General features: G+C 43.5%; 1 protein-coding gene and 1 pseudogene across 2 annotated transcripts; one reads left to right on the top strand and one right to left on the bottom strand.

Moving 5' to 3' along the window:
• The first annotated feature begins 45,707 nt into the window (after positions 1-45,707).
• LOC126267414 (spondin-2-like) lies at positions 45,708-278,850 on the top strand. 2 transcript variants are annotated; one of them, XM_049972645.1, is made up of 6 exons: positions 45,708-45,953; positions 224,226-224,425; positions 229,444-229,548; positions 234,328-234,507; positions 241,125-241,367; positions 274,926-278,850. In XM_049972645.1, the coding sequence occupies exons 1-6, from the start codon at positions 45,728-45,730 to the stop codon at positions 274,941-274,943; spliced, it is 972 nt and encodes a 323-aa protein (XP_049828602.1). In that variant the 5' UTR covers positions 45,708-45,727; the 3' UTR covers positions 274,944-278,850. The 2 variants fall into 2 exon arrangements, with proteins under 2 accessions (XP_049828602.1, XP_049828600.1); XM_049972643.1 differs by having other exon boundaries at positions 45,710-45,953; positions 241,125-241,350.
• On the bottom strand, positions 165,619-165,736 carry LOC126268321 (5S ribosomal RNA; annotated as a pseudogene).
• Positions 278,851-288,358: the final 9,508 nt, after the last annotated feature.

Below are 288,358 nucleotides of genomic sequence, written 5' to 3'. Positions count from 1 at the left end.
AGCTTTGTGTTAATGTAGATTGTGTCAACATTCCCGAATTCCCGCGCTGCGTTCGTTTTACTGATGAAGCTCACATCACCAGGGAAGCTGGTCTGAACTGTCGAAACAGCCACATTTGCGATGACGAAAATCGTCGTGCCATACGTTAGAGTGGATTTCAGCAACAGCACGGTATAATGTATGGACAGGTATCATTAATGATCGTCTTAACGGGCCATCTGTTCTGCGCAGGTGCTTGACACACCTGCAAGAGTGCTGGTGGCGCTCCCATGTATGTTGCACATGAGGTCCTAGAAAATCTCAACCGGACGTACACTGAAAGATGGATATGGCGAAGTGGACCATATCTTTGGCCACCATGGTCGCCAGATTTAACACTTTCCGACGTTTTCAGGTGGTACTATATGAAGAATCTAGTGTGTATGAGACTCTTGTGCAGTCGAAGCGCCGGCCGGTGTTGCCGAGCGCTTCTAGGCGCTTGAGTCTGAAACCGCGCGACCGCTACGGTCGCAGGTTCGAATCCTGCCGCGGTCATGGATATGTATGATGTCCTTAGATTTAAGTAGTTCTAAGTTCTAGGAGACTGATGATCTCAGATGTTAAGTCCCATAGTGCTCAAAGCCATTTGAACCATTCCTTTGTAGTAGAAGCAAGATCTTCAGGCAACAGTTCTGGCGGCAATGGGAATTATTCAGCACACACCAACGTTCGTGGACCGTGTGTGTGAAAGCATCAGTGGCAGATACAGTTTATGCAACGGACACCATGGTCGTCAAGAGGAGTATCTCCTGCAGAAGGCACGGATCAGAGTTCAGTGTCTCCGTTGTGTTGGTATCGTGAAACGGAGATTTCAAAGTAGTCCGATCTAACGTATTTTGCATCCAAACCGGAATTTCCGGCATGGGTACCTTATAAAAACTTGGTCTATAAGGTCGCCTATACAACCCCTACAAGCCTGTAATACGAACTGAGAAACATCGTTTACAGCATAGGGGAACTTCGTTACTACTTTTGATTGTATTAATAGGTACAGGAACCCGACTGAATTCAAACCCAAAATCGTTCCACGCTATACACTGGTGTAAAAGAATCGCAATACCAATAATGAGTCTTGCTTCATAAACAAAAGTTGCTGGGCGTGTTTCTGCAGCTGAAAGATAATCTTATGGAGATTTCGCGCCTTTCACATAAAAGTGGCGCTATTAGCGCCCATATTATGATGCAAATTAAGTTGGCTTTACGTACATGCTCTAACGGTCATGAGCGTTACTTGCCGTTGAGAATGAACGCGCTGAGGTGATGTTAGTCAAGGATACACTGAAGCCGGCAAAGACGCCATTATCATTACCCCACTGAGTGTAATACGTCTGCGAAAAGCTGGATTTTCATTCTGCGATGCTGCAAAAATCTTGACAGGAATGTAGCCACTGTACATGATTGCTGCCAGCTGAGATCACGAGAACGTACGGTCGCAAGAAGACCGGATTCATGACGGCCACGTGGCATTGCCGAGAGGGAAGACCGTCGTGTTTGCGTATGACTCTGGCGCGTCGTACTGCATCTGCACCAGCAATCAGAGCTGCAGTTGGCACCACAGTCACACAACGAGCTGTTACAAATCAGTTACTTCAAGGACTGCTTCGAGCCAGACGCCATGTAGCGTGCATTCCACTGACCCTCAAACCATCATTATTTGTGACTTAAGTGGTGTCTAGCTCATTGGACGGCAGGATGGAGTCTGTTGTGGTTTCTGATTAAAGCTGGCTCTATCTAGGTTATGAGTAATACAGTTAATTTGACTTACAGCTTAAGTTATAATTGTAGTATGGAATGTTGTTCACATCCGCAGTGGTCAACTGCACTACTACTGACTACAAGCGAAGCTTAAGCAAACATTTGTGCGAAATGTGCACAATGAAGGATACATGTGCTTGAAATAAACTTCTTTGTTTACGTGGTTTTCAGTCAGAGGACTGGTTTGATGCAGCAGTAACATACGTCCATTTGAACCTGCTTGCAGTACCCGAGCCTTTGTTTACTGCCAAAATTCCTTCCCCCGTCACACATCCCTAGAACGTAAATTTTCTTTTCTCGGTAATTTGATTTGGTAGCGTTTCAAAGTTATCCGATTTAAAAATGTTTCAAGATGATTCAAATGGCTCTTTAACATTTGAGATCATCATTCCCCTAGACTTTGAACTATTTAAACGTAACTAACCTAAGGACATCACACACATCCATGCCCGAGGCAGGATTCGGTCCTGCGACGGTAGCAGCAGCGCGGTTGCGGACTGAAGCGCCTAGAACCGCTCGGTCACAGCAGCCGGCTACCTGATTTAGACACCTACCACACTGCGAAGTCTATTCTTGTCTGTACTGTCCACAAATTTAACTTTCATACAATGTTACACTCCAGGAAAGTAAGACGGGTGTTCAGTAAGTAATGTGACCGATGTTTTTCTAAAAACTGGTTAGTTTTATTCAGGATTCCTTTAGAATGAGATTTTCACTCTGCAGTGGAGTGTGCGCTGATATGAAACTTCCTGGTAGATACCTATTTTGCAACACCATCTCCGTTACAAGCGACGTCCTTATGCCACCTTGCTGGGAGTGCCTGTATGAGTGCATGGTAATACTTTCGCAGGAAAGCTACTGTAAAGATTGGAAAGTTGGAGACGAGATACTGGCAGAAGTAAAGCTGTGAGGACGGGATGCGAATCGTGTTTGGGTAGCTCAGATGGTAGAGCACTTGCCCGCGAAAGGCAAAGGTCCCGAGTTCGAGTCTCGGTCCGGCACACAGTTTCAATCTGCCAGGAAGTTTCAGGATTCCTTTAGCTAGAAAAATTTTATTTTGCAACACAATGTCTGTTAAAAGCGACGTCCATATGCCACCTTGCCTGTATGCGTGCATGGTAATACTCTTCTGGTCGACGTCGGAGCCATGATCTTGCCGTGCCAGTAACCTCCCCATCATCCGCGTACTGCTTCCCGCGGAGAGCGAACGTAATTGGACCGAACAATGGAAGTCAGAAGGTGGGAGATTCTGGCTGTAGGACCATGAGGAAAAACAGTCTAATGAAGTTTTGCAAGCTTCGCTCAGTTGCGCAGACAGGTGTGAAGACTGGCGTTGTCATGGAGAAGGAAAAGTTCCTTTGCATTTTTGGGGCGACGAGCACGCTGAAGACGTTTCCTCTGTTTCCTGAGGATAATATAATACACTCCAGAGTTGATCGTTGCACCATGAGGGAGCACATCAAATAGAATACCCCGTCAAGGTCCCAGAAGTCGGTCGCCGTGACTAAAGGCTGAGGGTGAGGCTTCGAACTTTTTCTTCGGTGGAGAGGTGGTGTGGCGCCACTCCATGCATTGTCATTTTGTTTCCGAGTCGAAGTGATGAGCCCATGTTACACGGGATGATATTCGACAAAAAATTGCCAAGAACAGCCTCGCAACGTGCAAAAACTTCTGCTCAGGTTGTCCCTCGCTGCTCTTTGTAGTCCTCTGTTAGGCGGCGAGGAACCCAGAGGCTACACATCTTTGTGTACCACAACTGGTGAATGAGTGTATCAGCGCTAGCAACGGAGACGTCCAGTTGTGCAGTGAGATATTTAATTCTAATAGGTGGATCACCTCAATGAGAGTGTCCGCACGTTCTAACATTGCACGAGAGATAATTGTGTGCGGCCGGCTGGCACGCGGGAGATCGGACAGGTTTGTGCGACCTTGTTGTGATCATGACAGACGCGTTGCTTAACGACCACACTGTGCTTTTGTTCACTTCCAGGTCTTCGTAGCAATTTTGCGAGCGCGTATGAATGCGATGCTCTGGTTTTCCGGCAAAAGAAACTCAACGACAGCTCTCTGCTTGGAACTCACCTCTGTTACATATTCCATTTTAAGGCTAATTATAGCGCGCCACCACGAATCACAACGTCAGAAACTATAGAATCTGCTGAAGATTTCAGTGCTGGGCCATCAACAAGTGTCAGCGTGCGAACCATTCAACGAAACGTCAACGATGTGGGCTCTCGGAACCGAAGGCCCAGTCGTGTACCCTTGATGACTGCATGACACAAAGCTTTACGCCTCACCTGCGCCTGTCAACACCAACACTGGGCTATTGATGACTGGATACATGTTGTCTGGTCGGACGAGTCTCCTCTCAAATTGTATTGAGTGGATGGAATGAATCCATGGACCCTACTTATCAGCAGTCGACTGTTCGAGCTGGTAGAGTCTATGTCATGGTGTGTGGCGTGTGCAGTGGGAGTGATATGGAACACCTGCTACGTCTAGACACGATTCTGACAGGTGACACGTACGTAAGCATTCTGTCTGATCACCTGCATCCATTCGTGTGCGTGGTGCGTTCCGACAGACTTGTGCAATTCCAGTAGGACAATGCGGTACCCCATATGTCCACAACTGCTACAGACTGGCTGCAGGAACACTTTTTTGAGCTTCAACGCTTGTGCTGTGGGACGCCTTGCAACGTGCTGTTCAGAAGAGATTTGCAGCCACTCGCACTCCTACGGACTTATGGACAACCCTGAAGGACTCATGGTGTCAATTCCCTCCAGAACTACTGCAGACATTAGTCGAATCCATGCCACATCGTGTTGCGGCACTTCTGCGTGCTCGCGGGGGCCATATACGATATTATGCAGGTGTACCAGTTTCTTCGGCTCTCCAGTGTATAAATGGAATCTGTGGGTATATGGTCGATCTATGCTAGGATATCAATGTACCATTATGAGCTGCACTGTAGACGACTCTTTGCAAGGTTTGTTAAAGAAAATCTCGCTCTCCATGAGCTGTCCAAGCTGAAAATAGTATTTCTATTAATTAAATTCTTCGTAAAAGCCAACTGCTTCTTTCACCACAATTCTCATACACAAAATGTCGACGGAATAAGTTTGAAATTTTCATACCCCATAGGATGACCACGCTAAAGCAGTGCTCTCCGCAGCCGATTAATTGTGCTGGAATAAATGGGAGTACCTGAGTACCTCCATGCACCTTTGCTGCGCTGTGCGAGTCGTCTGTCCGATATACGAAAGGCCATACCAGCAAGGGATCTCGTAAACCTGTCTGTGTTGCGGAGCGTCAAGTAGAACCCAAAGGTCTTCTATAGTCGTTGAGTGAGATAGCGCAGACTCGCATTCAAGAAAACGACTGTTCAGGTCCGCCTCAGGCCATAGATTTAGGTTTTCTGTGATTTTCCTAAAGCGCATCACACAAACGCTAGGATGATTCCTTTGAAAGAGGCCACCGATTTCCTCCCCCATCTTTCACTATTCTAGCTTGTGCTCCGTCTCTAACGACCTCGTTGACACTAACCCTTCTTTCTCTTTGTCTTGCTGCACGGTAACGGGCAAAAGGAGGAATCTCATGATCCCATGACCTCTGTTACTCCAGTGTATGACGTAGAATCGCGAAGTTCTAGCACAGCGCATCACTGTCGCTACACTATCTCTGGATCCCACAACGAGGTGAGGTGCAGATAAAAGGGACATTTTTGGAACGGACTACTAAAGGGGGAAAGTGGAGAAAAAGGATATGGAATTGCGAAGCGATACAGTAACTTTTTCAAAAATCATAGTCTTCGTCTGACATTATTTCTTGCGGTGGCTACAATTTGCCCAAACGCTATTAATCTTTCAATTACTGACATGAGGTGCGGGAAACCATTTTCAAAGTCAATGAAACCACTGTATTTGCTAAGAAGCTTTTAAAACTGTGCAATGTTGATCGTTTCTATGGAAGATTTACTATCAGGGTGAGATGTTATGAAGGTAAGTCTTTAAATCTGTAGCAATGTTTTGACTGTCTTTTTTGTTAGTTTTTGCAGTTATGAACAAGGATTACACTTTAGTTGAAGAGAGCAGATGACACAGGACTGTGTCGCTTTTCACACAGCTCCATCACATGGATTATTTACTGCAGAAATGCAGTGTGTCTGTTTCTAGAAAGCCTGTCGGAAATTTAAACCTGGGAACAATAGGGGAAAAAGCTCCAAAAAGAGAAAATTACTGACAAAATCAAACCGACGTTTGGCCGTGGTTTCGCCCTAGATGAAGAAGAAGCAGCAGATATAAACGTTGGTACTGATAAGAAGGGAATACAGCTTTTATTCGCAGCTTTTATTTAGTGTTTTGATTTATTCAGCCGATCAAAAGAAAGTATATCAGCTGCTCAGAATGGAGCTATGCTGACTGTGCTGGGTTTTCTAAGGGCACAAATTTATGTGTGACATGGGTCAGTAATATAATGATTGCCTATCTCAAGTGAAAATATTATCTATAAATTGAATGCTGCTCAAATTTTAAGTGTATTGTAAGAATCAAGTACCTGCAAATAATTTGCCATACATTATGATATATTTTATAAATGCACATTTTAATTAGTTAGGATTATAGGTCTAATACTTTACTACAATTTATGCATATGCTAACAATTTATTAGTAAAAATAAAGAAAGAACTCTTCTAGGCTAAAAGGTTCATTTTGCCTCATGAGACAGCGCAAAATAACAAGCTGACAACACTTCTGAAATTTTGAATTCATAACGAAACTAGTTATTTTATATTGAATTCTACTGTAGAAGTACAGATATTACAAATCTTTACACCAAAATTCCAGTAGATAAAACAATTCATATTACTGAAAACAATTTCACTAAGCACAAGAAATTGAACTCAAATGAAATTAAAGAACTTATAAGGTTGTTGAAAAGCATTTTAAAGTACAAATACTTCAGTTTTAATGGTCAGCTATATCAATAAAATGAAGGCCTTGCTTTGGGGAACTGCCTAGCTAGATTTACAGCTGACATCTTCATTAATGATTCTGAAATGCATTTTTTTTAGTTCCCACGCTAATGTAGCTAACAGCATTTCTCTCTATAGGCAATAAGTTGATGACACCATCATTGTATTAATACGAGATGTTAATGACGTCAAATCAGAGATTCCCTGAACTGCTTCCCCTTAAAATCTACACAATGAACACAGCTTTCTGGATCTGAAACTGAATTTAATGGGCGATAAAACTCACTTTGACGTATACTGGAAACTCACCACAACAGGTAACATAGTTCATGTTTCTTCTTGTCTCCCGTTTAAGCACAAATTGGCATTCTTTCACACTAGCATTGACCGTATTATTGAGGTGGTCCTGACCCCACCTGCTATTGCTGTTGTACTCAATAACTTAAGGTATCTAGCGGCCAAAAACATATCAAGCAAACGTTGTACAAAAACTTCATAAAAATGAAAACAACAATAATATAAATTCCTCTCGACACAATAAATATGGCCTTACCGTTACAGTATAATCCAGTTTCTAGGTGACATTTAATATCGTACAACTTCTTTGTTTAAAAAATATGACATTGCTGCGTCCTTTATCACCAATGTCACCGAGTTGCACTTTATATATAATGACGAATTACCAGTTTTCAAATTTCTCAAATCTGGGTTGTATAAAGTACAATGTAATTTATATCCGACTTTTTACGTAGGAAAGACAGGGAGGTCATTTAAGACCCGTTTTCGTGAGCAATTGCTCAACCAAGACAGTGAGAATTCACATGTCAATTTTTTCAGAAATCTAGAAATCGTGAAACACGTTCTTCCTCCTCCAACCTTGCTTAACATGGAAATTCCGCATATAATTGACAAGAGCTACAAAACGAACCTTTCAGAAACATTACAGGTATATAAAGATTCCTACCTAAACTCCAAAAGCTTTGTTGAATGATCAGTTTGCAGTGAAAAGCAGGCACTGTTTTGACTGTATAGCATTTCTTATAAAATGTGAAGAAGGTATCGACAGCTTCTAAACCGATATTAAATAAGTTTCTGTATGTATTGCTTATCCTCCAATGTATGGCCAAGGCCCAATGATTCTTAATATGCCCAATTTTGCAAGTTTCTGAAGATGACAAATTAATTTTCTGAAACCAGTAAAGCGAAACAGAAGTGTCTGCGTAGCTCACAACTGAAATTTTATTTTGAAATCTAGAATGCTATTCCAGGAACCTCAGTCTAATGTAATACTGCACTTAAATAATTTTAATTGGCATAAATGAACTCTGAAGGGGCGAATAACTTCTTAACTCTGAGCCCCTTCACCATGGGATCAGGTTTTCAGATTCAAAAACTTATATTGTTTTCTATGTAAAATAAAATGTTGTTCTGCAGGTGTAATATTGTCTTAAATGAACAGTATTCTCGTGAATTGTCGCAACAATACTAACATACTAAAGTAAAGTTTTCTGCTGATCCATCCCTACATTTTTTCTGTTAATTTGTGGAATAGTAGGTACATATACTCCCATTCATTCAGTGCAATACATGTTCCACAAATTATGATTTCTTACGTAATAAGTAATTTAAATTCTGGAGTGAACAAATTTCGAAACGGTCATTGTAAGGCGTGCATGCGACTCTATCATGAATGTGTTTCGTTCTGAGCGGTCGAAAACTGCCGCAAGCGCTGAATTCAAATCCGACAATTTCTGTACACTTGTTTCGGGCTGGTTTACTTACTTTTATATTTATAGTAACTATATTAATGGCAGTGGATCTTTTGATCCTGGTCTTTGTTTGCTTGTGCCGGTCGCGGTTGCCGAGCGGTTCTAGGCGCTTCAGTCCGGACCCGCTCGACTGCTACGGTCGCAGGTTCGAATCCTCCCTCGGGCTTGGATGTGTGTGATGTCCTTAGGTTAGTTAGGTTTAAGTAGTTCTAAGTTCTAGGGGACTGATGACCTCAGATGTTAAGTCCCATCGTGCTCAGAGCCTTTTGAACCATTTGTTTGCTTGTGTGAGAGTACATGGCTAATGTAAGAGTGCAGCTTTATTGTTTTAAGGTTGTATAGTAAATTTAACTTCATTGTTTTTACCTCAGAATCCCACAATTAGAATTACTCACTTTTGACTAACACACTTAAGGTGGTGGTGGTGGTGGCGCTGGTTAGTGTTTAATGTCCCGTCGACAACGAGGTCATTAGAGACGGAGCGCAAGCTCGGGTTAGGGAAGGATTGGGAAGGAAATCGGCCGTGCCCTTTCAAAGGAACCATCCCGGCATTTGCCTGAAACGACTTAGGGAAATCACGGAAAACCTAAATCAGGATGGCCGGAGACGGGATTGGATTGTCGTCCTCCCGAATGCGAGTCCAGTATGCTAACCACTGCGCCACCTCGCTCGGTAACACGCTTAAGGGTAATTCAGTATAGCATAACGAGCATGTATCACTACCTGATTACACTGTCATTATATGGTTATTCAAAAATTATGTCAACTGTCCCGTTGTGGTCTACGTGGCGCTGTGCATGACAGAACTTGAGGATTTAATGACTGTTCTGAACATATAGTTCGAGGGAAGAAGTAATTTACTGTTTTACAGAGACATATTTGTTATCTGTAGTTCAAAATGATTATTAGTGAAGATGAGAGGAAATCTAGTTTTCGAATAGTAGGAGACAAAACCAGCAGCGATTGACAACTAAGCTATTAGTAACGAAATAGAAATGGGATTAGATCCCAATACAAATCATGAGGAGAAAACGAGTATAGAGATGTGTTAGAAACTCTATTACGAGCAGTTCATGGAGTTGAATTTAAGGTCACAGCTGAAGTGAAAGTTGTTGAATCTAAAACCAGTGAAGTCAAAGGTGAAGTGAAATCTGCAAATGTAGGTCCAGGAAAAGTGTATGAAAGAATCAATTGAAAATATTGAAATTAGAGATAAAGAAAGGGGTTAAAGTACAACAAGCAATGAAAGGATTTACACAGCAAGTTGTAGGTTTTGAAAAGACAATGAAGGAATTAATTTCGAAAGCTATAGAGACGAAGTCAGGTTGATAGACAAAAGCGAGTTTAGTATGAAACTACCGAAGACCGAGTCAAAAACTGTAGGCCGACAAAGACGAAGTTATTATTTACTGAGTTTTCCAAAAGTATAAGGAACAAGGGGGGAGAGACGTGGAAAAAAATATTAGGGACCACTTGTGCAGGACATAGTGGAGTTGCCTTAAAAAAATCAAGAAAAAAATCTTGCAATTCAGCTTACACCAATACATATAAAAGATGGGAACAGTTTCAACAATTTTACTTTTAAGACAAATGAGTCAGTGCATCGAGTTTCCCTCATAAATAGTTTTGAAGAACTAATTCACTGAAGTTTAGACAGAGAAACGTAAATTAAAAAGTGCCAGTGCACCACTGGGGTACATATATTGTAGACTGGGGTACATGTATTCCAGAAAGATTTAAAAATTTTGTCATTTTCGCAAAAAGTTTTGTCAATAAATACTGGTCCAGAGCCAAGTAAGAGGAAATAACGGACAATGTATAAAGGAAACCCCGTTCGGTGAAAACACAAAATGAATATTGTGAAAAACAGGCCAGAAAACTAATGCACTTCTACCTTTCCTGGAAAGAAAAGATACCATAAATGTATTAATGGAAAAGTACTCTATAATAGAGAGTAACTCTGACTGGTAGTAAACATAACTTATCAGAGCCTTTGGAGGGAGTAGGAGAAATCGGTAAATGACAATTGGATTATGATTCCAGACTCAAGGAAGCACAGCAGGAGGAGAGAAGATTTCTGTGCCCTATGATATCGAGAGGTATGAAAGGAAGTGGAGGAAGAGGTCGCTGAAATTTTAAAGAACGTCGATACTGTTATAAACTTTTTTTTGTCATCAGTCTTCTGACTTGACAGATGTCCTATCAGCCTGTTCCTTCTTCTTGTCTATGTCTTCCACATATTCCTTTATTCTCCTGTTCTGCGCAGAACCTCCTCATCCCTTACGTTATCAGTGCACTTAATTTTCAACATTCGTCTGTAGTACCGCAAATAAAAAGCTTCGATTTTCTTCTGTTTCGGTTTTTCCACAGCCCATGTTTCACTACCAAACAACACTGTGCTACAGAAGTACATTCTTAGTAATTTCTTCCTCAGATTAAGGCGTATGTCTGATACTAGTAGAATCCTCTTGGCCAGGAATGCCCTTTCTGCCAGTGCTAGTCTGCTTTTGATGTCCTCCTTGCTCCGTCCTTCATTAGTTACTTTATTGTCTAGGTACCAGAATTCCTTAACTAGATCTACTTCGTGACTATCAACGCTGATGTTAAGTTTCTCGCTGTTCTCATTTCTACGTCTCATGACCTTCGTATTTCTTTGATTGCTCTCAGTCCATATTTGTACTCATTATACTCTTCATTCCATTCAGCAGATCATGTAATTCTTCTTCAATTTCACACAAGATAGCAATCTCATCAGCGAATCGTATCATTGATACCCTTTCACCTTGAATTTTAATCCCACTCCTGAATTTTTCTTTTATTTCCGTCATTACTTCTCCAGTGTACAAATTGAACAGTATGGGCGAAAGACTAGATCTCTGTCTTACACCCTTTTGCACCCGAGCACTTCGTTCTCGGTCGTCCACTCTTATTGTTCCGTGTTGGCTCTTATGCATATTGTAAGTTACCCATCTTTCCCTAAAGTTTATCACTATTTTCTTCAGAATTTAGAATATCGTGTATCATTTTACATTGTTGAAAACTTTTTGCAGGTCTACAAACCCTATGAACGTGTCTTGATTTTTCTGTAGTCTTACTTCCATTATCAATCGCAACGTGAGACTTGCTTTTTCCTTCCCTAAAGTCAAACTGGTCGTCATCTAACACATCCTCAATTTTCTTTTCCAGCCTTCTGTATATTACTCTTGTCAGCAACTGGGATGCATAAGCAGTTAAGCTGATTGTACGATGATTCTTGCACTTGACAGCTCTTGCAGTCTTCGAAGTTGCGTGGAAGATATTTTTCCGCAAGTCAGTTGGTATGTCGCCAGATCGTTCATTCTACACGCCAATGTGAATAGTCGTTTATTGCCACTCCCCCAATGATTTTAGAAATTCTGATGGAATTTTATGCTTCTACCTTATTCGACGTTAAGTCCTCCAAAGCTCTTTTAAATCCTCCAAAGCTCTTTTAAATCCTGATTCTAATACAGGATTCACTATCTCTTCTAAAAGGACTCCTGTTTCTTCTTGTATCACATCAGACAAATCTTCCCCTTCATAGAGGCCTTCAGTAAACTCTTTCCACCTACGCACTCTCTTTCCTGCATTTAACAATGGAATTCCCGTTGCACTCTTAACGTTAGCACCCTCGCTTTTAATTTCACCAAAGGTTATTTTGTGTTCCCTATATGTTGAATCAGACCTTCCGACAATAATTTCTATTTAGATTTCTTCACATTTTTCATCCAGCCATTTCATCTTAGCTTCCCTGCACTTCCTATTTATTTCATTCCTTAGTGACTTGTATTTCTGTATTCCTGATTTCGCTGAACGTTTTCGTGCTTTCTTCTTTCGTCGGTCAGCTGAAGGATTTTTTCTGTTACCCATGGTTTATTTGCAGCTAACTTCTTTCTAGCAATGTTTTTTTTCCAGCTTCTTTGATTGTCCTTCTTAGAGACGTCCTACTGAGCTATTCCGTACTGCTGTGTCTATAGACTTAGAGAATTCAAGCGTATTTCGTCATTCCTTGGCACTTCTGTATCCCACTTCTTTGAGCATTGATTCTTCGTGAATAATCTCTTACACTTCATTCTACTCTGCATCACTACTACATTGTCATCTGAGTCTATATCTGCTCCTGGGTACGCCCTACAATCCAGCATGTGATTTCGGAGTCACTGTCTGACCCTGGTGTAATCTAACTGAAATCTCCACATATCACCCGGACTTTCCCAAGTACACCCCCTCCTATTGTGATTCTTGAACAGTATATTCGCTATTATTGGCTGAAATGTATTACAGACCTCAATTAGTCTCATTCTTCTTTCATTCGTTGCCCCTAGCTCATATTCTTCTGAAACCATTGCTTTTGCTCCTTCTCCTACAACTGAATTTCAGTCCCCCATGGCGATTATATTTTTATCCCCCTTTACGTGCTGTATTGCCCTTTTAATATCTTCATATACTTTCTCTACCTCTTCGTATTCAGCTTGCGAAGTCGGCGTGTATACCTGGACCTGGACTATCGTTGTAGGTGTTGTTTTGCTGTCTATTCTGATAAGAACAACCCTACACTGAACCGTTTAGAGTAACACACTCTCTGCTCTACCTTCCTGTTCATAACGAATCCTACTCCTGTTATACCATTTCTTGCACCTGTTGATATTACCCTACACTCATCTGACCAGAAATCCTTGTCTTCTTTCCATTTCACTGCACTGACCCCTCTATATCTAGATTTAAGCTCGATTCGTAGAACGTTATATTTTCGTTGGTCATTAGATCTTTTTGTCATTGGCACCTCCCCATTGGCAGTCCCCTCCTGGACATCCCAATGTGGGACTACTCCGGAATCTTTTGGCAATGGACAAGTCATCATGGCACTTTTTCAGTTATGAGCCACATTTCATTTGGATACCCGTTGCGTCCTTAATGCAGTGGTTTCTATTTGCCTTCTGCAACCTCATGCGGTTGATCATTGCTGATTCTTCCGCCTTTAGGAGCAGCTTCCCACCCCACCTGTGTCGACTCCTTCGCTCTCTTTGACAAGGCCATCAATACTGATTATTAATCAAACATTCAAGCAGTGGCGTGTTTTGAATTCGGGACGAGGAGATCAGATTTCCTAGTAGGACGAGACATGAAGCAATAAAAAGGCCCTGCCTGTTGGCGATGAAAGTAGAGGGTCAGATTACTAGTACAACTGTTAGACTGAGTCCTCACATAATTCATAGCCTCATCTAGAAAAGACAAGTCCAAACTAACCCAAGGTTCGGTATTAATAATTATGGTTTGGGAATTAAAGAGTGAGTTATGTGGCTAAAAATTGTGTTTCGAAAGACGAAAGGTCTGTTGCTGAAGAGAGGAGGTGTGTTTCTTGCAGTCAAAAATCAAAATGCAAGGTGTTAGTTTGGAAAGACGTGCAAGATGGGAAAGATATGAGAGAACAATATGCTGATACATTGTATACGGGTTTGGAAGAGTGTGTAGGTGCGTAGCAGATAACAGAGCGTAATGAAAGTGGAGGAAAGAGAAATAAAATTATCAGTGAGGCGTATGATGAAAGTAATAGAAGTCATGATAATACTACTAAGAGTGGATCTGGTGAAGAAGAGCCTGATATACGTGTATTTGAGGAAGGAAAACGAAAACGAAAGTGTCTTGCATGAAAGAGAGCTGAATGACACAAACTGTACATGTCCTTGACAGAAAGAGGAAGAAGGAACATAATTGCTTCTTTTTATGAAAAGGAGATGGAAATATTAAAGAACACATTGAGGAGCGATAAGATCAAACTATGTACAATAAATAAAGTCGGTATCAAACAACGGGATGAAGAGCTAAATAAGTAGATTCTGCAACCAGCTGAGGAAGATCTGTTACAGGAAAAATATAGTAAGAAGTACGTAAGGAACTTATAAGCAGTGGATGGTATAGCAGGAAATGGCGTGAAAGAGAACAACACTACATCTGTCAGTGTAGATGCTATCGAGAAAACAATAAAGAGAAATGCCCGGAGAAAGTTGCAAAAAATCTGGGAGAGTGAACTACTTGACGAAGGAATATAAGGAGGAAAAGGGTGAAGCGCATAAAAGGTGATGTGAGAGAATAAGACACAGAGGTGGCTTATTAATTTATTCAAGAAATTTTGTTTAATAAAATTCTCTGCTTCTTATTTATTTTTGGTACTTTTAGTTATGATTTCCAGTGGCTTTATTTAGGTTTTAGCTTCAGTCTTTTAAAAGCTAAGTCTTTGGTTTTATATACCACAGGAGAGCTACATATATGTCCCGCAGTGTCGATCTCGCTGATACTCCTCGTCGGATCTGCTCTATCTGAAATCTCTAAAATGTTTATTTCGCTACGAAGATTATTCGGCACAACTAGGTGCTATGTTGTATGATGCGTATGGATTGTTGTGTCCAACTTTTTTATCAACGTAAAGTTTTATTGCTTCTCAAATATTATCTTGAAGAATATTGACCATGAAAAGATGCAGGCTAGCACTATCAATCCACACTGCACTTCCGATCTATCTACGTCACGTGATATCTGAAGAATGTTTGTCAAATCTTTTATAAATAGATAAATACACACCTTGAATGCGTATTATTTTCTTGAATTTTTTTATTGTGCCGTCGGCTAACTAAACATTCACAATGGAGCTTAATAGCGTCGCACAACAATAGCAAAATCTCTCCAACATAAAACACATCCGGTGTCTGTAATCGCTTCACACAGAGTCCTCAAATATACGTCTTTGGTTACATATTCCAGAGAGATACGTCCGTAGCACGGAATGTCCAATTCTAGCATTCAGTTTATACTACTCTCGGCATTAATGATTCGCCGCACCTGGGTTAAAGTTTTTCACCATTTACGATCCATTACAAAGATTCAGAAGGCCTATGCTCTGCAAAATATAATTGATGTCAAATAATAAAGACTTATGGAACACAATAGGCCACTAAAAACACAAATGTAATCAATATAAGAAGGAAACACGATGTGGGCGATACAGGATACTCATAAAATAAATGTCAGTAGGGAGATTTAATAAGGAGAAGTCTTGCAAGACAGAACTGCCAATATTTGAAAGTATCCCTGGTTTGGTGTTTCTGTAGAAATGTAGAGAATTTTTACAGATACTTAAGGGGCTGATTTTAATCAAAACACTTGTTCAACCGAGATCATAGCAAGTGTGTCTGTTGTTAGCAAAAAAATTCAGTGTAGCAGGGTACCATAAAACTAATGCACTGAATGGTATTAAGAGTGACGTAGACAAAAACAAAACTAATAAATAAAACAAATAAATTACATACTTTTTTGGTAGAGGTAGTCAAAAGATTTGCGAAAAGAATAAATTTAGAGATCGGTAGATTTTACTAGGTAACTGATCGAGTGAGAAAATAGTACAAATACTACCAATAAAAAACAGAGAACCTTGTAATTTCGTGGAAGCTTATGATGAAAGCTACTGATCGGAAACACACTATGCAATTAGGACACAGAAAAAAACTATTCAATTCTACTTAGATGTTTTTCATCTTATTGATTTACCCGCTCAGATGCAGGATTTCGATAAGATTATTTGGTAGGATTAAATGTTTCATTTGTTCAAGTATTCTTATGGTCCACCTAATACAAAAGATATAATGCTATCGTGGAACCTGTACAGATGTGTGCCAAAGAAAGATCAAGTTCAAACGGAAAACGGCAGCGCTGTTTTGCATGACGCCACTGTCAGTCTAAAATTGTTAACAAACGGATGACGGATAGTCCTGGTTTACCTTTGGCGGCAGTAACTTTAGAACTCTGTCATCGAATTCTTCGAAACGACAACTTCCGCTACGCAGCCGGACTCGTGTTTGTTATCCCTCGGCCTAACGCCAGTGATCAGCGGCCTGTCAATCATCAAGGCAGCGGACTGAAACACATGAACACTCCCTCCCGCTGAGCTCTAAATAGCCATCCGGCGCGCAGAATAGTCTACTGCATCGCTTTGAAGTTCATACCGAATAGTGAACTTCTTGTCTTAGACGAGAACAGCCTTTCAGTCTTGCTCTTTTTCTTTTTGCCACCCCTAATGTGTAAAAATTTCATTGTACCCTAAGGAATGTCATTTCGCTTGCCCGTTTTACGTATGTCTGATACCTATTCCAAATTATTAATAGAATTCTAAATATAGCATATATTGTGAAGTAAGGCGTAAATAACGCTTCTTGTCGATTGCTGTATGCAGCTATAAATTCTGAAGTGAGTTTTTAAATTGGCTGTTTGTGTAAGTATGATATGCAACTAGTCGCTTTTTGAATTTCTGATACTATTTATTTTCTGTACCATTAACTAGTTTCAAACCACCGCAAGATCAGTATCAGATGGAAACGTTACAGTAATATTCAATGTTTGTTTACTGTAATACCAAGTCCACCTAAATACTGCGTGTATGTATAAGCTGGATAAAATGTACATTACCGGAATGAGTTTGCCATAGGTAACAAGCCGCAAAGCAGTCACCACGACCCTAGACTCTACATGTTCATGGCACAAAGAATAATGTTTCCTGCGTCACCATCTGAAGACGAACCTGCAGTGGCCGAAAGCTAGGGGATGGTACAACGAATCGTTTTAAAATTGAAAAAGAGGCTGGTAGAATATCATGCTACAAAAACATGAAAGTCAAACTTCCTTATAGATTAAAACTGTGTGCCGTACCGAGACTCGAACTCGCGACCTTGCCTTTCGCGGGCAAGTGCTCTACCCTCTGAGCTACACAACTATTACTTACGACCCCTCCTCAGAGCTTCAATTCTCCCAATACCTCGTCTCATACCTTCCAAACTTCGCAGGAGCTATTCTGCAAACCTTGCAGAACTAGCACTCGTGGAAGAAAGGATATTGCGGAGACATGGCTTAGCCACACCTTGGGGAATGTTTCCAGAATGAGATTTTCACTCTGCAGCGGAGTGTGCGCTGATATGAAACTTCCTGACAGATTAAAACTGTGTGCCGGACCGAGACTCGAACTCTGGACCTTTGCCTTTTCACGGGCAAGTGCCATATGTCTCCGCAATATTCTTTCTTCCAGGAGTGCCAAATCTGCAAGGTTCGCAGAAGAGCTTCTGTGAGGCTTGGAAGGTAGCTGACGAGGTATTGGCAGAAGTGAAGCTTTGACGAGAGGTCGTGAATCGTGCTTGGGGAGCTCAGATGGAGGTTTCGTGTCCCGGTCGGGGCACACATTACGGTCCGGCACACAGTTTTTTATGCCGGCACGGTAGCGTAGCGTCTTCGGTCAGAGGGCTGCGTGCTCTCTGTAATAAAAAAAAAAAAAAAACTGAGTCAAAGAACCAACGATCAGTTTGAACGGATGTCTTGTGACGTCCGCTCCGACCAAATGCAACGAACTATACCGAAAAAAAGAACAAAAAAGAAGATAGTAGGACACTTGGCGCGAAAGACAAAGAACCTGAGTTCCAGACTCGGTGCGGCACACAGTTTTAATCTGTCAGGAAGCTTCATATCAGCGCACACTTCGCTGCAGAGTGAAAATCTCGTTCTGGAAACATGAAAGTCTTTTAACTGATGCCTAACTGGACGGGATAACGTCGGTCCCCTGAGAACTTTCTAACTTCTTCCTTTCTCGTTCCTGCTCTTTAAGTCATGACGACATCCAAGTTATTTTTATTGTTCATAAAGTCTTTCTATGTTTCCATCTAGCCTTTTAGAAGTGCTTCCGTTAAGCAGATTTGTGTCTGTCCCTTCAGAATTTTTATCGAAAGACTATTAATACTGCTTATGGATTTTTTTGTTCATGATCATTTCGTTAGGATTTGCGAAGCAGTGATCGGAAGCAAATTACAGCAAAGAAAACCACATTTCTTTTAAAATAGGGCTCAACGTGTTTATATCTTAACATAACATCCCCACATTTTGTTTCTTTTAACCACGACAATATATTTCTTTTGCAAGAAACGAGCATCAATGCATTATTTATTTGAACATTGCAATACTCTTATAGCACATTGTCAAAAACAGAAGAATGTGAAAATCATATTGCACCAACATCAGCTACAACCTCTGCTATTCGGTTAGCAAAAATTGACATTAGGCACATGGGGTATTTAAACCAACAAAACTTTTAGAAAATCTGCTAGACAAAAGCGCTACGTCCTTGTAACTTCAAACATGTTACTCAAGAAATACTTTAAATCACAGTAATTTTGTGAGTGTATATACGATGTTTAAACACAGTGTGCAGCTTATTTAAAACGCAAATTGAACGTCAGAAAGTGATACATAAGCTCTAAACTTTGTTAAGAAAATTTAACAGATATTACTCGCCCCACTTCTGGATGTTTGCAGATGGTTAGAACATATTGCTATTTCGCTTATGAAACACGAGTGACAGGATATGAACCGGGTGCAGGTGTTCACAATAACAAATCAAGGACCTTACGTGCCAATATCGAAATTAATGGAAGAAAGAACGTTCCAGAAAACGCCGAAAAATTTATAAATATAATGTCAAGCTACGTTACTTAGCTGAGGAACGACCGCGGCCCCACATCGTGGAAAGCGGTCGGTTAGCCGGGGCTGTTCCTCAGCTAAGTAACGTAGCTTGACATGGTACCACGGTACTTTAGCTTTTTATGTTCGATCGTGCTTTATTCGGGCATATATTAGTTTATTTTATGCTTCTGAAGAAGGCTAGATTACTCTAGCTGAAGCCTGGGTAGAGCCAGTAACATTTTGCAACTGTGGCGGATTTTTGACATATTGATTACGGGAACATGCCTCCATATTCCACTGGCGAGTATTTGAGGACTAGGTAGGTTACCAAACTATATCTTTATTTTTCACAAATAAAGTACACAAGTCATCATAACATCCTCAGCTGTTTACATAAAAAGAACTGAAATGTCCGGTAGGCGTAGAAAACAAAGTGGAAAAAATCGTTCATCTCGTCCTCCTGGATGCTTTTCATTGGACTTGTAGGGCTTCAACAATGTGTATGGCTTGACACATACGTGGTGCGCTCTTTATAAGTCTACGGAGGTCATTCTGCGGCATTTGTGCCCATTCTTCAATGAGACTCCACGAGAGTACTTGGAGAGCCTGTGGCGGAACAGTACTACCGCGAACATGTCTGTCAAGTGCGATTCACATATACACATATTAACATATACAACGAGGTTTAGGTATCGCCGCCCAACATTCCATTACTTCCATGTCCAGGCTTCGCAAGACATCCCTACTGATGCCCACCACGTAGTCCCTGGAATTAGTAGGAATACAGGCCACCACCGTATGCAACAGCCACCACATGGTCCAGCAGGCTCTGCTAGATGTACTGGCTGGCTTAAAGCAACCATGGATCCGTGTGGCAGTGAACACTGAAGCCTTCCCACTGTCGATGTCGTAGACAACATCTGGCAGGTACAGCTCAACATGGGTCAATGCAAAAAAATGGCTCTGAGCACTATGGGACTTAACTTCTGAGGTCATCAGTCCCCTAGAACTTAGAACTACTTAAACCTAAGTAACCTAAGGACATCACACACACCCATGTCCGAGGCAGGATTCGAACCTGCGACCGTAGCGGTCGCGCGGTTTCATACTGTAGCGCCTAGAACTGCTCGGCCACCCGGCCGGCTGGTTCAATGCACATTAGCATGGCCATCCCCTTGCTTCAGAGGATGTCTGGACTCGTCTGTGGATAATACATTTCGCCAATGGCGAGCTTGCCAGTTGAGAAGGGGACGACAAAAGTGGGCTAGCTCCAGGGTATTGCTTGAGGCGGGGTACTCGAACAGGACGTCTGGGTCGTGTGGTCCTTTGTCGCAACCTCTTCATTACAGTAAGATCGGACACAGTGGCTCCAATAGCCTTTCTGAGATCGTTTTTCAGTACTCTAGTGGTATCTGTACGACACCGCAACGGTGAGATGGCCAGATACCGGTCTTCACGTGGATTGTAATACGTCTGTAACATTGTCCAACTCGTGTTCTGACATTTCTCCCATTAGCGTGTTCACTACCTATGGATGCCACATGGAGAGGCATTGGCATCTCCAGCAACGCAACCGCAAATCCATCCACTTTGGATCAAATCAACCGCCCTTGTATCTTGAACTGCATTAAGGTGTCATATTGTACCTTGAACTGCATTAAGGTGTCACATTGCACGTGCTTGGTTGAATACAGCGTCCACAAATGACAACTGCCATCGGTGTACCTCATTAGAAAACACCGGGACACCGGCGCTTACGTTCTCCTGAGGGTTCTCCTGACACTGTAGTGCACAGTATAGTCAGTAGACGGCAAATTATTTTAATTGTTACCTACAATGAAAGCGAAGATCTCAAGCCATACAATAAGACCGCCTGTATCAAAATAGAATTGATAAACGTGTTCCACTAATTCTTTTGAACAGTGCATTTTATGACACCTGTTCTGCAATCGTGTAATCATACGACACGTTTTTCTGCCTACTTATGCACAATGCGTGATTTCATGTTAAAGGTCTACTGCAAACTCTGCATCAAGCATCGATCCTCTGAAGGTATTCCTACATTTCGCTACAATTTCCTAGCGTTGCGATTCTCTGTATACAACAGCACTATCCGTGAAACGTGTTATGGAACTTTCAGCGTTATCCACTAGATGATTTATATATCGTGTTCCTGGAGGATTAAAAATGTGTGACGGTCCGGGAATCGAACCCAGAAGAACTATCTTTCTGCAGGAAGACATTTACAGCTTTACTTCCGTCATACCCCTCTCTTACCGGCCAATCTTCACCGAACTTACCTGCACACCTGGCATCATTAGCACTCCTAGAAGGAAGGATATTGCGAAGAACTGGCTTGATGCCATACTTACTCATTGCAGTGCACTCCCCTGCACTTAACAGCTCTCCCTGTTAGATCCAATATTTGTCGCAGGTAAAGATAGCTGACGGACAATGCTATCAGAAAAGAAATGTGCGTATTGCAATTTTGGAAGGGACTCCCCTTCAGGGAAGTTCGGCCGCCTGGTGCAAAAACATTTATTTAACAGTACTTTGGCAACTTCTACGTCGATGATGATGATAACAACACATACATCCAGTTTCGAACGAAGAAAATCCCCAACCACGCCGGGAATCGAATCCGGTGCCCTTCAGTAGAGCACCAGCAAAGCTACCCGCAAGATCAAAGCTACTTACTATGATATCCGAATATATTTGCGAATACAAGCAAGTTTGTTGAAAAAGTATTGCAAATCCATCAAACAGATAAAGAGATGGGTAATATGCGAGTTGTACCAGCTCTGCTGTCGTAAGTTGGTTTCACATTGGATGTCAACAGAACGTGAAGGAACAATAGCAATAGTGGAACGTCAAAATCGTATTGAGTAGCCCAGTACTGAACAGCGAAGCTGAGATTATAATATGCGACCAATGTTGCAAAAAGTCAGAACATACATAACTGGAGAGATAAAGTGCGTAAATTAATCGCCACGGAAATTGCTAAAGGACCTGGTATTGATAGCAGTGTTCATGAAGAGCCACAGCAAAATTAATGACGGATGTTACTGTCAAAGATAGTACGGTAAATTTTCCATGATCCTGAGAAGTAAAAGAATAATTTTTTCACGCAAATATTTAAAAAAATTAACATTTATTTGATCAAGAAAATATATACATACAAAATCAGAAAAAAAGCCACAACAGAAACATTAACTCAGCGTGCTCGATCAGCAGACTGGCCGCCCTCTGTAATTAAAACAAAAAATAAAATAAAATAAAATAAACCTGAGTGAAGATTTCATCTATGGAATTTGAGGTACGTCGTGCGACATCTGCACAGACCTGCTGAAGAGAAACGACGAAGAAATACTTGAGCAGAAGAAAAAGAGGTACCGTCTTTGACTAGAAATGAAAACGACTTGGGCTCGGGGTTCAAAGCCGGTCACTTCTTAAATTTGGTGCAAAATCATCGAAAATGGCTCTGTCTGCCAGGCACTTAATTGTGGATTATATAATAGTCACTTAGAGGTAGATGCAGATGTATTAGGAGCCAGCCTGATTCTGCCAACAGCCTTGGACTGAGGAGCGGACATAGTTTCCGGTCATCGTGCCTCTGGGGTGGGAAACTGCCTCTAAAAGGAGGAATAATCTACAGTGATCAAATGCACGAGTGAACAAAAGTCAATGGAAACTACTAGATTAAAAACACATAGTGTGTATCCACAGAATATATGGGCTACAATTGAAACGTGTCATGGTGATCCCTTCAGCGTCAAAAAATTACTAATTAGTCCTACATTAGGATCTCCGCGAGGAGCAGGTAAAGACTCAGATTACAATTTAGTAGTGATGAAGGGCACGCCGAGGCTTAAGAGATTAGTAAGGAAGAATTAATGCGCAAAGACGTGGGATCCGGAAGTACTAAGGAAAGGAGGGATACGCTTGAAGTTCTCCAAGGCTATAGATACTGCGATGGCTCAGTAGGGAGGTCAGATGAAGAGGAATGGAAAATTAAAAACTACACTAAAGGCAAACATGGAAGTTGGAAAGTAGATACAAGGAGAGTAACTGCGAAGAAACAATGGCTAAGAGAAGAAATACTTCAGTTGCTCGATGGAAGAAGTAAGTACAAAAATATTCAGGAACTTTCAGGAATACAGAAATACAAGTCGCTTAGGAATGAGATAAATAGGAAGTGCAGAGAAGCTAAGGCGAAATGGTGGCATGAAAACGGCGAAGAAATCGAAAAGGAATTGACTATCGGAAGGACTGTCTCATCACATAGAAAAGATAAAACAACATTCTGTGAAATTAAAAGTAAAGGTGGTAAAGTTAAGGGTACAATGGGAATTCTATTATTAAATGCAGAGGAGAGAGCTAGTAAGTGGCCCGAGTACACTGAAGGCCTCTATGGCGGGGAAGAGTTATCTGATGACATGACAAATGAAAAAAACATGAGTCGATATGGAAGACATAAGAGATGCAGCATTAGAGTCAGAATTTAAAAGCGCCTTGAAAGATTTAAGATGGAATAAGGCAGAAGGGATGGATAACATTCCATCAGAATTTCTAAAATCATTGGGGGAAGGAACAAAGAAGTGACTACTTATGATGGTGTGTAGAATATAGGATTCTGACAGTGTACCCTCTGACATTGGGAAAAATATCATTCACACAATTCCGAAGATTACAGAAGAAGACGAGAATTTCACACAATCAGCTTAACAGCTCATGCATCCAAGTTGCTAAAAAGAATAATGTACAGAAGAATGGAAAAGAAAATTGAAGATGTGTTAAGTGATCAACTCGGCTTTAGGAAAAGTAAAGGAACCAGAGTTCTGACGTTGGGGCTGATAATGGGAGCAGGACTAAAGAAAAATTAAGACACGTTCACAGGCTTTGTCGGCCTGGAAAAAGCGTTCGACAATGTCACATGCTACAAGATGTTCGAAATTCTGAGGAAAATAGGGATAAGGTATAGGGAAAGCCGGATATGTTGCAAAATGCACAGGAACCAGAGGGAACAATGAGAGTGGAACACCAAGAACTAAACGCTCGGATTACAAGAGTGTAAGACAAGAATGTGGTCGTTCGGCCGTGCTGTTCAGTCTATACATTGAAGAAGTGCTGACGGAAATTAAAAAAAAAAGGTTCAGGAATGGAATTAAAATTCAAGGTGAAAGGGTATCAGTGACAAGAGGCACTGACGATGATGCTATCATAAGTGAAACTGAATAAGAATTACCGAATCTGCTGAATGGAATGAACAGTCTAATGAGTACATAATATGGATTGAGAGTAAATCGAAGAAAGACCAACATGATGAGTAGTAGCAGAAATGAGAACTTCGAGAAGATTAACATCAGGATTGCTTCTGAATGGTGGGCTCCATATGGTTCCCAAGTTGTGCAGCGACCATAAACCATAAAATTACCAAATAAGCAGCAACCAGTCGCAAAATCATGTTTTCTTTATTTACTTTTGCAAATCTATTTCAACTCATTAACAGCCACCATCGGTGCTACAAATACAAGAATAAAAATAAAAATAATTAATAACAGTGACCAAATGAATAAATGTGTATAAAACAAAGTAAACCCAATTAAATGTATATAGACGCATTAAACCATTTAAAATGTACATACAAATTTACCTTTCAACGTATATGTTCCCTGAGTAGTAATACTGTATTTTGTATGGTGTGCTTCTCACCTACGTTTCTTCCTTTTTTACTAATTCGTACAATCGCTCTTTGGCGTATGTAACTATACTATGTGGTCGACAAAATCTTTGTCAATGTATCCATTCTAGTAAATTTTTCAGTATTTTATCATTATATTTTACCGCACTTCGTATGTAATTTCTTCTCATTTTTATTTTAGCTGTATCTTTTCGTATATAGGGCGGGTTTGCTTTGCAGCGCCCTCTTATGGTTTCTCGCTGTCATAGTCAGTTCTCTATGTATCACTTTATGTTTGACCTGTGCTTAAGACAGTGTTACTACTCAGGGAACATATACGTTGAAAGGTAAATTTGTATGTGCATTTTAAATGGTTTAATGCGTCTATATACATTTAAGTGGTTTTACGTTGCTTTATGACCATTTATTCATTTGGCCACTGTTATTAATTATTTTTATTTTTATTCTTGTATTTGTAGCACCGATGATGGCTGTTAATGAGTTGAAATCGATTTGCAAAAGCAAATAAAGAAAACATGATTTTGCGACTGGTTGCTACTTATTTGGTAAGTAATATGAATTGATATCACGAAGTAGATGAAGTTAAGGTATAGTGGTACCTAGGTAGCAAAATTACCCTTGACGGACGGAACAACCAGGAAATCAAAGGCAGACTAGACTGAACGATCTATTGACACGTAATCAGCATGGCTTCATAAAACATCGCTCTTGTGCAACGCAGCTAGCTCTTTATTCGCACGAAGTAATGGCCACTATCGACAGGGGATCTCAAGTTGATTCCGTATTTCTAGATTTCCGGAAAGCTTTTGACACCGTTCCTCACAAGCGGCTTCTAATCAAGCTGCGGAGCTATGGGGTATCGTCTCAGTTGTGCGACTGGATTCGTGATTTCCTGTCAGGAAGGTCGCAGTTCGTAGTAATAGACGGCAAATCATCGAGTAAAACTGAAGTGATATCAGGTGTTCCCCAGGGAAGCGTCCTGTGACCTCTACTGTTCCTGATCTATATAAATGACCTGGGTGACAATCTGAGCAGTTCTCTTAGACTGTTCGCAGATGATGCTGTAATTTACCGTCTAGTAAGGTCATCCGAAGACCAGTATCAGGTGCAAAGCGATTTAGAAAAGATTGCTGTATGGTGTGTCAGGCGGCAGTTGACGCTAAATAACGAAAAGTGTGAGATGATCCACATGAGTTCCAAAAGAAATCCGTTGGAATTCGATTACTCGATAAATAGTACAATTCTCAAGGCTGTCAATTCAACTAAGTACCTGGGTGTTAAAATTACGAACAACTTCAGTTGGAAGGACCACATAGATAATATTGTCGGGAAAGCGAGCCAAAGGTTGCGTTTCATTGGCAGGACACTTAGAAGATGCAACAAGTCCACTAAAGAGACAGCTTACAGTACACTCGTTCGTCCTCTGTTAGAATATTGCTGCGCGGTGTGGGATCCTTACCAGGTGGGATTGACGGAGGACATCGAAAGGGTGCAAAAAAGGGCAGCTCGTTTTGTATTATCGCGTTATAGGGGAGAGAGTGTGGCAGATATGATACACGAGTTGGGATGGAAGTCATTACAGCATAGACGTTTTTCGTCGCGGCGAGTCCTTTTTACAAAATTTCAGTCACCAACTTTCTCTTCCGAATGCAAAAATATTTTGTTGAGCCCAACCTATATAGGTAGGAATGATCATCAAAATAAAATAAGAGAAATCAGAGCTCGAACAGAAAGGTTTAGGTGTTCGTTTTTCCCGCGTGCTGTTCGGGAGTGGAATAGTAGAGAGATAGTATGATTGTGGTTCGATGAACCCTCTGCCAAGCACTTAAATGTGAATTGCAGAGTAGTCATGTAGATGTAGATGTAGACTAGCACTGGTAAAAAGGTCAATCCTAACCTAGAGAAACACATTAAGTATCAAACATAGACCTTAATTTGAGGAATAAATTTTAGAGAATGTGTGTCTGGAGCACAGCACGACATGGTACTGAAACATGGTCTGTGGGAAAACCGGAACAGAAGAGAATCGAAGTGTTTGAGACGTGCTTCTACAAAAAAATGTTGAAAATGATGTGGACTAATAAGTAAGGGATGAGGAAGTTCTTCGCAGAATCGGCGAGGAAGGGAATCTGTGGTAAACAGTGACAAGAAAAAGGAGCAGGTTGGTAGGACATCTGTTACGACACCACGGAATAACTTCCATGGTACTAGAGAGACCTGCAGAGAGCATAAACTGCAGAGGAATACAGAGATAGGAAAACATTCAGCAAATAATTGAGGACGTACAAGTGGTACCAATGAAGAGGTTGGCACAGGAGAGGAATTCGTGGCGAGCCGCATCAAACCAATCAGATGCCAAATAACCCCCCCCCCCCCATCCCCCCTCCGCCCAAAGAAAATGTAGGAATGAGAGAATAGAACGTCGTATTGAGCACTGCAACAAATTTAGCTATTAATAAAAAAGAGAACCGTGCTGAAGAGCCAGTGTTGAAAGAAATTGGATACTGAAATAGGGAGGACGCCTGAGAGTCGATGGAAGTTCTCTGAGTCTATAGACTGTGCTATAAAGAATATATTAGGCAGTTTAGCTGAAAATGGTTGAAAATCTCTAAAAAGGGCTATCAGAGAAGTTGGACAGAACATCATAGGCAGAAGAAGGGTAACCGCGAAGAAGTCTTGGGCTGCGGAAGAAGTACTTAAATTGATCGACGAAAGAAGGAAGTACAGAAACGTTCAGGGGAAATTCAGGCATACAGGTATATATGTCACTAAGAACGAAATAAATAGGAAACACAGGGAAACAAAGACGAATTGTTGCAGGAAAAATGTGAAGAAATCGAAAAAGAAGTGGTCATCGGAAGAAAAGTGAAAACTACTTCGATGAAATTTAAAGCAAGGCCGTCAACATTAAGAGTGCAACTGGAGTTCAATTGCTGAGTCCAGAGGAGAGGGTGAATAGGTGAAAAGGTATACTGAAGGCCTCTACAGTAGAATAAATTGTCAGATGACATGAGTGAGTAACAAATGCTAGCCGATGTGGAAGACATATGAGAATTTAACAGAGCTTTGGAGGACTTTCGATGAAATCAAGCACTCGTCCGGAATTTTTGAAACCATTGGGGGAAGTGCCAACCAAGTGTCTATTCAAGTTGGTGTGTATAATCTACGAGTCCTTCGAAAAAAAAATCATCTACCACTCTGAAGATAGTAATGACAGACACATGCGAGAGGTATCGCACAATCAGCTTGACGACTCATTCCTCCAAGTTGGTAGCAAGAATAATACACAGAAGAATGGCAATCAATTTGGCTTTCAGATAGTTAAGGACACCAGAGAGACAGTTCATATGTCGCGATTGTTAATGGTAGCAAGATCTAAGAAAAGTCGGGTCACAATCATAAGATTTATTGACGTGGAAAATGCGTTCAGCAATATAAAAGGCAGCTCTATGTTCGAAATTATGTAAAGAACCAAGAGGCATAGACGGTGGAAAACCAAGAATGAAGTGCCTGGATTAGAGACACAGGTGTAATCTTTCGTCTCTACTACTCAGTTTATGCGTAGAAAAAAGCAATGACGGAAATAAAAGGAAGGTTCAAGAATGGGATAAAAATTCAGATGGAAGGATATCAGCGATATATTCGTGGATAATATTGCTACCTTTAGTGACAGAGAAGAAGAATTACAGGACGCGTTGAGTGGAATAAACAGTTTAATGCGTATAGAATGTGGATTGAGAGAAAACAGCACAAAGTAGAAATTAATGAAGTTAGTCACAAACTTAATATCAAAATTGGGGACGACGAAGTTACATAATTTATCTACCTTGGACGCAAAAAATACGTGACGAACGAAGCAAGGAGGACGTAAAAAATCAATTAGCAATGGCAAAGAGAGCATCCTGGCCAAGAAAAGTCTTCAAGTATCAAATATTGACTTTAATAGGAGGAAGAAATGTCTGGGAATGCACTTTTGGATGACAGGATTGCACGGTACTAAATCATGGACTGTGAGTAAACGGGAAAAGAGGAGAATCGAGTCGTATGAGATGTGATGTTACAGAATGATGTTGAAAATTAGGCGGACTTATAAAAGGAATGAGGAGATTCTCTGCAGAATTGGGGAAGGTAGGAACATGTTGAAAACGTTGACAAGAAGAAGGGACAGAATGACGGGACAAGTCTTAAGACGTCAGTGAATAACGGCGATTGTAATAGAGGGAAGTGTGAAGAATAAAAACGTAGCGTCGGTGTCCGTCACTACCTACGGTGAGATAGTTTTGTTCAAATGTGTGTGAAATCTTATGGGACTTAATTGCTAAGGTCCCTAAGCTTACACACTACTTAAACTAAATCATCCTAAGGACAAACACACACACCCATGCCTGAGGGAGGACTCGAACCTCCGCCGGACGAGATAGTTTTGGTCCATACGTAAATGACGTAGTAAATGGTAGGATTGCCAGTAGTACTGACAACACTGCTATGGAAAATGAATAAATGAAAGTGTGCGAGAGAAACTGGGAGCCGAAGACAAGAACCACAAATCGTTTAGTGTTAGTCAATCGTGTATCTTATATCATTACAAAATATACAGTATATTGCATTTCATAAGTAATAAAAACTTCGGAACTTTTATGGAACCAAAGAAAATACTTTTGATACAAGTACAGTTTCCATGCAAAAGCATAAAAAGTCTACATCATTTTTATTGTTATTTTGTATTCAACAGAATGTTGTTCATCATGATCAAAGGCAGGAGTTTCGTATTGCTCCTGATAAGTCGAAAGTTGTTTATGAATAACAGAAATATACACTCCTGGAAATTGAAATAAGAACACCGTGAATTCATTGTCCCAGGAAGGGGAAACTTTATTGACACATTCCTGGGGTCAGATACATCACATGATCACACTGACAAAACCACAGGCACATAGCCACAGGCAAAAGAGCATGCACAATGTCGGCACTAGTACAATGTATATCCACCTTTCGCAGCAATGCAGGCTGCTATTCTCCCATGGAGACGATCGTAGAGATGCTGGATGTAGTCCTGTGGAACGGCTTGCCATGCCATTTCCACCTGGCGCCTCAGTTGGACCAGCGTTCGTGCTGGACGTGCAGACCGCGTGAGACGACGCTTCATCCAGTCCCAAACATGCTCAATGGGGGACAGATCCGGAGATCTTGCTGGCCAGGGTAGTTGACTTACACCTTGTAGAGCACGTTGGGCGGCACGGGATACATGCGGAAGTGCATTGTCCTGTTGGAACAGCAAGTTCCCTTGCCGGTCTAGGAATGGTAGAACGATGGGTTCGATGACGGTTTGGATGTACCGTGCACTATTCAGTGTCCCCTCGACGATCACCAGAGGTGTACGGCCAGTGTAGGAGATCGCTCCCCACACCATGATGCCGGGTGTTGGCCCTGTGTGCCTCGGTCGTATGCAGTCCTGATTGTGGCGCTCACCTGCACGGCGCCAAACACGCATACGACCATCATTGGCACCAAGGCAGAAGCGACTCTCATCGCTGAAGACGACAGGTCTCCATTCGTCCCTCCATTCACGCCTGTCGCGACACCACTGGAGGCGGGCTGCACGATGTTGGGGCGTGAGCGGAAGACGGCCTCACGGTGTGCGGGACCGTAGCCCAGCTTCATGGAGACGGTTGCGAATGGTCCTCGCCGATACCCCAGGAGCAACAGTGTCCCTAATTTGCTGGGAAGTGGCGGTGCGGTCCCCTACGGCACTGCGTAGGATCCTACGGTCTTGGCATGCATCCGTGCGTCGCTGCGGTCCGGTCCCAGGTCGACGGGCACGTGCACCTTCCGCCGACCACTGGCGACAACATCGATGTACTGTGGAGACCTCACGCCCCACGTGTTGAGCAATTCGGCGGTACGTCCACCCGGCCTCCCGCATGCCCACTATACGCCCTCGCTCAAAGTCCGTCAACTGCACATACAGTTCACGTCCACGCTGTCGCGGCATGCTACCAGTGTTAAAGACTGCGATGGAGCTTCGTATGCCACGGCAAACTGGCTGACACTGACGGCGGCCGTGCACAAATGCTGCGCAGCTAGCGCCATTCGACGGCCAACACCGCGGTTCCTGGTGTGTCCGCTGTGCCGTGCGTGTGATCATTGCTTGTACAGACCTCTCGCAGTGTCCGGAGTACGGTGGGTCTGACACACCGGTGTCAATGTGTTCTTTTTTCCATTTCCAGGACTGTATTTTATACAAGCTCGATGAAGTTTTTAAGCGCTATTTGATATGTTTTGTTTTGAGCTTCTTTTACCTTTTCTTAGTTTTACTACAACATCCCAATGTTTCACGCTAGATCTCAACAATTTTCGAATAAAGCTTGAATTAAACTCTGACCATTTCAGTTTTGCTATAAATACTGTTTATTTTTAAGTAACAGACGTACAGGAGGATAACTATGTAGAACAAAATGTTTCTTAGATTACGCAGCCCTTTATATATCCTTAGACATGAATGTTTCGTCTGTAAGGATGACATTATGAGGACTGCGACTGTTGATAAATACAAATAAAACAGTTACAGCGCGAGTCACTTGTTTACTTTGTCACTACGTGTTTCGACGATTCACACCATCATCTTCAGGTGGAGAACTGTTTAGTTCAAATGTTCGAATGTTTGTGAATTCCCGAGGGACCGAACTGCTCAGGATATCGGTCCCTTGACTTACACATTGCTTAAACTAATTGAAACTAACTTATGCTAAAAGCAACACACACACCCACGGCCGAGGGAGGAATCGAACCTCCGGCGGGAGGGGACGCGCAGTCCGTGACAAGGCGCCTCAAACCACGCGGCCTCTCCGCGCGGCAAATGTTTTGTGTTTCGCTGGTGTTGGTGAAGAGTACAGATGTATTTTGATAGTTGCAGACCAAGCAAACATAGTTTACTTTGCGACTTTTGCTAATGATAAGAACTGTTTATTTAGAAAACGCACTTTATAGGTTAAAAAGCATAAATTTCTGCCAGTGAACTATTCTTATAGAGACGATAGTATTGTAAAAAGTTTGTATTCTCTTGCCTGACGTATGTAATCTCCACTGCACGTTACATTTGCATGTCACCTCAAAGATGGAGTACATGTTACAGATGTGTTTGTTTACATTGGATACAGAGATACAAGAATAAATAGTTTCTACATAAATATGTTTTTTCTTTTTAAAACTATGAATGGGCTTCACCAGAACATTGACATCTGCACAACTCAGTTATTATATTAGGTAGTTATATATATATACATTTTTTAAAAATATGAATGTGCAGCAGCATTGTTGTTGTGTTAATTGCTTTGCATCGGAACTGTAAATTCTGAGAATGTATTTTGTCATTGTCAAAGCTTTTGAAAGGGGTTGTTACAAAAGACGCAAAATAAGCTACAGTGCCCTAGGTCTGCCACTGTGAAAAGACGTCTGTATACTTCATCAACACCAGCTATGTAAATAAACAATTCTCCACGTGAAGATGATGGTGTTATCCATCTAAACGTGTAGTGGCAAATAATCAAGTGACTGACACAAACTTTTATTTGTACATATCCTAACTCACTTTCTAAATGGTTCACTGCTTCCAGTTTCTAGGGGATTCTAGTAAGACGCTGATCACGTATACTAACAAAGTGAAATGAATTAACGCTCAGTAGGTATGCAATACACCTAATGTATAGGTAAGGCAGTAACTGCCAAAGGCTGTTAGGAAAACTTCCGTTGTCCACGCTTATTTATGATAGTCTAGGGTAGCATATGATTGTCTTACAACTCTCGTAGCAAGCAATCATGCTCCACTGTTACTCCTCATTGCTAGCATTTCTCTTTTCCAAACGTGTCGACGCTCATAGGGGCTTCATTATTACATTTTTCTATTTTTATTTTCATTGATGCTTGATAGCAAGTGAACTTCTTACTGAACAGCTGTGTACTCTTCCTATTTCGTTGCTTAATTTTCGGTTTCTGTTGTAAATCTCGGATGGAGAACATGTTGCAGTTAAGGAGTAGAATTTGGGCTCTTCCCGTTGTTACGAATGCGGTACTGCCCTTGCTGTTCACCTATGTCCCCATTGTTAGCTTCGATTAACCAGTGTCCAAAGTGACTGCTTGGTTTATTACTGCAAGTAGGATCGTGTCAGGTACTTTCAAGGCCACAAGGTATGGCATGACCTTCATTGGGTGCTATTTGTTAGCGGAAGCGATGTGCAAGCGAGGCGTAACAGTACTAGTTTACAGACAGAAAATATGTTCAACACAGCATGCATTTTTTTAGAATATGTAACGTTTTAAAGGCTCGAACTTTTGATGAACTTTTTTTTAAAAAGTGAGCTGAGAAAGATGAAAAAGGTTGTCTGAAGGAGGAACGTTGCATTTTGAATTACACTCCGTCCTTTGTCAACATTCATGGTGCGCCATTTGTCTCCTCATTAAAGTTGCAAGTATGTAATACTTTCGTCTAATCGTAGCTGGCAGGGCAACCACCAGAGGTGTATTCCCTGCGGAGCACAGGCAATTTTCCCAACCACTGTTATTACATCAGCGGACAACATGGACTATGATTATCAGGGAATGCAGTGAAAAACGTAGTTTCTGTGAAAGGTCGTATTAATACGGCGGATATTCGCCCCAGGCGATTGGTGACAGTATGTGGAGAGAGTGCACCGTCACGAAAAGTGCTCTTGCAACACAACAACCACCGTCCCCATACAAGTTAGAAACCATGTCTGCCATCGCTGAAATGGGGTTCCAGGTACTGCCATATGAACCTTTTCTTCCTGACGTGGTCCCTTCTGATTTCCACCTACTGTGATGAAGAAACGCCTGCACAGATATAATGTCGCAGACTTCGAGCACGTATGAGCAGCTGTTTTGCGGTAGGAACGACAGACTCCATAAAAGAGGTTGAAGGAGGGAGTACAAAAGATAAAAAGGACAAGTCAGTAGAATATGGTGTATGTGGCAGTACCTGGAACCCCATTTCAGCTTGTCTTGTTACGTTCATTGAAGTCGTCTGAAAGCACAAGCAATGTTACAAACATTTAACAGCTGAAGGCCGGAATTGCAAGTGGAGCAGGCAATTACATGTTACAACATTAGGGTAAATTTTAAAGAATTATGACAACTTGTCCAAATAAGACGGAGTGACACACAGACAGTGCTCCCTGGATCGACCTGAGGAAGGTGACTAGGGCTGTGTAAGCGATGAGACAGGAAGCCAACAGTTGTACTCATGTAACAGAATGGCAACTCACATTAGGGGTAGCTTAAGCGCCGACCGACCTTCTAACCAATCCGCCTAACGTCCGATCACCGGTACAACGATGGAATATTTTTAGGCAAGGGCGAAGAGACGGACAGCACCACGTATTCAGATACACGCCCAAGGCCGAAGGAAACACTAGAACCGAAGTAGACCTCCCAAAAACATATGCACAGTACAATTCAAAAGGCTGTCGAACTACACGCCGTGTCGGACAGCATCGAGACGACGAGCAAAGGTACACCGCCGGAAAAGTACGCTAACCTCCAGGGCAGGTAACTGGGGCGTTAGCGGCCACAAGGGAGAAAATACCGCTGGTTGCACTTCACCGTCCGCAGCTCGTGGTCGTGCGGTAGCGTTCTCGCTTCCAGCTCCCGGGTTCACGGGTTAGATTCCCGGCGGGTCAGGAATTTTCTCTGCCTCGTGATGACTGGGTGTTCTGTGATGTCCTTAGGTTAGTTAGATTTAAGTAGTTCTAAGTTCTAGGGGACTTATGACCATAGATGTTAAGTCCCATAGCGCTCAGAGCCATTTGAACCATTTGAATTTTTGCACTTCAATAATAAAAATACTACTAAATCCAAACTAACATCAAGGAGTAGAAGGCTGCTAATAGCTTCCGCCAACCTGACAGAGTCCACTTGTTGCGGTTGGTCTTACCGACCCTGGAAGCAGCAATACGCAAACAATAGTGATATCTCAAAGACTGGAGGTTTCAGTACTGGACACGGCTCTCTCAACTTCAAACGTCCTGGGTTCGGTTGTCGGCTACAGCCCCTCCGTCCGACACTGCCTGCACGCCGCCAGCGGTCCGTACCCCCCCCCCCCCCCCCCCCCCCCTCACGCTGCGGACCGCCTCGCTGCTCCGTCCGAAAATGGTTCAAATGGCTCTGAGCACTATGGGACTTAACTGCTGAGGTCATCAGTCCCCTAGAACTTAGAACTACTTAAACCTAACTAACCTAAGGACATCACGCACATCCATGCCCGAGGCAGGATTCGAACCTGCGACCGTAGCGGTCGTGCGGTTCCAGACTGTAGCGCCTAGAACCGCTCGGCCACCCCGGCCCGCTGCTGCTCCGTCCGAAGCCGAACTAATGTCCGTTCGCAACTCTTCACCAAATCCAGTACGCAGACAGCATTAAAATAACTGCTCATCAAAACCACAAGATACACACGGATCCGGGAAAGAAATTCCACCGACAACGCACAATACTAAAACCAGTCACTGTCAAACAACACGGACGAATTATAAGTGGACACAAACACAGGGAAGCCAGAAGCGGTCAGAAGACAAAATGCACGTCGTCCGCTGCGACGACCGACCGAACGACCGACCAACAAACAGTCGTCCCCATTCAAGTGAGGCACAGTAAAGATCCCAGTATAAATCGACAACTGACAACTTATTGCCATAAGGTCACTTCGACTGGCGAACACACACACACACACACACACACACACACACACACACACCAGTGAAAGTTGCGCTACTCGAATATGACGGTCCATTCAAGCAAAATTCGCTGAATGCGGTCCTTGACGTGGTCGTGCACTCTCGCGACCACATTCTTCCGTCGGACAGGCATGTGTGTCGCCAGCGGTCGGACGAGTACTGGCTGTCCGGATGTCACTGCTGCTCCGTCCCAACTAGCTCGACGCACGACCACCCGGAAATACTAGTGACCTCTCCAAAGATGGTACCACAGTACGCGCTATCGGTAAGCGCTGCTGCTGCCACTCACGGACAGACAAGGCGAGCAAACGTAGTGGCGCCAGTGAGCACACTAAGAAAACGAGACGCCACTGTCACTATTACAAGATACCAAGCTATGAACGGCACCAACGCGAGCCGCACACGGCTCAGGGGACTTTTTAATACATAAGTGGTAATAAACGTCTTCCTCAATGCCTTCATTCCCGTCAGGCTACTTCTCACTGCTCAGTCTGCCTGCGGTGAGCTTTTTTCCATGTAAAAGTTGTTCCCAAAACGGAACGCGACAAGGCCACCCGTTACCCCTGTCTCAACACTCTCCGCCGGGTCTGCCTACTTTCTACCATGTGGGAAAAGTGTTCGGCAAATGGAAACGACAAGGGCAAAAGGTAGGCCTCCTGCAAGCCTTATGGCGTCCTTATTTCTCATGACTGTTTTTATACTTTTTGTAACAATAATTAGTACCAACTTAAAGTGAGTTCAGACTGTACTCAAATGATTTGTTTTATCTTCTTAATTCTAGAACTAAAATTTTATATTGTATTAATCGTTGTAAGCAACCTTTTACAAAAATTACTAAGTAGTCAAATCGGAACTACGCAATACACTACGTATACTTATCGTTATATAGGGTGACTCTTCTGTAAGACTCGCCAGGCGCATTTTCTCTGCTGTTTCGACAGATACTTGCAATTTTGTGTCCGGCCGGGGTGGCCGAGCGGTTCTAGGCGCTACAATCTGGAACCGCGCGACCGCTACGGTCGCAGGTTCGAATCCGGCCTCGGGCATGGATGTGTGTGATGTTCTTAGGTTAGTTAGGTTTAAGTAGTTCTAAGTTCTAGGGGACTGATGACCTTGGAAGTTAAGTGTCATAGTGCTCAGAGCCATCTGAACCATCTGCAATTTTGTTTTTATAACATGTAGCTGGAGTCAGCCCAGACAAATACTGCTCATCGACGGAAAGCATCGCTTTGTTTCCCATTACAACCATAATGATTTTTACAGTGGAATGTTACGTGTTCATTCGATAGAGAGCCGGCCGGTGTGGCCGAGCGGTTCTAGGCGCTGCAGTCTGGAACCGCGCGACCGCTACGGTCGCAGGTTCGAATCCTGCCTCGGCCATGGATGTGTGTGATGTTCTTAGGTTAGTTAGGTTTAAGTAGTTCTAAGTTCTAGGGGACTGATGACCTTGGAAGTTAAGTGTCATAGTGCTCAGAGAGCCATTCGATAGAGCTGTCTCAAATTAGTCTAGGGTGGCCCGCGCTGACTGCTGCTGCCAAGCATGCAGCGCTTCTGAGTCACTGTTTGTTTGCTGTTTACTCTTCATGTTTTGTTGTTTTGCCGTCCCTCTTTATACGTATCGATAAAACAAATATCGGACTGAACTAATATGGGACCGCTCAACTGAATGGCCAAGTAACATTTCTCTTTAAAAATCAATTTGTTTGTAACGGAAAACGAAGGAACGCTTTCCATAGACACTGAGCGTTGCATGAAAAACGTGATGAGCACAATTTGTTGCGCTGAATCAAGGACCCTTCTTTTTTTGAGTTATCAGTCTTCTGATTCGTTTCATGCAGCCCGCCACGAATTCCTCTTCTGAGCCAATCTCCTCAGACTAGCATAAGCAATCAACGTCCTCAATTATTTGCTCGATGTATTCCAGTCTTTGTCTTCCTCTACAGTTTGTACTCTCTGCAGCTCCCTCCAGTGCCATGGAAGTCATTCTCTGATTTTTAACGGGTATCAGATCATCCTATCCCTTCGCTTTGTCACTGTTTCCCACGTATCCCTTTCCTCTACGATTCTGCGCAAGATCTCCTCGTTCCTTACCTTATCAGTCTACCTATTGTTCAACATTCGTCCGTAGCACCACATCTCAAATGCTTCGATTCTCTTCTGTGTGTGTGTGTGTGTGTGTGTGTGTGTGTGTGTGTGTGAATGGCTAAGAGATCAAACTGCTATGGTCAACGGTCCCTAATCTTACACACTACTTAAACTAACTTATACTAACTTACGCTAAGGACAATACAACACCCATGCCTGAGGGAGGACTCGAACATCTGACAGGGGCTCGATTCTCTTCTGTTCCGGTTTTCCCACACAACATGTTTCACTACCATACAGTGTTGTGCTCCAAACACATATTCTCAGAAGTTTCTTCCTCAGATTAAGGCCTACGGTTGATACTAGTAGACTTCTCTTGGCCAGGAATGCCCTGTTTGCCAATGATAGTCAGCTTTTGATGTCCACCTTGCTGCGTCCGTCATTGGTTATTTTGCTGCCTACGTAATAGTGTTGCTTAGCTTCATCTAGTTCGTGACCATCAATCCTGATGTTAAGTTTCTCGCTGTTCTCGTTGGTGATACTTCTCCATACTTTCGTCTTTCTTCGATTTGTTCTCAACTTATATTATGTACTCATTAGACTGTCCATTCCATTCAGCAAATCTTCTTCACCTTCACTCAAGATAGCAATGTCATCATCGAATCGTATCGTTCATACCCTTTCACCTTGAATTTTAATTCCACTCATGAACTTTTCTTTTTTTCTGTCATTGCTTCTTCGATGTACGGATCGAACAGTAAGGGCGAAAGATTACACCACTGTGCGGCAGTGGTAACTGCGGGCTAGAACTGGATAAATGACTATCCGGTCTGCCGATCGCTGTTGGCAAGTGGGGTACACTCAGCCCTTGTGGGGCAAACTGAGGAGCTACTTGATTGAGAAGTAGCGGCTCCGGTCTCGGAAACTGACATACGGCCGGGAGAGCAGTGTGCTGACCTCAAGCGCCTCCATATCCGCATCGAGTAACGCTTATGGTCTGGGGATGACACGCTGTCCGGTCGGTATCGTTGGGCCTTCATGGCCTGTTCGGGAAAAGTTTTTTGTTTTCGTTCTTGGTCGTCCTCTCTCATTATTCCCTCGCAGCTCTTGTACATGTTGCATACTACCCATCTTTTCCTATAGCTGACCCCCATTTTTCTTAGAATTTCGAACATTTTGCACCATTTTACACTGTCGAACGGCTTTTCCAGGTCGACAAATCCTATGAACGTGTCTTGATTTTTCTGTAGTCTTCCATCCATTATCAAACGCGACGTTAGAATAGCCTCTCTTGTGCCTCTGTCTATCCTAAAGCCAAACTGATCGTCATCTGACACAACCCCAAGCTATATGTTGCAGCCGGCCGCGGTGGTCTCGCGGTTCTAGGCGCGCAGTCCGGAACCGTGCGACTGCTACGGTAGCAGGTTCGAATCCTGCCTCGGGCATGGATGTGTGTGATGTCCTTAGGTTAGTTAGGTTTAAGTAGTTCTAAGTTCTAGGGGACTGATGACCACAGCAGTTGAGTCCCATAGTGTTCAGAGCCATTTGAACAATTTTATATGTTGCAAAAACAAAATTACAAATATCTGCCGGAACACCAAAGATAATGCGCCTGCGACTGTACTTGCAACTGTGGTGATGAGTCAAATAGTGCACAACGAATAACGGGAAAAATAGGTTGTACAGCAGTATGGAACGCTACTCGTAAAAATATGAATGCTTATAGGAACATGTTCTTTGCAAAATTTTCGGAATTCCAGTGCCTGAGCACTGCGCTTGTAAGGTATGTGCTAAGGTCTGATCAGGGTAGCTTAAGGACATAAAGTCGGTAGTTGCCAACCGCAAGGTGGAACGAGTATAATATTTTTGAGTAGGAGGATCTTTGATAGTTAAGAGAGCAGGGCGTGCGCAGTAAAAAACCCAGGAGTCGCAGGTAGGTGCCCAGAGGAAGCAGACATGTGATGACAGTGTTAAGGTAGGTCGCTGCCCCTGACCCAACTTTAGCACGTAAATGAAAGAAGATATATAATCAGTTCAAATTGGTTTTTGTTAGATAATGTTCAGAGTTAGAATTTGTATGTTCAAATGGTTCAAATGGCTCTGAGCACTATCGGACTCAACTTCTGAGGTCATTAGTCCCCTAGATCTTAGAACTACTTAAACCTAACTAACCTAAGGACATCACACACATCCATACCGAGGCAGGATTCGAACCTGCGACCGTAGCGGTCGCGCGGTTCCAGACTGTAGCGCCTAGGACCGCTCGGCCACACCGGCCGGCTGTATGTCCAAGGTTTGACGCAGTAAGCGTTTTGCAACATTTTTTGTAAAGTGATTCGTGCTACAAAAATGTTTGAAATGGTAGATTTCAGCCTGAATCATAATCCACATCCGTTGTTTGTATTGAATATGAAAATGAGTAGTAAAGTCACCTACCAATGAAAGAATGTAAAGAAAATGAGGCCTCTATGCAATATATATGTTCAATTCACTGTTTGAAATCGATTTTGGTCAAACTAACATTATCAGAGCAAAGTTAATTCAAATAACTAATTTTATGCCATCAGACTGGCGTTATTCATGTCAAGATATAATGTCATTTAGTAAACATTAGGGCCAAAAGTTAATTTTTCAGTACCACCGCAATGCCATTGCACAAACAGAATTATTCTCTTAAACGTGATTGCTGAGTCAAATACATGTTGCATTTCTGTCAAAATGGAGGAGTGCTAGAAACAAGTTCACAGACGCAGTCAGATGCAGGTTTGTTGAAAAATGTATTTAGAACAATCTTATCAATGATACTTTCACGAAAAAAGATAACAATTTTGGTTAGATACTTTCACGCTGTATTACTAAGTGCGAGAGCATTGTCTTTGTACTGGTCTATGACTGGCAGTACCCAAGATCGATTGACGACGACAAGGGATCGTACTGTACCAACGTCTCTATGCCGTTACTGCAGAGTATCCTGTTGCGCAAAGTACTTAGGCCACCAGTCGACCACCACACCTTTAATTAGGTACAGTTTCTTATTTTTAAATAGATGTTAAGACTTCAGAACGCTATCTAATTGCAGAAGATTCCAGTTGGAGAGGGGCCTCTGATGACGACAAGAATCTAGCAGGCTCCGCAATCACACTGGCAATGAACTAATCGGACACGAAATCAGCCTTAGTACAATTAATATTGCAGCCACCTCAACCGCTGACCATGCAAACAGCCTGTCTGCCAAATAATGGGAACAACACGCTGCCTAGACACGACGCCGAAATCGTACCAATCCACGGTAGAACTACGAATAGTCACTTAACAATATTCACTCACCAATGATTACTGATGTTAAGCAGTAGTGAATAAATGGGCCTATTTAATGAACCACTCTCGTTGATACTGATCTCGTCAGAGCAACAAATTACTTTAATTTCAGTACCTAATTATCTTGCGTGATGATAAATGCGATATCCCACTAGCAATTGTTATCTTCCGCAACGAGCTTTTCACAACTCAGGACGTACTCTCTGACATAAACTCGCAACTATTTTATTACTTGTACTAAAGTACCAATCTGTCTACCGTCTTGAAATGATTATTCTGTTTATGGACACTTACATCACTAATGTTAGGAATTAAAACATTTTTAATTCTCCCTTAAATATTTTTCCAAGTCGACGCAGCGATAATATGTAAGTGATGAGACTCCGCATGCGTCAAAGAATAACGAATCTTTGTTAGTAGCAAAATCTTTGGCCTTTCCGTAAATAATTCAATTACTTCAATTAAACTTGTTCATCATTTTGAAAACTTTTTTCCTTAATTGAAATCTTTTCTTTAATATTGAGAAGATCTACTTTCAGAAGATTATTTATAACTTCATTCTTTCAATAATCTTTTACCAAGCACATTTAAAAACACCACATTATACGTGAATCGACTCCACTGTATCAATATCTCTGAATTACACTCGTTTATACTTCCGAAAATTCTATAGATATATTCACACTAGATACCTATTAAATAGACTGGAAGGCTTCCTTTAACCCCAATAAAATTGGATTTGTTTTCCTTTTAGGTATCTCAGTACACGCTGGTTATCACCAGTGAAATAGTGCGAGCAAATATATTATCATTCCCCACAGTAATGAAACAAGTAATAGAAAATCAAACAAAAATCCTAAATGTACCGCCACTTTTCAACTAACCTTAAGTCACAATTTAAAAGCAATTCTTGACCTCTTCAGGCGTTGACCACACGCGTCAGTCTAAGTTCCCTAACATTTAAATCGGTCACTCGTCACCTTGATGAATCAAGTTTTGGTTTAGCCACGGGATATCGATCACACCGATTCCACAAAACTCAGCACCTAACAAATCAGTCTCTCAATTAAATCAGGCTCACGTGGGACTCACCCCAGCAAATTTTACGAACGAAACTGTTCCCACAACTATAATCAACAAAATTCCGTGCACTCCCCCGAGTTTTAGGTGTCAACTGAGTAGTCTCACTACACCACGCAGTGAAACGCTATAAAATCAGACCTGGTATACACCATCACCACCACTTGGTCGGTGAGAGGTCTATCCGGGAACTAACTAACCCTTTTCGTTGCACAATAGGAACCATTTAAAACGAACAAACACGCAACGCCACGCCAACTTTTAACAATTAATGTAATAATCATCAATGCTGTCGATTCTTCGCAATAGCAGCCGGTTGCTGCGCGTCGCTCAGGTGGCACCTCTGGACGCAGCGAGGGCGATATAGTATATCGCTGCAGTCGCGCATGTTCACCGCTGCTATTCCGTAGACGCTCTCATATCATCTAGAACACAATTTGAATTTGGTTTTACCACATCATACACATATATTATCGTGACCACCAGGTGTTATCATTGATTTATCACGCAGGACACACAGCACCAGTAAGAACGAACGTACCCCGTGCGTTTTGACAATGGAGGTAGAATAAGGGGAGATGGCGCTACAGACTTACGTTGTACGTTGTTTTGAAGCCAGTGGACGGGGCATGCTGCCGTGTTTAGAATTGCTTCTTGTTCGTTATTTCTGTCGTGTGCACGCGATATTTATCTTATATACTAAATGTTACACTCTTTTAGTGAACAACACAGCATAAGCAACGCAAGTTCAAACGTTTTTCTGGTGTTAAATGCGTATTCGATACAGTAATACGACACGAAACTATGACGCTTCTGGCCTCAGTACTATAATTCATACACTTCGAATAAACGAGAAGAGAAGTATGTGCTATGAAAAACGTGCTTTCGTAATCCATTTCTATTCACTTTCATTGACTTGTGTTTGTGTAGATAATCGATAAAGCCTGAACTCCAAAAGCAATTATTGATAGTTTAGAGGCACCGATTTGTATTCGTTGCATTTTCAAGTCAAATGCAAATTTTAAATGTTCAAGTTTGCAAGAAACTTACCTTATTTCCTTTGGTGTCCCATAGATGTATGGAGGGATGACATAAACAAGCCAGCTGTCATGTCAACAAAGTGAAAGATTCGTTAAATTACGAAGAAAAAAATGGAATTTAAGATTGTCAGGCACATTGTAGTTTACACATCTTTGGTTTTAAATTGTACCTACCAAGTGATATTTAATGTGGCAAATAACAGCAATTTACAGGGTAACATGACAACATAGTGATTAATGTAATGATCTAAATAGCGTGGACTTAGATAGGGAACTTTGCTTTAACAAAATATATGTAACCCTTTAAGTACTTATAATTTAACCACTGTAACAGGTGTTCCACACATTTTATTAAAGATTTAATTAACTAAATGTTAGTTACATTACTTTTATATTATATTATCCCATTTTAAAACATTAGTCCCCATTTCCAGGATATTTCTTGACAGGACTTTTCAGTTACTTGGGAATAACCAAACAATGAAAACCAAATGTATTGCTCACCTCCAGAGAGCTCTTCGCGTTGGATTGATTGGAAATCTAAAGTCAAATCACAGAAATAAAACCATACTGCAAAACTTTACAGCACATCAGAATTTCAAGTTACGGGGTATTACAAAAAGGTATGGCCAAACTTTCAGGAAACATTCCTCACACACAAAGAAAGAAAATATGTCACGTGGACATGTGTACGGAAACGCTTTACTTTCCATGTTAGAGCTCATTTTATTACTTCTCTTCAAATCACATTAATCATGGAATAGAAACACTCAGCAACTGAACGTACCAGCGTGACTTCAAGCACTTTGTTACAGGAAATGTTCAAAATGTCCTCCGTTAGCGAGGATACATGCATCCACCCTCCGACACATGGAATCTCTAATGCGCTGGTGCAGCCCTGGAGAATGGCCTATTGTATCACAGCGGTCCACAATACGGGCACGAAGAGTCTCTACATTTGGTACCGGGGTTGCGTAGACAAGAGCTTTCAAATGCCCCCATAAATGAGTCAAGAGGTTTGAGGTCAGGAGAGCGTGGAGGCCATGGAACTGGTCCGCCTCTACCAATCCATCGGTCACCGAATCTGTTGTTGAGAAGCGTACGAACACTTCGACTGAAATGTGCAGGAGCTACATCGTGCATGAACCACATGTTGTGTCGTACTTGTATAGTCACGTGTCCTAGCAGCACAGGTAGGGTATCCCCTATGAAATCATGATAACGTGCTCCATTGAGCGTAGGTGGAAGAACATGGGGCCCAATCAAGACATACCAACAATGCCTGCCCAAACGTTCACAAAAAATCTGTGTTGTTGCACAATTGCGTGCGGATTCTCGTCAGCCCACACATGTTGATTGTGAAAATTTACAATTTGATCAAGTTGGAATGAAACCTCTCCGTAAAGAGAACTTTTGCACTGAAATGAGGATTGACACATTGTTGGATGAACCATTCACAGAAGTGTACCCGTGGAGGCCAATCAGCTGCTGATAGTGCCTGCACACGCTGCACATGGTACGGAACCAACTGGTTCTCCAGTAGCACTCTCCATACAGTGACGTGGTCAACGTTACCTTGTACAGCACCAACTTCTCTGACGCTGGGTTATCGTCAACTGCACGAAGAATTGCCTCGTCCATTGCAGGTGTCCACGTCGTTCTAGGTCTTCTCCAGTCGCGAGTCACAGGATGGAATGTTCCGTGCTCCCTAAGACGCCGATCAATTGCTTCGATCGTCTTCCTATCGGGACACCTTCGTTCTGGAAATCTGTCTCGATACAAACGTACAGCGCCATGGCTATTGCCCCGTGCTAATCCATACATCACATGGCCATCTGCCAACTTCGCATTTGTAAATATTGCACTGACTGCAAAACCACGTTCGTGATGAACACTAACGTGTTGATGCTACGCACTGATGTGCTTGGTGCTAGTACTGTAGAGGAATCAGTCGCGTGTCACACAAGCACCGAAGTCAACATTACCTTCCTTCAATTGGACCATCTGGCGGTGAAACGAGGAAGTACAGTACATACAGACGAAACTAAAATGAGCTCTAACATGGAAATTAAGAGTTTCCGGACAGATGTGCACATAACATCGTTTCTTTATTTGTGTGTGAGGAATGTTTCCTGAAAGTTTGGCAGTACCTTTTCGTAACACCCTGTATAGGAAAATAGCGCTTAAATAAGTCCACTTACGATTGAAATGTGATTTATCAGAACGGTTAGTACACCCGTAAGCGACGCAAGCTGGCATTCTTTTTATGAAAACACTTCACGAGTACCCAAAATCAAACCACCAGAAGCGAATTTTTTGGGGTAGGTACTAACATGGCGGATCTTCACTTGTGTCGGCTTCAACTTTGTGACGTCATTGACAACTCCTCTTATTTTTACCTCCATGGTTTTGACACAGCACATCTTGTATCAGGCGGCCGCTTCTGCCCGGTCTGTTACCGAAACTGATAACGGTATCTCACTTGGAGAGCCGGAGGGAACCGCAGAGCCGGCACTTCCGTTCTGGGAAGGTGCGCCTCGGCAGGCAGGCAGGAGCGGTGGCCGAGCGCGGCAGGGCAGGGCGGCAGCTGGAGGACGCGGCCACCCGGCGGCGGGGCGGGAGGGGGGCCGTGCTGACGCGTGCGGCGTGCCGCAGCCGGCTGCGTGCCGCGCCGCTCCGTGCCGCCTCAGTCCTCCCGCGACGCCGCTGCAGACATGACGCGCCCTCCGCAGCTGCCGCTTCCGCAGCCCCTGGTGCTGCTCGCGCTGGTGGTGACGGCGACGGCGGCGCTGGCGGCCAGCGCCGTGCCCGGCCACGAGCGCTGCCTGCCCGGCCGGCTGGCCGTCTACCGGCTGGTGCTCCATACGCACTGGACGAGGGCCCGCTTCCCCAGGCACTACCCCGAGTGGCGCCCTCCCGCGCAGTTCTCTCCTCTCGTCGGTAAGTCGGTCTCCGTTCTCTGTCACGGTCCTCGTGTCGCGAGAAGCGACGTAACCAGCGGACACGGCACACGCCACACCTGCCATCTTCCTACAATTGAAGAAAAACAGCCCTCGGTCACTATTTTTAACAAATTAACCCTGGTTTCAGCACTGCTGGAAGTGTCTTCTTCAGAATTTAAAACAAAGAATGGTCTATATTCTATAACACGGTCACAGAATAATGACTAAAAACGTATGATAGGGTATAGGTACGGAATCATCGTAAAAGACTGACATTACATATATGTCATTTAAAACACTCCGTCTTCAGGCCACTTGTGGCCTACCGGGACCATCCGACCGCCGTGTCATCCTCAGTGGACAACGCGGATAGGACGGGCGTGTGGTCAGCACACCGCTCTCCCGGTCGTTATGATGGTATTCTTGACCGAAGCCGATATTATTCGGTCGAGTAGCTCCTCAATTGGCAGCACGAGGCTGAGTGAACCCCGAAAAATGGCAACAGCGCATGGCGGAATGGATGGTCACCCATCCAAGTGCCAACCACGCCCGACTGCGCTTAGCTTCGGTGATCTCACGGGAATTCCTAGGTAATTCATAGGTATTTAGCTGTGGCAACGGCCTTGCCGCAGTGGATACACCGGTTCCCGTGAGATCACCGAAGTTAAGCGCTCTCGGGAATAGTCGGCACTTGGATGGGTGACCATCCAGGCCGCCATGGCCTGTTGCCATTTTTCGGGGTGCACTCAGCCAATTGAGGAGCTACTCGACCTAATAGTAGCGGCTTCGATCAAGAATACCATCATAACGACCGGGAGAGTGGTGTGCTGGTGCCACGCCCCTCCTATCCGTGCCGGCCGCGGTGGTCTCGCGGTTCTAGGCACGCAGTCCGGAACCGTGCGACTTCTACGGTCGCAGGTTCGAATCCTGCCTCGGGCATGGATGTGTATGATATCCTTAGGTTAGTTAGATTTAAGTAGTTCTAAGTTCTATGGGACTGATGACCAAAGCTGTTAAGTCCCATAGTTCTCAGAGCCAGCCAGCCTCCTATCCGCATCCTCCACTGAGGATGACACGGCCGTCGGATGGTCCCGGTAGGCCACTCGTGACCTGAAGACGGAGTGCTATTAGGTATTTAGTTAAATTTACGGCCTTTGTGTATCCAATGCGGCAAGGCCATTGCCACAGATGTCATTTATAAAATACTAAATATGCCAAAAGGGCATTAGTCACAAAGATATTTGTGAAAGCGAGCCACCAAGGGCTACTCGTTACTTGCGTGGTGCAGGTTGCAAAACTTATACCCTATCATACGTTTTTACTCATTATTCTGTCACCATGTTATAGAATATAGACCATTCTTTGTTTTAAATTCTGAAGAAGACACTCCTAGCAGTGTTGAAACCAGGTTAATTTGTCAAAAATAGTGACCGAGGGCTATTTTTCTTTCAATTGTAACTATTCACTGTCTCTGAACGTGCAACCATGTACAAAATATTCCTATATTTCAGTTCTGTGCTACAGAGTGCAAACCCTAGTAGTATACACGCCTGAAATTGTCACACCGACTGTACACCATGACCACAGTCACTCTCAATTATTGTCTGGAGAATCTGCCTTGGACTTTGAGCACTATGGGACTTAACATCTGAGGTCATCAGTCCTCTAGAACTTAGAACTACATAAACCTAACTAATCTAAGGACATCACACACATCCATGGCCGAGGCAGAATTCGAACCTTCGACCGTAGCGGTTGCACGGTTCCAGACTGAAGCGCCTAGAACCGCTCGGCCACTCCGGCCGACTGGGATAATGCCTTAATATAGAAAATTTTATAATGAAATCAGAAGTGACTTCTCGCGTTTCCCAAGGTACTGCTACAGGCTGTTCCTCATCTACATAAGCGATTTAGATGACAATCTGAGCAACCGTCGTAGGTTGCTTGCATATGCTGCTGTCATGTATCGTATAGTAAAGTCATCAGAAGATCAAAACAAATTACAGAACGATTTAGCAAAGATATCTGTATGATGTGGAAGTTGGCAATTGACCCTAAATAATGAAGATTCTGAGGTCATCCACACGAGAACTAAAAGGAATCTGTTAACCTTTGGTTACACGTAAATCAAGCAAATCTAAAGGCCGTAAATTTAACTAAGTACCTAATAGCGCTCTGTCTTCAGGCAACGAGTGGCCTACCGGACCATTCGACTGCCGCCTCATCCTCAGTGGAGGATGCGGATAGGAGGTCGAGTAGCTCCTCAATCGGCATCACGAGGCTGAGTGCATCCCGAAAAACTACAACCGCGCATAGCGGCCTGGATGGTCACCCACCCAAGTGCCGACCACGCCCGACAGCGCTTAACTTCGATGATGTCACGTGAACCGGTATAGCCACTGCGGCAAGGCCATTACCACAGGACTATCGCAGTACGTCAAGAAAGTTCAAAGAAGGACAACACATATTGTATTACTGAGAAACAGGGGCCAGAGTGTCATGGACATGATACAGGATCTGGACTGGACGTACCTCGTTTCGACGGGATCTTCTCACGAAATTTCAATCACGAACTTTCTCCTCCGAATGCGAAAACATTTTGTTGGCGCCGACCAATATAGGGATAAACAGTCATAATAACAGTAGAGAATTATTGTGAAGGTGGTTTGAAGAATCCTCTGCCAGGCACTTAAGTGTGATTTTCAGAGTATCCGTGTACATATACCTCTAGAAATGCGTTATGTTTCACCTCCGTCATGTATTTTTTCACCCAAAATTAGTATTAAAGCATCCAAAATCTGAGATCAAGTAAAATCTGCCATGGAAGTTTTTCAATTATGAAACTTGGAAGTGATCCGGATCTAAAGACTTTATTTGCAGTTTTGTTACACGAAGATGCTATTCATTTAATGATACGGGCATATTACAGAAATATTTGGAATACGTTATCAACAGTTGGCAGGCCTCAACTTTTAGGGACGGCTCGCAACTTCGAAGGTACGTACTCTACTAGATTTCACTGAATGCTAAATTTATCTCAACTTACTTTGGTGGCAGAGGTCTGTGTATGTACAGTGGTGCATGCACAGTAACAAACAAAAAACTCCACACTCAGAGTGACCCTGATGTAAACTTCTAGAATTAATAAAGGTCGAAGTATTCGAATCAGGTTGTCAGGTACGTCTGGGAAGAGATTGGAGGACGTATACTTTCAGAGAAGCCTTCAGCCAACAATACATAGTGTATGTCCAGGCATGTCAGGAGATTCCTGGATATGACATTCGGACACTCATTAGGTTCGCAGTGAATGAGTATAAGAATTTGTTTGTCCCAAATTGCGTTACAAGTCTTACTGATGCTAATGACGGAGATCAGTTCGAAAATGAATATTCACCTAACATTTGTTATGTGGTGAACATCTAGAAAAATTTGATGAATTTCATGAACTTCGATTAAATACCAATAAATTTAAATGTAACAACCACCAAGTGATGTACCAATCCTTTACCTACATTTACATGTGCATACATACTCCGCCAGTCAGCACTCAGCGCACGGTGGAAGGTGCGTTGTACCGCTGCGACTCATTTTCTTTTCTATTCCACTCGTAAATGGTCCTTGGGATAAACGACTATCTACATGCTTCCGTACGACCCCTAATTTCTCTTACCTTGCCCTCGCGATCCTTAAGCAAGATGCACGTCGGTGCCAGTAGGCTCATTTTGTAGTTGTTCAAAAAGTCGGTTATCTAACTTTCTCAAGAGTGTTTCGCGTAAAGAACGTCATATTCCTTCCAGGGATTCCTATTTGAGTTCATTGATAATTTCCGTCATACCAGCGTGACGAATGAACCTACCGTAAGGTCTCTGGATTCTTTCCACGTCTTCCTTGAACCCGACATCTTCCTTCAATCCGACCTGGCGGGGATCGATGCAGTGCTCAAGAATAAGTCTTACAAGTGCCCTGTACGTGGTTTTTCTTTATAGAAGAGCTACACTTTCCTAAAATTCTACCAGTAGACCAAAGCCGACACTTACATTCTCTGAAACAGAAGTTGGGTGTCCGTTCCATTTCATGTCGTTCTGCAAAGTTAAGCCTAAACATTTAACCGACGCGGCTGTGTCCAACAATACACCACTGAAAGATTGTTTTCCTACTCATTAACTTTCAGTTGTCCATATTTAGAGCAAGGTGCCATTCATCACACCAACTAGAAATTCTGTTCAGTTGGTCCTGTATCATCTCAGAGTCATTCAACGACGGCACTTTCCCGTACATTGCAGTCATCAAGAAACAGTCGCAGACTCCTGCTCACCCTGTCCGTCAGACTGTTTATATACACGGAGAACAGCACCAGCCCTGACACACCTCTCTGTGGCACCCCTGCCACACCCTTGCTTCTGCTGAAAACCTGCCATCAAATCTCCATACCCCCATTTTCTGGTGAACACTAGGACAACAGGTCTTATTGTATCTTATGTAGGACGGTGGGCTGATAAGTTTGCCTCCGAATTTTTTATGTGAGAGCTCTTAAATATTTTTAAGTGAAACAAAAGTTATTATCATTCTTCGTACTTATTCTTCGAGTCTACAAAATTCAAATGGCTCCAAGCACTATCGGACTTAACATCTGAAGTCATCAGTCCCCTAGACTTAGAACTAAGTAAATCTAAGGACATCACACACATCCATGCCCGAGGAAGGATTCGAACTTGCGACTGTAGCAGCCGTGTGGTTCCAGGACTGAAGCGCCTAGAACCGCTCGGCTACAGCAGACGGCCATGTCTACATATTTGCAGCCCTCTGCAGCTGGAGGGCTACGAATTGTAGTGTGTAACACGGCGGTGTGTAACCTAACTACGTTGGTGCGTGGGAAACAGCGTGTTGTAATAGAGTTTCCAATTCTAAGAGTTCATCCACACATGGAACTCCATCTTCTTCAGCATGTCAACACCGGACCACACACGAGAACTGCGACATCTGCAACAATCTGTCGCCGTAAGTTCACTCTCATCGATCATCGTCCATGCACCCCCAACGTGGTCCCATACGATTTTCACCTTTTTCCAAAACTTAAAGAACACCTTCGAAGACTTAACTTTGATAGTGATGAAGCGGTGCAAGCAGACGTGACGTTGTGTCTCCCTCAACGATGTCAAAGGTTCTACAATTGTTGTATCAACAAACTGGTCTCTCGTAGGGAGAAATGTGTTCGTCGCCAGGGTGACTATGTTGCGAAATAAATGTGTAGATATGAAAAATAGAGATGCAGAATGTTAATAAAGTTTGTTTTATTCAGAAAGTTTTAAGAATTTTCACATAAACTCCGTGACATTATTTTGCAGCACGCTCTCGTAGTTGTGTTTACTACGTTTATTCATACAAAACCGGTTTCGGTGTTACAGTACACCATCGTTAGGCACCTAAGCGACTCTAAGTGACCGCGTTGGTTTTCGGGAATCATTGTCACAAGTTTTGTGGAAGGTCCAAGAAACATAGACGTCCGCAAAACGCCATCGCCTCTGGTCCGTATGACGGCGGCACTTCATCTCAGTGTTGATCACCGAGACTCGTAAAGGGATCTGAGACGGTATATTGTAACTCCGAAACCGTCTATCGTCTATCGCGACGTGGAACTAGTACTTCTGGAAGAGAGGTTATAGTACTAGCGTTTACTGTATCTACAGAGTTACTGCAAATATGTGATTACGTCATTCAGTAGAGGAATACACAGCAAACGAAGCAGATGCTTTACTGAAACATGCAATTATACAGCCAACCGGTTGCAAATAAATGTTTGGTAAATTGTCATAGGTTTCGACACCGCTACTGATGGCCTCATCAGAATGAAACTTTGAAAAACCGTAAAATTACACTGCGAGAAAGCAGTGGTCACAATTAAGAGCAGATATGCTCAAGGAAAAAAAAAAGTAAAACACGTTCCAGCCATTGGCACGTGTGCCTAGCTAGCAACATGTCTGATGTATCTAATTTATTTATTTGTTACAACAGAAAACTACCACAAGATGCCAACGACATTTTTCAGCAGCTATCTGTATGTATGATAATTTTATCTTGGAATTCTTCCATTTGGTCCGTGTTTGCATAGAAAGCACAGAAATCAGACATAAACAAAGAACACAAGTCGTCGTAATTCGCGCTTCAGTTTTCATAGCTTTTCTCGACACCTGCGATACACCTCTCGCGACACACGCGAACAAAAGGATGACGTAATTATTCTTAATCAGAAACAAAGAGCGAAAGTTTTGTTTTTCTGTGTATAAAAGCAGCTACATACCATCCAACGAAGGTGAGTACACGAATAGCTAAGTAACAGCTTAGGACACACAAAATAACTGGATTCCACAACACTACCACAACCCCAAGTATATATTGCTCACATGCGAAGTTCACCTTTTAGTATTTTGTTTACTAACAGCCGCTCACACGGTTGCAGATGACATGATGTTCGCTGAGTAAAAAACGGCAACAGAATAAAAGCGCACAGAAAATATGTCGCAAACAGCGACAATAATTCGTAAAACATGCTGTAACATACAATAACCAAGGTAGTATGAAAGTATCCATAGTAAACTATATTTCAAAAAACGAATAGTAATGATATGCTACTGTGTTTGTATAACGGTACTATTTTCTGCATGTTTTAAATTTAAAAAAAACACTGATGATGGTGATATTTGTCGCCGAAACTTGTTTGGGAGAATAAAGAAGTAAAGGAATAACAAGGTATTTTTGCATAAAGGCGGACTCAGTTTCTGATATTACTGTTTATCTGTCCGTACATTTGCACGTGAAGAGCAGTTATTCAAACCAGCAGTCAACAATAGTGCCTCCCAGCCTAGGTCGTGCCCCACATAATCTTCGCAAGTGTAAACTACGAACCAAGTTCACGATTTTTTTTTTTTTTTTTTGCTCTTATTTGGAGAAGGACTAGCGTGGCCGGCGTCATTCGTAAACACTGCAGGATTTTATACCAGGCGTCTCTAGGAGAAGTTAAATGCTTGCTGCTGCAGTCAGCAAACAAGTGCAATACGATAATAGCACCGCCGCTTTTTTATGCTGTCAATTCCTGTTTACGTTTACATGGCAGCTCGTATTCACAGCGGAAAATACTTACCTCGAAGGCTACGCTGCTTTCAAAGACAGCTACGTTCCTGTTGACATGCTATCTGACATACACTCCTTGAAATTGAAATAAGAACACCGTGAATTCATTGTCCCAGGAAGGGGAAACTTTATTGACACATTCCTGGGGTCAGATACATCACATGATCACACTGACAAAACCACAGGCACATAGACACAGGCAACAAAGCATGCACAATGTCGGCACTAGTACAGTGTATATCCACCTTTCGCAGCAATGCAGGCTGCTATTCTCCCATGGAGACGATCGTAGAGATGCTGGATGTAGTCCTGTGGAACGGCTTGCCATGCCATTTCCACCTGGCGCCTCAGTTGGACCAGCGTTCGTGCTGGACGTGCAGACCGCGTGAGACGACGCTTCATCCAGTCCCAAACATGCTCAATGGGGGACAGATCCGGAGATCTTGCTGGCCAGGGTAGTTGACTTACACCTTCTAGAGCACGTTGGGTGGCACGGGATACATGCGGATGTGCATTGTCCTGTTGGAACAGCAAGTTCCCTTGCCGGTCTAGGAATGGTAGAACGATGGGTTCGATGACGGTTTGGATGTACCGTGCACTATTCAGTTCCCCTCGACGATTACCAGAGGTTTACGGCCAGTGTAGGAGATCGCTCCCCACACCATGATGCCGGGTGTTGGCCCTGTGTGCCTCGGTCGTATGCAGTCCTGATTGTGGCGCTCACCTGCACGGCGCCAAACACGCATACGACCATCATTGGCACCAAGGCAGAAGCGACTCTCATCGCTGAAGACGACACGTCTCCATTCGTCCCTCCATTCACGCCTGTCGCGACACCACTGGGGGCGGGCTGCACGATGTTTGGGCGTGAGCGGAAGACGGCCTAACGGTGTGCGGGACCGTAGCCCAGCTTAATGGAGACGGTTGCGAATGGTCCTCGCCGATACCCCAGGAGCAACAGTGTCCCTAATTTGCTGAGAAGTGGCGGTGCGGTCCCCTACGGCACTGCGTAGGATCCTACGGTCTTGGCGTGCATCCGTGCGTCGCTGCGGTCCGGTCCCAGGCCGACGGGCACGTGCACCTTCCGCCGACCACTGGCGACAACATCGATGTACTGTGGAGACCTCACGCCGCACGTGTTGAGCAATTCGGCGGTACGTCCACCCGGCCTCCCGCATGCCCACTATACGCCCTTGCTCAAAGTCCGTCAACTGCACATACGGTTCATGTCCACGCTGTCGCGGCATGCTACCAGTGTTAAAGACTGCGATGGAGCTCCGTATGCCACGGCAAACTGGCTGACACTGACGGCGGCGGTGCACAAATGCTGCGCAGCTAGCGCCATTCGACGGCCAACACCGCGGTTCCTGGTGTGTCTGCTGTGCCGTGCGTGTGACCATTGCTTGTACAGCCCTCTCGCAGTGTGCGGAGCAAGTATGGTGGGTCTGACACACCGGTGTCAATGTGTTCTTTTTTCCATTTCCAGGAGTGTACGATGAGGTGACAGAAGACCTGAGCCGGCCGCGGCGGTCTCGCGGTTCTAGGCGCGTAGTCCGGAACCGTGCGACTGCTACGGTCGCAGGTTCGAATCCTGCCTCGGGCATGGATGTGTGTGATGTCCTTAGGTTAATTAGGTTTAAGTAGTTCTAAGTTCTAGGGGGCTAATGACCACAGCAGTTGAGTCTCATAGTGCTCAGAGCCCTTTGAACCATTTAGAAGACCTGAGATAGCCATATCCACATGTGCAGGTGACGGTATTACCGCGCACAAAAGGCATAATAGTGCAGCGCACTGGTGGGGCTGTCACTTAGGTGATTCATGTGAAAATTTTTCATCTACATCTACATATATACTCCGCTAGTCACCAAGCGGTGTGTGGCGGAGGGCACAATTCGAGCCAAAGTCATATCCCCCCCTCTGTTCGACTCGCGTATCGCGCGAGGGAAAAGCGACTGTCTGAACGCCTCAGTACGAGCTCTTATTTCCCTTATCTTTGAGTGCTGATCATGGCGAGATTTGGAAATTGGTGGTAATAATATGTGCTCTACATCCTCAGTGAAGATCGGATTTCGGAATTTAGTGAGCTGCCCCTTCCGTTTAGCGCGCCGTCTACCTGCAAGTGTGTTGCACTTCAAACATTCTATGAGATTTTTAACGCTCTCGCGATGGGTAAATGTGCCAGTCACGAATCTTCCCGCTCTTCTTTGGACCTTCTCAAGCTCTTGCATCAGACCCAACTGGTAAGGGTACCATACAGACGACCAATAAGACTGAACGAACTAACGTATTGTAAGCTATTTCCTTTATTGAAGGACTGCATCGATTCAGGATTCTACCAATAAACCGCAATCTATAGTTTGCCTTATCCGTTACTTGTGTAATCTGATCATTCCACTTGAGATCATTTCGAATAGTCACACCCAGATACTTGGGTCCCGGCGGAGGTTCGAGTCCTCCCTCGGGCATGTATGTGTGTGTTTGTGCTTAGGATAATTTAGGTTAAGTAGTGTGTAAGACCTTAGCAGTTAAGTCGCATAAGATTTCACACACATTTTCCAGATACTTGACGGATGTTTCCACTTCCAAAGATTGGGCATTTATTTTGTACTCGTACATTAATGGGGATTTTCGCCTTCTTATACGCAGTAGGTTACACTTACTAATATTGAGAGATAACTGCCAGTCATTACACCAAGCATTAATTTTATGCAAATCCTCACTGATTTGTTCACAACTTTCGTGTGATACTACTGTCCTGTAGACTACAGCATCATCGGCAAACAGTCCAATGCCGCTGTCAATACCATCAACCAGATCGTTTATGTAAATCGTAAAAGGCAGCGGACCTACTAGGCTGCCCTGGGGCATACCTGAAGTTATCATTGTTTCTGTTCAAGTTACCCAGTTCAGGACGACATATTGCTCCCTGTCTGTTAGAAAACTTTCTATCCAACCGCATATGTCATTGGATAGACCGTAAGCGTTTCCGACGCGATTATGGCGGCACGCTAAGAATTAACAGACTTTGAGCGCAGAACGGTAATTGGTGCTAGACGCATGATACCTTTCATTTCGGAAATCGTTAGAGAATTCAGCATTCCGAGATCCACAGTGCGCCGAGAGAACCAAATTTCAGACGTTACCTCTGAACATGGACAACGCAGTGGCCGACGGTCTTCACTTGCCAACCGAGAGTTGTGGCATTTGTGTTGAGCTGTCATTGCTAACAGACAAGTTACGCTGCGTAAAATAAGTGAAAAAAAAACCGGGTGATATGTACGACGAACGTTTCTGTTAGAACAGTGCGGTGAAATTTGGCATAATGGGCTGTGGCAGCATACGATCTGCTCGAGTGCCTTCTCTAAAGGCACATCACGTGTAGCGCCTCTCCTGGGCTCGTGGCCATATCGGTCGGCTCTCAGACAACTGGAAAACCATGACCTGATAAAATGAGTCCAGATTACCGTTGGTAAGAGCTGATGGCAGGGTTCGAGTGCAGCGCAAATCCACGAAGCCATAGATCTAAGTTGTCAACAAGACTGTGCAAGCAGCTGGTGGGCTGTGTTTACAGTGAATGGACTTGGTCCCCTGGTCCAACTAAACCGGTAATTGACTGTAAATAATTATGTCCGGCTACTTGGAGACGAATTGCACCCGGACATGGACTTCACGTTCCAAAACAACGACAGTATTTATGTGGATGACGCTCCATGTCACCAGGTCACAGTTGTTTGCGATTGGTTCACAGTTGTCTGCGATTAGTTTGAAGAAAATTCTTGACAGCTCGAGCCAATGGGCCGGCCGCTGTGGTCTCGCGGTTCTAGGCGCTCAGTTCGGAGCCGCGGTACTGCTACGGTCGCAGGTTCGAATCCTGCCTCGGGCATGGATGTGTGTGATGTCCTTAGGTTAGTTAGGTTTAAGTAGTTCTAAGTTCTAGGGGACTGATGACCTAAGATGTTAAGTCCCATAGTGCTCAGAGCCATTTTTGAATCGAGCCAATGATTCGCTCACCAGATCACCAGACATAAATCCCATCGAACATTTCTGGGACATGATCGAGAGGTCAGACACGATATTAGGAGCCCCATAATTTCTGTTGCCTCAGAGTAAGGATTCTAAGGTTTTCATAATATACGAGAGTTTTTTCTTCTCTTTCTTCATCCCAGTTCTGAAAGAACAAAATAGCTTTATATAGGGAGATAGTAACTGTTCTCGAAAGAACACATACCATTGAAGACCCTGCATATTTTCTAGAATAAATGACAATTAATTGAAACCGTCAGCTGCCGACAGGTGTATCTATTAGGTACATTACGTATGTAGATTGTGGAATGTGGGTCTCACGGGGAGCGTGCAAGCGGTAAGTCTCTGAAATCACGCTATTCATCTGTGTCCTCGGTGGCTCAGATGGATAGAGCGTCTGCCTTGTAAGCAGGAGATCCTGGGTTCGTGTCCCAGTCAAGGTACACATTTTCAGCTGTTCCCATGTAAGAATAATAACAACACCTCTCGGCAGCTGAGGGTTTCAATTAATTATCATTTAGAATAGCTTTATGCAACAACGTAAACATCAGTTTGGCAAGGTTCTTAGGAGAAATCTGTCTTGTTTCGTCACATGGACTGATGAAGGTAATCTCGCTGAGACAGAGTATCAACTGGGCTGACATACTTCTATAACAGTGGTTTTCCACTGAATTTAATTATTTAGCAACTTCTAATCGCAAAACGAAGGACACTGTAACAACGATACCATGGATAAACAAATCTTTAGAAACACGTGCCTATGCGTTACATGTTCAAAAATCTAGTGTACCAAAGTTTGTGACCTGGAAATTTGTGTACCAAGGTGCAAGTGTTCTCCAACGCGTATCCATCGTGGTACACGGTGAAAAAGGCGAACGTGAGATAATCTGAAGGTCAGTTTGAACACCAGACCACGTGGTACTTTTGCAGGCGGTGTTCCACTGCCTTTCGTCGACCTTTGAAGTGACTTATCCTGTCAGCTATAGTGGAGCTTAGCTTATTGTGGTCGCTGAAAGACAGAAAAAACATTGCTTTCGCAAGAGCTAATTAGAACAACATACAAAATGATATTAAATAATGGAGAGTACAAAAACTAAGTCAGGAGATACTGGGGGTATTAGATTGAGGAATCAGACATTAAAAGTAATGGAGGAGTTCTGTTATTTGCCCAATAAAATAAGTAGCAGTAACCTGAATCCGGAGGATACGATATGCAATTGGGCAATAGCTAGAAAAGTAGTTTTGAAAAAGAGTAATTTGTTAGATTCGAGTACAAATTTTAATGATAGAATGTCCCTTTTGAAGTTATTTGTCTAGCGTGTAGCTTTGCACGGATGTGAAACATGTACAATAAACAGTTCAGACGAGAGAATAGAAGCTTTTGAAATGCAGTACTCCAGTAGAATGCTGAAGATTTGATGAGTTCATCGGATAAATACTGATAAGTAAGTGGAATGAATTGGGGAAAAAGCATTTTTATGACAGAACTTGATTAAAAGAAAGGATCCGTTGACTGGTAATACTCTGAGTCAGGAACGACTAGTTCGTTTGGGAATGGAAAGGAAGTAAGGGGGTGAAACTTGTAGAGGGGGTATTATGAGGCTCGACTAATGTAAGCAAGTTCAAATACATGTGGTTTGCTGTAGTTATGCAGAGACGAAGTTCCCTCCACATGATAGGTTAGCGTCGAGCTGCATCATACCAGCTTTCGGACTGAAGACCATAACTACAGTGTCTCCTCTGAAAAAGACGAAACGTTAACCAAAAGAAATTGACTTACAACACGGCGTAATTTCCAGAAAGCGTGTGGTACCAAGGCTGTAAATAGCGGCCACGAAAGAATGCAGAAGAATTCCGACTTCAAGAAAACATTATTTAAATTTTTTACGTAAGCGCGTTTTCAGCACTTTATGTGCTGTCTCTCGTGGGATATTTTATTTTCTTTCCGAAAAATTATTGTTGGATGGTAACCTCTTTCGTGAGGAAGCGTGTAATAATAAAATAGGTTAATATGCAAAATAATTTTTCAGAAGGGAAAAGAAAAAATCCCACTGAAAATACCGCATAAAGTGCTGAAACAAGTTGGGGCAGTAGCAAAACTATAAAACGGTGTGTTACAGAAGTCTGAATTCCTCTTCATGTTTTCTTAGTAAGCACGGAAAATAAGAAGAGCTACAACATCCAAAGGATGAGTACAGACATGGAAGCTTTCATTGTACGAAGACTGTTCAAAAAGGTAATGGCAATTTTGTAACTTCGCTTGCTGTGTTAGTGTGACTCGTTGTTGCGTTGGTAAACAAATCTGAAAAGTATCAGTGCAGCACATATATTTTGGGGTAGAGGAGATCATTTTGTGTAAACACGGATCAGAAAATTTAATTACATTTTGCTAAAAGATGGAATACAGAACAGTAAAATTTTAGAAATGTTTAATATTGTTTGACGAATCTACTAAGAGTAAAAACAAGGGTTTAGGAGTGGTGTAATCGTTTCGAAGAAGGCCTTGAGAAAGTTGAAGATGACGGTCGCTCTGGACATCCCGCACATAATCGACCCATAAAGTCGACGTGAAAGTGGATGAAATGATTACGAACGATCGCCGAGTCACAGAGAAGCTGCAGGTGATACTGGCGTATCAGTTGTCTGATATCATGAAATTATTTTGCATGTTTTGGATGTGAAACTTGTGACAGCATATTTGTTCCCAAATAGTTGAATTTCGAACAAAAATAGCGTCGAAAAAAAATGGTTCAAATGGCTCTGAGCACTATGGGACTTAACATCTGTGGTCATCAGTCCCCTAGAACTTAGAATTACTTAAACCTAACTAACCTAAAGACATCACACACATCCATGCCCGAGGCAGGATTCGAACCTGCGACCGTAGCAGTCCCGCGGTTCCGGACTGAGCGAATAGCGTCGAATTTAAGTCACTCAGGAATTACTAGATCAAGTTAACAACGCTGCAGAACTATCGAAATACGTCATAACAAGTAATTTAACATTATTTTACGGATATAACGTCGAAACAAGGCTCAGTCGTCTCAGTGGAAGAAATGGATCGTAAAGATGTTACAGCATGTTCAAATGTGTGTAAAATCTCATGGGACTTAACTGCTAAGGTCATCAGACCTTAAGCTTACACACCACTTAACGTAAATTATCCTAAGGAAAGACATACAGACCCATGCCCGAGGGACGACTCGAACCTCCGCCGGGCCCAGCCGTACAGTCCATGACGCCACTACATGGAACGATCAATAACGAGTACTAAACACAAGTTCGAGGCCGTTTACACGAATGAAACAGAAAATGAACGCTCAGATTTGTGGCGAAACAATGCGTGGCTTTCGCGCAGGGTAATGCAGTTGCTCACACTTCTTAGTTTCATCGCGAATTTTTTGCCGAAAACAACAGTGTAATGATGCTCTAGCCTCCATATTGGCCAGATATGTGACTTCCCTCTTCTCAAGAATATAGAAGAACTTGAAGGGTCGTGGTATTACCGGCGTAGATGAGATTACAAACCCACCACTGAGAGAACTAAAAACTATCCGACAGATCGAGTTCCAGAAGCATTCCGAGCATTAGATAAAATGATGGCGTAGGTGTATAATACACTACTGGCCACTAAAATTGCTACACCAAGAAGAAATGCAGATGATAAACGGGTACTCATTCGACAAATATATTATACTAGAACTGACATGTTATTACATTTTCACGCAATTTGGGTGCATAGATCCTGAGACATCAGTACCTAGAGCAACCACCTCTGGCTTTAATAACGGCCTTGATATGTCTGGGCATTGAGTCAACAGAGCTTGGATGGCGTGTACAGGTACAGCTGCCCATGCCGCTTCAACACGATACCACATTTCATCAAGAGTAATGACTGGCGTATTGTGACGAGCCAGTTGCTCGGCCACCATTGACCAGACGTTTTCAATTGGTGAGAGATCTGGAGAATGTGCTGGCCAGGGCAGCAGTCGAACATTTTCTGTATCCAGAAAGGCCCGTACAGGACCTGCAACATGCGGTCGTGCAAAATCCTGCTGAAATGTAGGGTTTCGCAGGAATCGAATGAAGCGTAGAGCCACGGGTCGTAAAACATCCACTGTTCAAAGTGCCGTCAATGCGAAGAAGAGGTGATTGAGACGTGTAACCAATGGCACCCCATACCATCATGCCAGTATGGCGATGACGAATACACGCTTGCAATGTGCGTACACCGCGATGTCGGCAAACACGGATGCGACCATCATGATGCTCGAACCAGAACCTGGGTTCATCCGAAAAAATGACGTTTTGCCATTCATGTACCCACGTTCGTCGCTGAACACACCATCGCACGCGCTCCTGTCTATCATGCAGCGGAAAGGGTAACCGCAGCCATGGTCTTCGAGCTGATAGTCCATGCTGCTGCAAACATCGTCGAACTGTTCGTGCAGATGATTGTTGTCTTGTAAACGTCCCCATCGGTGGACTCTGTGATCGAGACGTGGCTACCGAGCGAGGTGGCGCAGTGGTTAGACACTGGACTCGCATTCGGGAGGACGACGGTTCAATCCTGCGTCCAGCCATCCTGATTTAGGTTTTCCGTGATTTCTCTAAATCGCTCCAGGCAAATGCCGGGATGGTTCCTTTCAAAGGGCACGGCCGACTTCCTTCCCCGTCCTTCCCTAATCCGATGAGACCCATGACCTCGCTGTCTGGTCTCCTTTCCGATAACCAACCAACGAGACGTGGCTGCACGATCCGTTACAGCCATGCGAATAAGATGCCTGTCATCTCGACTGCTAGTGATACGAGGTCGTTGCGATCCATCACGGCGTTCCGTATTACCCTCCTGAACCCACCGATTCCATATTGTGCTAACAGTCATTGTATCTCGACCAACGCGGACAGCACTGTCGCGATACGATAAACCTCAATCGCGATAGGCTACAATCCGACCTTTATCAAAGTCGGAAACGTGATGGTACGCATTTCTGGTCCTTACATGAGGCATCACAACAACGTTTCACCAGGCAACGCCGGTCAACTGCTGTTTGTGTTTGAGAAATCGGTTGGAAATTTTCCTCCTGTCAACACGTTGTAGGTGCCGCCACCGGTGCCAACCTTGTGTGAATGCTCTGAAAAGCTAATCATTTGCGTATCAGAGCGTCTTCTTCCTTTCGGTTAAATTTCGCGCCTGTAACACTTCATCTTCGTCGTGTAGCAATTTAATAGCCAGTCGTGTGTCTAACGCGGAGTGCTTTGAATAGGATAACAACGGTGTAGACGAGTGAATACATTTCTTTTGGGGTGATTTTGCGGAGTCGCTGTGGGGTCCGTGTGTGAGCGGAGCGGCAGCCGGCCGCTGGAATGCGGTCCTACGCCCTCCGCTGTGTGTCCACCGCGGCAGCCGCTGTGCTGCAGGCCTTCCCGCCCACCTGACTCGCCAAACCTGCCGCGGTGACACCTCCACAGCCCACGCAAGCCGCCGGAAATACCGTGCCGCGCTAGCTGCTGCCGCTGCTCCAACCACACTATTCCACCTCGCTAGCTACTATCCTAGCGGAAACGATTACGATGTTTCGTTTGTGGGGCGCTCACCAGCGCGGTCATCTGCGCCCGTAAAAGTCACAATTTTTACACAGTCCAATTTTTACATAGTCCAAGGTAGATGTACAGTTACTGCTTGATGCGTGGAAGGAAATAATGAAAAGGTATGAATTAAAAATAAATAAAGATAAGAGTGAAGTAATGGTATTGAGTAGAGAGAAAGGGATCAACGGAATTATTACCTCGAATGGAGAAACCATTAAAGTGGTACAAAGTTTCACTTATTTAGGGAGTGAAATATCTAGGGATGGAAGAATAACTAACGAAATTAAGCAAAATATCCACAGGTGTACTGCGGGTCTACAGTGTCCAACGGGCACTTTTTTTTATATTTCAGCGATCATACATGTCGCCATCATTAGGTGAACTGACGGACTGAGCCCCTGTGAACGTGCCGGCACGGAGATCCGTACACTATGGCTGCTCAGAGGGAACTGGGTTCGGTCGCGGCGGCGGCCGATTTAAATACCCTCCGCCCGCGGAGCGCTCCCTCCGCTGTCCGCGCTCCGCGTCACGGTCGCGCGGTGGAACATGTTGCGACGGCGTCTGAGATGACGTCGGTGTGATGGCTCTGTCCGCCGTGGCCGTCACAACTATACGTTTGCTCGATTTACTCTTGATTAACCCAATCGCTGGTTCCCAAGCCTTGCTAAGATTATAGCCACAGTCACGGTTTATGAGGTCGTCATTGGTGCGAATTTCGATGGCCTCCCTGACAACGCTGTCCCAGTATCTCGACGTCTGTACCAGAATCCTCGTGCGTTCGTACTCCATAGCGTGATTTTCCGACAAACAATGTTCAGCGACCACTGACTTGCTCGGATACATCAGTCGAGTGTGCCTCTGGTGTTCACGGAATCGATCCTCGACGGTACGCATCGTCTGACCAATATATGACTTGCCACATTGACACGGAATCTGGTACACGCCTGCCTTCCTCAAACCGAGGTCATCTTTGGCGCTCCCCACCAGTGCACGAGTTTTATTCGGAGGACAAAACACAGTTCCGAGCCGGTGTTTCTTCAAAATGCGGGCAATTTTCCCCGAGAGTGCGCCTGTATATGGAATAAACGCAGTGCCTACTTCCTTCCTCGTGATTTCATCCATCTCCACAGGTTGTGCTATAGTGGTTGGGCGGAGAGCACGTTGAATCTGCCACTCTGAGTAACCATTTTTTCGAAATACAGTTCTCAGATGTTCCAATTCCTGGGGTAGACTCTATGCATCATAGTGCGCGCCCTATGTACTAGAGGTTTAAGTATCCCATTCCTCTATGAAGGGTGGTGGCAGCTGTCTGCGTGCAAATACAGATCAGTGTGCGTTGTCTTCCGATACACCTCATGACCTAGGGTGCCGTCAGCCCTTCTCTTGACCAAGACGTTGGACACTGTAGGCTGTAGACCGCCAGTACACCTGTGGATATTTGGATTATCAAATACGCTGGGAGAAACTCAAGAATCACTAACGAAATTAATAGGTGGTTACAGAAGGGAGGCAATTTCTACCAAACAATAAAACACCTGATTCACATAAGGAAGTTTCAGAAAAAGCAAAACTCCTTATGTATAAGAATTATTACTTCCCTATTGTCACCTATGGTGGAGAACCATGGACAATGACAGAAAGGGACTGGAGCACTCTGCAAGCAGGGGAAATGAAATTTCTCGGATCAGTTAAGGCAAAAACAAGAATGGACAGTAAGGAATGTAGAAATTAGAAAGGACCTTAAACAAAAAAGTATGAGAGAAGAAATTAAAAAAAAAAGAGATTAAGATGGTATGGTCATGTTAAAAGGATGCATGGGCAGAGATTCCCCAAAATTATCGAAGAACTAAAGACGGATGGGAAAAGACCTAGAGGGCGCCCAAGAACACGGTGGAAAATGGAAGTGAGAATATCAGTAGAAAGGAGAGGTGTGACCTGGCAACAAGTGGAGGAAGAAAAGTGTAGGGAGGACGGAGCCAAATTGAAAGGACTCGTCACCACCCAGACACGGCAGTTGCTGGAGCGGGATTCGGATATAGATAGAAGGTAGCCACTATCACGATGATGATGATGATGATGAAATGATGACAACACAAACATCCAGTCCCAGGGCAGAGAAAATCTCCAACCCGGCCGCGAATCGAACCCGGGAACTCATGATCCAGAAGCAGCAACGCTAGCCACTAGATACGAGTTGCGGACCCTAGCGAAAATGTAGAGCTGTTCACAGGAAGGACAGGGTCGTTAGCTGAGCCGAAAGGACAGAACAGGAAATAAGGGATCCGAGAGTGGTACGCGACACCACACAGCGGCTTGTAGGCTGTGGATCAGAGGTCCCAGATTTTTTAGCTGCGTACCACGATAATTTTTAGTAATATGGGTGTACCACTATAGCTTGTTGACTTTTTCATGAGCCTGAGGTGTTAGTGCTGGAGGGAGGGGGGGGGGGGAGGAGGAGGAGGCGGGGGAGTTGAGCAACGACTGCTGCCGCAGGGTGAGGAGGGGTACGCAGGGATTAATTTTCGGCATTTTCCTCAATGCTGCCAACACAACTCAGGTTTTTTGCGTCGTGCCGATCAGCTACTATGTATGGTAGGAAGTTGACACACACATTTAGAGGTCCTTCGAAACAGTACTTTCCCGAAGATAGCAGAAATTATCGCTCGATAAGAAATTTCTCAGTTTTGTAGAAACACTTCCTTAGAGTCGTCAATGTTCACATGTGGTACTTGTTTATAGCAAATAATTTGTAATTAAATTATGTCGGTTCTGATGCAAATATTCTGTGAGTACGACAAGAATGACATTTAAAATATTTATTAAAGTTTTACATAAAAAATCGTAACATGAACCAGTTGCACAAGAGAGTAATAACGTGAAGACGGAGTATAGTAAATAGAGTCCAAATCTAAAAAAAAATTCAGAATAAAAACTAACTTTGACAGTAAATCAGCCTTCAAAATCAGTAATTAGTCAGTTTTAAAATTTAGTACTGATGAAGATGTTTCAGTTGGGAGCGCGTTGCGGTTTGTTTTTAGTCACATCTTTACAGAATGCTTCGACTGAGCTCAGTTCAACTCTGTATTTATTTTTAATGTACAACAACTCAGGAAACCCACTTTCACACATGTAGCTAGGCAAAAACGACACCAAAAATGTTACCATCCAAAAAGAAAGAAGAGATTCCTGATTGAAAGCAAATTCATTTGAAGAGTGGTTAATCATGTTGATGAAAGTTTCTTTGGAGATTACTTCTTCCAGTACTTTTTCTGAAAATAGTTTTCTTATCCAGCCATATTTTGTGCTATCTTCGGGAAAGTACTTTTCAAGGCCGTTTCGAGGGACCTCTAAATGTGTAATAGTGTCTCGAACTAAGCCTTTCATGGGAGCTAGTTCGTTGTATTCCAAAAATGATTAAGGAGTAGGGAATGAAAAGAAGAAATTGTTCAGTACTTGTGAATTAAAAAGAGTCGACTTCCTTTGAAAGACGATTTTTATTATCTACTAAGAAAACTGTTGTGCTTCGCCCTTGCAGGCTCACATTCAAAATCTGAAACCTGACAACAGTGTCAGCTAAATACGCCAATTTTGATAACCTCTGGTCATCCGAAAAAAATTCTTCATATGATTGTTTTTGAAACTGAGAAACATAGAAACCTCGGACCTTAGTTCAAATATTCGGTTCAAAATGTTGCTGCTAGACAGCCATCTTACTTCAGTATGAAGAAGCAAGTTTTTAAACTTACCTCTCATATAGCATGAATAGTCATGAGTTTAGAGGCCTTGCCTCGATGAAATTTATAACATTTACAGCGTCAGTCAAACCAGTATGAAGCGGTTCGGGCATATCCTTAGAAGTATTATACAATGTGCTTCTACAATCAGGTGCTTTTAGTTGTATGCTCACCACCTGAAATGCCTTTGCGTACCCGCCAGAGGTACGTCAACCACTCTCTGCGATCCCCTGCTGCAGAGGTTCGCATAGACGTAGGAGGTTCTTTGCTTCTGTGCCACAGCGAGTACAAGACCATAGGGTCCACTAGGGTCACACCTTCTACTGGTGTTGATAAAGGACAGCAGTTCATTATCGAATGAAAATTTAATCTTTTAATGCCCGTCATGTTGTGAAGAATTCCTCCAAGACAGATAAATAACGGAATGACGCTTCATCGTGTAACGTTTATCATTTCCGTCAGTGCAGAAAAATACTAATGTTGAGTTACAAGACTGACGATTAAATTAGATAAATGATAAGAAAACTATCACACAACAATTCCGTCACATCACTTTCAAACTGCAGATTCTGTATATTCATAAGTACTAACAAAATTGCAAGAGTACCGCTAGTTACATTCCGTGTGTTTCATGTTTGTGTCAGACGACTACATTTTTACAAGCTGCTATTAGGTCATTGTTGATCAGCACGCCCTTTTACTCGCGAATCCAGGGGTCTGCCCCTGGAGGTGGGAGGAGTTCACTGTTTGTTGCAGTCTCCCCTAACCCACTATAACTTTCTGTACTTTCAGCGTGCCACAGACTGTAATAATAATAACAATAAACTGTATCATGTACGTGCAAAAAATAATGTCAGTTTTGGTGTTAGCGCGAGTTAAGCTTGACCTGTAAATCCACGTGGGCTAGCGACTGAAAAACAACCTGCACTCAAGATAGCCTGTAATTTTTCAGTATCTTTGCCATTTTAATGAGTCGAAGATTTCATGTTAAAATCAGCTGAGAAATTTGGAAACTAATTTATATAAAATATAAAAATTTTAACTGTTTTTATTTCTTTGGGATGTCACGACGCCTGATTCTCCCCGCCGTTACCCCATAACACATTAGAACCGCGCCTGCACGCTGTTCAAGTCCTGTATTTTCGAACTATATCTCTGAGCTGTTAGATGAAATGTTATTGATTTTACGCTGAAACTTTACCGCTGCCAAATTTTGATGCCCTTCAGGTGGCACGTAGTTCTCTCACGTAGCTTAAATTGCCCTGATAGCAATGCCTATTCAGTAGTAGACAAGGTCGTTAAGGGAACAAATGCAAGACGCCGTGGATAATGGGGAACGCCCGCTTTGTGCTTCGGATCGTAACACACGCGTACACGAAGCTGACTCCATCCGCGGCTTTCTCGGCCGCAAATGAGTCTCGAGACAAAGCGTGCTTGATACGATTGTTCGCCTCCGCTGAGAACGATACCATTCATAAAGCTGCCATTTGCTACACTCTGCTTGTAGCTCGTGCACCAGAGCTAGCTTATCACGTGGAGGTGATGCAAGAAACACAGGAAGCCCCGTGGTCCGGCGACGCCGCTGTTGACAAACGACGTCTCTCGTCGAATCACCGTGTCGCCCGCAGCAGAAAGGCGAACAGGACTGCGTTAACAGGTCTCAATGACGCTGATCGATTAACACCGCAGACGAAGTAGTTCTTAACTTGAGGGATGGTGTTCGAATTCTCCCGGTGAAGAATTTCATTTCTTCCGTTAGTTCGATAAACACGGCAGACGAGTTGGTGCTTATCTTGATGTAAAGTGTCCGAGTTACCATGGTGAAAAATTTTCATTTCTGCTATTTGTCAAGTGGAAAGTTATGACGCACATTTTCTGGTGATCTAATGGACTACCTGAAAATCTAGGAAATGCGAATATGAACCACCATTTTTTTGTTTTGTTTTTGCGGACGTCGCAAGACATCCTCTTCAAGTTCGGTATTTGATCCTTCCACTCAGTTTTTGTTATTACAGAGGCCAACCGGCTCTCTGACGGAACACGCTGAGCTACCGTGCCAGTTATCGCTTCGGCTATCCGTGCACAAATCACGGCCAGACCCAAACTTCCATATGCCGTCGTCACAACCTGCATTCGTACTTTACATATATTCCTGTCCAGAAAGTTACCTGGTATCGCCTATGTGACACGCATGCATGTCCGACGGAGGCATTGCATTGTACTTCTTAATAACACAGTCACTGCTATTTCGTGTGTATAAATCAGTTTTTAGACTTCCATGAGATTGCTGATGGTAATACACCAGTATGATCATTGAGATGGGCAGGTTCTTGACAGTACTTCTTCCGCTCCTACGTACAACGTCATACAGATTAATCCTTTGCTGTATTTGCGTAGTTAGCCATTTAAAAAAAATGCTGTGACGCTGTTCTATGGTATTTCGTCGATACGATTTAAAGAGTTCGATGTGACGCTGTTCTGCGGTAATGCGTGGATACGATTTAAAGTATGAGTAACAAGTATACAGGATGGGAAAAAGCAGACTGATAGGAAGGTAACACTAACGTAAGGGCCGTTGTATCATGTAAAATTTTCCGAACTGCCACATATAAAAAATGCGACGACGTGGAATTGCGGCCTCAAAACAATAGCCGAACACTGATGAATCACGCGGAAATGTCTGTATTCAAACTAACTTGCTCCAGCTAATACCTGTTATGCTAAAGGGCACAGTTACAAATTCAATTAGCTGGAAACCAGTAATCCTCCGGTTCTTTAAAGAATTGAGCTTCCATGTATCAAATAGCTTCCAAGTCGACTTCGCAAATGAGCTAATGTGTAAAATATTTACCTTTTTGTTTGTCAGTTAGAAAGATTTAAATTTATGCTTAAAGTCTGTTGGAAATAGCTAAGTGGTCTCATTATGAAACACTGGATGCATAAAACTGGATAATTTGCGCTGCATTTTAAGCAAAAGCTTGCTAATGACGTCATATCTCCTTAACTATGTGTCGTAGAAAATATAATTTTGGAGGTGTAAAGTGTGTTGTGAATAGAGTAAGTAGTAAAAACGTAATAATCTAAAACGTCATGCGTGATGCTGAAGTTCGACTGCACGAACACTGGAAATGTAATAAAGGATAAACTTCCTTCTTTTCATCTTTTTGTAGTGGGATTCAGCGAGAAAAGCTTCGAGTGGTTTGAAATTATGTGTAATTTTGGCGGTAAGTTCCTATGGGACCAAACTGCTGAGGTCATCGGTCCCTAGGCTTACACACTACTTAAACCAACTTACGCTAAGGACAGCACACACCCATGCCCGAGGGAGGACTCCAGTCTCCGACGGGGGAAGCCGCGCTAACCGTGGCAAGGCGTCTAAGACCACGCGGCTACTCCGCGCGTCAGTTATGTGTAAAATTTATTGGAAGTCGTTCAGTGCTCTCATTTTCACATACCGGATGAATAGCGTCCTTGCATTTGAGCACCGTCAGCTACTCTATCTCAAGACAACACACAGTTTCTGACTGCGATAATTGTCTTATTGGGTAAAACTTTTAACACAAGATTGTACACTGAATAACAAGTGTCATGTGATAGCGATATGTACATGTACAGATGACGGTAGTATCGGAACACAAGATATGAAACGGCAATGCATTGGCGTACTTAAGTTTATGGCTGCACGATGGGAATTATCAAACTTTGATCGCGAAATGGTATTTGGAGCTATACGCATGGGACATTCCATTTTGAATATCATTAGGGAATTCAATATTCAGAGATCTACAGCGTCAAGAGTGTGCCGACGATATCAAATTCCAGGCATTACCTCCCAACCACGGACAAAGCAGTGGCCGAAGACCTTCACTTAACGACTGAGAGCAGCGGCGTTTGCGTAGAGCTGTCAGTGCTGACAGACAAGCAACTCGGCGTGAAACTACCGGAGAAAACGAAATCAATGTGGGACGTACGAAAAACGTGTCCGTTAGGACAGTGCGGCGAAATTGGCGTTAATGGCTATGACAGCAGACGACAGACGCGAGTGCTTTTGCTAACAGCACGACATCCCCTGCAGCGCCTCTCCTCAGTTCGTAACCATATCGTTTGGATCCTAGAGGACTGGGTGACAGTGGCTTTGTCAGGTGAGTCAGAAGACTCCGGTTTCTGTTGGTAAGAGCTGACGGTAGGGTTCGAGTGTGGTGCAGGCACCGCGAAGCCTTAGACCCAAACTCTCAAGCTGATGGTTTCTTGGAGACCATGTGCAGCCATTCATGGACTTCATATTCTCAAACGACCGTATCAAGTCACCGGGTGACAATTGTTTGCTACTGGTCTGAAGAACGTTCCAGACCATTCGAGCGAATAATTTGGCCAATCTAGATTTTCCGACGTGAATCACTTCGGACATTTATGGGACATAATCAAGTGGTCAGTTCGTGTACAACGTTTTATACCGGCAACATATTCATAATTATGGACGCCTATAGAGACAGCAATCAATCAATACTTCTGCAGGGGACTTCCAACGACTTGTTGAGTCGATGCCACGTGGAGCTCATGCACTATGTAGGGCAAATAGAGGTTCGGCACAATGTTAGGAGCCATCCCATGACCTCAGTGTGTATCTTAATGAGTAGATTATCACAGCATTTCAAAATTTTCAATAATTTTGCGAAATATTAAAAATCCAATTTTTGTTCCCTTAGGCTGCAGCTGGTATTGGATTTTAGTAATAGGATGAGATGCGAAAGTATGCGCTACCTGCCGGCCATTGTGGCCGAGCGGTTCTAGGTGCAGGTTCGAATTCTGCCTCGGGCATGAATGTGTTTGATGTCCTTAGGTTAGTTAGATTTAAGTAGTTCTAAGTTCTAGGGGACTGATGACCTCAGATGTTAAGTCCCATAGTGCTCAGAGCCATTTGAACTAGTTTTGAACCGTGCGCTACCTAACATGTTCCAAAACGCCGAGCGTAGAAAAGGGTTCTTACGGGGCTCATACCTCGGGCTCCATTGGGATAGAAAGAAAGTATGAATGTTTTGGACAGCCTTGTGCTAGGGACCACTTGTATACCCGACAGAAGGATCATGTTAATGTTATCATCCTACAGTACAGTGTCAAAGTATGAATATAATGCACTTCCTCCTGCTTAAGCAAATGGAACAATCTTTTAGTTTCTTTTGCATTTGATGTGGTCTACGGTGGAACTTAAGGGACTTATGGAAGCACCAGGGGGAGCTTGCTTAGAAAATCACAAAAATATTTTTTTTGTAATTTTTTTCCACCAAACTCGAGCCGTGGATTCCTAGCCGTCTATGCACAGCAAATGGCTGAAAGTTTTACAAAATATTCTTAAGATCCCAATCTTGAACAACCTCAGATTTTATTGATATCTTTATCCGTTTCAGAGGTATACAGAGGTTCAAATAGTATTACATGTACACCTAAAATGTGCACACAAAATGCCATGTGAGGCCGGATCTAAACAACAAATAACCACAGGAAATTGCTCGAATTTTAACGTTATATTCTCTAGGCGTTTATCTAATAGCGACGTCTTCCTCTTTTCAAAAATCGTTCGACATTATCGAGAAACAGCCCAAAAACATAGCTTTTGGGTACCAAAACCGAGCCGCAAATTCAAAAATGGCTATACAAGTAAACGCCTGAATTTTTTAGGATATATTCCTAAGATCAAGATCTCTAGCAGCTCCCGAGATACCCTACACGTGCAAGTAAAATACGCACGTGATATCCGGTGTGAGGCGAAGGTGCAGTTTATAAAGTGACTTAGCACGGACAAATATGCTGTAAAATGTCTCCGTCATCTTAACAAGGTTTCTGGAAATCCCATGTTGTGGTAATGAAGCACATCCATATTTTTGTGTACGTAAAATCCAGTCTGACGTGTGAAATTTGTTTTACGGTATTTCAATATCCCGGTTAAGTAAACTATCTTAATTTTATTGACGTATGAAGTTTTCTTCATATGAGTTAAATGAGCTGATGTGGCAGGGAAAAGACGTGAAACAGCATAACAATGATACTGTTGGAACACAAAAAAGGGTAGCAGCTACCTCATTCTACCCTCCTTCAAAACTCTTCCCAAAAATTTTGACATGCGAACATATTCGCACTTTTATATTGTGAGAGACAAGGAGACAGTGACAGTGGGAAAAAGACAGACAAGTGATAAAGACTGGAAGACAGTAGACAGTGGATTCGGTGTAGAAAGCAATGAAGCCGATGGCCACAGTCTCAATGGAACATAGTTGACAGTAACAGAACAGTACTAGGAAAAGAGTGAAGGAGGTAGTGCGAGAGGGAGAGGAAAAAAGGCACGGAGAAAGTGGAAGTAGGTGAGAGCCAGCGATAATGACAGAGTCTATGACGATGACAACAAGGAAAAGAGAGTGAGAAACATTGACAGTGTGAAGGGAGGGATGAGATGTTAGCAATAAGAGAGAGCCAAAGGGAAACAGTGACAGTGAGAGGAGAGAGTAGCAGTAGGGCATAGGGAAGGAGACTGTGACTCTGAGACAGGAAACACTGACTTTTATAAAGATAAAAAGGTAATTTGAGACAGGAGAGAGTGACATCAACAAAAGTTTTGAATTACCTCGGTTCCGGAACCTGTGCAGAAAACTGGAATAGAGATCAAAATAAACATCGTTTCTGCCCTTTTTATTGGTGATGAAATTCACAGACTGCATGTTGTACCGCCATACTGCGAGACTTTCGGATGTGGTGGTCAAGATTGCTGTAAACACCGATACCTCTAATACCCAGCAGCACGTCCTCTTGCACTGATACATGCCTGTATTCGTCGTGACATACTAATAACAAGTTTATCAAGGCACTGTTGGTCCAGATTTTCCCTCTCCTCAACGGAGATCTGGTGTAGATCCCTCAGAGTGGCTGGTGGGTCACGTCGTCTATAAACAGCCCATTTCAATCAATACAAGACATGTTTGATAGGGGTTCATGTCTGGAGAACATGCTGGACACTCTAGTCAAGCGATTGCGTTGTATCATAAAGGAAGTCATTCACAAGATGTGCACGATGGGGTGCCGAATTGTCGTCCATGAAAACAAATGGCTTGACAATATGCTGCCGATATGGCTGCATTGTCGTTCGGAGGATAGCATTCACGTATCACGCAGCCGTTACGGCGCCTCCCATGACCACCAGCGGCGTGCGTCGGCCCACATAATGCCATCCCAAAACATCAGGGAACCTCCACCTTGCTTGGTTAGCCGTGCGGTTTAGGGCGCCTTGCCACGGTTCGCGCGGCTCCCTCCCGTCGGAGGTTCGAGTCCTCCCTTGGGCATGGGTGTGTGTGTTGTCCTTAGCGTAAGTTAGTTTAAGTTAGATTAAGAAGCGTGTAACCCTAGGGACCGATGAGCTCAGCAGTTTCGTCCCATAGAACTTACCACAAATATCCAATTTTTTCCACCTTGCTGCACTCGCTCGACAGTGTGTCTAAGGTGTTCAGCCTGGCCGGGTTGCCTCCAAACACTCTCCGACGATTGTCTGGTTGAAAGCATATGCGGCACTCATCGGTAAAGAAAACGTGATGTCAACACTGAGCGGTCCATTCGGCACGTTGTAAGCCGCATCTGTACCGCGCTGCATGGTGTCGTGGTTGCAAAGATGGACCTCGCCATGGACGTCGGGAGTGAAGTTGGGATATTTTGAGGGAGGAGACGAGACAGCGAGGTCACCGGTCTCATCGGATTACGAAAGGAAGTTAGCCGTGCCCTTTCGAAGGAACCATCCCGGAATTTGCCTTGGGCGATTTAGGGAAATCACGGAAAACCTAAATCAGGATGGCCGGACACGGGATTGAACCGTCGTCCTCGGGAGTGCAGTTCCGCATCATGCAGCCTATTGCTCACAGTTTGAGTCGTATCACGACGTCCTGTGGCTGTACGAAACACATAATTCTACATGGTGGAGTTGCTGTCAGGGTTCCTTCGAACCATAATCCATAGGTAGCGGTCATCCACTGTAGTAGTAGTCCCTGGGGGCCTGGATGAGGCATGTCATCGACAGGCGAACATTACATTCCTACCTACGACTAATTGCGTTAGACCTATTTTTATATGATCTGTCTCAAATAATGATTGGCTCTTAAAACAACTACACAGAAAATACCTGCCACCGCAGTCGTGTACGCTAACGCAGCCTTTGGGATGACTCCTGTTTCGGAGGGGAACTGGTTGGAGTAAAAATTTCACTGCCGGTATTTGGCGGAAAAAGGAGGAGTAAAGTTCCTGATAACCAGTCTTTGTTCCAATATCCTGGATTGAATACCAAATACCTTGCAGTGTTTTTGAAGTGAGGGCATGTGACACTATTGATGGAGATCCGTCTATCATTAAGCTCGGCAATCCCCTAAGTGCTATTCGAGGACAGTAGGCCGTGAGACAGCATGGGGTTTCACCCTCTCCATTCCCTTCCTCCATGACAACACAAACACTACTCGTACTCTGTGGAAGCCGTCATCGCATCCACACGACACAGGTACATGCTGGTCATAACTGGTCGGAAGAAGGCAACGTCAGACCACTTCCAGAAGGACCTTGCCAAGAGCGGCGTTTCAAGATTCCTGCACTTGCTCCTGCACACTCATTCCCTGAGTGTCGTACTGCTTTCTGACATTGAAAGTACCGTGATGCTGTTAATGTCTTAAGATGTCAAGCTACTCTGCAGAAAGAAGACTGCTGTAAGAAATCGACATTCCGTACTGTAAGGCGCATTGTTATTAATAATGAAATATAGTGGCCCATGTTTTAATTTTTTTGTAATATACCGAGAGCATGAACAAAATACACTAGCTCAGTAAATGCGAACTAAGATAATGATGAGACACACAGCAAATTTAAATTTTATTTTTTTGTTTACAACGAATGCTCGAAATGGCAAGTATGTGCAGTGGGGGAGGAGCAGCTTAGATGGACAAAATCACACTGGTAGGCTCTCCCAAATACGAGGGTTGCCCAGAAAGTAATGCTCCGCGTTTTTTTCTTCAGCAGTTCTTCATTGAACATAATGAGAATTACACACACGAAAGAATGGTGTTTTATCTACCCATCCTATATTTCCAAGTAATCTCCATCCCGTTCTATGGCCTTCCTCCAGCTCTAAACAAGGGCATGTATTGCCCTGTCGGTACCAGTCTTTTTCCTGGTGGCGGGGCCAATGCTTCACTGTGTGAATCACCCCCTCATTCGTCTTAAAAATGACTTCCACGAATGGCACCCCTTAACGATCCAAGCAAGTGGAAGTCCGAGGGGGTATGTTAGGGCTATAGGGTGGGTGGGGTAACACTGTCCAACCCTGTTTTGCGATGTGTTCAGCAGTCATCAGACTTGTATGGGGCCGGGCGTTATCGTGTTGCAGCAAAACATCTCCTGGACTCCTGTAGCACCGAAGTCAACATCTACATCTACATCCATACTCCGCAAGCCCCCTAACGGTGAGTGGCGGAGGGTACCTTGAGTACCTCTATCGGTTCTCCCTTCTATTACAGTCTCGTATTGCTCGTGGAAAGCAGGTCGTCGGTATGCCTCAGTGTGGGCTATAATCTCCCTGATTTTATCCTCGTGGTCTCTTAGCGAGATGTACGTAGGAGGGAGAAATATACTGCTTGACTCCTCGGTGAAGGTATGTCCTCGAAACTTTAACAAAAGCCCATACCGAGCTACTGAGCATCTCTCTTGCAGAGTCTTCCACTGGAGTTTATCTATCATCTCAGTAACGCTTTCGCGATTACTAAATGATCCTGTAACGAAGCGCGCTCCTCTGCGTTGGATCTTCTCTATCTCTTCTATCAACCGTATCTGGTACGGATTCCATACCGGTGAGTAATATTTAAGCAGTGGGCGAAGAAGTGTACTGTAGCCTACTTCCTTTGTTTTCGGACTGCATTTCCTTAGGATTTTTCCAATGAATCTCAGTCTGGCATCTGCTTTACAGACGATTAATTTTATATGGTTATTCCATTTTAAATCACTCCCAATGCCTCCTCCCAGATATTTATGGACTAACTGGTTACAATTGCTGACCTGCTATATTGCAGCTAAATAATAAAGGATCTTTCTTTCTTTGTATTCGCAGCACACTGCACTTGTCTACATTGAGATTCAATTGCCATTCTCTGCACCATGCGTCAATTAATTGCAGATCCTCCTGCATATGAGTACAATTTTCCATTGTTACAACTTCTCGATATACCGAAGCATCATGTGCAAAGTGCCTCAGTGAACTTCCGATGTCATCCACAAGGACATTTATATATATTGTGAATAGCAGCGGTCCTCCGGCACTCCCCTGCGGCACATCTGAAATCACTCTACTTCGGAAGACTTCTCTCCATTGAGGATGACATGCCGCGTTCTGTTATCTAGGAACTCTTCAATCCAATCACACAGTTGGTCTGATGGTCCATATGCTCTTGCTTTGTTCATTGAACGACTGTGGGGAACTGTATCGAATGCCTTGCGGAAGTCAAGAAACACGGCATCTACCTGGGAACCCGTGTCTGTGGCCCTCTGAGTCTTGCGGACGAATAGCGCGAGCTCGGTTTCACACGGTCTTTTTCGAAACCCTTGCTGATTCCTACAGAGTAGATTTCTAGTCTCCAGAAAAGTCATTATACTCGAACATAATACGAGATCCAAAATTCTACAACTGATCGACGTTAGAGAAATAGGTCTATAGTTCTGCACATATTTCGCCGTCCCTTCTTGAAAACTGGGATGACCTGTGCCCTTGTCTTTTGGAATGCTACGCTCTTCTAGAGACCTACGGTACACCGCTGCAAGAAGGGGAGTAAGTTCCTTCACGTACTCTGTGTAAAATCGAACTGGTATCCCATCGCTCCCAGCGGCCTTTCCTCTTATGGGCGATTTTAATTGTTTTTCTATCCCTCTGTTATCTATTTCGATATCTACCATTTTGTCGTCGGAAGCCCGTCTTGAGTTTTGTTCGTGTGTTGACATATGATTCTGAATTAATGGTACCACCTCTTGGCAACACATCAATGAGAGTCACACCTTCACTATCCCAGAAGAGGGTGATCATGACCTTTCCGGCAGAAGCAGTTGCTTCGAATTTTTTCTTCTGTGGGGGGTGGGAATGGCACCATTCCACCGACTGTCATTTTGTTGCGGGATCAAAATGGTGACCCAAGGTTTGATCGCCTGTTACAATCCGGGACAAGAAGGCCTCCCCCTCGTCTTCAAAACGTTGCAACAAATCAAGAAAAATGTTTTTTCTCTGCGATTTGTGGTCCACCGTTAGACACCACGGAACCCGTCTTGTACACACTTTTGAATATCCAAGAGTGTCGATAATTGGATCCACTCTTCCTTCGCTCATTGACAGATGCAGCGCCAACTGCCGAGTTGTAATTCGTCTTTCCTCGCGAATGACAACTCAGCTCGCTGCAACTTGTCAGGCGTGACAGCCGTGGATGGTTGCCCTACCACTGAAAATCGTGGAGCTCCGCCGAACTGCCTTCCAGTGCAAAAGTGGGAATTTGAGTGGAGGGAACCGTTATTTCTCAGAAAAGTCTGTGATGGAGAGATGTAGTAGGTTGATATTTAATCTGGTTGTGTTGTACATCTCGGTTTGTTATTGTTTTAGTGGCTAATATGATCAGTGAGTTGCTGCCTACATTAATTCGGTTATTTACTTTCTTGTTCAGTGCTAACGCTCTTTAAATCTTAAAAAGTTCCTCTAATGTTAAGAGTTTTCCATTGAGGCACTTTATACTAATAATTATTAAGCGATTCCATGTTAAATAGTTCATGCCCATGCTTTATTAAGTGCTATTCAAAGGTAGAATGATTGCTTCCATACTTTCAACTTCTTTTGTGTTCTGTGTATACTGCTTTGAACTAGATTTAATGCAGTATAGAATTATGAGTTGCAACTCTGTGGTGTATACGACGTGGAGCTCCACTCCGATAAACAAAACGGAATTTGTACAACCTCAGCTGTTGAATAATCTCGTAAAAATGTCGAGAAAATTGTTGTAGAATATTTTTGATCTGCCATTGGGAGAAATGTTATGAATTGTGAGGTACTCGGCTGTCAGATGGTAGGAAGATAAGGACTGATACAATAATGCCAATGCTATTTACAACTAGTCATGTGGAGCGTCATCCTGCGAAACAATGTTATTTACTTGGTTATCTACAGATACACAGATGTCATAAATTTTGATTTTTCTGATATCAGCCGCGACAGCCCTTGCATCGTGGCAGTTAGCAGTGGCCCATTCCATTCGCTCCAGTCCAGTAGCCTCTTATGGCGTCGTTCCATCGGCCATTCGCCACAATGCGATCCACGAGGAGGCCGTTGCTGGCAGTTCAGCCCATCTGCCGGACATTCCATCGTTCGCGTAACGACGGAGCGTCGAAATATCCCTGTTATGTGGTTCGGCAGGCTGCTGGGGAATGTGAACTGTGACCTATTCGTATTTTGTGCGAGTTTTAACTGACCAATTGACGCAAGTGCAGTTCAGTTCTTGACTTCTTGTTGTATAGCTCCAAGTGTCAGTTACTTTTATTTAAGTTTTAATGCCGCCTGAAAACAGAGTGATAAATCACTGCATGGTTTTCTTTTACACAGTTCTGATAATAGATCCCAGGCAAAGCTACAGTACAACATTCTTTTCACCTCAACTTCTCAACAGGCTACCTTCTTAGTGGAGCAGTGAACCTCACGTATCATTAACAGCAGAGATACGTTTTGGAAATATGGGAAGGGTAATGCTATATATCAGAAAAGTGTAGCAGTGAGTGACTGACAAGTTTTATAAGAAACTATGAACATCATGAAAACGATGACTATATGGCGATCGAGATGATCACAACCAACACTTGTCAAATGGTTGTATTTTTCTGGAAGACTTTTGATATGCTTATGAAACAAATGTTTTGAGCTCATCGACTTTGAGCTGTTCACATATTTTCCAAGTGCAGGTATCGTGTGAAACGACTGTGTTATAAACGAAAGCATTTCATTACAATGGACAGACACACACATAGAATGATTTTGATATTAAGACAAGTGCTCATGGCTGAAAAATCGACTGTGTGTAGAAAATTTAAAAATAATCTGTAACCGTTTCTACGACATTTTGATTATGTGACATCATCAGTTGAAGCAGGAGGTGGTCTTTTATACCTGAGAGTCTAGTACTCTTTTGGAACACTTTATTCCATAGATCGTAAGTTTTTTTTACGTGGGTAACCATTTTCAGCTAGTTCAATTGTCATCTTTAGATCAATAATCGCAGAAACTACGGATACATAAAATCCTCATAAACTTTTTTTAGGAAGGGTGTAGGGCGTTTGATAAATGGTGATACCTGTATATATAGGAATCCATGTCCATATATAAGTCATATCGCGCCAAAGATCTCCATTCTAGAACTATGGGGTATCCCCGTCAGCGCTGCCGCCGCGCCGCAGCAAAGAAGCGTAAAGGTAGATTCTTCTCTTCGCCTGATTGATCAATATCTGTACCCTTTAATGGCTAAGTGGAAACGTGTTACCTAGTCAGATGAATCACATTTCTTGTTATACAATCGAATTTGGCAAGGGGCAAGTTGTTATGGCCTGGCGCCTGGAAACGAGCATCTTGGAAATAGCGAAGCTGGTCGATTGTTCGCGTGCTACTGTCACGGAAACTGACTGAATGAAAGTGAAACTACGAGTAGGCAATAAGGTGTTGGACATCCACGGCTCATCACAGAATGTGCAGGTCCCAGATTTGATCGCTCTGTTAAGCAGGATAGGGGGCGATCTTTGGTAGATATATATGTAGAGTGCAGTACTGGTGCAGGCTCATGTGTTCCACAGCAAAACGTTCAGTGCACATTGTTGAACATGAGGATCCGCAGTAGACGACGAGTTCCCAAGATGACCCAACAACATCATCATTTACACTTGTCAAAAATATTCTAATCAAAATGAAGAAGTTGTGATATGTGTACACTTTCGTCTGCCTCAATTATTTTATTCCACTTTATATTAACGTTACTTGTCCCTGCTTATTCAGATTGCATTCACAGTACAATTAAAGTCACTCATCTATCATTGGCTTATATGAGTTTACCACTGCCAATTCCTGACAGTGAGATCGCCTTTTCATTATACGTAGTGACTCACCTGCCCCTACCACGGGTTTTATGCAGCCCACAACGCCTTCAAATACCACTCGCAAGTGTTTCCTATTCTCTTGCTCGCTTCAAGCAAACTATTAGTCCAACAGAAAAAAATGAACTAGATCTTTTCGTAGAAAATTTAATGTACTTAAAGTTTTCTACTGGAGGCTAGAGGCCACAGTTTTTGAGTTATTCAAGAAAAACTCGTTCGAACGCCAGTTTTGTACGTTTTGAATAATTCTAAAACTATGGAACACGCATCCTGATACAAAATTTAACTTCATTAAATTTCCTACAAAAAGGTACTGTTCATTTTTACTGTAGGACTAACAGTTTGTGGTTCAAATGGCTCTTAGCACTATGGGAGTCAACTTCTGTGGTCATTAGTCCCCTAGAACTTAGAACTACTTAAACCTAACTAACCTAAGGACATCACACACATCCATGCCCGAGGCAGGATTCGAACCTGCGACCGTAGCAGTCGCACGGTTCCGGACTGCGCGCCTAGAACCGCGAGACCACCACGGCCGGCTTACAGTTTGTGGATAGCGAGAAAGTGAATAAGAACATGTTGCACAAGGTATTTGAAGGTGTTGCGGATTGCATAAAAGCCAGTGGTAGGAGCAGCTGAACCACTATGTATAACAACTTCCCCGAATTAATCCCTCGATTCAAAATTCTTACTTTGATCACACACATATGCGTGCTACTCGCATGATGGCGCTGGTTCGACTCTGTATAATCTTTCCACAAAAATTATTTTTATGTGCGATCGCAGGAAATGCGGACAACCGAAGCCTGCCCTGCATGTTTACTCAGGTTCGACTGACTCATCGCGCCAAAGATCTCCATTCTAGAACTATGGGGTATCCCCGTCAGCGCTGCCGCCGCGCCGCAGCAAAGAAGCGTAAAGGTAGATTCTTCTCTTCGCCTGATTGATCAGTATCTGTACCCTTTAATGGCTAAGTGGAAACGTGTTACCTAGTCAGATGAATCACATTTCTTGTTATACAAGATTGATAGATGTGTCCAAATACACTGACACCCTGGTGAACGGGTTATCCAAATACATTGACACTTTCTTCCATGCTTAATCTTTTCCTCCAACGATGGTATCCTCCAGTACGATAACCGTTCGTGTCACAAGGTCAGAATCATGCTGAACCCGATCGGACATGCTTAGGGCGCTACTGGGTGCCAGCTCTGCGCCAGTAAACTGCCAGCCAATAATTTACGGGAACTGCCTGACTTGTGCGTAGATACCCGTGGAATTAATGCTACAAAGAGTAGTACCTGTATCGTGTTCCAGGAGTTGATCATAACGCTGTTAGGCAGTTGGTCATAGTGTTTTGGTTAGTCAGTGTAAATAATCGTACTGGTGTTGTTAGCCATCCACCACCCACTAAAGCTCCTAAAAGTTCACAAGGTTGTTTCTGAATTGGCTGTTTATTGTACACATTCGAAAGCCGAGCCTTCTACTCTTGAAACAATTTCAGCTTTCTATGACTGGTCAAGAGAAAATGTCAGTGGAAAACTCTAGGACATAAAAGAAGTTCTGTCTAGAAGTATGCAGACAGATGACAGAAAATGACGTGGAGAAGCTATAACACATGACGAGATTTTTTCTTATCTCATTCCTACAGCAGTCAGAAATGGAACTGAAATAGAGAATGGCTGTAAGCCTGAAGAAAGCGTGTGGTGGTTACGATGTCGTAACATTCACTACCAAGTACCAGAATGGAACAGGTCTGAAGATAAGGTATTGGCGTGAAAAAAAATTTTTTAAGCCTTAACCTTCGGACTTCGTCTCGAAAACGAGGAGGTCTCTTAATAATGACGTTAGTTCCGGTGCAATAGAACGCTGGAGTTTAATTGGAATAATGTGTGGGTGTGTGTGCCACTGTTGGGTTAGGTTGTGGTATTTCAAAAGAGGCAAGCGGCGATGTTTTGGAAACAATGAAGTATTACTGAGATAGGAGAGAACCAACAAAGAAAAGGAAGGAAGGCAGGAAGGAAGAATATGGTTTAACGTCAACGGCGAGATCTTTGGATGCAGAATAATGTGGAGAGAAATCGACCATGTCTTTTTGGAATGAACCGACCTAGCATATGGGAAACCATGGGAAACGTAAATCAAGCTGTCCGCACAGGATTTTAATCACCACCGTCCAGAATACGATTCCATTGTCTTAACCACTGTGACAGTTCGCTCGGTAGAAATAAATATTGTTGTTTAGATAAGACTGGAAATCACGTTTCTGTTCAGCGATGCAGTGGAAGAGGCACAACATAAGCCGTTTTGCACTGAGTAGTGACAAGTGACGTAATGCAGATTATTTGATGACTAATGTGTGTACGAGATATAACGCAGCTGTTTTCTTCTGCCACTTGTCTTTCACAACTAATGAGAGTAAACATTGTGCAGAATTCCGTAACTATTTGTGAAAAAAAGTTTCACAGTAGCGGTGACCCATTGAAAATCGTCCGACGATGTTTAATTAAGAAAGCTACTTCTGTTTTAAGTATTTGTTGTTTACAAGCATCAGTGTTTTCTCAGAATGCGGACGATGACACTCAGATAGCATAAGCTTGTTAAAGCAAATTGCTCTTAGATGTTATTTTGGTCAACTGATTCAGTTTATGATTTGTTTGTTAATCTGATGAAAATTTCCCAGCTGTTACTGGGAAGTTCTTAATAACTGTGTAGTCACAGAGATAAGCTTACAACTAATGGTTTCTTAATTGCTTCCTAAGGTTCTTGAACTTGCCATAGCATTTCGTACATATCAACACGTAGTCTACGAAGCACACGCGCAGTTATTTAGCATTTTCAATGTGTTTCAGTCATGTGGCCCGTGTGGATTACGGACGCAGGCTGAGCATTGTAATGCACACACTTCAGTGCACATTTTGCGACCTAAACTCATCCCTTCATAGTGAAACCGGTAGCAAACGGTCCTGTTTTACTTGCTACCAGTCTATATTATACACTGATCTGAACAACATACTTCCTTACACGAGTTTCACGAATATGGTCTTCATCCAAAAGCGATAGGTATAAATACAGGGTGGCGCACGAAATGTGTTACCAATTGTTTCTTTTACAATTTACGGCGCACATTAGATATCCCGCTGGGATCTCTGCAGCAGTACCAGCAGAGCTTGGAAAAACAAATGAGTTACGAAACGACGTGTAATTCACCATACTGCCGCTAGGAGACTAGTAAGCAGCAATTGCTGACAATGGAAGACTGACGATACAGAAACGATCGGCAATTGTGTTACTTTTTCATGAAACGAAAAGCCTTCTGTGACTTAGAGGCGTTTTCGACAACAGTTTAACACACGATGGGTCCCTTGCAAGAAGACCATCCACAGGTTGTACGATAAATTTGTACAATAAGGAACAGTATTGGAAGCGAAGCGACTTCGGCCTAAGCCTGTTTGTTCGCCGGAGAATATTGAAGCGGTTCAAGAATGGCTCGGAGCATTATGGGACTTAACATCTATGGTCATCAGTCCCCTAGAACTTACAACTACTTAAACCTAATTAACCTAAGGACTTCACACAACACCCAGTCATCACGAGCCAGAGAAAATCTCTGACCCCGCCGGGAATCGAACCCGGGAACTTGGGCGCGGGAAGCGAGAACGCTACCGCACGACCACGAGCTGCGGACTATTGAAGCGGTACGAGTTGCTGTGCAGAGAAGTCCCGGAAAATCGTGTAGAAAGGCAGCAGTGCAACTGGGAATATCCAGACGCTCTGTTCAACGCATTCTTAAAAGCGACCTCCATATGTGCCCATACAAGATGACCTGTACACAGAAGCTCACTGAAGAACACAAGCAGCAGAGACTACTGTTTGCTCAGTGGGCGGAGGATAGGGAAGAAACTCTCAACAACGTTTGGTTTTCAGACGAGGTGCATTTTCATTTAGACGGTATGGTCAACAAGCAAAACGTAGGCTTTTGGACCACTGAAAACACACAAGTGCTTCATAAACGACAACATTATGCTCCGAGGCTTACAGCGTGGGCAGCTATTTCCAGAGCTTCGCAATAGCTTCATTCCACAGCTTCTTGCTACTGCCTTGCCCTTCAACACGCAGTTGTTCATGCAAGCTGGAGCGAGGCCACATACTGCAAACGCTATGTTGGAGTTTTTACACGAGCATTTAGACATGCGGATCATTTCACTCAGGTTTCCAGGTCGCTTCAATGACGGACAAAATTGGCCCCCCAACTGTACAGACCTCAATCGATGTGACTTTTTTCTTTGGGGGTACCGCAAGGGAAAAATGTTCCCGAAACGCCCACGTGATTTAATGGAGTTTAGAAGACTTATTCTTCAAGCTTGCAATGAAATTACGGAATACATGTGCCGTAGGGTAATCACTAACATCAGTGTTCGTTTGAAGGAAGTTAGGAAACGAAATGGTGGAGATATTGAGCATGTTCTGGGTTAGAACAAATCTCCATGGATGGCTCTTCATTGTAGTATATGTTCCTTTCACATTGTATTGACAATAAAGTTTATATTCAAAAACAAAATGGTAACACATTTCGTGCGCCGCCATCTATGTTCACCAAGCTCCGAGTCGCATTTTAGAGTATTCGGAAATATATGATTTTATATTCTCTTCTTATGTCGGTATATACTGCCAGAAAAACGTTAGTACACCTGGAAAGAAGACGTCAATTTTGATCCGATCATGGCATATGGAACCTGGGGGATAGGAGATGTTCTGATAATGGTTTCAACGTCGTCCGCCAATAGACATCGTAGCGGGATACCTACCAGAGTGCCATCTGTGTCTACCCTTTAACAGGAAGTACTCGTAGACAGATGGCTCAGTGTGGTGCACACGTGCGAAGGAAGCAGGCAACAATGCCACGGGAACCCACTCGTGCTTCGTACAGCCAACAGGGATCAAATGGTGACCTTCCGAGTGGCGGGACGGCCCTCCCGGAGAACTGTCACACAAGTTGGGCGGGCTGCGTCAGTTGTGCAACGATGCTAGTATCAGTGGTCACGTGAACATTCTCACACACGTAGACGAGGTTCAGGACGTCCACAGAGTACAGACGCCCGCCACGTACGTCGTACTGCAACGGCGGCGGTGGCAGGTCGTACATCTACCGCGGTACAGAAGCGACGGCTTTTGAGCCCAGACGTGTCAACACGAACTGTTAGTATCAGTCGGACTATCAGCACGCACACGTTCTAGCCCGTCTTCTCGTTCAAGCAAGTGTCCGCAGCTCGTGGTCGTGCGGTAGCGTTCTCGCTTCCCGCGCCCGGGTTCGATTCCCGGAGGGGTCAGGGATTTTCTCTGCCTCGTGATGGCTGGGTGTTAGTTAGTTAGGTTTAAGTAGTTCTAAGTTCTAAGGGACTGATGACCATAGATGTTAAGTCCCATAGTGCTCAGAGCCATTTGAACTCGTTCAACCAGCTCCTCAATTGGCCACACATGCAGTGCATCCCTATTGCCAACAGCACTCGGCACATCAGATGATCACTCATCCAAATGTTAGCCAAGCCCGACAACGCTTCACTTCCGTGATCCGACGTGCTCGATTTTTAAGGGAAATATGGGAGTGATCGTCATACCATGTGGCGCTAATTATCGTGAAGACTCTCAGACAAACCGTCTTTCTAATACTGTGGACTTACGAAACTCCTGTTAACGAATCCATCCACCGTTCTTTTCTCTTTCAGGTCCCTCGACTCTTATAACTACAGACTGGTTTGTTTACGTGTCGTAGATAACTTCTCGCTCTCTTCCCTGCTACCTTCAGAGTTTCAGAAAGTGTTTTCCAGCCAAACTGATCAGAAACATTCTCTAAATCTACAAATGATGTAAACAGATGCTGTCTTACTTCAGTGAGTCTACTAAGTCAAGTCGTAGAGTCAGCAATGCCTCGCAACTCAGGTCGCTAAGGAACACATTGGCGTTCGACTCGGACGAAGTCGGTTCGAGTCTTGTTGAGGGCAGAAATTTCACTCTCAATATCAGGTTGCCAAGGGGAGAAAGGGTAGTGGTACTTGCATACAATCGGACTTTGGTTCCATGACGTGGATTAAATTCCTGGTATTTCCGCAGTGTCTCTTTGTGCGAGGGCGTGTGGTACTGTTAATGGTGATCATTTGGTTGGGTCGGAACGTTAGGTTAAGCCCTATTTGTGCTATTAGAGAGGAGAATGCTGGCTATTGGCACAGGGTTTCAGCTTGCTTTTACTCTCACGTTGTCAAAAAATGGTTCAAATGGCTCTGAGCACTATGGGACTTAACTTCTAAGGTCATCAGTCCTCTAGAACATAGAACTGCTTAAACCTAACTAACCTAAGGACATCACACACATCCATGCCCGAGGCAGGATTCGAACCTGCGACCGTAGCGGTCGCGCGGTTCCAAACTGTAGCGCCCAGAACCGCTCGACCACCCCGGCCGGCTCACATTGTCATGAACGTCACAAACACACACACATCGCAGTTTTTTATACTTTATAGATACAGTGAGTAAATTAAACGCACTGAACTGCAATGAATAAATTGGAAGGCACGTAGCCAGTGAAGATGAAATGATATGAAGTGACATCAGCGCACACCATTCAGATATGTTGAACCAGCAATGTAATGTTTACGTACTGAGCGCTGAGAACTTCTGGTGGTTGTGGTCTGATTGACTTCGTAGATGCCGCGCGGGGTAGCCATGCTGTCTGACGCTTCTTGTCATGGTTCGCGCGGCTCCCCCCGTCGGAGGTTCGAGTCCTCCCTCGGGCCTGTGTGTGTGTTCAAATGGTTCCAATGGCTCTGAGCACTATGGGACTTAACTGCTGAGGTCGTCAGCCCCCTAGAACTTAGAACTACTTAAACCTAACTAACCTAAGAACATCACACACATCCATGCCCGCGGCTGGATTCGAACCTGCGACCGTAGCGGTCGCGCGGTTCCACACTGTAGCGCCTAGAACAGCTCGGCCACTCTGGCCGGCCTGGGTGTGTGTGTTGGATTAAGTAATGCGTAAGCCTAGGGACCGATGACCGCAGCAGTTTGATCCATAGTCCTCACCGCAAATTTCCAACATCGTAGGTGGAATCATCAATCACAATGAAAGTGTATCAGGCCTCGAAATGTGCTTAGAAAGACTTCCTTCCCAAACCACTACTCGCGGAAAGCCAAAAATCCAGTTCCATTTGCGGTGTGTCACCAATTCTCAGTTGTGACCATCAGTTTAGATTGCCTTTATTCTCGCACTTAGTGAATGAAGGAAAAAACTTCTTCCTTACGTTTCTGAACGCATCTTTAGTGTAGTTTTGACAGCAATTTAATGAATGATGATTATAAAATACTGACTAATTTTTACAGAAAAATGGAAAAAAGACTGGTAAAAACCAACATTAGGGAAAATTAGATTCCGTTCCGAAGGAACTGCCGACCGTATGATGTCTTTGGTTGAAGAAAGGCAGACCTACGTTTGTAATCTCTCGTATTTTTTGGGAGGACGGGCGTTCGAATACCGACCTGACAGACTAGATGGTGTTTGTGATTTCCTTAAGTCGGCGTCAACGGGATGATTCCGTCATATGGCCCCTGTCAGATTCTTTCCCCACGTTCTCATTGATGGGAATTTAAATCCTTCTCTTTCTTTTCCTCTTCACATAAAGAGTGAGTAAAATCTCACTTCGGGATTGGTTGTGGGTCTTAAAGGTATCGTTGCTAATTATATCTTCTAAAAGGTAGCAGAAAATACGAGTAACGATAGAAAGTGTGATTAACAACAATGTCGGAAGTAAAATATAGCAGAAATGTATGTGACTAGAACTTCAGAAAATTTTCACGACGGCATTACTGTGCTACCCTTCTTCATTGCCTTGTTTCTTCTTCGTCTTCTTCTTCTTCTTCATTGTAGGTGTACAGTGCTAAACAGTGGCCTCTTTCAGAGAATTCCATGTCGAGCTTTGATGGGCGGTCTGGATTCAGTTTCTTCCCGCATGTGGTTGGACGTCGTCTGTCCATCTTGCCAGAGGATGTCCGACACTTCTCTTTGATTCCTCCAGACGTCTCTTCATCGGCGTTTGGTCTGTTTCATGTTCCTCTTGATCACGCCATTTCAGTTTTGATATCCTCTGGACAACGTCACAGAAGCCGTTCTCCTTGTCTCTTCGTTCTTGATCCTCTGTCAGACTCACTCCAAGCATTGGTCCCTCTATCCACTTTTGACAGAATCGGACACGATTTGCGCTGCTTGTTATGAGTGTGTGTTCGGACCTCGTATGTAAAATGGCATAATGCATGTACGAGTAAAATAAACCTCTCTGCGAAGAACGTAACCGAGTTTCCCTAAGGATACGTCCATTAATTACGTGAGTTCGGAATGGTGTGATTGGAGGGGGCAGGAGTCCGTCAGAATCTCACCAAATCACATTTTACACGGAAGGGGGCAATGAAAATCTCAGAGTATATACATTACTGTAACGGATGACATTTTGTTGAATGTAATTAATCACGAGCGTAAGTGCCTACCAATCTTTATCGCCTCTCTGAACTGAACTGTATGCGTTACACTTGTGGTTGCCGCGCATTCTCCGGTTTGAAACAAATGCTGCACAAGTGTTGGATTTATTCGTGGTGTCGTCTGAAATCACTGTTTTCTGTGACATAGTCGTGATATTCTACAATTAACATAAAAGCCTATGTTATTGTGCTCAGCATGAATTTGTATCAGAACATACACATTGGCGCATGTGAAGAGCCAAGCCGACTAGTCGAAACACAGTGCGAGCGACAAATTATTCGAATGTGGATGGAAGGTAAGCTGAAGTCTACCAACGAGAATTCTCTATGTGATCACATAAATCTGGAGGCTGGAAAGCTAAGTAATTATAAGGTTCAGAGAAATGTATAAACATTGTTGTCCGCAAAGTAAGTAAATGTTCAGAGATGTTTAATTAGTATACGAATAAAAGGTAATTTTTTGGGATCCGTCAAAACGCTTTATACTGTTTTCGTGGAGCCTCTTTGTCCCTCTGTACCTGTCTCTCTGTCGTCTGAATACTATGTAGGGTTGGCACACTTAAAATAAAGCGTTTTAACTAAATTTTAAAAACACTGTTTAATACACTTTATAAACAAAATATGGTTTTATTAGTTTTAATCAGTGTTTGAAACAAAAAATCATTTTTATTTTTACTCTACTACTGGCTAAACCTCACGTGAGGGAGAGGAAGGGGGCACCACATGGCACCAAATCTCACCAGGGGAAGAGGGGGGTCCCGATTCTAAAGAAAAACAACCATCTAATTAATGGAAGTATCCTAATATCGTAGAGGTGAGACCTGGCGATCTCTGCTGTCTGTTTATCTTCTCCAAGTTCGATGTTATGTACCAGATAAGCGTCTTCGTTTTGTACATCCAGAGCATGGTTTTCGTTGGAGACAGACTCATAGCTTTGGTCGTTTGAAGGTTGATTTTGAGGCCTACAGCTTGGGAAGTATCTTTGAATTCTCGGACCATTGTTGACCGTTCGTATCGGTGCTAAAGAGGATGATACCAAATACAAAGCGAAGACGGTTGAGACATTTTACATCTATGCTGAAGCCGTCATGTGCTCAGGACAGACCCTTGAACACATCATCCAGAACCAATGTGAGTAACGTACGTGAGTTTGTGTCTCCTTGTCTGACGCCTCTTCTCACGGGAATCTTTCCAGCCATCCAGTCTTCTTCTTCGGTACAGCTCTCCGATACGTATGTTCAGGAAAAAAATAGCGGCAGAGACGCGTGAGTGTGACTAAAACAATGTCGGAAGTAAAATATAGCCGAAATGGCTCTAAGCACTATGGGACTTAACATCTGAGGTCATCAGTCCCCTAGACTTAGAACTACTTAAACCTAACGAACGTAAGGACATCACACACATCGATGCCTGAGGCAATATTCGAACCTGCGACCGTAGCAGCAGCGCGGTTCCGGACTGAAGCGCCTAGAACAGCTCGGTCACAGAGGCCGGCTATAGCCGAAATCTGTGCGACTAGAACCTCTGGAAGAGGAGGCCAAATGTTCCACGTCGAAATCAGACCGTGGTAGATTTTTCATTATAGATCTCCGAAGACGATCATCTGAAGTTTCTGTTGGTACAGTTGGGTGGTGGCCTTCATGAATGGCCTGGAGGCTGTTACAGTTGCGCGGCATTAAACTTTCGTGGCGGACGGCTTCCAGGGAAGGTTCTCCAGGGCTACTACTGGCAGCGCTCGCTAGCGGTTCGGCTGCAGCTGCAGCCAGCGGGTCTGCTGCGGCCCAAGGCTGGCGTGCCATTCAGCCCGGCTGGTTCGGCGTCGCCCATTGACGCCTGCCCGGTGGACCTCGCAGCGGCCACTCCTCGTGTGAATCAGCTGGCGAGGCCGGCGCGCCGTCTGACCGCACGCTGCGCTTCCGGGCAGTCTCTCATTCAGCCGCTAACTACTGGGTTACGTTACCGAACCAAGGCTGTCCGCTGTGGGCTCGCCGCGGTGCCGTCCAAAGTGGGGAGACGAATTCGCAACTCCGACTCAGGGACACCACTTACTGCTCCGTGCCGTCGCTGCCACAATTCGCAAAGGTCTCAGAGAGTCTTTCGCCAGAGCCGTCGCGCAGACTGCGAAACTAACAGCTGCAGCGACATTTACTGCTACACTGCTCGCAGTTAAAACTACGACACCATGAAGGAAAACAAAGAACGAAGTCTTACTTATTTTGCATAAGAGTATGCACTGCCTGACAAAGCATAAAAAGTCAAGTGCCCGAAATGGGAGGAGGGAAAGAGACTTCACGAGCTGAGGTGATATGGGATGTTATTTCAGTGATAACGAAATAGAGTCAAACAAGGAATTTGGGAATATGAACCTATTTATCAGTATAAAGTGGCATCCCCTGTGGCCTGGATGCATCATTTGGTTGGGAAGGGTGTCACAGAGCAGTTGTACCCTCTTCTAAGGCAAGGTGGCCGACAGTTGTTGTAATGGGCCCATGATAACCCACATACAGGCACTAGCATGGAATTGACGCCCGAGTTGAAGCCACACATACATTAATGGGAAAAAAATCCCACCACCATGAAGGAGGAGCACAGGATAAACGAAACTTCCTTGGCCTGTTTCTACATCTGTAAGATGACATCTATTCAAGTTTCACGCCGGTCGCATAAGAATGTTGTTACTGTTGTTGTTATTGTTGTGGTCTTCAGTCCAGAGACTGGTTTGATGCAGCTCTCCATGATGCTCTCACCTGTGCAAGGTTCTTCATCTCCCAGAACCTATTGCAACCTACTTCCTTCTGAATCTGTTTAGAGTATTCATCTCTTGCTCTCCCTCTGCGATTTTTACGCTCCACGCTGCCCTCCAATGCTAAATTGGTGATCCCCTGATGCCTCAGAATATGCCCTACCAACCGATCCCTTCTTCTAGTCAAGTTGTGCCCTCAAATTTCTCTTCTCTCCAATTCTATTCAGTACCTCCTCATTAGTTGTGTGATCTACCCATCCAATCTTCGGCATTGTTCTGTGGCACCACATTTCGAAAGATTCTATTCTATTCATGTCCAAACTATTTATCATCCATATTTCACTTCCACACATGGCTACACCCCATACAAATACTTTCAGAAACGACTTCCTGACACTTAAATCAATACTCGATGTTAACAAATTTCTCTTCTTCAGAAATGCTTTCCTTACCTTTCCCGCAGCATCACCCGATTTATTTCGACTAAATTCCATTATTCTCGTTTTGCTTTTGTTGGTGTTCATCTTATATCCTCCTTTCAAGACCATGTCCATTCCGTTCAGCTGCTCTTCCAGGACTTTTACTGTCTCTGACAGAATTACAATGTCATCGGCGAACATCAAAGTTTTTATTTCTTCTCCGTGTATTTTAATTCCTACTCCAAATTTTTCTTTCTTTTTCCTTACTGCTTGCTCAATATACAGATTAAATAACATCGGGGAGAGGCTACAACTCTGTCTCACTCCCTTCCCAACCACTGCTTCCCTTTCATGTCCCTCGACTCTTATAACTGCCATCTGGTTTCTGTACAAATTGTAAATAGCCTTTCACTCCCTGTATTTTACGCCTGCCATCTTCAGAATTTGAAAGAGATTATTCCGGTCAACATTGTCAAATGCTTTCTCTAAGCCTACAAATGCTAGAAACGTAGGTTTGCCTTTCCTTAATCTATTTTCTAAGATACGTCGTAGAGTCAGTATTGCCTCACGTGTTCCAACATTTCTACGGAATCCAAACCGATCTTCCCCGTGGTCAGGTTCTACTAGTTTTCCCATTCGTCTGCAAAGAATTCGTGTTAGTATTTTGTAACAGTGGTTTATTAAACCGATAGTTCGGTAATTTTCACATCTGTCAACACCTGCTTTCTTTGGGATTGGAATTATTATATGCTACCGGATGGTAGAGTTTTGTCAGGACTGGCTCTCCCAAGGCTGTCAGTAGTTCTAATGGAATATTGTCTACTCCCGGGGCCTTGTTTCGACTTAGGTCTTTCAGTGCTCTGTCAAACTCTTCATGCAGTATCATATCTCCCATTTCATCTTCATCGACATTCTCTTCCATTTCTATAATATTGTCCTTAAGGACATCGCCCTTGTATAGACCCTCTATATACTCCTTCCACCTTTCTGCTTTCCCTTCTTTGCTTAGAACTGGGTTTCCATCTGAGCTCTTGATATTCATGCAAGTTGTTGCTGTTATGAAGTCTGAAGACTGATTTGATATAGCTCTTCATGCTACACTGCACGGCGCAAGGCCCTTCATCTCCAAATAACTAATGCAACTTACATTCTGCTGAATCTGCTTACTTATTCATCTCTTGGTGTCCCTCTACGATTTAAACCATCCATCCCACAAACTGACATCCGACACAATGCATGCATGTTTGTACATGCATTCAACATTCTGGTCGGCTATGAATGTACCAGATTTCATATGTGCTACAATTTTTCTGGAACTTGCAATAACCTGTGATCTTGCAACGTGAATCACTGAAATATGTTACCTAGATAAATGTATTCCCAAAGCGTCATTACTCTACACTGATTATTTCTTGGCGCTGGGATTTTTGTTGTTGTCGGTGTACTATCAGGGACGTGTCTGGAGATCTTGCTGGACAGTTCACAGATACCTGTGCCATTTTTGGGTGAGAAATGTTGTTTTGAAAAATGGAAGAACAGTACTGCAGCATGGGAGGTAACAGCTGAGGACGCAGCATGCAGAAGGTCCGTTAAGTTTTTGTTGTTCCGTCATTCCGTCATACACTAACAGCTCTGACCTGAAATCCTGCCCACTGGCTCTCCGCACCAAGACACAAGGAATCACACCGCTGTACCTCTCCAAAACATTGAAAGGATGGGAATATTCCGCAGGTCGCCGCCATATTCGCCGAAAACGGTCGTGTGTGGTAGTTTACAATCGTGAATCATTGCCGAACACATTCCGATGCCGTTCGTCAGCAGTTCATGCTTTCCGGTCAGTACACCATACCAAACGCAACTGTTTGCGGTGTTAATGGTTGCTAGCCTCCGATCAGTGATGAAGGATGACACAGACTGTTGCACTGAGACCATAAATTGTTCTCAAACGGCAAGTGCACATGTGAAGCGTTGTGGTGGGCAGAGATGATCGAGCAGAACCTTGACGATAAATAATCTTGTCGACACGTTTCCATGCAGTCCAACATTGGGCCTCTTTCATACCCAAAGGTCCAAAAAAATTCTATGTTATTTCACGATTTGACCAGCTGGACAAAAGGAGACCCACAATGACGCCCATTTCGACCTTGCCAGGTACTGATAACGCTGTCTCAGATGAGTACGTGGCATCTCCGTGTTGTTCACAGCGATCATCCAACATCTGACGCTGTCCTCGCTCTTTATGTACCTACTAGGCTTGGTAACAAACACATACTCTCTAATACACTCTGGTAACGTCAGAGAGTTGCAACTTTAATCATTTCCGTATCCGTCGATGGTGTGTATTTGTACAAATTATATCCGACCATACCATCTGATTTCTAGACTTTTTCTAACATGCATTAGGAAGAATACATGATTAAATGTGTAGGTGATTTGGAGATGTACGTGGTGCGAAATTTAGCACACAGAGCTTCCATCTTTGGCACCAACTCGGCTGGGTATCGAACTGAGCTTAGACAATGTCATTCTATGGTGCCTCAGATCTACGCCAGATTTTGTCAATTACAGTGGCTGGTGTGTGGTGACATGATAGGTTTTCAACACCCAGATGTTTAAATAGGGAGACATGGAAAATGTGGTGGCTAATGAAAAGCTCTAACACCCTCTGCACCGAGGTAAGCCAGACAGCAATAGCAAAGCTGGTCTACTGTTATCTTGTTGAAAGTTAGTGTCATGGAGGCGTTGAAGATGGGGCAAGGCCATGGACCTTAACGCTTCAGAAATGTAACTACTGCTGACCAAATAGCAGACTGTTCAGACCAAAGCGATCATGTTGTGTGTCCAATGGTACACCGTTCCATCATGCCAGGTGTTGAGCCTGCTTGAAGATGAAGAATGGCATCTGCCAATGTTCATTACCCTCAGAGTCACCACTTTGATTCAACCTTAAGAATGTTATATACAGAACTTTGAAAGCATGATACCACTGTTATCTCCAGTGTCGTCATTGGACGCAGCGCAGTCGGTGTACCTTTCTCTGCTTCTATGTCAACAAAAATGAAGCTATGGGCTTCCTGATTACTGCCAATGATGCCCCAGATGACATCTCCTACCATGGAGATACTTCCATCGCTGAAAAAAAAACTGTAAAACTATGCACTCGTGCTACATTTTTTAGTGTATGTACTTTCCTAACAATGAATGGTCAACATTCACAATACTTATGTATGAGCCGCTGACAATCGTCACGCTGTAACACTGTTGAGCCATTGACACAAAACTGCATCTTGTGGAAGGACATAATAAATGATGAAGAAGTTCATATGCATCTCTTCTCCTCTTAGCTGCATGGAAAGCAATATATCCTCTGCAAGCTGCTTCAACGCTGGGCACAAAAAAACCCACGCTTTCTGTCGACAATGGGCGTTACATGAAGGCCTGATGAGCAGTGTTTATTTGGGCTGACTCCAGCTTCACATTGCAAAAACACAACTGCAAACATCCCCACGAAACATCAGAGAAAACCTGCCTAACGACTATTAAGGGGTGCACCCGGTATACAGGGTGTTTTAGGACCTCACCGACAAACTTTGACGGATGATAGGTCATTATCTTTGTTGAGGAACATATAAGTTTTAGTGCGCCTAGAGACCTGCTGCGCGGCTCCGAGCGAGGTTGTTATTCTCTTGAGTTATACCAGTCCTGTCACTCAGCTTGTGTTATTGAAACATTGTACTTCAGCGACATACATCTTTCCAGTGCTGAATTCAGCTTGTGTTGCACACCAATTCAGGTTCTCTTGTTGTTAGTACTCAATGAAACATGGAGTATGGATCTGCTAAGCTCATTGATATGATTATGCATTACGATGAGGAGAAGGGAAAAGGAGGGAAAGCTCTTCATACCTACGAAAATCGTTTAGTTTATACTCACACCACAGTACCTTTGTTGCAATTTATGAGTTCTCACGAGAAACAATGAGTTTGCGACCTCGGCATGTTGGTGGTGGTAGACATGACGTGAGTACAACAGATTTTGAAGGTGATATGATCCGTAGATTTATCAATGACCCTTCAAGCAGCATGCATGCCATATCCCATGCTATGAGAAAAGCTGAAGGATTTCCTTGGAGAATACTGCCGGAGTACAACCTATACGCGTACAGTTTTCAACGGATGAAGGTTCTAGGACCAGCTGATTACCCACATCATACGCAGTTTGTGCAGTGATTTATACACCACAAAGTGAGTATGTTGATTTCCACACACAAGTTTTATTTACAGATTAGGCCTTATTTACATGTGACGGTTTTTTTAACAGCAAGAACAGCCACATTTAGGACTATGATAACCCGCATGCGGTTGTTGTAGATCACCGCAACAAAAGTTCTCCGCAAACATGCTGGCGAGATTTGTGGATAATCATCTTATAGAAGCTGTAGTACTGCCATCTAGGTTGAAAGGAGCACCTATGAGGGTCACTCCAAAAGAAATGCACACTATTTTTGTAAAAATACAGTTTTCATTGTGCATGTGTGAAAGTTTTACAGTGTGTAGGTACATCATTCCCACTTGTTTTCAAACTTAGTTCAACCTGTTCCCCTGAGTGGCGCCGTCATAGCATGTATTCAAGATGGCTGCTACACTTGACGTTCATCAGAAGTAACGTGATGTCATAGAATTCCTGTGTGTGAAAACGAGACAGTGGGAAACATCCACAAGAGGATGAAAAAGGTGTATGGAGATGCTGCTGTCGATCGCAGTACAGTTAGTCGGTGTGCAAGCAGGTTACGTGATGAAAGCGGACACGGCAATATTGAGGATTGTTCTCGCAGCGGCATGCCTCGCACTGCACACACACCAGACAATGTGCAGAGAGTTAATGAATTGATGACTGCTGACAGACGCATCACAGTGAACGAATTGTCACACTACGTTGGGATAGGGGAAGGACGTGTTTGCAGAATACTGAAAGTGTTGGCGTTAAAAAAGGTTTGCGCCAGGTGGGTTCCCAGGATGCTGACAGTGGCTCACAAAGAAACAAGAAAAGCGGTATGCAGTGAACTTATGGAACAGTACGAGAATGGTGGAGATGAATTTCTTGGAAGAATTGTGACAGGTGATGAAACATGGCTCCATCATTTTTCACCAGAGACGTAGAGGCAATCAATGGAGTGGCATTATCCAAATTCACCCAAGAAAAAAATTCAGAGCCACACCTTCTGCTGGAAAAGTTATGGCTATGGTATTTTTGGATTCTGAGGGACTCTTGCGTGTGAACATCATGCCAAGTGGAACCACCATAAATTCTGATGCATATGTGATGATACTGAAGAAACTTCAAGCTCGACTGAGTCGTGTTCGATCACATCGGCAAAAGCAGGATGTTTTGCTGTTGCACGACAACGCACGGCCACATGTTAGTCAAAAAACCATGGAAGTGATCACAAAACTCGGATGGACAACACTGAAACACCCGCCTTACAGTCCTGACCTGACACCGCATGACTATCATCTCTTTGGGAAACTGAAAGACTCTCTTTGTGGAACAAGGTTTGAAGATGACTCCCTTGTGCACGGTGCCTAACAGTGCCTCCAACAGATTGGTCCAGAATTTTACGTTGCGGGTATACAGGCGTTGGTTTCAAGATGGCGTAAGGCAGTTGAGAGGGGTGGATGTTATCTACATCTACATCTACATCTACATCGATGCTTCGCAAGCCACCTGACGATGTATGGCGGAGGGTACCCTGAGTACCTCTATCGGTTCTCCCTTCTATTCCAGTCTCGTATTGTACGTGGAAAGAAGGATTGTCGGTATGCTTCTGTGTGGGCTCTAATCTCTCTGATTTTATCCTCATGGTCTCTTCGCGAGATATACGTAGGAGGGAGCAATATACTGCTTGACTCTTCGGTGAAGGTATGTTCTCGGAGCTTTAACAAAAGCCCGTACCGAGCTACTGAGCGTCTCTCCTGCAGAGTCTTCCACTGGAGTTTATCTATCATCTCCGTAACGCTTTCGCGATTACTAAATGATCCTGTAACGAAGCGCGCTGCTCTCCGTTGGATCTTCTTTATCTCTTCTGTCAACCCTATCTGGTGCGGATCCCACACTGCTGAGCAGTATTCAAGCAGTGGGCGAACAAGCGTACTGTAACCTACTTCCTTTGTTGTCGGATCGCATTTCCTTAGGATTCTTCCAATGAATCTCAGTCTGGCATCTGCTTTACCGACGATCAACTGTATATGATCATTCCATTTTAAATCACTCCTAATGCGTACTCCTGGATAATTTATGGAATTAACTGCTTCCAGTTGCTGACCTGTTATTTTGTAGCTAAATGATAAGGGACCTATCTTTCTATGTATTCGCATCATATTACACTTGTCTGGATTGAGATTCAATTGCCTTTCCGTGCACCATGCGTAAATTCGCTGCAGATCCTCCTGCATTTCAGTACAATTTTCCATTGTTGCAACCTCTCGATACACCACAGCATCATCTGCAAAAAGCCTCAGTGAACTTCCGATGTCATCCACCAGGTCATTTATGTATATTGTGAATAGCAATGGTCCTATGACACTCCCCTGCGGCACACCTGAAATCACTCTCACTTCGGAAGACTTCTCTCCATTGAGAATAACATGCTGCGTTCTGTTATCTAGGAACTGCTGAATGTGGAGAAATGAAATATTGTTCCTAAAGGATGTATCTACACACAGTAAAACCTTCAAACATGTAGAATAAAAGATGGATTAAAAAAAAAAAGTGTGCATTTCTTTTGGAGTGACCCTCGTAACTTACAATTCCTACAGACCACATTTACGGACCCTCTGGACAATCTACCGCTTGGCGTGCGCAGAGGATTCTGGTTCCAGCATAATGGAGCAGCAACACACTTCACATCTAACTCGATGTTGGGGAACAATGGACAGCACGAGGAGGACCTGTTGCTCGACCAGCACGTTCGCCTGACTTGACATCCCTTGATTACTTTCTTTGCGACATGTCAAGAGTACGCTATACTTTATGCCAATTGCCACTAAAACTGATCAGACTGGCCGAATCAATGATGCGCTCCACAGAATCCGGCAGAATTCTGACACTCTCTAGAGTTGGACGGGCATTAATGTGATGGTGTGTAGCAAGTATTCATCCAGAGAGCAGTCTGAACCATTCATGTAAATTACTGTCAGAAAATACATAATAATAATAAATGACAAATTTTCTACAATTATACTTGTTCATTATTACAACATTAAGGACGCGTATAAGAAAATGATCCTCATTGTGTGACTTATCATTTCTCAAAATTTATCAGTGATGTATTGAAACATCCTCTTGATATTTTTGGAAAAAAAAATCATTTCGAAAAGTATATGTCTACCAGTTTCTGTCACGGCCCCTCTTTACAGGACGTAAGATCAAAACAGACCAGGTAAAAGCGTATTTAATGTTATACGATCTTTTTCCACCTTTCGTACTGTGAAACTGGTCCATTATTGAAAATGGTAGACATATAATGTAGGTTAATTCTTACAAAGAAGAAAACAGCAACCAGCCACTATTAATACTGCTATTTATTTAGGTAAATAGCGCCGTTACCGGTTTCGAACTGGCAAGTTCATCATCAGACGGCTGTTCACATGATTTTCAAGATACATTTTACGTTATCGTCCGTTTTCGATTTTTATTATTCCACTGTGGCGAAGTATGTTTGGTGTGTTGTTGCCCTACGGTAGAGAAACATTGTTAGAAGCGCCATATGTGAAAAGAACTAACCTCCAAACGATGAAATACAGCCTAAATAAATATGTGAGGTTAAGTGGTTATGATACTTACGTAGAAAATTCCGCTCGATTTTGTTGCGAAGTTGTAGAAAAAAAATAATTACTGCTACTATACTTGATTCAAAATTTCAGTGCACCATAGATAGATGTTAATACAATTGTTACTGTCATATTATTCATTTTATCTGACCTCTATGTTGCTCCTTGGATATAGCACAGTATTTACATAATACCATACAAGCAGCATTCACACAAGCTGGTTACAACATCTGTCAACTTCATTTTAATATTATACTCTCATAATGTAAGGTTTATCTTTGTGTTTTAATTTTATTAAGTTATGTTATTCTTTAAAACCAGTCATTCTGTGAAATCAAAGCAACCTGTATATTGTGATGTCTCTGAGAGAGAACGTCTCAGACACTGTTGTGTTTGTAAATCTGCAATCTCTGTGATAACTTCACACGTGGCAAATTCTTTTTGGTGTGTGTATTTGTTTGTTTGTGTGTGTGTGTGTCTGTGTGTGTGTGTGTGTGTGTGTGTGTGTGTGGTGCTTTGCACAAGATGGTGATGTTCAAATTACGTAAGTGCTGGATATATTTAGGAAGATTCGAAAAATACAATCCTGCAACTTCGCTACAAAATCGAGCGGAATTTTCGACGTAAATACCATAACCACTTAACCTCACATATTTATTTACGCTGTATTTCATCGTTTGGAGATTAGTTATTTTCACATATGGCGCTTCTAACACTGTTTTTCTACCGTAGGGCAACAACACACCAAAAATACCTCGCCACAGTGGAATAATAAAAATCGCTTAGAAAATCTGTAAGTAGGCTGTTTAGGTTTTTCTATTGGTAACGCCGCCGCCACGTAGCGCTCTGTATAAAAATCACTGGCTGTGCCGTGTGCAGTCTGTGGCTGCTTTGCATTGTTGTCTGCCATTGTAGCGTTGGGCTGTTGGCTGTTAACAGCGCGTAGCGTTGCGCAGTTGGAGGTGAGCCGCCAGCAGTGGTGGACGTGGGGAGAGAGATGGCGGAGTTTTGAAATTTGTAAGAATTGGTGTCATGAACTGCTATATATATTATGACTAGTGAGGTAAATACATTGTTTGTTCTCTATTAAAATCTTTCATTTGCTAACTATGCCTATCAGTAGTTAGTGACTTCCGTAGTTTGAATCTTTTAGTTAGTTGGCAGTAGTGGCGCTCGCTGTATTGCAGTAGTTCGAGTAACGAAGATTTTTGTGAGGTAAGTGATTTGTGAAACATATAGATTAATGTTAGTCAGGGCCATTCTTTCGTAGGGATTTTTGGAAGTCAGATTGCGTTGCGCCAAAAATATTGTGTGTCAGTTTAAGCACATTCGTGTATAATTGTTCAAAGAGGACGTTTCACATAGACCAGTCGTGTACAATTTTTCTAAGGGGACGTTTCAAATCATGTGAACAGCCGTCTGATGATGAACTTGCCAGTTCAAAACCGGTAACGGCGCTATTTACCTAAATAAATAGCAGTATTATTAGTGGCTGTTTTATTATTTGTAAGAATTAACCTACATTAATTGTACACAGCCACGGTCTCACCATGTCAGTTTGAGACAAAATAGCGGTAGACGTATAGGTTTTAAAATAAACAGATGATGGTTAAAATGCTTTTTTTTAAATTACGTAACGGCTGTTGGTTATCACATAACCAAAAAGTTCAAAACCCTGTAGACAGATTGGACTTGGGTGGCTGGAGGATGGTTTCCTACTCTTCGGCGGCAGTTGCACGCATGGGACGTTTTGGGGCAGTGGACCGGCCGGCAGCTGGCCAGCTAATCCGGCGGACGCAAGGTCCCCGGTCGCTATAGTTCAAGGTGGCGGCACCGAGGGTTGACCTCGAGCGGTGGGGACCTCTGGCATTGCGCCGCGCTGCGCTGCCCCAGTGCTCCACACGGCGGACAATGGCGGCTGCCTGTCGCACAGCGCTCTTTGTTCTCCTTCGCTAATTACGTGGGCCATAAAGCAAGGCCTTGTTGTTCGGTGAGGGCATCCGCGTGAGCCTCAGAGGGGCAAGTGGTCTGGTACTGGAGCTTCTCGCGGCGGTAAGCTCCAAAATATCTGGGAGCGCTACTGTTGCAAACTAGACGTGGGCGTCAATGGTAGGGATAATACTAAAACGATGATATACTGAAGTATGGAGGAATCTACCAACTGAACTATTAACGAATTTAATCAACAATTTTAAAAATCGTAATAAAAGTCCAAATGACTGGTGAACTAGTATTACTACTCTGACGTACAATAAAAGAGATAAGAAATACCCATGCAATTCAGAGGGATCAATCTACTGCTTTCGGTTCTTAAACTCCAATGAAAATAATAAGAAATAAAATAAAAACATAACAACCATATCAAAGGAGTAGTGTGATTATAAATCTAGTATCTCGTGCACAGATGCAGTATTTCACTATTACACAGGCTGCAGAGAAATTCACTAAATACAACAGACCAGCGTATATTTGTTTTATTGACTTACAGAAGCCTTTCAATGGGATTTACTTAACGGGCATTCTTTCCAACCTAGTAAAAACTATTTTTTCCAAACAACTACATCCAGGCGATAATTGGTTCCGTGTTAACTAGCAAACCAGGTAATAGTGCTATTACACAAGGTGACTCTTTGATCGCGCTGCTTTTCAATACAGTCATGGACAAGGTGATAAAGAAAGTAATGGCTGCTATTGGTTATGGAATGGGGCACAAAGAAATTATAATAATTTGTTATGCTGAAAATGCAGCTCTGATGGCAAACAGAGAAGATAACTTGCAGAAACTTTTACTTGTCTAATGTGACAGCCGAATCTAAATGTGGCCATGTCCACTAAAAAAACCAATCTTATGACCATACCTCCAGAACCAATTTGACGCAAACTGGCAGTAGATGGAAAATTACTGGCCAGCTAATGACAGCACTTTTGTATTGAATTGACCGACAGTGGAAATGTCGAAAAAGAGCTTAGAGAGCAAGTACCAAAAGCATGCAAAGTCTTTAGTGTTTAAATGATGCAATTTTGAAAAACAAGCATAATGGGAAAGATGCGAAAGCAAGAATATGCAAAACAGTTGTGAGACCAGTTATAACATACACATCTGAGACAAGATTTGAAACATCAAAAACTAGAAGACTTTTGCAAAACATAGAAACTGAAATGCTGAAGAGGACTGTAGGGAAGACACCGAGAGATAGTGAGATAAGCGAACTTATTAGGAAAGGATGTAAAGTAGACGCCATTAATTAGTGGATACACAAGTGGAAGCATGAATGAAACTAATACATGAAGAGAATGGATGACCGAATGATTGTGAAAATGGTAAGAAGTAAGTCACCAGCCGGTAAAAGAAATATAGGCCGTCCAAACAAAAGACAAAGTGACAATCTCGGGCTAGACAGTCAGGAACTGAACGAAATAGGCTTTAGCCTAGGAAGCAAAGAAAAATGAGAAGAAGAAGGTATTGAACAAAGTTTATGACACGGGAAGCGGTAAAGCAGTTGGAACAGGAAAAATCTTCAAAGAAAAAGAACTGGACACGTATATTTTCACAAAATATATGGCGAGCAAACGAGGTGTAATCGGAATAGACAAACTAGACATGATGTACGTAACTGTAAATGAAGCGATAAAAAAAGCCTTTTTATACCCACTTGTCATGCGATTAATTCCCGTCGCTGTCGACTAAACGCACCGACAGGCAAGAAAATTACTCACCCACAGACAGAAACTACGATGAATATACGAGGAGGAGGAAAATACAAGAAATATCTGTACACTACAGTATGTCTTACAACTAAGAAGCATAAAATAGACACATCGATCGCAGCGGGAAAGAACACCCTCACTCATGAGAAACAGGAGACTCACATAAATAAGTAAATGCGATATTAACTGAGACCAAGAGTCGCCTAATTCGCGCAGAAAAACAGCGGCCGTTACAGCCCCTAATGGCAACCCCTTAAGCTCCACAGACGAAACAATTCTTTTTAGTGTAAAGTATCTTTATTTTGATATTAGCTATATATGAGCGAATACAACCAGCTGAAAGTAGAAATATACAGCAAAAATACAACAGACGTAGAATACAATATCATTTAAACCAAGATAAAAGTTAAAATCTTGCAGGGAAACACACAATAAGAAGTATCCGGCAATGAAAGACTCCTGGAAGAATTGTGTCGAAATGAAATCATTGTTGCAGCATTTTCATAAATAAGTTTTTTGACCTGGCTAGCGTTATCCTCCACATCAAAGTTCTATAGTAGAAAGGGTGAATTTGGAATATTAGATGTTATATTACCAACAAGAAGCGAAGAAGCGGAATACAGATCGGACACTAGTGTGGGAAAAAGAGAGAGATTTTTGCTTCTCTGAAATATTCATTCATTATCCGTAAAATAGTGGTGCAATGTATTAATGCTAGAATTTTTTTAATGATAACATCGCATTGCTCATAATTCAGCGCAAACTACGTATTTGACTTGTGTCATAAGGCTTTCATATGGGTTTCGTTGATCACTTGTTGACGTAGATATGCAACTGTTCCCAGGTGGTCAAAATTTTTTTAACGTAGGAAGGTGTAATGAAATCACCAAATGTAGTCAACTACAAGATCGCGGATACATATTTCTTCAAGGATCATATACTCTTACATGGATTATTTCTATGGATTATTATTTTGTGTATTTATTATTCTTTCATTTGCAGTATTGCAGACTATTGATGGAAAGTACGTGATAGCAGACCAAGTAATATCTAGCTGTTGAAAGAATAAGAAAAATATACCGTTGAACACCAACAATGTACTTGCTCAGCACGACAATGGACTATGGAGAATGAGATCAGCCCGCATTCGCGAAATTTTGTTGTGAGCTGTGTAGTTGTGAAAAAGTTGTGCTAGGATGATTCGGTTAAAAACTGAATACAGCTCGAGACCACCGGACTGCAAAATTAAAGTCACGTATCAGCGTTGAGAACACAGTCGTGATCTAGAATTTCAGTGTGAAAAGTTTTTGTGGTCCCTCGTGGAGCACGGTCCACTGTGCCTTTTGTGATTCTTTGCAGGACACTGGATGACGAAAGAACTGTTAAATGTCGTTACTAATGCTAAAAATCACCGTCCTAATATTGCAAACTTCATGTCCGATTCATTATAGAGTAGCCATTGATATGACGAGCAGCGATAGGGAAAGAATAATGTCTCGTGCTACTACCCAACACAAAAGGAATATAAAGTGTGGTTGTGAAATATTTACACCGACAAACGGCAAAAGGTATATTTAAAAATATGTTAAAAAGGGTTGGACGGTGGAAGTACGATAGTTCGTGGTGTTTGAAATAAGTGTGGTAGACTGCAACCGCGGAGTAAAACCTATCTTCGAAAGAAAATTCCGTTATCATATTATGTAACCGAAAGTATAGTATATCCCAAGATAGTGAAAGGCAAAATGTCCTCCTCCCCCTCCTCCTCCTCATCATCATAAACATTGGACTTTATTTCCTGGTTGAAAACCTCCTCCTGTCTTCTCTATGTGTTACGTTCTTCAGCAATAACCACTATAAAACTCGCATTATTTGTTCATGAGACCCAGAAAATGTTAGATACAGGCTCCCAGGTAGATGCCATTTTCCTTTACTTCCGGAAGGAGTTCGATACAGTTCCGAACTGTCGCCTGATAAACAATGTAAGAGCATACGGAATATTAGACCAGCTGTGTGGCTGGATTGAAGAGTTTTTAGAAAACAGAACACAGCATGTTGTTCTCAATGAAGAGACCTCTAGAGACGTTTAAGTAACCTCTGGCGTACCGCAGGGGAGTGTTATGGGACCATTGCTTTTCACAATATATATAAATGACCTAGTAGATAGTGTCGGAAGTTCCATGCGGCTTTTCGCGGATGATGCTGTAGCATACAGAGAAGTTGCAACATTAGAAAATTGCAGCGAAATGCAGGAAGATCTGCAGCGGATAGGCACTTGGTGCAGGGAGTGGCAACTGACCCTTAGCACAGACAAATGTATTGCGAATACAAAGAAAGCAGGATCCTTTATTTTTTTAATGATAGCGGAACGAACACTTGTAGCAGTTACTTCTGTAAAATATCTGGGAGTTTGCGTACGGAACGATTTGAAGTAGAATGATCATATAAAATTAATTGTTGGTAAGACGGGTGCCAGGTTGAGATTCATTGGGAGAGACCTTAGAAAATGTAGTCCATCAACAAAGGAGGTGACTTACAAAACACTCGTTCGACCTATACTTGAGTATTGCTCATCAGTGTGGGATCCGTACCAGGTCGGGTTGACGGAGGAGATAGAGAAGATCCAAAGAAGAGCGACGCGTTTCGTCACAGGGTTATTTGGTAAGCGTGATAACGTTACGGAGATGTTTAGCAAACTCAAGTGGCAGACTCTTCAAGAGAGGCGCTCTGAATCGCGGTGTAGCTTGCTGTCCAGGTTTCGAGAGGGTGCGTTTTTGGATGAGGTATCGAATATATTGCTTCCCCCTACTTATACCTCCCGAGGAAATCACGAATGTAAAATTAGAGAGATTCGAGTGCGCACGGAGGCTTTCCGGCAGTCGTTCTTCCCGCGAACTATACGCGACTGGAACAGGAAAGGGAGGTAATGACAGTGGCACGTAAAGTGCCCTCCACCACACACCGTTGGGTGGTTTGCGGAGTATAAATGTAGATGTAGAAAAGTACGTGACTTGAGTAAGAAAAGCCTCAGTACATTTGCTTATACCTAGGTTGCCCTTTGTACGGAACGGCCGACATGTAGCGACAGGAAGTTGACTGACCATATCACAATTACACTAAAAATCACGGAAACGTCTTCCATTGCCGGTACCAGTTACGAAGACGGCATACCTCTTCGCCTTCTTTGATTCAACATGGCTCCATAAGAAGCCAAGCCCACTAAATTGACACTAGCTGTGAACTTTACCACGTCTCCTAACCAAATGAGAGAAAATAGATGGCCACACGTGAGCCGATTTCTGCCATGGGCTATTTCAGTGGATATGTTAACGGATCAGGCCTGTCGATCTAACGGCCGGCGCTTTCCACCAACGTGGAGACCTCGCCCATCGGGTCTAGTCTTCCAGATCTTCCCAGCTATTCGTGTGTGGCGTAAATCGCCAGATTTTCGTGATTTATCCGCGGACGGAAGATTGTGGTACACACTCGACGGGCGAGGCCCCTGGCGACAGATTTCTGTAGTCGCGACTGTGTCTCATGGAAAATACTTTGTACAATGCGACGTTTCTAGGTATAATTTCGCTGCGCAAATTTTTGGATTTTCAATGAAGTTTATATCGACGAGACGAATTTAGTACGGACAAGACTAGGAAGAAAATTAAGGCAGCCACTGGCGGTTTGTACGCTATGTACTCATAGTTCTCGAAAGAAAAATAGCATAAAATGGTTTTTATATGTATCTGACATTGCGTGAATCGTCGGGGATGATCTGAAGGTTATGTTATTCTTGGAGAATAGTATTTGCCAAGATAGCTAAAATTGTTTTTATTGTTGTTGTTGTCTTCAGTCCTGAGACTGGTTTGATGCAGCTCTCCATGCTACTCTATCCTGTACAAGCTTCTTCATCTCCCAGTACTTACTGCAACCTATATCCTTCTGATTCTGCTTAGTGTATTGATCTCTTGGTCTCCCTCTACGATTTTTACCCTCCACGCTGCCCTCCAATGCTAAAAGCTTCTATTCTCTTCTTGTCAAAACTATTTATCGTCCATGTTTCACTTCCATACATGGCTACACTCCATACAAATAATTTCAGAAACGACTTCCTGACACTTAAATCTATACTCGATGTTAACAAATTTCTCTTCTTCAGAAACGCTTTCCTTGCCATTGCCAGTCTACATTTTATATCCTCTCTACTTCGACCATCATCAGTTATTTTGCTCCCCAAATTGCAACTACTTTAAGCCTCTCATTTCCTAATCTAATTCCCTCAGTATCACTCGACTTAATTCGACTACATTCCTTTATCCTCGTTTTGATTTTGTTGATGTTCATCTTATATCCTCCTTTCAAGACACTGTCCATTCCGTTCAACTGCTCTTCCAAGTCCTTTGCTGTCTCTGACAGGATTACAATGTTCTTAATTACTACTACAGATTTGCACAGACGTAAGCTGTTATCATCGGATCGTGCAGCATTATTAGATTAAATGTACTGTAAAAAGCCTGTACATCTAATAATGTTAGCCATGCGGGATTAGCTGAGCGGTCTGGGGCGCTGCAGTCATGGACTGTGCGGCTGGTCCCGGCGGAGGTTCGAGTCCTCCCTCGGGCATGAGTGTGTGTGTTTGTTTTTAGGATAATTTAGGTTAAGTAGTGTGTTAGGTTAGGGACTGATGACCTTAGCAGTTAAGTCCCATAAGATTTCACACACATTTTAACACACATTTCTAATAATGTTAGAAGATCCGATTACAACAGTCAAAATGTGTCGGAGGTGATAATAATAATAAAAGGCGTTTTTTGGCAAACGTGATTCTTCAAGAATAATATAAAAGGGTTTTTACTGGTGCTCACCACAGTGTTGGTTTTTACAGTTCACCCTCCCGCTTTCCGCAACTTTTCTCAAAACTGATCTAAAATTTTACGGCGTAGTTATTAGTATACTTTGATCGACAGCTGGAACGCCGTCTATAAATGTTTCAACCAATTCTCCAGACGCATAGTTTTTTTAAGTCTTGTCCCTGTAATGTTTCGGAGTCAACTGCCGCAAACAAAATATTTCGCGGTACAGTTACAAATTTTTTTCGATGTAGTCATCGGTCACTCCATCCCTATACCTTTAACATCTAAAACTCACTGTCACATGAACGTGGCTCGTAACAGAAATCCGCTCTTGTCTGACCAGCTGGAGAGGCGGGATCATCGATTCCAAGAACTGCAGGTTTCGCGGAACTGTAGGTCGTGCCTGCAGTAACGTGAGCTTTGCAGAACCCGTCGGAAATTTCCGTGGCCCGTCGCTAGCAGTTGCCTGTGTATTGTCTGCTAATCATGAGCATATCAGCACTTCTTACGATGCGCGAGCCAATCACTGGGTGGATATCCACCCCTCCCTCTCAACTTTGCCTACTTTTGCTACTACTTTTTAATATTTGCGGGGATTTAATTTTTCTTGTCAGTCTCTATCGCAAGCTCCGTTTCTCTCTTGTAACTTTTGTTTTAATTTCTGTTGTATTTCCCTAATAATCTTTCTTCTGTCATGTGCTGAGACAGTATTTGTGGGGCAGCATTTGCTAGCCACCCCTCGGGAGGACCGTCTGGGGTCACTGGTGCTCGCGGAAACCCACCTGCGCTACTTTTCTGGCCTTCATGGTGGTCCTTTCCGAAAATCTGCGTTGTCTTTTATCTGAAAATGGTACCGTTAGTCCATCTTTCCTCCCGTCTTCCCCCCCCCCCCCCCCCCCCCCCCCCCCACAGTAGATCGCACGCAGAGACTCCAAGTGCCGAGCTTTTTTTCATTAATAGCTGCACAGTAGCGCCGTATCAACGGTCATGCTGTTCTCTCATATTTTTTTGAATACCATTTATGCTAACACAGTAGGTCGCACCGAGCGAGGTGGCGCAGTGGTTAGACACTGGACTCGCATTCGGGAGGACGACGATTCAATCCCGAGTCCGGCCATCCTGATTTAGGTTTTCCGTGATTTCCCTAAATCGCTCCAGGCAAATGCCGGGATGGTCCCTTTGAAAGGGCATGGCAGCCTTCCTTCCTCATCCTTCCCTAATCCGATGAGACCGATGACCTCGCTATCTGGTCTCCTTCCCCAAACAACCCAACCCATTAGGTCGCAATCTCGGTTTTTTATCTAATGGAATCCATCAGGTATTTATTTGCCTGAATATACACTCCTGGAAATTGAAATAAGAGCACCGTGAATTCATTGTCCCAGGAAGGGGAATCTTTATTGACACATTCCTGGGGTCAGATACATCACATGATCACACTGACAAATCCACAGGCACATAGACACAGGCAACAGAGCATGCACAATGTCGGCACTAGTACAGTGTATATCCACCTTTCGCAGCAATGCAGGCTGCTATTCTCCCATGGAGACGATCGTAGAGATGCTGGATGTAGTCCTGTGAAACGGCTTGCCATGCCATTTCCACCTGGCGCCTCAGTTGGACCAGCGTTCGTGCTGGACGTGCAGACCGCGTGAGACGACGCTTCATCCAGTCCCAAACATGCTCAATGGGGGACAGATTCGAAGATCTTGCTGGTCAGGGTAGTTGACTTACACCTTCTAGAGCACGTTGGGTGGCACAGGATACATGCGGACGTGCATTGTCCTGTTGGAACAGCAAGTTCCCTTGCCGGTCTAGGAATGGTAGAACGATGGGTTCGATGACGGTTTGGATGTACCGTGCACTATTCAGTGTCCCCTCGACGATCACCAGAGGTGTACGGCCAGTGTAGGAGATCGCTCCCCACACCATGATGCCGGGTGTTGGCCCTGTGTGCCTCGGTCGTATGCAGTCCTGATTGTGGCGCTCACCTGCACGGCGCCAAACACGCATACGACCATCATTGGCACCAAGGCAGAAGTGACTCTCATCGCTGAAGACGACACGTCTCCATTCGTCCCTCCATTCACGCCTGTCGCGACACCACTGGAGGCGGGCTGCACGATGTTGGGGCGTGAGCGGAAGACGGCCTAACGGTGTGCGGGACCGTAGCCCAGCTTCATGGAGACGGTTGCGAATGGTCCTCGCCGATACCCCAGGAGCAACAGTGTCCCTAATTTGCTGGGAAATGGCGGTGCGGTCCCCTACGGCACTGCGTAGGATCCTACGGTCTTGGCGTGCATCCGTGCGTCGCTGCGGTCCGGTCCCAGGTCGACGGGCACGTGCACCTTCCGCCGACCACTGGCGACAACATCGATGCACTGTGGAGACCTCACGCCCCACGTGTTGAGTAATTCGGCGGTACGTCCACCCGGCCTCCCGCATGCCCACTATACGCCCTCGCTCACAGTCCGTCAACTGCACATACGGTTCACGTCCACGCTGTCGCGGCATGCTACCAGTGTTAAAGACTGCGATGGAGCTCCATATGCCACGGCAAACTGGCTGTGCACGAATGCTGCGCAGCTAGCGCCATTCGACGGCCAACACCTCGGTTCCTGGTGTGTCCGCTGTGCCGTGCGTGTGATCATTGCTTGTACAGCCCTCTCGCAGTGTCCGGAGCAAGTATGGTGGGTCTGACACACCGGTGTCAATGTGTTCTTTTTTCCATTTCCAGGAGTGTATGTGCAGCCCATCGCAATTAAGACTTCTACATCTGCATCTAAGTGATTACTCTGCAATTCACAATGAAATGCCTGGTAGAGGGTTCAATGAACCACCTTCAAGGTGTCTCTCTACCGTTCCATTCTCGAACGGCGGGCGGGAAAGACGAGCACTTAAATTTTTTCTGTAAGAGCCCTGATTTATTGTATCGTGATGATTATTTCTCCCTATGTAGGTAGGTGCCAACAGAATGTTTTCGCAATCGGAGGAGAAACCTGGTCATTAAAATTTCATGAGAAGATCCCGTCGCAACGGAAAACGCCTTTGTTTTAATGATTGCCACTCCAATTCACGTATCGAGTCTGCATCACTATCTCCCCTACTTGGCGGTAGTACAAAACGAGCTGCCATTCTTTATACTTTACGATGTCATGCGTAAGTCCCATCTGAAGACATAATTCCGTCTCTCACTCCGGTCCATTCCCTGACCCAGTAAATGGTTTTTCTTTTTCTTGTTCTTTACCTGTTCCAGTTTCAGCACTGCTGTGTCCGTTTTTGCAATGTTTGTGGCAGTTGATGGAAGGATCCCAGTCCTAGTACAGTCGTCCTCTGGGAAGGAAGTCTGTGTACCCCATCTTTCAGCTAACGTTTCCTAAGCGTTTGCGTCAGCATTTACTTAGCTGGATGTGGAAAAATGCCTAAGAACCACATGCGGGCAGCCCGGCTCACCAGTCGTCATCGTCAGCACCCATCTCTCCATTTGTTGCTTTTCACCCTCAGTTTTTGAATGGTTTACACGGTAAAAGTTTGTCTCACTGCTCTCAAACGAAAATAGTAATGTACTGGTTGTAAACTTTACGTTCCACACGCTTTGGAACCATCGTTTCTTCACTGCTGTTTATTTTAGAAAAGGGACACTAGATCTTATTCACTCTTGCTTTTATTTCCTTTTTTACCCATCCAGTCCATATCTTCATCCGTCCTAAGCATAAAAACTCAACAATCCATGCAACAAATTTGTGCAATTGTCCTTAGAAGTGAAAATCTTGGCAAAACCATTCTCATCAAATAACAGTTTCTGTCGAAATAATTTCAGATATAAAAAAACTCGGCTAAAAATAGACATAGTGCTGATATCGTGATCTCGTTCTGAAGAGGGAAGGCTCCTGACGTTGCTAGAATATACGTGATGGCCAGACACAGGTGATGGCCAAATGTGAGAAAATGCACAAGCGCATTTTGGACCTCTAATTTTCGACTTTACGGATTCTGCATGAGCTCATATGTTGGAACTTTTCCTTTGAAAAATTATGAATTACTGTGCTGGTAAACTTCTATGTTATTTGATTTTCAAACAGCTGAGCAAAACTCAACGTACTCAGACATTTTTCTCTTTACTTATTCTGATCATCACACTGACACACAATATTTTAGCGCAACACAGTCTGACTTTCAATAATCCCTACAAAAGAATGACCCTAACAGTAACATACACCTTTCATGAATCACTCACCTCACAAAAATCTTCGTCACTCGAACTACTGCAATACAGCGATCGCCAATACTGCCAGCTAAATAAAAGATTCTAACTACTTAAGGCACTAACTACTGATAGGCATAGTTAGCAAATGAAAGATTTCTATAGAGAAAAAACAATGTAGACTCTTGATATATATATATCAATTCATGACATCCATCTTTACAAATTCCCTTTTTCTGGCGGACACACGTCCAGCTCGTCCGCTTTCAAAACTCTGGTATCTCTCTCTCTCCACATCCACCACTGCTGCCCAACGCTAAGCGCTGTTCACATCCAACTGCCCAACACAACAATAGCGAATATTCCAACAATGCCAACCAGCCACAGACTCCACACAGCGCAGTCAGCGATTTTCATACAGAGCACTACGTAGCTTTACCAACATAAAACCCTAAACAGCCTACTTACAATTTCCGGTCCTAATGGACGAGGGAAGCGTTCTTTTTATGAGTAGTGTCTGCTACGAGTACGTATTTATTGAAGAAAATCTGTGGATTTATCATTTTCTTATAACGTCACTTATGTGAGCGAAGGAGAACCAGAATTACTAATAGCGTGTACTCATCAGTATAAAAACTGTCAGTTGGAATTTAATGTACACGACTGAAGTCTTCACAAAAATAAATCTGGTAATGTTCCATATTGCCTATATTTTGCTTTTACAATTCTATGTCATTTACGCCGTGCATGAAAATTTTAGGTTATTCTGCGGCGTGCAACTGGGAAGAAACTTCTATTACAGCGTACTGCAACTAACCGTTTACTGCGATGTGAGATTTTCTTCTCATTCTTTATCGAGAGGCGTGCAGAAAGAACATTTTTTCTTAACTTACCGAATATGCACTGTTAACGTTTCACATATACACTAACGTTGTCCAAGAAGTTTTGTTCGCGACGCACATCCGAAGGTATTCCAGCAGTCTTTTGGCAAAACTTTCAGCATTGCAGCGCGTCAGCAATCGTAATTATCTAAATAAATTATGAATAATCCGCCTCGATTGCGAAAATTCCCGGTGTTTACCCAGGTTTCAACGTGGATAACCACGCCAACGTGCGATGGGTCACAGGCTCTCCACTGCAGTGGCGAGGCAGCACACACAGTTAAGTAGTGTTATTGACTTGGTACGGATGTACCGTGTAATGTTAATAAATTTTATGGGGACCTGCCGTTGTGGGTGTTCATTTTAGAAATTGACTATGCCCATTTAGGCAAGCTGTTTTTTATTTTGTTCTGAAGAAGGCGTGGTTATCCACGTTGAAACCTGGGTAAACACCGGGAATTTTCGCAATCGAGGCGGATTATTCATAATTTATTTTGGCAAAACTGCTATGCTTCAAAAATCTGTTATTCAGTTTAGTCATTTTCCTCTCACTTGCAGTTGAAAAATTCAGAGGGGTTACGTAAGAACCAGTTAGTGGTCATTCAGGATGGCTACGACGTCCCAACTATCGATCTAACGAAACTACGAAGTAGTATGAATCATCCATAACGATTGCGTCGTTCAGATTACCGCATTTAGGTAAAGCTGGAAACGCTAACGCTGAATGCTCGAAAGTCAGTCCATTCGCCATTCGCACCCATCCTGTGACACATTATCCTCATTAACGAAGTCACGGGCAGCTAACAGGAGAATTAAGACTGTGCTATGAGGTTCGTGCAAATGAACACAGGACAAGATGTAATGAAATTCATAGTAGAAATAAATCTCGTATTTCGGACGTTGGTGCTGTGGACTGCAGTGGTCACTGTACGAAAAAGTACGAGGAGAATAGGCATCAGCCTGATTAAGAACGTAATAAGTACACTGTCGAAGGTGGCTGGGTAACTTACAGTATTATTAACGACCCATAAATTAAACGTGTAAGTATCTAACGACCTCAGAGCGGTCGAAAGTTAAGAGCCGAGTAAAAGGCGCGTAGACGTTATTTAGACACACTTAGCAAACGCAATGCTTGACAGCAGCCTCGTCAGCTCAGAGGTCAACACGCCGCGCGCACAGCTGATAGTTGTCCAGTGATAATTAAGCGCCGACAAAAGCGAGGGCTCTCCGTGCCTACAGGGTGACCGTTTAAGGAAAAGGAAGGCCATCCGTCCTGAAACTGTCGTAAGGACCTTGCCTGCTTCATCGGGCAGCTTCATTGATATCCTGTCGAATGAACCACGTGAGCCGCCTTGCGCTTTCGACATCTCTGAAATTCGACACGTAGAGCTGTCATGGAAGTATCGGAATACACAATCGGTTTGCTGCAGAGTTCTTGTACATATTCCCAGTTTAAATATAATAAATGTCCTCGAGAGGGAAAAGCTTCTGTTCACAAATGAGCACAGTTTCAGAAAGCATCGCTCGTGCGAAACACAGCTTGCCCTTTTCTCAGATGATATCCTGCGAACTATGGATGAAAGACAACAGACGGATTGCATATTCCTACATTTCAGTAAAGCATATTGCATGGTGCCACAATGCCCACTTTTAACGAATGTACAAGTATGTGGAATAGGTTCCCAGATATAAGAGTGGTTCGAAGACTTCTTAAGTAACTAAACCAAGTATGGTGTCCTCGACGGCTAATGTTCAGACACATGGGAGTAATCCGCAGTGCCCCAGCTAAGTGAGACAGGACCGCTGTCATTTTCTGTATGTACGCTACTGGCCATTAAAATTGCTAGACGATGACGTGCTACAGACGCGAAATTTAACGGACAGGAAGAAGATGCTGTGATATGCAAATCATTAGCTTTTCAGAGCATTCACACAAGGTTGGCGCCGGTGGCGACACCTACAACGTGCTGACATGAGGAAAGTTTCCAACCGATTTCTCATACACAAATAGCAGTTGACGGGCGTTGCCTGGTGAAACGTTGTTGTGATGCCTCGTGTAAGGAGGAGAAATGCGTATCATAATGTTTCCTAACTTTGATAAAGGTCGGATTGTAGCCTATAGCGATTGCGGTTTATCGTATCGCGACATTGCTGCTCGCGTTGGTCGAAATCCAATGACTGTTAGCAGAATAAGGAATCGGTGGGTTCAGGAGGATAATACGGAACGCCGTGCTGGATCCCCACGGCCTCGTATCACTAGCAGTCAAGATGGCAGGCATCTTCTCCACATGGCTGTAACGGATCGTGCAGCCAAGTCTCGATCCCTGTGTCAACATATGGGGACGTTTGCAAGACAACAACCATCAGCAAGAACAGTTCGACGACGTTTGCACCAGTATGGACTATTAGCTCGGAGACCAAGGCTGTGGTTACCCTTGGCGCTGCATCACATACAGGAACGCCTGTGATGGTGTACTCAACGACGAACCTGGGTGCACGAATGGCAAAACGTCATTTTTTCGGATGAATCCAGGTTCTCTTTACAGCATCATGATGGTCGCATCCGTGTTTGGCGAACGCATATTGGATGCGTGTATTCGTCATCACCCGGCGTGATGGTATGGGGTGCCACTGGTTACATGTCTCGGTAACCTCTTGTTCGCATTGACGGCACTTTGAACAGTGGACGTTACATTTCAGATGTGTTACGACCCGTGGCTCTACCCTTCTTTCGATGCCTGCAAAACACTACATTTCACAGGATAATGTACGAAAAATGGTTCAAATGGCTCTGAGCACTATGGGACTTAACATCTAGGGTCATCAGTCCCCTAGAACTTAGAACTACTTAAACCTAACTAACCTAAAGACAACGCACAACACCCAGACATCACGAGGCATAGAAAATCCCTGACCCCGCCGGGTATCGAACCCAGGAACCCGGGCGCTGGAAGCGAGAACGCTACCGCACGACCACGAGATGCGGGCGATAATGTACGACCGCATGTTGCAGGTTCCTTACGGGCCTTTCTGGATACAAAAAAAGTTCGACTGCTGCCCTGGCCAGCACATTCTCCAGATCTCTCACCAACTGAAAACGTCAGGCCAGTGGTGGCCGAGCAACTGGCTCGTCACAATACGCCAGTCACTACTCTTGATGAACTGTGGTATCGTGTTGAAGGTGCATGGGCAGCTGTACCTGTACACGCCATCCAAGCTCTGTTTGACTCAATGCGCAGGAGTATCAAGGCCTTATTACGGCCAGAGGTGATTATTCTGGATACTGATTTTTCAGGATCTATGCACCCAAATCGCGTGAAATGTAATCACATGGCAGTTCTATTATAATATATTTCTCCAATGAATAACCGTTTATCATCTGGATGTCTTCTTGGTTTAGTTATTTTAATGGCCAGTAGTATGTAAATGGTTTGGCGGACAGTGTCAGCAGTAGCCCGCGGCTGTTTGCTGATGATGCTGTTGTATATGGGACGGTGTCGTCGTTTACTGTCTCTAGTAGATGACTTAGACAAAATTTCTAGTTGGTGTGATGAATGGCAGCAGGCTATAAATGTAAAAAATAGTAATCTAATGCGAATGAATATGAAAAACAAACACATGAGGTTCGAGTACAGCACTAGTACTGTGCTGTTTGACACAGTCGTGTCGATTAGTACCCAGGAGTAACGCTTCCAAGCAAAATGGAATGGAATGAACGTGTAAGGACTGTAGAAGGGAAGGCGTATGATCGGCTTCAGTTACTGGGAGAATTTTGGGAAAGTGTGGTTCATCTGTAAAGGAGACCACTTGTAGGACAGTAGAGCGACTCATTGTTGAGTACTTCTCGAGGATTTGGAACCCGCGCGAGGTTGGATTAAAGGAAGATATCGAAGCAGATTAGAGACAGGCTGCTAGATTTGTCACCGGTTGGTTTCAACAATTTACAAGTGTTACGGAGATGCTCTGGGAACTAAAGTGGGGATCCCTGGACGGAAGACGACGTTCTTTTCGAGGAGCACTGTACAGAAAATTTAGAGAACCAACATTTCATGCTGACTGCAGAACGGTTTTTCCGCCGTCAACGTTCATTTCGCATAAATACCACGAAGAGAAGATCAGAGAGAATGAAACGGAAATGAGCTTTTGGTGTCATTGGCCGAGAGGGCCCTTGCTCGGCAAGTCTAGCCGCCTGGGTGCAGGTCGTATTACATTCGACGCCACATTGGGCGACCTGCACGCCGGTTGGGGATGAAATGATGATGAAGACAGCACGACACTCAGTCCCTGAGCGTACAAAATCCCCGAACCAGCCGGGAATCGAACCCGGGCAATCCATCAAACTGACCACTCAGCTATCTGGGCGGACAGGTCTCATAATGAGACATACAGATTGTCGCTTTTCTTCGCACTACTTGCGAGTGGAACAGGATAGAAAATGACTAGTAGAGGTGCAAGATACCCTCTGCAACGTATTGTACAGTGGCTTACGGGTAAGGTTGCCATCTGTCCCAATGTTTTGGGACCAACATAGTTATGGACCTTCTTGTCCTGATATCTCCACCAGAGAAATTTTCAACCCGATTTTGAAAAATTCTGTTTCGAGCTTGGCGCAAGTACTGCAGTAACGCCACCTGTTAGCGCAATACGTAAATGCAGTCTCAGTTGTATTTGTATCAACAAGTTTATGTTGACAAGATGGTCTCACAGATGGCGTTGCATGTTGCGTGTCCTGTATCGACGATGCAGTCACCTTCTAGGTCTGTTGCCATCAATCGAGAAAATACCAGGCTTCTCCATTGGAATGGGGCTCAAATCATTTAAGCAGTGCCACGCTGAAGTTTCGGGTAGTTCCCATTTGAATAGCGACCTGACAGGACGATTCATTTAAACCTAATACTTGTAACGAGTGTAAGTTAATAATGTTTGAAGTTATTACTGCGAGTGCGTGGGACATGAAGTGATATTGACATGTACACTATGTGATCAAAATTAACCGGTCATCTGGATGAAAATGACTTATATGTTGGTGGCGCTCTCCATCGGTTATGCTGGAATTCAATATGGTGTTGGCCTACCCTCAGCCTTGATGACAGCTTCCACTACCGCAGGCAAACGTTCAATCAGGTGCTGGAAGGTTTCTTGGGGAATGACAGACCATTCTTCACGGAGTGCTGCACTGAGGAGAGGTATCGATGTCGGTCGGTGAGGCCTGGTACGAAGTCGGCGTTCCAAAACATTCCAAAGGAGTCCTATAGGATTCAGGTCAGGATTATGTGCAGGCCAGTTCATTACAGGGATGTTACTGTCTTGTAACCACTCCACCAAAGGCCGTGCATTATGAACAGGTGTTCGATCGTGTCGAAAGAAGCAATCGCCAACCCCGATTTGCTCTCCAACGGTGGGAAGCACGAAAGTGCTTACAACATGAATGTAGGCCTGTGCTGTGATTGTGCCACGCAAAACAACAAGGGGTGCGAACCCCCTCCATGAAAAACACAGCCACACCATAACATCAACACCTCCGAATTTTACTGTTGGCACTACACACGTTGGCAAACGACAGTTCCAGTGTGATGGTCTGGATAGATGTCTGCCTTTTACACATTACGACCCTCTTCAACTGTCAGCGGTCTCTGTCAGTCAACAGAGTGTACGCTTTTGTGCTGTACGTGTCCCTTCACGTTTCCGCTTCACTACCACAAGGGAAACAGTGGACCTAGGAATGTTTAGGAATGTGGATATCTCACGTACAGACTTATGATACAAGTGACACCCAATCACCTAACCACTTTCGAAGTCCGTGAGTTGCGCAGAGCGCCCCATTCCGCTCTCTCACGATGTCTAATGACTACTGAGGTCGCCGATATGGAGTACCTGGCAGTAGGTGGCAGAACAGTGCTCCTAATATGAGAAACGTATGTTTTTGGGGGTGTCAGGATACTTTTGATCACATAGTGTACTGCTGTAAGTGAAATCTAATAAACTTACCTTATCATAGCGTACGAAAATGCCTAATGATGTCAAGTGTCACTTTTCCGATGATTACACAGAAGTGCGGTCTTTTGTTAAGAAAGGACGTACGGATCAGGGAGCGTTGTGTGAGATTTGTAACTTTTTCATCTCAATAACTCACGGAGGGAAGGCATATGTAAGAAATCACATTTCTACGAAGAAACATAGACACAGATTTGCGGCAATATCGACATCAAAGCCTATTTTTACATATGTGTTTAAAGCAGATAACCGGGAGGAACTGCTCGTTGCTTCTGCGGAAATAACAACAGCTTATAAAGTTGTCAAGCGTCGTAAATCATTCAGTTCTCTTGACTGCACCGTGAAACTGAATGCCGCAAAGTATCCTCACTCCAAAGTCGTCGTAAAGGCGTCTACAGCAAGGACCATAGCTACAGCGGTTGTTAAAAATATTCTCTCACCACACTCAGTGCCCGAATGCATAACACAGTTGCAAGAAGTTTCATTTTACGGCATGGGCACCGACGCATTGAACACCGACGCACTGAACAAAGAAGTTGTTGAATTTTGATTTGTTCACTAACAAAGCACCGGAGACAACTGCAAAGTTTTGTCTAGATACTTTAAGACAACTGCAAATTCCCTTAGATATATTAAACGCTTTTTGTGGAGAGAGTACCAATACCAGTTTATGAGGGCTTCATCGACACGACCAGTGGAAAGTGTTTCACCAAATTAGAGAAGAACTAGGAAAACATGCAGAAGGAATTGGATGCCCTGCCCATTTTCTCTACAATACTATATCAATCGCTGCTGAAGCCTTTAACTGTCAACATTGAAACAACCATCACGAAAATAATTAATTATTTTCAATATACACAGCAAGGACGGAGAGCTGGAAGAGTTCTGCTTATAAGTTGACGTCAATCGTCAGACTCTTCTGTCTCACTCAAAAACAAGATGGCTGTCTTTAATGACCGCAGTTGAGAGAATTCTTAAGCTTTGGAATCCATTAAAACGGTTTTCAGACGACGAAGACAGGCCACCTAAAATAATTTCAGATTTTTTGTAGTAGTTCGAGCACTGAAATTTACTTCATGTTTCTACATTGAAACGTGGCTGTGCTCGAAAAAAGCTATAAAAAAGGTGAAGAAGAATAAAGCCTGGATAACTGAAAAAAGAAATACATTAATCTACACTCAAAGATTTCTGAATGAGCGGAAGAGTGTCAGTTTTATTGGCATGCAAACTAAGATAAATTTGAAAAAATTACATAATGATAACCCTAACCAAGAAATAATTAATTTGATTTCGAAATTTGAGGAAGACCCATACCATAGCATTTATTACTTAGAGAAATTGGCTATTTCTTTTAATAAATATGAAGTATTTGATTCTATGACGCCATCTGAAACCACAGATTGAGTGATGACTGAAATCACTATTATACATCTGACTAAAAATGGTGTGGAAACTTTAGGCGACAATTGCTTTCAGGAATACATGTATCTGAAGAGCCTTTTAGAAACTAAGAGTGACTCGGAAGAATGGAAGTCTAAACACTCTGTGGAAGAAAGGTGGATTTATTTTCTTATGGAAACCGAATATCCTGAGAGCAAATGCCAACTGCTAAACTTACGCGAAAATTTGTTTTCTGTTCCCGCACACAACGCCACTATGGAAAGAGTACTTAAGCCGGTCACGACTCAGTAGACTGATGAAAGAAATCGACTACTACCAGGGACTGTGGAATCAATCTTACAGTGCCAGTTTAACTGCAAGCTCACATGCATGAGGTTTTATAAGTACGCAAAAGGGAAAAATACTTGCTGAAAAGGAGCAATGCTCCGATAAATATGGTGTACCAGCTACCTCTGCCACAACAAGTTGCAGTTGTGTTCTAAATTGAAATTAATTCTGTTAAACAATTATTTTTGCTTCGTTTCTACACACTCATCTCAGAGCTTCCCGACAAGATATGGTAAACCTGCTTGCGGAGTAAGGATGTAGATGGAATAAACTGAGAATTCCCTACCGTAACTTCTCTTCAGAAAGGAAAAAAAAATTGCGTCGCTAACGTAACAATCGTAGAGGGGAGTATTTTAAGTAATCGGCGACAGTATCTTGCTTTGCATTTTCCTTTGTTTCTTTTTGTAACACCCTTCAGTAAATTGTAAGTTCCTCGAAGGTACATTTAATCCTTAAAAATCTTTAAGTACGTGTTTTGCAATTCTGCATATATCTGACATTCACAGAATAGCAGACAATCACGTGTAAAATTAATTTTTTTAAAAAAAGAACAACGGCTCTGCCTGATGTCACGTCCCACGTGGTGGCGCGTCGTTCTCATTAGTTGCATTTAATTTCAAACATACGTTATTAATTGTTACACGTTCTGCACCGGCGAATAAATTTATTAATTTATATGGTTTTGCTAATGAATGACGATGAAATATGTCGTGTAATAAATTACAGCACTTGTTTGCTTCGTATATTATCGTCACACGACGTTTATAATCTTGTTAAGTTGTAAACTTTGTAATGTAGTTTAATATTTTTTATCCTTTGCAATACGCATTAAAGTAATTTTAATTTAGTTACTTTCTGTCTTAAAAAAGACAGAAACGGAAAATATTTTCTCATACCTATCGGTCACGATGCCAGCTAACGGAATTTCCAGTTTCATGTAAACGCAGCGGTCAGTATTTGTGTGACTATGTGTGGATGAAGGTCATTTTCGCCCAGTGTACACATACCTTAACTGCTTGGACAAGTTATCCAGTGTGACGATGTTGTATACAGGGTGTGGCCCCTAAATCCGAGGAGAGAACTGTTCTTCAATAAAGCACATTTCTTCCTCTCCCGCACTCTGTTAATCCATAATTCCACACCAGTCTCAACGCCCATCGAAACTGTACGTAAACAACAGCACCTGGAGGTATCTCTCTGGGCGGTTGAGCCATTCCGATGGAAATCTTTATTCGATTCCTATGTGTCTTTCCATGCTTCCTTTAGGAAAAGGAGTTCTCGCACCAACAGAAGTTTTGGCGTTGTTTTGCACTTGAAAATGGTAACTGGATTAAGTTTAGTACAGTCAGCACAACATAAAAGGATAACAGTATAGTGCAATTTTTCATGTCTACTTGTTCTTATAGTTACAATATCAGCTACTTTCTTGGCACAGATTCTCGACACATCAAATTCTCTATTTGGCCTAGTCCATGCTTGTTTTCTTTCGATGTTGAATAACAAAGCGACGGAAAAATAATATTTTCCCTTCATACCGTTGTGGCTTTTTCTGAGATATTTTGGTTGTGGTTCGCATGCTAAGTCCATGACGCTTCATAAACTTGTAGGACCAACCAACTCTAACCTTATTTAAGTCTGTTAAGTTCCACTGTAGCGCTAGCTTACGAGCGTGTATCTCAATCATTTTCACGGTATCCTTGAATTCATTTCAATACGTCACGTTCTACTTTTCGCCATTTTGCATTCAGTCCCCTATTTCCACATTTAGTCTTCCTCATTTTTTCCAGTTCTTCATTTAATAGACCGCTCATCACGAATGGTTTTTTTCTGTTGGTGGAGAGCCTAAATGCCACTCAGCTGCTCTGTTTCCATGTTCTTCTGCATATGCTGTTGCTTTCATTTTCGGACCCGCATCATATGAATACCTTTTATTTTTCTGGATTACGAAACTAGCTACTAACAAGAATATTGTACTATTACCGATAACGCAAATCACTTTCACTTCAAGTTCACTGGTACCGTAGACTTCAAAGACGCATCGCAGGCTAGACAATGGCGGGGCGGGAGGGAGTCAGTATCAGCAAGCATTTGAATCCCCGAAACTCATATTCATTGTATTGATGCACAGCTGCAGCCACTTGAATCTAGTGTTGCCAGACAGAGGTAGGTTTCCCGCAGAATCGAATATATGGCCATTTTTAAGACTGGTGGGAATTTTAAATCGAACACGGGACAATTTTGAGTATAAGACGCACCTGCAATTTGGAGGCAATTCTTCAAAGAAAAAGTGTCTCTTATACTCGGTAAAATCCGGTATATGCACTATGTGATCAAAAGTATGCGGGCTCCTGGCTGAAAAATACATACAAGTTCGTTCGCCCTCCCATCGGTAATGCTGGAATTCAGTATGGTGTCAGCCAACCTTTATCCTTGATGACAGCTTCCAATCTCGTAGGCACACGCTCAATCAGGTGCTGGAAGGTTTCTTGGGGAATGGCAGTCCATTCTTCATGGAGTGCTGCTCTGAGGAGAGGTATCGATGTCGGTCGGTGAGGTCTGACACGAAATCGGCGTTCCAAAACATCCCAAAGGTGTTCTGTAGGATTCAGGACAGGGCTCTGTTCAGGGCAATCCATTACAGGGATGTTACTGTCGTGTGACCGCTCCGCCACAGACCATGCATTATGAAAAGGGGCTCGATTCTGTTGAAAAATGCAATCGCCATTCCCGAATTGCTCTTCCACAGTGGGAAGAATGTGCTGTGATAGTGCCACGCAAAAATACAAGGAGTGCAAGCCCCCTCCATGAAAAATACGACCACACCATAACACCACCCCCTCCGAATTTTACTGTTGGCACTACACTCGCTGGCAGATGACGTTCACCGGGCATTCGCCATACCGACACCCTGCCGTCGGATCGCCACATTGCGTATCGTGATTTGTCACTCCAGAACAACGTTTTCCCACTGTGCAATCGTCCAAAGTTTACGCTCCTTACACCAAGCGAGGGGGCGTTTGCCATTTACTGGCGTGATGTGTGGCTTATGAGCAGCTGCTCGACCATGAAATCCAAGTTTTCTGACCTCCCGCCTAGCTGTCATAGTTCTTGCAGTGGATCCTGATGCAGTTTGGGATCCCTGTGAGATGGTCTGGATAGATGTGTGCCTATTACACATTACGACCATCTTCAACTGTCGGCGTTCTCTGTCAGTCAACAGACGAGGTCGACCTGTACGCTTTTGTGCTGTACGTGTCCCTTCACGTTTCCACTTCACTATCACATCGGAAAAAGTGGACCTAGGGAAGTTTAGGAGTGTGGAAATCTCGCGTACAGACGTATGACACAAGTGACACCTAATCACCTGACCACATTCGAAGTCCGTGAGTTCCGCGGAGTGCCCCATTCTGCTCTCTCACGATGCCTAATGACTACTGAGGTAGCTGATATGGAGTATCTGGCAGTAGGTGGCAGCACAATGCACCTAATATGAAAAACGTATGTTTTTGGAGGTATCCGGATACTTTTGAACACACAGTGTACCAGTGGTATAAATACCGAGATAACAGCCTCATCTATAGCTGTCGACGACAGCGCAAAGTGTGCAGGGTACACATAGCCGGTATGAATCCTGTTTGGTAGGCACGAAATCTCTCTGAGTGGTTTAGTCATTCCGGTGGGAATCTTTATTCTATTCCTATGTGTCTTTCCACGCTGCAACAGGAAATCATCTTCCCACAACTGTGAGGGAGGGGGGGGGGGGGGGGGCTTCAAGTGTGGTATGAACCGCAAGCTGATACCACAATACAGTGCATTCGATTTATTTCTGCGATAACGAAGTGTGCTCGTTGCGCTCGTGTATTGTCGCCCTGAAATACGAACGTTTGAAAGTATGAAGTGTGGGAGCATGAAGTTAATTTCACTCTCTAACGGCGGCCTGCTGTCGCCTCGGGTATGTCTGGAAGTTCCTGCGGCCAAGGTGCTGCTGAAGATATTAGTGTTTAAATTAAAACGTTCATTTAGGTGTACACGTTAACTACTCAGGAACATTGTGTGGTACATGTTTGTCCGCGAGCTTGTGTGGCCTTACCCTTAATGTGAGCCATGTGAAACTAAAACAAACAAATAAAAAGTACGAGCTTTTCTGGAAGTGAAAGCAAAACAGTAACCAAAATAAATTCAATATGGTAGAAAGTTTACATCTTTGCACATCTCGTGAATCCGAAATCTGCTGCTCGGTAAAACTCAGTAGTGTGTTGCTTAGTCTTGTGGATTGTATCATGCTTCGATTCTCCCTGGCAACCAGGGGTTATTCAATGTGTGAAGTACGAACCTTTGGCCGTAAGGATGACTGTAGGGTTGAAGATACCTGTACTGGTACTGTACGTACCTCAAATTTCCGTCGATAGCTATGTGAGGCGTACGACGTCTGTTCGGTCGAAACATAGCTGATACCCTCACTGCTGAATCGGTGAGGCGTGCATTGGTAACCTGGCCCCTTCACACGTTTCATCCCATGCGCTCTTTTGCTCACATTCTTCATGCACCACAAAGTGAGAGGGGATTTGATACAGTTTTGTAATGGACGTCTAGATGTCAAATGGATATATGGCTTCATAATACAAGGCTGTTTACGCAATAATACTCCAGAATTAGGCATGATGTTATAATTTATTATTTCTTTACGACTAACTCTGTTTGCAACACGTTTTTCAGACAGTCTCAACATATACACTGAATGACGCTGTAAAGTTATATTACTGTACGTCACATAGTCCGGGAGATAGGTCATCATAAACATAGAGATGCGTAAAAAACCAGATTTTTCTTAAAACGAAGCGCAAATTAGCCGGACTATAGTCATCCAGTATTTGATAATGAGAGCACTTAAGAACATCCAACGAATCTTGAACATGCTGTTTTATATACGAGGGTACGATTCTTTAAAGAATCGAAAGTGACGGGATTACTGTTTCAGAATTCATAAATAATTTTCATAATGACGTAACTATAGCAAACGAATATGCATGCAATCGCGACACACAATCAGCTCTTCATGGCATCAAGGGCAGAAACCAACTGCGGTCACTTTGACATTACCAATATCATGACAATGTTCGAGAGTTCGTTGGCTGAAACAGTATAGAAAGTGCTGGAAACCAGCAACGTGCCCAGGGATATTATTCGACTTTGCTGACATTACTGTCGATGTCAGAACCCTTAGAGTATCTCCCGCACCAGAATTCATCACGAGACTGAGTTGTTTGTATTTTGGGATGGGTTCGAACGCTGTCGTAGCAGTTAAATAATGTTTCATAGGATGGTATCGGTGTCATTGGGTGTAATACGTGAATGAAATGTATGTTGACAGGAGTCAGCATCACATAGAACTAGCGGCAGAATTCATGGAAATGCGCTTTAGTCAGACAATGCATTGTAATTGCTGATTAGCTAAGAGGCTAAAATGCTAAGCGTAGAAGTCACCAAAAGCTGGAATCACTCGACGACCCTGATTTCCTTTTTTGGATCCGCTAATTTCTCCTTTAATCTTCCGAAGGCAAATCTTGTGCACCGTCCTAACGCCGCAGAAGTAACAGAACATCATATTGACCCCCGCTTACGGTAGCACTTTTATTATTTAAATACCTGAATAATTATGTATCCATGTTGCTATCCGTTTCCGGTCAAGGGTGTTCCCTTTGAGAGCGTATATTGCTACTGCCTGCATTTCACGTTATTGCATATACCGTTCGAGACGAGACACTAGTAAATTTTTGTGACCTGGTGCTGGTGTGGTTGATTTTCCATTGTTTCCCAAATAGGTTACGTAACTCGGAAATGTGTTCTGTTCTTATAACAGGTGGTTTCGAGTCTGCGACTCAAATAAATGTAATTTGTAATTAGTTAATACAGTATTCCATGTCCACATAACCAGTAAACAGATCAGCTGAAAGTACAGACAAGCAAAAAATGCACACACACACACACACACACACACACACACACACACACACACAAACAAACACATAGGAAGACAGAGAGAGAGAGAGAGAGAGAGAGAGAGAGAGAGAGAGAGAGAGAGAGAAGGAATCTCATGAAATTGATTTTTTTGTACAAATTTTATATTTTTGCGCAGAGTTGTTGTAACTGGCCTGAGAAACTAAATAATTAATAATAATATTAATAATAAAAGAAAGTTTTATTTGCACAAAAGGAAACAGTAAAAGAAAATAAATTGAGAGAGGAGGGTCATCATCAGCTGGTTCATTATAAAGCCGGGTAAACTGTGATGAAGTTAATCTCCTTCACATGCAGATCCTGACCTCTGTCAAAAGGGTCCTTTCTCTTAGCATTACTCTCCAGGAATATGATACTGAGTAACAGTCCTCTGTGCTTTAGGAATAAACACGTCTTACTCTAAACAACTGTAGATGAAAACCCTTGGGTCAAGAATCGAGAGTTCATAGAACTACCCATGTAAGCGATGACTTACGCGATATTCTTGGAAGAGAAATTTTAAGCTCACTTTGTTCCCTGTGTAATTTATTTGTTTCTTTGTTTGAAGACACATTAATAACACAAACATTTCACACTAGTGACGAAGTAATTAAGTGATAAGTGTATGCTGTGTGCTTGTCTAGAGATTAATGAGTGGAACACGACCTACATCAATGACGAGCCGCGTAGCTCATGACCGCATTTAGAAACTGCTTGAAATAGCTGGGCGTGCTGTAATGAACTCACAGACCACAGAAAGAGGTTTGGTAAAAAAAAGTCAAAACGAAAGTCTATTAACACATTTAGACCAACACAAACAGAGCTAACTCTACTATTCCACAATATACAGGGTGTTACAAAAAGGTACGGCCAAACTTTCAGGAAACATTCCTCACACACAAAGAAAGAAAATATGTTATGTGGACATGTGTCCGGAAACGCTTACTTTCCATGTTAGAGCTCATTTTATGACTTCTCTTCAAATCACATTAATCATGAAATGGAAACACACAGCAACAGAACGTACCAGCGTGACTTCAAACACTTTGTTACAGGAAATGTTCAAAATGTCCTCCGTTAGCGAGGATACATGCATCCACCCTCCGTCTCATGGGATCCCTGATGCGCTGATGCAGCCCTGGAGAATGGCGTATTGTATCACAGCCGTCCACAATACGAGCACGAAGAGTCTCTACAATTGGTACCGGGGTTGCGTAGACAAGAGCTTTGAAATGCCCCCATAAATGAAAGTCAAGCGGGTTGAGGTCAGGAGCGCGTGGAGGCCATGGAATTGGTCCGCCTCTACCAATCCATCGGTCACCGAATCTGTTGTTGAGAAGCGTACGAACACTTCGGCTGAAACGTGCAGGAGCTCCATCGTGCATGAACCACATGTTGTGTCGTTACTTCTCTTCAAATTGTATTGTAAAGGCACATGTTGTGTGGTACTTGTAGAGGCACATGTTCTAGCAGCACAGATAGTGTATCCCATATGAAATCATGATAACGTGCTCCATTGAGCGTAGGTGGAAGAACATGGTCCCAATCAAGACATCACCAACAATGCCTGCCCAAACGTTCACAGAAAATCTGTGTTGATGACGTGATTGCACAATTGCATTTGGATTCTCGTCAGCCCACATATGTTGATTATGAAAATTTACAATTTGATCACGTTGGAATGAAGCCTCATCCATAAAGAAAACATTTGCACTGAAATGAGGATTGACACAATGCTGGATGAACCATTCGCAGAAGTGTAACCGTGGAGGCCAATCAGCTGCTGATAGTGCCTGCACATGCTGTACATGGCACGGAAACAACTGGTTCTCCCGCAGCACTCTCCATACAGTGACGTTGTCAACATTACCTTGTACAGCAGTAACTTCTCTGACGCTGACATTAGGGTTATCGTTAACTGCACGAAGAATTGCCTCGTCCATTGCAGGTGTCCTCGTCGTTCTAGGTCTTCCCCAGTTTCGCTAAAATAACGTTGTCTTCTCTACAGGAATTCTCTTTAGACTTAACAAAATTCTTTTCAATACTCGCGTTTTGATTGAGACTACCGCCAGCAAATCTAGCAGCACGCCTCTGACGTCATTTTCGATTTCTAGATTGGTCGTTTCTGGCTACAAACACAACCTCTGTGTTGTCTATTCACATTTACTTCGTCATTTCTACATCGTAAGGAAAGCTGTGCGTTCTTCGCTGGTTACATGCTAAATTTTGTAATTCATCTTTGAGTGCGTCGGGTAAGAGATGTATGCCCTCCACAACGTGAAAGCTTTAATCTATCGCCGATACGGCACGCTTCGCCTGGCACCCAGATACGATAGTTGTGTGGCAACGCGGCCGTAAACACCTACGCAACTTGGACTTATAGGTCGAGGGACGCCATAGGGCGTTCACCTGGCTTCTATTGTATGTCCGAAAAGGTATCGGAGCAGTCGCGGGCTCAAACTAACGTTGTAGACATTTGCTAATGTAAAGGCCCTTTTCAAGGCAGATGATAGATGGACACGCCCACAGGACACGGGGTGTCAACATTTAATTGACGACACGCGCCTTGGCGAGAGAGGGAATGCTTTCTAGGAATAACTTTCGTGATGCTTGTGTGTGGTGTTCCTGTCATGAGAAGTGTTGGTGGTACGTAACAGCTAAGAAAGATTTGTAAAATAATTTGATTCGCAAGAAGGAGATCATGGGCTGGCCAATCAGTTGAATTGCATTGTCATGCCAGGTAGAAATCTCTAAATTTACTACTTCCTACGCAGTCATTTGCTCGCTGGAATGCTGGCAGCACTTTGGAAGGCACGGTTGATTCATTCCGCTGATTTCACTATCACCTTAAGCAATGCTCGCCAGTTACTGTCCCCCAGTATAAGAGCATTATGTGCTCTTGGTTTAGCTCTGGTTGTTCCTTCGCGTTTGTACCTCATAGTCACATCACCAACAGTGGACTTGAGTATCTTTAGAATTGTTGACATGCAATGACTTGTCTTCCGAGCTCTCGTGACGCACCTAATCTACTGTTTCTGCTTCTCTACTGACCACACTGGCCGCCTCCTCTTTTACTGGCAGATCTACACTCCTGGAAATTGAAATAAGAACACCGTGAATTCATTGTCCCAGGAAGGGGAAACTTTATTGACACATTCCTGGGGTCAGACAGATACATCACATGATCACACTGACAGAACCACAGGCACATAGACACAGGCAACAGAGCATGCACAATGTCGGCACTAGTACAGTGTATATCCACCTTTCGCAGCAATGCAGGCTGCTATTCTCCCATGGAGACGATCGTAGAGATGCTGGATGTAGTCCTGTGGAACGGCTTGCCATGCCATTTCCACCTGGCGCCTCAGTTGGACCAGCGTTCGTGCTGGACGTGCAGACCGTGAGACGACGCTTCATCCAGTCCCAAACATGCTCAATGGGGGACAGATCCGGAGATCTTGCTGGCCAGGGTAGTTGACTTACACCTTCTAGAGCACGTTGGGTGGCACGGGATACATGCGGACGTGCATTGTCCTGTTGGAACAGCAAGTTCCCTTGCCGGTCTAGGAGTGGTAGAACGATGGGTTCGATGACGGTTTGGATGTACCGTGCACTATTCAGTGTCCCCACACCATGATGCCGGGTGTTGGCCCTGTGTGCCTCGGTCGTATGCAGTCCTGATTGTGGCGCTCACCTGCACGGCGCCAAACACGCATACGACCATCATTGGCACCAAGGCAGAAGCGACTCTCATCGCTGAAGACGACACGTCTCCATTCGTCCCTCCATTCACACCTGTCGCGACACCACTGGAGGCGGGCTGCACGATGTTTGGGCGTGAGCGGAAGACGGCCTAACGGTGTGCGGGATCGTAGCCCAGCTTCATGGAGACGGTTGCGAATGGTTGTCGCCGATACCCCAGGAGCAACAGTGTCCCTAATTTCCTGGGAAGTGGAGGTGCGGTCCCCTACGGCACTGTGTAGGATCCTACGGTCTTGGCGTGCATCCGTGCGTCGCTGCGGTCCGGTCCCAGGTCGACGGGCACGTGCACCTTCCGCCGACCACTGGCGACAACATCGATGTACTGTGGAGACCTCACCCCCCACGTGTTGAGCAATTCGGCGGTACGTCCACCCGGCCTCCCGCATGCCCACTATACGCCCTCGCTCAAAGTCCGTCAACTGCACACACGGTTCACGTCCACGCTGTCGCGGCATGCTACCAGTGTTAAAGACTGCGATGGAGCTTAGTATGCCACGGCAAACTGGCTGACACTGACGGCGGCGGTGCACAAATGCTGCGCAGCTAGCGCCATTCGACGGCCAACACCGCGGTTCCTGGTGTGTCCGCTGTGCCGTGCGTGTGATCATTGCTTGTACAGCCCTCTCACAGTGTCCGGAGCAAGTATGGTGGGTCTGACACACCGGTGTCAATGTGTTCTTTTTTCCATTTCCAGGAGTGTAAGTTTCGTGACATGTGGTGGTAGATTCCGCATGGGTTTCCAGTTACTGTACTTTTGATCAGATGATGTAAAGTGTATGTATCAAGAAAATCCAGGCAACATATGATCTTCTACCACATACATTTCTTAAAATGACTTTGGCACGATTATTTGTGGAATTCCATCTCATGCGTCCACCAACAGTTATTCTATTCCCTCCCACCACTAGCGTATTGAACAGAAGAGTGGGAATATCATAATGGTGGCACAAGTGTATTCCGAAGAACATCGTAAGGTGGCTTGCCGATTTTGCGGATACTCGTAAATCTAGACATATAAGCGGAGATCAAAAAGTTTCTGTTCGATATCCAATGAAAATGGGGATCGTTTGGTCGGCGCGGGGGCGTAACAGATTTGCTCAACGAACTGCAGTGGCAGACGTAAGAAGAGAGGTGCTGTACATCACCGAGAGATTTACTGCTGAAATTTCAACAGAGCACTTTCCAGAAGGAGTCAGGCAATATTTTACTTCCCCTCAGACACATCTTGCGAAATTAGAGCTAATATAGAGGCTTACCGACAATCATTTTTCCTACACGCCATTAGTGAGTGGAGCAGGTTAGGGCGGAATCAGTTAGTGGTAACAGACGTACTCTCCGCGATTCACCGTTACGTGGCGCGCGGAGTATGAGGCAGATGTACACACAGATGAAGGCAGTGCAGTCCGGAATCAGCATGCCATTCAGAAAAAAAAAACCACCGTGAACGTTGACGCAGTCATCCCACCGACGCACCACGTTTGATGAAACACCGTGTCCCGCTGCATGAATAAATCCCCGTCGGACACGAATTGTCGACCCTTCAGAGCCATTCTTAAGGGACTGAAGCCGTGATAATCGCATAGGGGGAGATCAGGACTATAGGTGGGCGCTAGACTGTCTCCCACTTCTGCGTAGGCTGTTCAGGTTTTTATGTTGGTAACGCCACGTAGTGCTCTGTATGAAAATCACTGGCTGTGCTGACTGCAGTCTGTGGCTGGTTGGACTCATTGTTGGAATATTGTAGCGTTGTGCAGTTGGAGATAAGCCGCCAGCAGTGGTGGATGTGGAGAGAGAGATGCCGGAGTTTTGAGAGGTTACTATAAGCGGACGATCTGGACGTGTGTCCGCCAGAAAAAGGGAATTTGTAAAGATGGATGTCATGAATTCATAGATATATATATGATGACTTTTGACCACTATTAAGGTAAATACATTTGCTAACTATGCCTATCAGTAGTTAGCGCCTTCAGTATTTAGACTCTTTTACTTAGCTGGCAGTATTGGCATTCGCTGTGTTGCAGTAGTTCGAGTAACGAAGGGATTATTGAAAGTCAGATTGCGTTGCGCTAAAAATATTGTGTGTCAGTTTAGTGATGATCAGAATAAGAAAAGACAAAACGGATTGAGTACGTTCAGTTTTGCTCAGCTGTTTGAAAATCAAATAACGTAGAAGTTTACCAGCACAGCCGTTCATAATTTTTCAAGGGAATGTTTCACATTTCCGATATTGGGTTCGTGTGTTATCACGAAGCAGAAGCACCCTTTGTCGCACCGTTCTCAATATGCGTTCTTCATTCTTCGGGGGGTGTCTACTGGTGTTTGTACTTCGGTAGCAAAGAAAAGAATAACAGCTCGTCGGTCCGTTCGGACGCATTTGGCAGTAATGTCACCATAGTTAACGTTTCCGCATTTACAGCGAGAACGTCGGAAAGACACGAATGCCAAAGTAATTCGAACCCTGCATGTGGGGGCTACGTTGCTTATACACTGCAGCAACGCCCTCAACGGAAGCTCTTTGATCGCCCCTCGTAATGGTTTAACTACATCTACATCTACATTTACATCCATACTCCGCAGGCCACCTGATGGTGTTGTGTGGCGGAGGGTACTTTGAGTACCTCTATCGGTTCTCCCTTCCATTCCAGTATCGTATCGTTCGTGGAAAGAAATATTGTCGGCATGCCTCTGTGTGGGCTCTAATCTCTCTGATTTTATCCTCGTGGTCTCTTCGCGAGATATACGTAGGAAGGAACAATATACTGCTTGACTCCTCGGTGAAGGTATGGTCTCGAAACTTCAATAAAAGCCCGTACCGAGCTACTGAGCGTCTCTCTTGCAGAGCCTTCCACTGGAGTTTATCAATAATCTCCGTAACGGTTTCGCAATTACTAAATGATCCTGTAACGATGCGCGCTGCTCTCCGTTGGATCTTCCCTATCTCTTCCATCAACCCTATCTGGTACGGATCCCACACTGGTGAGCAATATTCAAGCAATGGGCGAACAATTGTACTGTAACCTACTTCCTTTGTTTATGGATTGCATTTCCTTAATATTCTTCCAATGAATCTCAATCTGGCATCTGCTTTACCGACGATCAACTTTATATGCTCATTCCGTTTTAAATCGCTCCTAAAGCCTACTCCCAGATACTTTATGGAGTTAACTGCTTCCAGTTGCTGACCTGCTATATTGTAGCTAAATGATACGGGATCTTTCTTTCGATGTATTCGCAGCACATTACACTTGTCTACATTGAGATTCAATTGCCATTCCCTGCAGGATGCGTCAATTCGTTGCAGATCCTCCTACATTTCAGTATAATTTACCATTGTTACAACCTCTCGATATACCACAGCATCATCCGCAAAGAGCCTCTGTGAATTTCCGATGTCATCCACAAGGTCATTCATGTATATTGTGAATAGCCACGGTCCTATGACACTCCCCTGCGGCACACCTGAAATCACTCTTACTTCGAAAGACTTCTCTCCATTGAGAATGACATGCTGTGTTCTGTTATCTAGGAACTCTTCAATCCAATCACACAATAGGTCTGATAGTCCATATGCTCTTACTTTGTTCATTAAACGACTGTGGGGAACTGTATCGAACGCCTTGCGGAAGTCAAGAAACACGGCATCTACCCGGGAACCCGTGTCGATGGCCCTCTGAGTCTCGAGGACGAATAGCACGAGCTGGGTTTCACACGATCGTCTTTTTCGAAACACATGCTGATTCCTACAGAGTAAGGCCGCTGAGTCACGAACCCTACGAGAAATGGGACCGTGTCGCCAGTTTAACCCGTCGGTATCAAGTTCTGGAAGTTGTGCAAGTTTTTAAGAGGACCAAATTAAATCTAGCGCACAGCGGAGCAGCAGAGCGAGTCAGATAGCGTGGGCCGTACTATCTGTGGGCCGGCCGGCCGCAGCCGGAGTTCGTCGGCCGGCGTCGTTTTGCTCGGCGCTGGCGCGGCCTTGCGCTAGAGGTCGGGGCCGCCCGCGCTCTCGCCTTGGTGTAGGTCGTGGACGCCGCTTCGCTCGGCCGGCCGACCGCGGCGAGGCGCGGGACCCGCACCGCCGCGCGCCGGCTCTCCGGGACAGCGCCAGGAGCCGTGTCCGTTTACAAGGCTCCCTGTACGTAATCAGAGCCTGCACCCCTGATGGAACTGCCAAAATTCCTCCTTCGCATCCACCCCCCACTTTTTTTTTCTTTGTGGTATTTTGATTCCCCCCTAAGGGGGCGGGCTGGCAGCAGCTTATTACCCTGCTCTGCAGCCTACAGACTTTTTAAAACGCAAGAAAGAAAATAAGAAACAACAAAAGCAGGCGATAAAACGGCGACTGAAATTGTAAAACGGCGGTAAATTGGGGAAAGTTAAAACATAAAGCAAAGGGTTGGCAAAGCTAATAAAATACACAGGAAGCAGACAGGGAACATAGTACACAGACAATTAAAAAAACATGGCGACAGTCTGGTTTCTGTTCGCAAGATATATAAAAATCACACCCAGTGACAGTATGATGGCCGTTCGCAACACTTCCGAAAAGACACACAACACTGAACACTCACTGTAAACACTGTACTAAAACGTCGGCACAAAGATAACACACCATGGCCGAGGGCAGATGGGGGGGGGGGGTCTGGGCAGATGGGGGGGACAAGGAGGGAGGAGAGGAAAAACGAAAGAGGGGGAACCAAAGGACGGAGAGGACTCATAAGGGGTGAGGGGGAGGGCAGGAGGGAATGGGAAAAGGCAGAGGAGGGAAATGCAAAAGGACTTGGGGGAGAAAAGGGGGACAGAGAAGATGTAGGTGGGGAAAAAAAGAGGATGGAAGGAGTGAGAGGGAGCCCAGGAAAAGGACGGAGGAAAGGAAGGTGGGTGAGGATCAGAGTTGATAGGAGCGATAAATGGAGTGAGAGAGGGCATCATCTGGGAGGGGGAGTTGGAAGCCACCTTGGGAAAGGAGATGAAGGGTGTAGAGATGGAGGGTAGGGGGGACACAACAGTGAAGACGTGGCAGGGGGCGGAAATGGGAGAGGAGAGGAGCAACTAGGGGGTGAGGGGGATCAAGGCGGCAGGAGATGTAGAGTATGCAGATATGTTCGAGGAACAGCAGCAGATGGGGGAAATTAATGAGGTCACAGATGATCCGTGCGGGGGGACTAGAGGCGTATACGGAAGGCGAGGCGGAGTGCATGACGCTCAAGGATCTGGAGGGATCCCCCCACTCCAGTAATACTATTTTATTGTAGTTTATTCCACACTCGGATACGAGCGTACGATTGACACGCCCACATGGGCACGAATGGGAGGCACAGTGAAACTGATTGTCCAGTGAGATTTGATGCAAGAACTAAATGGAAGTAGCTTTTACTTATGTACAAGCTTTTTATATTCTACTTTTTTCCCACTGGGAAAACATAGCCGGCCGCAGTAGCCTAGCGGTTCTAGGCGCTTCAGTTCGGAACCACGCGGCTGCTACGGTCGCAGGTTCGAATCCTGCCTCGGGCATGGATGTGTATGATGTCTTTAGGTTAGTTATGTTTAAGTAGTTCTAAGTCTAGGGCACTGATCACCTCAGATGTTAAGTCCCATAGTGCTTAGAGCCATTTGAACCATTTTGGGAAACATACACTAAAGCATTGAAAGGTTGAAGTCCTTTAGGTTATGTTTTCCCAGTGGGAAAAAAATTAGAATATAAAAAGCTTGTACATACGTTAGAGCAACTCCCAGAGGCCTCACAACACCAAATGAGTGAGCGACGCGGACGATTACCAAAGGCAGAGAATACGTCTTTTGTGGATTCAGCTTATTGGTATATAAGCAGAGTAGAGCTATCTGTAGCCACAAATCCTGCAACATTGTCAAGTCAGACACAGGAGGGAGGTTCTTGAATTATTTTTTATTCACACAGTGGATCACATCAACCGAAACTTGTGAAACTCAGAATCACCGGCCAGTTCTGCAGGTAAATCACATGTCCCCTCCACTTCTTTGCTTACTTTCTACATCTTCACTGGTCGGTGTGGCCGAGTCGAATCCTGCCTCCGGCATGGATGTGTGTGATGTCCTTAGGTTAGTTAGGTTTAGGTAGTTCTAAGTTCTAGGGGACTGATGACCTCAGATGTTAAGTCCCATAGTGCTCAGAGCCATTTGAACAATTTTCTACATCTTCACGCCTCACTCCAGTCGGCACAAAAAAAAAGAAGCGCCTTCTGTCAATATATTTTTGAGAAGTACTGATATAGTAACAGGTCCACTGTGGGACAAGTAATATATTTTATTTTTAAGTCCACTTTTGAAGAAAAGAAACATGTATTTTCTTCCAGTCAGTTCTCTGCTCCCCTTCTGTGCCCTCGCCATTCCCTTCATAAATCTCTTGCTGCCAGTTTTGCCTGATGGCTTGCTAGTGGAGCTGATGAAGTGCAAATTGTAATGCAGGCAGAATGAATATTCACTCTGCAGCAGAGTGGGCGTTGACCTAACTGCCAGATTAAAACTGTATGCAAGACCGGTTCTCGAAGCCAAAATCTTTGTCTTTCACTTGCTATATCACTTCTTCTAGCAGTGATAGTCTCTCAGGGTAGTTTGGATAGCAACAAAAAGGTATTGGTGTAAGTCAAGTGACTTACATGAGAGGCAAAGTTCTGGGACACTGTTTTAAACTGCTGGGAAGTTTTGCTTTACCTTATAGATGTGCGTGGCCAGTGATTGGTTAAAATCTAACTAAATTCCCTTTCTTGTCTCTGAATACTAACCCATTAAAGTATTTCTATAACGCGATATGGCCTCATTTCAACAGCAATTTAACACAGATACCATCTACTTTGTGAAATGGTTAATCTGGGCTTAAGACATGTTTAAATTCATCTTAATAGTCGGGTTTTCTAACAACAGAATTATTATTTGACTTACGAAAAGTTTAATACGTTTCGTCTTATAGGAGAACATGTGTATTGAACACGCTTAGCTCACAGTTTAAATCTTTTCTACAAACGTATTGAAACTATCGAGTAATACGAAAACGCTATATGAAACTTTGTATACCACTAGCTGAGACACTCAGCATTTCCTGGTTATTTATTTATTCCAGTCTTCTACCACTCCATCTCCTCTTCCCTCCTCTCTATGTCTATCTCTTCCTTTCCCCTCTGTCCATCTCTTCTTGCCTCTTCTGCCTGTCTATCTCCTCTGTACCCCTCTCTCTATCGCCTGCCCCCTTTCTCTAACCATCCCTTCTTTCTTTATCCACCTCTCACCCGTCCTCTCTCTATCCATCCCTCCTGTCTATTACCTCCACTTCTCCTTCTCTCTATCCACCACTGCCTATCCATCTCCTCCTGTCCCTCTGTTTATCTTCTACTCTTCCATTTCTCTTTCCATTTCCTCCTACCCCTCTGTTCATCTCCTCCTCCTCTTCCTCCCCCTTTCTGCCTGTCTCTTCCTCCCCATGTCTCTCTTCATTTCATCCTCTTTCTTTTCTCTATTCACCTCCTTCCCTCCCCATTATTTCCCATTCCTCTGTGTCTATCACCTCCTCCTTCTATCAGTGCCTATCTCCTCCTCCTCCCCCCCCCCTCCCCCGCTGTTTGTCGATCGCTTCGTCCTCCCTTCTCTCTCCAGGTTATCACACTCATCCCAATAGGAGGTCCGTACCCATACAGTAACGAATATTTATACCAAATTTGATTGAAGTAGTTCCAGGAGTTTAATATGAGCATACACACGTCTCAAATATATTTCGTATATATTTCACTCGTATTTGAAAACATACTTCACATGTATGTGTATCGAATTTCGCTCAGCAGATTCATTTTCACGCAACTTAATGTTTGTGACGTCGTATCTCCTGATCTATGTGCTGTAGAATGATATAATTTTGCAGATACAAAAAGTAGTACATGTGCCTACTGTCTGCGAAACGTGTTTTAAATAGTGTTAGTAGTAAAGAAGTAATAAATGAAAACGTCATACATGATGCGGCAGTTTCTCGCATCTCAGTATTTGACGCCTTATCTCCTGAAGTATGTATCGCACAATGAAGTGTTTTTGTAGTTGCGTTCAGCGCAGATGTGGATACTGTGTGCGGAAAGTGTAGCTTTCCCCGCTGATTACGCTTGATGTCCCGCTGTGGCTAACAGCAGTGATCCCCCATCAAAGTACATGTAGAATAAGAAGCAACGGAGTAATAAATTTAAAAGTCTTGCATGATGCGATAGTTTCTTATGCATTTATTGTTAATGAGGTCGTATCTCCTGAAATAAGTGTCGTAAAGTGGAGTAACTTTTCTGTTACATTCAGTGGTACATAAGATTACTGGCTGAAAAATGTGTCACGAATACAGTTAGTAGTGAAGAAGTACCGGTAATAAATTACATTGTCGTGTTTCATGTGGCTGTTTTACTGCTTGAACAGCGAGAATGTAGTAAGCGACAAACTTCTTCCTTTTCACCATTTTGGGAGCCACCAGCGAGAAAAAGATTCTTTAAGGCTTGAAATTATGAGTAAAGTTTGTTGCAAGTATCTAAGTGCACTCATTCTCAAACATTGGATAACTGAAGTATGGGTATTCTCGTATCGTGGGCTACACTGCTTTTTAACTCCCTCCCCCAACCCTTTGACAGGTGGGTTGTTATATCCGCCTCAATGATTATTTCCAGATAGTAAACGGTATGTGCAGCAAGTTTAGATCAAATCGAGCGATTGGTTTAGAGCCGACATTGTGGCCGAGCTGTTCTAGGCGCTCCAGTCCGGGACCGCGCGATTTCTACGGTCGCAGATTCGAATCCTGCCTCGGGCATGGATGTGTGTGATGTCTTTAGGTTAGTTAGGTTTAGCAGTTCTAAGACTATTGGACTGATGACCCCATATGTTAAGTCCCATAGTGCTTAGAGCCATTTGAGCCATTGGTTTAGAAGACGATGCTGAACATATGTACCTACATACACACATACATATATTAATACACAAAAGCAATCAAAACGAATCCTGTCCGAACAGGCTTTGAAGAACCAAAGGTACCGACTGGCCTCCATGTCATCCTCAGCCCTTAGGCGTCACCATATCCGAATAAGGAGGGGCATATGGTCAGCACACCGCTCTCCCAGCCGTTGTCACTTCTCGTGACTGGTGCCGCTACGCCTCAATCAAGTAGCTCCTCAATTGGCCTCAAAAGGGCTGAGCGCATCCCGTTTGTCAACAGCAGGATCCGTCTAAGTGATAGCCAAGCCCGACAACTTTTAACTTCGGTGATGTGACGGAAACCGGTGTAACAACTGGAAGAGTTTTACGAAAAATACTACTGGTAATCTTATGCTGACTAAATACGTGGAAATACATGGAAAACCATTCTCACAGAATAGATATTTTTTTCTGAAGGGAAATGATCACAATAGGATCCTCATTACTGAGTAATATATAACTCTGCCACCAAATGGTTTCTTGAAAAGGAACTCTATACAAATGGTCTGAGTTTAATGACGGAAAGGAAAAAAATATGGAAAATAAGGAAAAATGTGGAAATATTTTGCGTCAGTTGTTAATTCTTGCAATCCAAAGACATAGACATTTTACATGAAAAACATAGTTAAAGTTACATGAAGCACGTGGAATCTAAACCACTGCAAGGCAGAGGCCTTATTCACAAATCAGTCATGAAACCGACAAAAATGCAAGGAATCGTTGGATGAGTGAAGAACCGATCTGAATATCTCGCCTATGAATCAAATGCATAACTCGCAGAAAACGAATACTGGCCTACATTAGACTGCATGTCCCATAATACTACTCAGAATGGCTCAGCACAGACGTAAATATCTTCCTTCCATATAGAACGCCAAGCAGCGCATTGCAGCCTATTTAATCTTATTACTCATAGCTCCTGACTAGAGAATGGAGATCACAATTCTCATTATAATATTTCACATAGAACCCCAAGTTGCAACCACCAACCAATTTCTTTCTCTCTCGAGGTTACCCCGGAGCAGTCACACTTCCACGTTGTGTAGAACACACTACAGAACAGAGTAGAACAGAGGCTTGTGTTCTACTTTCAAACGCCGACCACGCTACTCCCTACCTGGTCACGATGAATTCCTATTGGCAGAGCCTTACTGTTCACCAAAAAGCATCGATAACGCACTTCACCACAACTGAGCAACAGGTGACTGCCCCACAGATATCGACTAGTAGGCACAGAGTATCACACCAAAATTGCTCTCGTGTAAGGAGACGCATAACATAAAAAGATTTTTCTGATGTGACAGAAGAAGAAGCAGGAGTCGATTTAGAAGAGATAGGGGATCCAGTATTAGAATCAGAATTTAAAAGAGATATGGAGGACTTGGGATCAAATAAGGCATTAGAGATAATATTCCATCAGAATTTCTAAAATATCTGGGCTAAGTGGCAAGGGAACGACTAATCACGTTGGTATGTAGAAACGTATGAGTATGGCGACATATTATTTGGTTTTCGGAAAAATACCATCGACACAGTTCCGAAGACGGGAAGAGATGACAAGTGTGAGAACTATGGCACAATCAGCTTAACAGTTTATGCATCCAAGTTGCTGCCAAGAATAATATACAGAAGAATGGAAAACAAAATTGAGGATGTGCCAACAGTTTGGGTTTAGGAAAGGTAAATGCACCAGAGAGGCAATTCTGACGTTGCGGTTGATTACGAAAGCAAGACTACAGAAAAATCAAGACACGTTCATACGATTTGTCGACCTGGAAAAAGCGTTCAACAATGTAAAATCGTGCAGGATGTTCGAAATTCTGAGAACAATAGGAGTAAGCTATAGGGAGAGTCGGGTAATATACAATATGTACGAGAGCCAAGAGGGAGTAATAAGAATGGACAATCAAGAACGAAGTGCTCGGATTAAAAAGGGTGTAGTAAGACAGGGATGTAGTTTTTGCCGCCCCCCACCCCCCCAACTGTTCAATCTGTACATCGAAGAAGCAACAATTGAAATAAAAGAAAGGTACACGAGTGGAATTAAAGTTCAAGGTAGAAGGATATCAATGATACGATGCGTTAATGACATTGTTTTCATAAGTGAAAGTGAAGAAGAATTACATGATCTGCTGAATGGAAGGAACAGCCTAATGAGAACAGAATATGGATTGAGAGTAAATCGAAGAAAGGTGAAAGTAATGAGAAGTGGCAGAAATCAGAGCAGCGAGAAACTTAACATCAGGATTGATGGTCATGAAGTAGATGAAGTTAAGGAATTCTGCTACCTACGCGGCAAAATAACCAATTACGGACGAAGCAAGAAGAACATCAAAAGTAGTTTAGCACTGGAATAAAGGACATCCTGGCCAAAAGAAGTCTAGTAGTATGAAACATAGCCCTGAATTTGAGGAAGAAATTTCTGAGAATGTACGTCTGGAATAGAGGATTGTATGGTAGTGAAACATGGACTGTGAGAAAACCGGAACAGAAGAGAATCGAAGCATCTGAAATGTGGTGCTACAGAAGAATCTTGAAAATTAGGTGGACTGATAAGGTAAGGATTGAGGAGGTTCTGCGCAGAATCGAAGAAGAAAGGAATCTGTGGAAAACACTGATAAGGATAGGGACAGGATGATAGGTGATCTGTTAAGACATGAGGGAATGACTTCCACGGTACTAGGGGGAACTGTAGAGGGCAAAACCTGTAGAGGAAGACAGAGATTGGAATACTTCCAGCATCTAATGGAGGATGTAAGTTGCAAGTCCTACTTTGAGATGAAGAGGTTGGCACAGGAAATAACTTTGTGGCGGGCCGCATCAGACCAGTCAGAAGACTGTGACCCCCCCCCCCCCCCTCCCCAAAAAAAGTAAGAGAAATAGGAAGCTGACAAATACAACAGGAAACTTTCGTAGTATAGGTATCTAAAGCTGACAGCTTCACTTCAGGCTATGGAAGAAGTGTCCACAGTCCTTCTCCCTTCTAGAAGTCTGAATAAGGCAATACCCAAACAATATTTCCCGTGTTTATCCTTTTTTCGTACTTCTGCAGACACATGATAGTCCGATCCCGAATCTGTGATAACTGCTGAAAATTATCTTGTAGTTCCCTACCATAAGTTTCACTCCAGTAACATCTAATTTGAACTTGCGTTCTTTGTGTCCTTCCAAATTTCATATTCTTTGTTGTGTTATCTATTTCCGACCTCCGGCTCTCTCTTTCCGTATAACATGTTGGACTGCTTTTTCCCTGCATAAACAGACTAACGTTTGTAAAAACTGCAGCACCGAGAAATATACATGTAAATGGGACGACCTTGCTATGACACCTATTATGCACATTAAAATACACTGCTGGCCATTAAAAGCTGTATGCAGCAAGCAGTAAATTGACATATGCTGCATGACGGGAAATGCAAATGACTAGCATTTGAAGGTAATCGCACCAACTAGATAAGAGTAACGGTATTGGCATTCTGTATGCAAGGAATTATTATGCAGCGTTTTCTCGTTCAGAAACAGTATTTGAATGTAGGTTGTTTGTGAGAAGATCTTGTAGGAAGGACCGTCGTTCATAAACGATGAGGTTTATCACATCCTGATATTGTTTCTTGTGTTCGTCTCGAGACTACGACAGTCAAGCGAATATAGAATCGATGGTTTCAAGAGGGCCATCCTCAACGCTTTGTTGGATCTCACTGGCCCCACGCGACTATAGCCCGAGATGTCGACACGTTTTATGCTCGCCATGAGGGTTTGTACAGTCAGTTCCTCACCTAGTGTCAGGAATTCGCAGAAAGACGAGTACCTGAAGCATCATGGGCAGTCAGCACGGCGACTATTGTTGCGGCTTTCTTTAACGCGACATCAGACAGTGGTGCGCCTAATAAAGGAGTAGCAGCAAGTCGTATTTCCAGCCACGGTTTTTCTTTCAGCATCACGTTGAATGTATCCACATGTGAAGGCTCCGAAAGTGCGAAGTTAGCAGCTAGCGTTCGTCATCGTCACATGGGCCCAGCACCTAGCGGTTTGGTATGACAAGCCATTGGGTACACAACACTACCTCATCTGGTTCCGATAGCCTATAATTTCGACTGCATTCGTTACAAAGGCTGATAGTTGTGCTGTATGATTTACGTCTCCGTGACGTTACATTCCAACAAGATAACGGAAGTCCACATACTGGCAGTGTTGTCCTGACCTAGCTCGAGTCCATGCTACGTCGAGTTCCTCCACTACGCTGGGTCAATGGAGATCTGACACGATGTTAGGAGGTATCTTATGACTTTTGTCACCTGAATGTAAATTGTCAAGCAATCCCTGTGACAAAGAATTTTATCAACGTAATAAAGTGAACTGCTATTTCGTATGTTGTAGTTCCAGTGAGTCACCTTCCCAGAGCAAGTAAAGAGCCCAGAGTTGCAGCTGCACATTTGTGGTTTCGTCTAATCATAATACTGCCAAAAGTAGCAGCTCTGTGTGCCAGATTTTTCACTCTATATACCCCCCAACTCAAATAGAAATTTAATATAAGCTTCTTTTACTACACTGCAAGCCAAAGAAACTGGTACACTTGCCCAATATGGTATATGGTCCCCGCGAGCAAGCAGAAGTGTCGCAACACCACGTGGAATGGATTCGAGTAATGTCTGAAGTAGTGCTGGAGGTAACTGACCCAATGAGTCTGCCGAGCTGTGCATAAATCCGTAAGAGTACGAGGGTGTGGAGGTCTCATCCGAACAGCACGTTGCAAGGCATCCCAGATCTCCTCAATAATGTAGGCGTTTGGAGAGTTTGGTGGCCAGGGGAAGTATTTAAACTCAGAATAGTGTTGCAGGAGTCACTCTGTAGCAATTCTCGACGTGTGGGTTATCGCCTTGTTCTGTTGGTATTGCCCAAGACCGTCGGAGTGCACAATGGATATGAATGGATGCAGGTGATCAAACAGGATAGGTACGTGTCACCTGTCAGAGTCGTGTCTAGACGTATCACGGGTCCCATATCACTCCAACTGCATACGCCCCGTTTCATGAAGTTGTCTTCATACCCGTACACGTTCATCCGCTCGATACAATTTGAAACGTGACTCTCCCGACCAGGCAACGTGTTTCCAGTCATTAACAGTGCAATGTCGGTGTCAACAGGCCCAGGGGAGGCGTAAAAATTTGCGTCATGCAGTCATCAAGGGTACACGACTAGGCCTTCGGCTCCGAAATCCCATACCGATGATTTTTCGTTGCACGGTTCGCACGCTGACACTTGTTGATAGATCAGCACTGAAATTTGCAGCAATTTTGCGGAGAGGTTGCAAATCTGTCATGTTGAACGAGTCTCTTCTTATCGTCGTTGGTCTCGTTCTTGTACGATCTTTTTTCGGACTCCTGATATTTACGGTACACTAATGAAGTAGTTGTACGGGAAAATCCCCCCTTCATCGCTACCTAGGAAATGCTGTGTCTCATCGCTCGTGCGCCAGCTGTAACACCACATTCAAACTCAAATCTTGGTAACTTGCCATTGTAGCAGCAGTAACCGATCTAACAAGTGCGCCAGACACTTGTTTGATAGAGGCGTTGAAGACCGCAGCGCCGTATTCTGCCTGTTTACATAGCTCAGTATTTTAATACCTATACCAGTTTTCTTTGGCGTTTCAGTGCACATTGTATACGCACAATATATAAAATTTTCTTACTTTTTCCTCTTACTGGTTTCGCAATATCAACGACCAGCATTGTACACTACTGGCCATTAAAATTGCTACATCAAGAAGAAATGCAGACGATAAACAGGTATTCATTGGACAAATGTATTTTACTAGAACTGAAGTCTGATTACATTTTCACACAATTTGGGTGCATAGATCCTGAGAAATCAGCACCCAGAACAACCACTTCTGGCCGTAATAACTGCCTTGATACGCCTGGGCATTGAGTCAAACAGAGCTTGGATGGTGTGTACGGGTATAGCTGCCCATGAAGCTTCATCACGATACTACAGTTTATCAAGAGTAGTGACTGGCACATTGTGACGAGCTAGTTGCTCGGCCACCATTGACCAGACGTTTTCAATTGGTGAGAGATCTGAAGAATGTGCTGCCCAGGGCCGCAGTCGAACATTTTCTGTATGTAGAAAGGCCCGTACAGGACCTGCAACATGCGGTCGTGCATTATCCTGCTGAAATGTACGGTTTCGCAGGGATCGAATGAGTGGTAGAGCCACGGGTCGTAACACATCTGAAATCTAACGTCCACTGTTCAAAGTGCCGTCAATGCGAACAAGAGGTGACCGAGGCGTGTAACCAATGGCACCCCACACCATCACGCCGGTGATACGCCAGTGTGATGATCACGAATACACGCTTCCAATGTGCGATCACCGCGATGTCGGCAAACACTAATGCGACTATCATGATGCTGTAAACAGAACCTGGATTCATCCGAAAAAATGACGATTTGCCATTCGTGCACCCAGGTTCGTCGTTGAGTACATCATCCCAGGCGCTGCTGTCTGTGATGCAGAGTCAAGTCTAACCGCAGCCATGGTCTCCAAGCTGATATTCCATGCTGCTGCAAACGTCGTCAAACTATTCGTTCAGATGGTTGTTGTCTTGCAAACATCTCCATCTGCTGACTCAGGGATCGAGACGTGGCTACACGATCACTTACAGGCATGCGGATAAGATGCCTGTTATCTCGACTGCTAGTGATACGAGGCCGTTGGGATCCAGCATGGCGTTTCGTATTACCCTCCTGGACCCACCGATTCGATATTCTGCTAACAGTCATTGGATCTCGACCGACGCGAGCAGCAATGTCGCGACACGATAAACCACAATCGTGATAGGTTACAATCCGACCTTTATCAAAGTCGGTAACGTGATGGTACGCATTTCTCCTCCTTACACGAGGCATCACAACAACGTTTCACCAGGCAACGCCGGTCAACTGCTGTTTGTGTATGAGAAATCGGTTCGAAACTTTCCTCATGTCAGCACGTTGTAGGTTTTGCCGCCGTCGTCAACCTTCTGTGAATGCTCTGAAAAGCTAATCATTTGCGTACCACAGCATCTTGTTCCTTTTGGTTAAATTTCGGGTCTGTAGCACGTCATCTTCGTGGTGTAGCAGTTTTAATAGGCAGTAGTGTATATGTACGACTGATTAGTTGGCACTGGCAAGGCTAAGAGTTCGTTCACGAGAGCTAACTTGTGCTTGCGCGTACGTTAAGGAGGCTTCACAAGAGTGAAGAATGGCCCAGGCCTGAGTAGTGTGTGCACTGGTGAGGTTAAAAATACGCTCGGATCACCGCGTTCGCTGACCTCCGCCAAGAGCGGGCGTGACGGCGCGGCGGTGGTGTGATGCGACGTGATGAGGCGCCGACGACCCCTGTCGGCAGGCTCTGCTCTCCCGGCGCCAGGCGGGCGCCCCTCGCGAAAGCGGCGGCTGCGGCGCCCGGTGGCCTATCAACACGCCGCGCTGTTCCGGGTGCTGACGTACCGCTGTTCCACCGCCCACTCCGACACCGCTAAAAGACAGCACTGGGAATGCGGAAGTTTTGCTCTCCACAAAGTCAGTGCATGGACAAAAATCTATATTCAGTCACTTACACCCATACCTACGGACGTGAGACTTTCAGATCGGTATCAAACGTTGTGTGTCATTACCGTATCAACCAAAAGACCTATTTAGTTCGTGTTGTGCTCAGTCGCCCAGTAGAAAATGAACTACAGCGATTGGGAAAAGTGTATCTGTTAATCAAGGTACGAAGATGGCTGGTAGGTGAATTGGTAGAGCGTCAGATCGTTGTATCGATGGTCCCGAGTTTGAAACCCACAAGTGGTGATTTTTTTAACTGTTTAGCCTTGAAACTGTTATATGGGAGAACATTTTCCTGACATGTAAAAGGACGTTTCGGAGTTGGTAGCAATGTTCTTGACAGTCTGCTTTCACTTCGTTAGTTGAAAGTAGCAAACTTATGGTACTAACAGAGAGAAAGCTGACTGCCGAAAGAACATTACTGCAAACTCTGAAACAACCTTTTGCGTAATGAGATATTCACTCTGCAGCGGAGTGTGCGCTGATATGAAACTTCCTAGCAGATTAAAACTGTATACCGGACCGAGACTCCAACTCGGGACCTTCGCAGGAGAGCTTCTGTAAAGTTTGGAAGGTAGGAGACGAGGTACTGGCAGAAGTAAAGCTGTGGAGACGGGGCGGGGCGGGGCGGTAGCTCAGTTGGTGGAACATTTTCTCGCAAAAGGCAAAGGTCCGGAGTTCGAGTCTCAGTCCGGCACACAGTTTTAATCTGCCAGGAAGTTTCATCCTTTTACATGTCAGAAAAATGTTCTCCCATATAACAATTTCACGCCTAAACAGTGTTATGGGGTTTCGAACTTGGGACCTTAGGTACAACGATCTGAAGCTCTACCAACTCACCTACCAACAATCTGCATAACTCGATGTAACAGGTACGCTTTCCTCATTCTCTGTAGTTCTGGTGTTACTTCCAATTACCGTTTACGAATGTTCCATTGGACGAAAACACACAGCACAAACTGAATCGGTGTTTTGGTTCATACTATAACGACACACAATGTTTGGTACCGATCTGCGTATGTGACATCTAGAGCGTTGAGTGTTAGTGCCTACACTGCCTCTGAAACGGATGATGAGAAACAGAGGGCCGAAAACAGTGATTTCAGTCTCCCGAAACTGTAGAATGCGCTGAATTTCACATTTGTCAGGAGAACCAAAAACATTGTACCTTTTTTTTTCTACGTAACTTATTTGTATCCAAAAGCTTGGCTCTGGCTCTGAGCACTATGGGATTTAACTTCTAAGGTCATCAGTTCCCTGGAACTTAGAACTACTTAAACCTAACTAACCTAAGGACATCACACACATCCATGCCCGACGCAGGATTCGAACCTGCGACCGTAGTGGTTGCGCGGTTCCAGACGGTAGCGCCTAGAACCGCTCGGCCAATCCGGCCGGCTATCCAAAAGCTTGAAGAGGTGCTGCACACCTTACCATTGCAACATATAAAACGACAAATTCGAATAAAAAGACAAATTAGATAGTAAATAATTCATTAAAACTCTTCTAAATACAGTTTTTATTCCAAGTGCCGTTAATACAGAGGCACGACGCTTTATTTGCGATAATACACGTACAGAAACAAGTAATATTCATCATTTGGACTTGTTGCTCTTCTATTCCCACTATTTCGAGTTAAAATTACTGGATATAAGGTCCGCCTGTTATGCAAAGCACTGTTCCTTCATGTGACCCAAAAGTATTTCATCACCTCTGTGCCATCATCAATGGGTTTCCTTTATTAAAATCTGTGAAATGTAAACAAATTTTAAGTGATAACTAACCTACGAAAATTTTTCGTAACAGTAGTTTTTGTTTGTTTTTGTCATTAACGTTTTTTTACATTATAGGCTCATGTAAGACCATTTAAACATTATCATGTACTGTTAGCTGGATTCAGATGGCAACTTACCAGTAGATTATAATGTACAAATGGCCCTACACAAGCGTATAATGTAAAGTTAAGTTAGTGACAGAAACAAACAAAAACTGCTCTTTAGATCTAGTTTTCGTAGGTTGGTTACCACTTAAAATATTACATTATTTTGAAATATCAGGTACGCCAAGATCGCTTGTAAATCTTTTTATTGATTACCGGCTTCGACAGATATGTGCTGTCTTCATCGGGTCTTGTAAGACATTGACAGAAGTTCATGATATTTAAAAATTTGGGCAAGTCACACGGCGATGTAGCGTCGTTTTATAATAACAGGTACCAATGAACATCGGCACGTCAAACATAAAATACGAGAAATGTAAACATAAATCATATTCCTGGCTATGTGTTATTGTGAAACAGTATCACTACGTGACTTGCAAATTCGTAAAGATCATGAACTTCTTTTAATGTGTTACAAAATCCGATCATGAGAACGCCGGTCTGTCAAAACCAGTATTCAATAAAAAATTTTACAAGCGGTCTTGGTATATCTGATATTTCAGAATAATATAACAAATCGCCTGCAGCAGCTGACACTATGTCAGAGGTATATAACAGTTAAAAGGCGTTCAAATTCCGCAGATTTCAATAAAGGAGGGCCATTGATAATGGGAGAGAGATGATGAAATATATTTGGGTTACATGAAAAAACAGTGCTTTGCATAACGGGTGGACCAAATATACAGTAATTTTACGTCAGTAATGTTTTAACAATTAGAAGTGAAGTCAACAAAAACAGTTTCTCATACCTTTTAAATTATTCCAATAGAATAACAGTATTAAATTTAAAAAAAAATCATTCAGTGTTAACTTCTGTTTCTTAGACAACTCTATTCTTGGAATCAGGTGTTGCAAAGCAAAATCCCTCTCCAGATGAGGGAGAAATGACAACATCGCCAATAGGTTTCTCTGTCTTGCAAATTATGAAAATGACTGGTCTTTCAAATGAAGTGCGGTGGGGCATACGTCTTCCATGGTGATTCTTGTTTTTAATACATTGACATTTCTCCAATATTCGATAGGTATTCGCGATGGAGATGTATGGGACACTTTGGTGTTACTGCCGTAACAATAATGTTTCAGCGGCATCTTTAAAATAAAAGACGTGTGTTTTATACATTAAAAGTATGTGGAATGGGTTCATAGCCTTAGTTGAGGGAACTCCCGGGGAAAGAAACGCTCAGGACAAATACCATGCACCTTCTTGTAATGAATATTTGAAACATTTTCTCCGTGATTTGACAGTTGGAAAAAGTCTAAGAAAGTCTAGGGATATGAAGAAGAGTACGAAGAACTCAATAGCACCGATTTGTTTTTGAAAAAATGGCACTTAGAACGTTTTTCATTTCTACTCTTCAGTTGTTGGGACGTCCGCCATACGGCCCGACAACCATAGTGATGTTCTGGGGTCCATAGCGGCACCCTTACAGCACAGCGGTATGGCGACAGCCTCCTACGTCCCATATTGTTGCCCTTCATGGTGATCCATCCTGGGCATACGTTTCAGCAAGACAATGCCTGTCCGCGCGCGAAGAGAGTATCTAATGCTTGTCTTCGTGCATGTCAAACCCTATCTTGGCCAGCAAGGTCGCCGGATCTCTCACCAACTGAGAACTTTTGGCGCAGCTCGGCATTTTGAAGATCCAGTGCTCCAAATGGATAGAATTTGGCACGATATCCTTCAAGGCGACATCCAACCACTGTATCAGTAAATAACAACCCGAATAACTGCTTGTGTAAGGGCCAGAGGTGGAGCAACGCGTTATTGTGGAGAAGCTATTTCTCTTGAATAAATCATCCAACTTTTATGAAATTGGAATCATTTGTTTATCCGCAGATGTGCATCACATCTATCGTTTTCCGTCTCTCTCGGATATTTCCTTTGTGGTGTGTGTATTAGGAGTAACCTTCCCCACTTTCCTGAATTGGCATAAAACTTATCTTTAGGAAAAGCAGATGAAAAGCTGAGACTTACTAGAAGGAAGTGTAATTAATTTACGAAATAGGATGACGTGCGAAACACTTGTCTGACCAATCCTTGAGCATTGGTCACTGTAACACCCCAAAAATAGAACCCATAATGACCACCCTTTTGTTGCAAAAGTAACAGCAAAATTAGTTATCCTGATAGTGACGGCAGCTACTGACGACAAAATTTACGCTCTTGTCAGTTTGATTAACAGGGATGTTATATAAATGCTAATGATTAACATAAAGAAAGGACTGAATGAAAGAATACCATATGATGCAAAGCAGAAACTTTAGATAAAGAATTCAAAAATTATTATTTACGAAGGTTAAACCCCAGACCATAAATCGACCAAAGATAACATTTCTGCTGGAAGAGAGTTGTGGCCACATCGAGCTGTATGTTCGCTGTGACTACAATGTAACTCGGCAATGGAGATGTTCACTTCTCTCTTGTATTCTGCAACAGTAGTACGCATGTAAAGCACTGCAAGATTGTTTTAAAACTGACCTGAAGTTTAAAGTTTTACGATATATCCTGGAAATATTAGTCAGAAATCGGACTAAATTAGGATCATCTTTTCCGTTAGATTTTGATGTATGTGGCAGAAAAGTGAATCTTGTGATCACTGATTTGTGAGGGGACTTAGCCTTCGTGGTACGTAATAGTCACGGACATCAAAGGGCACAGACTGATCGCCGGCATCAACTCGATTATTAGACTTGAGTAGGCCACAACTAAACGCATTCCCGAAGAGATTACAATTTCAACGTATTGTCAGAAGTTATCGTCAAAGTCAGGATTACTGATGTTAACAGACATAATTCCCTAAATGACATATCGGTCTGTGTGCTCGGCGTAGGGACAGACAATAATTACGAAGAATAATAAACCTTAATTCAACTTTAATTCTTCGTGCCACCTACATCATTTCATGGACATTTCAAGTGTATTCGTGAAATTAAGTGATTATTCTGATAATACAAAAGTGCCAAGTGAATTAGTGATAATTTAAATGTGAACAGCAATAACTTTACACCAAAATTACGACGCATTCTGAACATTGTTCAAGGGTATTTTATCTTTGGAGTTACGTCGTGCAGTTGTTGAATACGAGACGCAGCGAAGACTTCACGACGGAATAATAATTAACAACTTAATATCCTCGATAAATTCATAATGTGACCTCGGCTTGGGTGATGGAATGATGATTCAAGATACCATTTGTTAACGTTTCATTAACCAATCTCAAACAGGGCATGAGAACTATAGTCAGCAAATTCACGTAAACTGAAGTGTCTGTCGCGAACACGCAAGGGGCTTTTGGTTATTTCAGATCAATGGAGGCATCGCGTTATCGAGTGGTACAGTCTCTATATTTATGAGTGAAGGAAATCTACAGGCAAGGAACACAATTGCTTTCATTACAAGCAAGGGCGGCGCACACACTCCGACGTGCTGCTCCATAGAGCATACAGTATCTGAAAGAAACCAAACCACGCGAGGAGTTTTTTTTTTCTAATAGTTACAGATTGGCTTTGTCGTGATCGACGGACGCCGTTCCACGTCACTTCGACTGGGACACCCATCACCTTCGAGCCGAGAGTGAACAGCGCCACATCACCACTCTGGAACCATTAGCACTTGGGGTTAATATAAATGGCGGAGAAAATCTAGCAAAGAGTGTCACGTTTCGTCGTGGGATCGTTTAGCAAGAGCGAGCTTTGGGGAGAATATTGGCAAATTCTCCAAGAGAGATGTTGTACGTCCCAAAGTGCTTCTTGGAAGCGGAGCGTACATTCCAAGATGAGTCGGCCAACATACTGCTTCCTCCCACTTACGTCTGGCGAGATAACAACCATTAAAAAAACATTTGCAAATGGAGCATTGAGGTGGCTGGGTGGGGGGGGGGGGGGGAGGAGGGGGTGGCTGGTAATGGTAGCAGAAGAGCCCTCCATCACAAAGGCTAAGGTATGGTATTGATTTAGATGTAGATGATATCCGGCACCAAATGAGAAGGGACCATTCACCAAAAATCCCCATGGTCAGTACAGTATGCGAAATAACACAGGTAACACTGTATACTTTGTTTGATAGTTACCTGTTTTGTGATGAATATAGAAATATGGCTGGAGGCCGGTGATTACAGACTTATGCATGCTAGTCCATTTTTGACGAAAGTTGAGTTTTCAAAATATTCATTTGAGGGAAAACATTACGGAGAAATTAATTACTGAGCATCACATGGCCTGATATTTACTGGAAACTGACGGAAACGAATTTCAATATATCAGATTGGAAGGTGATTCTATTTTGAATCTTTCGAGACAGGTATCACTAATGATCATATTTTTGTAAAGAATGTTCTATGCCATTTTGCGTGGATTCGATCATGTCATCACTCACGTACTGAATGTTTCTCACTTTTTGTTTTGTAATATAATGAGTTCTCAAGATTTATGTTTTTGGTAACCTTTTCAATTTTCAGGTAAACTCTATCGCTCTTAAATTAAAAAAAAATTGTTTAGGCATTATCACAAAATAATTTATTTACGTGATGTGACCATCGTACTAGCAGCTCATTTTTTTTCTCTGTAGGCAGGCGTATGTTGACTAAGAAATTTTAGGTTGATGATCTGGGAAAGTGGGACCTGACTTTCCTCGGCTTGATTTTTTTGTGTAAATTTAATGCAAGGAGAAAAAGAAAACTTTGCGACTCTTTATTAAGATCCTGTTAATTATGACTTTAACCTCGAATTCTTTCTCGTGGAATCACTTATGAAAAATCAGCTAAGCTCTCAAACATTATAAACTGTGAAAAAAAAGAGCTTACGTCTCACATTAGCCCTATCTATTAGAGAGGCTTACAGAAACGCTGCATCCAGTATGTGCACGCATTTCATGTGCGTTAGCCTATTTACGAGCAACGTGCGTCATTTATGAAAACAAACCCAGTAGCAATTTCTGTGAAACTCATTTCATAAACCGGCCTTAACGTGGCGCCAACGCTGAATTTACATCGCTAAGTGTCGTACATAACTGGCCATCATAAATCTGTCAGTCACGGTCTCGGTTAATGAGAACTCGACCCACGGGACTTTTTATTCAAGGGAAGTGAAGCAATGCCAGTAAAACTGTCAAGTTTCAACCTTAATAGCAAAAGAAGCACAGAGAAATACGTTTACAACAGGCAATTATTTGTAATATATGGATAACTCTTTGTAATATTTTTTCGTAGTACTCGCTTTGGAAATAATAGTTATCTGTCGAGAACTGAAACTCACACATTGAATCTGTCAGTGAGTGTAATTCATACAGCCAGAATGAACAGACTTCTTCACACATGCAACATTGAAATTTCACTACTTCTTATTTACATACAATAGGCTCGAAGGCCTTCGTACAGTCAGTGCAGATACAGAAGCAATGTCACCGTTAACGAAGTCATCAAGGAGGCTTAGCTTTACATCCTGTAAAACTAAAAAACTTAACTCCTCCCGCACAGGCCATGAAGGCCCAAAGGTACCGACTGGCCACCGTGTCATACTCAGCCCACAGGCGTCACTGGATGCGGATATGGAGGGCATGTGGTCAGCACACCGCTCTCCCAGCCGTACGTCACTTTCCGAGACCGGAGCCGCTGCTTCTCAGTCAAGTAGCTCCTCAGTTTGCCTCACAAGGGCTGAGTGCACCGCGCTTGCGTTTGATAAACTACTGATGTGTTGCAGTCTGCAGCAGATCACGGCACTCACCATACACCACACAACTGAGTGCAGAACATGGTGAACTCGGGTGAGACGGTGGTGAACTCGGGTGAGAAGGGTGTGAGACTTACCAAGTATTTGGAGGTATATTGTTAGCATTCGCGAATTCAGTACTTCTCTCGAGCGCTGAAGACTCATTCATGACTCAGTCAACAATGTTAGTTACGTATGCAGTTTTCCATCCTTATGGAAAATTCAGGCAGTCAGTGTGTGACCATCCTGTATTCACCTTTTCACAATTCACGCGTAAATTACGCTCTTATCTAATAATCCTACGCTGATCAATCTTTGCCTGGACATTCAGTGCTGTTTCACGCCAACAATTGTTAATTTCCTTATACTCTGCATTTATTGTGTCGAACTGACCCTGTAGTAACTCATTATACATGTGCGTCACTAGGGAATTGCTGTAATAAACATGGATCAATGTAGACCACTGCTTCATTTCGTAGTTAGATAATCACCTGGTTCGTATGTTTTTTAAGGTACAAAACCGATGTCTCACGTTCTCTAGAGCCACCCCTGTATATCGGAAGCTCAACTTTACCCTCACAGTTCGTATGATAATATTATCCATTTCACTTTTGACTTCCTGTCTCTTGACTTGTTGCTAGCCAAATGCAAAGTGGTTCAAATGGCTCTAAGCACTATGCGACTTAACTTCTGAGGTCATCAGTCGCCTAGAACTTAGAACTAATTAAACCCAACTAACCTAAGGACATCACACACATCCATGCCCGAAGCAGGATTCGAACCTGCGACCGTAGCGGTCATGCGGTTCCAGACTGAAGCGCCTAGAACCGCACGACCACACCCGCCGGCTAGCCAAATGCAAAAAGATTTCAAAATGCTAATTATTTTATTTCTGTTTGTTGACCTTCGGAGGCTATAAATCAAATGAAGGGTCACAGGATCGTGAAATAAAGACATGCTCGTCTTATAGACAGTCAACTGATACCAACATGATGATGAGAGTGGCCATCGAGATAGAAAGATAACCTCCAACTTGAACTACGAGGATAATTGTAAAATCTGTCCGCCTACCTCGTCCTTTGTCAAAATAAGCTCTGTAGGTGTCCCTTGACATATAATGACTATCACTGCTTAGGAAGAAACAGAAACTGAACCATTACAAGTAAGAACTTTTTGAAAGTTTGTCCGTGGAAGAAACAGTGATCGATAAAACTATAACAAAATTATTTCAATAAAATCAGTATTGATGGCACTGCAGTATTCTTCACGCCTCTCCAGAGCTGCCTGTTCCACGTCACCGCCTCTTGCCGTCACCAACAAGCAAAATAGCCTGATGAAGATCCTGTAAGAGATCTAAAGGGGTCAACGAATGAAATAAATAACTTATATGTGTTCAAGATTGTATTTGTTGAAATAATTTTATTATTGCAAGTAACTGCTACATGGTACCAGTTCCCTTTCAGATAAATCGGCTTTCGTAGCCGCTAAATTTATACAATACGAGAGCCACATCAACTGTGTCCTCGTCACTTAAAAATCTACATATACTTTGTATGGAGAGGATACTTTTCATACCACATCTTTTGTCCCTCATGTCTTGTTCCATTCACGAATTATGTCTTGAAAAGACTGTAGTTAAGCTTCAGTCCGAATTAGAATCTTTAAAGGTACATGTGGAAGTAACTAATCGGAATCCTGACTTCTCAGAGCGATCTTTTCGGAATTTTAACAATAAACCTCTGTAAAATGCACAACTCTTCTTTAGTAGCGCGTGCCACTGGAATATGATGAATATCTGCTTGACAACTTTGTGCTTATTGAACGAACTTGTGAAGAAATGAAATCATTTCCTTCTAATATTCTCTGTCATCTCTACTAACTCAGGCGTGGTAAGGATCACATACGACAGTACGTACTCAAGATGATGCTTAAGACTGGAAAGTGGAATTTGTGGTTTTATTCTAGAGTTGATGGCCGGCCGTTGTGGCCGAGCGCTTCTAGGCGCTTCAGTCTGGAACCGCGCGACCGCTACGGTCGCAGGTTCGAATCCTGCCTCGCGCATGGATATGTGTGATGTCCTTAGGTTAGTTAGGTTTAAGTAGTTCTAAGTCTAGGGGACAGATGACCTCAGATGTTAAGTCCCATAGTGCTTAGAGCCATTTGAACCTGTGTGACTTTCTTCGTTATTTCTCCACAGTCATTAAAATTTTCTATGTTTCCCACATTATCTGACTTATTCAGCGTAAGTTTTTGCATTCTATTTGTTACATGTGATTCAAATCCGCAGTTTGTGAAGGCATGAATTCCATAAAACTTGTATTTTTGTAGGATGTAACATGATCTACACTATCAAACGTCTTGGACAGGTCACAAAAATACCAACTGACATTATTTTATTATTTAAGGTTAGTGAACCGTACTGTGATGTGTCAAGTAAATTGTTTCTACTAATATTGCGAATACTATTGAGTACATTACTTTTTCGAATATTTTGGAAGAAGTTAGTAAGGTAACTGGATGGTAGGTAATTGACTTTTTTGTCCGTCTTTTATAAAGAGATTTAGGAATGGTATATTTTAATTAGCCTGGAAAAATTTCCTGTACCAGTGATGCATTACATACATCACTAAAGATATTCCTTATTGTTAGAACAACTTTTGAGATTTTTTTAAAAAATTCCTGCACTACTATATGATCTTTTATTATTTAGACTAGAATGAAACACAGCAAAAAATGTTTCTGGTAAAGCTAATTGCAATATATTGATTAAATGAAACAGTGATAATAACAATTAAATAAATCCCAAGAGATTTGTAATTGTTTACTTTTAAACATATTAGTAATCTGCTGGTCCTGTATTTGGGAATAACGTCCAGGCTCTCATCTGCAAGTGGAGTGTATTATCATTTCTTTTTCTGGAATCTACATCTCTTGTGACTTATAAACTAACTACATTTATTAGTACATTGACATCTCCAGCAATAGTAACTTATGATACACGTTAAATTAGTGTTCGTATTGATGTACAAAAGCTCTGTCTCGGCTGCATCGGAGACGGAAATGATGACGATGCTACCGATGGCTATAACAGCTGGAGCACTATAGCATACTGGTGGTCGGAGTGCAGTTGCGGGTGACATGCTACGCACACGTGCAAATGCTACACTGCATGAAAACTGGAATCAGTTCGCAGGAGAGCTTCTGTAAAGTTTGGAAGGTAGGAGACGAGGTACTGGCAGAAGTAAAGCTGTGGGGACGGGGCGTGAGTCGTGCTTCGGTAGTTCAGTTGGTGGAACATTTTCCAGCAAAAGGCAAAGGTCCGGAGTTCGAGTCTCGGTCCAGCACACAGTTTTAATCTGCCAGGAAGTTTCATCCTTTTACATGTCAGAAAAATGTTCTCCCATATAACAATTTCACGCCTAAACAGTGTTATGGGGTTTCGAACTTGGGACCTTAGGTACAACGATCTGACGCTCTACCAACTCACCTACCAACAATCTGCATAACTCGATGTAACAGGTACGCTTTCCTCATTCTCTGTAGTTCTGGTGTTACTTCCAATTACCGTTTACGAATGTCCCATTGGACGAAAACACACAGCACGAACTGAATCGGTGTTTTGGTTCATACTATAACGACACACAATGTTTGGTACCGATCTGCGTATGTGACATCTAGAGCGTTGAGTGTTAGTGACTACACTACCTCTGAAACGGATGATGGGAAACAGAAGGCCGAAAACAGTGATTTCAGTCTCCCGAAACTGTAGAATGCGCTGAATTTCATATTTGTCAGGAGAACCAAAAACATTGTACCTTTTTGTTCCTACGTAACTTATTTGTATCCAAAAGGTTGGCTCTGGCTCTGAGCACTATGGGATTTAACTTCTAAGGTCATCAGTTCCCTATAACTTAGAACTACTTAAACCTAACTAACCTAAGGACATCACACACATCCATGCCCGACGCAGGATTCGAACCTGCGACCGTAGTGGTTGCGTGGTTCCAGACGGTAGCGCCTAGAACCGCTCGGCCACTCCGGCCGGCTATCCAAAAGCTTGAAGAGGTGCTGCACACCTTACCATTGCAACATATAAAAAGACAAATTCGAATAAAAAGACAAATTAGAAAGTAAATAATTCATTAAAACTCTTCTAAATACAGTTTTTATTCCAAGTGCCGTTAATACAGAGGCACGACGCTTTATTTGCGATAATACACGTACAGAAACAAGTAATATTCATCATTTGGTCTTGTTGCTCTTCTATTCCCACTATTTCGAGTTAAAATTACTGGATATAAGGTCCGCCTGTTATGCAAAGCACTGTTCCTTCATGTGACCCAAAAGTATTTCATCACCTCTGCGCCATCATCAATGGGTTTCCTTTATTAAAATCTGTGAAATGTAAACAAATTTTAAGTGATAACTAACCTACGAAAATTTTTCGTAACAGTAGTTTTTGTTTGTTTTTGTCATTAACGTTTTTTTACATTATAGGCTCATGTAAGACCTTTTAAACATTATCATGTACTGTTAGCTGGATTCAGATGGCAAGTTACCAGTAGATTATAATGTACAAATGGCCCTACACAAGCGTATAATGTAAAGTTAAGTTAGTGACAGAAACAAACAAAAACTGCTCTTTAGATCTAGTTTTTGTAGGTTGGTTACCACTTAAAATATTACATTATTTTGAAATATCAGGTACGCCAAGATCGCTTGTAAATCTTTTTATTGATTACCGGTTTCGACAGATATGTGCTGTCTTCATCGGGTCTTGTAAGACATTGACAGAAGTTCATGATATTTAAAAATTTGGGCAAGCCACACGGCGATGTAGCGTCGTTTTATAATAACAGGTACCAATGAACATCAGCACGTCAAACATAAAATACGAGAAATGTAAACATAAATCATATTCCTGGCTATGTTATTGTGAAACAGTATCACTACGTGACTTGCAAATTCGTAAAGATCATGAACTTCTTTTAATGTGTTACAAAATCCGATCATGAGAACGCCGGTCTGTCAAAACCAGTATTCAATAAAAAATTTTACAAGCTGTCTTGGTATATCTGATATTTCAGAATAATATAACAAATCGCCTCCAGCAGCTGACACTATGTCAGAGGTATATAACAGTTAAAAGGCGTTCAAATTCCGCAGATTTCAATAAAGGAGGGCCATTGATAATGGCAGAGAGATGATGAAATATATTTGGGTTACATGAAAAAACAGTGCTTTGCATAACGGGTGGACCAAATATACAGTAATTTTACGTCAGTAATGTTTTCTTAGACAACTCTATTCTTGGAATCAGGTGTTGCAAAGCAAAATCCCTCTCCAGATGAGGGAGAAATGACAACATCGCCAACAGGTTTCTCTGTCTTGCAAATTATGAAAATGACTGGTCTTTCAAATGAAGTGCGGCGGGGCATACGTCTTCCATGGTGATTCTTGTTTTTAATACATTGACATTTCTCCAATATTCGTTAGGTATTCGCGATGGAGAAGTATGGGACACTTTGGTGTTACTGCCGTAACAATAATGTTTCAGCGGCATCTTTAAAATAAAAGACGTGTGTTTTATACATTGAAAGTATGTGGAATGGGTTCATAGCCTTAGTTGAGGGAACTCCTGGGGAAAGAAACGCTCAGGACAAATACCATGCACCTTCTTGTAATGAATATTTGAAACATTTTCTCCGTGACTTGACACTTGGAAAAAGTCTAAGAAAGTCTAGGGATATGAAGAAGAGTACGAAGAACTCAATAGCACCGATTTGTTTTTGAAAAAATGGCACTTAGAACGTTTTTCATTTCTACTCTTCAGTTGTTGGGACGTCCGCCATACGGCCCGACAACCATAGTGATGTTCTGGGGTCCATAGCAGGTCCCGTCTGGTTTTAATACGCGGCACCCTTACAGCACAGCGGTATGGCGACAGCCTCCTACGTCCCGTATTGTTGCCCTTCATGGTGATCCATCCTGGGCATACGTTTCAGCAAGACAACGCCTGTCCGCGCGCGAAGAGAGTATCTAATGCTTGTCTTCGTGCATGTCAAACCCTATCTTGGCCAGCAAGGTCGCCGGATCTCTCACCAACTGAGAACTTTTGGCGCAGCTCGGCATTTTGAAGATCTAGTGCTCCAAATGGATAGAATTTGGCACGATATCCTTCAAGGCGACATCCAACCACTGTATCACTAAATAACAACCCGAATAACTGCTTGTGTAAGGGCCAGAGGTGGAGCAACGCGTTATTGTGGAGAAGCTATTTCTCTTGAATAAATCATCCAACTTTTATGAAATTGGAATCATTTGTTTATCCGCAGATGTGCATCACATCTATCGTTTTCCGTCTCTCTCGGATAATTCCTTTGTGGTGTGTGTATTAGGAGTAACCTTCCCCACTTTCCTGAATTGGCATAAAACTTATCTTTAGGAAAAGCAGATGAAAAGCTGAGACTTACTAGAAGGAAGTGTAATTAATTTACGAAATAGGATGACGTGCGAAACACTTGTCTGACCAATCCTTGAGCATTGGTCACTGTAACACCCCAAAAATAGAACCCATAATGACCACCCTTTTGTTGCAAAAGTAACAGCAAAATTAGTTATCCTGATAGTGACGGCAGCTACTGACGACAAAATTTACGCTCTTGTCAGTTTGATTAACAGGGATGTTATACAAATGCTAATGATTAACATAAAGAAAGGACTGAATGAATGAATACCATATGATGCAAAACAGAAACTTTAGATAAAGAATTCAAAAATTACTATTTACGAAGGTTAAACCCCAGACCATAAATCGATCAAAGATAACATTTCTGCTGGAAGAGAGTTGTGGCCGCATCGAGCTGTATGTTCGCTGTGACTACAATGTAACTCGGCAATGGAGATGTTAACTTCACTTCTCTCTTGTATTCTGCAACAGTAGTACGCATGTAAAGCACTGCTATATTGTTTTAAAACTGACCTGAAGTTTAAAGTTTTACGATATATCCTGGAAATATTAGTCAGAAATCGGACTAAATTAGGATCATCTTTTCCGTTAGATTTTGATGTATGTGGCAGAAAAGTGAATCTTGTGATCACTGATTTGTGATGGGACTTAGCCTTCGTGGTACGTAATAGTCACGAACATCAAAGGGCACAGACTGATCACCGGCATCAACTCGATTATTAGACTTGAGTAGGCCACAACTAAACGCATTCCCGAAGAGATTACAATTTCAACGTATTGTCAGAAGTTATCGTCAAAGTCAAGATTACTGATGTTAACAGACATAATTCCCTAAAAGACATATCGGTCTGTGTGCTCGGCGTAGGGACAGACAATAATTACGAAGAATAATAAACCTTAATTCAACTTTAATTCTTCGTGCCACCTACATCATTTCATGGACATTTCAAGTGTATTCGTGAAATTAAGTGATTATTCTGATAATACAAAAGTGCCAAGTGAGTTAGTGATAATTTAAATGTGAACAGCAATAACTTTACACCAAAATTACGACGCATTCTGAACATTGTTCAAGGGTATTTTATCTTTGGAGTTACGTCGTGCAGTTGTTGAATACGATACGCAGTGACGACTTCACGACGGAATAATAATTAACAACTTAATATCCTCGATAAATTCATAATGTGACCTCGGCTTGGGTGATGGAATGATGATTCAAGATACCATTTGTTAACGTTTGATTAACCATTCTCAAACAGGGCATGAGAACTATAGTCAGCAAATTCACGTAAACTGAAGTGTCTGTCGCGAACACGCAAGGGGCTTTTGGTTATTTCAGATCAATGGAGGCATCGCGTTATCGAGTGGTACAGTCTCTATATTTATGAGTGAAGAAAATCTACAGGCAAGGAACACAATTGCTTTCATTACAAGCAAGGGCGGCGCACATACTCCGACGTGCTGCTCCATAGAGCATACAGTATCTGAAAGAAACCAAACCACGCGAGGAGTTTTTTTTTCTAATAGTTACAGACTGGCTTTGTCGTGATGGACGGACGCCGTTCCACGTCACTTCGACTGGGACACCCATCACCTTCGAGCCGAGAGTGAACAGCGCCACATCACCACTCTGGAACCATTAGCACTTGGGGTTAATATAAATGGCGGAGAAAATCTAGAAAAGAGTGTCACGTTTCGTCATGGGATCGTTTAGCAAGAGCGAGCTTTGGGGAGAATATTGGCAAATTCTCCAAGAGAGCTGTTGTACGTCCCAAAGTGCTTCCTGGAATAGGAGAGTACATTCCAAGAAGAGTCGGCCAACATACTGCTTCCTCCCACTTACGTCTGGCGAGATGACAACCATTAAAAAAACATTTGCAAATGGAGCATTGAGGTGGCTGGGGGGGGGGGGGAGGGGGTGGCTGGTAATGGTAGCAGAAGAGCCCTCCATCACAAAGGCTAAGGTATGGTATTGATTTAGATGTAGATGATATCCGGCTCCAAATGAGAAGGGACCATTCACCAAAAATCCCCATGGTCAGTACAGTATGCGAAATAACACAGGTAACACTGTATACTTTGTTTGATAGTTACCTGTTTTGTGATGAATATAGAAATATGGCTGGAGGCCGGTGATTACAGACTTATGCATGCTAGTCCATTTTTGACGAAAGTTGAGTTTTCAAAATATTCATTTGAGGGAAAACATTACGGAGAAATTAATTACTGAGCATCACATGGCCTGATATTTACTGGAAACTGACGGAAACGAATTTCAATATATCAGATTGGAAGGTGATTCTATTTTGAATCTTTCGAGACAGGTATCACAAATGATCATATTTTTGTAAAGAATGTTCTGTGGCGTTTTGCGTGGATTCGATCATGTCATCACTCACGTACTGAATGTTTCTCACTTTTTGTTTTGTAATATAATGAGTTCTCAAGATTTATGTTTTTGGTAACCTTTTCAATTTTCAGGTAAACTCTATCGCTCTTAAATTAAAAAAAATTTGTTTAGGCATTATCACAAAATAATTTATTTACGTGATGTGATCATCGTACTAGCAGCTCATTTTTTTTTCTCTGTAGGCAGGCGTATGTTGACTAAGAAATTTTAGGTTGATGATCTGGGAAAGAGGGACCTGACTTTCCTCGGCTTGATTTTTTTGTGTAAATTTAATGCAAGGAGAAAAAGAAAACTTTGCGACTCTTTATTAAGATCCTGTTAATTATGACTTTAACCTCGAATTCTTTCTCGTAGAATCACTTATGAAAACTCAGCTATGCTCTCAAAAATTATAAACTGTGAAAAAAAAGAGCTTACGTCTCACATTAGCTCTATCTATTAGAGAGGCTTACAGAAACGCTGCATCCAGTATGTGCACGCATTTCATGTCCGTTAGCCTATTTACGAGCAACGTGCGTCATTTATTAAAACAAACCCAGTAGCAATTTCTGTGAAACTCATTTCATCAACCGGCCTTAACGTGGCGCCAACGCTGAATTTACATCGCTAAGTGTCGTACGTAACTGGCCATCATAAATCTGTCAGTCACGGTGTCGCTTGGGCCTCGTCTTAATGAGAACTCGACCCACGGGACTTTTTATTCAAGGGAAGTGAAGCAATGCCAGTAAAACTGTCAAGTTTCAACCTTAATAGCAAAAGAAGCACAGAGAAATACGTTTACAATAGGCAATTATTTGTAATATATGGATAACTCTTTGTAATATTTTTGCGTAGTACTCGCTTTGGAAATAATAGTTATCTGTCGAGAACTGAAACTCACACATTGAATCTGTCAGTGAGTGTAATTCATACAGCCAGAATGAGCAGACTTCTTCACACATGCAACATTGAAATTTCACTACTTCTTATTTACATACAATAGGCTCGAAGGCCTTCGTACAGTCAGTGCAGATATAGAAGCAATGTCACCGTTTACGAAGTCATCAAGGAGGCTTAGCTTTACATCCTGTAAAACTAAAAAACTTAACTCCTCCCGCACAGGCCATGAAGGCCCAAAGGTACCGACTGGCCACCGTGTCATACTCAGCCCACAGGCGTCACTGGATGCGGATATGGAGGGCATGTGGTCACCACACCGCTCTCCCAGCCGTACGTCACTTTCCGAGACCGGAGCCGCTGCTTCTCAGTCAAGTAGCTCCTCAGTTTGCCTCACAAGGGCTGAGTGCACCGCGCTTGCCAACAGCGCTCGGCAGACCGGATGGTCACCCATCCAAGTGCTAGCCCAGCCCGACAGCGCTTAACTTCGGTGATCTGACGGGAACCGGTGTTACTACTGCGTCAAGGCCGTTGGCTTTTACAGCCTGTGGTTTAAGATAAATATTAGTTTCGTTACTTTCTTCAAATGAAACGGGGAGTATTTTCAATTTATCCAAGATACCTACATTATGACACTAGAAACTTCCTTGAGGTCGCATAGGACCCATCTGTGTCCAAGTGGCATTACATTCGAATAAAAACTAGAATTTCCGAAAGTCTGCACCATCTTTACCGTCAAAACGTATCCGGCTTCTGGGATCAAAGGGGAAGCTCAAATGTATAATAGTAACTTTTTCGAAGGTATTTGTGTATCAGTATTATTGAATTATTTGTTTTGATATGCATCTGTTCATTGCCGGAATGGCACGTCTCATTTAAAATAATTTTATCTGAATTCCATTCCGACTTTACTAAAATAGTTAATGACTGTAAGTAGTAGCGTCAGTGATTGCCAAAGGCAATCCGTCTGCGTTCTGTTAATTCCTTCCTGGTGGCTGTTTCGCATTTAAATTTGTGTATATTTTAGTTGGTTATGTGGCGAGCCATGCTGAGCACAATGGCCAAGAACGGTGATTTTGTATTCTGGACCAACCCACTTCGTCTTTCCGAGGAAATCGCTAGCGGACGAGAACCGCTGACGGCCATTGTCGGTGCAGGCGTCTGAGAGTCGCTTTCATGCTATTCTTCACATAACGCGCCGTGTGTGATGTGGGATCCAGGACTACATTCGCAGAAATCGTATAACGTAGCGTGACAAGCACATGCACTCGTTGAGAGTCTCAGTTTTTACAAGCAGTGCCGCCTGGCCAAAACACGCTTCAAAGAAATCTTGTTTTGCGCTGGCGAGCCGCCTTCCGAGGAAGCTGGCCGAGGAGAAGTCAGATAGATAAAGATCTCGGTATTTCCTGAGAAGCGAGACAGATGCACTGCGAGCAGAGATTCTTCTCGGCTTTGTAATGCGATGAGCCGACTTCCTGCAGCGCGTGGTAGCCGCGTGGTTTTGGACGCCTTGCCACGGACCGCGTGGCTCCCCCTCCCCCCCCCCCCCCCCCCGGACGGAGGTTCGAGTCCTCCCTCTCAGGCATGGGTGTGTGTGTCTGGTCCTTAGCGTAAGTTAGTTAGAGTTAGATTAAGTAGTGCGTAAGCTCAGGGACCCACATGATCTTACCACAAACTTCCAAAATTTCCGACTTCTCAGCACCATTTTTCATGGGGTTAAAAACCCCTTGTTAATAACCTCTTGCCTAAAGTTTAACAGAGATCCTCAATGGCTAATCTAAAAAATAGCAAAATAGTAGAATAGGAGAAGTCAGGGTGCCAGTTTCAGAGAAATGCAATGAGAGCATTGATTGAAGCAGCAAGCATAGCTGAGGTGTGGAGAGTGGTTTAGAATTGTTTAAAATCTGTGTTCTTGGCGTATAAGGATTGGTTAGTGTTCTAAAGTTTTCGTTACGAGGAGAGAAAACGGCTGACAAAAATATGATTGACTAGGACTATGGAGAGCACTTTTTCATTGGCACTTGGGAATTGTGCTGAATTTTAGAGAGATCGGACGAGAACGCACTTCAGCTTGGGACACGGTGGAGGAGACTTAGCCTGGGGAACGTGAAGAGTACACTTGTTCGAGAGATTTCATCTGGAGGTTTGATAAAGTACTGATGTGTTGCAGTCTGCAGCAGATCACGGCACTCACCATACACCACACAACTGAGTGCAGAACATGGTGAACTCGGGTGAGACGGTGGTGAACTCGGGTGAGAAGGGTGTGAGACTTACCAAGTATTTGGAGGTATATTGTTAGCATTCGCGAATTCAGTACTTCTCTCGAGCGCTGAAGACTCATTCATGACTCAGTCAACAATGTTAGTTACGTATGCAGTTTTCCATCCTTATGGAAAATTCAGGCAGTCAGTGTGTGACCATCCTGTAATCACCTTTTCACAATTCACGCGTAAATTACGCTCTTATCTAATAATCCTACGCTGATCAATCTTTGCCTGGACATTCAGTGCTGTTTCACGCCAACAATTGTTAATTTCCTTATACTCTGCATTTATTGTGTCGAACTGACCCTGTAGTAACTCATTATACATGTGCGTCACTAGGGAATTGCTGTAATAAACATGGATCAATGTGGACCACTGCTTCATTTCGTAGTTAGATAATCACCTGGTTCGTATGTTTTTTAAGGTACAAAACCGATGTCTCACGTTCTCTAGAGCCACCCCTGTATATCGGAAGCTCAACTTTACCCTCACAGTTCGTATGATAATATTATCCATTTCACTTTTGACTTCCTGTCTCTTGACTTGTTACTAGCCAAATGCAAAGTGGTTCAAATGGCTCTAAGCACTATGCGACTTAACTTCTGAGGTCATCAGTCGCCTAGAACTTAGAACTAATTAAACTCAACTAACCTAAGGACATCACACACATCCATGCCCGAAGCAGGATTCGAACCTGCGACCGTAGCGGTCATGCGGTTCCAGACTGAAGCGCCTAGAACCGCACGACCACACCGGCCGGCTAGCCAAATGCTAAAAGATTTCAAAATGCTAATTATTTTATTTCTGTTTGTTGACCTTCGGAGGCTATAAATCAAATGAAGGGTCACAGGATCGTGAAATAAAGACATGCTCGTCTTATAGACAGTCAACTGATACCAACATGATGATGAGAGTGGCCATCGAGATAGAAAGATAACCTCCAACTTGAACTACGAGGATAATTGTAAAATCTGTCCGCCTACCTCGTCCTTTGTCAAAATAAGCTCTGTAGGTGTCCCTTGACATATAATGACTATCACTGCTTAGGAAGAAACAGAAACTGAACCATTACAAGTAAGAACTTTTTGAAAGTTTGTCCGCGGAAGAAACAGTGATCGATAAAACTATAACAAAATTATTTCAATAAAATCAGTATTGATGACACTGCAGTATTCTTCACGCCTCTCCAGAGCGGCCTGTTCCACGTCACCGCCTCTTGCCGTAACCAACAAGCAAAATGGCGTGATGAAGATCCTGTAAGAGATCTAAAGGGGTCAACGAATGAAATAAATAACTTATATGTGTTCAAGATTGTATTTGTTGAAATAATTTTATTATTGCAAAGTAATTGCTACATGGTGCCAGTTCCCTTTCAGATGAATCGGCATTCGTAGCCGCTAAATTTATACATTACGAGAGCCACATCAACTGTGTCCTCGTCACTTAAAAATCTACATATACTTTGTATGGCGAGGATACTTTTCATACCACATCTTTTGTCCCTCATGTCTTGTTCCATCACGAATTATGTCCTGAAAAGACTGTAGTTAAGCTTCAGTGCGAATTAGAATCTTTAAAGGTACATGTGGAAGTAACTAATCGGAACCTGACTTCTCAGAGCGATCTTTTCTGAATTTTAACAATAAACCTCTGTAAAATGCACAACTCCTCTTTAGTAGCGCGTGCCACTGGAATATGATGAATATCTGCTTGACAACTTTGTGCTTATTGAACGAACTTGTGAAGAAATGAAATCATTTCCTTCTAATATTCTCTGTCATCTCTACTAACTCAGGCGTGGTAAGGATCACATACGACAGTACGTACTCAAGATGGTGCGTAAGACTGGAAAGTGAAATTTGTGGTTTTATTCTAGAGTTGATGGCCGGCCGTTGTGGTCGAGCGCTTCTAGGCGCTTCAGTCTGGAACCGCGCGACCGCTACGGTCGCAGGTTCGAATCCTGCCTCGGTCATGGATATGTGTGATGTCCTTAGGTTAGTTAGGTTTAAGTAGTTCTAAGTCTAGGGGACAGATGACCTCAGATGTTAAGTCCCATAGTGCTTAGAGCCATTTGAACCTGTGTGACTTTCTTCGTGATTTCTCCACAGTCATTAAAATTTTCTATGTTTCCCACATTATCTGACTTATTCAGCGTAAGTTTTTGCATTCTATTTGTTACGTGTGATTCAAATCCGCAGTTTGTGAAGCCATGAATTCCATAAAACTTGTATTTTTGTAGGATATAACATGATCTACACTATCAAACGTCTTGGACAGGTCACAAAAATACCAACTGACGTTATTTTATTATTTAAGGTTAGTGAACCGTACTGTGATGTGTCAAGTAAATTGTTTCTACTAATATTGCGAATACTATTGAGTACATTACTTTTTCGAATATTTTGGAAGAAGTTAGTAAGGTAACTGGATGGTAGGTAATTGACTTTTTTGTCCGTTTTTTATAAAGAGATTTAGGAATGGTATATTTTAATTAGCCTGGAAAAATTTCCTGTACCAGTGATGCATTACATATATCACTAAAGATATTCCTTATTGTTAGAACAACTTTTGAGATTTTTTTTAAAAATTCCTGCACTACTATATGATCTTTTATTATTGAGACTAGAATGAAACACAGCAAAAAATGTTTCTGGTAAAGCTAATTGCAATATATTGATTAAATGAAACAGTGATAATAACAATTAAATAAATCCCAAGAGATTTGTAATTGTTTACTTTTAAACATATTAGTAATCTGCTGGTCCTGTATTTGGGAATAACGTCCAGGCTCTCATCTGCAAGTGGAGTGTATTATCATTTCTTTTTCTGGAATCTACATCTCTTGTGACTTATAAACTAACTACATTTATTAGTACATTGACATCTCCAGCAATATGATACACGTTAAATTAGTGTTCGTATTGATGTACAAAAGCTCTGTCTCGGCTGCATCTGAGACGGAAATGATGACGATGCTACCGATGGCTATAACAGCTGGAGCACTATAGCATACTGGTGGTCGGAGTGCAGTTGCGTGTGACATGCTACGCACACCTGCAAATGCTACACTGCATGAAAACTGGAATCAGTTCGCAGGAGAGCTTCTGTAAAGTTTGGAAGGTAGGAGAGGAGGTACTGGCAGAAGTAAAGCTGCGAGGACGGGGCGTGAGTCGTGATTGGGTAGCTCAGTCGGTAGAGCACTTGCCCGCGAAAGGCAAAGATCCCGAGTTCGAGTCTCGGTCCGGCACGCAGTTTTAATCTGCCAGGAAGTTTCATATCAGCGCACACTCCGCTGTAAAGTGAAAATTTCATTCTAGTTAGAAGATAATTTGCACTCTTCGTTTGAGGCGCACTTCCACGTGCATTCGACGTTATCGGACTTGTGATTGACCGCGCATTTCATCACGAGTCACCATGAAATATTTCTGAGACAGTCTGAATTGCTATTGGCATGTTGGGTACCAAAAAAGTATAATTGTAGATTTACATTCGAAATGTTCGTGATCATGCAAATTATAAAATAATATATACTGAACTACCTTTGAGGTGTATGAAGGTTTAGTGGGACCCACTGAGACAGGAAAAAAAGTCGTATGACATTTTCGGCTGGGATATTCAACAGGGTGGAATCAACTGCCTTTCGGGAAGGTTCTTTCTGCCCCATTTCCTTGCTGGTATCGTAGAGGTTGTAGTGTATAGGTGAGAGTGAGGATGCATGTAGTGTTTTGTCCGTACTCGTATTTCCACTATTGTAGTTAGTTCGCTGTCTCTCTCCCTCCCCGCCCCCACTTTCTCACCCCCCCTCTCTCTCTCTTTCTCACTCCCTCTCTCTCTCTCCCTCTCTCTCTCTCTCTCTCTCTCTCTCTCTCTCTCTCTCTCTCTCTCTCTCTATCCGTCTTTCAAACACACACACACACACACACACACCCACACACAACACACAGACATACACACAAAATAAAATGACTTATCTAGATACGACTTTTCCTGTATTCACTGTATAGTCTGTGAACTCTCATATTGGTGACGACAGTGAGGAAGAGGAGGAGGCAGAGGGTAAAAACCCGCTGCCCAGACACAGCCTACTCCTCCGAAATAGCACCAAATGCGCCACCAAGCTTTACCTCCCCCGTCCCACGGGTGTATCACCATTAAAAGTGTCAGTACCTTCACTTCATGAGACACTGCAGAGAGGTTTAGAATTTAACCCAGGTTACTTGCTCAAAGACAGGTGATCTGGAACTTCTCGCCACCACCTCCCTTCCCACTGCTGCTCAGATACTCGCAGTGAAAACGTGGTCCATTGCCACGATTGCGACCCTCTTATAGGTCGCACAGGATACAGTGGCCGATGCGCAGTGCCCAGGTTTTGTCCAAAGAGCTGGGCGAGTTCATTCGTTTGTTCAGAAGGGGAGGCCGACAAGCGTTTACCACCTATCAGCCTGTCGGCGATGACAGAATCAACGGGCATGCCCTGCAATCTTTCTCAAATGATTTTGGATGAACTTCTGGGTAAAAAAAAATCATTCTTGCTTTATTTGTAGCTTTATATGTCAGGTTCATTATGATGTGTCCATCATTTCGTTAATGGTCGTACTTTTTGAGATATTTACATGGAAGTAAGACACTGGGCGAAATTCGAAAAAGTCTGCAATGAAAAATAGGGGTCGCTAAGATTTGCGTCTGGTGCATATTACATAATATGTCACTGCGGAAGAAATTTAGCAAAAATATTTAATTTTTCTTTAGACTTGCGTGGATGTCTCTATCTGTCACCAATCTTGAGAAAATTGATCTGACGTAACGCATTAATTTGCGATCGCACCGCTCCAGAGATAAAGCCAGAGTGAAATATGTACAACATTCCCCATATTTTATAAATGGATTGAGATACCAAAATGAGATTTTGGAAAATGATAGCACACAAAGATGAGAGTATTTTGCAAAATGGTTATTATCTAAAACTTCATTATCTACCGTGTTATTCCACTAACTACAGACTTCTCAGATAAAAGAATGTAATTTTTAACACTCATCGATAGCTGGTGAAACGAGAAATGCGATGGGTTTTGGAACGACATAAGTGAAGTCCTTACACGTTTGTTTTGTACTTAGGATGTGCTTTTCCATAAGATGCTGACCTTAGTTTTCCTCATTTCCTCACTTAATATACTTAATAAACCACTGTTTCAGAATTCTCTCGCAATTGCATTTGCACATGTTATGGAGGTGAGACTCTGTAACTCCGCTGAGTTTTGGCAAAAGAAGCAAATTTTAACACGGCAACAAGAGAACTGCGTAGGTTTTACTCAAAACTCCCCACTCGTGACTCGTCTATGAAAGTTACAAATGGTTAACAAATCAAGTGAAAATGAATCGCTGCATTTGCGGCGGAATTCTGTGTAGATACTAACCGAAGAAGAGTTGGGGAATGTATTTCAATGGTCACCATGCAAATGTGGGCGTGAGGAGGCCTCACTTAATATTTATCAAAAATGTGAGTGTGGGCTTCAGTTTAGAACGGCACTCCCCCTCCACCTATCGGCATTTCCCCCGCAGCGTTCTAAGTGACCCCCACACCACTTCCGTCACGCCATGTGGTGAAAACTGCAAAATGTGATACTGTGTTAGCAATAGTTACTCTGTAATGAGCTGGATAGTTTTCAAAAGGAATTTGTACTTTCAGGGAACAAAACCCAGCCAGTAGTGTACGTATGCAACAAGTGTGGAGCAACAACCACAATCTAGAAGATAAGAAGAATACAAGTTAAAAAAATACAGAGATTCCACAAACTCCTGTTCATTGGACCCAATGGACGTTACGTTTCTGTGCTACAAAACATCTGCATTAAACCATCTGAGGATATCAAAATGTCATTACAAATACTAGTCTGAGGTAATGTGTAACACTATATTAAGTGTAAATTGAGGTAGCATGGTATGTCTGAGACAGTAACTTCTCACACATGTACAAATATATAAAGACCTGAAAATTACCTGAGTTCCAGTTGTGACAGTCTCAAGAAAGAAATATGCGCATATATGATGAGTATTCATAATAACTGGAGATTCAGAATGATACAGAACATTTCAAAGGAATATCAACAGTACAAAGAGGATTGTGATTAGTACAATTATTTTAATGCAATAATGCACGGCATGTAGAAATTTTCTGTCATTAATGGAGCTCTTGACAGAGAACCAGATGCAATACCCAAGAATATGTATTAAAGTAACTTCTCACACACGTACAAATATATAATGCCAGAAAATTACCTGAGTTCCAGTTGTGACAGATCCCAAAGAAAGCAGGTGTTGACAGATGTGAAAATTAGTCACAGGTGCAAAATACTAACGCGAATTCTTTACAGACAAATGGAAAAACTGGTAGAAGCCGACCTCAGGGAAGATCAGTTTGGATTCCGCAGAAATGTTAGAACACGCGAGGCAATACTGACCCTACGACTTATCTTAGAAAATAGATTAAGGAAAGGTAAACCTACATTTCTAGCATTTGTGGACTTAGAGAAAGCTTTTGACAATGTTGACTGGAATACTCTCTTTCAAATTCTAAAGGTGGCAGGGATAAAATACAGGGAGCGAAAGGCTATTTTCAATTTGTACAGAAACCAGATTCAGGAGGATGTAGGTTGCAGTAGGTTCTGGGAGATGAAGCAACTTGCACAGGATAGAGTAGCATGGAGAGCTGCATCAAACCAGTCTCAGGACTGAAGACCACAACAACAACACATAGAAACCAGATGGCAGTTATAAGAGTCGAGGGGCATGAAAGGGAAGCAGCGGTTGGGAAGGGAGTGAGACAGGGTTGTAGCTTGTCCCCGATGTTATTCAATCTGTATATTGAGCAAGCAATATATGAAACAAAAGAAAAATTCGGAGTAAGTATTAAAGTCCATGAAGAAGAAATAAAAACGTTGAGGTTCGCCGATGACATTGTAATTGTGTCAGAGATAGCAAAGGACTTGGAAAAGCAGTTGAACGGAATGGACAGTGTCTTGAAAGGAGGATATAAGATGAACACCAACAAAAGCAAAACGAGGATAATGGAATGTAGTCGAATTAAGTCGGGTGATGCTGGGGGAATTAGATTAGGCAATGAGACACTTAAAGTAGTAAAGGAATTTTGCTATTTGGGGAGCAAAATAACTGATGATGGTCGAAGTAGAGAGGATATAAAATGTAGACTGGCAATGGCAAGGAAAGCGTTTCTGAAGAAAAGAAATTTGTTAACATCGAGTATAGATTTAAATGTCAGGAAGTCGTTTCTCAAAGTATTTGTATGGAGTGTAGCCATGTATGGAAGTGAAACATGGACAATAAATAGTTTGGACAAGAAGAGAATAGAAGCTTTCGAAATGTGGTGCTACAGAAGAATGCTGAAGATTAGATGGGTAGATCACATAACTAATGAGGAGGTATTGAATAGGATTGGGGAGAAGAGAAGTTTGTGGAACAACTAGACAAGAAGAAGGGACCGGTTGGTAGGACGTGTTCTGAGGCATCAAGGGATCACAAATTTAGCATTGGAGGGCAGCGTGGAGGGTAAAAATCGTAGATGGAGATGAATACACCAAGCAGATTCAGAAGGATGTAGGTATCAGTAAGTACTGGGAGATGATACTTGCACAGGATAGAGTAGCATGGAGAGCTGCATCAAACCAGTGTCAGTACTGAAAACAACAACAACAACAAGGTAGGTAACTTTGTGCTATTGCATCTGGTTCAGCTGGACCCGAGGTTATATGAGGCAAAATAAGACTACCGCGCTCTCAGCGACCCCCACACCACTTCCGCTCCTCCCCTAGCTTCCCCAGCCGACTGCGCGTTTAGCGGCCACGTCATTTTGCGCGCACTACACCTTCGAGTCGAGAACCGCTGCTCATCTGAAGGTTAGCGACCTCGGCTACGGTGGCGAGTGTAGGCAAATATTGTTCTTCACACGTGATCGCCTTGAGTGCAGAAGAAGACGCAGTAACGACACAGTCCGCGGCTCGTTCTACAGAGTACAAAGGCAAAGCCAATGGCGACCGTACGGCGCGGCAGTAAAGTGCGCTAGCAGCTGCGCTGTCAACGGGGCGCTCGGTGGGCGCGGCGTTTTTATGCGCGTTTCACGGCAGATTTCTCGGCACCGCAGGAGGCGAGCTTTTTCATAAAAGAAGAGAAAGCGCCGAGCAGCCTCGCCGCGCTTGCGACAGCCGCCGCTCCGCCGGGCCGGGATCTGCCGGCGTCGCGCTGCCAGCCATTAATAACCCGACGGCACTGTTTACGGCGGCCGTATCTCGCGTCCGCGGCCGCCCCGTCCGTCTCCGATGACGTCACGGAGTGGGGCTGCAGGTGCGGGACGCCAGCGGGTGGCTGGTCTCAAAGCTTTACTGGAGGAGGCCAACGGCACTGGACTTGGCTGCTGCACCAGCCGTAAACCACCTGACGACACCACAATAACCGATTGTACTGTTTCTCTAATCGCATTTAGTTGACTTGGCAGTTAACCATTTTCGTGTAACCTTTTTTTTTTTCTTTCTTTATTGAATTTTGATTCCGCTCGAAGCGGGCGGGCTGGTAGCAGCTTATTATGCTGCTCTGCAGTCTACAGGCTTTTTAAAATGTAAGAAGAAGATAAGAAACAATAAAAAGGCCATAAATGGGTGACTTAAATTGTAAAACGGCGGAAAAAATTGGGAAACTTAAAGCATAAAGCAAAGGGTTGTCAAATAAAATACAAAGGAATCAGACAGGTAACATAGTAGACAGACAATTAAAAAACATGATGACAGTCTGGTTTCTGTTCGCAAGAGATATAAAAATCACACCCAGTGACAATATGATGGCCGTTCGCAACACTTCCGAAAAGACACACAACACTGAACACTCACTGTAAACACTGCACGAAAATGACACAAAGATGTCACACCATCGGCACAAAGATGACACACCATAGCCAAGGGCTGATTGGGGGGGGGGGGGGGGGGGACCTGGACAGATGAGGGGGAAAACAAGGAGAGAGGAGAGGAAAAACGAAAGGGGGGGGAACCAAAGGAAGGAGAGGATCCATGAGGGGGGAGGAGCAGGGCAGACGTGAGAGGGAATGGGAAAAGGCAGAGGAGGGAAAAGGACTTGGGGGAGAGAATGGGGGGCAGGGAGAGGGTAGGTGGGGAAAAGGAGGATGGAAGGGGGGAGAGGGATCCCAAGAAAAGGATGAAGGAAAGGACGGGGTGAGGATCAGAGTTGATAGGAGGGATAAATGGAGGGAGCGAGGGCATCATCTGGGAGGGGGAGTTCATGGAAGCCACCTTGGGAAAGGAGATGAAGGGCGTAGAGATGGAGGGTAGGGGGGACACAATTGTGAAGACGTGGCAGGGGGCAGGTTGTGTAATCTTGGTCCCTGTATATCTCATTGAGCCGTGTGCAGCTCGCACTGATGCCATTTATTGCTTGTCATCTTGTTTGTGTGGCTCTGCAGTCTTTCTTTTTTCTTTTAATTCGATTTACTAGGTTGCTGGTTTCCTTGCCCGTGAGTGGCAGCAGCAGCGCTTATCGATAAGTGCATTATCGTATCATCTCTGGACCGCCCGCTACTATTTCCGTGTCGTCGTCTGTTCAGAGCGGAGCTCAGTCCGGACGCAGTAGCAGTGAAGCAAGGGACGGAGCGCCAGTGAGGTGCGGACAGCCAGTGCTCGCCGGCCGCTGGCGACACACATGAACTGTCTAACGGAAGGAGATTGGAGTGGGACGACCGTCGGTTGGTCGTTCGGTTGGTCGTCTCATCGGGCGACGTGTAGTTGGTCCTTTGATCATTTCTGAGCCTCGTCACTTGGTCATCTTGCCGGACGTGGGTCGGTTCCTTCCTTGTGCAGAGATGTCATGGCCAATGGGCAAGAGTTAGCCCTGCATGTGTGGGACCGAGCCAGGGTGCCCGGGTCGCCGTGTCTCCGTGTTGCAAACGGACATGGAGTTGAGTCAGGTTGGAGCTGCAGTCAGCTGCGGAGAGCCAACACTCGCCCGACCGTCGCCGACAAACGTAACTTGAGTGGGAACGAACGGGGTTGGTCGTTCGGTCGGTCGTCACACCGGACGACGTGTATTTGGTCGCCGACCTCTTGTGGAAACTCTCTGTGTTTCGAATTGATTCGTCCTTGCTGTTCGACAGTGGTTGTCTTTACGATTGTTCGAGTTCTTGTGCAAGTGTGTTTATGTGGAACTGTGGGTAGCTTCTGTGATTTCCACAGAGCAGATGAATGTTGTCTAAGTACTGGAGTAGGCAGTTGGTCGGTTGCGACAGACGGAATTGATTAGCTGGTTGGGTGGTTCTTCAGCCGTCCCTAGGTCGTGTTGCCAAGCGATTATTTAGTGTTATACTTGGCTGCCTATCTCACCTAAACTGTCGTTAGTGTTTCCTCTCCAGGCCAACCCTTGGATCACTTCTGAGCACCACTGTTTATTGTTTCTGATTGTCATTTTATTTGGTCTCAGGTACTGTGACAGGCCTTCAGCCGTGTCTTAATATTGCCTGGATTACGTTTAGCATATGGCCTTCAGCCGAACTTCATGACAAATATTTTAAGATTAGCGATTCAGCCGTTGTTTGTTGTTATGCATTTAGGCCTTCTGCTGCATTTGTTTCAGAATCTGTGGCTTTAATATGTAAATCCGTGCCTGTAAGATTTCTCTTTAATTGTCTTGAGTTCTTGAAATGGCCTTCAAGAGTGTTTTGTAAATGTTTATCTTAAGGTTGTCTTTGTTTTTTCTTGAGTAATTGTTTGGGCCTCCAGCCGACAAGATACTTCAAGTTCTCTTAAGATGTTTTTCTTTTGTACTGTGAAAAGATTATCTGTAAAGACTATATTTTTTATGTAAAAGAAATTTTATTGAGCTTTCAGCCAAAGAACTAATTCGAATTTTCCTTAATATGGTCTTAGACGAAATTTGTAAATGCTTGGCTTTTAAAATATTTCCTTGGATGACGTGAAATATTATTTCAGCCTTTAGCCGAGAAGATATTGCAGTTTTACTTAAGTAAGGCCTTCAGTCATTACTCTAAATCCTGGTGTTTTAGAAGGATTCATTTAAACTTATTCTGGAGAAGTTACTTAGGGCCTTCAGCCGTGAATTGACCTTTGTTGTTTTAAAGAGAAAACTGTGCATTGATTTGAGCAATATAGTTGTGTGTTTTCTTGTATACCTAACAGTAATTGACCTTGGCCCCTTTCCACAACCTGATCCGATCTGTCCTGTGAAAGGAGATTTCACTCATCGTTATCATCATCATCATCGTCATAATCTGCAGTTTCTAGCCTCTGATTAGATCAGCTTCAAAGAAAATCCTCCCCATCGTGCACTGTCCTCCTTTTACATGGTGTTGCAAATCTTTTGGGTCAAATTGAATCAGATGATAGTGGGTCTACGACCGATTAAATTGAGACATGGAAGAAATGATCGGAAATGCATATTTATTATGTAATTGACATAAACAGGGTACACTGCATAACAACAACGTAGCTCTTAGTAACTGGTCAATGCGACGACCACCCTTCTGAGTGCATGTTTTGCAAGGGCGCATGCAGCTCTGCCGCAATCTCACAAGGATCACTGTTGTACCAGGAAACAGGTAACTTGGACCCTAACAAGCACGTCTTCATCCGTTGCAACAGAGGGGTCATACACCAACTTCCAGAAGTGTGCAATCTGGCGATCACGCTGGATATTGGTCTTCCAATCCAACGATGAGAGTAGATGTTGTTCAGATGCTCGTGGACATAACATCGAAGTGAGCTGGTGCACGCACTGTACTGTTGAAACCACATCCTTTCTTGGACTACTTGTCCAAGACGTATGGCAGCACACCTCGCTGGAACATCCTGATAACGTGGACGGTCTATGGAGAGGGAGCAGATAAGGTCCTAAGTACCCACCCATATGTTGAAGAGGACCATTGGTGGTGGCCGCCGATATGGGTGGTATGCGAATTGTTCTCGCACCAGACATGGCAGTTTCGCGGTTGAAAGCACTATCACGGGTAAATGAGGCCTCATCCATGAACAATACAAATTTTAACAAGTTTGGCACTATAGCACAGAAGTGAACACAAGCCTGAAAATCCATTGGTCCCGATGCTTGCAATTTTCTTTATGACAGGGGTGTAATATCTGTTCCACCAGAACTCTCCACACTGTAGCCTCTGAAGTGTGCATTTCACATGTGGGTTGATGGCTGCTTATTTATGGGTGGCCAGCCACATGATCCAGTATCATTACCTCAGAGTTTGTGAGAGTGCACCAGAACCGTGTGGACCACTGAAATACATGGATTGAGAATAGCGCTCGCCGCTTTTAACTGTTATAATGAGCTACGTTGTCGTTATGTAGTGTACCCTGTGTATGACTGTAACACAGTAAATATCCATTTCCCTATCTCAATATAATTGTTTGTGTACCTACTACCACCTACACTGGACTCTGCATTCGAGAGGACAATGTTTCAAACCTGCACCCAGACATCCTGATTTAGGTTTCCCATGATTTCCCTAAATCGCTTCAGTCAAGTGCCAGGATGGTTCCTTGGGCACAGTCAATTTCCTTCCATAATCCAAGCTTGTGCTCCTGCTCTAATGGCTTTGTTGTCAATGGGACGTTAACACTAATCTCTTCCTCATTTGCTATCACCTGTTTCAATTTGACCCAAAAGGTATGAGACACTCTGTATGTTTCCCTCTCCACTCTGTCACCTCCTCTTTCCTTCACACATTACATCACTCTGGAAATCCATTTGTCTCTCAGTATTTCTCTTGGTCTCTTGCCTCCTATGGTCATTTCATGGGCCTCTCTTGGTATCTTGTGCACTCTCATTCTTTTCACATGTTAACACCCACCAATCTTGTGTTTTCTATAGTCTCCTGTCTCTGCTTCTCTTTCATTATTTTTATCATGATCTATTCGTTACTTTAACCATTCTGGTTAGTCCTATAGTGTTTTCTCAAAATTTCACTGTACGAGCTTGTATCCTCACCTGCATTTGTGATGAATACTTTTTTTCCTTTATTGTATTTCAATGCCCCACCTGGGGCGAGCAGGCAGCAGCATATGCGCCGCTCTTCAGCCAAAAGACAGTAATTATACAATAGAAGACATTTAAAAAACAGAAAGGAGAAAAGACGGAAAACATAGATATAAAAAGGGGGAACAGTACAGAAGAGTACAGACAAAAAGGGGACGACTGTAAAATGGAGATAAAAACCGTAAAAGGTAGCACACACAATAAAACCACACAATGGGACAATTAAAGAACACAAGGAGAAGTATAAGCGGAGCATAAAAGTATCGATGGATGGCGTAGCACATAACCATCACCGACAGTAACATTACATACAAGTCGAGTACACAACTGAAAGCACAGCTCTTGGTGCACAGGACAACAGCACCAAACACAACACTGATGTAGCACACTGATGACGATGAGCAAACTGAGAGGAGAGAAGAGAAAGACAGGGAATAACGGAGGGAGGGGAGGAGAGGAGGAAGATGGGTGGGGGGCTGCGCCGAAAACGACTGGGGAGTGAATGATGTGGGAGGGAAACAGGTGAGGCGAGGGTGCTGGGACTCGGGGGGGGGGGGGGGGGGGAGGAGGAAGATCCGCTCAGGGAGAAGGAGGGGAAAGGAAAAGGGTGGCCCTAGGGGGGGAGACAACAACGCCATTTTACAGTTGGAAGAAAGGGTAGATCTCATGGCGAAGTTCCACATCCAGGGGAGGGAGGTGCTGGAAATTTCCCTCAGTACACAGTACTCAGTACAGATTTTGCTTAAATTAAGCACATTTTTGGTGCAGTATTGTCGCTGCTGACTCTGCAGGAATCCATATTCTTAACCGCTTTCGCTTTTCGCTAATCTTCTCATCATTTCTCCCACTGTTTTCTGTTATTACGCACGCCACGTGTGCCTTTCTTCATTTCTCGATTACAGTGACTTGGATCGTTGTGGATTAATGCGTTTAAATGATCTTCATCAAACTCCAAAGATGTTTCTGAACGTGCAGAGTCACTGATGTCATAAAGATCCTACCTTAGAGGAGAAAACAATTTTCCCGCCATGCTCTGTCCATTGGCATCATTCCCATACACGACGCAAACGTTTCTGGCTGCCTCCGCTGCTGTCCTCTACTGAACTCAAAGAGAAGAATATGTCAGAAAGGTTCCACTTTCTCCACTTAGCGTCCACAGCCCCACTCACTGTCTGTAAATTACAAAAGGATTTTATGTAAACTCAAATACCAACAGTAAATCACAAATAAAAAATGTCGATCGATAAGTAGACCCATAGCAATCGGAATATGAACATACAAAACGAAAACGCTACGAACTTGTGCACCAACCCAATAGAAGAAGCTTTCTACACTCCTGGAAATTGAAATAAGAACACCGTGAATTCATTGTCCCAGGAAGGGGAAACTTTATTGACACATTCCTGGGGTCAGATACATCACATGATCACACTGACAGAACCACAGGCACATAGACACAGGCAACAGAGCATGCACAATGTCGGCACTAGTACAGTGTATATCCACCTTTCGCAGCAATGCAGGCTGCTATTCTCCCATGGAGACGATCGTAGAGATGCTGGATGTAGTCCTGTGGAACGGCTTGCCATGCCATTTCCACCTGGCGCCTCAGTTGGACCAGCGTTCGTGCTGGACGTGCAGACCGCGTGAGACGACGCTTCATCCAGTCCCAAAAATGCTTAATGAGGGACAGATCCGGGAATCTTGCTGGCCAGGGTAGTTGACTTACACCTTCTAGAGTACGTTGGGTGGCACGGGATACATGCAGACGTGCATTGTCCTGTTGGAACAGCAAGTTCCCTTGCCGGTCTAGGAATGTTAGAACGATGGGTTCGATGACGGTTTGGATGTACCGTGCACTATTCAGTGTCCCCTCGACGATCACCAGAGGTGTATGGCCAGTGTAGGAGATCGCTCCCCACACCATGATGCCGGGTGTTGGCCCTGTGTGCCTCGGTCGTATGCAGTCCTGATTGTGGCGCTCACCTGCACGGCGTCAAGCACGCATACGACCATCATTGGCACCAAGGCAGAAGCGACTCTCATCGCTGAAGACGACACGTCTCCATTCGTCCCTCCATTCACGCCTGTCGCGACACCACTGGAGGCGGGCTGCACGATGTTGGGGCGTGAGCGGAAGACGGCCTAACGGTGTGCGGGACCGTAGCCCAGCTTCATGGAGACGGTTGCGAATGGTCCTCGCCGATACCCCAGGAGCAACAGTGTCCCTAATTTGCTGGGAAGTGGCGGTGCAGTCCCCTACGGCACTGCGTAGGATCCTACGGTCTTGGCGTGCATCCGTGTGTCGCTGCGGTCCGGTCCCAGGTCGACGGGCACGTGCACCTTCCGCCGACCACTGGCGACAACATCGATGTACTGTGGAGACCTCACGCCCCACGTGTTGAGCAATTCGGCGGTACGTCCACCCGGCCTCCCGCATGCCCACTATACGCCCTCGCTCAAAGACCGTCAACTGCACATACGGTTCACGTCCACGCTGTCGCGGCATGCTACCAGTGTTAAAGACTGCGATGGAGCTCCGTATGCCAGGGCAAACTGGCTGACACTGACGGCGGCGGTGCACAAATGCTGCGCAGCTAGCGCCATTCGACGGCCAACACCGCGGTTCATGGTGTGTCCGCTGTGCCGTGCGTGTGATGATTGCTTGTACAGCCCTCTCGCAGTGTCCGGAGCAAGTATGGTGGGTCTGACACACCGGTGTCAATGTGTTCTTTTTTCCATTTCCAGGAGTGTATTATACTAGAACTGACATGTGATTACATTTTGAAGCAATTTGGGTGCCTAGATCCTGAAAATCAGTACCCAGAGCAACCACCTCTGGCCGTAATAACTGCCTTGATACGCCTGGGCATTGAGTCAAACAGAGCTTGGATGGCGTGTACAGGTATAGCTGCTCGTGCAGCTTCAACACGATACCACAGTTCATCAAGAGTAGTGACTGGCGTATTGTGACGAGCCAGTTATTCGGGCACCATTGACCAGACGTTTTCAATTGGTGAGAAATCTGGAGAATGTTCTGGCCAGGGCAGCAGTCGAACAGTTTTTGTATCCAGAAAGGCCCCTACAGGACCTGCAACAAATGGTCGTTCATTATCCTGCTGAAATGTAGGGTTTCGTAGGGATCGAATGAAGGGTAGAACTACGAATCGTAACACATCTTAAATGTAACGTCCACTGTTCAAAGTGCCGCCAATGCGAACAAGAGGTGACAGAAACGTGTAGCCAATGGCATCCCATACCATCAAGCCGGGTGACGAATACACGGTTCCAATGTGCGTTCACCGCGATGTCGCCAAACACGGGTGCGACCATCAAGAGGCTGTAAACAGAACCTGGATTCGTCCGAAAAAGTGACGTTTTGCCATTCGTGCACCTAGGTTCGTCGTTGAGTACACCATCGTAGGCACTCCTGTCTGTGATGCAGCGTCCAGGGTAACTGCTACCATGGTCTACGAGCTGGTAGTCCATGCTGCTGCAAACGTCGTCGAACTGTTGGTGCACATGGTTGTTGTCTCGCAAACGTCCCCATCTGTTGACTGAGGGATCGAGACGTGGCTGCACGATCCGTTACAGCCATGCGGATAAGATGCCTGTCACGCTTGAATAGAAGGGAGAACCGATAGAGGTACTCAGGGCACCCTCCGCCACACACCGTCAGGTGCCTTGCGGAGTATAGATGTAGATGCAGATGTAGTTCTCGACTGCTAGTAATACGAGGCCGTTGGGATCCTACACGGCGTTCCGTATCGCCCTCCTGAACCCACCGATTCCATATTCTGCTAACAGTCATTGTATCTCGAAAAACGCGAGCAGCAATGTCTCGATACGATAAACCGCAATCGCGATGAGCTACAATCCGACACCTGTCAATGTCGGAAACATGATGGTACTCATTTCGCCTCCTTGTACGAGGCATCACAACAACGTTTCACCAGGCAACGCCGGTCAACTGCTGTTTCTGTTTGAGAAATCGGTTGGAAACTTTCCTCATGCCAGCACATTGTAGGTGCCGCCACCGGCGCCAACCTTGTGTGAATGCTCTGAAAAGCTAATCATTTGCACATCACAGCATCTTCTTCCTGTCGGTTGAATTTCGCGTCTACAGCACGTCATCTTCGTGGAGTAGCAATTTTAATGGTCTGTAGTGTATCTTCCGAGAAAAAGGTTCGAAGCCGCAACCTCAGCCTGTAAAGTCATGGCGACGGTCTTCTGGGATTCTGCAGGAGTAATGCTGTTTTATGTCTTCTCTCATGGTGCAACCATATACTCTGGAATTTATTGTGCTACCCTCAGGAAATCGGAGAAACCATTTCCGCCACAAAAGTGCAAACGAACTTCTCCTTCTCCATGACAACTGCAGGCCTCACACAAGTCTGCACACGCGAGAGGAGCTCACAAAACTTCATCCATCCTACAGCCCGAGTTCCGCACCTCCGACTTCCACCTGTTTGGCTCAATGGATGATGCACGGCAAGGGTAGCAGTACGTGGATGATTGAAGGGTTACTTATGCAGTAAGATGTTGGTTCCGATGTCGACCAGTAGAGTGGTGCCAAGCGGGCGTGCAGGGGCTCCTATTAAGGTGTCATAAGGCCGTCGCACACATGGATGGATGACCATCCGGTCTGCCGAGCGCTCTTGGCAAGCGGGGTTGCACTCAGCCCTTGTGAGGCTGCTGCTTGATTGAGGAGTGGCGGCTCCGGTCTCGTAACATACAACCGAGAGACCGGTGTGCTGGTCAGCTGGGGGTGACACGGCGGTCGGTCGGTACCGTTGGGCTTTCATGCCCTGTTCGGGCGGAGTTGAAAAAGGCCGTCACAATGAACGGAGATTATGTTGAAAAATGGGGTTCGGTAGTCAAAAGTGTGGGGAATTATATCCTCTATTGAAATCCTGAATAGAACCAACAAACCTGGTACTTTGCTTTAATCGAAAAAACTAGCTGAAGAAACTAGTCATTTATGATTCTAGTGTGCGTGCCAGGGAGTAGAGTCTCAAGAGATAATTTCCGCTTTTGTATACTTCAGGTGCTTGTTAGTGTTCGTAACGATTATCAGCTGTCAGTAAATTATTGCAAGTGACACTCGCCACATCTCAAAAATGGTTCAAATGGCTCTGAGCACTATGGGACTTAACTTCTTTGCTCATGAGTCCCCTAGAACTTAGAACTACTTAAACCTAACTAACCTAAGGACATCACACACATTCATGCCCGAGGCAGGATTCGAACCTGCGACCGTAGCAGTCGCGCGGTTCCAGACTGCTTGCCTAGAACCGCTAGACCACCGCGGCCGGCGCCACATCTCGTCCCACAGCACCTTAAGTTAATTCAACAACTAACATCCAAGGAATGTGTATATAGTTTGTAAACTCTCTTTATAAAAGTCAGTGTAATTATATTTAACAAATATTGTCGAATGAAGTATTTTCTTTGTAATGATCTACACTGATTTGTGTAGACCTAATTACTGAGTTCGACAAAATTTCGTTTCCAATTATCAATGCACTTTCCATAGGATCGCATATTGCGCCGGCAGTAGTGGCACTAAATAACAGGCCTGTAGAAGTACAATGTCGTTGCTAATGAAACAGTCTCCTAATCAACTAAGGATCTCTCATGAAAATCAAACAGCTTACTTTAGGAGAAGGGAAATGGGTTTAAATTCACAATGTCGACTGTAAAATACAGTCTTTATCAGTGAACTGTCTATGCCATTACCCAAGTCATCTTCTTAGTATTGATGCTGTTGAATTGCCATCCGGTGCCATGTCTTATCTACGACAAACATCGATGAATGCCTCTTTAACTTCCTCGAAATATTGCTGCTGCGGGAGGACAAGAAAGAAGATATAGAGCTCATGTTATTTTTGGGTATTAAAGAACTCGGCGTGTAAAGACATCTGGCAGAGGACGAATGTTGTTGGTCACGGACTGGTTCCATTGTACTTCTGCGAAGGGTAAAGGAGGCAGGAAGACAAATATACGAATGGGGAAATAAAGAAGCAAGCATAAGTTATTCTGTAGCAAGGACACCTACACGTGGACCATACCATAGCGAACTAAAGCACATGTGAAGAGCTACAAACACTACCCAAGACGTCGTCACGAAAAAGAAAGGAAACTCGTTTCGAGAGCCGAACGTTACCTATGCCACAGAAAATTTAAAGGATAAAATATGAAATAACGTGCGATAATTTAATTTATACGGGTCTGAAGGACAAGTAGATCTACTGCCTGATGATAAGGGGAAATCGCTATTTTCCACCATGAAATATGAATACTGTCTCTGAACTGCTGCGTTAAGCTGCTCTCTACGCAACTGAAAAAACGTACCACAGCAATACCAAACCTATAGGTGCGGTTGATAATTCTAAACGTTAAAGGGAAGGCTCATTCTGTTGTAGATATGTGTTTATACAGAAAAGAAGCGATCTATATCCATAAATAACTGAATGAAGTTGAAGATAAACCTAGACCCCAAATTTCATTCGTAAAAACTCAGTAGATGGAACTATCTCACGTCGATGGATATCTTGCGACAAGTCGATTCGGCAAGGTAGTTCAGGAACCTAATTTAAGTAGCTGAACAAAGTCATCCAATCCTCTACCGTGAAGCTAATAAACAGAGAATTATAAAAGATTTATAGAATTGCTTGGAAGAGGCGCAGCCAGAAGGTTAATATCCTGAAAACAATTTTTTTTAATCTTGAAGTACCCTGTTGAGTGACTAGAATCTGCACAGTCGAAATAGGGGTAGCAATAAAATATCATTAAACATCCCAACATTCTGGCACTATTTCCGACAGTTTAGGATAAAAGGCGACTGAAATTCAATGTCTACGTGTTTGGAATGAAGATTTCATACACTCTTCATGTAAGATAAAAATAAATGACAAACTTTTTACTGATGGAGACTTTCAGAAAATAGGGTATAGGGAGGGCGTTAATCATGGCAGTACTACACTCAAAAATCAAAACACCGATTTATGGTAAATCCAAATGTAAGACCTAATAACACTTAGGTAGAAGAATGTAATAAGTGAAATTTCAGCGAATAAGATAGGAATCCCTTACCATATTCGAGTCCATTCACATTCCTCACTTGTGCATAAAGAGACAATAATATATGCTAATCATTTGCAGGAACGTAAAGGACCACTTACTACGTTTTCAGGAACTCATCTGTCGCTGTTCACCACACGCTCAACTACAGAAGACTATTACAGCTGTGCACTTCATTTCTTTCTAAGTCAAAGTTAGACTGACAAGACGAGAGTGTAGAGTTGTCTTCCTTCTGGTGCTGTAATTGACAACGTAAGAAATGTTCTCTTACTACTGTTTATTATTAGCATTAGATGTTGTCATGGAATAAATGCGCTGCGTTACTGGTTCCATCAAATCAACCCCATGCCACTGGTTACCTGTACTGAGTCACATCCCTCCACCTCACTTAAGGCGGAAACAAACTCTACACAACTCATCGCGGATGGTTTGGATCTAAATGAAAGCTGGAAGCATGAATGGTCAACAAAAACATTGGGAACAAGAGGCCATCACCTTGAGCCAACAAAGAAGCCAAAAGGTTTTGACCTACCGGGGAACCTTTGGTGCCGCCTCAACAGGTTAAGGACTGGACGTGGTTGTTTTAGGTACTTCAGGTACAAATGGGGCTGGGTCAGTTCATCAATGTTTGAATGTAGTCAAGAAGAGCAGACAATTGAACATTTAGTCCAACGCTGTCCACTTCATTCACAGCTTGGAATTCCCAACGACTTGTTCACTCTCACACCCAATTTAATTACTGGTTGAAAATCACGGACTTTAAGGTTTAATCTTGTCTAATATCACATGTATATTGTATAAAATCATTTGCCTTATATCAACAGTATATTTATAAAATCACCATACGATTAAATAAATGGAATAAATATTCCATCAAACAGGTCAAATACACGTATGTACATGAGATTTTCGCCTATACTTCAAAGTATTCTTTTTAATGCGATGCATTTCATCCTATAGAACACCAATTAATAAAAATAGTGAATTTCGTGAAAATAAATATTAATATACGATGACATAGTTTGATAATGGTGTAAACCAACATTTGATGCAATCTGCGATACGTATTGTTCAGTTGTTCGGCCCTAATCCAGAAACACACAAACGTTTTCTTCAGAAATGTTTTCTTTGGAAAACTAAGGCTTAAACAGCAAAACAGAGATCACTTGGCGCTTTATAGAAGGGGTGGCGTGCTTCGCTCAAAAGCGAGTTTAGCGTGCGGGAAAATTTCGTGACTGCAACATGCTGATAGCTGCTATAAAGGTCAGTGTGGCTGGTGATTGATTTATGTGCTTTGAATCGAACTGTTACGCAGAAGTCGTGGACCCTGTACGACCAAGTTTCAAGGACAGTACTCTTCGCAAGAGGAAGTGGGTCGCGAACTTTGGCCTATTTGAGACAATCTCGGGCAAAAATGTCACTGGCGATAGAAACTGGACGACAAAAAACAAAGCTATCGACTGAGGACATAAACGTAAGTTTGCTTGCTGTTTCCGTCATTGGGTGAATGGCGTGAATATAACCACTGCGGCAAGCGATTACAATGGATAAATACATCGAGTACTTACAGTGTAGCCAACTATTCATGATGAGACGCTTGTACTTCTCTATTTGGAGAAAATAAATTTGAACTCGAAAATCATGATGCTTCGTCCATCGCTGTTACGAGGGCTCGAATGTCTTCTGTGCGATCGTTTTACACTGTTTTCCACTCGTATGGTTCATATTTGTGATATATGAATTTCATCAACTACTAAGCTTCGTTTGCACCTCTGAATACGAAATAAATACTCCACAAAGTAACCAGAATCTCACCCTTCCACATAATTTTGTTTTCCGAATCAAATTTAAGGGTTATGAGCCGAAGTAAGTGCAAAATTTAAATGTGTACGCAGACCTAGAACATGCCTAAAAGTTTTCCAAGTGCACAGATAGGTAGATACTGGAAAATGATCTTCGTATAAATACTCGTAAAAGAGATTTATTGCACAGAAGAAGACTGATATAACATTCTAAACTTTTTTTAGCATCAATAGTGGTTATTCTTGCAAAAATGAGAATGACAATGAAATGAATGGATAATTTCAAAATAAGAAAAAGCCATCTACTATCTATTCAAAAGCATATTGTATTCGCCAGTGTAAATTTCGAAGTATATCTTCATTTTCAGGTAATCAGTTGGGCATCAGAAAAGCTACGCTGCAATGTTAACGATAGAGGAAGATGTATCTGTGAATTTTGCCGATTTAAGCTTTTAGTGTCGTCTTTCAAAACTGTGTATATGCTTTACAAGAAGGTAAATAAAAGGTGGAAGATTTTCTAGTGCGATGTTAGATACAACAGAAGTCAGAAAAATCGCTGATACGCGTTTGTGTTGCATTCACATTAGATGGAATGTCATTCGATAGACAAATGAAACACTGAAGATTACACTGTATTCGAGCTTTAATCTGGCGAATAAAACAGTAGGACTTTATAGTAACTTTTTTAACTTTCTAAACCATATCGAGAGCAGAAAAACTTTCATCCTTAAACACAACGTTGGCTACTCTTTAACAGCAAATTATTCGCTTCATGTTACTCTAAATTCTGTTTGAGCATTGAAAATTAGTATTGAAGGAAGATTAAAGTGTGACGGGTAGTCGACGTGGAGGTCACTGGAAGCGGCTGGGTACTGAACATGTAAGAAGTTGTCAAAAGATCTACGTCTATTTCAGTAAGGAATGAAAAGAATTTGATTGCAAGAAAATGTTATCAAATAAATATCACGATCCAGATATCCTGAATTAATAATTGTCTGCAATGAAGAAGTAAATTCGTTGCCAAAAATAATGTCGTAAAACCTGCTGATGTACGAGGGCTATTTGGAAAGTAAGTCCGCTCGATCTGGAAATGGAAACCACACTGAAAACCAAAAAATGTATTTTTTGGAACAGTTTGCTACACTTTCCAGCTACTTCTGTACATAGTCACCGCTCCGACTCAGACATTTATCGTAGTGTATTACCAAATACAAAATGGCTAAGCAGGGATGGCCAGAGGACAAATGTAAGGATGTGGAGGCTTATCGCACTAGGGGTAAGAGAGATACTGCCTACAGGAAAATTAAAGAAACCATCGGAGATAAGAGAGCCACTTGTATGAACATCAAGAGCTCAGATGGAAACCCAGTTCTAAGCAAAGAAGGGAAAGCAGAAAGGTGCAAGGACTATATAGAGGGTCTATACAAGGGCAATGTACTTGAGGATAATATTATGGAAATGGAAGAGGATGTAGATGAAGATGAAATGGGAGATACGATATTGCGTGAAGAGTTTGACAGAGTACTGAAAGAGCTGAGTGGAAACAAGGCCCTGGAGTAGACAACATTCCATTGGAACTACTGACGGCCTTGGGAGAGCCAGTCCAGACAAAACTCTACCGTCTGGTGAGCAAGATGTATGAAACAGGCGAAATACCCTCAGCCTTCAAGAAGAACACAATAATTCCACTCCCAAAGAAAGCAGGTGTTGACAGATGTGAAAATTACCGAACAATCAGTCTAATAGGCCACAGCTGCAAAATACTAACACGAATTTTTTACAGACGAATGGAAAAACTAGTAGAAGCCGACCTCGGGGAGGATCAGTTTGGATTCCGTAGAAATACTGGAACACGGGAGGCAATACTGACCTTACGACTTATCTTAGAAGAAAGATTAAGGAAAGGCAAACCTACGTTTCTAGCATTTGTAGACTTAGAGAAAGCTTTTGACAATGTTGACTGGAAAACTCCCTTTCAAATTATGAAGGTGGCAGGGGTAAAATACAGGGAGCGAAAGGCTATTTACAATTTGTACAGAAACCAGATAGCAGTCATAAGAGTCGAGGGGCATGAAAGGGAAGCAGTGGTAGGGAAAGGAGTGAGACAGGGTTGTAGCCTCTCCCCGATGTTATTCAATCTGTATATTGAGCAAGCAGAAAAGGAAACAAAAGAAAAATTCGGAGGTATTAAAATCCAGGGAGAAGAAATAAAAACTTTGATGTACGCCGATGACATTGTAATTCTGTCAGAGACGGCAAAGAACTTGGAAGAGCAGTTGAAGGGAATGGACAGTGTCTTGAAAGGAGGGTATAATATGAACATCAACAAAAGAAAAACGAGGATAATGGAATGTAGTCTAATTAAATCGGGTGATGCTGAGGGATTTAGATTAGGAAATGAGACACTTAAAGTAGTAAAGGAGTTTTGCTATTTGGGGAGCAAAATAACTGATGATGGTCGAAGTAGAGGGGATATAAAATGTAGACTGGCAATGGCAAGGAAAGCGTTTCTGAAGAAGACAAATTTGTTAACATCGAATATAGATTTAAGTATGAGGAAGTCATTTCTGAAAGTATTTGTATGGAAGTGAAACATGGACAATAAATATTTTAGACAAGAAGAGAATAGAAGCTTTCGAAATGTGGTGCTACAGAAGAATGCTGAAGATTAGATGGGTAGATCACATAACTAATGAGGAGGTATTGAATAGGATTGAGGAGAAGAGAAGTTTGTGGCACAACTTGACGAGAAGAAGGGATCGGTTGGTAGGACATGTTCTGAGGCATCAAGGGATCACCAATTTAGTATTTGAGGGAAGCGTGGAGGGTAAAAATCGTAGATGGAGACCAAGAGATGAATACACTAAACAGATTCAGAAGGATGTAGGTTGCAGTAGGTACTGGGAGGTGAAGAGGCTTGCACAGGATAGAGTGGCATGGAGAGCTGCATCAAACCAGTCTCGGGACTGAAGACCACAACAACAACAACAACAGTACCAATTCTGCAACGTCCTCGTCGTAGAAGGCGCCTGAGCTTTCCGCCACTTCTCCGCGCTGGTCTGCAGTTCGTTGCATATGTCAGGATGTTGTCTTCATAGCCAGTGGTTCATGTGAGCAGCGATGAGCATCAGAGGGAGACAAGTGGAGACTGTGTGTGGGTGATCAAACAATTCCTCATTGCCCCTGCAGGGTGCTCTAGAGAATTAACAAGAAGAAGGAAATGTATGACAGTTACGTGTGTGGGGCTACATGCAACCAGGCGAAACCTCACAGCGTGCACTCGTACTTGGCTGTAGACACTATAACTTTTGTCAAACTTCACATATTCGTTGTACGCTCAAAACTGAAAAGAGTGACGTAACGCGAGCGACAGGCTTGCTAGAAACACTGTCCAGCACATCCGTGCAAAGCTGCATCGGATTTTCACTGTCGTTTCTATTTCACGACGGCCCTCTATATTGTTTTTCTACTCAGAAAATCTACTTGTACATTTCAAATCCCCATTTAGCAACTGTAAGTGTCAAATATACACTTTCACAATGAAGTATGATTAAGTTCTTTAGTCGTTTGTTTTAATGAACGGAGACTTCTCCTTAATATCATAAACTCACGTTCTATAAACTTAGGAACAAAGCAAAAACCTGAAGATAAATCGGTACGCTGTGGAACGAATTGCCCTTCGAATGTCATGATTGTGTTGTTACTGAAAGGGAAGTTTCAGTTACGACGACATACCTAGAAAGCCAGTCGAATAATTGAAAATATTTATTTCTCACCGTCCTGTGTCAGAAGTACTGCTACATTAGTAAACATCTGGTGTTCTCTCTAGGTCTCGACGAGTAACGCAAATAAGAGTCAAGATTAATAAATCATTTCTGCTTCAGTGTACAGTTCGATGGAGCAAAATACACTCCTGGAAATTGAAATAAGAACACCGTGAATTCATTGTCCCAGGAAGGGGAAACTTTATTGACACATTCCTGGGGTCAGATACATCACATGATCACACTGACAGAACCACAGGCACATAGACACAGGCAACAAAGCATGAACAATGTCGGCACTAGTACAGTGTATATCCACCTTTCGCAGCAATGCAGGCTGCTATTCTCCAATGGAGACGATCGTAGAGATGCTGCATGTAGTCCTGTGGAACGGCTTGCCATGCCATTTCCACCTGGCGCCTCAGTTGGACCAGCGTTCGTGCTGGACAAGCAGACCGCGTGAGACGACGCTTCATCCAGTCCCAAACATGCTCAATGGAGGACAGATCCGGAGATCTTGCTGGCCAGGGTAGTTGACTTACACCTTCTAGAGCACGTTGGGTGGCACGGGATACATGCGGACGTGCATTGTCCTGTTGGAACAGCAAGTTCCCTTGCCGGTCTAGGAATGGTAGAACGATGGGTTCGATGACGGTTTGGATGTACCGTGCACTATTCAGTGTCCCCTCGACGATCACCAGAGGTGTACGGCCAGTGTAGGAGATCGCTCCCCACACCATGATGCCGGGTGTTGGCCCTGTGTGCCTCGGTCGTATGCAGTCCTGATTGTGGCGCTCACCTGCACGGCGCCAAACACGCATACGACCATCATTGGCACCAAGGCAGAAGCGACTCTCATCGCTGAAGACGACACGTCTCCATTCGTCCCTCCATTCACGCCTGTCGCGACACCACTGGAGGCGGGCTGCACGATGTTGGGGCGTGAGCGGAAGACGGCCTAACGGTGTGCGGGACCGTAGCCCAGCTTCATGGAGACGGTTGCGAATGATCCTCGCCGATACCCGAGGAGCAACAGTGTCCCTAATTTGCTGGGAAGTGGCGGTGCGGTCCCTACGGCACTGCGTAGGATCCTACGGTCTTGGCGTGCATCCATGCGTCGCTGCGGTCCGGTCCCAGGTCGACGGGCGCGTGCACCTTCCGCCGACCACTGGCGACAACATCGATGTACTGTGGAGACCTCACGCCCCACGTGTTGAGCAATTCGGCGGTACGTCCACCCGGCCTCCCGCATGCCCACTATACGCCCTCGCTCAAAGTCCGTCAACTGCACATACGGTTCACGTCCACGCTGTCGCGGCATGCTACCAGTGTTAAAGACTGCGATGGAGCTCCGTATGCCACGGCAAACTGGCTGACACTGACGGCGGCGGTGCACAAATGCTGCGCAGCTAGCGCCATTCGACGGCCAACACCGCGGTTCCTGGTGTGTCCGCTGTGCCGTGCGTGTGATCATTGCTTGTACAGCCCTCTCGCAGTGTCCGGAGCAAGTATGGTGGGTCTGACACACCGGTTTCAATGTTTTCTTTTTTCCATTTCCAGGAGTGTATATGCAATAATTCGGCTATATTTGAAATTTAGCCAGGCGTGGTATTTTATTCTTAAATGAGAGGCCTATAAATTTCACAAACTATCAACGCTTGGCGTTATGCCTCGTCCATCACAGCTCCATGGGAAATAAGACAACTAGTTGACGAAGCAATAGAGTAACCTTGAAGAAGTTCTTTTGGTGAGTACTATTTTACATAGAAGTCGCACTCCAAGTTTTGATTCGATATAGAATGAATGAGTGTAGCACGTTTTGAGTGGACTACTGTGAACTTTACATTCGTAGCATGTGACCACAATAGGTGAATATACATCTGACGACTGTGTCAGATGACAAGAAGATGTAAAATGTGTAGAAGATCGTCGCATTTGCTTAGAGCCATCCATCTACCGACATGGTTTCCTTTTGTTTCTAGATTACTGACCATTGCATGCTGCCTATTGCCTCCTTTCCGCATTACTGAGACCACTACAGAGGAACGTGACACTTTAGAGAGATAATCGAGGCACATAAGTTCTTTTGTTTAGTACAGTATTCCTGTAAGAGAAACAATGCGCTTAAGGTGCCGTAACTCGATGCTTAGTAATGGATAAGGAAGCATTCGTCTCTACCTATGTGTCTATTAATCGGATACCTACGGCTCTTTGGCCGTGCCCTTTCAAGGGAACGATTCCGGCATTTGCCTGGAGCCCTTTAGGGAAATCACGGAAAACCTAAATCGGGATAGTCGGAATCAGGGTCGAACCGTCATCATCGCGAATGCGATTCCAGTGTGCCAACCATTGCGCCACCTAACTTGGGGTTTTACTAACTCAAAGATCCTTAACAATGTTCACTCTTCCGTCGCCCCCCTCAAGACGTCTCTGTGAAGCTGTATGTTCAGATGAACCGATCGAGCCTTTCAGAGTCCTCTGGGCTGCAGATGCAATGTTTACTGAACACGTCACCAATTATACGTATGTGGTGTCTGTTTTTTCGGACATGTCGGAAGCAACAGATACCATTTTGATCCAGCGACCACTATGAATTAAGACACAAAGGAATTACCGACATTGGCTGAAAGTGGGCATTGATTTAGATCAATGGGGAAAGTTGAAATTTGTGTCAGATCGGGATTTGAACTCGGGTCTCGTGCGTATTAGGTAGATGCTATGACCACTAAGCCATGCGGACATAGTGGTCATCGCAACTACACAGACTACCCTAGCATGCCTCCCGACAGACCCAAATTCTCAACTTACCCACACACTACTGGTGTAGTGCTTTCGCCCATTATCCTTCATTCCCGTAGGAATCCGAGCCTCGTGTGCTTCCACACTGAAGAGACATTGGCCGTTTATCCTTAATTACAGGGTGTTTCAAAAATGACCGGTATATTTGAAACGGCAATAAAAACTAAACGAGCACCGATAGAAATACACCGTTTGTTGCAATATGCTTGGGACAACAGTACATTTCCAGGTGGACAAACTTTCGAAATTACAGTAGTTACAATTTTCAACAACAGATGGCGCTGCAAGTGATGTGAAAGATATAGAAGACAACGCAGTCTGTGGGTGCGCCATTCTGTACGTCGTCTTTCTGCAGTAAGCGTGTGCTGTTCACAACGTGCAAGTGTGCTGTGGACAACATGGTTTATTCCTTAGAACACAGGATTTTTCTGGTGTTGTAATTCCACCGCCTAGAACACATTGTTGTTGCAACAAGACGAAGTTTTCAACGGAGGTTTAATGTTACCAAAGGACCGAAAAGCGATACAATAAAGGATCTGTTTGAAAAATTTCAACGGACTGGGAACGTGACGGATGAACGTGCTGGAAAGGTAGGGCGACCGCGTACGGCAACCACAGAGGGCAACGCGCAGCTAGTGCAGCAGGTGATCCAACAGTGGCCTTGGGTTTCCGTTCGCCGTGTTGCAGCTGTGGTCCAAATGACGCCAACGTCCATGTATCGTCTCATGCGGCAGAGTTTACACCTCTATCCATACAAAATTCAAACGCGGCAACCCCTCAGCGCCGCTACCATTGCTGCACCAGAGACATTCGCTAACGATATAGTGCACAGGATTGATGACGGCGATATGCATGTGGGCAGCATTTGGTTTACTGACGAAGCTTATTTTTACCTGGACAGCTTCGTCAATAAACAGAACTGGCGCATATGGGGAACCGAAAAGCCCCATGTTGCAGTCCCATCGTCCCTGCATCCTCAAAAAGTACTGGTCTGGGCCGCCATTTCTTCCAAAGGAATCATTGGCTCATTTTTCAGATCCGAAACGATTACTGCATCACGCTATCTGGACATTCTTCGTGAATTTGTGGCGGTACAAACTGCCTTAGACGACACTGCGAACACCTCGTGGTTTATGCAAGATGGTGCCCGGCCACATCGCACGGCCGACGTCTTTAATTTCCTGAATGAATGTTTCGATGATCGTGTGTTTGCTTTGGGCTATCCGAAACATACAGGAGGCGGCGTGGATTGGCCTCCCTATTCGCCAGACATGAACCCCTGTGACTTCTTTCTGTGGGGACACTTGAAAGACCACATGTACCGCCAGAATCCAGAAACAATTGAACAGCTGAAGCAGTACATCTCATCTGCATGTGAAGCTATCCCGCCAGACACATTGTCAAAGGTTTCGGGTAATTTCATTCAGAGACTACGCCATATTATTGCTACGCATGGTGGATATGTAGAAAATATCGTACTATAGAGTTTCCCAGACCGCAGCGCCATCTGTTGTTGACAATTGTAGCTACTGTAATTTCGAAAGTTTGTCTGCCTGAAAATGTACTGTTGTCCCAAGCATATTGCAACAAACGGTGTATTTTTATCGGTGCTCGTTTAGTTTGTATTGCCGTTTCAAATATACCGGTCATTTTTGAAACACCCTGTATATACATATGGTATCTGTTCTTTCGGATATCTGATTAAGGTGAGGACGGCTAATGATATCTTCCGTGCAGATGCAGATGAGGCTCATACTATTACGGGAATGAAGGATAAGTTGAGAATTTGAGTCTGACGGGAGGCGTGGTGAGGTAGTTCCTTGTGTTGCAACAACCGCTGTGTCCGCGTGGCTTAGTGGTCAAAGTTTCTGCCTACTAAGGATGAGCCCCAGGTTCAAATCTCTGTAACAAATTTTCAGCTTTCCTCATTGATATAAATCAATAGCCACTTGCAGCTAATGACAGTAATTCGTTTGTGTCTTACTTTATCAATTAAAGTGTTTCCCCCTTCTAGGTTTCTTACCAGGATCTATAAATCACATTAATACAAACACACATTACATTGTGTTTAGTATCTTGGACAGTTTTCACTTTCCAAAACGAATCCGTTGTGCTAGGCCGTGACTCGAACCCGTAAGAAGGTAGCGGAGAGGTACTGAAAGAAGTTACGCTGTCAGGCAGGGCCTCGAGTTGTGTTCGGATAGCTTGTTCGGAAAGCGCCGGAAGTTTCTTGTACTACAAGAATCAGTATTAAGTACATTTATACAGAATATTCTACATTTATACAGAATATTCTATTATCCATCCTCGCAAAAGCTTAGTTGTAGGACGGTACCGATAATGAGTGCAAGCATAAACACACACCTCGCACATCTTATCCTGAGATTAGTGGGGAGATGTAAGAAGGGAGCTGGAAGTTTATCAGATTCTATACGTGTTTGGTGTAGTACTGTACTGTACAAAAGAAAATGATGTAGCTGCCCAATATCCCCTCATTTCTTTCCTCATTCTTTTGAGTTTCAGCCTACGGTTCATCATTGGTTCGATACAATCTGAATATACACTAAAAATCAAATAAACACAATCTCGATTGCGTTTTCATATTTTTTTCTTTGTTAGCAAGTGGTTTCTACCCTTTCCTCAGACCATCTTCAGGCTTTCCCCCGCCATTATGGCTCCTAGTGGCTGCAGACGGAGCGAGAGCAGTAAGGTTGCCACTGGTATTGTTACTTCTACGGATCTCGCCCCGTCTGCAGCCACCAGCAGCCATAATGACGGGGAAAAGCCTGAAGATGGTCTGAGGAAAGTGCCGAAACAGGTTGCTAACAAAGAAAATATCTGAAAAAGCTATCGAGACGGGTTTTATTTGATTTTTAGCATTTTATACCGATTACAGAATGCTTTCTAAAATTTACACTGCCTGACAACAAAAGTGAAGCCCCAAAAGACGTCTCACAGGTACACACCATCAGCGAGTGTGTAAATGAATAAAGGTGCAATTGTCTGTATCAGGTAGAACGGCCACCAGAACGCACTGGTGTTGTCGTATACTGTTGTTACCAGGAATGTAGGGTATATAAGAGGAGTGAACAGCATCAGATGTTGAGTGAGCAGTGTGAAGAGCACGAGGATGGTACCGATATAAGGCAGTGTTATCAGCCGTCTGGCCCACTGGACGAATCGTGCAATATCCAGCTTTGTGCGGCAACCGGATGTGACAGTAGTCCTATGTTGGACTGCATGGGGTCTTTAGGGCAGACATACTTGTCAAGATTCCGTTCTACCACGTATGACCGTCACAAGGCTCTGAGCACTATGGGACTCAAAATCTGAGGTCATCAGTCCCCTAGAACTTAGAACTACTTAAACCTAACTAACCTAAGGACATCACACACATCCACGCCCGAGGTAGGAATCGAACCTGCAACCGTAGCGGTCACGCGGTTCCAAACTGAAGCGCCTAGAACCGCACGGGCATACCTGCCAGCGAGTATCACTGTATTGTGCACCAAGCACGTCATAACTCTTTCACATCTGTCGCCAGCCGCTGTGGCCGAGGGGTTCTAGGCACTTCAGTCCGAAACATCGCTGCTGCTACTGTCGCAGGTTCGAATCCTGCCTCGGTCATGGATGTGTGTGACGTCCTTAGGTTAGTTAGGTTTAAGTAGTTCTAAGTGTAGGGGACTGATGACCTCAGATGTTAATCCCCGTTGTTCTTAGAGCCATTTGAACCACCACATCTGTCCGTGCCACCACAAAAAAATGGTTCAAATTGTTCTAAGCACTATGGGACTTAACATCTAACGTCATCAGTTCCCGAGACTTAGAACTACTTAAACCTAACTCACCTAAGGACATCAGACACGTCCAAGCTCGAGGCAGAATTCGAACCTGCGCCGTAGCAGCAGGGCGGTTCCGGTCTGAAGCGCCTAGAACCCCTCGACCACAGATAAAAATAAGTACAACATTCACATTCAGTTACAGTAGTGTAACCTCCCAACAGATAAAAATAAGTATAACATTGACATTCAGTTACACTAGTGTAACCTCCCAACAGATAAAAATAAATATAACATTCACATTCAGTGTAGCCTCCCAACAGTTTATTATTCCGTAACCTCCCAATAATAACGTGACTAACCTCTCAATAAAATTGTGGCTCACATATAACCCTTCAATAATTAACTGACTGTGAATCTATACTGGTACATTTGGACGTCAGCAGTGGTGCATCATGCGCCTGAAAGATCATTCTGAATAAATTGAAAATTCTTACCTCAATGAAGTCGACGGATAACGCGTATATATTGCTCCCAAAAGAAATTTTTCTAGCACAGCCCAGTGCAAAGCTGGCCACTAGATTTGTCATGTAGAAACAACTGATTTTTCCTTACGATAATAGGGACGACCATGGATTGGCGAAATTAGCAAATTATTTAAATTAAGATGAATGATTTTCAAAAATTTAATTAAATAAAAAAGAGTATTATTAAAAGGGTTTTTGAAATATTTACATGGGACTTGATATAACAATAGTACAAATTTAGTTAACTAACTACATACGCGCGCTTGATTTTATACTATATCGCTCAGGCACCGCCATCGCTCCTCACGACCGGCCTGGCCAACCCCATACACACGACTGCTCGCTATTACTTACTCCTACTAACGCTGTTCTTACTGCAGCCAACAGTGCTCTCTGGTCTGAGATTCTCTTGTAGCTTACATATCGCAGGCAGCGAGTGAGCAATCCATCGAAATTACATCTGCTCGAGTGCGCTAGTCATGGACCTGTTACATTACCATTCATGCGACAGTTTCGTTGTGGCACTTTTCAATAGGAAAATGCTCGACTACACATGGCATTTGTCTCTATGAACTGTTTACGCGATGATCAGGTACTCCCGCGACCAACAATATCCACAGGTACGTGCGCTGGAGCGTCAACTTCTTCCCAGTGCCGGTCTTCAGGATATTAAGGACAGTAGTTCTGCGGGAGCTTGCCTCAGTAGAGGATGCAAAAGCTTTATGACAGCCTTCCCAAACAAATCAGTGCATGCGTACAGGCCAGAGAGGTGTAGCGTCACACTGATAAGAAATATTTTGCAGTGAATCTCTTCGTAAATTTGACACTATTTTGTAAGCACTGCGTTAACATCACATACCATCTCAACATGTGAGAACTCATTGCGTTTTTCCTCCCGCTCTGCGTGGTTTACTCTCTTCTGTGGGGCACTGTATTTTGCACAGCAGTGTTGCGTTTCTACATAATTATGAAATCACGATGCTGTTCTTTTAATTAATCTTCCCGATGCTTGTAATGAAAGTGGAACATAGGAAAAACAAGTTTGTGTTAAGAAGTAAGTGAGGATAGGTTGCAACTTAATGTCGTTGTTGTACAACTAGTAGGTCGAAAAGAATTTAATGAAATGGAAAATAAAAGATTTGGGAGACGAGTACAACTGCGAGGCGAAGAAATGGCACTGGTATGGTTCACAGACTACGTAACCCTAGTGCTCGAAATCGGGGAAGACTTAAGCCTGTTGAAAAGAATGGTCAGCAGCATGCCAGATAAAACAAAGACGAATTTGTTGAGTTCTAGAAATAAGACTTAACGAGAGGTTGAGCATAAAGATTATAAACGACTGAGTATCGCAACAAACTATTTTCTTTATCTTTTCATGAGAAGCAAGTAGAGAGAGTGGTGAAAGCAAGAGAGATGTAAGAAGTGACCGGTGCAGGCGGAGGAAGCTTTTTTCAGTAACAGAGTTTTACTGGTTCCAGATATATGTACAGGAAAAAAAAGGAAGAAACAACCTTAACTACGCGTCAGAAACTGAACATTGTACAGAAGTGAAATGTTAACCATCGGAAATCTGGGGAGGGAGAAACGTCGTGCCATCGAAGAAGGTTAAAAAAAAAAAGTGGAAAAAAAACGAAGCCGTAGTTAAAGGAATAAGTAGGAAAAACAACCAGTGGAAGTCTCTTAGCAGAAGAAGGGGAATGTTAGTACGACATCTGCTTGTGTGTCTGGCAATTTATGTCCACACGCTCAACGCAAGAGTCTTCTTCGTTTCGTTGGCGTCTTCCGTGTAGGAGGGGGTCCGCTCTACTGACATGGCGAATTTACGTTTATTTAACTTTGTACCCGGATAACCGTCCTCTCACAAGAATCGTCTGTTACGTAAGGCAGGGAAGCAGAGTGCTTTACCTGTCAGTGGGTTGTGTAACTGTGTCCTGTGTGTAGTCGTATTGTAGCTCCTTGTGCGTCGCAACGTCTGAGGCTTTTGCATAAACGATTGTGGGAAATCGTCTGGCATCAGCCAGGGTCGTTAACCCATCGCCCAAATTCGATGCGTGTCTGGCTCACCTTCCGGTCTAGCAAGCAAGCTAAGGCGCTGCGCGTTACGCTGTAGAAGCACACCGCAGGAAGCCGCAGCAGAGCGAAAAATTCTCGGAGCGATCAAACACTAGAATATGCGAATCGTACAGAATGTTGACACGTACAGAGAAGAACATAATCGCAAGGTAGGAAAATATACTGGATAGCAACTACTTGACAAACTGACGACAAATATATATATATATATATATATATATATATATATATATATATATATATATATATCCTCCTGGACTTTCGGTTTTTGGAGGATGCTTATTGGTGAAATCATTTGAACCTACCGCAGCCATTTAAAACTCTTTCTCGTCTCCCTTTGCTCCACCGACTTTCTCTAACTAACTCTCTTAATCCAGTGTTATAGTCGCCAAAGTCTATCAGTAGTAACAACCCTACCTTCTTCTGTGTTATGAATCCGCCCAGTTCCTCATACATTCATTAAGACTTTCTAGTTTGCAATGTCGATATGTGCTGCTATCTAATATGCGTTGGCTGCTGGGGAGCAGTGTGGGTTCACTGACCAGCTTTCCGTACCTCAATCTGTTACTCACTTTCCTGTTCCTAAGAAACTCAAGACGTGTTACACCATCTGTTAATACAGTTGTTGTTAACTCTTAGTCGAATGAGCACAAGTCATGGTTCTCTTTCTATTTCGCACCAGTAATTCCAGCTAAGTGCAACTTCGGCCTGTCCTCTCTCCATGCAGATTATCCTGTTTCGGTACTCCCACAAGAATCTCTATTGATGTAATTTGTTCTTGCCCATAATTTTTTTCACGCACATCCCAATCAAGAATGCTTAGATTTATAGTGCTCGGGAGAGCCACCACCACCCAGCTCAAAAGTATTCTGTCCTGCACACGTTAACTGCCCGAGCCTACCGGATAAGCGATGTAAATAACATCAAAGAAGAATTAAAGGACCTACAAAAATACGTTTCGTGCCAACGGCTATGATGACAACATCATAAGAAAGGAAGCTAAAACCAAAGGGAGCAGAACACGAGAAGAAGGCAAAGAAGAGAAGCTTCCACTGGTGCACTTACGAAATGTAAAAGGCATGAGTGAATGGCTAGCAACGTCCTCCACCGACGAGGTTCCAGACCGATTTTTCGAAGCAGTCACAGGTTCCACGAAATGATAGGTTCCACCAAGGATGTAGTCAACAATCTTAACACTGCAGGTGTTTACGAATTATTGTGTGAGTGCGGAGCTGCCTACATAGGGGAAACAGGGAGACCTGTCAGCTTACGAGTAGCAGAACACGAACGCTATGTACGATTACTACAACGTAATAAATCGGCGATAGCGGAACACCACCGTGACTGTGGACAACCTATCAAGTTCCAGGAAGCCCGAGTACTGGCGAAAGAATCGTGGATGCGAGAACGCAAAATACGGAAGGCGATCGAAATTTTTAAGCAGCCTGACAACATCAACAGTAAAGATGGCGACAAACTCCAGGGGTCCTGGCTGCCGGCCATCCCAGTCCAACGCACCAGGAGTGGTCGCGGGGCAGAAGATACACGGCACACGGCCGTATCTGCACAAACAGCTGTAGAGCAACTGTCAGTCCAGAGCAACTGTCAGTCTACTTCCGCGAACATCAGGAGGAAAACTTGCCGACCAGAGGCCGAACTCTGATTGGCGGACAGCTACCAATCGTTGACGACATGGACATCCACGAATAGCCTCTTTGCTTCCATCTTCCTTTACATCATGACTAGCCAATCATATAAGAGGGCCAATTAAAAGTTAAACAACAGTGACTTCAGACATCGATAGTCTGTAATAAATAGAAGCACCTATCCCCAAGCAATCCCAGCCGTGCCCTGAGGAAGGCCGTTGCAATTCGGCCGAAACGTCGGTTTTAGTTTATTATTGTTGTTAGTTTTTAGAAATGATGCGGCATAATACACAGAAGAATTTTAATCATTAGGACACCGGCCGCGGAAGCCGGTTTATCAATGTTTAGATTTTCTTAAAGATTACTCGACGAAAGAACAATCCGTCGTGAAACAGAGAAAAAGCATTGATTCTGCTAGGACTAACTGGCCAACTGCACAAAACGTGTATGAAGAGGTTACATGGCTATTTAAAATAAAAGTTTCTTCAACTAAGCGTTTATTGACAGTTAATGGTGGGCTGTTACGTGATGTCTAAAACGTTGTTTACAGTGACAAGGTCTGGCCATCTCAGCGCGGGTGCTGAAGATTACATCATATATTTGAAATAGCTTTGTGCGTCCGTCAGTTCACGGAACGAGATGAGGTCAGATTTAAGGGATGGCAATTGTCGCGACTGGTGACAGTTGACGTCTGTTGGAGACCTCATCAGAGTTACATTTAGACTCGCCGTAACGTTGCCCGTGGGCTACGCGACGCGATGCTGACGTCATCGCCTTTCTATTCGCAACGAGCAGCACGGCGACAGTTCAACAAGAGGCAGAAGGATGTCTCAGATACGAAAGCGCTGCGTCACAGGCCGCAGTCATTGCGAGAATAACACCGATCGCATCATAAACTGCGAAAAAACTTCGAGAATGCTACTGTGAATTCTAACAGTTCTTCTGACATCTGTTGTCGTAGCTCGTGGACGTCTTATTGTGCTACACATCCGTGAGAATCATACGACATGTGTCTGGAACTCTCCAGCTGAGGATGACAAACTGTTGCCGTTGTCAAAGAAATCTTCTTGGTAACTGCACTGCGTCACTTTCTTTTTCTGTCTGAACAAACCTGACATTTTGACTAGCCCGCTGCGATCTTTTTTTGGGAGGTGTTTTGATGTTTGAAATAAGTCAAATGTATGGTCTACCAACAATAATGTTGATCGTTTTTGCCATTAGGTGAGACAACTTGTACATAAGAGGCGCCTCGCCTGAAATAAAAATAAATAAATTAAAAAAAAAATAAAATGCTACGAATGTTTCACTAACTTTTCGCTGCGTCCGATTTTATGTAATCTCAAGCTTTGGATGATTTCTTCTATCGCCATCGTCGTGAGGTATTTGTGGATCGTATCGTACTTTATTTGGTTCTCCGAAGCCACGGAACTTCGATGTGTCATCAGAATCACACCGATTCTGTGATAAAGGTATATTACTAGCGATGCTAATTTCGTTAGACGGTGAACAGTTCGGTTAATTTATCTGTAGCCTTTCAGCATCAACAGCCTTTTGCCACACAGCAGCAAGACTGTAGCCGCTGCATCCATTAAAGCTGCTGTTGCACATACTGACCACGATTCCCTGTCTGATGATAGGTGAATAAGATAATATTTTCCTTTCACGAAACATAATCGAATATGTGTTTACGGTATTCTGTTCGGCAAAAACAGATTAGTCAAAATCACGATATTTAAAGTGACGCCGGTGCTTTGTACAGAATTCTGAAGTCGTCCGTATCGGCTCACCAATGTAATTGCTACCACGAATAATTTTATAATAACTTCCAGCAAGACTGACGCCAAGGCTGTCTTTTACTAGGCGCCGAATTTTCTTAATTTCTTTGGGTGGTCAGAAAATGGCTTGAATATCATGTGTGCCCAGTATTCTGTTTTATTTGTTGTAGCATCAAAGAAAGGAAGGGGTGCATAGGCTTATCATCTTGTTCTGACTGAGTCACTCTGTGCATCATTTTCTTAGAAAAGGTACTTGAACATCTCGTTTACTGTATCCATTCTTCCAGAACGCATTTTTTCAGATATCTGGGCTTGAAATCCAGGTAGCCTTTGCCAGAAACCATTTTAGCTCTATGCATCACCTTGTTTAAAGCTATTCTCTTTTTGACTGATAACGAAAGATATGCGCAGTATGTGTTAGCTTGCCGGCCAGGGTGGCCGTGAAGTTCTAGGCGCTACAGTCTGGGACCGCGCGACCGCTACTGTCGCAGGTTCGAATCCTGCCTAGGGCATGGATGTGTGCGATGTCCTTAGGTTGCTTAGGTTTAAGAAGTTCTAAGTTCTAGGGGACTGATGACCTCAGAAGTTAAGTCCCATAGTGCTCAGAACCATTTGAACCATTTTTGTGTTAGCTTCCGGTAAACAGGTAAAACATCTAGAACTGGAAATTTTCTTTCTCTCTCCATCTCAACAGTGAACTTGGTATTAGTCTTCAAACTGTTCAAATCATCAACAAACAGCACAAGACCTTAGACCTCATGTGGTAGATCACAAATGTATCGTCAGTATAACGAAAGTAGGTCAAGGTTGTTCGTCTGCAGAAGGGAATGATGACTTCCTCCTGCGAATGCAGAGCAAACTGTTCATCAGTTTTGAAGGTTCCGGTTGGATACATCTAAAGCAAACATCTTCAATTGGGCATCCATCTGCTTCCTAACAGTATTACGTGGATGCTACTCGCCAGCACCGATAACACGTATTCGAACAAGAACGAAACAGGGCATATATTGCTAACTATATTTTTCTCTAATTGACCTTCCTGTTCCTATTATCGCTACGTATACAGTGTCAAACATTAAAATATCATTTTATGTTATCTTATCGCTATGTTACCTGATGAGTTATCCGTGAAACGGATAACAGGCACAGTTGGGCATTTTCGTACAGCTCAACGAATTAACAGATGATCATGAGTCTTTCTAACTTCCATTATAGAATACACAGCTGTACCATAATTTTTCGTTGAAGAATTTTCGATGAAGAAAAATGGGACAGTTGTGTATTTTATAATGCAATTTTTAACCTTCCTAAAAGTTGTTCAGTGCCATCCGCACAAAATATTTCTTCCTGGCTTATTTCGCAAGTTTATATTTGTTTCTCTTTGTTTTGTTTTGCGGATTTGTTTAATAGGTAAATTATAATATCCAACGTTAGTCGAAGTTGGCATCATTAGCAACAAAATATTACATTTGGAGAAGTATCATGATAACGATCTGAAGGAACATCAACAGTGACACAGGGGATCAACAGAACAATTGAGACAATATGAGTCCCACTCAACGCTATTATGAATTTAGTTGCTTAACCACTGTGCTACTCCATTCGCTCGTTCTTTATCGGTCATCGTCCATGTGAGTTTTTGCAAGTTTCTCTGAATTGTTCAAGATATCGAATATCTTTTGCTACTACCGATATATCACGCCTAATTGTAATGAAAGTGTGGTGTCACCGCCAGATACCACACTTGCTAGGTGCTAGCCTTTAAATCGGCCGCGGTCCGTTAGTATACGTCGGACCCGCGTGTCGCCACTATCAGTGATTGCACACCGAGCGCCGCCACACGGCAGGTCTAGTCTAGAGAGACTCCCTAGCACTCGCCCCAGTTACACAGCCGTCTTTGCTAGCGATGGTTCACTGTCTACAGACGCTCTCAATTGCAGAGACGACAGTTTAACATAACCTTCAGCTACATCATTTGCTACGACCTAGCAAGGCGCCATATTCAGTTACTATAAGAATGTATTCTGAACAGATAATATTGTGAATCATGTACCGTCAAGAAAGACGTTAATCATTAATGGATTAAAGTTAAGTATAAAACTAATTACGACTGCTTTCTGAATTCTCATTCCTTGTCATGTTCCAGACCTCACGTCAGTATAGTTCTTCCCTCCTCACGCCGGCCTGCGTGAGCTAAAACGCGTGCATTCGGCCTCCATTCGTAACACGTGTTGGTTCTTCTGTTAACACAAAAGAAAGTCCTCCAAATTAGTCTCCCTGCTAGCTAGAGTCGCAGCATATTAGATACGTGTGTGATATTAATCAGTTACAAAGTTTTGTGTATACAGCTCCTTTAAGCAGCTAGGACAGTAAGCGTAAGTCCGACCGGCAATGTGCAGGGGAAACAAGCTTATCTTTCTGACTCCCTTTATTGCAATGCAGATATAAGCTAGTTTGTCTTTAGACTGTGTAAACTGTTCTTGGTTTGTGTTACCAACAGCAAGTGCTATATGCTGCGAGGAAACACAGCTGTTCTTGTTGTGTTTCTGCAGCGTAGAGCACAAAAGAAATACAGGAATAGATATGTGGTAATCATAGACTAAATTTCGTGTGAAATTAGCTTTTGAGATTTACAATTAGATGTAATTCTCATCGAACTTCAGCAATTATGACATTAGTCGGCGAAACATATGCTCAGCGGTATGTCGTTGCTTATTTAATAGGGGAGCGGGTGATGGGGGAGGGGTGGTGGGGTGGGGGGCAAGACTAACTAGATAGTCTTTCTGGTGAGCCGTAATATATACAGGGTGTAAACGGTATAAGGCGCCAAAATTATACAGATGGCACATCTCGCAATTCTTGATGGTTCAAATAATTCAAATGGCTCTGAGCACTATGGGACTCAACTGCTGTGGTCATCAGTCCCCTAGAACTTAGAACTACTTAAACCTAACTAACCTAAGGACATCACACACATCCATGCCCGAGGCAGGATTCGAACCTGCGACCGTAGCAGTTGCACGGTTCCGGACTGCGCGCCTAGAACCGCGAGACCATCGCGGCCGGCTCGCAATTCTTGACAAAAAAGTCTAGTAACATGTTTGCGTATTTCCTACGATTGTCCCAGAAAAAAAAAACAGTTCGTTTCAGGGCAATGGTTTTGGAAAAGTAGATACTTGGCCGTGCAAGTACGTAAGCAATCGGTTCCTGTTATTGGTCGCTGCATGTATTGACATCGCGAGTGTGAATCGTAAACACATTGGCAACTGCGGCCTGAGTGGCTGCGTCATTGTAATACACCAAGCGACGACAGTAGGCGAGAAACCTGTGCAGATGTTATTGCAACTCTATTAACTGTTAGGATGGAAAAGAGATATACTATAGCTGAACTATGCGATATGCATTTAATTTATGGCGAGGCAAAAGGTGTTGCGAGGGCAGCTGTACGAATTTATGGAGAACGCTTCCCACAACGACGACTTCCTTCACGAAAGACATTTGCTGCTGTGCACCAAAAGTTTATGTCATTGTAATTCTCTACTTCTATGCGATTATTATGCATTTACGTCTTAATAAAGTACAGCAGTTATCTGCACCTTTGTAAATTTTCGCCCGTTTGCGAAACGTATCTTTTGTTCTGATATGCTTTCCGTTTTTGTTACACCATGACAGAATGCAACTGACGACTACGTATTTAATTTCCTTAGATGAGAGATACTGGCTCTTTACTGCTCCGCGCAGAAGGCAGAGGCGCACAATTCGCTGATCGTACATTGGAAGCTGAGAAAAGAATTCTGGACCGCAACCAGGAGGATCCTTCTCAGAGTACTAGAAGCATCGCCCGCCACGTGGGTGTATCGCACACTGTCGTCCATCACACTTTGCAAGAGGAGCGTCTGCGGCCTTACCACATTCAGCGCGTACAAGCATTGGAAGAACAAGTTTTCCCTCCACGACGTGAATTCTCAGAGTGGTTTTTGTTACACAGTGCGCAGCATGATTTTGACAACAAAATACTCGTCACAGATGAAGCGTGTTTCACTCGCGACGGAACAACTAATTTCCATAACATGCACACGTGGCGTGTACACAATCCTCGCCACGTAGTGGCAACACATTTTCAGCGACGATTTTCCGTAAATGTGTAGGCGGGTATGCTCGATAATTACATTACTGGGCCCTATGTTTTACCTGCACGTTCGGCTGGTAACTATTACCGAACGTTTCTAGAGGAAACGTTGTTAGAAGACATTCCGTTAGGCATACTTCGTAACATGTGGTTGCTCCACATTGGTCACAGAGTACGCAGGTTTTTGGATAGACGATTTCCAGGACGATGAATCGGGCGTTTGAGTCCAATTCGATGGCCAGCACGCAGCCCTGATTTAAATCCACTGGATTTTTACTTTTGGGGCCATATGAAGGAACTTGTTTATGCTGAGCCAGTAAATAATGTGGAAGAATTGACGCAGAAGATTTTAGATGCTGCCAGTGCCATAAAGGTCAATGTGCATGTGTGTGAACGAGCGCGACGAAACTGGGTTCGCCGTAATGCAGCATGTGTAGAAGCGAATGGTGGTCATTTCAAACATTTACTGTAGTATTGGCACAAGAGGAAACGATGTAATGGGTTTTCTTTTCGTTAGGATGTTGTTGTACAGAAGGAAAATTTTGTGAATTTAGTATTAATTATGGCATTGCCGTAAAAAGGTGAAACAGTTGACTGTAATTAATGCACAACTATCTACTTGCTGATTGATTGAATTTGTACTAAAGGAAATTCATTGTGTTTGATATTAGCTTGCCATTACTACTACGACCTTCGTTATCGACTTGTTGAGAAACAGACTGGTTGTATTCAATTCACGTAAAGCGAATTACACATTCTTGACAACCCAAAAACCGTTTACATTCCTATTTTCAGTACCACCTGATTATCACACCACGTCGTTGTACACGTCTAATGATTTCAATCCTCTGGTCGGCTCGTTGCCTTTCTCTGGCCCAGAAATGCGTATACTCTCTATCCTACGAACATTAGGTTTTAATAATACAAAAATAAACTACATGATACAAGAAAATGTCATTAGACTTTTTTGTCAAGCACACCGAGATGTAACATCTGTACAATTTTGGCGCCTTATACCAGAGCAAGAAACCACCTGGCGCTGAAGGCTGTGCGAATGGATAATTACTTTTAGGCAATTTTCCACAAAGACAGTTACCAACATTTTAATACTTTGAGATAACGATGCTGGTTAACTGTGTTACTTTCGGAAACGGATTTATAGTTGACTACCACCATCATTTTGAGAAATAAAGAATTTTTACATTGGTTCTCAATTGTCGTTCTGTATTGCTACATGATGCTGATGGTTACATGCCTAACATAACGCTCATCGCCTGTAATATTTCCCGACAAAAGGAAATTGATTTCAACATGTTTTTACGTCACAGCCGCAATTGCAAAATGGACAAACTCGAGGAAAAAAAAGCACTCCCATCTATCTGATGCTTGAAACTTATGGCTACACATCTATTGATCCAAAAGAAAGTGCGCTGAAAGTACCTAGCAGGAGAACCTTTCTCATTGACCCTCAGACTGCTGTAAAGGATTTGTCATTACATCCCCCGTCAGTGTAAACCGCTACATAAAAGCCAATTAATTACGTATAAAATGTTCGCTGAATGTGGTATACCACAAAGTGAAATTAGGCTCTAATAAATTCTGTGAAAACTGCTGTTGAAATACACATTATTAATCATAGCGTCATTTCCTGTTTCAGAGACAAGCAATAAGAAGTATCAGAAGCAGACTATTCTGTGTTTTATTTTGCTATACCGTCGTATAATATGTTCATGTCTTAATTTCCAGAGCGATAATAATAGTTTTTTGACTCTGTTGTGTGACATGTTACTTTTATTGACAAGCTAAACATTTTATTCTTTTCAGTAACATAGAATAGTGTTCTGTGAGTCATTTTCTCCCTGTGCCTTTCGCGCTTCAAGTGGCTAATAGCGCCGACAGAGGATTTGCTGAGATGCTTGATCATAGATCGTAAACTTAAAGTGTTTGCTTGGAGGTATATACAAATGAGTCAGTTACTGAATTATATGAATTTCAAGACCGTCGTCTTTTGATTTTGGATGCATGTTAGTTCGTTTCGTGGAATGTTTGATATACAACGACAACTTTTGTTGCAAATATTTGTATGAAAGGAGGCGTAGTACTTAGTCTTCATGTATCGTTTCTGAAAGAGAATCACTTATAAATGGCGTCGGAAAATCCTGAAGTGAAAAGTCAAAATACTTTCTAAGGAATCTAGGCACTAGACATTTTATTAAACGGTTATAGTTAAACTGGAAAAAGAAAATCTGTATTCAGGTGTTTTCATTTCGGTATAGTCTAGCTGCTTAATGATCAAGATTAAAACTAAAATATATCAACATCGGGATTGGAAGAAATAAGTATGAACGTGCTGTTATAAGAATATGATTTACGAAGTCTGTCTGTTTCTGTTTATCTTTGACGGCTTGCAGAATTCTTACAGTGCAATTCTTCATTTGCTTACCAGAGGCACTGTACTAGTGGCATGACAGCATAGAGAGTACGTGACAAAATTTCGCCAGCTAAAACTAATATGGTAAGAAAAAGTAGCCTCATCGATAGATCCACGAAGAAATTGACGAAAATTTTATCTCTGACTGAAGTACCAATGTCCTGAAAGTGGTTACTGAACTTAATATGCGTCTGTCGAAGACAGTGCAAAAGATACCAGTATATGTAAAACAATATTCAAAGTACTGTGAGATATCTCCGATAATTCATTTGATCGCAGCCACAGAGATTCAATGTTGCAAAATGCGTGAAACCTGCGTTATCCACCCTATCATGAAACAAGTGTAGTTGGAGAGAAAATCAGTGGTAGTACACAATTCTTTCTAGCCGTGTGGTTCAGTTCCTGTAATATCTTGGTCAGTTACAAAACGGAAACGGAAACGGTAAAAACACAACGCATTACCATGCTTACTTCGGTGTAGAAAACTCGTTGGCATTCAAAGCAGCTTCCAGTTGCCTCGGAAGGGTTAAATACAGGTCCCGTACGGCTTACAGGGGAATTTTAGAACATTCTTCCTGAGAAATAGTGGTACCGATAAAGAAGGTGGATAGCGATGACGCATCCTCCTCTCCAAAGTACAACACAAAGATCAGCAGTATTGAGATCTGATGCTGTGGTGGCCACGAGAGGTGCGGTAGTGTACACTCGTGCTCAGAAAATCAGTTACCGACGATGTGCGCTGTATCAACTCGACCCCTGTTGTCTTTGAACACGACATCTCATTGAGGAGCAAAACATTGTACCATGAGATGGAACCGATCAGCCGAAATGGTCCCAGAAAGGTTGACAATAATGCAGGGGAAGAGTTACAGGCCGGCCGGTCCCTGTGGCCGAGCCGTTCTAGGCGCTGTGGTCTGGAACCGCGCGATCGCTACGGTCGCAGGTTCGAATCCGGCCTCGGGCATGTATGTGTGTGATGTCCTTAGGTTAGTTAGGTTTAAGTAGTTCTAACAAGGGGACCCTCCATACTGTAAATCACGGATTTTGATGTGCTTCAAATTTCTTGTAGAGGCACGTACCCGGAGTACCTGGCTATCCGGTTTCTTCAACGCTGGAGGTACCGTGTTCGAATCCGGCTCGTGTACTTTTTTTTCAAAATCAACCAAATTTTTCAATTTTATTTCAAAGAATATCAACAAACAGTTTAAGGTTTCCGAAATTATAAAGATATATTCAGTTACTAATTTTTTCTGTCATTTAATATTACAGAATCTTATTTTTTATCGTCCACGTTGCTTGATGTGCCAGAACAATATTGTGGGCGATACTTATCATAGAAACAACCGAAGCACAAATTTTCGCAGCACCACGCGCATTTTATGAAAGCAACATTCTTGCATGCGCACGGTTTCTTCATGAGCGATACCGGGAAACAAAATTCTTTTGCATTCAAAAAGATTTCTCTTTCATCCGCTAATTTCGATGCTAACCCTGCGTATCTATTCATGCTTTCAAAATTAGGTACCCTGAATTGGTGTAGGATTAGCGAATGTAATTTTATCAAATCTTCCATAGACGTGATCTCTCTACTGTCTTCCATTAAGTCGGAGCATTCTGAAAAATTTTCGTGAAGATTTTCACCTGTCGGTAAAAATAAACATCGCAGTGCTGGCAATAAGGAGTGCACTTCGGTGGGACCACTTTTAGGGTGCAGGTGTAGGCTTTCCTTTCATCAGTGAATAGATGATCGTATAAAGTTGAATCGGTTTCCTTCCCCACGAATCGATAATGTACAAAAAAAAAAAAAAAAAATTCTGTCCCACGTGCGGAAGAATTACAGAACGCAAAAATTCTTCGTACACCAGTTTCGTGAACGTCCCTGATTTCGTGCAGGACACGATTACATTTCTGTAGTTCCCAGTTAATTTGTCTACTCGTTTTCGAACGTTAGGACCAGATTTTCCGGTAGGTTCTTGCATACATAAAAAAATGGGAACAGGATTCCAACATGGTACTTCCAGCGAGGTAACCGTGAAACTTCACCGTTGCGCGACGTTGACTTGCTTGGAATATATGTAACTTCAGAACCGATTTTCTCAAATGCCCGTCGCTAAAAAACGGGATAGCCACGTACTCAGGGTAAGTGTCTCTACAACATATCTGAAGCTCATCAAAATCCATGATTTACAGTATGGAGGGTCCCCTTGTAAGTTCTAGGGGATGATGATCTCAGATGTTAAGTCCCATAGTGCTCAGAGCCATTTGAACCGATTACAGGATGTTTTGAAGGGAATGGACATTCTGATGAGTACAGAGAACGGAATGAGAGTAAATTGAAGGAGGACGAAAGAAATGAGAAGTATCAGAAATGAAAACAGCTTGAAACTTAACATCAAAATTTAGGATCACAAACAAGATGAAGTTAAGGAATTCTGCTATCTAGGCAGCAAAATTATTCCACACTGGACGGAGCAAGGAGATAATGTTGTGGTTGGCACGAGAGCCAACCGTGTTAGTAAAGGAGGCCAAAATGCACGCGTTTTAGCTCACGTAGGCTGACGTGAGGTCTGGAACATTACAAGGGAATTAGAATTGAGAAAAACGGACGTAGCTGGTGGAATACTTAACTTTAATCCATTCATGGAGAACGTCGCTCTTTATGGTACATGATTCACAGTATCAATAGTACGGATACTGGCGCCTTGCTAGTTCGTAGCAAATAACGTAGCTGAAGGCTATGCTATCGTCTCGGCAAATGAGAGCGTAGAAGTCAGTGAACCATTGCTAGCAAAGTCGGCTGTAAAACTGGGGCGAGTGCTAGGAAGTCTCTCTAGACCTGCCGTGTGGCGGTGCTAGGTCTGCATTCATAGATGGTGGCGACACGCGGGTCCGACGTATACTACCGGACCGCGGCCGATTTAAAGGCTACCACCTAGCAAGTGTGGTATCTGGCAGTGACACCACAGATAAAATGCAGATTAGGTCTGTCAATAATGACATTCCTGGCGCCACAGGCCGGTGTGGCCGAGTGGTTCTAGGCGCTTCAGTCTGGAACTGTGCGACAGCTACGGTCGCAGGTTCGAATCCTGCCTCGGGCATGGATGTGTGTGATGTCCTTAGGTTAGTTAGGTTTAAGTAGTTCTAAGTTATAGGCGACTGCTGCTCAGAGCCAGAGTCTGGCCCGGGGAAGTCTATTAGTCTCAAACGTAGGCCTTAATTTGAGGAAGAAATTTCTGGGGATATACGTCAGGAGCACAACACTGGATGGTAGTGAAACTTGGACTGTGGGAAAACCGGAATAGAGGAGAATCGAATCATTTTAGATGTGGTACTATGGAAGATTGTTGAAAATTAGTTGGAGTGATAAGGTAGGGAATGAGGAGGTTCTCTGTAGAGTCGGCAGTGAAAGGACTGAACACTGACAAGAAGGAGGGACAGCATGATAGGATATGTGTTACGATATTAGGGATTAGCTTACGTGGTACTAGAGGGAGCTGTAGAGGGCAAAAACTGTAAAGGAAGACAGATATTGATATACATCCAAAAATTTTATTAAGTACGTAGGTTGCATTACTACTCTGAGATGGAAAGGTTGGCGCTGAAGTGGAACTCCTGGCGTGAAATATTGCTGTTATTATTATTCTTAGGTTCTACTTTCTAACATTTTAAGGACGAGGAAGAGGAGATTAACGTTTAGCGTCCCATCGACAAGAAGTCATTGTAGACGGAGAAAAATCTCGGGTTAGGGAAGGATGGAGAAGGAAATGGGCCGTGCCCTTTAGAAGGAACTATCCCGGCATTTGCCTTAAGCGACTTAGGAAAATCACGGAAAATCTAAATCTGGATTGCCGAATGCGGGTTTGAACCGTTGTCCTCCCGAATCCGAATCCAATGTGCTAACCACTGTGCTACCCCTTTCTTTTAAATATTAGAATAACATTAAATACAACAAAATATAACATATTCTGTCTTCTTCATTTTTTCAATAATCTTTATTGAACAATACAAGAAAATATAACATATTCTGTCTTCTTACGGTTTTTTTTTTGTCGTTGCATGAGAACGTGGATAAGGGTGTTGCATCATGTGACGGATAGGTATGGCACACCCCAACTGTGAGGGGGTTCAAGGAAGACGCTGCGGAGATAACCGGCAAAAGTTTGTCGGTAAGATCGTTTTCGGGTGAGGGTGCTATGCGCGGTCACAACTTTGTACCTGAAGTCAAGGATTGTATGTGAACCACTCTGAAAGGGGTATTCTAAAGCCTGTCCTCGAAACCAGATGAGTGTATGATGCTTAGAAAGAGGGTAGTGAAATGTCTGGGGCAACAACAGGAAATCCGGGGTTACCGTCGTTGGCGGGGCACGGAGGTAAAATCCCACGATTCGTTGGATGAGGAGCCATACGTTTTGTTTCAGGGGGCACGTAAGACGGTGCTCGTCGGTGTCTTCGAGATGACAGTCAGGGCAGAGTGGGGAGGTGGCCAATCCTATGCGATAAAGTCGACTGTTAGTCGGGATTTTGCCATAGATTAAAACACATCAGAGTGCAGACACAGACGACGGTGAAAAGGGTGCATTCACACACCCCAAACCGTTGGCTAGTTAATGTCCGCTCGGTCTACCACTTAACTGTAACACTTTGTTCTATCTGAATTTAATTAGACTAGGCTCACTACATAAGAGTTTATACTGATCTCTAAACTAAATTTATAACGGAAGTTTGTGTTATTTTGAATAGCACTAGGTACGTTTTAGATGAGTAATCAAGATCGTGATTTTACCCGCCAATAGCGGCTTGAGTTTTATGGCACTTGTGCGGAAACGGAATGTGCAGTCATTTCTGAGAAGTCCAAGGCACTTCAGGTGGTTTCTTGCTTTCACGTTTGTTAGCTTCGCCAACTGACAACCAAACGCATTCAAATCTAATCTAGGACCTCGAGCTAAGTTACTCATCAGTCTGTTACGACTATCAGGTTCAAAGCTGCGAATCCACATGCCATCACAAGCAGGACTCCTAAGTGTGAAGGGGAAGAAAAAGAAAAAACACCAAGAAATAAAAAGGCTCTGAACGCTATGGGACTTAACATCTTTGGTCATCAGTCCCCTAGAACTTAGAAATACTTAAACGTAACTAACCTATGGACATCACATGACATCCAGTCATCAGAGGTAGCGAAAATACCTGACGCCGCCGGGAATCGAGCCCGGGAACCCGTGCGCGGGAAGCGATAACGCTACCACACGACCACGAGCTGCGGACCCTAAGTGTGCTGTATGCAACTGGCTTTTCTGAGCGAGATGCTGCAGAAATGTCTCTGCGCATACGTGTCACTCCGCAAAAGTCCTCCAACGACGTACGTTTAGAGAATCGTAAATTGCATCATGATTCACATATTACACCGAATAGCAACTGATTAGATGGATTAGTTCACAGGTCCAGTGAAGGTTGACATCACATTGCGGAATGAAGCAATGCGACGTGGAGGCCACCCTCAGGGTTAATGACCGCTCTAGTTTTTAAATGACGTAATTAATATAGAACTCCAACATCTGGGAGGAAACAGCAACAATAACAGTGCGAAAAAGTTGTTTGTATCTGGTCCCCAACCGGTTTCCCGACAGTTATAACTAGTCCTTCATATTCATTGCCGTAGTATCTAGTAGTAGCTCTTCGGGAAAGACGCGAGCTCCTGAATATTTTAAAAGTAATAGCCATAACATATTTCGGCATCAAAGCACTTTACTCGCAGCTGACACACCATTACCCAAAATGGAATCTTAGATGCCGACGGCGTCAATAGCGGTGAGCGGGTTGCCGAATATGGCAAAGGGGTTGCGGAGGGTGCGGGGAGAGGGAGGTGGAGCGGGCGGAGGGGGGAGCTGGGAACCTGCGCGGCGATACATCACTGACAAGCGACTCAAGTGGCGCCGCAAACCGGATCGCGGCTCGGAAATAGCCTGCCGGCCGGCGGGTCGTGCCCCTGGGGAAGAGAACAGCGGCGCATACGGCGCCCGCCAACCGGTTCTCCCCGTTTACCCTCTCCAGATGGCTATCCGGAAGTCACGTCCTTAGCGTCACGTTCGCGTGTGCCTAAAAGTGGTATTACACGACGAGCCGGCACGAGCGCAAAGGCTAACACAAGCATTATCCACGCGTGAAAATAGACAGCGGTTCTAAGTGCCCGTGAATTCACGCATGCGCTCTCTACGGCAGTAGCGCGAGCATGCGCAGAGGAGGATATGCGAATGTGCTTTCTGGTAGTTCTTGTTTATGGTTTACTGTTTAAGTTCTGTGGGTTAAATACTGTCTTTTGCAACTGTAATGGAAGTCTTATTTCGACCAAAAGCGTTACGTTTTTTTTTCTAAGACATCTTTAGTGGTCACTGTAACAATATTTTTTTTTTCTTCTCTTACAATTTGGTTCGCTACACTATGAACAGTTACACTATACCTACTTCTACAAACAGTGGCCCGCATCTCGTGGTCCTGCGGTAGCGTTCTCGCCTCCCACGCCCGGGTTCGATTCCCGGCGGAGTCAGGGATTTTCTCTGCCTCGTGATGACTGGGTGTTGTGTGATGTCCTTAGGTTAGTTAGGTTTAAGTAGTTCTAAGTTCTAGGGGACTGATGACCATAGATGTTAAGTCCCATAGTGCTCAGAGCCATTTGAACCATTTTTTTTACAAACAGTGTTAACTCTTATCGCTGATGTTTACATCATTCTTCCCGTTCTTCTGTATGGACGTGTTAGATTTTGGCGCAATGCACTTTCACGGCACTAAATACATTCACGTTTCTGTGCTGTGAAGAACTACTGTAGCGTCGATGACCTCAGCAGTTGGGTCCATTTGGAACTTACCACAAATTTCCAAAAATTTCCATGAACTACTGGTATCTCGACATTTCGTGTGTTTTGTTTTGCTGTTGTTGGATACGTTTGTCACTTCTTTGTTTCTGTAGCGGTGGGAGCGTCTGCTATCGCTGTGTCTGTGTTTTTGTGGTTTTTCTGTGCGTGTGTGTGTGTGTGTGTGTGTGTGTGTGTGTGTGTGTGTGTGTTTGTGTTTGTGTGTCAGAGAGAGAGAGAGAGAGAGAGAGAGAGAGAGAGAGAGAGAGAGAGAGAGACAGATAGAGGGAGAGAGAGATAGAGCACAAAATATAATCTCTTTTCTTTTTTGTTAAATGTGGGTGTTTCTCTTTGTTATGTGTGTGTGTGTGTGTGTGTGAGTGAGAGAGAGAGTGAGAGAGAGAGAGAGAGAGAGAGGGAGAGAGAGATAGTGAGAGAGAGAGAGTAGGCCTACAAAACCATAATCACTTTTCTTTTTTGTTAAATGTGGTTGATTCTCTTTGTTTTGTGTGTGTGTGTGTGTGTGTGTGTGTGTGTGTGTGTGTGTGTGTGTGTGTGTGGTAGAGCTAACATTTCCTGTGTTAATTATCGATTTGATCTGGTGTTGTGGTGGATGATCTACGGTGGGCATGTGGCCTAATTTGTGGTAGAACTTTGTGAAAACTAGGGTCATTGTTCTTTCTATACAATATGTTTTATTAATTTAAATAACGTCTGGTTGCTAATGTTTCGCTCTTCATTTGTTGTATGTTTCTTCTCTATTATTGCTTTTTACTGCTTACTGCTATTGTTATATCGGTGTCCGGCAGCTAACTTTAGGTGTTCGTATTGGAGCTTATGGGCATATTTTAGTGAGTAAATTTTCGTAAACGTAGTAATGAAACAAAAATAAAATTTTGAAGACAGTGAAGACAGTACTGCAAAACGTCGTAATTAAAGAAACAATGTTCACGACGCGCAAATAAATATAAACAGCTGAAGAAGAGGTGAACGTTAAATGAATGTACTTTCCAAAACGCGTGTTTTGAGGTGTAATTTGCTGGCGTGGTATAACGTAATGCCACTCATACATTAGTGTCGCGGACGCTATAGTTTTGAATTTATCCCGCCAGGAGCGCTCCTGTCGCGTCAAGTGACGACGCTGCCCGCTAGAACATGTAAATATGTGAATCAGGCCTGCGGGTCACCAAAGGTTGCCCATGCCTGCCTCCTTTATATCGTAATGAGTACCTCGGCAGCCGTTTTTTTTCTGAGGAAATATGCATATAACCTTATATTTGTAATTTTCGATTTGCGTACGTAGGGCCTTGAGTGACGAAAGTTCGTATTTGATTGCGTCTTTTGCTTTATTTAACGAAGCCGAGAAGGAGAACCTGGCAATAGTCAGCGATAGAACCCGATCACAAATCAATAAACGAATGGTTTAATTCCTACTTCCGACTAGGTGCAATTATCTCCTACCTCACTGTGACACTTGAACGGCCGGCCGAAGTGGTCCACTGGAGCCGGCACGGTAGCTCAGCGTGCTCGGTCAGAGGGTTAGCTACCCTCTATAATAAAAAAACTGAGTGAATGGATCAACAAAGAACCTGAACGGCTGTCATCGGACGTCCGCCACGAACAAATCCAACGAACAATATAGAACAAAATGAGATAAAAAAAGTGGTTCTAGGCTCTACAAATTGGAACCGTACGACCGCTACGGTCGCAGGTTCGAATCCTGCCCCGGGCATGGATGTGTGTGATGTCCTTAGGTTAATTAGGTTTAAGTAGTTCGAAGTTCTAGGGGGACTGATGACCTCAGAGGTTGAGTCCCATAGTGGTCAGAGCCATTTCAACCAATTTTGAACACTTCAGCGAATTCCTTCCTGTGTCATCGACGCCAGTTCCTTCAAAACAAGTATTTAATAAATAAGAACTTTGACCTCTAAGATTTTTTTAATTTGAAAGAACAACTTTACAAGGAATCGGGCGTTGGCCTTTTAGTTTCGAGTGTTATTGTCGTCCAGCGCTCATAGGCGGATTCGCGCCGTTTGTACATCTCTGGTGCATCGCGTAATGTTGGCTTAAATCGCCTTCGAGTGACATAGTAACCCTTAAGACATAATAATAATATTCTTCTTTTGCTTTTCTTCCTAATAGGTGTTTCGGAGGATTATACTACAATCATCAGCTTGATTTATTTCCGTTAAAGAGACGCGTATACAACTTTTCTGTGGATAACTTGTGGCTGTGCTGCAGTAGTCACGGACTCTTTTTTTCCAGTATCTAGCACATACACTTCCTGTAGACTAAAATTGTCAAAGGCTCTTTTTTCCTTTTGTTCTTTGGGACATGTTATGTTCTCTCATAACGTGAGATTTAAATTCTTTTTATTTTATAAATCACTCACGATGAGCCCATTTCATCATATCGCCACCGTCAGGTGCTCTTACATGTAATATCGTTGCTGCCATGTCCTGTCTGTTTTTGAAATTCTAAACTGAAAACGCTATAATAAATCCAGCTGATAATGCAGATACAGCACTCGAGAAAGCGTACGTGGGTAACGATAAATGTGGTTGGTTAGGCAGTAATTTGTATTTTCATGTTGTTATTCATAATGATCACGGCCAGTATGACCTAACATGTCTGCATTTAGGTTTAACTAGCAACCCACCTCCGCTTCACACGGGAAGCACTATTCTGTAAGTCCTGACGCCTTCTCTGGCGTAGTGGTAATTTGGTTTGCAGGACACTGCTTAGAGTTAATATTAAAATTCAGAAAACTGCGTTAGGTAACTGAATATTGTTGGATTCCCTTTTTAATTAGTTACTAAAATTCAGAAAACAGCGTTAGGTAACTGAATATTGTTGGATTCCCTTTTTAATTAGTTACTTTTATCTGTGCGCAGCTTAAGCCCAACACGGCCAGTGAGCTCCGTGAACTCAGGTGGTAAACGATTGCCTGATGTAGCAACAACGGTATTGCCGTGTTGTTATTTCTCATTAACGTGACAGAAAAAGATTTAACATATGCGTTGCTGAATAGTTCTTCATTAACTCACCTAATGAAATTTACTTAGTAAGTGTATACGTCTATTAACAAAAATATTTTTATATCGCTATGCTCTTGTTATTACTATTTCAAACCAGCCACCCTTATGTTTCTGTACCTAACAAAATTTAAACAAATAAGTAAAAAAAAAACTTAATTCATTCAGCTTGAAAATTACACATCTGATGTCTAGTTCATTAATTGGTTACGTAGTTTTGAATGAATAATCTGATTTAGCTATAAGATTTTGGGAGTGTTCTTACCGCAAACTATCTTTATTACGAGCAACTAACTTCAATGAATTAATGAACAGTTTGCATTTAATGCTTCAGAGCTAGATATTAAAATTTTACTCTTTCTTTTCTTTGTTTTAGGTGAGATTTTACTTGGCGCACAGTTTCTTTTCTTCAATAGTTTTTATTAAATGTAGGAAATCTTAATAACGTAAACCTACACATATTACTTACACGTTGCCCGCACTAATACGAAATAAACAACGCGTTCTGTCTCTGATATGCTGTTTTTTCCTTTATTGTGCTTCATTGCCTCATCTGGGGCGGGCTGGGAGCAGCCGAAAGACATTTATTATACAATAGAAGACATTTAAAATTACAAAGGAGAAAATATGGCGGGCGTGAATATAAAAATAGGGAACATAATGGAAGAGAACAGACAAAAAGGTGGCCGGTCGTTGTGGCTGAGCGGTTCTAGGCGCTACAGTCTCTACGGTCGCAGGTTCGAATTCTGCCTCTGGCATGGATGTGTGTGATGTCCTTCGCTTAGTTAGGTTTAAGTAGTTCTAAGTTGTAGGGGACTGATTACCTCAGAAGTTAAGTCCCATAGTCCTCAGAGCCATTTGAATTTGAACAAAAATATGCCGACTGTAAAATGGAGATAAAAACCTTAAAAAGTATTGAGCACAAAAAACCTCACGCTGGGACAATTAAAAAAACACAAGGCGAAGTATGCCTGGAGCATAAAAGTAGCAATGGACGGCGTAGCACATAACGATCACTGACAGTAACACTATGTACAAGTCCAGCACACAATTAAAATCGCCGCGCGGGATTGGCCGAGCGGTCTAGGACGCTGCAATCATGGACTCTGCGGCTGGTCACGGTGGAGGATCGAGTCGTCCCTTGGGCATGGGTGTGTGTGTTTGTCCGTAGGATAATTTAGGTTAAGTAGTGTGTAAGCTTAGGGACTGATGACCTTAGCAGTTGAGTCCCATAAGATTTCTCACACATTTGAACATTTGGGCAATTAAAATCACAGCTCTGGACGCACAGGAGAACAGCACCAAACACAACACTGACGTAGCACACTGAAGACGCTGAGCAAACTCATGATCTGCGCCGGCCTGGGTGGGCGAGCGGTTCTAGGCGCTTCAGTCTGAAACCGCGCGACCGCTACGGTCGCAGGCTCGAATCCTGCCTCGGGCATGGATGTGTGTGATGTCCTTAGGTGAGTTAGGATTAAGTAGTTCTGGGTTATAGGGGACTGATGACCTCAGATGTTAAGTCCCATAGTGCTCAGAGGCATTTGAACCACATGATGTGCCAGGTGCTAGGAGATGAGGGAAGAAAGGAGGGAGAGGTGGAGAGGGAGTTGATATGCTTTGCCACAGAACTCGTTTATAAGACTGACTCTCTCCTGTTCAGATCATACTTCCTACTATATCAAAAGAACAACGCCTCGTCTCTCTGTATAATAATGTATTTCGTGATGATGTAAAGAAAATTCTTCGTAATTTGTGGATCTTCTGGGTTTATGTAGGGCGTTGTCATGGAGAGCATTTCGCTCCAACGGTTAATCTCCGAGGCATGACGTCGGTGGTTTCTCGTGTTAACCACCAGATTCCGTCACCACTGAAGACAGCCAAGTTTTGACCATAAACCAGCCATAGATATGTAAATTGTGGCCTTTCATACACTTTTATTGCTAGAACTTGAATGACGCTAACGAGTTAGATGGTTAAGTAGAGCCTTTGGCCGCAGGTCGCACGCACAGCCGCGACTTCCGGCTGTTCCGCGAAGGCGAGCCGGCCAGCGGCGGCCTGCAGGTGTTCGCCGAGACGGGCCGCTGGGACGGCCTGCCCGCGGGCGGCGGCGTGCTGGACGCCTTCGACGCGCCGGCCGTGGCCAGCGGCCAGGGCGACACCGCAGCCTCCTGCTTCGTCGACGGCAACCACACTCTGGTGAGTTCCAGTGTCTTTCTGATACAGTACTATGTCTTCAATGAGCCAGCAGTTGTGGCCGAGCGGTTCTAGGCGCTTCAGTCTGGAACCGCGCTCTTGCTATGGTCGCAGGTTAGAATCCTGCCTCGGGCATGGATGCGGGTGTTGTACTTAGGTTTAAGTAGCTCTAAGTCTAGGGGACTGATGACCTCAGATGTTAAGTCCCATAGTGCTCAGAGCCATTTTGTCTTCATTGTGAGTGCACACTGAAGCGTTCCTTTCCTCCGTGCTTTGGAGCAACTGCAGCGTTGTGCAAATTACCACTTAACGGAGGCCCACTCTGTGAAATATGCGGTGCGGAAGAGAAATTGCGCCACGTACTGCTCCACAGGTTTCCCGGTAACTTGTAAGTTCGCGTACCATCAGGAAGGAAATTTTGTTGTGTTGTCAGAAGAGCCAACACCGTGTTACTAGAGGAGGCCGAAATGCACGCGTTTTAGCGCACTCGGACTGGCGTGAGGGGGGAAGGACTATACTGACGGGAGGCCTGGAACATGAAAAAGGAATTAGAATTCAGAAAGCGGACGTAATTAGTTTGATACTTAACTTTAATCCATTAATGATGAACGTCGCTCTTGACGGTACATGATTCACAATATTCGGAATTCATTCTAATTACTGAATATGGCGCCTTGCTACGTCGTAGCAAATGACGTAGCTGAAGGCTATGCTGAACTGTCGTCTCTGCAAATGAGAGCGTATGTAGTCAGTGAACCATCGCTACCAAAGTCGGCTGTACAACTGGGTCGAGTGCTAGGGAGTCTCTCTACACTAGACCTGCCATGTGGCGGCGCTCGGTCTGCAATCACTAATAGTGGCGACACGCGGGTCCGTCGTATACTAACGGACCGCTACCGATTTAAAGGCTACCACCTAGCAAGTGTGGTGTCTGACGGTGACACCACAAATTTCATATGTGTAGTCTAAGGATTTAAGTTTTTCTTTGAAACCCCATTACACACTAGCAGAAGACGTTATACAAATCCGTGAAGTGCCGCCCCGAAAACTGCTCTTAGTGACAGTAGAGAAGGTACGACAAGAAGCAGACACCTTAAGCATGCAAAGCCACTGCAGCAGAATGTATCACTCGAAGAAAGCGCAACCCTGTGTGGACCGAGGAACACAATATGTAATAAATTTGCAGGTGGATGAAGGAATAACGGACTCGACAATGTATGAAGCCACAATAAGCGAGTTGATCCCATATACACTCATCTTCAGAAAAAAAAAAAAAACGGGACACCTTGAACGACTGGACATAGGACGTTAATATTTACAGGACATATACACTAATATGTTCTGCAGAAGCGATTAGCATTTGAACCATGTCGGCCCGCGGGTTCAACGTCAGCATCGATATTGTGGGCCGCACGGGATTAGCCGAGCGGTCAAAGGCGCTGCAGTCATGGACTGTGCGGCTGGTCCCGGCGGAGGATCGAGTTCTCCCTCGGGCGTGGGTGTGTGTGATTGTCCTTAGGATAATTTAGGTTAAGTAGTGTGTAAGCTTAGGGACTGATGGCCTTAGAAGTTAAGTTCCATAAGATTTCACACACATTTGAATATTTTTTTATATACATATTGAGGCGCAGTACCTGCACCCACCGGTAAAATGTGGCTGCGGCTCTCGTTGTCACTATAAACCGAAGGTAATGGATCAGTGTTACTTGAGCAGATGTGCTGAATGGCTCGCAGACATATGCACGAAACGTACCATCAAATCAGTGCGTTTGTAAGAGGGCGCGTCATTGGCATCAGAGAATATGATGCATCCATCCGGGAAATTATTGCTCGTGTGGGAAAAAGTGTTTATGTAGTGCAACGGGTCCTAGAATACGACGAGATGAGTCAGGTCGCACCACCCAGACCAGCCCCCAGGAAGAGCTGCATCTCATCCGAATGGCATTGCAGGACAGAGCTCTTTTCTCCTAGGCCCTGGCGCAACAGTGGAACACATCGTACACATGACGGTCCATCGCTGTTTATTACGGCACAGGTTGTGTGCCCGTCGTACACTTCTCCACCTGCCTTTGACGAGTGACAGACGATAATGGTGTAGAGTACAGGAATGGTATCAGTCAGTGTTTTCGGACGAATCCAGGTTCTGTTTGTTTTAAAATGATGGCCGTATTTTGGTCAGCCGCAGACAGGAGGAGCGGCATCACAGCGACTGCACTCGCACAAGATATGCAGCGCCAACTCAAGGCTTTACGGTGTTGGACGCTACTGGGTACCACCACAAGTAACAGTGGTGCTTGTTCGACTGAAGAGAATCGTTCAGCTTGACAGAGGTTCAACCCTTCTGCAAATTGCTGCAGATTTCAATGCTGGGCCATCAACAAGTGTCAGCGTACGGATATCATAGGTATGGGCTTTCGGAGCTGAAAACCCATACGTGTACCCTAAATGACTGCACGACGCAAAGCTTTACGTCTCGCCTGTGCTCGTCAACACCGACATTGATGACTGGAAACATGTTGCCTAGTCAGACGAGTGTCGTTACAAATTGTATCGAGCGGATGGACTTGTACGGGTATGGAGCCAACCTCAGGAATCCATGGAACCTGCATGCCAACAGGGGACTGTTCAAGCTGGTGGAGGCTCTGTAATGGTGTGGGGCATGTGCAGTAGGAGTGATATGGGAGCCCTGATACGACTAGATATGATTCTGACAGGTGAAACGTACGTAAGCATCCTGTCTGATACCTTGCATCCATTCATGTCCATTGTGTATTCCGACGGACTTGATCAATTCCAGCAGTACAATGCGAAACACCGCACCTTCAGAATTTGCTGCAGAATGGCTCTAGGAACACTCGTCTAAGTTTAAACACTTCCACTGGCCACCAAACTCCCCAGACATGGACATTATCGAGCATATCTGGGATACCTGGCAACGTGCTGTTCAGAAGAGATTTCCACCTCCTCGTGCTCTTACGGATTTATGGATAGTCCTGTAAGGTTCATGGTGTCAATTCCCTCCAGCACTACTTCAGACATTATTCGAGTCCATGCCACGTCGTGTTGTAGAGCTTCTGCGTGCTCGCTGGGGCCCTTCATGATATTAGGCAGGTGTACCAGTTTCTTTGCCTCTTCAGTGTAGTAATGATGACATCTTAATACGACCTCCCTTTCAGCCATTCTGTGTCGTCTCTAAGTCGACCTGTCTCACTTCGCTAATTCCATACAACCAATGAGGAATACACACCACTTCAGTGGCATGACTTACATAAGTGCTGGGTGCTCGAATGACCACCTGGTACCACCTACAGCCTTTCAAAGTGACCATTGTGCTCCTTTATTAATATTTCGTGCAGCGAGCTTACTATCGTTGACACATTACTAGGGCATATACTTTTTTTTCTTTTTGTTTAGTATATGTAATGTATCTAAATTGATTGGCCCCAAAAGTCCGAAATTGAGACATGCGTTATAGAACTCCACAACCATACGGTTAAATGCGGCTTATGGTGCGCATGTAGTCTGTTGTAGAGAGATGCGTAGTGGATAAGGAGTTACCCGACTTTTAACCCTGAATGATAAACGGTGGGCGATACATGTTGCAAATTATTCGAGTTTCTGAAGTCGCCAGTGCCTAAATGGTTCTTCAGTATCGCAGGAACGATATTTCCACAAGCGTAAACCACCTTAAGAGGTGATCAGAAGTGTTTGAAGAACGAACGTCACGTCGCCTCCACAAAGCCGTACATGGCAAAGGACGGTCTGCCGAGTTAGATCGCCGCCGATCAGAATTGGGCCGTCAGAATCCCATTTCTACCAAGACTGAACTCATCGGCATCAGCAGACTACGCATGGTTCAAATGGCTCTGAGCACTATGGGACTTAACTTCTGAGGTCATCAGTCCCCTAGAACTTAGAACTACTTAAGCCTAACTAACCTAAGGACATCACACACATCCATGACCGAAGCAGGATTCGAACCTGCGACCGTAGCGGTCGCGCTGTTCCAGACTGTAGCGCTTAGAGCCTACGAATGACTTAAGAATGATTAATTACTGCATTTGTGGAATCCACAGTTGAATACATGTTTTCTGTTCTCCTTTGATGCAAATAACCTGAGGATGGTATGAATTTGGCCGAAATTGGCAGTCAAAAATAAAAATAACAGGTATGACTGTTTATTAAGTAATGCGGTTGTTAACATTTACGTACACTGTCCAACGCCGCCTATACAAAATATTTCAGACTATTGTCCCTTTTGCAAACATCTAGTCTCAGAACTCAACGATTGGTATGGGTCTGGACCGTGGAACAGTGGCAGTATGTAGCATGGCCCGATGAACCCCGCCTTCAGTTCTGTCGAGCTCATGGGTCCTTGAATTTGACTAGAGCCCGGCGAAATTACGGATCCAGCTTGTGAACAACGTTGTTTCCAGACAGGTGGCTCAGTTATGGTTAGGACCGTGTTGACATAATGGCAGTTAGGCTGCACTGTCCGGCTGAAGGGCTCAACGATAAGTGAACGTTATATGGACATTCATGGTGTTCCTTCCTTTCTGGCATTAGTATATCCTCATGAAGATGCGATGTACCAATAGGGTAGTGCTCCATGTCGTCAGTCTTTCTTTGCTAGATGGTGCCTGGATATACACTCCGACAATGGATATTTGCCATGTTATGGGCAGAGAGTTTATTACAGTCAAATTTTCACATAAATTATTTATCAGCTTAAGCTGTTTTGACTGACAAGTTATTACCAGGAGTCTACAAATACTTGATGCCCAGTGGAGGATGCTAGGAAGAAAGATTTCCTTGAGGCTCACACTAGAGGAGATTTTTCATAATGAGGTGAAATATGAAGTACGCACAGTAAATGAGTCTATCTACTGCAATCATCGTATACTCGAATATTCTCTCATTTCTGGCACTTCTGCTACAAAAGGAATCGGATTTCGTTGCTTAGAAACATTCCATATTACGGAAGTGACATTAGTGCTGATAATGCTAATTTTCCTTTGCAGCTGTCCGTGGTGGTTCGCCTCATTCCGTCACCAGACTGGTTTGTTGGACTAGACAGCCTTCCACTCTGCAAGCATGGCAAATGGATTGACTCGCTCTCAATAGATGTAAGTGAACGACCTTTGTATACTCAGCTTATTACGAGGGTGACATGTCTGTATCATTTTACGGAATGACTACTAGTGCTCTCCATCTGGAAATGAGTATTTTTAATTTAATTTACTGATTAGTATAACTAGCAATATTTTGTTGATTCCTACCATTATTCCCAGCAACGTTTTCATTTGTTACACACTGGTATTTGCGTACTTTTGGTGCAAGTGAACGCTAGCATAATAGGTTCTGAAGAGGAAGCACAGAAGTGTCAGCTGAACACTGAACGCTGGTGATATTGAAAGACGTTTCGTGGCTGGAGTAAAAGGTACGTTTTCATTTTCATATAAAACATAAATTATTCTTCCAGGATGCATGATACGCTGTCTTGACGGAATTAGCTGCATGTATGAAAAGACGCTTATACTGGGAAAAAATCGGAGATGAAATACCATAGAGCAGGTCACATAAAGAACAAAAGTAAACTAGTACTGAAAATGTAAGTAACTGAAAGTAGAAAGAAAATTTACTGCTACATGTTGGCTGAACAAGTGCAAATGATGGGCAACGTAAGGCTCTCCAAAGATTTCTCGAAATAGGTCTTAAATTATAAATAAAATGGATTAAGTGAAATAAGAAAATTAAACACTTATGAAACGATAATTTGTTGTGATTGAACAGGCTCCTAGCCTGATCCATGTACAAGAAAAAGAACAAGAACGCCTGCTCCCTTCTAAATCGATTTAAAGCTACTTCAGTGACATACGTGAGAAATTTAATTACACATTTGACTTCAGTGCTTCACTGTGTTACAAACAAGATGACCAGTTAGGGAAAACTTTTTTCCAAACTCTTTTCTTTCAAATGTCCCTTTCGGGTTTGCCACCGGATCATATTGCTCAAATCCTACAGTACTTCGTCGATGTAACTGTTTGACATCTTCGGGTGTTGTAAGTTGCTGTTGTCAGTGCTGCAAGACGAGCCTGATGATACTTGCGATTTTTTTACTTATTGTTGTTTCAATCTCGTTCCATATGGGCAGGGAGGGGGCTGCTGTTAGCGGTACAATATTCCGCTCTTCGGCCAAGCAAATTAAAAAAAATGCATAAAATAATGAGAAACAAACATTAGAGTTGTTTTTCTATTTTAAATTAAAAATCAAAAAGAAGCCGATTAATACGAAAATATATACATTTTAAAAACACATCGCAGAATAGTGAAATTCTTCTGATAAAAAACACTGAACCACTACAGTTTCTTTTAAACTCAGAAGTACCTACACTGGATGAGAAGTGTTGTGGGAGGATAGAGAGTATGTTCCATAGAGACGAGAGGTGTGGTTAAAAAGATAGGGCTCTGTTGGATTTGGATAGGAGAACTATGAAGATGATATGTAGGAGTTAAGGTGGATAGTGTAAAATAGAGAAGGTGGGAAAGATAGAAGGGGAGCAGTAGTGTGGTGCGTTGGTAGGGTAGTGGTTACATGAGAAAAAGGATGGGGATGGATGGAGAAGAAAAAGAAGAGAGGATCCGTGGTATGCGAATGTGTTTTTGTAGGTGCAGCAGCACACTAGGGATGTATCAGAGGGGAGACAATGAGGTTATTACAGAATATGTAGAGGTGTTCGACATTGTTGAGGAGGGGTGGGAATGTTATGACCTGGTAGAGGACGATATGGAGAAAGGTGAACGGATTCGGAAAGCGAGACAGAGTACATGGCGTTCGAGGATTTAGAGGTAATTACAGAACTTTGTGGGGCGGAGATTCATGCAACAGTTGCATAGCAGAGAAAGGATCGGATCAGGGTTTTGCACTTGTGGAAAATATTGGAGGGGTATAATCCCCAACTTCAGCCTGTTAGTAGTTTTAGTCTAGTGTGGGATTTCTGTCGGATGGTTAATATGTGAAGTTTCCGGTCGAGAGTTAGACTAAGATACACTACTGGCCATTAAAATTGCTACACCACGAAGATGACGTGCTACAGACGCGAAATTTAACCGACAGGAAGAAGATCCTGTGATATGCAAATGATTTTCAGAGTATTCACACAAGGTTGGCGCGACCGGCGTTGCCTGGTGAAACATTGTTGTGATGTCTCGTGTAAGGGGAGAAATGCGTACCATCACGTTTCCGACTTTGATAAAGGTTGGATTGTAGCCTTTCGCGATTGCGGATTATCGTATCGCGACATTTCTGCTAGCGTTGGTCGAGATCCAATGACTGTTAGCAGAATATGGAATAGGTGGGTTCAGAAGGGTAATACGGAACGCCGTGCTGGATCCCAACGGTCTCGTATCACTAGCAGTCCAGATGACAGGCATCTTATCCACACGGCTGTACCGTATCGTACAGCCACGTCTCGGTCCCTGAGTCAACAGATGGGGACGTTTGCAAGACAACAACCATCTGCACGAACAGTTCGACGACGTTTGCAGCAGCATGGTTTATCAGCTCGAAGACCACGGGTGCGGTTAGCCTTGACGCTGCATCAAAGACAGGAGCGCCTGCAATGGTGGGTGTACTCAGCGACGAACTTGGGTGAACGAATGGCAAAACGTCATTTTTTCGGATAAATCCAGGTTCTGTTTACAGCATCATGATGGTCGCATCTGTGTTTGGCGACATCGCGGTGAACGTACATTGGAAGCGTGTATTCGTTATCGCCATACTGGCGTATCACCCGGCATGATAGTATGGGGTGCCATTGGTTACACGACTGGGTCACATCTTGTTCGGCACTTTGAACAGTGGACGTTACATTTCAGATGTGTTACGATCCGAGGGGCTACCCTTCATTCGATCCCTGCGAAACCCTACATTTCAGCAGGATAATTCACGACCGCGTGTTGCAGGTCCTGTACGGGCCTTTCTGTCTACAGAAAATGTTCGACTGCTGCCCTGGTCAGCACATTCTCCAGATCTCTCACCAATTGAAAACGTCTGGTCAATGGTGGCCGAGCAACTGACTCGTCACATTGCGCCAGTCACTACTCTTGATGAACTGTGGTATCGTGTTGAAGCTGCATAGGCAGCTGTACCTGTATGAGTCAGTGCCCAGGAGTATCAAGGCCGTTATTACGGCCAGAGGTGATTGTTCTGGGTTCTGATTTCTCAGGATCTATGCACCCAAACTCCGTGGAAATGTAATCACATGTCAGTCCTAGTATAATATATTTGTCCAATGAATACCCGTTTATCATCTGCATTTCTTATTGGTGTAGCAATTTTAATGGCCAGTGGTGTAGATAATCGTGCGGCGATGTCGAAATATATCTGGCCAGCTGCAGGCAATTCGGGTATGCGGCAAGACGCTGATAGTGCCCTCTGCCGGTAGCCGCAGAAACACCTTCCACGCATGTACTGCGGGACGCTTCTGTGGTTCAAAGCTGAGTTTAACATCAGCCGAGGCCCACGAGAAAATCAGGCCGCAGTGCATACGTGATGAAGGTAGGCATGAACCCGCTCGTTCGCTCAGCTCAGCAGGCAAAATGCGTTTCTAGACCTGTTAACTCGCAGTTGGGCGTGTACGCACTAACTAGAATTGTATCTTGTACTGTAATCTGCTTTTATGATGTCTTACTAAAATATCATTCAATTTAAGATCAGTATCTTAAAGAATCTTAGAGATTCTTGGCCTTTCTTTTCCTTTCTTCCTAGAGCCTCTGCATTATTTTAGTTTTTTCTTTATCTTTTCCGAGGAAATGTAGCCTGTAGCTCTCCTTTTCAGCGGTTCCTCTTCAAATTGTTTTATGCTGTTAAATTTTCTTTTGAACTCTTCTCTGTTTCGGATCATCTCTAGCGTTCATTGTGCACGTCTTTTGACGTCTTACTGTATCCACGCAGAGTTTTATTTTATTGATGTGACGTAATGAAAGGTGTTTTTGCTCGGTCGGTTTTTGTCCTTTCTTCCAGGTGCCCATAAAATTTAAAACGTCGTTTCCGCTTTAAGTCCTTGATCTTTTCGATGTACATGTAGAGCTTGTTTTTACTGTTCTTCCAACTCCCATCAGTAGTCATCTGGGATCCCATAATATTACCGCAAATAGTTCTTACCTTTTTTTCAAGTTCAACTGTCAATTTTATTTAAAATAAAATACTCTGAAACATAGATTTCAGGTTTTATACCTGAATTGTAGTACCTGATGTTGGCCTTGTATGATTTCGCTCGATTCTTGTACCTGTTCTGTGTTAGTTGATAATCGAGGTATATTTTTTATGGCTTTTCCTTTTATTTGTCATTTATCCAATCCACTGGACTGCATCAGTTGCCCTAAGAATTGCCATCCAACTTTGTGGATTTACTGTAGCAGTTAATGTGATTGTTCTTGAATACAAGGATTACTGAAGGAATCGTCGACTGAATAAATGTTTTTATCATATAACTTAGTGTATTGTTTCATCCAAGGACAATAGAGATTTCTGTTCTTCACAGTAAGGGGGACTGTAAGAAAAGATTTAACTATCATCTCGAAAAAGGGAAACTTAGTGATGGTATTAACCCTACTCTATCTGTTCACCTTTCAATGCCACTCATTTTTCAAACGATGGTTAAGTTGAGGTTAGCATAATTGTTGCAGCGTTGCTCCCATTTAAGCAGAGAGCAAAATACTTGACAAGACTCATTTTTTTCTGTGGGCTACACCATTTTGTTGGCTCCTCTAAGGGTGTGCTCCGGTATTGTGGTGCGGGGATTTCAATGCATAATAAGACGGCAGACATGCGCCTGCTGCGAAAGAAAAGCTTGTTTTTGAGGTACCGCGGACCACACAGTGCAGCGTTGTGTGTGTTGCAGCTGCCGCTGCTGGACGCCGGCACGGACGACGGGATGACGTTCACGGCGCCCAACTGGCCTAGCGACCCAGCCCACCCCGTGTCTCGCATCACGTCCCGGGAGCCGTCGCACCCCGGCGCCTCCTTCCACTACCCTCATCTCGACCAGCTGCCCGCCATCGCAACACTGCATCTCCGTAGGGTAAGTCACTGCCTGCAGGCAGCATTTGATCGCAGTTCCCGCCTCATCATACCTTTATTACCAATATATTTCATGAACATCGTGCTCTACAACTCGTAAAAACTTTGTGTTCTGCCTTACGGCAGGTCATGTCATGGGGAAAGCCTCTCAGAGAGGTCCACCGCATGAGCGTCTAGGGAAGTGATTCCAGTCGTGAATGAGATTTTCACTCTGCAGCGGAGTGTGCGCTGATATGAAACTTCCTGGCAGATTAAAACTGTGTGCCCGACCGAGACTCGAACTCGGGACCTTTGCCTTTCGCGGGCAAGTGCTCTTCCATCTGAGCTACCGAAAGGTTCGCAGGAGAGCTTCTGTAAAGTTTGGAAGGTAGGAGACGAGGTACTGGCAGAAGTAAAGCTGTGAGTACCGGGCGTGAGTCGTGCTTCGGCAGCTCAGATGGTAGAGCACTTGCCCGCGAAAGGCAAAGGTCCCGAGTTCGAGTCTCGGTCGGGCACACAGTTTTAATCTGCCAGGAAGTTTCATATCAGCGCACACTCCGCTGCAGAGTGAAAATCTCATTCTGGAAACATCCCCCAGGCTGTGGCTAAGCCATGTCTCCGCAATATCCTTTCTTTCAGGAGTGCTAGTTCTGCAAGGTTCGCAGGAGAGCTTCTGTAAAGTTTGGAAGGTAGGAGACGAGGTACTGGCAGAAGTAAAGCTGTGAGTACCGGGCGTGAGTCGTGCTTCGATGATGAAATGATGAAATGATAATGAGGACAACACAACACCCAGTCCTTGAGCGGAGAAAATCTCCGACCCACACGGGAATCGAACCCGTGCTCTTTGGCGTGACAGACCGCCGCGCTGATCACTCAGCTGTCGGGGCGGACGTAGCTCGTAAATATTGTAAAAAAGTCTTGATCATCAAAATTAAGTGTTGTTAGAAAAAAAAACTTTTTAATGTCTACCAGTTTCAGCCACAAAGATCATCTTAATGGGAAGAAGAAAAAGAAAATCAAAATCTTAAACATGGCTGCGAAACAGCAACTGTGTAAATCTGAAGCGGTTGAAAAATCAGCCAATCTGTTGCAAAACAAAGGTTTACTAGTCCTTGACTTACGTTTCGATACTTCTAAAAATAATTACATCAGAAGGAGTGGGCTTTGTTACATCACATGATTGTACATTAGATTAGATGGAACCGAGCGGCTCTTGTCATATATAAATTTGGCAAAACAACAATTATCCCAAGCCATGGCTTTAGATAGCACCCAGATTACATATATCGTGCTTCAGAATGAATGGTCACTAGTAAATGCCCACAGGTAGAGGCTTTTGTCAACATAAAATTGTTACAGGCAACTGTTGGCCTTAGACTTTGGCATGATGTACAAGTAACTTATGCAAACGTTTCGTCCTGTGACTTCTGCAACAATTTTATGTTGACAAGAGCCTCTACCTGTGGGCATTTAATAGTGAGCATTCATTCTGAAGCACCATATATGTAATCTGGCTGTTGTCTAGAGCCATGGCTTGGAATAATTCTTGCATTGTCATTTTTGTATATGACAAGTGTCGCTCAGCTTCATTTAATCTAATGAACCATTATGTGATAAAATAAGGCCCAGTCCATCTGAAGAAGATAGTTTTAGAAATATCGAAACTCAGTACAAGGGCTAATAAACCTTTATTTGCAATTGGTTGGTTGATTTTTCAACCTCTTCAAAAAGAAAATTGGTCAAATGCTTTTTGAAATGCTTTGTCTAAAAGTAATAAATAAAATAGGTTGACAGCCTTTGAATGATACGCCTGTATAGTATGACAGGTGTGTCAAATGTTTCGCTTATATAGTTCAACCCTTACTGTTAAACAAATCACATTTTTTTAATTTTATTTTTATTTTCAAGTTTTCTTTAAAAAGCATGATCTTATTGGCACCTCATTTGCTTTCTGTTCTCTAAATGTCCTAAATTTAGTATTTGATTCAAAGGAAGCCTTTATGACAGCTGGATATCACACCAATGTAACTAACTATGCGCACGATATCTATTCCTGGAATCGATGAACTTTTTGACGCTTCATTTGCATAGGTAGCGGCAGTTGTTCGGCCAACCACTCGTTGACCACTATCAAATGGTGTGACTGCTAGTGGACTGCTGGTACGGCCCTTGTATACACTAGCTGTCGGCTGTGACGTTACTGGTGTCCGCGCAAGGATCTTGCAGACTTTCTGAGACCTGCTGCGTAACTGGTCTTAGTAATTGACGGATTTTCGTCAGAAGCCGAATATCGGTTTGATCTTGTGTCGTTTCAGTAGGTGGCTTCTCTTGCTCCACATAGAGCCACAGAACGACAAAGAAGTTTCTTTACCTGCTCCTCATCGGTTGATCGTTTTTACCGACGTTTACAAAATATTAGGATAGTGTAATCCTACATTAAATCACAAGAACTAACGGCGTAAATCCTAAGACTGCAGGTTCCTTCAGTGTTTATTTATTTTCTTGTTTTTCTATTATAATCGTACAGGATGTATAGAAATAAACCGAGAACGCACACAGTGTGTTGTGCAGGATGACAAACGGACCAATTTTCGAGAAATAGCTCCCAGTTTGGAAGCTGCGGCGTTTCGAAGTCTGAGAACTATACTGTCAAATTTTCTTCGGATTTCGTTTCTTATTGCAGTCAGTTGTGCAATCCATTAGGCATCAGAGTAAGGTAGGAACTCTGACTATACATGCAATACTCGTCGTATGTTGAGCAGGACGTAAAAGCTAAGGGAGAAACCCATGTGCCAATATTAATAGATTAATAGATGTTAGAAATTCTGAGAAAAATAGAAGTAAGCTATGAAGATTGGCTGACGCTGTAAATGTCCTAAGCGAAAAATGAAGGAGGAATATGGAATCCGCTGAGTGGAGTGAGTGGAGTTAATAGTCTAATGAGAACAGAATATGGTTTGTGAGTAAACCGAAGAAAGATGAAAGTAATGAGAAGTAGCAGAAATAAACTAGCGACAGACGTAATGTCAAAATTGTTGACCACGAAATTGACGAAGTTAGGGAATTCTGCTTCCTTGAATGTAAAGTAGCACATGACAATATAAGAAATGAGGATGTTGTCTGCATAATCGGTGATGACTGAAATGAAAATCGCAACAAAAGGGAACAGGATGAATAGGACGTGTTAAGACATTACGCAATATTTTCCATGCTATTAGAGGGAACTGTTGAGGTTAAACACTGTAGAGAAGACAGCGGAATACATTCAGTATACTGTATAATTGAGGAAGTAAGATATAGGAGTTACTCTGAAATAAAGAGGAAAAAGAGAGACAGGGAGTGAGGGAAGAGAGAGAGAGAGAGAGAGAGAGAGAGAGAGAGAGAGAGAGAGAGAGAGAGAGAGATAGAGAGAGAGAACTCTCTCATAATCCTCGAAGGCTCGAAAATTCCACTTATTCTGTGGTCCTATTTCGGGCTTTCTCAGTGTGTCCTTGATCCATCAAGCTCTTAAATAGTAAGTTAAAAAATTCTCTTCCGGCGGAGGTTCGAGTCCTCCCTCGGGCATGGGTGTGTGCATTTGTCCTTAGGATAATTTAAATAGTGTGTAAGCTTAGGGACTGATGACCTTAGTAGTTAAGTCCCATTCGATTTCATTTGAACAAAAAATACCCGCCAGCCTCCACTCCCCTCTGATCTAGATATTCCACGGTTTGAAACAATGGTTCAAACGGCTCTGAGCACTATGGGACTTAACTGCTGAGGTCTCCAGTCGCCCGGAACTTAGAACTACTTAAACTTAACTAACCTAATGACATCACACACATCCATGCCCGAGGAAGGATTCGAAGCTGCGCCCCGTAGAGGTCGAGCGGTTCCAGACTGTAGCGCCTACAACCGCTCGGTCACCCAGGCCGGCTCCACGGTTTGAAGAAATAGTTAAATGCAACGACGTCAACGAACTCTTCTACTTCGACAGCCAAAGAACCCTTCATAAACGGAGCAAGGAAGAGATAAAAAGCAGAGTAGCAATAGAAAAAAGGGCATTCCTGGCCAAGAGAAGTTCAGTGGTATCAAACATAGAATTCAATTTGAGAAGGAAATTTGTGAGGATGTACGTTTGGATCACAGCTTTTCATGAGACTCAATCATGGACTGTGGGAAAATTCTAAAATGAGATAACTGAAACGTTTGACTTGTGGTACCATAGGAGGACATTAAAAATTAGATGGACTCATAAATAAGAAATGAGGCGATTCTCTGCATAATCGGTGTTGAGAGAAATATATAATAAATACAACAAGAAGGAGCAGGATGACAGAGCATATGTTAAGAAATCGGGGAATATCTTCCATAGTACCAGAGAAACCTGTAGAGGATAGATCCAGAAGGAAGAGAGGTTGGAATACAATCGGTACATAGGATGTCCTAATAGAAATGATCAATATCCAGGGTCAACATTCAGGGATATAATAGGAATGAGCATACGAAGCTAAAGAATCTAGTGAAGATGGGCTCTAAACTGCATACTTCAATGGCTACTAGCACTTTGATTTCCAAAGGTTGCAAAGAGGTAGTTTGGACCAGTAGAAGGAAAAACGTGGGCTCTAAGATGCATACCTCAAGAGCTTTGAGCAGTTGTACAGTGCAAGAGATGCTTTTCAAAATAGCTAAGACGAACAAATGATCATAGCTTTTAAGGTATGCATTTTAGAGCCCATCTTTAACAGACTTCCTTTTGCTTTGAATTGTCGTTTCTGTCGTATTCCTTAATACTGACCATTCCCCGTGGGGCACCTTGTATAACAGAACACGTAGAATCAAGTCTACTCTCAGATGAAGAAGTTTGCGGGGCACATCAAACCAGCGAGTACACTGGTGACACAAAAAGAGTAAGAAAATGAGTATCCAAAGAAGAGGTCTGTTCTTGTAATACTCAAAGACAAGAGAACTCCACTCTTATTGTGGTGGTCTTTCCTCAGTATAAACATGACCCACCAGGATCGTAATACACTCCTGGAAATTGAAATAAGAAACCGTGAATTCATTGTCCCAGGAAGGGGAAACTTTATTGACACATTCCTTCGGTCAGATACATCACATGATCACACTGACAGAACCACAGGCACATAGACACAGGCAACAGAGCATGCACAATGTCGGCACTAGTACAGTGTATATCCACCTTTCGCAGCAATGCAGGCTGCTATTCTCCCATGAAGACGATCGTAGAGATGCTGGATGTAGTCCTGTGGAACGGCTTGCCATGCCATTTCCACCTGGCGCCTCAGTTGGACCAGCGTTCGTGCAGACCGCGTGAGACGACGCTTCATCCAGTCCCAAACATGCTCAATGGGGGACAGATACGGAGATTTTGCTGGCCAGGGTAGTTGACTTACACCTTCTAGAGCACGTTGGGTGGCACGGGATACATGCGGACGTGCATTGTCCTGTTGGAACAGCAAGTTCCCTTGCCGGTCTAGGAATGGTAGAACGATGGGTTCGATGACGGTTTGGATGTACCGTGCACTATTCAGTGTCCCCTCGACGATCACCAGAGGTGTACGGCCAGTGTAGGAGATCGCTCCCCACACCATGATGCCGGGTGTTGGCCCTGTGTGCCTCGGTCGTATGCAGTCCTGATTGTGGGGCTCACCTGCACGGCGCCAAACACGCATACGACCATCATTGGCACCAAGGCAGAAGCGACTCTCATCGCTGAAGACGACACGTCTCCACTCGTCCCTCCATTCACGCCTGTCGCGACACCACTGGAGGGGGGCTGCACGATGTTGGGGCGTGAGCGGAAGACGGCCTAACGGTGTGCGGGACCGTAGCCCAGCTTCATGGAGACGGTTGCGAATGGTCCTCGCCGATACCCCAGGAGCAACAGTGTCCCTAATTTGCTGGGAAGTGGCGGTGCGGTCCCCTACGGCACTGCGTAGGATCCTACGGTCTTGGCGTGAATCCGTGCATCGCTGCGGTCCGGTCCCCGGTCGACGGGCACGTGCACCTTCCGCTGACCACTAGTGACAACATCGATGTACTGTGGAGACCTCACGCCCCACGTGTTGAGCATTTCGGCGGTACGTCCACCCGGCGTCCCGCATGCCCACTATACGCCCTCGCTCAAAGTCCGTCAACTGCACATACGGTTCACGTCCGCGCTGTCGCGGCATGCTACCAGTGTTAAAGACTGCGATGGAGCTCCGTATGCCACGGCAAACTGGCTGACACTGACGGCGGCGCTGCACAAATGCTGCGCAGCTAGCGCCATTCGACGGCCAACACCGCGGTTCCTGGTGTGTCCGCTGTGCCGTGCGTGTGATCATTGCTTGTACAGCCCTCTCGCAGTGTCCGGAGTAAGTATGGTGGGTCTGACACAACGGTGTCAATGTGTTCTTTTTTCCATTTCCAGGAGTGTAGTACGTTGATAAAACCCCTGTCAGTCCCCACCTCCATCTGGTATAGATCTTTGACAATTTCAAGAAGTATTTAAGTGTCACGACGTTAAAGAAGTGTGAGAGACTTCGAACTTGAAACTAAATTGCTCATTTGTTTCTGCAGAGTGGCAGATGTCGCTAGAAACTGGAAGTAGCTGTCAGCTAGTGTTGCATCCTCTTGTGCTGCTGTTCTGCGCAGGAGCGGGTGTACCGGCAGATGGGTACGGTCGCCAAAAGGCGCCCCGTCGTGCAGCTGCAACAACCGCAGCCGCAGCATCAGCCGCAAGCGCAGCCCGAAGAGGTGCCGAGCGTCACGCTGCCTCTCGGCCGTGACGTCAGCAACGAGGTGGTGTCCGCCGCCGTCGCCGTCCACACTCGGCGCTTCCGGCGCCGCCGCCGCAGGCTGCACAAGGGCGCCGCTGCCGGTCCGTACCGAGACAGTGTGAGCTCTCTCTCTCTCTCTCTCTCTCTTACACCTCTCCTCGTACACTGCTGCCAATCAAAATTACAAAACCACGAAGGCGGCGCGCGACAAATGTCCAATTGCCATAAATAGTACTGCAAGCTTCGATATGCAAATACACTGGCGTCCACAAGCAACTAACCACTATTTTTCCTTTTTGTGTGTAATACAAATCATTTCAATATATGTCCTTACGATCGTGTTGTGCCCTGAATGTGACATTCCGATCAACGGAAAACCACGCCAGCTATGACGTGCTTCTAGGGCCGAGCACTTGTGAGATCAGAGTGAGAAACCTTTAATTGTCCTTTGAGGTAGAACGGTACCGCCTTAATACTGCACGGCAACGGGCATCTGACCTCGGAGTATCCAAGTATTGTAACGAGGCAAACGCTGTGCAGAAGCCTTCGGCAGAGTGGCTTTTATTGTCGGAGTTATTGTTGTGTTTGTATCCCTAACGCGACTTCACAGAAGGGGACTTCTAGAGTTGAGTCATCAGTATGCCACCTGGACGGTCGAACAGTGGTCCAGTGTTCTTCTCACAGAGGAGTCCGCATTTGGTCTGGAGAGTGATTCTCAACGGATTCGCCTCTGGAGTGAACGTGGAATACGATTTCGAGACCCTAACATTGTGGAAAGAGACCGATATTGAGGAGGATGCATAAAGGTGCGCGCAGGGATTATTGTGACCACTCGAACAGCTCTTCATGGAGTTGCACGGGTGAATCGGTAAGGCTTAACTGCTGCCAGGTATCGTGACGAGATCTTCGGACCACATGTGCGGTTGTTACAAGGTGCTGTGGGCCTTGACTTTGTATTTTTATCTGGGAGTACGCATTAGGAGTGATTTAAAATGGAATGATCGTATAAAGTTGATCGTCGGTAAAGCAGATGCCAGACTGAGATTCATTTGCAAGAATCCTAAAAAAATGCAATCCGACAACAAAGGAAGTAGGTTACAGTACGCTTGTTCGTCCACTGCTTGAATACTGCCCAGCAGTGTGGGATCCGCACCAGATAGGGTTGATAGAAGAGATAGAGAAGATCCAACGGAGAGCAGCGCGCTTCGTTACAGGATCATTTAGTAATCGCGAAAGAGTTACGGAGATGATAGATAAACTCCAGTGGAAGACTCTGCAGGAGAGACGTTCAGTAGCTCGGTACGTGCTTTTGTTAAAGTTTCGAGAACATACCTTCACCGAAGAGTCAAGCAGTATATTGCTCCCTCCTACGTATATCTCGCGAAGAGACCATGAGGATAAAATCAGAGAGATTAGAGCCCACACAGAAGCATACCGACAATCCTTCTTTCCACGTACAATACGAGACTGGAATAGAAGGGAGAATTGATAGAGGTACTCAGGGTACCCCCCGCCACACACCGTCAGGTGGCTTGCGGAGTATGGATGTAGATAGATGTAGATGTAGATGTATTGATGGACAATAATGCTCGACCTTATAGAGCACGGATGGTTGATATTTTCTTGGAAATGGAAGATATTGCATGCATGGCGTAGCCTGCTCGCTCTTCCGATTTGAATCCCATAGAGCACGTCTGGGATGCACTGCGGAGACGGGCTGTATCACGTCAGCATCCACCAATCACTCCCCAAGAGTTGCGAGCAGCTCTGCAGGAAGAATGAGCGTTATTCCGTTAACATGAGATTGATGACATCATTCACTGCAAGTCTCTGTATGTCCATCTTTTTAGCGCTGATTGAGGGACTCGGCTGCTGGATTGGGGATGTCAAACACCTTTCAGCCGTCAAGTTTCAACATTATTTTATAATGCACCCAGTTTTGGCGCTTTATTACACCTTCTTCCGATGGTTGAAGTGGTTTCTGTAGCAAGTAGATCTCTACTAATACCAGTATTGCTCGCCCCTGCTTCGATCACAAGCAACGTCGATTATTCCCACACGTCGATCAGGGGCCTGAAGATGGCGTAATAAAGGGCCGAAACTGGATGCCTAATAAAATAAGTTTGAAAATTGACACCTGAAAGGTGTTTAATTTGACATCCTCATTCCCTGCATGTCCTGTCGTTATCAGTTGTCGGAATGTGTGTGCAAATCTGTTAAGTTCGAAAAAACGAAGAACTTTTTTGTCTACCGTTACGCACGCATAGCTGTTTATGTTCTATATTCTTTACATTGTTTCTACTTTACTATCACCTGTTTATAGTGTTTTGTGATAAAACGCAACCTTGCAAAAATTCCACATTATTTTAATTTTCGACACCTGAGTTATTAGCTTTTGACCAAGCCGCACATAATATGTAGGAGCATCATTCCCCGCAGTCTATACACAGGGTGATTCCGTGATGATGTTACAAATTTTCACCGGTGAGGGACAACGGTCAATGTACGAATCTGAGGTAACAGTCCCTGTTCAGGAAACGATTGAGTCAAAAGCTGTAAGCCAAAATCGTTCCGATGGCGTTGATAGTGGACATGTAGCAGTACTACTGTTACTAAGATTTTACGGTAGACAACTTTCAGAGGCAGTAGTATATGCAAAACCAAGAAATGCGCTCTAAAGTGTGTACTTTAATAGCTTCGGCACGGTTAAACGCATCTCTTCTACTGAACAAGTGCCCCTTACGCTTACAGTATGCATTTTAGAGCCGATATTTATTGTCATTCTCTCTTTTCTTTCTTTTTATTGGGGTCAACACTACCTACTTGAAAAATGTGGAAACCAAATATCTACTTGAAAAATATGGAAACCAAAGAGCTTGGAGTGGAAGAGATGTGTTTCACAGTATCTAAGATGGACAAGTGCTCATAGTTCTTGAAGTATACGTTTTAGAGCCCATGTTTGCGAAGCATTTTTTTCCTTGTTTTGGTCAACACTACCGCCTGTGGACGCTGCATACCCTACAATCTTAGCAACAACAGTACCGCTATATGTATTTACCGGTACAGGTATCAGGTCGATTTTCGTTTATAACTTTCGACTCGATCGTTTGCGCTCCAGGGTCCCTTACTTCAGATTGATACATTTCATACATTTACCTCCTGCACGATTTATGAAAGATTGTAACAACACCGCGGAGTCACACTTTGAAAGGAAAGTATACAAATCACATTTCTCATTAAGACATAGCATTTGAATGTTCTTTGTTTTCACCCTCCTTGGCATACGTGTGCGTTAAAGCGCCGCTTCTGGGACGAGGAGTTGCACCGGCCACGGATCAAATCTTCCTGGCGGGTTAGCGACGAGGATCGGTGTGCTCGCCAGGTTCGATGTGGTTATTAGGCGGTCTTACGTATCCCACTAGGTGAATGCGGGGCTGGTGCCCAAGTTACGTCTGAGTTACACGATTCGCAAACAGAGAACACTTTCGCTCACATTCACACGAATTACACTACTGTGTGTCAGACTGAGACTCGAACTTTGAACCTTCTGTGAAGTTTGGAAAGTAGGAGACGAGGTACTGGCAGTAGTGAATCTGTGAGGACGGAGCGTGACTTGTGCTTGGGTAGCCAAGCTGGTAGAGCACTTGCCCGTGAAAGGCAATGTTCCCAAGTTCAAGCCTCGGTCCGACTCACAGTTTTAATCTGCCAGGAAGTTTCATATCAGCGCACACTCCGGGACTGTGGCTAAGCCATGTCTCCGCAATATCCTTTCTTTCAGGAGTGCTAGTTCTGTAAGGTTCGCAGGAGAGCTTCTGTAAAGTTTGGAAGGTAGGAGACAAGGTACTGGCAGAAGTAAAGCTGTGAGGACGGGGCGCGAGTCGTACTTGGGTAGCTCAGGTGGTAGAGCACTTGTCTGCGAAAGACAAAGGTCCCGAGTTCGAGTCTCGGTCCGGCACACAGTTTTAATCAGTCATGAAGTTTCTTGAATATTGTTTATTTGTTAGAAGATCGTGTTATGCCTCGTGTAGGAAGGAGAAATGCCTACCAACACCTGTCATAATTTGACAGAAACATGTATGTGGCCTATCGAGAATGCAGTTCACCGTTCATCAATACTGCTACTGTAGTTGGTATCCGGATCGTCTAACAAACAAACAAACATTCAAATTTTTTTTGTTTTCTTGTGCCTTTGTCCTTCATCGGAGCAGAGTCGGCATGTCTATTAAAGGCAAGACAAACTTAATTTAAGGGGTGGCCTGATGACGTTCCAGTTGCCACTCTTTCACCCCCCTGGGACAGAATATGTGTGACGTTTGTCGGGATACCACGATTGCCGTGCGAATATGGCATCTATTGGCTCAAGAGGGACACACTCAATGCTCGGAGCGTCCTCAACTTTGCTATGTGACCAGCGCTGGAGAGTATGACGGTTGGCCTTACATAGTCATACAGAACTTGTAAGGTTGTGTGCTTGTTTGCAGCAAGACATCTGCCCACATGGACACTGTGGTTATGTCTGGATCAAAGAGAATATTGTTGCTTTCGGTTGAGGTGGCAGAAGCGAGAGGCGCGCCGACTGCGGTGGGCGCAACAACAACGTTTGAGACTGGACTAGCACCACGTCATCATTTCAGACTAATTTCTGTTGCGCGTACTGAATCGGGATGGATCTAACCTGTGACGAGACACCGAAAGGCTCAACGTTCTACGTTCTCAGATGGAATTCGGCTTCGTCATACCCGTCCAGCACGTGGCGAGATGGTATGGGTTACTTTTGGATATACAACACGAACACCTCTGGTACGGTTCTCAAGTCCCGCAGACTCCGATGGGTTAAACCAGTTGATCCTGTAATCGCGTTCCCAAGGGTTTCGGGACCAAAGTTATCGACTCCGAATCGAAATTTAGGAACATATGCAACTCAGTATCGAAAGCGGCAATGATAATTCACTCAGCTACAACATTTTGCACATCTAATTGCTGACGAATAAAAGAATTAAAATTTATACTGATCTTTCACGGAAAGAAGTGGTTATACTGGCTGAATAATTTAATTGCTTGAAATGAACATAGATAATTTTGAAGCAATACGGTAGACAGTCCAGTTGGACAAACGACTGCAAAATCGATGCATTCTGGAAGTGGCGTACGTAATCTGCGACTGCAACTACAGTTCGATTACTTAATTTTGTATCATGTCTACAGATGTAAATATAACCCACGATTCCTGAATATTGCGTATCTGAATCACTATGCTCAATAATTTCGACAATACATCTGTAATACGATAAAACGTACTGTGATTATCGCAACACTGAAATGATCTTAAACACGACAATACGCAAACATCACAGCACGCCGTCACTTACGTTTACAAATTTCCTTTTATATGGATTAATCAGATCAGAAAGTTAAAATTCGGAATCTACTGAAGCTCATAAAATATCAACTGCAGAAACAACATTGCAATACTGCATACCAAGCGATCAACACAGAATAATAACACAAAAATGCAAGCAAATTTGTTTCAGTATTTCTTCAATGCCAACATTCCAATTAAATACGATGTAATAATTACTTTCGAACAAAAAACTAACAGTCTGAAGGTCTGTTATTATGCAAACTGTCTGTTAGTTAATCTGGATGTACTCATGCATTTTTCAAAGGGATAAAATTTTATACAAACCTATTAACTTCTGTTACATATTTATGATACTCGGTGATAGCAATAGGAGTGTAGGAATCATGAACCTATCCCAGTTAATGATGACATAAGTCAATAATGTAGTCCATCACACGCGCCCAACACTATATTATATGAAAATTACTGTTTTGCAAAAAGCCACTGGGATTTACAATTCAAATAACTGTTCACACTAGGCTTCAATCTCGCGGTCTCGTGAGGCTGGTGTCGTCGAACTTCATAATCTTCTGGAGAGGTTAGTCGGAGGCGACAGTTGTGCAGAACTGCTCCACATCCGAAGTTTGCGACTACTCGTTAATATGAAGCAGTAGCACAAACTGTTGTCAGAGTTGTCTTCTTTGTCCACTGCAAACCCATTAGTGTCAGGCTTGCGAAGAATTGCCTGCAGATAAGTCCCACCATGCAGATGAACGTGAGCGCAGCGCTTCATTTATCAGCCCGCCTCGCAGCTGCGACGTCTGCTAATGAAGCGCACAGCAGCCGAATTTCTTCTTCTGCGACCAGCGTCCACTCCCGCGCTCACCAAGTTTCAAAGTCCTTGTTACGAAGACGTATCAGCCCCAACCAAGAAACCCACTTTGTTCCATGGTATCCCAGGGATTACAATAGCTGCATGTTAACATTATAGGTATGGGGTTTTAGATTACAGTGAGCTTCATAAAAAATACACAGTAGATAATAAATGTGTATTACTTTGTGTTTGAGAAATAGAAATAACTATTCATAACTGACACTGTTTTGTGCCGTTACACACATAACTGTTAATGTGGACAGCAGCCTTTACATTTCTCAGATGTTATGGACGGTGGCTGTGCCCTCTCTTCGAACTGAACCATCATGCAAAGACACACCCGAATATGCCATCAAAGCTCAGTTCGACTCTGTCCAACCTTTTGTTGATGCCAGAGGTGATAGCTCTGTTCAAAATGGTTCAAATGGCTCTGAGCACTATGGGACTTAAGCTTTGAGGTCATCAGTCCCCTAGAACTTAGAACTACTTAAATCTAACTAACCTAAGGACATCACTCACATCCATGATCGAGGCATGAATTTTGCAACCCTGTAAACCTCCATATGAGCTATAAATTTTATCATGTATCCTAGTATACCATACACTGGCGTGGTAAAAGTTACGGGATTGCGGGTTGTGCACATATACAGATAGCGGTAGTATCCTGCACACAAGGTATAAGAGTGCAGTGTATTGTTGGAGCTGTCATTTGTACTCAGGTGATTCATGGGAAACAGTTTACGACATGATTATGGCCGCTCGGCGCGAATTAACAGACTTTGAGCGAGGAATGGCAGTTGGAGCAAGACGAATGCGACGTTCAATATTCCGAGACCCACAGTGTCAACAGTGTGACTAGAACGCCACATTTCGGGCGTTACCTCTCAGCACAGAAAACGCAGTGGCCGACTGCCTTCACTTAACGACCGAGAGTAGTGGCTTTTGCTCAGAGTTGTCAGTGCTAATAGACAAGCAACAATGCGTGAAATAACCGCAGAAATCAATGTGGAACGTGTGACGAACGTATCCGTAAGGACAGAGAGGCGAAATGTGGCGTTAATGGACCATAGCAGCAGATGACCGATGCGAGTGCTTTTGCTAAGAGCACGACATCGACTGCGGGGCCTCTCCTGGGAAAGACATCTTTTCAGTTGGAGCCTAGACGAATGTGAAGTGAGGCCTGGTCAGATTAGTCCAGATTTCAGTTGATAAGCGCCATGCTGTTCTAGGCGCTTCAGTCTGGAACCGCGTGACCGCTACGGTCGCAGGTTCGAATCCTGCCTCGGGCATGGATGTGTGTGATGTCCTTAGGTTAGTTAGGTTTCAGTAGTTCTAAGGGACTGATGGCCTCAGCTGTTAAGTCCCATAGTGCTCAGAGCCATTTGAACCATTTTTTTAAAATAAGGGCTGACGATAGGGTTACAGTGTGGCGCTGGCTCCATGAAGCCGTGCACCCAAGATGTCAACAAGGCAAGCGGCAAGCTGGTGTTGTCTCCATAACCGTGTAGGTGGGTTTGCATGGAATAACCTCGTCCTGAGTGTGTTCGGCTACTTGGAGATCATTTACGGTCATTCATGTTCCCAAAAAATGATGGAATTTTTATAGATGACAAAGCGCCATGTCAGTGGGTCACAGTTGTTTGTGATTCGTTTGAAGAACATTCTGGACAATTCGAGCGGAAGATTTGGCCACCCAGATCGCCCAGAATGAATCCCATCAAACTTTAACGGGACACAATCGAGATATGAGTTCATGCACGAAATCCTGCATCGGATCAAAAAATGGTTCAAATGGCTCTGAGCCCTATGGGTCTTAACATCTGAGGTCATCACTCCCCTAGAACTTAGAACTATTTAAACCTAACTAACAGATGGACATCACACACATCCTTGCCCGGGGCAGGATTCGAGCCTGTGGCAATAGCGGTCGCGCGGTTCCACACTGAAGCGCCGAGAATCGATCTGCCACTCCGACCGGCCTGCATCGCAAACACCTTGGCAGTTATGGACAACTGTAGAGACAGTATGGCTCAATATTTCTGCATGGGGCTTCCAACGGCTTGCTGACTACATGCCACGTTGAGTTGCTGCACTGCGACGGACAAACGGTGGTCCGACACGATATTAGGAGGCATCCCCTAAGTTTTTTCTCACCTCAGTATATGTGGACAATTAGTATAATTTCGTTATTTGCTTTCCTTGCTGATTCGCTATTTTAATGGCCAGGAGTGTATACAGACGCCACCTATTTGCATCTGAATTTTCATATGCACTCATCTGGTCTCAATAAAAAACAAGATACTCGCTGAAAGTATAATGAAATCCACAGAGAAAAGACAATTAGATCTTAATCAAACAAAGGAACAAACTGTGTTTGAAGTTGTTGAAGAACAACTAAGACTGCAGTTATGAACAACACTATACCTTTTTCACCACTTTAGCAAGCATTCATAGACTTTGAGTAAGATTTATACTCAGTTTCAAAAAAAGCCCTACTAACAGTATTTTCAGAAACGAACCACTGTTTCTGCGTTAGCTGCTAAAGAGTACATACATAAATCTTCATACTTCAAATAAACTTTATCATGACAATGAAAAATGGAGTACTAACAGAGTAATCACTTAAGTAGATTCTATATCAGCAAAATTATTCTCAACAGCCCTAAAGTCAGCTTCCACCTTCTTTAAATGAGAAAACGAAATAGGAATATGCGTTAAAGGGACATACCTTTATCACATTTGTTTCTTGGTTACGTCGTGCTTTTCATCTTCATGAATACAGAGCGGCAAGTCGTTAATATATATTAAGAACAATAAGGGACCCAAGACTGAACCCTGTGGCACACTGTTCTTGATATCTCCCCAGTTAGAGAACTCTGCTATCTGTACTGTTAATTTCAACCTTCTGCATTCCAGTTATGTATGAATTAAACCATTTGGGCACTGCCCCACTCATACCACAATACTTAAGCTTATCTAGAAGAATTTCATAATTCACATAATAAAAAGCCTTCTAGAGATCACAAAATATCCGAATGGGTATGTTCAGTTATTCAATGCATTTAATATTTGATCAGTGAAACCATATATAGTATTTTCTGTTGAAACGGCTTTTCTGGAAGGCAAATTGATATTTTGTTAGTACATCATTTTCTCAAATATGTGATGTTACTTTTGAGTACATTAGATTTTCAAGACTTTTGATAAAGCTGTCATAAGTGAGATTGAGCGTTAGTTGTTAGCGTCAGATCTATCCCCTTTTTATGCGATGGTTTAGCAATAGCGAATTTTAGTCTGTCTGGAAACATGCCCTGTTTCAGTGAGGTACTACTTATGTGGCTGATATTGTTGGGAACAAGCATTTAGCACTCTGTTGGAAACGCCATCAATTCCATGTGAGCTTTTACTTTTGAGTGAAATTATTATTTTCCTAATTTTAGTAGGAAATGTGGGTTGAATATCAATTTTATCAAATTGCATAGGTACTGCCTCTTCCATGTACTGCTTTGCATTTTCTAATGAATAGTTGAATCCTATTTTCTCTACAACACTTATAATGATTATTAAAATGTTTTCTACTGCTAACTTCTTGTTAACAAGCTTTCCATTGTGTTTGATAGAAATAGAGTCTTTCTGTGCTCTAGGTTGTCCTGTCTCCCTTTTAACAATATTCCAATTTATTTTAATTTTGTTATCAGATGTGCTAATCTGAGACATAGTATACATATGTTTCAACAACTACTTAAACAAATTGATATACCAAATTTGAATGCAGACATAAGTTTCAAATACTGTTAGAATCATATAGTGCACACTGAACAAATCAAAAGGAAATAGTGCCAAGGACAGTGATGTAACGGATTCGTTAGATGAAACTTTATGATTACATCATAGTCCTACAGTGATTCTTAAACCAGATACTGAATTGTGAGGCGTACGCAGGAGCACATATGAACTCTGACCATAGTTTAGTACTGGTGAAGAGGAGTCTGAAGTTTACGAGAATCGTCAGGAAGAATGAACCTGGGGTACGGAAGTACTGAGGAACGATAATGTGCGCTCGGATTTCTTTGTGGCCTTAGATAAAGCGATAATGACTAATACAGTAGGCAGTTTATTTGTAGAGGAATGAACATCTCTTAAAATGGAATTGCAAGAAACTGGAGAGAGAAACATAAGTACGAAGAAAGTAATATCAAAGAAATGCAAATGAGCGTACGGCATTGTGGAGCGGGAGTCCCCCATTCAGGGAAGTTCGGCCGCCGAGGGCAAGTACTTATTGCATTTCACCCCACGTTGGGGGACTTGCGCGTCGGGGTTGGGGATGAAATGATGCTGAGGACGACACAACACCCAGTCCCTGAGCGGAGAAAATCTCCTGCCCCGCCGGAATCGAACCCGGGCCCCTTGGCGTGGCATTTCGCCACGCTGGCCACTCAGCTAACGGGGACGGACAACATCAAACAAATCTTGGGTAACGGAAGAAATACGCTGGCTGACAAAATGGCTAAACGCCCACAAGACATGGTCAGATGTCAACGTAATTTCGTAGACGTATACACCATCGGCGGGGATGTAAATATTCGATCTGGAGTTCTCTGTGACAGCTAGTTTGGTCATCAGAGTGCATTAGTATTGTTAGTGTTTAGCGTTGTTAGCAGGCCTCGTAGGATACATAAGGAACTACAACAGCGACACATGTTGAGTGATCTCTGTGAAAGACAGATGCGGCGTACTGAGGTAAAACAGCGTCAGTTGCACCCTACAAGGTTTTAAAGGGTCTCATAGTGGGTCTTCATTTAGCCAGTTGTTCCAGTCGTGCATTATTCTTGCTTGTGGGACATTCGGAGGTGACAGTGGCCCACTGTTGGAGTACATGGGAAAGAGACGACATGCATACTCATCGTCAAGGTTTCGTTCGACCACGTCTACCACCACAAGGGAGGTACACTATATTGTGCACTAAGCACATCGTAGCCCTGTCTCGTCCGCACCTGCCTTCCCAGAACAAGTAATGAACTCCCGCACCGTTGGTCAGAGCTTAACAGCAGTCGGACTAGGGAATTACCGTTCCACATGCAGGCTCCCGTCAACGCCGTAACACAAACGGCTGCCCTTCCAGTGGTGCCGTGACTACGGACTACAGGCATTACATGTGTTCCGCGATGAATCGTAGTTCTGCATTATTCTATATCACTAGCCTCGGTGATTGTGGCAGCTTTCAGCTTGGAGCCTCAATTCTTCCAGTTTCCGGAGAGGCACAGCAGTATTACTGCTGGCGCATTGGCGTCAGTAGCCGTCGGTTATGATTTCCGGTCACGGCTGGTGCTGCTTGAAGTAACTCTGATGGCACAACGATGTATCATAGCCATCCTGCGTCCTCAAGCGTTACTTCTCACACGACATTATCATGGTGCCATTTTTCAACATATTAGTGCTGGCTCACACATGGCACGTGTCTCTACGAAATACACTACGTGATCAAAATTATCCGGACTTCTGGCTGAACATTACTTACAAGTTCGTGGCGCCCTCCATCGGTAATGTTGGAATTTAATATAGTGTTGGCCCACCTTTAGCCTTGATGACAGCTTCCGCTCAACGTTCAATCAGTTGCTGGAAGATTTCTTGAGGATTGGCAGCCCATTCTTCACGGAGTGCTGCACTGACGAGGGATATCGATGTCCGTCGGTGAGGCCTGGCACGAAGTCGGCGTTCCAAAACATCCCAAAAGTGTTCTCTAGGATTCAGGTCAGGACTCTGTGCAGGCCCGTCCATTACAGGGATGTTTTGTCGTGTAACCACTCCGCCACAGCCCGTGAATTATGAACAGGCGCTCGATCGTGTTTAATGATGCAGTCGCCATCCCAGAACTGCCCTTGACCAGTAGGAAGCAAGAAGGTGCTTAAAACATCAATGTAGGCCTTTGCTGTATAGTGCCATTGAAACCAGCAAAGGGTGCAAGCCCCCTCAATGATAAACACGACCGCACCATAATACCGTCTTCTCCGAATTTTACCGTTGGAATTACAAACGCTGGCAGATGACTTGCACCTTACATACGCCATACCCACACCATGCCATCGGATGCCCACATTCTGCACCGTGATTCGTCATTCCACACAACGTTTTTCCACTGTTCAATCGTCCAATGTTTACGCTCCTTACACCAAGCGAGGCGTCGTTTGGCATTTACCGGCGTAATGTGTGGCTTATGAGCAGCCGACCATGAAATCCAAGTTTTCTCACCTCCCACCTAACTGTCATAGTACTTGCAGTGGGTCCTGATGCAGTTTGAAATTCCTGTGTTACTGACTGGATAGATGTCTGCCTATTACACAATACCACTCTCTTCAAATGTCGTCGGTCTCTGTCAGTCAACAGACAAGGTCTGCCTGTACGCTATTGTGCTGTACGTGTGCCTTTACGTTTCCACTTCACTATCACATCGGAAACAGTGGACCTTGGGATGTTTAGGAGAGTGGATATCTCGCGTACAGACGTATGACACAAGTGACACCCAATCACCTGACCACGTTCGAAGTCCGTGAGTTCCGCAGAGCGCCCCATTCTGCTCTCTCACGATGTCTAATGACTACTGACGTAGCTGATATGGAGTACCTGACAGTAGGTGGTAGCACAATGCACGTAATACGAAAAACGTATGTTTTTGGGAGTGTCCGGATACATTTGATCATATTGCGTATCTGTGATGTTGAGGTCTCCACAAATGTCACCTATAGAACATGTGTGGGCCCAGCTCTGAAGTCAACTCCGTCCCAGTCCAAGATATCAAGGATCAGTTACAACAGCTGTTGGCCATATTGCCTCATTGGAGGATACAACTGCTATGTGACACCCTTCCCAACAAAATCACTGCTTGCATCCGAGCGCTTGGCAATGCAACGTCATTCTGGTAAGTGTTCTCATACTACCAACTTCTAAGTAAATTTGACTCGATTATTTGATCATTGGAATAACGTTAGATATTCTCTTACCATGTGAAGTTTCATTTAGTTTCCTCCTCTCCTTCTAGGTGCTTAGCTTATTATGTCAGTTTATCGACGAAAGAGAAAAGTGCAAAAATGTTCAGGAAAAGATAAATATATTACTGTAATAAATTCTTTGTGAAATAAATAGGAAGTGCATGTAGGCTAAGGTGAAGTAACTGCAGGAGAAACAGAAAAAAAATCGAAGACATCGAAAACAATGGCGGTTGGTAGATAGATTCAGCATACTGAAAAGACAAAAGAATCTTCGGTGAAATTAAAAGCGACCAAATGAGACACAAGGCATAAATGACAACCATTCATAATTTCTAAAGTCGTTGGTGGAAGTGAAAAACAAAACATTATTCGAGTCGTTGTGTAGAATCTATGAGACTGGAAAGACTTCATAAGAATTTAGAATAATATCATCCAAACAGATCCGAAAACACACTGAGACAAATAGGTCATGCATCCAATTTCCTGGCAAGAATAACATCCAGGAGAATTGAGAATCTCTTAGTGCTGAGCAGTTGGGCTTTAGGAAAGGTAAAAGCACCAGAGTAGCAGTCCTGACGTTGTGTAAGACATTACAAAAATGAAGACACTTTCGCAAGGTTACTCGACTTAGAAAAGGGTTCGACAACTTATATAGATGCTGCTTCGAAATTATCATTAAAGTAAGGGTGGAAAACGGAAAACGAAGTTCTAGTATTAGAAACAGTGTAAGAAATCCATGCACTCTTTTTCCCCTGCTGTTCGATCTGTACATCGAAGATGCAATGACGGTTATAAAATGTAGGTTTCGCAGCAGAATAGAAATTCATGATTAAAGAATATCAACGATAAGATTTGCTTTTGACATTGCCATTGTCAGTGAAAAATTGAAGCTTCTGGTAAGTTCCTATGGGACCAAACTGCTGAGGACATCGGTCCCTAAGCTTTCACAGTACTTAATCTAACTTAAACTAACTTACGCTATGGACAACAAAAAATGGTTCAAATGGCTCTGAGCGCTATGGGACTTAACTTCTATGGTCATTAGTCTCCTAGAACTTAGAACTACTTTAACCTAACTAACCCAAGAACATCACACACATCCATGCCCGAGGCAGGGTTCGAACCTGCGACCGCAGCGGTCGCGCGGTTCCAGACGGTAGCGCCTAGAGGCGCTAAGGACAACACACACATACCCATACCCGAGGGAGGACTCGACTCGAACCTCCGACGCGGGGATCCGCGCGAACCGTGGCAAGGCGCCTGAGACCCCGCGGCTACCCCGAGCGACCCATTCTCAGTGACAATGAGGAAGAATTATAGGACGTACCAAATGGAATGACAATCGAATGATCACTAAATAATGACTGAGAGTAAACCGAAGACAAGCGAAAGTAATGAGAGTACAAATGTGATGAGTGAGCGAGTTATAATCAAAAGTGAGGACCACGAAGAAGAGGAAGTGAAGGAATTCTGTTACCAGCAGAGTGACAGATTTACCCTCGAAACATTCTAAGCTCTAGCTGTGCCATATCTCTGCAAAGTCCTCTCTCCTAGGGAGGCTAGTCCCACAATGTAAGAAAGAAGTGGGATAAGAGGTACTGGAAAAAGTGAAGGTGTGAAAGCGAGTCCTGAATAGTGTCTGGATAGCTCTGTACGTAAGGACATCGTCCGCAAAAACACAGACTCCTGCCTAGAGCCTCGGCAGGGTACACTATTATCATGTGTAAAGAAGTTTCTAAAGAGCTCATACTTCTCTGTAGAGTGAAAGATTCATTCTGACAACAATTGTGTATGTGGAGTGGTCCACAAAGGCTTTAGATGAGATACTCTGGGACTACCTGAAACATGTCAAATGATTTGGAAAGCTGCCTCACTCTTCTGCCGACCTGCGTGAGTTTCTCTAGTGGGCCATTGGAGGGTTTCATGTCTACAATGGCGAGTCTACACTTCAGTGAATCGTATTATCAGGGATAGTATAAAAATCACTATTACGATGCACTTGAATGACAATTTTCTTCATCTACAGTTACACTGGTAAACTGCAAATTTCGCAATTTAACATACCGTTGCCCCAACCCAGATCTCTGTCGTGAAAGAGTAAGGTTCGTATTCAAGGTGTGGAGGCACATTTTATCCATCAGACTGTCTATTTTCAATACCGGTTGTGGAAATTAGAATAGTTCCTAAAATGTAGTCCAGAACGAGGGTTTACTTCATGTCCAGAAATATTAACTAAAGGTCGCACGTCAAGAACGAATCGATCACCTGTAAGACATCAAATTTATGTAAATATGATTTTCAGTTAGATAGACAGGCCAGGGCTGCAACAGTGTGTATGAATCAGAGAGAAAGTCTTAAAACTTAAAATTAATTATCCTGTTTGGCTACAAGTTTAGCGTCGTTCCACTATTTCCCGAGTATGGCGCCAGTTACTCGAGAAGAGTGTGTGTAGTGTGTGCAGTATCGTGTGTAGGTGCTGATGATGAGTAACGGGAATGTGAAACTTGGTGCCGGCACACATTCTGCTTCATTCGAATAGTACCAAATGAGAGACGAAATTAATATACACATACGACTGACTCATCACAGTACAAATATCATATGTCCTTACTCCACGAGACACAGCTGTGAGGCTTCGAATTTAACCAAAGATATTGACATGATGAAGTAGTTGTACGCCTATTCTTCCATTGCTGACCTACTGCTGACGATGAACATGTCTTTCACCTCCAAGGTTCGAACTGGCTGCCTCTGAGCGAAGCGTCATCGTTGAAGCGTGTCTGTACGACACTGGTTACGGTGGCGGGTGCCGAGCTAGGCAATCGTTTTGTGCGAATTAATAATCCTCGTAAATTTTCAAACGAACTGCTCAATCACTGTGGTCTCAATTGAGGTTAGACATTTTAATGCCAATCCTTATATCTGTCAGTACTGTAGTGCTCGGTGTTGCCGGCCGCGGTGGTCTCGTGGTTCTAGGCGCGCAGTCCGGAACCGTGCGACTGCTACGGTCGCAGGTTCGAATCCTGCCTCGGGCATGGATGTGTGTGATGTCCTTAGGTTAGTTAGGTTTAAGCAGTTCTAAGTTCTAGGGGACTAATGACCACAGCAGTTGAGTCCCATAGTGCTCAGAGCCATTTGAACCTTTTTTTTTTTTTTTTGTTCGGTGTTATTTGTATGATGTCAGCGAACATTACTGGCTAATATCCATCATCAGTTCCTTGCCAGATGATACGACGCAGTCCATTCCAGTCAGAGGTGTCGTTGGCTTGACATAAGAGAGAGCTATTCTATACAAAAGACTACATTCACGCAGCTGCAACGCACAGCTACCCCATCGCTGTGAGCTTTCACTCGTAACGAGGGCCTGCGCTACGTCACTGCCTTCGGCGTGAGCTGTCCGTCACTCGCTGCCCATGTCACACATCACGCGGTACACATCGAGTTTATGACTCATTCCGCTCTCTATGGCGCACCTCCCCCACACATGCCAGCAGCATTACGCGCCACGTTGACTGTTATTTCACGATACGGCAAGCCCCAGGCAAAAATGTTGGCCATTCACCTCCGTTTACATTTCCGCAACTCAGTTGTATGGCACCCTTCCAGATCGATGACACGCTGTGGTAGCTCCTTCACCGTTTATGTTACACAGCAACATGTAAGTGCACTGCAACAAATGCACGATGGCTAAAGGCCATTCTGACGGCCGGAATCACGTCGCGACTGCGTCTTAATGCCTAATCAATTACAAGTCGTAGTACTTTGAATTCGTACTTTCTTCACAGCGTTAAAATATTTGCAAGTAATGCTCCCTTAATTTCGAATATTAACTAGATTTCTGTCTGTTCAAATGGCTCTGAGCACTATGGGACTCAACTGCTGTGATCATCAGTCCCCTAGAACTTAGAACTACTTAAACCTAACTAACCTAAGGACATCACACACATCCATGCCCGAGGCAGGATTCGAACCTGCGACCGTAGCAGTCGCACGGTTCCTGACTGCGCGCCTAGAACCGCGAGACCACTGCGGCCGGCTTTCTGTCTGTAAAGATACTGTAAAAGGAGCCAAGTAGCAGACAGTTCCTGACATGAAGTGTAACGTGCGTTATCTTGCAGCAAAGAAATGCTCGTAGTCAGAGATGTGGCGCTCATTAAAATATTGGAAAGTGTGAAGAAATGTGAGATTTTTACTTCACGTCGATGTCGAGGTAATTCGAGAATGAGCTTGAGGTTGTTACACAACAATGGAGGAAATAATCGCCCATCAACTTGTTGATGAAGGCCACTGCAACTAGACGGTGATTTGAATCATTCTCCGCTTTATCTTCACCATTGCGTCATCTTGTTTGATATAACTTCTGAGTCTTCTTTTTTGAATGTTTCAGTGATTAGACGGTAGCATGCCTACCGAGGTCCACTTTCCTCGATTCCTTATCTCTTGGGTTCGCATTCGCTCGCAGTAGACGGAAATCGAAAAACTTTGGACCGCTACTGCTTTCTTCCGAATCCATGGTCAACTTCAGTGACCATCTACTAATGGTTTCAGTGTTTGGTTCTCATTACTAGATGTAGCTCATCCCGAGATATCTATTAGTTTACTTTACTTTTTGCCTCTTCCATGGATAAAATACACTCCTGGAAATGGAAATAAGAACACCATGAATTCATTGTCCCAGGAAGGGGAAACTTTATTGACACATTCCTGGGGTCAGAAAATCTCACATGAACACACTGACAGAACCACAGGCACATAGACACAGGCAACAGAGCATGCACAATGTCGGCACTAGTACAGTGTATATCCACCTTTCGCAGCAATGCAGGCTGCTGTTCTCCCATGGAGACGATCGTAGAGATGCTGGATGTAGTCCTGTGGAACGGCTTGCCATGCCATTTCCACCTGGCGCCTCAGTTGGACCAGCGTTCGCGCTGGACGTGCAGACCGCGTGAGACGACGCTTCATCCAGTCCCAAACATGCTCAATGGGGGACAGATCCGGAGATCTTGCTGGCCAGGGTAGTTGACTTACATCTTCTAGAGCACGTTGGGTGGCACAGGATACATGCGGACGTGCATTGTCCTGTTGGAACAGCAAGTTCCCTTGCCGGTCTAGGAATGGTAGAACGATGGGTTCGATGACGGTTTGGATGTACCGTGCACTATTCAGTGTCCCCTCGACGATCACCAGAGGTGTACGGCCAGTGTAGGAGATCGCTCCCCACACCATGATACCGGGTGTTGGCCCTGTGTGCCTCGGTCGTATGCAGTCCTGATTGTGGCGCTCACCTGCACGGCGCCAAACACGCATACGACCATCATTGGCACCAAGGCAGAAGCGACTCTCATCGCTGAAGACGACACGTCTCCATTCGTCCCTCCATTCACGCCTGTCGCGACACCACTGGAGGCGAGCTGCACGATGTTGGGGCGTGAGCGGAAGACGGCCTAACGGTGTGCGGGACCGTAGCCCAGCTTCATGGAGACGGTTGCGAATGGTCCTCGCCGATACCCCAGGAGCAACAGTGTCCCTAATTTGCTGGGAAGTGGCGGTGCGGTCCCCTACGGCACTGCGTAGGATCCTACGGTCTTGGCATGCATCCGTGCGTCGCTGCGGTCCGGTCCCAGGTCGACGGACACGTGCACCTTCCGCCGACCACTGGCGACAACATCGATGTACTGTGGAGACCTCACGCCCCACGTGTTGAGCAATTCGGCGGTACGTCCACCCGGCCTCCCGCATGCCCACTATACGCCCTCGCTCAAAGTCCCTCAACTGCACATACGGTTCACGTCCACGCTGTCGCGGCATGCTACCAGTGTTAAAGACTGCGATGGAGCTCCGTATGCCACGTCAAACTGGCTGAGACTGACGGCGGCGGTGCAGAAATGCTGCGCAGCTAGCGCCATTCGATGGCTAACACCGCGGTTCCTGGTGTGTCCGCTGTGCCGTGCGTGTGATCATTGCTTGTACAGCCCTCTCGCAGTGTCCGGAGCAAGTATGGTGGCTCTCACACACCGGTGTCAATGTGTTCTTTTTACCATTTCCAGGAGTGTAGTTACAAATAAGAAACATTTTCTCTGTGTAAATTGTGGCTGCATATTGACCTTTTACATAACTGAATTTTTATTTTAATCGATCTACAACAAAATGAATGAAACACAACCATCTGTGGAGTAGAAGAATCTTCCGAGTAGAAATAACTTCAATTCCATTTTAAATTATTATTTGTCAGCATCTTTACATCATAAGATAGATGGCCAAAAGTTTTTATGCCTGCATAGAAGGACGTTAAAAAAAAGATTAACTAATAGTGAATGAGAAGGTTCTGTGCATAGTCGGCGAGGAAAGGAATGTATGGAAACACTGACAGGAAGGAGGGACATGTTGATGGGATATATGTCAAGAGGGAGTAACTACCACAATACTCGTGGAAGCTGGAGACAGTAAAGTAGGGATTAGAACTATCTAACAAAGAACTGAAGACAATGTAGCGAAGTGCTACATCGAGACGAAGATGCTGGTACACGAGACGAATTTGTGGCAGGGTGCTTCAAACCTGTAAGAAGACTGATATTCTCCCCCTCCCTTCTCCCTCCCTTCTATCCTTCTAAAAAAATCCAGGGTTCTGAATTTCACACTATTCTGATGAACTCTGCTGCAAGCTGCAACGCCGATTTATGTATTCTCCTTAAAAATGTTGAGTCAGTGTCTTGTCTGTAAAGAGCTGTCGTAAGTTTTATTTCAAACTGTGTTAGTGACGTGCTCAAAATTACGAATGCTGGTATAGTACACTCGGTGTCTGAAAGGTTTTTGATATCGTGACATTAGTAGCAGCCGGCGTTAGTGACCGAGCGGTTCTAGGCGCTTCAGTCTAGAACCACGCGACCGCCATGGTCGCAGTTTAGAATCCTGCCTCGGGCATGGATGTGTGTGATGTCATTAGGTTAGTTACGCTTAAGTAGCCCCTAAGTTCTGGGGAACTTATGACCTCAGGTGTTAAGTCCCATAGTGCTCAGAGCCATTCCAGCCATTAGTAGCAAAGAAATGGTTCAAATGGCTCTGAGCACTATGGGGCTTAACACCTGAGGACATCAGTCCCCCTGGACTTAGAACTACTTAAACCTACCTAACCTAAGAACGTCACACACATCCATCCCCGAGGCAGGATTCGAACCTGCGACCACAGCAGCAACGCCGTTCCGGGCTGTAGCGCCTAGAGCCGCTCGGCCTCAGGGATGGCAGTAGCAAACACATGCCACCCAACCTGACACTTTAAGATTCCAGAGATATCACGGCGGCTATTTGTGTCGAGAAAATCACAGACGATGCTATGGGTAATTACTCCAAGTTCATTGGCTTTTTTTGTCTAATTTTCTATACTGCTCACCGGCATTTCTCATTAGTGTAGGAAATTGAAGATTAACGCTGTTTCCTCTTCCTACCTGCCTGACCACAACGATTTGTTCTACAACAAATTTGTAACCATTAGCCCGAAGCCCGCCTGGAAGTTAAACGGTAGTTACATACTCGTACACGCACCACCTACGATTTTGACTAACTGAATGGTCCATAAAATGTGCTCGATAATCGCTTTACCACATGTGCGTTAATGATTCTTCGTGCACTCTCTTTATGTAACCTGTACTGAAAGATTACTGTGGCACTGGAAACAGTTCCGTCTGATGTAACTGCGTATGTTTCCGCGGCCGGTGTCGTTGGAGAGTTTCTTGCGTCAGAAGAGCATTGCAAGGGTGGCCGGAACGTTGATTTCATCACTGACAGTTTTTTTTACCGTATGACGGTGTACAATACCCAGAAAACTTTCATAGCACAGGAGAGGAATTCGTGGTGGGCATCATAAAGCCAGTTTGATGACTCATCAACCAAAAAAGAGGGTCTCTGAGCATCGTTTACTGTGCTCTCTCATTACCTAATATTACTTTTTGTACGTATTTTTATTATGAATCCTTGACAGTCCTCTGATTCAAGTTTTTTTGTACTATATTTGAATTTTGAAGCATTTTGTTTTTAAAGCATTTTGTTAGCTTGTGTCTCATGACTTGCCTCTTCCTGCTAATCTTTCTGCCCCCTACAGGCCCTACTTGTAACTTGCCTGCCTCCTGTTTAAGGGGGGAAACCACATTAGGAGGCTGTTTGACACTGATTTTTTGGTATTTTTTGTGTGGGAAGAATTAATTCGAATTTAATCAAATTTTGGCATAATTTCATTCATATTTCTAACAGTTTTTCTGATTTTTTTTCAATAATTTCAGCCAAAAATAACAAAGTTACACTGTGATGTCCGCTGAAGATTGAGTACAGTTCTCCTTTTGCGTGCAGTGTAGCCATTCCGATTTTCATCTGAAATAAAGAAGGTTTTGACTTTACATTAATAACTTATTTTCTAAGAATATGAACCTCAATGCAGGTCAAAAATAATAGAAATTAAAAATTTTGCATGCGTTGGAACAATTTACTTCGATTTTCACGTTTTTCTCTCTACTTATGCAAGAAAAATATCCTTAAAGTCATAATATCATCTCACAAGTTGGTTCATATGATTCATAATTTTAGAAAGATTCATACTATCAATTTTGATAATGATTGGTTCTATACTTTTTGAGTTGGATTGTACGCAAATGTGGGAAAAGTGACTTCCAGATAAACGCGTTTGAAAAATAAATTCTCGGAAACTAGATATTCTAGGAAGTTAAAAATATGTGAAATGCTTACCGATTAATCTGCGACTCCAGCACCATATAGTAATCCTTCTTCTTCCTCATAGGCTTCGTTTTGCGCTTGCAGCAGTGCTTTCCGACCTTCCTTCGATTCAAATGAACTACGTCGATTCTGCCGGCTCACCCGCTGGTTATCCATTTTTTTGCCATAATTGAAGCTTTGCGTGCCTGCTACAATAAATCCTGCCTCGTTAATGATCATCAGAAGGGATGAAGTTCCTTGACTGAATAAGCCCGCTGCTAAATACGATGCCAACTCAACGACTTTTAGTCCGGAGTGCAAATATATAGGAGCTAATCGCCAAATAGTGCAATTAAAACTTTCATTCGCATTTTGTGTGTGGCCACCTAAACATTTCTCCAGTAATTCACCTCTTGATAAATCTTCATATATTGGAAGAATTTCCTTCCGCCGGCCGCTGGTGGCCGAGCGGTTCTATGCGCTTCAGTGTGAAACCGCACGGCCGCTACGGTAGCAGGTTCGAATCCTGCCTCGGGCATGGATGTGTGTGATGTGCTTAGGTTAGTTAGATTTAAGTAGTTCTAAGTTCTAGGGGACTGATGACCTGAGGTCTCTCCATGCAACATTAATACAGTTTCACAATCATCGGCGCAGGTACTCCAGTGGTTATTTACTCAACTATCAGCGCTCCAGAGCAAATCATCAACAAAGATGTCAACTTTTGGCCAAAAACTCTTGACATTTATTTGTTAGAGTCTCATATTCTTGCATCCAATCGCATTGGACGAACGTCCAAAAAATGGTTCAAATGGCTCTGAGCACTATGGGACTTAACGTCTGAGGTCATCAGTACCCTAGAACTTAGAACTACTTAAACCTAACTAGCCTAAGGACATCACACACCTCCATGCCCGAGGCAGGATTCGAACCTGCGACCTTAGCGGTCTCTCGTTCCCAAACTGAACTGCCTAGAACCGCTGGGCCACACTGGCTGTAGGACGAACGTCCAACTCAGGGGTATTCGTACAGACGGTCCCAATAAAATTAATTTTAATAACTTTAAAAATAAATGGAATACGAAAAATCTGTACACAAATGCATACAGAAATGTTTTAAAGTTTAGGAACGCAGGCTATAAACGTTCGATATGTCCTCCTCCTGCTCCACGACAAACATCTAAGTGCTAGCTGAACTCATCCCATAAGTGAGGAATTGGACATCCACTTTGTTGTAAGTGTTTAATGTTTTTCGCATCGATTCTGAGACAAAATTCCCTCTGCATAGAATTTGCCGACTTACTTTGACCGAACTCAAGAACGCAGAAAACCTTGTGTTGCCGGATAGGCGTCTGGTAATTGATTGCTCATTGGTGCGGGTACTCCAGCGGATGTTTACTCAACTAACAGCGCTCCAGCCGTGGTACTCGAAATTCTAGTTCCTGTTCTTTCCCCGGATGTGTGATACTGGTATCCAAATGATATATCATTAAATAAAAATTAGATGTGTCCGGTTCATCTTTTTGAACAAATTTGTATTTTATTAATGAATACTTGATATGACGCGGAAGCCTACAAAACTATATGAAATACTCTAATGCTGACCCAGCACATTCGAGATACAGTGTGTAGCTAACGGAGGGTATTTTGAACATTTCGTGCAAGAAAGAGATTCAAGTGGGATACTTCTTTCCTGTTCCTACCCGTTCCGCATAATGAAAGGACTATAAAGAGTTACAGAAAATGAGTTCTGACATGGAAATTAGCTTTTCCCGAACGCATCACCATATAATATATTTTCTTCTTCTATATGAGGAATGTGTCCTGAAAATTTATCCGTGCTCTTTTGTTGTACCCTGTCTAAAATTGAAGAAATAACTCAGTGTCAAAGATTTATCGTCGATATACAATGTAATTGTGACTTGTTCTGTTAAATAATTACAGTGACATCAATCTTCTCAAGCGAAATAAATTATGATCTCACAGTTTCTGAAAACCAGCGCTTCCGTCTCTAACCAAAAATACTACATTCATGCACGTGGTCGTTAACGAATCAGTTACTTCAGCGCTCAGTAAAATAGCCGTAAACTACGTGGCGAAGTTGGTGAGCTACCACTGAACGCTATCTGCGAATCTGCGTCGTCACCAAGCCAGCTTTCAGAAGCGTCAAGGTCATCCCACGGGTATTGTTTACGGTAATATCCGTCCACCCGCTCAATAAACGTGGCCACCAGATGGGAGCATGAACGTTTCCAGTTGCCGTTTACACGTAGAGCTTTCGTTGACGATCATAAACAAACACTGCACTGTTTCTGAAACACTCATTTGTTTACGGACATGCGGTGGAAACGTGCTTCCTGATTTTTTTTTGGGACAGGTATTTGTAAACATAGCTGTCATTACGACAGCAGATAGAGACCCTCTCGAGTAACTACGTGTTTCGCTCCTTCAGCTGTGCTGTAGAGGATGTTCAGCATTTCCTATAATGCACGCATGGGGATTACCGATGGCACTTGATAATAATTAAAGATGTGAATTCGTGAGACCGCTCGTATTTCCGTTATGCTGAAGTTAAACAGCATGACATGCAAGGAGACGAAGTGCTACCAACATACTGCCAGTTCACATGTGTACCTTACAGAAAAAAAAGGTGAGATCTCAAGTGCGCCGAACTTAGGACTAAAAAAATCACGAGTTTAGGTAAACTGATTTAACAAAAAGGTCAATTTTCTTCAACCATGAAACGTGGAAGGAAAATAGTTGTCCATGAGTATTACAGCTAGTAATACCAACATCCTGGGTGAAGTGCACTTTTTTGCACGACACGATGGAGAGCTCATAAATGGATATAGTAATTGATCTGCTACTTTATTTTTGCCGCAGAGCTATTAACAATTGACAAACCTTTTCTACATCTCTGTCATTGTAATGTCAATGAATGAAGACAGCAATACGATCTGATATGTTGTAATTGGGGCACATTACTTGGCATTTCTGACACACTGGAATGAAACTGTGCCTACATCACTCGGAATTCCGTGAGTTAAATGATGGGCATCGAACTCCTGCCGGTAATAAAGTTTCTGTTTTCTTGATCACGCCAGAGTGGTGAGATGGACGTTGGGGAGATCGCTAAAGTGTAAATTGCGGTACTGACTTTGAGGTGCCAATTTTATTTTGTCGACGTAATAATCGACCACAATATTACTGCACCTAGGGTACTTGGTCAGCTTATCGAGAGTGATTTACAGAGTATGCCCAACTGGACTGAAAGCATTGGCAGTGCAATGCATTTTCCTTAATCATCATTGTACTTGTTTACTGTACCGTCACGGCGTGTTCCCGATAACGGCAAAGTGCAATACCATCGTGGTTGATTAGTACATAGGTTGATAGCCAAATCCTCGGCGCTCGTTGATATACTTATCTTTTAAATCTTTGCGTTCGTTGTTTATGCTAGAAGTACAGGTTTTGAGTTTTTTCCCAGTAAACCGTGAATACATTAAAATATATTTTGTTGACTGTGTGAGCGGCTATTTTTCGCTTACTTGAACAGCTGATAACAATGACAATAAAATTTGTACAAGCTTAAATTAGTTTTGTCATAACGAAATCTGTCTCACACAAAACCACTGACGCACTGCACTCGTAACAGTTGCGACTGGGCGAGCATGCTGTGCTCCATACCCTTAGAAAGTTTTGAATCTTAATCCGAACTTTTCGGCTACTATGTAACAAAGTCAACAAAACTGCACAGAATTTGAATGGATGGGACTTGTCTCTGAACCACATAATGTTGACTGACAGTCTGCTAAAAGTTTGTTCTACACGGAAGGTTTACGTTTACTGGCTAAATGAGGTAAGTTATTTAGAAAATGTTGCTTTTATTGTGGTTATCAAAGCGAAGTCTGTTTTGAAGCAGCTCTCCACGCTAAGCTATCTTGTGTAAGCTTCTCCATTTAGTGCATTTTGATATACTGATCTACGAATTGTTTTCGTATCGATTGTCACACAGCGGTGTTTGATAAATAGGCTTTCGAAATGTCTTCCGATTACCGGTTCTTCGCATAGAAATGGTCTGTCATTCGTTCTTCGTTATTCAGACATGTTCGAGAAAAAGGGAAGTTTTTGTACCACCCAACAACTGTGACATATGATGGGGAATTGTCACCTTAATTTCCACCAACTGTACATGGATTGTTGCACCCTTGTTCTTCTTCTGATGTAGAGATCGAACTACAACACAATACCCCAGTTCATCGTGGGGCACGCCATTTCGTTTTGGCTTCTGTGTAACTAGGGTATCGAAGAGAATTGAAGCACTTGAGATGTGATGCTATAGACGAATGTTGAAAATTATGTGCACTGATAAGGCAAGGAATGAGGAGGTTCTTGCACAGTCAGAAGGGAAGGAATATGTTAGAAACACTGACAATGAGAACGGACAGGATAATAGGACATCTGCTAAGACATCAGGGAATGACGTCCATGATACTAGAGGGAACTGTAAAGGGCAAAAGCTGTAGAGGAAAACAGAGACTGGAATACATCCGGCAAATAACTGAGGACGTAGGCTGCAAGTGCTATCTGAGATGAAGAGGGAAGAGGTTGGCACAAGAGAGGAAGGAAATAAAAGAGGGGGAAAAAAGGAGGAGAACGTACTACTGAAATGTGACACGAGGATTTCGCTGTGTAGCAGGTGTGTACTTGAAAAAAAAAATACTTGATTTCTCCCAGGTGGTAGTTTAACTATTATGACCATCCCTCGCAAACTGCTTTACTATTCAGAAAGCGAAATCGAAATCATGACCACAGGTGCTGTCCTAAAGGAGGAGGAGGAGGGTATTGGGGGGGGGGGGGCGGGAGGAGGAGAGAGTTGTCACATATGTTACTGCTACACTTCCACCTAATGTATATTGTCATTGCCGTCCCCGTCACTTGTAACGAGCCACAAGTAACTAATATTCATCAAAAATAACAATGCATTATTACTATTATTATTATATTAAAATATTTTATATAATTTGTTTCCATCAGTGCTCAGCACATTGCTTCAGTGTAACTTCCAAGATATTGCAGTTCAAATACTAGCATAGCACAGATAATACGAATAAAGTTTCCTTCATGTTTTCTTTTGAATGTTGTTACCAACTATTGAATGTTATTGCCAACTGTAGCGTGTGGGTGTGTGGGTGTATGTGTTAGTTGGTATATGTTTCTGTGTATTTAATTGTTTATATGTGTAGCTGTAATTTTTTAAACTTTTCACTTGATATTCTTATTTTAAGTTTTTTTGTATTTTGCTACCGTTCATCACCCGTTCGTTTCTCGCAATAGTTCTCTGGATATATGTGAACCTCTATGTTGCTTTTGTAAGCCATTGCATATCTGTTATCATATTTACAAAAGAGTTTATGTTTATATGTATCTGGACAAATAACCATAATGAATGTCGTATTCCAATGCAAGGAAAGCTGTTGCAAGAAACCAATATGTGATAAACGAAAAGCAAAATACAGTATAGAAATATACATGGTGTTAGGAGTAGGTACAGATATGATTGGTAGCTTAATACACTCCTGGAAATTGAAATAAGAACACCGTCAATTCATTGTCCCAGGAAGGGGAAACTTTATTGACACATTCCTGGGGTCAGATACATCACATGATCACACTGACAGAACCACAGGCACATAGACACAGGCAACAGAGCATGCACAATGTATGCACCAGTACAGTGTATATCCACCTTTCGCAGCAATGCAGGCTGCTATTCTCCCATGGAGACGATCGTAGAGATGCTGGATGTAGTCCTGTGGAACGGCTTGCCATGCCATTTCCACCTGGCGCCTCAGTTGGCAGTTGGACCAGCGTTCGTGCTGGACGTGCAGACCGCGTGAGACGACGCTTCATCCAGTCCCAAACATGCTCAATGGGGGACAGATCCGGAGATCTTGCTGGCCAGGGTAGTTGACTTACACCTTCTAGAGCACTTTGGGTGGCACGTGATACATGCGGACGTGCATTGTCCTGTTGGAACAGCAAGTTCCCTTGCCGGTCTAGGAATGGTAGAACGATGGGTTCGATGACGGTTTGGATGTACCGTGCACTATTCAGTGTCCCCTCGACGATCACCAGTGTAGGAGATCGCTCCCAAGACCATGATGCCGGGTGTTGGCCCTGTGTGCCTCGGTCGTATGCAGTCCTGATTGTGGCGCTCACCTGCACGGCGCCAAACACGCATACGACCATCATTGGCACCAAGGCAGAAGCGACTCTCATCGCTGAAGACGACACGTCTCCATTCGTCCCTCCATTCACGCCTGTCGCGACACCACTGGAGGTGGGCTGCACGATGTTGGGGCGTGAGCGGAAGACGGCCTAACGGTGTGCGGGACCGTAGCCCAGCTTCATGGAGACGGTTGCGAATGGTCCTCGCCGATACCCCAGGAGCAACAGTGTCCCTAATTTGCTGGGAAGTGGCGGTGCGGTCCCCTACGGCACTGCGTAGGATCCTCCGGTCTTGGCGTGCATCCGTGCGTCGCTGCAGTCCGGTCCCAGGTCGACGGGCACGTGCACCTTCCGCCGACCACTGGCGACAACATCGATGTACTGTGGAGACCTCACGCCCCACGTGTTGAGCAATTCGGCGGTACGTTCACCCGGCCTCCCGCATGCCCACTATACGCCCTCGCTCAAAGTCCGTCAACTACACATACGGTTCACGTCCACGCTGTCGCGGCATGCTACCAGTGTTAGGACTGCGATGGAGCTCCGTATGCCACGGCAAACTGGCTGACACTGACGGCTGCGGTGCACAAATGCTGCGCAGCTAGCGCCATTCGACGGCCAACACCGCGGTTCCTGGTGTGTCCGCTGTGCCGTGCTTGTACAGCCCTCTCGCAGTGTCCGGAGCAAGTATGGTGGGTCTGACACACCGGTGTCAATGTGTTCTTTTTTCCATTTCCAGGAGTGTATGTACCTACTTTAGTGTGTTACTTGCTTTTCCTCTGCGTCTTTGATAGTCTTCCTGCAAACACAGCAGATAGTTTACTACCTGCTGTTTTCTGCACAGTTGCAACTGTACTTCGAAGTGAACTGTCAGTGTTAGTAAATACTATCAGGTCGCGTCCATGCGTCCGTACTTCAATACCTGTCCTGCTGTCCTGGGGAAATAAACGGTAATGGCTTGCTTGTACCACACATACTAGACATACTACTCGTAATAGCTGTAATAGCATGTTAAATGAAGTGAATAATGACACAATGTTGTTTACTGCGCTGTCCTTAGTCATAAATAGAAATATCGGCACTTACACCCCTAACACCCGTGTGTATATAAAATGAAAAATTTGAAAAAAATTCAGATATACATGTACAGATCTAATACCATCTGACACCTGGCACACATGTGCACTTGCACAAATAAGGACAGACAGGATGACACATACGCAAACACACACATACACACAAATGGTTCAAATGGCTCTGAGCACTATGGGAGTTAACTGCTGAGGTCATCAGTCCCCTAGAACTTAGAACTACTTAAACCTAACTAACCTAAGGAAATCACACACATCCATGCCCGAGGCAGGATTCGAACCTGCGACCGTAGCAGTCACGCAGTTCCAGACTGTAGCGCCTAGAACTGCTCGGCCACCCTGAACCCCCCCCCCCCCCCCCCACACACACACACACACGGCCACAGACCATACACGTTACACACATTCGAGAATTGGCTATGACATTCAAGAGTTGGCAATAACATTCAATAGTTAATAACAACTTTAAAAAAGAAATGAAGGAAATGTGTGTCCATTTTCTCAGTGCTGTGCTAGTGATAATCTGAAAGCAAATATACTGCTTTAAAAGCAATAGAGAGCAGCAACGAGGAACGTTGTAATCATATGTTTGGAGAATTATTACGTTATATTAAATTAGAAAGTGACAAACGTGTTTCTAACATGAAAATACAGTTTCTAATACGTAAAATAACATACCATCCACATAAATAGATATATATTACTACCCAGAGATGATGTTTTCAAGAAATAAAGCCTAATAGATGACTCTTAGTTGTAGTTCATTTTCTTGACTACTTTGTACTTTCAAAAACACATTAAGTTCTCAGCCTTTGACATTTTTTGCAATTAACTGTTGTGAAATTCGATTATTTTTGTTGTTATGTCGCAAATGGGCATATGTCACCGTCCACCCCCGATAGGCGGCGCAAGTTGTGTTCTAGTTTCGCAGCAGTAATGTAAGCCACTGGACCGATCAGTCTGATGTTGTCCATGGCAAGGTATACGTACCAAATGCTGAAACATTTTTTATTTTTTATTTTTGACCCGAGAACGTCTACTCGAAATCCTGACGACTGCCTTCTCGCAATATAACTTTACGTAAGTAACCTTTCTATGTTTATGTCAAACGTTTTTCTATGCCTTACCCTGTAGAGTTGTCAAAATTTCGTTCTGATAAAGCGTCCTTAGTGATATCGAAACCTAGGTTGAGTATTAAGAAATTCCTTGGCTGTGTTATTTCTCCATTATAACTGCACGTTGCATGATAAAATTGGTTTCATTCAGCTGCACATTGACGTATTTCACGTGACAGGTATCCACCTTATATCACACGCGGCTGAGGATTATTTTTGAGGACGACAGGACAACAGAAGTTATAGGTATTTGTGGATATCATGATCACCTCCCACCCCATCAACCTGTATCCTCAGCTGCCAACATTTTTCTTTTTTTTTTAGTCATTCATCAATCTTCTACCTGGTTTGATGCGGCCCGCCACGGTTTCCTCTCCTGTGACGATCAGTTCATCTAGGAGTAGCACTTGTAACCTACGTCCTCAATCATTTAGGGGCTCTATTCTTATCTGTGTCTTCCTCAACAGTTTATGCCCTCTACAGCCTCCTGTAGTACCATGGAGGTCATTCCCTGAGGTCTTGTCAGCGTTTTCCACCTATTCGTTTCCTCCCCGATTCTGCACAGAACCTCCTCATTCCTAATCTTATCAGTCCACCTAATTTACAACATATGTCTGTAGCACCACATGTCAAATGCTTCGATTCTGTTCTGTTCCGGTTTTCACACAGTCCTCGTTTCGCTACCGTACAGTGCTGTGCTCCAAACGTAGATTCTCAGGAATTTATTCCTCAAATTAAAGCCTATCTTTGATAGTAGTGGACTTCTGATGGCCAGGAATGCCCTTTTTGCTAGTGCTGGTCTGCTTTTGACGTCCTCTTTGCTCCGTCCGCCATTGGCTATTTTACTGCCTGCTGCAAATTCCCTAACGTCATCTACTTCGTGACCATCAATGCTGATGTTAATTTACTCTACGTTCTCTTTTCTGCTACTTCTCACTACTTTCGTCTTTATTCGATTTACTCTGAATCCATATTCTTTTGGTCATTCCATTCAGCATATCATGTAATTCTTCAGTTTCGCTGCGGATAGCAATGTCATCAGCGAATCGTATGATTGATAGATTTCCACCTTGAATTTTAGTCCCGCTCCTGAACTTTTATTTTTCGTCATTGCTTCTTCGATGTCCATATTGAACTGTAGGGGCGAAAGACTATATACTTGTCTTACACCCTGTTATTATTCAGTCTTGACTCTTGCACATATTGTGCGGTACCCATCTCCTCTATAGCTTGCCCGTATTTTTCTCAGAATTTCGAACATCTTGCACCATTTTACACTATCGAACTCTTTTTCCAGGTCGACAAATCCTATGAACGTGTCTTGATTTTTCTTTAGTCTTGCTTCCACCATCAACCGCAACGTCATAATTGCCTCTCTGGTGGCTTTAACTTTCCTACAGCCAAACTAATCGTCATCTCACATATACTCAATTTTCTTTTGACTCCTTCCGTATATTATTCTTCTTAGTAATTTGGCTGCATGCGCTGTTAAGCTAATTGTTCGATAATTCTCGCACTTTTCGGCTCTCACAGTATTCGGAATTGTGTGGATGATAGCCGCGCGGGATTAGCCGAGCGGTCTCAGACGCTGCAGTCATGGACTGTGTGGCTGGTCCCGGCGAAGGTTCGAGTGCTCCCTCTGGCATGACCTTAGCAGTTAAGTCCCATAAGATTTCACTCTCTCTCTCTCTCTCTCTCTCTCTCTCTCTCTCTCTCTCTGTGTGTGTGTGTGTGTGTGTGTGTGTGTGTGTGTATGTGTGCGTGTGTGTGTGTTATTTTTCTGAAAGTCACATGGTACGTCGCCAGACTCATACATTCTACATACTTCCCCCACTGTTTATAGAAATTCTGAAGGAATGTTATCTGTCCCTTCAGCCTCTTTTGATCTTAAACTACTGGCCATTAAAATTGCTACGCCACGAAGATGACGTCCTACAGACGCGAAATTTAACCGACAGGAAGGAGATGCTGTGATATGCAAATGATTAGCTTTTCAGACCATTCACACAAGGTTGACACCGGTGGCGACACCTACAACGTGCTGACATGAGGCAAGTTTCCAACCGATTTCTCATACACAAACAATAGTTTACCGGCGTTGCCTGGTGAAACGTTGTTGTGATGCCTCGTGTAAGGAGGAGAAATGTGTACCATCACGTTTCCGACTTTGATAAATGTCACATTGTAGCGTATCACGATTGCGGTTTATCGTATCGCGACATTGCTGTTCGCGTTGGTCGAAATCCAATGACTGTTAGCAGAATAAGGAATCGGTGGGTTCAGGAGGATAATACGGAACGCCGTGTTGGATCCCCACGGCCTCGTATCACTAGCAGTCGAGATGGCACGCATCTTATCCGCATGGCTGTAACGGATCGTGCAGCCACGTCTCTATCCCTGAGTCAACAGATGGGGACGTTTGCAAGACAATAACCATCTGCAAGAACAGTTCGACGACGTTTGCAGCAGCATGGATTATCAGGTCGGAGACCATGGCTGCGGTTACCCTTGACGCTGCGTCACAGGCAGGAGCGCCTGCTATGGTGTACTCAACGACGGACCTGGGTGGACGAATGGTAAAACGTAATTTTTTTGGATGAATCCAGGTTCTTTTTACAGTACCATGATGGTCGTATCCGTGTTTGGCGACATCGCAGTGAACGCACATTGGAAGCGTGTATTCGTCATCGCCATCCTGGCGTATCACCCAGCGTGATAGTATGGGGTGCCATTGGTTACACGTCTCAGTCACCTCTTGTTCGCACTGCCGGCACTTTGAACAGTGTACGTTACATTTCAGATGTGTTACGACCCGTGGCTCTACCCTTTATTCGATCCCTGCGAAACCCTACATTTCAGCAGGATAATTCACGACAGCATGTTGCAGGTCCTGTACGGGCCTTTATGAATACAGAAAATGTTCGACTGCTGCCCTTGCCAGCAAATTCTCTAGATCTCTCACAAATTGAAAACGTCTGGTCAATGGTGGCCGAGCAACTGGTTCATCACAAAACGCGAGTCACTACACTTGAACTGTGGTATCGTGCTGAAGATGGATAGGCAGCTGTACCTTTACACGCCATCCAAGCTCTGTTTGACTCAATGCCCAGACGTATCAAGGCCGTTATTACGGCCAAAGGTGGTTGTTCTGGTTACTGATTTCTCAGCATCTATGCACCCAAATTGCGTGAAAATGTTATCACATGTCAGTTCTAGTATATTTGTCCAATGAATATCCGTTTATCATCTGCATTTCTTCTTGGTGTAGCAATTTCAACGGCCAGTAGTGTAAATCCTCCTGCCATTTCAGCGTGTGATAAGAGCGTGTATCTGCCGCAGGTGGGCAGCACGGCGTGAGGCGGCTGGCGGCATCGCGCTGCGTGGTTGGCGAGTGGAGCGAGTGGTCCGACTGCAGCGCCTCTTGCGGAGCCGGCGAGTCTCGCAGGAGCCGCGCCGTGCTGAGGACGGGCGCGCGGCCGTGCCCGACGCTGTCCGAGGCGAGGCCGTGCGCCGGCGTCGCCGCCTGCACGCGCCGCTTCTTCTCCTGGTGACCGCCGCCGCCGCCGCCGCCGCCCTCAAATCTCCCACCGACCACTGCTTCCGCTGCCGTCACACCTCACCGTGGCCGACCGATTTACTGCAAACGAGGCACAGGCTGGAGAACGCCCGCTGCTGACACGAGCGTTAGCTCTCTGTTTTTTCGTAACTGCAGTCGAGGCAGTCTTCTTACTCCATAGACGAACTGTTATGTAGCTGTTTACTACTACGTCATCGCAACGCACGTTTTACAGAAGTCATTTAGAGTTTAATTTCGTCACGTTCCTTTTTCGTTGTCAGGATTAAATTGATGCGGATATCAAGCATCGTGAATAGAAATAATGAAGATAACTGTATAGCTGTTTAACAACACTAATTACAGATACGCTGGAACCAGGCACATTTTGCATCACATCGTTTATGGTCTTGGTCGAAAGCGAGCTGAATACTACTTCACTTCAGTAACAGGTGTCACATGGTACAAGGACGTGACACACACCTGTCGTACGCCGTGTCACAGCCCGAGCGAATAAATACCACAAAAAGTAGTGAAAGGATTTCTTCCTGTCCATCATTTCTAGCTATTTTTCTAAATCGTTTTCACAAGATACAATCGATGTTGAAAACGTAACTGCCTGTTCATTCAAAGAAGTCGGTGATTCTCGCGATAAGAGCATATCTTTTCATACACGTTTACTGTTAAAACTATAAATAATTATAAAAAGCTGCAATTTTGAATAGATCACTAAGTGCACTTAATGTCTCCTTCGCTCTCTCTCTCTCTTCTTCTTTGTCTTCTCTCTCTCTCTCACGTCACTGTTGTCATCGTAGCCACTAAACTAGTTTTTCACCCTACCTAAGGTGGCCGCCAATCATTTGACAATGGTCTCTATGGCTACAACTCGTTCGTCCTGGTCCACAAATAAATTTTAAGTTTTTCCACAAGCGGACAGCTCGGGGAAATCATGGTTTTTAAAATTCAACATTTCCAAACATGTTGCTAAATTGCCGTGCCAGTACTTTAGCCTCGTCAAAAGAAGCAGAACGTAGCCATGGCTGTGGACTGCCTATGTTTTATTTACCAGTGCTAAGGAGAAAATGTATTTCGTCTCCTCCTGCGCAAGAGCGTGGGATATATTTCTTGCTATATAAGACTATTTCTTGTTATATAAGACTGGCTAAAAGCTTCTAATTAATATTAGCTTAAGTGTTGTATTGTGCATTTCATCACGTGCAGTTTGGATCAGTATGAAGTTTTTTCGAAGAAATGGGCAATACGTCACTCTGTAATATCTGAGGCGGGTCTATGAACACGACAAAATACTCTTGCCAAAATGTAATCGGCTCCTTACACATTAAATGATATCAACAAAACGATAAAATCTACATCTACTTATATACTTTGCAAGACAAGGTGCAGCGTATCGTGAAGAGTGTATCGTGTCAGTATTGCAGATTTTCTTTCCTACTTCATTCTCTTTCTGACTATGGAACATGAGGATGATCCAGTGAACTGTTTGAGGTAGGGAACTTGGGGTCGGAGAAGCGAGCTTAAGGAGATAACAGGAACAAAATCACAATATCGTGTACCTTTTATAGACATTATTTACAGTTAACTGCAAATACCACCATTTACACAATGAACGTACAATTTGTAATGCAGTGTGTTTCGAATCACTTCACAGGCAGGTACAATTCTGGCAATTAATTTCATCCCCGTATCCTCTGGGGTCTCATACACAAGTGACTTTAGATATCCCCATAGGAAACAATGAAAGGGATTCGGGTCAGGTGACCTCGCAGGCCATGGAAAAAGACCTCCCCTTCCAATCCAACGAACAGGAAATACAGCACTGACATCGTTACGGCCATCCACACTGAACTCAGGCGGTGCATCGTCGTGTTGTATCCAATACCTCTCACGAACAACCAAGGGTACGTTCTTCAACAACTCAGGTAGAACTCTTTGCACGAAACTCAAGTACAGGCGGACATTCAGATGGCATCATGCCGTCCTAGTAAACAGGTTCGTCCTCCTTGTATCTTTGCAGGAAATAAAGAATGTACATGTAAATAAAAAGTACAGTACGTGTAAACTTTTACGTATATTAATTGTAAGTGGAAAACGGGAATACTAGACAAAGCGGGAGACAACTTTACTTCCATATCTCCTTCAGTTGGATTCTCTTACCCCAGGTTGCCTACTTCAAATTGTTGAATGGAGAATTCTCTATGTCCTGTTACATTTTTGCACGCTCTAATGGGAACATTCTGTGTGTCTCTGTACGCACTAATCCGTCTTATGATCCCCACCAGATATTAACATTGTATCAGCATAATAGTAGTCTCGTTCTCTTCAAATACAGACACTCTAAATTTAGTTAACAGGGTTTCCCGCGAAATGCTTCTTCCTCCAAGAAGTACAAGTTTCCCTAGCATTTCTATTGCACTAACGCATGGGCTACCGCCTTGTTGCGAAAATAGCAACGCATCTCTGAAATAGTTCTGTGCCTGCTACCATGCCTACTTCACAGTTTGTCCAAGTCTTTCTGCAGTTCTTTCTGATCGTCTACCGGAGGTCCTTTCATGTATACAACAGCGAAAAATCTTACAGTGCTGCTGTTCGTCCCTGATAAATCGTTTACGTGTATTGAAAACATCAGAGGTGCTATTAGGCCTCCTTGGGTCACATCCTATAATACATCCCCTTTTGGTGAACATCCACCATCAGGTATTACGTGTTGGATTTTATCGGATATTCCTCAAGACAGTCACTTGACTGTCCTAACACATAAAGGAAATGTATTGGCAATTGCTAATATAAATCACCATTTACTGTTTATTAGAATGACGATAATGGAAAATTTGTGCTGTGACGGGACCTGAAGCCAGCCTTAACAGGTTCGGCTATCCGTGCACGAATCATGATCAGAGCCAAACTTCCACATGTCATCGTCCTTCTGTCACAACCTTCACTCATACATTACGTATATTCCCGACCAGGAAGGATATATTTACTGAGAGTCGACTGCCTGGTATTTCGTAGCTACTAAAAAAAGAGTATCATACTGATGCTTAATGACTATAAACGGCAAAGTGGTTTCTCTAGTAAACAGTTGATTTCCTAAGACGTTCCGCTTTGGCGTGATTATCTCTTGAGCAACACATCCAGGACCGCTTGATGGATCTGACACACGTCGTTCAAGGGCCAACTTCCTCTCGCCGCAATCTCCGACAGTGGGCGAAGCCCGGCTGCATTAAGTTAATTGTCCTTGATCCGGACTCGAGTGGATCACATTTCCTCTGACGTTTTCGCCGTTGTCGTTCAGAAACGTCGTCTGCAGCTGGTGGAAGCTGTGCCAGAAATGACCGGCAGTTTAGAGGGAAGGTCGCGATGTGCGGAGGAGCGGGCCACAGAACGAGTGCGTGTTACACAACCTGTCGTCCGGGCCTGACAGCCTTAATTGTGCCGTAAACATGGAAGCTCATCGTCATGCCGCTGAAATAAAAAACACAGTCTGTGTTGTGACTGCACAGCCGTTAGTGTCTCGAGAGCTCATTGCAGGCGACGACCCACAGCTGTTCTACACTTTTATGATACCACAGAAACCGTGGCAAGCATGTCAACTTGCATACGTAATGACCAGCAACACAAAACAGCAGGTTGGACGCTGCAAAGTCTGAGAGAAAGACTGTAGTCCGCAGAATGCAAGCAGAAAAAAAATATTCAGTCGTTAAGGGTGCTTAAACGGTAAAATCACAAAAGAATGAATGTGCGACGAGTGTAAAGTTAGAAAGTCATAGAAACAGGTGAACACACTCATTCTACACCTTAGAGCAGAAAGTAGGACATAGAAACAGGTGAACACACTCATTCTACACCTTAGAGCAGAAAGTAGGATACTGCAGTTTAAATGCGTGAACGTTATAGATTCAGTGCGTTCGCTTTCTACAGGAAACGGTTATGAATGATGGCATAAACTCTCATCACACGTATCAGAAAAATTATTGTGGATGTACAGTCATATCGTTAGTACCATTGGCACACTGGACTGCATGATACTTATTTATTTAGCTCGCCAGTACACTTATAAACGAAAAGTCGAACTGTTATTTACACACAAATTTCGTTCACATATGTAGCATTCTTGAATAATGTATTCTAGAAGTTCTCCCCTCTCGATTAACATTTGTGAGTTACGAAGGTATAGGCTGTTACAGTAATCCTAAGTCATGCATTCCAAGGAAATCGAAGATAGGTAAAGTGAAAAAAAAGCTTTTACGCACCTTGAAAATAACAGCCGTATTGAGATCTATAGCAGGAGTGTGTAGAAACAGTAGAAATACATCAGTTGTTATGTGAAAAACGGTTAATTTTTACAATGATTCTGTTGCGACTCATTTCAGCTTTAATAGCAACAATTTGAATACATGCTGTTACCATTAACATCATCTCAGATAAGTCAATACAAATTAAGTCTATTTAGAGAATGTAAATACTTCATTGTACATAAATATATGTATAAAGAGAATAAGTCACATATTTAAATAGTATTTATGGTGATATATTTATAACTTTGTATTATTTATTGTATAAAATACACTGAAAAAATAATACTACCCTTTTTTTCTATTTTACCCAGTACCGAGAGAACAGCTGTGAACAGTTTTTCGATATGTAAAAAAAATACTTCCATGGTATTTTGGAAACCATAGCGCAACGTCAGGTAAGTATGTTCTTATTATATTGTACTGAACTTAGTTCCTCAAGTACATGCTGAATTTGATGTTTGGGCATTGTCTTTTCCCAGATTAGATTTGCATAAAACTGTACATAGCATCTTGCAAACAGTTCAGTCGATGCGTCATCATTTCGATGGTACGCAAGTGCCACAGCCGTGCAATCTGTAGCTGGAGTAGGGTGGGGGCGAGCGCTATACAGACATGGGGATCAATATTTTTATGAATACCTTATTTACCATACAGAAACCCAATTTAACGAGATGGAAAACACTATTTTAAAACCAAAGTTTATTTGTGGTCCGAATAAATTTGAACAGAGCTTGCTTGACTAGCACAAAAATCTACTTGAAATTATAATTAGTACAAAACAATTCAGTCTTGTTCTATACGGGAAACCCAATTAAAGACAAAACATTTTAAAATATACGGCCTTCGCCGTTCAATAGCTCCTCAGAAAAAAAATGGCTCTGAGCACTATGGGAATTAACTTCTGAGGTCATCAGTCCCATAGAACTTAGAACTACTTAAACCTAACTAACATAAGGACATCACACACATCTTTGCCCGAGGCAGGATTCGAACCTGCGACCGTAGCGGTCGCTCGGTTCCAGACTAGTGCCTAGAAGCGCTCGGCCACGCCGGCCAGCAATAGTTCTTCAGTAGTACCTTTTTGTACCAGATAATTTTGACCTATCGATATACTACTCAACCATATACATGTAACCGACCAGTACACCAGTTACATATACACGACCTAGCCACATTAATGTGACCACTGTCTCAACGACAACGTGCAATAACTACTGGCAGACAACAGATAGCAACACAGGCAGTGTAGGGAGCTACAGGAAACAAAACATGTGCTTGTGTAAAAGGAGGACACCATCAAACAGGCCCTAGAGGAAGGCCTGGGGACAACTACCGAGCATCATTTTTTACCAAGAGCTCTTTAAAACAGTGTATTAACCAACAATAATTTGTTTCCTCAACAGAAAAGAGATACGAGGCTCAACTGAAAAACAAAATAAATAAATAATTTGAAGATAAAATTAAGCTTTTACCCTTGAGAAAAGCATTAATTGTGAAATTTCAGATGCGAAAGAGTTCAGACATTCTATAAAGTCTTTTAAATTACAGTTATTAAATATTAATAATTAATGTAAGTCCACAGGCTTTCGTGGTTGTTGTCTTTACAATTAAAATCATCTGACGTGTTAGGCCGCGTCATATTTCTTCTAAAATAATCGACGTTTCGAACCCTCTGCTGGGATCTCCTTCAGGATCTTCCGGTGTCCACTATTACTAGAACACTGCCAGAGGCCAGTGTCATGTTTCCTCCCACGTTTGTGCTGGAGAAATGGGAGTATTGGTTAAAATTCTTGTGGCATCATTGGTGAGCCATCGTCATAGGCTAATATTCCCGCGCTGATGCAGAAGAAGAGGCGTTTTTGGCTAACCTCTTGTGGATACTACTGGTGGCCCATCGTCGTTAGATAGAGAGGCACTATTCTGCACTTACGCTGGAGAAATGTTATTGGTTGAAATTTCTGCTACTGCTATTGGTTGGCCGTCATCATTGGCTAGCTGTGAAACGGACAGATCAAGTAAGGGGGAATGTTTACCCAAAATATTATCGTCCGCGGAGGTGACTTGCAGCGCGTTGTTGTTCGCAAACCGCGGCTGCGTATTCACTTCCTTGATGGCGGGGAGCCACGATGCTGGGAGCCTATAGCCGTCCTCTCTATTGAAATTACATGCATTCTTGCAAATTTCAACCGCTTCTCGGATCTTTCTTCTATAAATGTTTGTTTCCTTAGCCAGCAAATGTACGTTATTAAAATCGATGTCAGAGCCACAGTTCTCATGATGTTCCGCTACTGCCGATTTTACACTTAGTTTTAGTCCCGTGTGCCGTTCGTGTTTCTTAATGTGCTCTTCCCGTTTCGTCTATGTACACGTAAACAACGCGCTGCAAGTCACCTCGACGAACAATAACATTTTATTCCCCCTTTCTTGCTCTGTCTGTTTCGCATCTAGCCAATGACGACAGCCAACCAATAGCAGTAGGAGGAATTTCAACCAATAACCATTCTCCGGCGTAAGTGCAGAACAGTGCCTTTCTATCTAACGACGATGGGCTACCAGTAGTATCCACAAGAATTTAGCCAATAACGCTTCTTCTTCTGCATCAGGGCGGGAATATTAGTCTATGACGATGGCCCACCAATGGTAGCCACAAGAATTTTAATCGATACTCCCACTTTTCCAGCACAAGAGAGGGAAAACTCCACTTGGTGCAATTCAAAACCAACGCCAAGGCAACTTTGGTGCACCACATACCATAGACGACAGGGGTGAACGACGGCTGCGGAGATGTGTTCGGGCGGATAGGTGTGCAACTGCCGAGCATCTGACCGCCCAGGTAAACCATAGGGCTACCAGAAGTGTACCCTCAACGATCGTTCAGCGAAAGTTGCTGCGTATGGGCCTCTGCAACAGGTGTTTTTTTTAACGTATCTATGTTGACTGCTGTTCATCGTCGAAGAAGGCTGGAATTTGCACACCAATACCGTAACGCAGCTGGACGCCCACTGAGAGGCTACAGGTAGTCTTTTAAGGGGGGACGTTCATGAAATTGACCAAAAATGTCACCTTTCGATTTATTTTTTACTTGTTAGTACAACTCATCAACTCATGGACAATAAGTTCCCGAAGTTTCAATGTTGAAATCGCATCCGAAGTGCCTGAAAATTAATTAAAAGTGTGACGCGGCCTCCCTGCAACGCCAATCTCAGAGGGATAACAACCCCTAAATTCACAAGGAGAGGCTTCCAAATTGTTTCCTGGATCTTGTCAAGTCTATTTACAGGTTTCTGGCCGATCCTGCACTTCTCAAGATATGTATTCATGGCAAAATCCAAATGAGTCTCTAAATTCACTCATATGGAAACGATGCCCTAAAAACACATTCGCATCTGCTACAGTTGTCAGATTTGCAACTTATGATGCAGTTATTGAATTTAATGATGGGAACGTCGGAAGGATGAAGGTATTAGAAAGAACGGGCTTCCAGATAGGAAATTTTACTCACGACACCCTGAGAAAAATAGATTTACAGCGCGTCTCTGCAGCTGAAAAGTCAGTTGAAGACCTGGTAAAGGAAAGAAGACAGACAACAAGAAACCAGAAGAGAAGCCTTGAAGCGAAAGACGACCCATAGTACAAATGTGCTGCCTTCTGAAGAAGTGATAAGGAAAAAAGTTAGTTTGAACTTTAAATTGCGTTTCCTGAAAAGTTTATGTACCTTTCCCTCAGATTCTATAAATGCTAAAATTATGAAATTTTGTACACATATTTCTGTAAACCTAATAAACGTTGTCTCAAGAGAAAATTTTGAAATTCTGATTGCAAGCTGAGATATGGGGCAAAGTGCTTGGAATTTTGCATGAATTTAAAATTGTTCTTGTGGAATTATAATCAAAAATTATGAAAATTCCCCTATTTGACTATTCTAAAAACCTCATGAGAGAAGCTTACAACATATAAAGAGATGAAACAGAAATTTTTTTCTAGAAATCTCATGAATACTTTTTGAGAAAAAGGAACATACATTAGTTTTTGAATATAAAACTTCAAAATTTCAGTAAAAAAAGTTGAATATATATAATCAATGGATTTTATATGTAAATGTTAATTCCATGTAAAGCATAGTACAAAATTTCATTGACGTATCTCCAAAACTGTGGATTTCGTGCATTTTTGAAATAATGTGTGTTTTATATCAACGTCCCCCCCTTAAGATATAACACGTTTTATGCTCCATCGAACAGACGGCAGTTGGTGAAACGCCTGAAGAAAACAATCATGCGAAGGGTCCAGGGTGGAGGAGGCAGCATTATGGTACTGGGAATGTTTTCCTGGCAGTCGCTGGGTGATCTCGTCATTCTGGAAGGCACTGTGAATCAACACGTGTTGCATTTACCGTTGGAGACCATTTCCACACCCACAAACAGCTTTTTTATCCTCGGGAGAATGGCTTCTACCAGCAGGACAATGCAACGTGTCACACAGCTCGCTGGGTACGTGCGTGGTTCGAAGAGCACCAGGGTCAATTGACAGCATTTCCCTGCCCACCAGACTCGAGAGTATAAAACCAACCGATAATCTGTGGGACCACCGCGATCGGCCTGTTCGCGCCAGAGATCTTCAGCATAGAAACAGCGCAGGTGGCCACCGCAATGGAGTTGTCACGGCTCTACGTCCTTCTCTGTGTCGTCCATAGACTGACTCTATTCCTGCACGTCTCAAAGCGGTCTACGCTGCACACGGTGGGTATTCAGGCTTTTGATAAGGCGTCACGTTAATGTGACTGGACAGAGTATAAGGAACTCATTCATACATTGAATCTCAATGTAGACAAGTGTAATGTGCTGCGAATACATAGAAAGATAGATCCCTTATCATTTAGCTACAAAATAGCAGGTCAGCACCTGGAAGTAGTTAATTCCTTAAATTATCTGGGAGTACGCATTAGGAATGATTTAAAATGGAATTATCATATTAATATGATCGTCGGTAAAGCAGATGCCAGACTGAGATTCATTGTAAGAAACCTAAGGAAATGCAATCCGAAAACAAAGGAAGTAGGTTACAGTACGCTTGTTCGCCCACTGCTTGAATACTGCTCAACAGTGTAGGATCCGTACCAGATAGGGTTGATAGAAGAGATAGAGAAGATCCAACGGAGAGCAGCGCGCTTCGTTACAGGATCATTTAGTAATCGCGAAAGCGTTACGGAGATGATAGATAAACTCCAGTGGACGACTCTGCAGGAGAGACGCTCAGTAGCTCGATACGGGCTTTTGTTAAAGTTTCGAGAACATTCCTTCACCGAAGAGTCAAGCAGTACATTGCTCCCTCCTACGTGTATCTCGCGAGAAGACCATGAGGATAAAATCAGAGAGATTAGAGCCCACACAGAAGCATACCGACAATCCTTCTTTCCACGAACAATACGAGACTGGAATAGAAGGGAGAACCGATAGAGGTACTCAGGGTACCCTCCGCCACACACCGTCAGGTGGCTTGCGGAGTATGGATGTAGATGTAGATGTAGATGTAGATGTAGATACATAAGAATATAGTAATTGGTTCAATAACAATCAACATAAAAATCCTAGAGTAAGGAACATATTTCCAACCAGCAGCTTGGACAACATCAATTATTTATTGTAATTCCGTCCCAACTGCGTTTTATTATTATGGCGTTTTTAACTACAATTCTTAAAGTTGCGTTAACAATATTTTGTTAGATCACAGTCACACCTAGGTAATATGTCGGCACACATAATAAGTAGTCACATATAATGTCAAACCAATTTCGCAGTGTATATTGACTGTCGGCTTAAAAATGAATTTTTTCGTGTTAAACTAGTCGCCAGCTTAATAAAACGCAACTGTGACGGAATTTCAATAAAGAATTTGTGCACGATATTTGTGGTAAGGTCTTGGCTGCTACTAAGGTCTGGGCTGATGGAGTGGACTGCTGACTCCATTTGAGGATACAAAAATTTATTTTCACCACGTTAGTTAAAACATAACATTGGTAACAGCACAATGATTAATTTAAATTTGCAAATGGTGGTGATCTACACCGATTATTTAATTCTATAAAAGCAATGCGAATAATTAAAAAAAATTAAAAGCGAAACAGCCTTATGACCCCAACTTTAAACTAATAAAAATTACTTTACACAAATATAATTTTGACCTAACTGCAGTTCTGAGCGTACTAGTCAATTATCAGGCCTCATGAGTATGAAAAATAACGATTTGTAAAAGCTATTAGGTTTCAAAAAAAACCTCAGATAGCAAGATCTCGTAAATACGTGAATTACGGAAAACATATGATGTTATGGTAGCCTGAAAGATCTACACAGCAATCAGCACATCCACGACGTTTGGCGTTCACATCGGCCGCGCGTCTGAATCCCTTGCTTGAGACCTCAAGTGACAACAACAGACAGGAGGGCCTGCGCACACCAACAACGGCTTCTAGAACACACAAACACAGTATTAGTACACAGTTCACCAAAAAAATAAAACTAACAGACAAGCACTGGGTAGCGCGAAAAGCAGGAAGAGATGTTAAATGTTATAGTATGACAACTGCTGTTACTATTAAAGCAATAGCTCACTACACAATCTCCAATGACGTGAAATTTCACTTGATAGATTTATGAACCTCCCCCCATGAACCATGGACCTTGCCGTTGGTGGGGAGGCTTGCGTGCCTCAGCGATGCAGATGGCCGCACCGTTGGTGCAACCACAACTGAGGGGTATCTGTTGAGAGGCCAGACAAACGTGTGGTTCCTGAAGAGGGGCAGCAGCCTTTTCAGTAGTTGTAGGGGCAACAGTCAGGATGATTGACTGTTCTGGCCTTGTAACAATAACCAAAACGGCCTTGCTGTTGCTGGTACTGCGAACGGCTGAAAGCAAGTGGAAACTACGGCCGTAATTTTTCCAGAGAGCATGCAGCTTTACTGTATGATTAAATGATGATGGCGTCCTCTTGGGTAAAATATTCCGGAGGTAAAATAGTCTCCCAATCTGATCTCCGGGCGGGGACTACTCAAGAGGATGTCGTTATTAGGACAAAGAAAACTGGCGTTCTACGGATCGGAGCGTGGAATGTCAGATCCCTTAATCGGGCAGGTAGGTTAGAAAATTTAAAAAGGGAAATGGATAGGTTAAAGTTAGATATAGTGGGAAATAGTGAAGTTCGGTGGCAGGAGGAACAAGACTTCTGGTCAGCTGACTACAGGGTTATAAACACAAAATCAAATAGGGGTAATGCAGGAGTAGGTTTAATAATGAATAGGAAAATAGGAATGCGGGTAAGCTACTACAAACAGCATGGTGAACGCATTATTGTGGCCAAGATAGATACGAAGCCCGCACCTACTACAGTAGTACAAGTTTAGATGCCAACTAACTCTGCAGATGAAGAAATTGATGAAATGTATGATCAAATAGTGAAGGGAGACGAAAATTTAATAGTCATGGGTGACTGGAATTCGGTAGTAGGAAAAGGGAGAGAAGGAAACATAGTAGGTGAATATGGACTGGGGCAAAGAAATGAAAGAGGAAGCCGCCTGGTAGAATTTTGCACAGAGCACAACTTAACCATAGGTAACTCTTGGTTCAAGAATCACAAAAGAAGGCTGTATACATGGAAGAAGCCTGGAGATATTGACAGGTTTCAGATAGATTATATAATGGTAAGACAGAGATTTTGGAACCAGGTTTTAAATTGTAAGACATTTCCAGGGGCAGATGTGGACTCTGACCACAATCTATTGTTTATGACCTGTAGATTAAAACTGAAGAAACTGCAAAAAGGTGGAAATTTAAGGAGATGGGACCTGGATAAACTGAAAGAACCAGAGGTTGTACAGAGTTTCGGGGAGAGCATAAGGGAGCAATTGACAGGAATGGGGGAAAGAAATACAGTAGAAAAAGAATGGGTAGCTTTGAGGGATAAAGTAGTGAAGGCAGCAGAGGATCAAGTAGGTAAAAAGACGAGGGCTAGTAGAAATCCTTGGGTAAGAGAAGAAAGATTGAATTTAATTGATGAAAGGAGAAAATATAAAAATGCAGTAAATGAAGCAAGCAAAAAGGAATACAGACGTCTCAAAAATGAGATCGACAGGAAGTGCAAAATGGCTAAGCAGAGATGGCTAGAGGACAAATGTAAGGATGTAGAGGCTTGTCTCACTAGGGGTAAGATAGATACTGCCTACAGGAAAATTAGAGAGACATTTGGAGATAAGAGAACCACTTGTATGAACATCAAGAGCTCAAATGGAAACCCAGTTCTAAGTAAAGAAGGGAAAGCAGAAAGGTGGAAGGAGTATGTAGAGGGTCTATACAAGGGAGATGTACTTGAGGACAATATTATGGAAATGGAAGAGGATGTAGATGAAGATGAAATGGGAGGTACGATACTGCGTGAAGAGTTTGACAGAGCGCTGAAAGACCTGAGTCGAAACAAGGCCCCCGGAGTAGGAAACATTCCATTGGAACTACTGACGGCCTTGGGAGAGCCAGTCCTGACAAAACTCTACCATCTGGTGATCAAGATGTATGAGACAAGTGAAATACCCTCAGACTTCAAGAAGAATATAATAATTCCAATCCCAAAGAAAGAAGGTGTTGACAGATGTGAAAATTACCGAACTATCAGTTTAATAAGTCACAGCTGCAAAACACTAAAGCAAATTCTTTACAGACGAATGGAAAAACCAGTAGAATCCGATCTCGGGGAAGATCAGTTTGGATTCCGTAGAAATGTTGGAACACCTGAGGCAATACTGATCCTACGACTTATCTTAGAAGCTAGATCAAGGAAGGGCAAACGTACGTTTCTAGCATTTGTAGACTTAGAGAAAGCTTTTGACAATGTTGACTGGAATACTCTCTTTCAAATTA

This window comes from Schistocerca gregaria, chromosome 4 (genome assembly GCF_023897955.1).
Source record: "Schistocerca gregaria isolate iqSchGreg1 chromosome 4, iqSchGreg1.2, whole genome shotgun sequence".
Classification (NCBI taxonomy): domain Eukaryota; kingdom Metazoa; phylum Arthropoda; class Insecta; order Orthoptera; family Acrididae; genus Schistocerca; species Schistocerca gregaria.
The sequence above is the reverse complement of the archived record's forward strand: the minus strand, read 5'-3'. Positions and strand labels throughout refer to the sequence as shown.

Coding starts and splice junctions, on each gene's coding strand:
- LOC126267414 (XM_049972643.1), top strand. CDS start 45,728: ATGACGCGCCCTCCGCAGCTGCCGCTTCCGCAGCCCCTGGTGCTGCTC. Junction 45,954..224,225: donor GCAGTTCTCTCCTCTCGTCG/GTAAGTCGGTCT, acceptor CTTTGGCCGCAG/GTCGCACGCACAGCCGCGAC. Junction 241,351..274,925: donor GCACAAGGGCGCCGCTGCCG/GTCCGTACCGAG, acceptor TATCTGCCGCAG/GTGGGCAGCACGGCGTGAGG.